The sequence below is a fragment of the Aptenodytes patagonicus genome, chromosome 1 (assembly GCF_965638725.1).
Source record: "Aptenodytes patagonicus chromosome 1, bAptPat1.pri.cur, whole genome shotgun sequence".
In the NCBI taxonomy this organism is placed as follows: domain Eukaryota; kingdom Metazoa; phylum Chordata; class Aves; order Sphenisciformes; family Spheniscidae; genus Aptenodytes; species Aptenodytes patagonicus.
In genome coordinates, this window is record NC_134949.1 from 152,557,030 (window position 1) to 152,774,751 (window position 217,722).

The following is a 217,722-nucleotide window of genomic DNA, read 5'->3' on the forward strand; positions in this document are numbered from 1 at the left end:
AACCCAAAAGCTAGGGCCAGACTTGTGCATGTGTATTTTGTACAGGTTGAAGGTTGAACTTGCAGCCTGCCTCTTATTTGCAACGTCACATACTTGGACCGCATGAGCAGGGAGAGCTCGAGTATGATGAGTTCAGATACAAACATTTATGCTTTCTCAAACCTTATGCGCACAGTATTACTTAGAAAAGGAAAGGAGAGACTAAATTCTTGGGAGTGTCTACATTGCCAAAGCTTTTGGCTAGCAAAGTCTGGCAAACACTGTACTTAATAGGCATTTTAAAATAAGACTAACTCTTGTTTTTATTTATCATGGATTACCATGTCCTCAGGTTTTACTATAAACATCCAGGGCTTTGGACTCCTCATGTGACTGAGAGGTTGTTACAGTCAATAGAAAAATCTTCACTGCCTAGTGATATTCTAGCTTGCCTATAATAATAATAAAAAAGCAGTTTACTAGCAACAAAGAGAGTCCCAGTCAATGATATGACTACAAGAGTTTTTCATCCCTTGACTAGTGGGGTGTTGCATACTTTCTACTCTTTTTTTTTATAGTGAAGCTTTGCAAGGGTGGCCCTTGACTGGCGTGCTCAAATACAAAGGCTTTAAACTTGTTTTGAAATTAAGGATTTAGCAAACAAACACAGGAGTCTTCAGAGGCTCCCACCCGATTGTTTGTTATCTTTCTGCTGCTGTGTCTATTTGTAAAACTCAGCTATGCAAGCTGGGGATTACATAAGAACTTTCAGCTTCTGTTTAATATCTTTAAACTAAGTTTCTTTCCTGTTGCTCTTTTATTTGTGGAAGAAAGATTGTTAATGTGAACCCTGAGCACTCCAAAACAGAATGCAAGTAAAACAGGTTTTAAAATATAGCCCACTGACTTACAGACCTTTTCTTATAGTTGTGGGGTTCCAACTGACAATTTTGGGGTATCTGGTGTCAAAGATTCAGCCAATATCACTAAGTCTAAGCACAATTCATCCCAGGTTTGGTTCTCCAAACTTGCCAATACACAGGCGTTTTCCCTAAAGAAGAAGCTTAAGGGATATGTCAGCATTTCTTTCTTCTTACCTTGACTTGAGCACTGTGATTGAAAGTTTAATGTTACTACATATCCAAGCTAGACGGACATCCAGAGAAAAGATGAAGCCTGAATGATGCTTGGGCTCCCGGTGGCCAGGGGTGAGCCAGAGCCCCACAAAACGGTGGGTCACAGAGACCGGCAGGCAAGTGGCCGAAGGGTCCAGCAACCTGCTTTTTGGAGTATCCGCAGCTGACAGCAAGGAGCCCTCGGGTGGGTGAAACTCGGTTTCTGGGAACATCGCAGAGTGATACTGTGACCTCCTTATCCCATTTCGGCATTTCTGAAGAAGAGGAAAAGGATTTTTGTTCATTCCAGCTTACCTGTGAAGTCAACCCCAAGTGTAAGCAAGTCGGGAACTGGTTAACCAAGGCAAAAAATGGACACAAAAAATTAAAATTGGGAGGTTTTTTGTCTCCTTTTTCTGCATGGGATAAGTACTTCTTCCCTTATCAACAAAGGAACAGATTTAGGAAAGAAACCCAGGCCAATTCTCCCTTTTCCCCTTGCACAAACTAAACCTTGTTATTTCCATATTCCAAGAGCTGGGAAACCCAGGATATCCCTGCTAGGTTTGCAGTATCATCGGAAGAGTTGACAGCAGGATTAGTAAAGGGTTTGTGGCTTCACACAGTACCACTATCAGGCCATGTGCTGAATTAGCATGCACCTTGTGCCTCAGGGCCTGAAAGGGGTTCATAATTATCTACACACATTTAAAAGCAACTACAAACATATTGCAAATGGGGGAAGGGAGGATAAAGATGTAGCAGCGTGTTATAACTACAGGCTGTGAGATTCAGAGGTAATGGTTTTCACTTCTTGGTTTTCAGGGATTTTGCCATGGCAGCACCTGAACTGTGGGACCCAGGTACTCTCCCCAGAAGATGCTCCGGTCCGGTCCTGACTTCATATCAAGACCAGACGTGGATACTTTATGCCTGTTTTCCATGATAACAAGAAACCCGCTGACAAGTATCAGGGGCTTGCTATTGTACTCAATATGATCCCACCTTGGGATATCACAGGTTCAGGACCAAGAGTCACACCACAAAATGCATCTGCCCTACAGTTTAGACACAGCCTGGAGTGACCTGTGGCAGCCTTTTATGCTGCCTGAGGAATCCCATAGTCAAAGGGTGTGCTGTTAAATCCCAACCTGAAGTGGTGCTGCAAACTCTCATGTCATGTCCAGTAGCAATAATCTTCATTATTCTCATCTTATTTGTTCTTTAAACATCTGCATACATTTATTTGCTGATGACTTTAGACTATGTCTTTCGATCTGGATTATTCTTTCGCATTTTAAGTCCATCTATCACGCTTTCCGTCTTCGCCAGCAACTACATCTCTCTCCAGAAAGTGTGGAGTGCAAACGTCAGCGCAAGAGGTAACATTTTCTTTCCCTCACCGGAAAGACCTACCACAAGGGAATAGAAAAGTCCACATAAAACCGAACACACGTTATAGCACACCGCCGCCTGGACGTGTGCAGGGCTGGTGGCGCCTAACACTTTTCATCAGAAACCTCATTTTTGGTTCCACCTTTGGGGTTGTCCCAAGCGCCGCATCCGCCACCGACGGAACTGGCGCACCAGACAGAAGCGGGGAGCCAGGAGACGTCGCGCTGTATCGCCTGTGCTAACCACAGAGACGGGAATAATCGTGGCACACGGTTTCAGTCAGAAAGTCGAGTATTTTGAAATGAGTCAGCTGATAAAAACTCCCGCCGGCCGCTGCTCAGGGACTTTGGATAAAGGCCGGTGCAGAGCTGCGAACACCTCAGTGGAAATTTTTTCTTTCTACACCCAAACCTCCTCCTCCTCCTCCTCCCCACATGTAACGCAAAGTCAAAAGCAGCCGATAAAATGTCACCCGCGGGTCTGTATCCCGGGGCCCGTACCCGAGGGTGCGGGCTGCCCGGCGGGGGGAGCGGGGCGGCGGCGCGGCCGTTGGGGCAGGCTGCGCGCGGAAGCGCCGCTCTCCGTTCCCCGCCGGCGGCCCCCGCCGCCCCCTCCCGCCCCCCCCCCCGCCCCCGCCGGCCCTGCCCGCGCCCCCGCGCCCCGCCAGCGGCCGCGCCATGGCGTACGGGACGGCGGCCGCCGCATCCCCCGCGCCCTGGGCCGGCCCGGGGCCCGGCCCGCCAGCGGGACGGGGCGAGGCCCGCGGGAGGAGGGCTCGGCTCGCTGCCTGCCCACGTCCCCTCCCCGGTCGAGGAGGAGGAGGAGAAAGCGAGCGAGGTCCCGGCAGAGCGGTTAGGAGAGGGTTTGAGAGAGCCCTCCTCCCCCCCCGGAGGGGAAGAGGAAAGGAGAGCCGTGGCGGGCGGCGGAGGATGATAACTTAGGGCCGTGCCTGGCGGTGGGAGCTGCCCGCGCTGCCTGGGCGAGGGCGGCTGGGAGGGCGGCAGCGATGTCCCAGGGCACGGCAGGAGGTGAGGGAGCGCCTCAGGTGCTGCCGGAGGGGAAGGAGAGGCAGAGGAAGAGAAGGCGGAGGAAGAAGAAGGAGAGTAAGACGCGGCTTGTGCGCTCCAACTTGCTGTTACCTGAGGCGGAGGTGGAGAAGTCCAAGAGGACGGTCCTGGCCAGCAACCGCCTCAAGACCACCAAGTACACGGCGCTCTCCTTCCTGCCCAAGAACCTCTTCGAGCAGTTCCACCGCCTGGCCAACGTCTACTTTGTGTTCATCGCGCTCCTCAACTTCGTGCCAGCTGTCAACGCCTTCCAGCCGGAGCTGGCCTTGGCCCCCGTGCTCTTCATCTTGGCGGTCACTGCCATCAAGGACCTGTGGGAGGATTACAGCCGCTACCGCTCCGACAAGGAGATCAACCACATGGAGTGCCTGGTGTACAGCAGGTGAGGTGGGGTGGGCGCCGGCGACAGGGAGCGCCATGGTGACAGCCAGCAGTGGGGCCCTGCCAGGCACGGGGGCTTGGGCGAGCAGATGTTTGGAAGCAGGGTAGCAAGCAGGTTCCTTGGGGAGGGCTTTCATTTCCACTCCAGGCACGAAGAAACTCCCAGTTGCCCCTGGAGCTGGTGTCTCCCATCTCTGTACTCAGAACTGTGGGAGTTCCTACAGTCCTGTACCTTCAGGTGAAAGTGAATCCACTCTGATCGGTGGGGTCCTGCAGTAAATCAGTGATTTATGAGTAAGCAACATTTTTTATAGGTCTACACATACGCTCCAGGCTTGTTAGTGTTTTACACTTTAAAGGAAGGACAGTGCATGGCAAAGTGAATATAAGTGTCACAAGCAGTGTTTGATTTGCAAGCCTTTATGTGAACACTTCCCAGTGTGAGCGGTCAATTACACCAGTGTATAGTTTCAGGCATTAATTTGGTTTTAGCAATATGAGACCTCACTCAACTAATCTGCTATTAAATCTTCACTGAGCGAAGGAAGGATAGAGGCCTGAGGCTTCTGCATTTGAGTTAGGTCTGTGAAGTTTCATGATGTGAATTAGCGAGCCTGAGCTATGTTTGCTTTTCTAAAGAATGAGGCAGTCTTTCCATTATTTATTGTCTCAAGTGTCATCGTTCCCTGTGACTTCCCTATTTCCCAAAGCTCATGGATGGAGTGTTAGGTCATTTATGTCCTTCAGATTTTTTTGGTTTTTTAAATGATCTGGGCTATACATTTGGACCACAGCCTTGGTATCCGTAAATCAGACTTTTGCACCAACATTTATGTGCTTAGAATCCAGCTCTATAGAATTTTTGTTTTGCTTTTCTCTCAGTGCCAGATAGATAGTCATCTCATAGTAGCTAAGGCTAAGGTTTTCTGTGGACTGAGAGAAGAAAATATTTTCCAAGAGAGCAGGTTTTAGTTCTCTTCCTGATGCTTCTAAGTCTAACAGAAATGAAACACGTGCCAAGAAGCTTACACTCTGATTCCACAAGCTCTCTGGGAGGGGTCCTCTGGGCTGACGTAAGCACTGAGGCAGAGAGCAACTCTCCTATTGCAAGAAAGGCATGTGAAAAAAAAATAAAATGCTAAAAAGAACTCAGAATAGGCTGCGTTTTCAACATCAGCAGACTCAGCTTGTTATTTCACAAACTCATATCGCACAAGAAATCTCACCCTGGCATTTTCCCCCACCAGTAGATATGCATGCATGGGAACACAAGTAAAATGGCCTTATTTCTGTAAACTAAACCGAAAATAACCTAGCCAAATCATACACGTAGGCTTCACTAACCTAAGGCTGTGCCCAGTGCCTTGCTTGCCTGTAGTTGTCCTTAACTCTGAACACTTCTGGCATTGAGGGAGATGGGTGGCAGGAGGGCTAGTAAGGGACTATTGTTGTAGTTAAGTAAAATAGTGCTAATAAGGATGGTTAATCTAGCCTTTACCAAACAAAATCAGTTTAGAAATAAGCTCCTGTGTCTCCTACATTGAAAAGAAAGAAGTACCTGTTGCAGAAGCTGTTCAAAATATTAACGAATACCGGTACTGGAATATTAATTCTGGAACATTTCTCCCCCCTGCAATTTTCCATATCCCCCACTGCTGCCGAAAAAGTAGACCTGACTGAGAAAAGGTGTACCTTTGGTGTTAATATCACTTGTGCACTTTTGGGAGTCCCAGGAAAGTGCATTGCCCTTTGTACTGCTTATGCTGTGCCAGAGTAACAGTCAGAATTGTTCCTTTTACTGCAGAGTTTGGATTACTGTTGAGTGACACTTACACAGATTAATTTGGGACTAGTTTGCCTTTGCTTTTGCATCAAAGGCGCATGTCAGCCTAATCCCTCTGGGGCAGGGAATGTGGAAGCTTAGGAACTCCGTCACCTGTTGAGGCACAGCTTTCTGGCTGAGAGCAGAGCTGAACAATGCGTCCTTACAGCCCTCTGCAGAAGCCTAGTCCCCGCTAGCAGCTCACCTATTTCCACCTTCCAGCAGTCCCTAGGAAAAGCTCTCCTCCCCCAGTTAAAAAAGAAGAACAAAACAGGAGGTTAAAATAATTTGCTTATATGTTTTTAATCTGCCCAATTCTCTTCCTTTTTAGCCTTTTTTAAACTTCACCAAGTTACCTTTTTGAACATTCCCCAGCCCCAGTGAGTGAGACGGGATGAGAAACTTGCTATTTTTGGAGATAAAAACTAAGATTCTCCCTAACTTGAGTGACAAGGAACCAAGATTGAGACATTTGTATCAAGGTCATGAAAGTTGCTGGGCGTGAGTTCAGAAAAGCTGTTTTCTCAGAAAGGTGTCATGCCAGGAGAAACACAAGCGACTGGACGTGACTTTTACTTTGTTTCCTTAGACTCTCTGTTTCTGGAAAAATGTTGAAGTATAAATGTCACATAAGCAAGTAATAAATGACAGCTTTTCTCCCTACATCCGTTTTATGCTGATCACTTTATCAGTTTTGCCACCTTTTGACCAAACCAGACTCTCTCTCTCTCCCCCCGGCTCTGCCACTTCCTTGTGGTGTCGTGGAGGCAGACTTTGATGCAAATGCTGTCCTCGATAGAGATGCTTCTGTACGTAGGGCAGGTTAATGAACATAGCTGCAGTTGTTTGCTCCCCTAGGGCTGCCAGTGACTCTTCTCTTGCTGGTCAGTACTTCTTAGCTCTGGAGGAGGCCTTCTGCGAGACGTGATGTATCTTGAGTGCCAGCGTGGTCCACTGCGCTGTGATGGGCTCCCTTCCCTGCCAGCCTCCCACACAGCTGCAAGAGAGCCACCTCAAACATGGACTGCAGCATTCAAACACAGACTACAGCAAATGATAGCGAATTATAACAGTCAGCAACTTGAGACAGGGACTTTTGCTTCACAGTAGCAGAGAAAAGCCCTCTATCTCATGTTATATACTGTTTCGTGACCAAGTAAAGATTCAAGTTGGATCCTGTGTGTTCTGTCATGTATCCTCCATGTGGTGCTTTCCTGGCTGCTGAAGTACCCGTCCCCTGCTGGATACAAGCAGCAATTAATGATGCAAGACCTACAGGACAGAAAGAAAGCACAGGTAGGCAGAGCCTACTGCTACTCAGGCCAGCTCGTCAGGAGGAGGTTCAAAAACATGCAAGCAGTGTCCACTGCGAGGTCCTCTGGAACAGCCTACGCAGGCAGATCGTGTCAGTAATCTGATGTGGGGGAAAATACTGTTCTCCTGCTATGCTGACTGCTTGACAGCTGGTGCTCAGACTAGGCCTTCTTCCTCCCGCCTGCCCAGTGGTGTGGACTCAGATGACCCATTCTCATACAGCCACTGCTGAATCAATGACTCAGTGGCTCATAGTTGGCAACACTTATCAGATGACAGAACAGCAAAGGATGATGCAACCTGAAGTAAAAAGCTGAAGAGAGATGCAGCTTGTTTTCGCAGAAGGAAGACAGCTTTCATTTAGAAATTCTGGATGTTTTGGAGAGTCCCTCAAAAGATACTGCTTCCTAGAGTCAGATGGTGGAAAGGGAAAAGATCTGATTCTTTGAATAAATTGAAAGAAGCTGTTGAGTTTGAATTGGCAGCATATATCGAGGAATGAAACATGCTGGAGAATTGCAGACTTGTGTTGCTCTGTGATGGAGTTTGCAGGTCTGCCTGTAAAAGCAGTCAGGGTCTTGATAGGCAAAGAAGGAAGGTTTCTTAGCGAAGAGAAGTTAACAGGGCCTCGCTCTGGAGGCCTTCAAGGGGACCTCTCCTGTTTGGCAATACAGAGGAAATTAGGCACTTACTTTAGGAAGACAGTTTCACAGGTCACCTAGAATTTAGATTCAGTGCAGGTGCTTAAGTTAGGAATGCTGGATCACAGCCAAAACTCCTTCTTAGTTGGTTTAAATGGAGGGAGATTACAAAGGCATTAGAGCCCAGCCTGCAGCACATTGTTTTGTGTGCATAACCTTTGCAAACCTGTGATCATCTTAGTCTCCTCTCTTTGTTCCTCTCCCTCATTTCCATCACCCAGGGATGGAGGTTGAAGACTGGAGATTAGAAATTCGCAATCTTAGCAGTGAAATCTTTTTTGGCTAGTTACTTCTCTGCGTTATTATCTTGGACTTGGAGGATTGGAGGGTGATTTTTTCTTTGCAGTTACTGTCCTCCAGTGCTCACCAGCTCTGGCTGGACTTGTGGATAGCACATGTAAATGTTTGCTCCAAATAATTCCAGGATGCACACATTGCTGCCACTGTTAAATATTTGATAGAACTAAATTTGTCACTGGAGCAGAAGTGTTAAAACTCTTCTAAGCAGGGGCTTTGTTTTCCGTGTGCTGTTACAAAGTATGGTATACATTTACAGAGTATGTAAATAGAAGATGAATAGTGATAACTACAATCACAACAAATAATGGCACTTGTCCAGCAGGGAATTACATTTTGTTACTGACTCAGTGCTATGTTGGTGAAATAATCTCTGCTAACATTTTTCTAGGAGCCTTATGTTCAAAACCAAAGGGCTTTGCTTTTTAAATCTACTCTCTAACTCTTGCTTTGTCCATTGAAGAGTATTGCTAAAGAGTGTAGTGGTCTCTGCATACTGATCAGAGAGTGATAACTGCTTCTTCTGTCAACCTGTGACTTAGAAAATCCATGACAAATTGGAATTTATGACCAGATATTTGTGTCCCCTGAGGTGTGGAAAATGTTTAATGGGGCATTCAGGCAGCTATCAAAGCAGGCTGTTTTACATTAAATGTTAATTTCTTTCTGCAAAACTCAAGAGGAGGAGAGAAGAGAGTTTGATGTGGGCAATGTGTTTCATACAATTTCCAAAATACGCTCCCTTCTTCCCCCCCCCCCTCTGTCAACCCGCCAGTAAAAGCAGTTCCAGCCTTGGAGAAAAAAGATACAGCAGTGTTACCAAATCCTCACAAGAGCACAGCAGATCCCACTCATGGCCTCTAAAATAGCCACATGATGACTTGCCCTGCAACTGCTTCACTTCTTAGGTGCCTTATTTTGCTGGCAACACCAGTCTCTGGGGAGTTGGGTTGTGATTATCTCCCACTACTACCCGAATAGACCAGAGTAGCTTCTTGTCCCAAAACGTGCTGGCAGGGTAAGGCATTTTTCACCAGAGGAAATAAGCTTGTCTCATCCCTTCCAGAACACAAATGTCACTAGATGTGATTCAAAAGGAAACTACCTGGGATTACTCAGTTTCCTCTGTGAGTGAGCTTGGTGCACAAAAAGCTGAGAGCAGAAAGTAGCGGTCTGAATCTGTTGGTGAAGTCAGTGTTCCCTCCTTGAGTTTGAGAGAGGTGCGGCTCTGTTCATGTTATTGTGTCTTTGTCCTTCGCTTAAGTTTGGGCCAGGCTGACAGTAAGTAAGCTCACTGGGAAATGTAGTAGAGGCTCTTCTGTTAGACTGATAGGGAGCATTTTCATTCAGTAGTAGAGTTTATCCTAGTAGCAAGGGATGTCTGTGCTAATCTTCTGAGATGTAGCCAGCTGCAATGCACAGGAGAACCCATCTGTCTGTCCAACTACATGTATGCAGTTTATTTGCTATTCAGTGTAGGGCAAATTTTCTAAGTGCCTAAGCTTCACTACTGGAAAAGAAAAATGCTTGCCTCTTATTACTAAGCTCTTTCATTTGTATAGGATGTCATGAGAGCAGTTGTAGGCTGTTTCACATGCCTCTGGCTAACTGCCAAAGAAGATACTGTTAATCTCCACTGAAAGACCTAGCGATGTCCCCAGATTTATTTTTGCAGATACATGCTGCACTCTGGAGAGACGCTAGCTTGTGCTAAGCAGACCACAGCCCAGAAGTATAGGTGGCCACCTTTTGCGCAGATCTACTTGCTTTCATGTGTCGGTATTATCTTGAGACCATGATTATTGCTAGAGGTGGCCGAAAGATGAATAACAGACCTACTTGATTCGGTCAAAGTACATTTCCAAAGAAACTATGCAAGAGGAAAGAATAGCATGTATTGTTCAGCTCTTCCTGATACTGTGATTCCAGACTCCACCTTCCCCATGTCATCTAGTCAGCAGAATTGAAAACCAGAATTGAAAACCCTGACAACCATGCTATTGATCAATGGTTTATGGAACTGCTCATTAGCTAGCATGGCATAACTTAGCCAGGGCATTCCTCCTGCTAGCAGACCAGTCCTCCAGAAGTACTTATGAGAGGTGCTCTCAAGCTCTGCCTGGGAGGCCTTAATTTTACAATGGGGATGTTGGAGGACTCCAGGGAATGAAGAAGACTTAAACAGCTTCCTGTGGTTTTCCCTCCTTCTTCTGACTAATGTTGGCTGATAAGGAACATGAAAATAGAGAAAGGAGGAGGGTCCCTGCCACTGGGCAGGATTTACTCAGATGCCTCATCCAGGCTTGCACAACCCTTATGGAGGGACAGGCTGCCTACCTTGACGCAGCAACAGGAGAAGTCCAAGTGCCAGATCTCCCCTTGCCATGTAACCCAGCATGCTGCTCATTTGCAGGGTGGTTGCTCTGCCCAGGAGCAGTCTAAGAGGTGCCTCTCCTCTCCCCCTGCAACACTAGGGCTTTTGGGTATATGGAGCTTTTGTGTATATACACAGTAAGGGCAATGCAGCTGGCAAGCCAAATGCATGGCTTCAGGGTTATGCCCAATTTGCAGGATTTACGCTGTGCAGACTTGGTTTTAGCAACCACATATATTGAGAGCAATTAAGTTCATGAAAAGCAGAACAATTTGTTTCACTTCACGTAGTTGGGGACGTGAACCAGTTTTCATGGCTTACCTTCAGCCTCAGTGTTTTCACTTGGTAGTTGGCACTAATGCAACTATGTTAGTGGCTAGTCACATTTGTACCCAGAAAAGATCCACAGCAGAAACACGATAGGAACTCTGCTGCTACACTGCAGCAATACACTCTGCCTGACCTTGTCTCACCAGGATGTGGAAGCAAGACAGTGGGAGTCTCCACGCACTGAGCCAGGGAGAGTGCATTTCAGTGAATGGCATAATCATAAAGTGTGGAGCTGACTCGATGCTAAAAGCCAGGACACTGACCTCTAACTTTGCGTAGGTATGGGCAGTAGCTTCCTCTGGTGTATGTCAAGCACAAAAGTTGACCCACACCCAAAATGCAGCCACAACACAAATGTGTGAAAGACGCTAGCTTATAGCTTTTCCTAGGTAGGTGCTTGTGGTGGTGTGGAGGGAAGAGGAGGTGCGAATGGCATGACAGTGACATCTTGTCCCAGGAGCTTGAATGGCCCTAATATTGAGCTCAACTGAGGAAACGGACATATACAAATATATCTTTGATTCTGAAAGATTTGATAAAGCAGGCCTCAGATTTAGTTTGAGGAAGATGACCTGCATGTTTCTGAATGAGTTGGTTTACTCTTTGCTGCATGTCCAGGAAGTGGCAATGAGGGGGGTTCAAACTAAGAGCTTACAGTGCCTGCAAGGTGTGAGCTGAGAGGAGCAACTTTCTCTCTTTTACTATTTCTAGGATATAGCTACACAGCCTGTCCATAGAAAGCTGCTAGCCACCCATCTGATAGGGTGTTCTGTCCTGTGGACTGCTTGAGGATATCTAACCCTTATGAGCTGGCAAACTACCACATAGTTCTTTGCTCCAACAGAAGCAATGTTTTATTCTGTTTCGAGACTGTTGCAGGTGAAGATCTCTGCCATGGTCAGCCTACATCCTTAAGGCCATGTTGGTCAAAGGACAGTCTTGAACTGGCAAGGCATGCTTTTTCAGGGCCAAGGCATGCATTTTAGGTGCCATCTCCTCTGCTATTTTATTACAGTTTTATTCTTGTCTGATCACAATTTCTCTAGAATGACAAATAGGCCAGTTTCTCCAGTGCAGTGGCCAACATTTGCATCATGCCCAGTCATTTCATAAACCCAGACTCTGCTGGAGGTTTCTTATAATAGGCATGGAGGTCACTTGTTTTGTTTTTATGTTCTGGTTGCCTGGAAATACTGACCTACTTCAAGGAAGAGTTTAAATGTTTGACTGACAGCTGCACTCCAGTTCTTATATATCTGTGTTGCTATTATATTAACACTGTTGCAGAATATTTGGTATTTCTGTAGTTTCGATGGAGGTTTTAGTTTTGACCTTTTGGAGAGAAAGTCCATTATGAAGTGACAGCATTTGTAACCATAGCTCTTTTATCTTTGTATGTTATCTTAGGCTTTTTCTAAGTTGCACAGCCATATACCTGTATGCTTGCCCCTTGTCTGTTCACCTTCCTGCCTTCCAGTAACAACCTGAATATGCCTGTTTTGGCTATGTTAGCTGATTTTGTTTGTTCACTAACAAGTTGTTGGGCAAGTTGTTGTGAAATCTCCCAAAATATTGAGGCCGACACATGAAGTGCTGAACTGCAGTCACCTAAATACAACTGCGAGCATGTTCAGGATCTCTCAAAATCCAGACATGGAGTAAGACGCCTCAGAAGAGATATCAGTGGACAAATTTTAGCAGGCAGATTTAGCAGCCAAACGTTAAAGATGCAGGAAGTTCATTAAGTGCATTAGAAAGACGTAATCTGTTTTGGGCAAAAGTAGATTATAAGAAATCAAATCTAATCCACCTAAGTCTGATCTTGCAGTTGTAGTGCATTATTTTTGTGTGGGCCCACACTTACATTCGGGGGTTCAGATGCTTTCTATATTTTCTTTTTCTCCCTTTTTAGAATTCCCATGTTCTCATTGTCAGCTTCCCCTTGCTATACTTCCCTCTGCTGTACACCTGCAAAGCTGTGAAGCAAAAGCTTGATCTTATACAGTTTACCAGAATAAAGACATATATTGTTTTTATCTGTACACTTGAGAGCATTTTGATCTCCCTTCCTTCACTATCATATGTTCATATTTTATCAGAGATGCCTGGATAGTGGTGCCTGTCTCCTGATAGGTTGATTTGCATCTTAACTCTTCTGCGTATGCCATTAGTTGTCTTCCCTGTAAACTGTAGTGAGCTGCTGATTGTAGTTGGCTGGCAGGAAACCCTCTCAAGTGCTAATTAGGTTCTCTCTGACCTGACAAGGGTATTTCCTGAAGGAGTTTGTCAGGTTCTTTCTGGGACAAGAGGTGAGATTTATTTCATGTTGCTTTTAGCTAAAAAGTATGTGTCCAGTCTGACCAAGTCGTCTACACTTGGGCCACAATCAGTGGAGAGCACTGAACGGTTTGGGGGGGAGGGGGAAATCCTTCCAGTTTGTTTGAGATGCTTATCTTAGGTTAGTTTGAATCAGGAGGTCCTTACCTCTCTCCAGTGGTGATACAGATGAAGCTGAACTAGGTGACTTGCTTATACAGCTAAGTTCAGGTAAGATGAATCCTGTTAGCAAACTCAGAGGGGATAGATTTTAATTCCTGCTAATGCTCCATATGATTTTTGGACTGTAGAAGAGTAGCCTGTCCTGCTCAATATATTTAATGATTTATTTAAGAATGACGCTTTGAGAATCACAGATGCAAGTATGTTCATCTGTCAGGTGAAGGGGATAACCCAGTATCCACTCTTTCATCTCCTACCACATTCTGCCTTCAGCATTAGCCATTAACATATTGTTCATACTTGTGAAATGTATTTATATAATTTATCTCAGTGCTGAGAAACAATGTAAGAGATGAGTTGTTATCAATAAATAATTTTCCTCTTTGAATAACTGATTACATTTGCATTTCTGTGGAGTTTTTCAGGCTGCCCACATAATGTGAGGAATCTTGGTATTTCGGGATGTTATTTGCTCTTTAACCTCAGATGCAGCTTTTGGGGAGGAGTGTTGAAACATAAGGTAGGAGGTTCCTAATTCTGCTTTCTTCTGTTTGTCTGGATGTACCTAAATATTAGGTCAAGTAAAATCACTTTGCAAGCTGTGTCTCTTAAAATGCAGAGAGCAGTTGTGTGTTTGACATAATCACAAGAGTGGAAGTGGGGCTTCACTGTCAGGTGTCTCACAAATATCACATATGGCTATTGAGCTTATATTTTATGTCCAGTAGGATCAAGATGTTAAAACCTGCAAGGGATATTGCTAGGTGATCAGGGATTGAATCAGAGGGATCAATGGTGAATTTTTTCTGCTAATTTTGAGTATCACTGGTTTACCCGTGGTTGCCAATTTTTATGCTGGAATTTTAGTGCCTGTCTGATGGGAGTATAGGCACATGCAGACATACCACGTAGCCGTGTAAGAGGTGCAGCACCATAAGATGTCATGTCACTGTTTGCTATCTTGAAAGTCCTAAGTTCTGTTCATCTGATTGCAGCATTTGATACTCTGCTCTTCCTGATTGTTCAGGCTTAAATGTACTGTCTCCTAGTGGGTTTTTCTTGCATATATCTCTCATTTATTTTCAGTGCAGTTCCCTGTATCTGTCTGCTTTTTGTGACGGGATCATGGTTGCATGTGGGAGCTCCTGTTTCTGTCAGATCCTGTGGGAGCTTTCCAAAATGCAAGTTCAACAGAAAAGCTGTACCACAGCTGAGGCAACTATCAGTCTAGCGATGCTGATGTTTAATCTACCGCACCCATTTTCCAGGAGTCCAATTTAAAGTCCGTAACAGCCCTTGTCATGGACTGAACAATCCATGATATCCCCTCAATTTGAGGAATACCACAGTGGACTCTGTTTTTTAAGTCCTACCATGTTATATAATAAACTTGACTTATTAGCAGTGAAATAGCTTTTCTTCCCAGAGTGGGACATCTGCCAGCTCATGCCAGAAAAATGTGTGTAAGACCTGTAAGACCCATCTGCCAAAGAATACTGCAGCACAGGATCCCCAGCCTGACAGTGTGTCGCTATACGTAGACCTAACAAAGCTAGCACTGAAATGTAGTCTAGGATGAAAAGTCCACAACCAGTGGATTTTGTGTATTTGCCAAGTGTTTGTCTGTTGATGTGTTTTTTATTTTGGGATTTTTTTGTGTTTGGTATTTCTTCCAGTTAATAAGCCAGGCAGAAATTATCAGTTATTACCCCAGTTTCAAAACTGTTAAAGAATCATTACCAATCTCACTAAAGATAAAACTCATAAGAAAACTTAAGTCCAAAACATTTATTCCTTTTTCAGACAGAAGTACTGAAGAGGAATCTAGCATGATAAAGACAGAAATAGTGTCTTTTAAGTACATACAGTGTCTCTACCTTTTAAAGTCTTTGTTCAGCATTTTAGTGTAAGATTTCTCTAAAAGTCCCCATGGTTATTCTAAATGCAATCCTCCTTGGAATGCAGGGAGCAGAAGAGAAGGAGGAGAGTTCCTGAGTTTATTTTCAATGGCATTTGGTTTGGCTTGGGGGATTTTTATATTGCTAATTTGGTCCTTGCATATTAATTCATGTTCTTCCTCTGCTGCTCCTAAATTGGAAATTTTCCATTTTACGTCTGGCAATCTTGTCTTCAGTTGTTTAACCTTTATGCTTTATCACTAGAAATAGCTGTTTTGTGCAGTGAATCCAGCCTCTTAGTCATAATATCATTCCCTTCAGCTGTCCTTTCTGGCAACTTCTAGAAAGGTTTTTGGGTTTGTTTTTTTGTTTTGCTTTTTAACCACTCTGTACATTTACAGAAAGCATGCCTGAGTTGATGGTGTTGCACTCAAACTCAAGAAGTTTTAAGCAAGAAAAATACGATACGTGTTCTTTACTCTTTACCACTGGAAGAAAGTTTAGAAACACAACCACATATACAGAAGTGGTTAAGACCAATGATGCGTTGCCCCAGCTAGTCAAACAATATTCAAACTACATGCAGACCCGATTGCTGATCATTCAGGAGCAGAGTTCTTACTTTTCCAGTTACTGAATATACATCCAGATGTCCAGCACTTCTGTGGGATGTCTCCTCATCCATGTCTAACTCTTTTCTGACCTGCTTTTGTAGCTCATTAGTTCCAGTCAAGATTCCACAGCAGTTCGTTCCACAGAGGTCATACACAATATGAAAATACCGTCTGCAAAGGAAGGGTCCCCAGTCAGTGCTCCCTGTAACTTCTATTACTGTGCTACACACCTGTACATATTTAGTGGGAGTGCTAAGGTGGTATGCAGTAAGTATACAGTGGGAAACTATGAGCCGTGTATTTAGAAAGCTTAGTCTGTTCATCTTTTTGCCCAAGTATAACTCAAATAAGAAGCAAAGCCCAGAAAAAGAGAGAGAGGGTTTTTTTAAGTGTGATTTCCTACGCAGTTGGTTACACGAATGCCAGTCCTTAAAACTCTCAGCTGTACAAAGTGTGTTTATATGGCACACATTTAGCATGAAGCAGAGCTGTCTCAACTGGTATATGTAAACACCTTCAGAGCACCATGCAGTGGTGCTTGCTGCTCTGGAAGCAATATGGGCCATTACTGCTGCGCTGGCTCTTAGCAGGGCTTGTCTACTCAAACACGGCCAAGTTCACATGACTAACAGTTTTCTGTTTGTGGATGGTGCACAGCTGGTGGGAGTTTGGGACCCTGCATCCTGCTCTAATTTATTGTCCCTAGACTGAAAAAAGCCAGGAAGAATGTTCAGTAAATGCAGATAGAAATTGCATGACTACGCTTAATTTTGGGGGGTTATTTCAGTTTAACTGTGACCAAATGGATGGTAAACCATGATTCTCATTACTGGCCGTTAATGCAGCAGTGTTTCCTGAGTAACCTTAGATAAGGAAGTAAACTGTAAAAAATAGAAGCCTGTCAAAACGCCTTTTTTCTTTAAGAGACATGTATATAATAGGTGTGATTTACTGTATCAGCACAGATCAAATTATCAGAAGACTCATGATTCAGGGTTGAAAAGCAAATTAAACAAGCTGGATTTAGGCTTAAGATATTCAAGTGAAGCAGATGTAAACAAGTGCTGCTGCAAGTTGATATCCTTCTACTGTATTTGTGCCATCTGAATCCATTTTTACCGAGAACTTAAATGAAGTGAAAAAGCTGCTTTTTAATTCTTAGGAAGGGAGGACAACATTCTTAGGAGTTTTCCAAAGCTTCAAAAAAGCAACCTGTCAGTGCCACAGCAGCATAGGCAGTTCATGTTCCAGGGTAATGTTTACCCTGCTTCAAGTCAGCAGGAGAGCTCTCCTTGAGCCATGAGTTTTCTCCTGGCTTTCTAAAATAAGAACCTTTTTGCAAGTCAGACTTTCCTTTGGTCAGTCTGACGCCCTCCATATGATGTATGGGATCACCTTCCATGGCCTTAAACTTCACTGGCTTTCACACTCTGTCTGCATCTGTCCCTGGCGTAAGGGCAATCCCTGGTGATTTGTGTAAGGAACTCAAAGGCACATTTATGCTGCCCAGCAAGGAGGTCTGTGTTAGCACTGCAGCAGGCTGGTGTGTCGGTATGGGCAGAGCCCAACACAGCATTATTCAGATTAGCGTCTCCAAGCTGCTCAGCAAGGTTTGTTAGCTAGTCTGCGTGAGGCATGTAATACTTCATTACAGTCATACTGCTTTGAGAGGAAAGCTGGCTGTACAGCAGTTGGTTCAAATGTCTCCAACTTCAGTTTCAAGATTATTTTGCACCTTGGATGACTCTGTGAGCCTGGTTTACATACACGTTCTAATCAAGAAGAAATATTGAGGTTAAAATGTTTACAGCTGTAGGTAGCACCATCAAATGTTCAGTCCTTGGACTGGGAAAGTGTTAAAAAGATGACTGGGAGCTTAATAAGTCTTAAAACGTATACGAGTGGAGCCATAGCTGTTCGTAAGGAAGCAGAGGGCATTTTGTAAACAGTGAGTTTGCTTTACAACGGGGTGGCTACAAGGAGAAAATGGCCAGAGTGACAGTTTTTCTGTCTTGTCAAGAGAAAATGTGACTTCACACTTAGCAAGTTAGCAGTTTGTATGCTGGGACAGCTGTCTGTTTTGCATAGCTGTGCTGTATCAAGAAACCTCTAAATAATAGACTGAACAGCCACCGAATGGGAAGCCATTACAAAAGCAGAGGTAGGTCTTTTTCCACAGGCCTCCAAAATGTCCAGAAGCTGATGGCCAAAATAACCACAGTGTTTTCATGGTACTGAAAGCAGGCAATGCACAATAGCCAAGAATATGGAAATCCAGTCTTTTCACCATGACCTGTGATTATGCTTTGGCCAGCTCAAACTTTTGGTCCTGATTTTATGTTTCCAGGGGTGATGCTTTACTTCTGAAGTTGTGCTTTGAACTCTCCTGGCACAGAGAGAGCTGATGGTTGACAAAGAAATCAGGCTGCAGGGGTAGTACAGGTGATCTTTAATTCAGCCTGCTAGGGGAGGGAAGAACAGATACAGACTTCATGGATCAGTAGCACTGGCTTTGTCTCCTCTTTCAAGTTACTAAAATAACACTTCAGTGGTTTTTTAAAAGGCGTTTTCCTAAATGCTCTCTAATGCCCATAATAATTTTAGGTGCTGGGAAGTAAATATTTTTCTTCTGCCAGCCTGTTTTGGTTTTTTTTACCACTTGGCAAGCACTGGTATTTAGGGGTTTTGTGTTTTGTTTTGGTTATTCTTCTACAATATTTAGGATGAAGTAGAAATTAGCTTTGCTACCAACACCTTGCAGATACACACACACAAAATACTTGAACTTGCCAAAACAAGTTATTTTTTGCATCAGCATTCTTGAGTTTATTTTCTGCTTGCGTGTTTTCAGAAAAAGAGTGCTTCTTACCAGCTGCTGTGGACAAAACATTGTATCTGCAAGATCGACGAACTGATGGCTTTTTAGTTAGTACTGTAGAGGTCAGCTATGGGAGAGACAACTGGAGAAAAATAGGCAAAATCCGATTATTTGAAGGCCGCTTAAGATAAGACCAATGTTAAGGTGAATTAAGAAATAGGGCAAAAGGCAAATGTGGTTCTGACCTCTAATGCCAGAAAAATGAACTGTTAGTGCTTATAACTGGGCCTTGAAATGAGCCCTGGGAGGAGACTGGGGTTCTGTGATGGTTTTGATTTACATCCAGCCCTTGATTTCTTTTTTTGATGGACAGTTTTCTGTATCATGACAGACTAATTTTGCTTCACAAACACATGAACTCTCCCTGCAGCAAGATGGGAACATCACCTGTAAGAGAAAGTCAGCAGTCCCAAGGCAAGCTATATCTTCCCCAAGTCAGGGCTTTAAGGACATCGGTGAAAGAAGATGTGCTGACCGTATCCTTCCTGTTCATCCAGAGCACTGTTAAATATCCCATCTATGCTAGAGTCGTGTTCCCTCCTCCCCCCTTTTTTCTTTTCTTGTTTGGTCTAGTGTCTTGTTGAAATGCTGAAAGGCCTTCAAGCATTTTGGGAAAGAGGATGGCATTGAATCTTAAACACGTGTATGGGGAGTCAGCAGATCTCCACTAGGGTCTTCAATGGGATCTTGAGCAAGTTACATAACCCTTTCTGTGTGTCAAAGTCACAGTCTACAAAATGGGAACAGCATGATTTATCTCACAGGGTTTTTGAAGTTTGAACTGGGACTTTTAAAAGAGTTCTTTGTTGTGATTTGCTTCCCTTTAAAACTGAGTGGGAGTTCAGTGTCTTGATTTTCTCATTTCAGGGATTTTCAAAGCAGCTATCTTATGTGGAAAAGCTTGATTTTTTTAATTTTTTTCCTTGGATCTTTGGGTTATTAGTGATCTGATTTCAAAATCTCTTTAAATGGAGTAACAAATAAGTTATGTAAAAACTACAGTCCCAGTTATAAAGAAATCTGTATCTACCATCCATAAGGACCTGATTAGTCCCCACAGTACTGTGGTAAATGGATTATAATTACTCTACTTCTCCCACGATTCTCAGAGAAACTCTGAAATAAAAAAGATTTTAAAGGGGCATTGTGAAGCACCCCAGAAAAAAGGTGGGCATTTAGTTGAGACAAAGCAAAACGTCTGGAGGTTCCATGTGCAGAAATAACCACTTTCAGAAATGCCTCCCTACTGAAAAAATGTTACTGCACAATAACAGTTGCCAGCTGGTAGAGGTGGAAGAATTTAGAAGGAAAGGAACAACGCAGAATAAAAATGTATGTATGTACAGTAACAAATTGTGGGCAGAAAGACAGAATATTCCAAGTTCTCTATTGTGTTCCTTAGCTACAAATAATCCTGTGAAATATTTGTTCCAAAAGTCAAATAAAAAAAAGACTTCAAAGCAAAAAAGGGTAATACTGGAACTGTCTCTAGCAGGTTTATTCTGAAAATATTTCAGAAGGTGAGAAACTTTTCTCATGCAACAGTCTCACAGGTTTTTGCTGTAGGTAATGAGGAGTTCTGCAAACACCTAGACATTAGGATCACTTATATCATCAGACTAAAAATGGGGTGTGTGTTTTTGGAAAACTTATTTGGAGGAAGTGCCGATAACCAAGGGAAACATTAAGCCCAATTCTGTGTTCAGTTACCTTCCCTAGGAGTGGACCATGCAACGGTTTTAAACTCAGAGATTTAGATTGCACATTAAGAAGAAATTTTTTACAGTGAGGGTGGTGAGACACTGGCACAGGTTGCCCAGAGAAGTTGTGGATGCCCCATCATGGGAAGTGTTCAAAGTCTGGTTGGACGGGGCTTTGAGCAACCTGATCTAATGAAAGATGTCCCTGGCCGCAGCAGGGGGGTTGGACTAGGTGATCTCTGAAGGTCCCCTCCAGCCTAAACCATTCTGTGATTCTGTGATTCTACGCAGCAGAGTAAAGGACCTCCACATGACTATCTGATCAGAGGGAAAGCTGGCATTCCCAGAAAGGGTGAGAGTAAGGCATTAATTACCCTCTGTATCCACCAGCCAAACTTCCTTTAAACTGCTGAAGTTACTCGGTGTTCTCTGAAACCGTCTAGAGCAGCATGAGATTTGTCTTGCTTGGCTTCAGCTATTTGGATATTAGGCATTCAGTCCCACCAAACTCTTAGACCTCCTCATTAGCCTGGGCAGAAAGATGGGCATCTCCGAAGAGCTGTTTGTCCCATCCATCTTCAAGGGGGGCCCTCGCCCCGCTTGCCATCTGCTGTGGAGACGTCTAGGCAAGTAGAGATCCCTCACATCTGGACAGCTGAAATAAGGTGAAATGAAAACATTGTCTCACCAGGAGGGTGGATGTGGATGTGCGTAAAGGTGGTCTTAACAGGAAAGTATTTTACCTTTGTACTGATGATAAGAAAATTGAATCATACTAACAGGCCCATCACCTGCTTGTTTGACTTTGTTGTAAATATCAAACTTTGTTACGAATTTTAGCCTAAATGTTATCGAGTTTTAGGCCTAATTATTGCTATTCTGTTGCTTTATACAAGCCAGGGATGTGCTCTCTCAGAAGCAGCCCTTCTCATCGTGCTGCGTGTATCACTAAGCTGCTCATCAGCACCAAATCCTGTGCTCCATTATAGGCCCAATTTCGTCAAAACTCCTGTAATCTTGTTAGTGCATCTCCTGTTTTTCTAACAATTGTCATGCTTCATTTCTCACCGGAAAGACTTTGCTTTTCCTGTCAAGTGTGACTGAAGCTAGCAAACCCAGCAGCAAGCCAGAAGTCCAGACCCAGGCCATCCCTAGCCCTGTGCCAGCACGGTGCGAAGGGAGCCCTCTAAAGTCAACCTTGTGTTGCCAGCGGATGGAGCCTTTCTGCCTGTGTACCTCTGCCACCACTCTCACCCAAGAAACATAGGCTTTCAAAAGCTGTGGGCATATCTGAGTCCGCTCAGATCTACTGCCAAAAGAAAGATGTTTGTTAGGTTAACCCTTTATGGTATCCTTTTAAAAAATGACTTGGGAGACCTTCTTACGTTTCCTGAATAGTACTCAGGTTTTCTTACATAAACTGGGATACCAAAATGCTATTTATGGTCATCTGTAATTAAGAAGTTGAAATTTATAAATAGTCAGTGCTAAAGTCTTTCTGGCGAAGGGTTTGATGATGCTACAGGAAGCATTCCCCTATCAGATATATAGGCATTTTAAATGTTTTTCCATTTTCAATAGCATTGACATCCCTGCAGAATGGTATCCTCCATAAAATGGAGAAATGTCTGAAAATGTCATGTACTTCTAAGAGTCTGCCCATTGCCCATGCTGTCTTCTGTACCTCTATAATTTGTAAACATTAGGCCATTTCGAGCAATACAAATGTTCTGCTTTATGTAGAAGGGAAAGAGAGATTGCTGAAGAGCTGATAGAGATACATTGTTTTGTGAAGAAATACAGCAATGGAAAATTTACATCCTGTGTGACTTTCTCTAGATTGTTTTGGTCATAGTGCACATCTTTTTGCCTCTTTCTAAGCCTTCAGTTTTCTCCTTCTGTTTTGTTCTTCACGGGGCGGGGAGAGGGAGAAGGAGGGCAGGTTTATAAATAAGATGGGAAAAGAAGGAGCAGTTTTATTTTTCAGAACAGAATATGCATGTTATTCACTGACCCAGAAAAATGAGCCACATGTACAAGACTTAAACTTTAAAAATGAAGGACATCTTTCCTACCAGGCCTGTAGAAGAGCTTTGGACTATAGCAATTCAGGTACAGGAGTGAATGGTAGGACTCAGCAATGTTGGAGTCTGTTCCCTTCCCCAGCTCTGACAGTCTGCCTGTGTGCTCTTGGACATTTTCTCCTGAAATGCACCCAGCAGTAGTTTTCCACCTGCATCTACAAATTCCAGGAGATACGGGAGGCATTACGCATAGGTTCTGTGAAAGGTAAAAACAAGCTTATTGTCAGTGGGCTTAAAATGCTGGATTTGTACTTCACTAGAAAAATGCTTGCACATAAAAAGTAAGACAGACCTCAAAAACCTCTGCTATCACTTATGCAAAGTGAAATGGTAAATTTTCTGATGTCTAGTGTTTGGGACTGAAGCCTTCAAACTTCAAACTGCAAAGACTACAAGGCAGTCTGCTCATTTGAATCTATCCAATTCAGCTATTTTGATCCATCCCAGCTGAGTTGTTGACCCAGCACCTTTCTGTGCAATTTTGGAACATTACAAGTGGACAAAATCTAATTTAGTGCACTCTACTGAAAAAAAAAAATGTACTCAATCATTCTGTTATCACACTTACTGCTGTCACCCCATTGTTTATTTTCAGACCGTGGGATGATGAACAAAAGGCGGTTTTGGTGTTTCTTCAGGGTGAGAACCTGTAAGTTTATTCTGTAAATACAACGTGAGCAGACTTGTAGGAAGGGCTGAGGGGCATGATTTCTTTAAGGAGGGCTGTGCAGCATGCCTCAAATAAAGAGATCCTTACTCAACAGGTAAGGATGATGAGTAAAGCCTCTTTCCTCCAAAGAGTACTTAATTGCTTTCTCTTGGGGGGAAAAAAAAAAGATAACAAACAAACAGAAAATGGAAGCGTTCCAACTATCTGTAAAAGTTTTGTTTTCACACTGTGCTTCAATCTCATTACAGCTTTTGAGGAATAACAGTGATAGTCGGACATTCCTCAGATGGGAAGTGATTAGGGTGTGAATTGCTGTAGAAAAGCACTATTTCCAGTAATAACACGGCAGATGTTTTGAAAGAAAGCTGCTCTAACCTTTCAGATTGCAGAGGCATCCCAGTAATTCTAAGAATCACAATCTACAAATGCCTAATTTCACTATTACATTCCTAATTAAGAGGGGAAAAAAGGTGTGAGGAAACTGAATTTTGAAAGACATTCTTCTACAAATTAGCGGCTTCCTATTTCTGATCTATCACTAGAAATAAGAAGGTCATTCACATGTAGTTTCAGGACCTCCGTGCCTGGGCGTGGTGTTGCTAGCATTGATGGGCACTCCAGGTACAAAAACTTATGCTTTGATCAAAGCCTAAAAAATTTAAAGGCATTGCACCATGGAAAATGGATTACAGTTAGTGATACCAAGATAATGGTTGTCTGATAATTATGTTGTCTTCATGGCACAGGACGCAACTTTAAAAGACTTCTGCATCAAGTTGCTGTTCGATGCACAAAATCTTGCCTTAAAGATTTCATCTGAATGCAAATCCACCACATCCCTTTTGAAATCGTCCTGATGCTACAATGAAAAATTTGCAAATCATTTTCCATCTGGACTTTGTTTAGATTTAGTTCTTAGCCAGTGAATCTTGTTCTTTCCTTGCCTGATAAACTCTCTCAGAAAGCCTTGCCCCGAGTAGCTGTTAACAAATTTTGATCAGGTCATTTCTCATCCTTCTCTTTCTTAATTAAATTGACCCATGGTATGGAAACCCAGTATTATCCTTGTCCTTCACGGTATGCCACGAGCTCAAGATTTGGTTAGATTTTCCTCCTACATAGTTGAACATTATCTGTTCAGTTTACCAAGGAAAGTTCTTCATTTAAATGTTAATTCATTCTTGACAACCCAAATTATGAATAGCATCAAAAGAATCTAGGGTATTCTCCTACTTGGACTAAATAGCACGAGTCCCATTATTTCTAATGGATGCAAAATTAGTTCCCTCTTTTTGCGTGGTAAAAGTGTAAGAATCAGAAGTAATGTGGACAGTTAGAGTAAATAAAATTAATCTATTTGTCATATTTTCAGACCATAGATTTCATGTTGCTTTATTACTTTAGCACAGTATTCTGTTTTTCACTACTCACTAAGGACTATATTTTGCCTTTAGTTTTCATGCAAATCAGCTATTAACATAGGGGGAAATTTGCAGTGTTAAACTTTGTGCAAGATATTCTGAGCACAGTGAGAGTCAAACCCATTCCCACCCATTCTAGGACAGGAGCGTAGGGGTTAGTTCAGAGCCTTTTGCTTGTCAGAAATCTGAACGCACCAGAGACCTGTTCCAAAGCACACAGAAATCACAGCAAAAAACCTCAGTGACTACAGTGAGTTTGGGATAAAGCACTGGGACTTTCCTGAAAGGAAAAAAAATGGCAAATATTTCTAATTGTAAGTAATTTTAAAGCAGACCGCTTTGTTCTCCAAAATCACTTTTAAGGAGCTGCTAGAGACCAAAAACATGTATAATTTTATTAGTTTGATGTCTAGGATATTTTTTTTTCCTGCTTACTTTTTTTAGCTGATGGAAATAAAAAGGTATTTTCTTACAAGCTTACCCCAGATTGATCGCAGATAAATTAAAGAGCTTTGATGTGGCCAGCAAAGCATACTTACTGATCTAATAACAAATACAAGTGTTCTTGGAAAAAAAATCTCGGGCGTATACTGAAATTTCATGTTTGTTTTTCTCCCCTTTTTTGAATAATAAAAAAATGAAACCTTTTTTTTTTTTTTTAGAAATGTTTCCTCAAGCTGATTGTTCTGCTTCAGCTAAGCACACACTCTGTGGCAGAAAGGATAAACAAGTACAGCTTTGTACTTGGTCCAGAACAAGAGACCCTACATTCAAAACTCTCATGATAAAAGCCACTGAGAACTTAACCTGACTTACGTTGCTGTTGGTTGGCTTTTGTTGTGTATAAGGCTTACTGATACCAGGCCTATTTGCTCTTACAGTTGCCAACGTTAAGAAAGAATATGTAGAGATTAGAAAATTCTCTTGTTTGTCCTAAAATTCAAGGGTAAAAGAACAAATTTCCATTCCTCTGGTCGTTGTTAGCCTTTCTTCTTTAGAGGAGGAGCTGTGAATTACAGCAATGCCTGATGATAAGCTCCTATGTGCTCTTTTAGCTGACCGTATGGTGATGCGTTTTCAAATGGCTGGTGCTCAGCATATTGAAAATAAGGACACCTGCTTAGGCACTGGAAAAGCCTAGGTGTCGATGCCTTACTGAGCTCACTGGGGACAGAAACTTGCCTGCCAGTAGAAGCACAGGGCTGCGTAGGGTTCGCTATAGTGTCAGGGTCTTCATTTTCAGAAACTATGTTACTGCGTGCTGAGGTGGAACTGGCTCATGATGCCCTGTCCCTGCTACCTGTCGAATAGCCTCCTTCGTGAGTGCATCACACTCTGCCTTAAAGCGCCTGCGCTGCTTGTCCAGACTACTGCTATGAGAAGGGTGCCCTACTGTACCTTTCTCCGGTCCTTAGAAATCACATTCTTTCCAGCCTTAGTTTTTCATGGACAGTTTTATACCTACTTGGCCTTGTCCAAGGATGTCCCTCGTGGTTAAATAGCCATTCTCTTCCTCCCATGTTTGCTCTCATGGAAGCAATCGAGCCACTCTCTGGACTTTGTTTGTACGCCAAGAAAACCAAGCAAAGGTAGGTGAAAAGGAATTTTTCTTTGATTTACCTTTAGATCATTTTAAAAGCTCAAAATGAAATCAAAAGCTTTTTGATGGACACAAAATGATCTTTTTTTCCCACAATTTGATCACTGCAAACCTTGAAGCTGTTCTTCATTCTGGATGAAACACTTCTAAATTCTAAAATCGTTAGGGAACAACAGTTTGAAACAAAAAACTGTTTTAAACCAGAAAAACATCAAACTTCTGAAAATGGTGATCTGTCTGCCATCAGGCATCTTTAAGATTCACTGCTTGCTGTGGAATAGCCCTTCCTTTAATTTTTCCTTCTAAGTTAATCCCTGTTGCCCTTCTCTATTAGTTTGACACCTCTCCTCTGGGCTCTGTCCTGAGCCCAGGTGACAATGCCATATACAGCAGGGCCTTGTGCCCTGGAAACAATGCTTTTCTCCCTGCCTTTGACACACCAGCCTTTTGGAGCCCCGGGCTTTGGAAGGATAAGGCCTCTCTAATATTCAATTTCTAATAAATCAGCAGTTGTTTTTGAAAATGCAAATTCCTGCCCTCCAGTGGTTAAGTTCCATTTGGAGATTCTTGTTTTTAGTTTGTTCCAGTGGTTATTTTTGTTGGGGAAATAACTTACCTTAAAATGTGTGCTGTGCCTAGCTGCTGAGTTAACAGAGGCTGGTTCTATTGAAAACCAGAAGCCCAAGGAGGTTTTTTTTGTTCCTTTGGTGTTTCTTTTTTTTAATCCCCTGAAGCTATCTAGTAGATTTCTGTCATGGCTGACTTCAGAACTCCTAATGAAAACCAGAACAGAACAAAGTTGTTGGGAGACACATAAACCTAATATTAGTTTGGAAGGAGTAAATATTTATCCAGGGAGAAGGAGATGACTTATTTAAAGACTGACCTAATTTATTATTTAGGAAAACCACCTTTCAGTATCCACCCTGCAGCCAAGAATTGTCCTTCTTTTTCCTAGGGAATATTATAGTTTAAGAAATGAACCACGCAACCCAGAATATACTGGCAGGGGCAGTCTCCCAGAATGGAACTACTCATTAAACTCATTTATCCTCCTAACAGACCATTCTGAAGGTATTACAGTGCATTAGGGACAAAGCTGGATCGCTGAAAGGTCATGGCTCTCAGAGACAATAGCTGTAGTGGGAGGCACTCCGGTCAGGTTTGGGTTCATACTAGCAGTTTCACAGGATGCTTGTCCATGACAGACATCTTCACTCAGCTGTTCTGTTTAAGACCTCATTTTTAAGCTACATGCGAAGTAAACCCCCAGAAAAATAAGTCTTGGAGAGTGTGAAGGGGTCAGGGACATTGTTTTTGTTTTCCTCATTTCATGCTTGGTTAAGGTAAAATACTGGATGAGGCAGGGGATCAGAAACATGGTAGAGTTTCTTATTTGGGGTTGATTCATTTTTTTAATTTTTTTTTTTATCCTGTGCAGACTAGTAACAATAAGGAACATTTCGTATTTGCTGATAGCGATTGAAGTGTCAGATAGTTTGTGGTCCTAGCTTAGTGGTCAGTGGACAGGCCACCACAATTATTGGCAACTGTGATGCTTTCTCAGCTGAGAGGACTTGAACAGGCTTGGAGAAAGAACTGCTTTTCTCCAGCAGAAACATCCTCTCTGACATAGAGCAGGGGACAGCAGTGTGGTTACACATCCTGTTCTAGCTGCAGCTGAGCCCTGCAGATGTGGTTACCCCCAGGACCCTCTTCCCCCCGCTCAGCTGCTCAGTTTAACTGCTTTTAAGGTCACTTCCTAGCTCAGTTCAGTCAAAATGATCCAGCTGAGCTCCAGCATTTCTAAGAATGGGATTCTTTTTTTTTTTTTAACTGACCTGACCTAAGAAGCAGCCGCACCAGCAGTTGTGCCAGCAATTGGACCTATTACAGGAAGGCAGTGGTGAGAACTCTGCGGTGAGCTGCAGAGGGTAACCATTCAACTTGGCCCAGCAATACTCGGAACAGGTGAAGCCATCGCAGTATCTTCCTAGAGCAGCACAGGGAAAACATGGAAGTACCACTGCCTCTTCTGTGCTAGTGCTTGGGATGAGCCATGGGGCTATCCAGCCTTTCCCTTCGTCAAGTGTGAATAAAATACAAGTTTCTATCAACATGTATGGATGTTGTGCTGCTTGGGCACAACAGTAGTCCTGGTCTAGTAGTCCCAGCCTAGTAGTCTGTTAGTGTATTTGCTGCCCAGATGTAAAACACCTGATGCACTTTCATTCTTTTGCTCTGTCTGTGCCCCTTTGTACCACACTAAATATGCTTTCCATCTTTCATGTAACAGCTCCCAGTATTTGTAAGGTTATCACATCTCTGCAGATGATTTGAATGCACTGTACAACATAGTTATTTTTTAGTTATAGTTAGTTATTTTTATATTTCCTCATAAAGACCTTCCCATGTTTGTGTTCTCTGAACTCTGCCCAGATTCTCATCCCTTTCATTCCACTGTTGAGGTCCCTGGCAATATTTCAAACTGCACAGCGGTAAGAGGAGTAGAAATCCCTGGTAGACGATGGGATCATCTCTGTGCTTAGCTACAAATTGTGCTGACCTTCAACTGTTATGTTTCAAGATAGCTTTGCCATCCACACCCTCATCTAGCATGAGCAGGACTCGTGCTTCAGTGTATTCTCACGTCCTAATCTCTATGTCATCTAGACCTCTGACTTGACCAGAGGATATCACAGCCCTCTTCCACCCACGCTCTACAAGCCCGTGCTTAGGTGTTGTATTTAGTAGCTCACTTCATTTCTTCTTCATACACATAATTTCCAGAGGGTGTTCAGGAGAGGGGTTCCTCAGTGCTGCTTACAGCGATAAGAAGTCTTATACTTAACCTGAGTATCTTGCGTCTTTCTTCAAGCACTGAATTAGGAATCTTTCTCTGAAATGAGGAGCTGTCTTAAAAACTGACTGAATACAGCCTAGTGCTAATAAAACCATCAGTTTAATTTAACATGGCTATGCCTGTGTAATAAAGGAGATAGGAGATAACTTACCTCAGTAGGTGCTGTACTCTATCTATTTGATGTATCTAGTTTACCATGGTGCATACCACTGCCTACAGATCATTAGCTCTGATGGTGACTAAAACTGGAGTTAATCAAGCGCTCTGCTGTGACTCTCTCTCGTGACTCCATATGCTGTCGTTTATTATTAACCTATGTCAACAGCCCTTCCTGTTTAATAAGTTTTAATAATGGTTTTATAAGCCATGTTACACTGCTCTTTACACCTGATACTATTAAAAGTAACATTTCCAGAAAGCTTTCGTGAAATACTATATTGATGACTTTTATGTACTCTCTTTTCTTCTTGTCCTTTTAAGGTTTTGGAAATGCAATCACATTTAGAATTACATCCTTGTAGGTGTTTTTCTGCAGCTGTTTATTGCCTGAGAGGCCAGCCAGAAAGCTGCAATTGTCATCAGTGAGGTTTTTGACATGTAACTCTTTGAGAGGTCTGTGATTCTTTTGTCATTGTTATTCATTCTGGCACTTAATGTATTTCTTCACGTATTATACCGTCACCCTAAAAATATGATTGCAACTTTTGAAACTCATAGTAGCCAATTCTTTTTTAAAGTTAAAAAAAAAAAGTGAGGATTTTGAGTGTATCTGTATAATCCCGTAACACTGGTGACAAAATCCAGACTCATGTCTCTTATCATTATGTCACTTCAATTCAGTAACCACCATAATAGTCCACATCTTTCCATAAATTCCAGAGTTTCTCATAGACTGCAACAGAATTTTTTTTTAGTTAAAAATTGGCTAAATACTATCAAATAATAATCAGTACAACACAATCAGTAGTTTCATTTACAGAGAGTTATTCCTCCATAGGAAGACATATACGGTGACCTTTGTAAGTGATCTACATTAGGCATAGAGTTGAATGAGGCACATTAGCAGTTAAAATAGTCACGGTCCCCAGCCAGTTATATCTTTTCTCATTTTTCCACTAAGCTATTTTAGAAAAATATAAAAGCATGTGATTCTGCTTGAAGAAAGGAATCTTTCCTTTATACAAAGGAGTCTTTGTATAAAAAGGAGCCATAGGTTTTTACCATAAAGGAGTCGGAGAATTCACCTCCATAGATTGTAGAAATTATTATTGGACTTTAACTTTGGCTAATTTCTTAGATTTGCTCAAAGTAATTGATTAACCTTAGAGAAACACCTTTTTGTATTTTCTGACCTATATGCAATAGATTATTTTAGACCAGGAATAATAGATTTAGTGATACTTAGAGATGGTATTCCATCTTCTATTGAAAGATGGACATTCTGTCCATCCTGAGGCCTTAAGACAAGTTTCCACTGATAACAAAATGACAGCAACATCATTAAAATGTCCCAGCTTTTTTGAGATAGGGACGTCTGACACTTGGGGTGAATATGCAAACCAACTACCTACTTCTGCAGATTTCTTAAAAATGAGATTACATGATTTTAGAATACTTTATATCAGTGTTTTATGATCTGGCAACTTAGATTGTTTTCTACTATTTCATACTTTTTTCTTTTAGAAAACAAGGAGTCATCTTTGTTGACTTTCTCTGGATTTCAGATGATGATGGTGTTGACCTCATGCCAAACAGAACTTGCCTTGGTTTAGGCTGACCGGTCAGTTCTAACCAGCAGTCTGTCACTAGCTTGACACTCAGCATTTTTGTAAATTTGTAGCTAGGAGATGCTGGAATTTGGCTAAGGCTTCCTCAGTGTCAGTGCCTTGCTGGACAGATTTACAGTCTGTGGTAAACTAGGATTCCCTGACTCCCACACCCATATTTAAAACCTTTCATTTTGAAGCTGTACTGTGCATGCTAGCTCAAATAAATAATCACTTGATATAAACAGATTTTGAAGCCCAATCTGGGCTTCCGTGGCTTGAAATGTCTTCTAATGTTTTGCTGGGGAAATACTGAGCCCAGCCTGAGCACCGAGCATCTGAGTCCAGCTAAATACCGGATAACTTTAGTGATAGCTGTCAGCAGATAGAGCTCTACTGAGCTCAGTGTTGAAGTTTAAGGTCGTTAAACTGAGTGCAGAATACTCAGTCCGCTGCAATCATTGCAAATCATTTGAGGCTTTCTGACTCAAAGATAACTATCAGTATGTGCATGTGAAAAGATAAAATATTTTCACTGAAAATTGGGATCCTGCTGGATTCCTGCTTTCCCATCTGCTGCCATGCTTCACTTACCTCTCTGTTAAGGGTTGAAGGAGACATAAAGACTACTGTATCTGGGTTGACCAGCTAGAATGATACAGTCCGCTCTTTAGTTTTCAATTGCTGGATTCCTTTGCATAAAATTCACTCTAAGAAAGTCTATTGGTAAACCGTACTAATCATAAAATCGCAGTCTATGGATTATATCATTTTACCTTTATCCTTCAGGAAGACTTTTCAGTCTCACCATCCTCAGTTTCCAGATGGATTTTTAAAAAAAAAAGTTCAAATGAATTCTAAATCAAAGCAGGAAAAATGAATCTGTACAGTTTCTGTAATGTTTCCCAAATGAACTGATGTGGAAGCAAAGTGTGATTGATAACAAAGTGTAACAGGATGTATTGTACATATCGTAGGTACAAAAATATTACTGGTTCCTTTAGTTTTGTATGCCATTAAATGTGCAGAACTCAAGACACTTGACCGGGTGAACTAAGGCTGACTGTGAAAGCCACAAAGAAGTAAATTTCTTTTCTCTCCCTGGGTTTCTCGGGAGAAACTGAGCAAGTCTCGCTGCTCTCAGGTGGATCTTTGCAACACTGACAATAAAATATAACACTTTGCTGTAGCCTCTCTCTGAAAACTAGTATACCCCATGGATGAAACTGAACGTGGATAGTCCATTGAGATTCTCTTTAATGTCTCCTGTCTGCTTTGCTAAAAGTCATTCCAAGAGTGCAGCCCTCAACATATATTCAGCATGTGAATTTATTTCGCAGTCTACATCTCCAAAGACCATTGTGGCCCACAAACTAGTAGGGTCTCAAAACTAATGTGGCACTTCCAGAAGACAGAGCTGCACAGTACTGCCCTGTTTTGCAGTCTTAGCAATAAAGCTTAGGAGTCCCTACCAAAAGTAGAGTCACAGAAGCAACAACCTTTTATTACCAGTCAGCCTTAGTTTCTCCTCATTTTCAAATTGCTGACTGAATTTTTCCAAAACCAGAATTGCTCTCTTGCTTAAGTTAAAGGAAGTTTTCCTTAACAGCCCTTGCTCTATGTTTTCAAATGGCCATTAGTTCCTTTTCTCTGCTTTTAATCTTCTTTACGGGCTTTTCTCCATGTATACCTCACACTTTCCTCTTCTGTATGTATGTATCTCATGTACCTCTTCTCATCTCTCTGTCCCCATCCAGCAGACTCTTCTGCTGTCTGTCTCTTCATCAATGTCTGAGACATACATGTAAAATCAGGGTTCTTCTAAAAGGATGTAAACCCAGCCTGGAAGAGATCTGCTTACTGATATAAAGATGGTAAGAAAGGAGAGAAATTTTTTGTATTCCTTGTCAAAAATGAATTTATAGACTGGCAAATGCTTAGGGTTAGAAGCCCTCTTTTAGTCTGAATTGAAAATTAGTTGCATTGTAACTAAGCTGGTTTGATTCCACAGGTACCTTTCCCAAATGTAGCTCCATTGCACAAAGTGCCAAATAGTGTGGCCAGCAGGAGTAGGGAAGTGATCGTGCCCCTGTACTCGGCCCTGGTGAGGCCGCACCTCGAATACTGTGTTCAGTTTTGGGCCCCTCACTACAAGAAGGACATTGAGGTGCTGGAGCATGTCCAGAGAAGGGCAACGAGGCTGGTGAGGGGTCTGGAGAACAAGTCTTCTGAGGAGCGGCTGAGGGAACTGGGGTTGTTTAGTCTGGAGAAAAGGAGGCTGAGGGGAGACCTCATCACTCTCTACAACTCCCTGAAAGGAGGTTGTAGCGAGGTGGGTGTCAGTCTCTTCTCCCAAGTAACAAGCGATAGGACGAGAGGAAACAGCCTCAAGTTGCGCCAGGGGAGGTTTAGATTGGATGTGAGGAAAAATGTCTTTACTGCAAGAGTGGTTAAACATTGGAACAGGCTGCCCAGGGAAGTGGTTGAGTCCCCATCCCTGGAGGTATTTAAAAGACGAGTAGATGAGGCACTTAGGGACATGGTTTAGTGGGCATGGTGGTGTTGGGTTGACGGTTGGACTCGATGATCTTAGAGGTCTTTTCCAACCTCAATGATTCTATGATTCTATGATTCTATGATTCTAAATGGAGTTTCTTGCAGGAGTCTCATTTGGTGCTGCCTTAGACAAAGGCAGATGAACCGTGTGTTACAAACAGCAGCCTGGTCTTCTCCAGCGGGTTTCCAGCTGCGATGGAGTAGCATATGGGCAGTAGCATAGGCTGTAGAAACCTGTTTGCTAGAGAATGCCACCCTTTCTCATGGTTCATTTGACAGTCTCCGGAGACTAAATATCCACGTCATTAATATGTCATAGTAAACTGTGTGTTAGAAATTCATATGTATGTGTCAGACACTTTTACCCTGGCAGAACACAGTAGTTTCCATTTATTTTTAGAATTCATGAGGTTGGATTTTTTTGAAGGCATGCTCTGTAGTCCCAGGAAGAATTTGGGGCTGCCTATAGCATTGCCTCTCAGATTAAGATCATGTCACTGTTTCTGCTTTGTCCTGTTGTTTGAAAAGGTGAAGGAAAATGATGCTCTGTACATAGAGTTCTCAATCAAGGTTTTGGGCCAATAGCAATTTTTTTTCTCATCTTAAACAAAAAATGACTGAAGATGCCTCCCTGTCCTCCATAAAACATTCTGCTTATTTTTATACAGAATAAATGAATATAAGTCTAAAAATGTCAAAGAAACACGTTTGTTTGGATTGCGCTAAAAAAAAAAAAATTACAATATTTAGTTTAACCCTGAAGAATTTATACATCTTTCTCACACCACTTTCTTGATCTAATACCACAGCTCAGCTAGCAGAGTAGGTCGGGGGTTTCTGAAGGTGCCAGTGGTGTATGGCTTTTGTCTCCATAGACAGACCAAGCTGTAGGCAGGACACAAGTCAGCAGCATGCTGATGGAGTGACCTGCTGTATGTTGGAAGGCGTCTAGACTGAATTTCTGTCCTGGTGACACAAGTAAGTCTTGACGTATGTTTACAGAAGAAATGGATTGTTTTGAGGATAGTCGGGAAAGCATTTTCAGAATTTGTGCTATGTGTTTACAAAGCAGCTTGGTCTAAATTAGTGCCTGCAGATAAAAGATTATTTTCCTTTGATGAGTAAGACCCACATCACAGGGGGATTGCGACCATACTTTCAGTTTTAGGAGTTTTACAAGCTGGGGTGTCTTCCTTACAAAGAATTGTCCTTAGTTAACCTCACAGTTATGGAACTAAATGCAATCCATTTAATGTCTGCAAAAGTGTTTTATCCGTTAAGAGGAGTCATAAAAAAAGATATCAGTCATGAGGTGCCAACAAGACAGATCACCATCTACAGAGGTGTAGCAAAAGCTAGATAAGGAGGAGGAAGGTGCTTTGAAGAGGATTTAGCTTTCAACTGGATGTAGCGAAGAGGAGCCATTGGGTTCAAAGTCATTAATTGCTGAGGATAGAGAAGGAAAGGGATTGTAGCAAAACCAGTGTGGAAAAAGGATGGAGGCAAGGCCAGAAATGAGTGTCTTCGTAAGAGTTTGTCATTAGGGAGAGAAAGAAAGGCACACATTATGTGGTGGTTTGTTATGATGGGGAGAGAAGGAGTGAAAAATAACCCTGAGTTATGGGTTTGAGTAATAGAGATGAAAATGGTGATGAACAAGGGAGAGAGAGAAGTCTGCAAAGGAAGTTTAAGAATTGGACTTTGGATGTGTTACAATTCAGCTAATTTGAACACCTATGTGCTCTCTAAAAAGCTGCAATTCAATTTTTTTAACTTCTTATTGAATTTTTTACAGACTTGCGGGAGAAGGGTTCAGGGTAAAAAATTCTTTTGTTAGGTCTGCAACTTTTATCTGAAGGACTAGATTGGTTTAATTTGGAATAGCACACTGAGAGATCAGATTGAAGTTGAGTTTTAAAACTGATGTTCCTGCCTTCCTAAGCTAGCTTCTGGCCAGACGTTGTGACACAAACGTTTTGGTCTCAGTATACGCCAGGCTGCTGAGTGCTGCTTTTTCTGCCCACGACCAGGGTGGCCTGCCACCTGCTGAGGTGCTTCAGATCTCACAAGCTCTTTGAGGCTGTTTGTTCGCCCTCCATAATTCAAACCATTTCAATAAATGGTCTCCTTGTAATTGCTTGCTCTAAGCTCAGTTTCTGGGCGTTTCAAAGGTGGAGTTGTTTGCAGCCAGTCACTTTCTTCTTTTGGCTGCAGTAAAGACCTTGAAATTATTTTTTTTTCTATGTTCAATTTCAACATTTTATCATTTTTCCCCCAAGGAAGGTATGAATGCGAACTACAGAGTTGGTTTTTTTCTGGAGTTTGGCCAGAAAGAGTGCTTTTCCATCTGAGTTTAGACATATATTTAGGTACCTTGCTGAATTTGGGCCAAGATTTGTAGCCTGGTTTTGGAGTTCAGTGAACAGTAAGTGAAAATCATGCATGAATATTTTTTTCTAATTGTGAGAATAATATTTGCAAATAATTTATTTAGTAATTACCAAGAAAGATTGAGCTTGATGAGGTAACCCTTTCATGTAAAAATAACCAAAGCACAATATCCATTCCTATTAGTTGGCCCGCTTAGATTTTGAATTCTTGAAAATGAATTAAAAATGAGTTTCCATGAAACAGTGTTCACAAATAACACTATTTCTTTATAAGAGGGCAATAGTGAAGAAGAGTTTATATTTGTAAGTGTGCATGTTTTTGTTTAAATATGTACAAATATGTACACACCTGACAACCAACAAGCTCTTGAAAATATTCAGGTTATAACTGCCTCAATAATTTTTAAAAAGTGTGGATAATTATTATGGAAAGATATACTTTGTTGTGAAAACGTATTGTCTAGTAAACTGATGGAAACAGGCTATCAAAATTTATATTGAAGGTGTGTCAGTCTTTATAAATTGCTCTTTTTATTGATGATAGTTCAGTAGTTGTGGACAAGAGGCAAAGATGAGTTGCTTCCCTGCAGAGCTCTTTAATTACAAGGTCTTTGAATAACTATGTTAACAGGTTGAGATGTACTGTCAGCGTTAGCTGACTGTACCTCATAATTCCATTGGGCTGACTATAATTCATAGCCATTTTGATTGTAAATCAGCGGGACAGGAAAAGAGTGCATTTATCTCTATGAAAACAAAAGTATTCTAGCTTAGTATTTCATATTCAACTACACTCATTGACTGGCTCCAGTGAGTTTGGAATATTAATGAGATGAAGACCAACATCTTTAATTCAGGGCAAGCAACAGATAGTGTGAAAACAGGGGCTCTCAGTATAGTCAAATTGACATTGAAAACATTAAATGAATTCTTATCCTGAATTTTTTATATGTAGGTACCAACAGTAGTCAAGTTGTTCAATCTGAACTACTCAAATGTTACTAAAGGCATCTTACATTTCCTTTAAATAGTAGAATTTTGCATTTTGTGATTCTCACTTCTTCAATATGGATCTCTATTATTTACTCTCACCAAGAATTTTGAATATAAAATTTGCATCCATAGACATACTTGTTTTGACTCAAACCTTCAAAGATTCATATCACTGCATATGATTTGCATGGAGTTTGGTCTTCTGATTCTTCTCTGATGGAAGTGAGGAACATTTTTATATTCTGTGAATTTCTGTAAAACAGCCTTACATAAGGCTGAATTCAAACTGCATCAGGACCTAGAGCATAGCAAATTGAGGCTTACGCACACCCTGGTTTCAATCTAATGTAGGATCCAACCCAGTGTGTGTACTCAGTCATGAATATTGGGAAGTGCTCCCAGGTCCCAGTTTAGATGTAGCCTTATCAATCTTCATTAAGAAAGTATTCTTGAGAAACACCTTGTTAGTATTTTATATCAGAATTTTAGAGATTTTCAGATTTTTATTTCATTTTGAGAACAATATGGTAGTTTAAACATCTCTTAGTACTAAGATATAGCCTGAGGCTGTTTGCTTTTCCTCACATTAGTATTGTTGTCCTGTTGGGGCAAGCGGTGATCCAGAAACGTAAAGGCAGGCTACATAACCTGTGAAAGCAGCTAAATACAGAGAAATTGGCTACATATAGCCTAGGATAAGTCACTATGTTTAAAACTTCAACTGTGCTTTTGAGATCAGCCCGAAGTAGAAGTTAAGGCCTATTCTCCTGCCAGCTACATGGAAGAATTAGGATTCTTCTGACTTGTAATGCCTTTTACTGCTCCTTCAGTCTTGGGGATGTACTGATGCTGGAGATAGATGTTTATGCTTCAGATCAGGGGCTCCCCAGGGATTTATGCTGATATTGCTCCTCACAAAGTGACTTTGTAGATCTAAATTTAAAATGTCAGGCAGTTCTTCCACTCTGGCTACCAGTACAAGCACTAGTGAGAGCACTTCAGCAACCTCCAGCTCTTCCGTGTTTGGTTCAGTTACTGTGATAGAGATGTCTCTTCTGAGAAGTCTCATAGCTCTTGTGTTTAAGAAACTGCATGGCAAAATAGCAACAAAGAAGAGTTAATAATAGTAAATACTAAAAAAAGGCTTTAAATAAAAAGATCTTTATGTTCATATTTCAGGTCCTTAGCTGACCCTTCTGTTCCTCCGGATTAGGAAGAAACTTCTGAGAACCCAGTTACCCCAAAATTGCTGACCTCCTTTCTGCTGAGCCATAGCCAGTTAGGAAGACATAAATGTGATGGAGTATGAGCAGTGGCTCACAAGTGAAACGTTATCTCACCCCACTGGGAATTTGTACCGGGGCGTAGGGCAGCCAGTCATACCAGTGACAGGGCTCTAAAAGCAGTCTGATGAACAAAAGTTTGCCAGATGCTACTGTGATACACATTTCGGCCAACTTTTGCATATCCTGGGGCGTCTTTTATTCATAAGTTAGCATTCAAGGTAAGGTCAGTGTTTGCGCACAAATCCTGCCAAATCTTTTTTCCATCGCCATCACAGAAGCACACAGATGTGTCCAGTTTGCTTTGCCTGCTAGCCAGTAGGCATCCACGACTGCCAGGTAAAACTGCCCACTTTGCCGTACCTGCCTGGGGGTGTTTTGTGCAGGCATCTGACTGAATAGGTATGGAGATACACCACAGTTTTATCCAGGATAGCACCTTACATCTCCCTTTGTACGTCTCAATGTCAACAGAGGCGTGTCTGAGTATGTCTGAGTTTGAGGTTTCCCTGTTTCTGCAGTCTCCATTGAATCCATGTCCTCAGACAGAGAGGAAAGTCATTCCTTAGTAACTTTAGAGTTAAATAAAATTCGTAAGAATTCACAAATGAGTACAACAAAACATGCTTCCAATATCCTTGCAAATCAGTAACCCACATACTACACAGTTTCGCACCTTAGTTTCAGAGTAGAAAGAACTGTTAACATGTTCTGCAAATACATAGTAGCATCCAGCTTTGTTTTCTTCTGCAAGATTCTTCCAATAATATTGCAGCCAAAAGTTTTTTTCTACTTTTTAAAAAATCATTGCCAGTTCTTTAAGCTGTTTACTTTTGTGTGGCACTGGAAGTAGCAAAGTCTTGTGTATGGGCTAAAGCTAATTTCTGGAATTGCAGCCAGAAGAAATTTAGAGGCAACAACATGCAAAGCATCATCTCGGTTGTTCCGAATGCAAGCGTTGCACCCTGAGACCCACTGAGATCTCAGCTGGTACTTTGATAGGTAAATATTTTTCTTGTCCTCAAGCTGAACTTTAGATTGTCCAGATGAGAACAGATGAGAACATCCAGATGAGATGATTGTCATGGATGTATATTACTCAGACAAGAACAGAAATGGAAGGAAAATGTAAAACTTTCTAATTTTCAGGAGGAACTGGAGAAGATTGAACACATAATTCAGTCTGAGACATTGATTTTGCCTGTTAAATGTGAAAGTGAATTATTAACGTTCTTTTCACTAATTGTCTTGTTAACATAAAATAGTTGAACTATGTTAACTTCTAGAGTGCTTTTGTGCAGTGATTAGCTAACTTGTGAGCTTTAGAGCTTTAAAGGAGATGTGTTTGTATGACACAGTTTGGTGGAGAAAAATAGTTTCTCAAAATGAATATCAGTGAACAACTCCATCAGGGCTGTGCACGTAATTATCAGGAAATACCTTTCCTGATAAAAATTCTTTCAGCTGTTACATGCTTAGCTAAAAGAACTGGAACAACTTTTCAAATAAAAACTTGCATTTATGAAGCACCTCTCTTTAGCAGTTCTTTACAAATGGCTTTTTGTGTATATGTAGTGAATATATTAATGCATTGTTACGGCCTAGGTCAGGCAGTCCTGAGATCACATCAGGCGGGTGTGTAGAACCAGAAGAATGAGAGGAAAAACATTTCCATTGAAGTGTTTGAATCCGTTAAAGTATGGGATTTCCCTCATTAACTCTGCAGAGCCATGCTAAATTTACCTTTTAAGATATACTGTTAAGATATGACGAGCTCCCTTGAAATGGTCACCTAATGATTACACTGGCTTAAATGCAGTGGGAGAGCACCAAATGGAGGATTTATTCCACCAAATTTATGCATCTAGCTAGCACCTGAAATTTAGGCACTCAGACAGTTTTCCTAAGTGTCTTCATGCCATTAATTATCGGTTTAGAGGACAAGAAACCTGGAAGATTTCTACATAGAGCTCATGTCTTACCAAAATTTGGCACCTAAGATCTCCCCTGGAAGAGTTCCTGCTTTTTCTTTAATTGTTTAGGAAGCAGGCACAGATACAGGAGACTTGTGTCATTAGGTGTCTATAATTTGAGTGGGTTCCCTTCAGGCAGGGGACTGTTTCTCCATCCATGTTTGCACAATACCGAGCTCAGCTGAATCTTTTTGCAGTGGCTTGGGACACCACTGTAATGTAAATATTCAATCTTAATATCTGTGATGGTCCTGAAATTCAGGATGAGAACCTTAACTGGCTGTGGGCCCACTGCTTAGGTATCTGTCTCCTTTGCATCTGTGTTTTTTTTGCTCTAGGTACCAGTAAGCAATGTTGTCAAGTGCAAGGATTGTGTTTGGTGATGCTCAGAAAGAAGACATCTGAAGACGAGCACTTGTTGCATCACTTTGTTCAGAAGAGAAGTTCTCATTTATCAAACTATCAAAGCTTTGTGGCTTTAGTATGGAGGTGCCTGACCCATGGGTTTGAATGTCTGTAGGACTGGATGCAAATTACATCCAGGCCGTTCTTCCACTTCTTCCATCTCCTTGTGTGATACCCATTTAGGAAGCCTCAATACTAACCATTACCTATCCATCCTGCTAAGTATAAGCAATTGATAGTCTTCTCTCCCAATATATCTGTTTACTGGAAGAGTAATAGGAGTTTATTAGCATTTTTGGCAGCAAACATAGGAGTGTCGAGAATCATACCACTTAAAATTAGTACTAGATGTCTCTGAAACAGTCTTAGAGTTTTAAAATCAAGTTCTGGAAGACAGCTTTTTCTTTCTTTAGTTTGTGTAAAGTTTCATTACATGCTCTGCTTTTATGTTTCATGTTGTTATCGCAACAACAAGTTTCTTGGCTGAAAAATCATTTATTCCGGGTAGTAAATGTTTCATTATAGTGAACAATAGTGAGGTTTCTTTAAACATGAGGTATAATGGAGATAACACTGCCAAGAGAAGTTAAATTATTACTTCCACATTATAAATCTGAATCACTGAGGTTTCCTGGGTACATTTTTTTTCATAGCAAGTTTGACTTGTAACACAAAAATTATCACTTTTCAGAAACTGTGAATTTAATAAAAGGCACCTTTATGCCTCGTCATTGCACACACATTTGCTTCTAGCAACTGTAACATACATTTGCACTTGCTAATCCAAAAAAAAAAAAAAAAGGGAATATTTGAAGTCCATGAAAACACGAAAACTTTTAAGTGCCCTTAAAATAACGTGAAGATTAAGGGGTCTATTTAGAAACTTCAGTCATGGAGAAACTGTTCTCTTCAACATTTCTCAAGAACACACTCTGTTAATCTGTTTTGTCTGATTAATATCAGATTCAGAGCCTCTTCATTATTTATTTTCATAGAAACAGATGTTATCATTTGTGGTGGAATGGAGACATATTCTGGGCATTATGTAACCTGCTTTGGCATTAACTTATGCTACATGTTTTTCCTTCATTCTGCCACAACATTGTAATTGTACCCAAATGGTTCTCAACGCGTTTCCATAGATACTTAGCGTGTTCAGACTTTGTGTAATATATGCCTTGGTGTCATAGATAGCTCTTGTTTTTAAGCTCTGAGATCTGCTACACCTGTAGTTTTCAAATTGTAATTGGTACTGATTATAACACAGCAGTTTTGTGCACATATTTCAGTGCTGTCCACCAGCTCTGCTTTTGTAGCCCGTGATGAGTTATGCAAAATCTCTTCTTGCTGCCGAAGTGTTAATAGAGCGCTATGGACTCAGTTAGTGTGAACCCTCTCCACACCTGCAGGAGTGTCAGGAGGAGAAGTGGAGGGTTGAAGGCGAGGGCTCCAGGCCAGGCGAGGGAAAGAACAGACAATTTGGGAAAACGGTATGAGCATGAAGGACCCATTGAGAAACAGCTAGATGCTGGAGCCTCCCTAAAGATAGTTTGGCCTGATGTGGCACTTCTGTGCTTGCATTACGATTTAAGGTTCTCCTTCTGGAGCTGCTGCTCTGCTTGGGCCCTGCCAATTAGCCTCAAGTTTTTTTAGTTAGCTTGATCCTAACCAGGAGGCTTGTCATGGCACTTGTAGCCAACTGATTTGAACATCTTTTAAGTCACTGGGGGCAGAGATGTGCCTGATACGTTCTTTAGCACTACCCCACTCTATTTCTGCCTCCTGAGATGGAAAGGAAGGACTCAGCTGACATCAAGAAGAGCTCCAAAGCATGCCCTATACACAACAACTCTTTGACCTGTCTTTTGTGGAGGGCTTTTCCTCTTCCACAGACTTAATTTCTTGCTGTGTTTCTTTTAAAGCCTACTGGTTCAATAACCAACCTCAGCTGGCAGGGAAGGCAAAGGAGTCTGATTTCTTTTGAAGTGAAGACAATTGTTACTTCAAAAGCAGGTCAGCGGATGGGCTTGGACTGGGAAACAACATTTCATTTGGATGTTTTGAGAGGCTTAAAAGCCTCTGGGTTGCAGCCACAACCTGTGCAGGAAGTGGTATGCCGTGTAAGCCAGACTGAGCACCCCAAAAGGTACCACAGAACATCCTCTGTCTTTTGCTAAAGGTCTTTTATAAGCCCTGCTGAGATGAATATTGGAGCCTATGCTGGGACTAAGCTAGGGCAGCGTTACACAGAAACACAGGTGCCCCAGCCACTCACTGGAATTGGTGGAGCAAATCTGTGTCAGCCATTCCCACTCATTAACTGTAATTTTTGTCAGTGGAGAAGTATAGGAAGCAAGAAATTATTGCCTAGTAGTCCCATCTTCTCAATTTGACATATAAAATTTCTAGTATGCAGGCCTTGCCCAAGTGGAACAGATTACAGCTTCTTGGCCTTCACATTTCCTGCCAAGTATTGCTTGTGATATTTTCCCCAGACTTAAAAAAAAAGAAAAAAGAGAAGAGGGAAGATTCCTCTTGAATTTTATGTATGTGTAGTTTTGTTATCCCCCTTTAAGTATGGTCATTTTGAATAATTCCTTATTATACCAAAACAGTTAAAAGCTATTCATAAGAAGGAAACAATTATTTTTGTAATGTTTCAGTAGAGACAGTTTGAAATCTTCAGCCTTTTGTAGGTAAAAACTGATGTCTACATGGCCAGAAAAGCAAAATTACGGGCATGTTCTTTATCAGCTTATGCTGCAAAGGAGACCAGAAAAGGGAAAAGCATGGTTAATAGGAAAAGAAAATTTAATTTCTGAGTTTCTGTGTTTCTAAATTTAAAATTGAAATTTAAAGGAAAAAAAATCATCGATATTTTTCACTTTGTTTAGTTTTTGCTGTTCACCAAAGCCAATCTCAAATTCGGCACAAACCTGCAGGCTTTTCTGCTTCAAAACAGAGCATAGGTCAAATATATGCAGTAAGTAGACTAATACAATTTTTTAATAGCAATTAAAGTCATTTTCTCTGTAGTCGTACACTTGAAAGGATGTTGCAGACTTTCCCTTGTATGTTTGAAAGCGGACATGCTGGTATAATCACATTTCATTGTTGTGAAAGAACATCAACATCTAGAGGAGTTTGACTCCTGCCAAGGCCACATTTGCTGTTGGCTAACAGTTTTGATGTCGATGCAGCTGCGCCGGCCGACTTCTTAGCCATCCATCTTTAGTTTTCAGTCAATGTCTACCTGTAAAGATATGCTCAGAAAAGTGAAGGCACTGGCAAGTTCTGTTTCTGATTGTGGCAGAGAGGAGCATGAAGATCTACGTGACTATGGGTTTGAACCACAGCTGACATACATTCTTTGCATGCCAATGTGTTGATACAGATTAGGTTGTGTGCAGGAGGCTGGACATTTTTAATATGTGAGCCCAAAACAACACGTTATAGTAGCTGGGCATAGCTGTCTGAAATTAGTAGTTCATCATGGTGATTTAACTGGAGAGTACCAACAGTATCTATTCTTTTTGCAGAATGGCAGTAGTTCATGACAGCGTATTGATTTGGAAGACTTTTATCTAACTCTTCAGCTTTGAAAGATAAGAATTAGTATCTCTGACCTCTTCCTGTCGTTCATCATAGTTTTCAGCTTTGGCTTCTTGTAGCATCAACCTTAAGTTTGTCATAGGTACTAAAATGAATCTTCAGGCGTGTGATAAGTGAGGGCAGGTAGAACTAGAGTTGTGGGGTGTTAGCTTCTGGTCTAAATATCCATGGCAGGGGTTCCTGCGACTGCGGGAGGGGGCTGGACCACTAACTGAGATGCTGCCTCCCAGTCCTGTGTTCCTGCCAGAATTCTTTGAGCCCTTTGACAAAATATTCCAGGAGGTCATATGATGTTTACTTAAACTTGCCAAAAGCTTTTGTTGAAGAGTCCCTTGCAAGCAGTGCCTGAAGCCCTGTGCTGAGACTGCAGAGGACTGTCATCGACCACACAGTAGCGATGGAGTCAAGACAAAGCAAGAATAAATGGCAAGGTCCCAGAGAAATAGACCAAGGCGTCTGTGTTTGAAACATTAATTTATCAGCTGGGTAATTACAGAAGGAAAGATAGCAAAATCTGCAGATCATTTTAGGATATTAAAGACCAGAGTCAGGAAGGCCTTTCAGAAGCACCTACCAGGTAAATGAACAGACAGGACCCTGCCGGGAAGAATCGTGGTGACTGTTGGATGAGTAAAGAGTACCCACATTGTTGCATTTTGTTGATGTTCTGTGTGAGTGCATAGAGTGTGGTCTCCGTTACCTAAATGCCTGCAGGTGCAAGGAGGTGGTCCCTGGGATCTGGTATCCATTCCAGTCCTATGTGTCAAACTGTTAGTATCCTCCAAGCCTGGCCATTACTGTGAAGAGCTCAGCTGAAGCATCTGCTTAAATGTTATGTTTGCTCTGAAGTTGAAAAGTGTACTGAACCATTTGAAAACACCACCAAACACGTAATGATGCACATATGCCCACCCATGGATATACTGTGTTTAATTCAGGTTTCCTATCACAGCAAGCCAATGCAATGTACATCATTAGAGACATGGAAGGGACCCCTTCTGAAGAGCGACTGGAAGAATAATGTCTGTGAGGACACACTGAGGCAAAACTGCTCAAATCCCTGAACTTCAAATAAAATTTAAATCAACATTCTTGTATGCCAAACCTTACAAACACAAAGGAAAGCTTAAATTTTAAAGACAGCCCTTCTCTTACAAGAAGTGTGGCATTCCTAACTCTCTATATCATATAACTTCTGCAATTTACTGGCACAATATACCAGCAAGAATAAACATTTAGTAGGTGATATAAAACTTGGATGACAAAATCCTGTCTCTGCAGAAGTCAATGGCAAAATTGTAACTGTATCAACGGGGTCACTTGGCCTGTTTGTACTGGGTAGAGATAGGACAGTTGTCTCGAGGTGAGCTAACCTGCGTGTTCAGAAGAGTAGGCTGAGCACATTAAAGGAATGCTCCTAAAGGACTGATATAGTTAACGTGCATTTAGTATCTGAACCGCCCCACCTGAAGACATTATCGTGCTGTACTCTACAGAGAATACTTGCAGTGACCACTCACTGGCTGCAATGAGACAAGTCTGAGCTCAGAGCTGTGCTAGAGGACATAGAGCAACCCTGGCTGAGGAGGATTAAGAAGTAATTTTCCATGCGGACAGTAATTTTCCATCCACTACTGGCCCCTGTCAGCAGAGAGCTGAACAAGTAGAATACTGGGCCAAATTGTTCCCACGTGTCTGATGAAAGGGGCTCTGCCCCAGGGCCCTGGTGTATGTGCAGGAGGTCTTGCATTCCTAGATTCACTGAATCACAGAATGCTTTGGGTTAGAAGGGACCTCTAAAGGTCATCTAGTCCAACCCCCCTGCCGTAGGCAGGGACATCTTTCACTAGATCAGGTTGCTCAAAGCCCCATCCAACCTGACCTTGAACACTTCCAATGGTGGGGCATCCACAACTTCTCTGGGCAACCTGTTCCAGTGTCTCACCACCCTCATCGTAAAAAAATGTCTTCCTTATGTCCCATCTAAATCTACCCTCTTTCAGTTTAAAACCATTGCCCCTTGTCCTGTCACTGCAGGCCTTGGTAAAAAGTCTCTTTCCATCTTCGTCATAAGCCCCCTTTATATATTGAAAAGCCTCAGTAAGGTGTCCCCAGAGCCTTCTCTTCTCCAGGCTGAACAACTTCATTTATCCCAGCAGAGCCATTTGGCCTTGTGTTGCTCGATAGCCACCCTTCCTGCCACAGAGTATATACTTGTGGCAGTTGCTAAGCATGTGGGAGATGAGGAAATGCTAAAATAGCAATGCTTTTCAAACAATAGAAGTTAAATAAAAAATTGTAGTGCTTATAGCATGGTACGGGACTATGTGCTATTTTTAGCCTGATCATACTTCTATACTGCTACTCATTGTACATGCATTTGAACATCACGCAGTTTCACCATTAAATTAAAAAGGATGAAGAGCAACGGCCACATGTGAAGGGTTTTGGAGTTACAGATTGCATGGCTAACAAACCCTTCAGATCTGCGGTGCGGTGATTTGTACTACATTATGGCACACTGGGTTTCAAAGCAATTCATACTCATTAGCAGGGGAAGTTAAATGTTGGTTTCGGCCTGAATGTGAAGGGAATGGGTAATATCAGCAGCTAGTATGTAAATTACTTTCCCTTGTTAGACTATCATGTTTTACACTTAGCTCTTATTAATCCTTTTCAGGCTTTATCAAAATAGAAATCACAGCCATTATTTTCATTCCTCCCTTTATAAACTGGATGTTAGGAAAGGACAATGAAGACATTCTGGGAGGTAAAACCTGATCTGATACATCCTTGTTGTGCTACCTGACACATTATTGTTCAGTATTTAGGCTAAATACATGAATAAAAGCCAATTAAGTTACTAATTCCTGTAACACCAGTGAAGGCATGACAAGGATGAATTAGGCATGGCATGACTATCAGTAACTGCAAAGTAACAACATTGGAAGGACTTGCATGTTTCCACGTGGTTACAAATCTATTCACATTACTACTGAAAGTGATGTGTTTTAAAATAATATACTTTAAAGAACATAAAATAGCTGCCACCATCCCCCACTCCCCCATCAGAATCCCATTCTGCCAGTCAAAGTGCTGTCACGGGAGACTGTCTCTGGTGACAGTGACGGTGACAGCGCTGACAGACATCTCGGTGCTCACATGGTAAAAGGCCTTCTGACAGCTTAGAATAAGTGTCAGAATAGCAGCTTCCCATTTTCGGGATGTATTTTACCAGGTTAATACTGTAGCTGTTTTGAAATGAATTTCTTTCAAAAACACAACAGGAGAAAGGAATTTACACAAATGCCAAGAAAGCACGTATGTGTGTGTCATGAAACTAAAAACCTTGAATTTTAGCTAGAATTAATTAAGCAATCACCCGTTCCTTTTTCTTCTTGCTCTCAAGAAAAAGTTAAAAAAATAAAAAAATAGCAAACTAGCATGACCTTTAAAACTAGAGAGGTTTAGTGGCTGTTATCTAAATGAACAACACACACATCAGTGTTTCAGGTGGGTAAGTCTTTGAATTGGCAAAGAAATTACACTCCACAATAAAAGGTTCAGAGTAACTAAGCAGAAATTAGCTATGTAACAGACGGTGCTATGGCTAGAATGGAGATACTGCAGGAATATTTAAAAGAAATGACAGTGTCCTTTCCTAGTTCCTTTCCTTCCTAGAGCAGTTGGGGCTGCGTTTTTCCACATGACGTCCTTGTAATTCTAGGTTTAGTGAAGAATAGTGGAAATTCCTTTCCATTATAGACTTTTGGATCCTTTGTCCAAATATCACGTGCAGCACTATACAAAGTTTGTCCCTGTTGGAAAGAAGGAACAAGGGGAAGCTATCTGAAGGTGCATCAGAGGGGGGTGCGTGATGGAGGATGTTCAGGAGCTGTGCCAAGCAGGTGTCCTGTGCACAAGCCTGTTCTCAGTTCCCCCCTCGCCCTGAAAGTGTGCGACACCTTTTCACCTGGTACAGACAGTGGCCCCCTCCCCTTCATGGGGTCAGATGGATGGCTCGGAGCATGGAGAGAGGGAAAGGAGAGTGTATGAAGCTCCTGCTTACCCTGCTTAGCCAGGTCTAACATCCACATGTTGTCCTCTGGGCCTTAAAAGAGTGTCTTGGGAACTTAGACCCGGTTCTGAGTCAGTGGGAAGTGGCCTCCAGGCAGTCTGCATCACCTTTTCCCAGTGTAACTTGAGAGTACCTGAGGACCTCCCAAAGGCACTGTACTCCTGTTAAAAATCAAACCAGATCTTATCAGAGGCACCCCAGTCTGTGCATTTTTTTTATGTATGTCCTGTAAATGTCTTTTTTTTTTTCCAGAAATGAGAAGAAATATATAAGCAGATACTGGAAAGAAGTGAAAGTTGGAGACTTCGTGCAGCTTCGCTGTAATGAAATTATTCCTGCTGACATATTGCTGCTCTCCTCAAGTGATCCCGATGGGCTGTGCCATATAGAAACAGCTAACCTGGATGGTGAAACTAACTTAAAACAAAGACAGGTGGTGAGAAGGTTCTTAGAGCTGGTAAGTCACCATTCCTAACTCTCATTTAAGATAAGAATTTGTTTCAGGTAAGTAAACTGCTCACCAATCTACTCCACACCAGCTAAATCTGCTTGTTCTAGTAGTGCTAATGAATTACTGTTATGGTTGTCATTAAAATACTAGCACTTGCCAACAGCTGACCTCATCATAGTATCAGAATTTTTACCATAACTTTTCCCTGAATTTGAATAGGAATTATTTGGGGCAATTGTTTGCGGTTGGAAAATGTTGGGGGTTTTTAGTGGCTTCTATTGTAGCTTGATTTTTGAAAACACATTTTAACTGCCCAGTGAGAAGATATTTAAATATAAACAACTACTTTTCCTGCCTGCAAACCAGATCAGTTTCAATTAGGAATTTTGCCTGAAACTCCTTGTTGCAGAATATCCCTCCAGCACTTGGAGCATTAAAGCTTGTAAGATTTAAAGGGACAGCATGCATGCATTCTGGAGGTGTCTGTGCTGAAAAACTGTTTTACTGCTGTCTCACTGTGCTTATCTCCCCACAACAGCACTATTTTGAAACAAAACAAAATCCAGATCAGTTACTATCAGCAGAATTAGAGGAAATTACCTGAAGTTTTACTTGCTTTAATAATCTTACTGAAATAGTATTTATTTGTATGCCCTCCTCTCCCATCTCTCTTGCCAGCTAACCCCAGTTTCCTGTATTTTGTCAGGAAGAAAAAAAATATTTTCTAGAATTCAGATACATCTTTTTTCCTAGTAGCTCTTCTCATTTGAGAGATTTTGCAAACAATGGGAGCTGCTGCCCTTACCACTGTCATCAAAGATAACTACAGAAGCCTATAGTTGTACTGAGGTAGATCAGCATTAATGAAGTTGCAATCCAACCGATAGGATAAAAATCAATGTGCCTTCCAAATAATTCTTTATGGTAGATAGAGCCTTTCTCTGAATAGCTTGTAAAAACATGACATAAAGACTTGTTTAATCATCAGTGATTTCCACATAGAATTTAGACATGACACAGCAGCTACCGCCAGGGCAAGAAGCTTAATCAGCTACAGGCCAAATGTTTCAAAAACTGATTGTTTTGAAGAAGCTAATTGAATTGCATCTCAAACGTCCCATCCTGTTCCCACTGAGAGGAAGTTTCTCCCAGTGGGTAGAGCTCCAGGGGGGTACTCGGATGATGTGTCCCAGTTCTCTGCCAGTGTAGACTGCCTACATGACCTCAGGCACGTTATGTAGGACCAAAACTACAGATTGCATATAGGCTACTGAATACAGGGATGCTTCCGTGTTTGTGGGTATAGTTATAAGCTAAGGGCACGTCCCAGCTCTATCTCAAAGGAAGACCCAGGAAGGCACCAGTTCCTCCACTCATCCACAGCAGATGATTGGATTTCTGTGATCCCAGACCAGCTGACACACAGCAGGAGGTGCTGGTAAACACAGTGAAAGGAATTGATGCGTCCAAGTACAGATCATCACAAGACTAGCTTTCAAGAGCCTTGCTGCCCAGAGGAGTCCCTTACACTATGTCAGGATCCCTGGCTTCCTGGCAGCAGAGTCACGGTTCAGCACTAGGAGTGCGATTCCTGGAAGCTGTCAGGCTCAGAGGGGACCTGCAGACCCTACAGACTCCCCTGCTCCTGGAAGCTGTCATGCCTAGATGTGTGTGTGCCTGAGCCATCAGTCGTGGAGTCACTCTTCTGTCTTTAACCAGCGAATACATGCATGCATTAATACAGCAGGAAAACCGGGAGGGAGTACCCCTGCAATCCCGTGTTTGGCATACTCGCTGAGGTGTAAATTGCTGGTCCAAACCAGGCAGCTAAAGACTTCAAGTCTCGGTTTTGTACAGTTTGGCAAGACCTGAAACCTTTAGACTGTTGTGTGGAAGTGAGTGGCAGTGCCATTTCCTCCTCAAACAGGTTATCAGAAACTGAATTGGGCCCCGTTAGGGAAGAAGGCTGAGGAAACAGTGCCTATCTAAGGAAGCAAAGCTGGGCTTATGTGCCAAGCAGCTCAGCACATCAGGATATACATGGCATGACTTGCTCAGCATACGCTGCTTTACTGAGGAAATCAGTTATCATATAGATACTTACAGTCAGCTTTGTAGACACCTAAGGCTCTTTGCATTTCCAGCCCATCCTCCTTCTGTATCTTAGTTCTCTGTATTGTAAGATGATTATGGAACTTTTCTATCTCAGAAGTGTGCTCCAAAATATGTGGGTAAATAATTTTTAAAAATAAATTTTAGATCACAGGATGCCTAGCTACAATAGCAGTGAGGTCCATAATAAATTGTCAGGGGTTAAACTGGGGTCAATGACAGAAAGCTCATTAATTCCAATGAAAACAGGACTGGGCCCCAAGAAGTCAAGTATTGAAAGAGAGCTTGTAAGGAAACCACATGTAACTACCTCCCCTCTCTTAAAATAGCTGAGAAAGCAGGAAATAATCCAAGCCCAGGTTCCTGCGTCAACTAAGTTGTAGGCAAAGTGCACACCTGCAAGTACCAAGTCCTCAGCAGCTGCAGCGTCACAGAGCCTCTCTGTAACAGCATCCCGTAAGTTATCCAGCGGAATATTTGCCATCCTCATTAAAGTCCTGGTCAAAACCTGTCTGAGCATGCTGTTAATTCATGCAGCAGCATTAGCTTCCTCACCCCATACTAGTAGGGATAGGCTCTTACTGGTTCTTGAAGGTGTTGCCCTGCTGAGAGACACTCAGCAGTGGGATAGAGGGAACTGCATTTTCTTGCACCAAATGCTGACCATCCTTTTACCAAACCTCAGAGAAGTTCGTTCCCAAATCTTTTGTAGGACCTGCATCCCAACCTGTTCATGCATTGGACAAGAATGCTTTTACATTTTTATATTACCATTGTACTCAGCAGAACAACTCTCAGTTATGTTTTAGCTGTTTAGTTCTGTGTCATTCTGAAGCCCTGTTGTTCAAGCAGGAAAACAAACAAATAGATTATGTAGTCCAGACCCTCTCTTTCCCACACTGCTATCCTCCTCCCTCACTCCCTTTACAGAATGACATGCCTGGTCATGTGGCTTATCATAGGACAAGAAACAGATTTTTTGGAAGCAGCTTCTTAAAATATCAGCTGTCCATAGCTGTCTTTGAATAATGTCTCTGTAGCAGTATCTCAAGCATTTAAAAGAAGCGGTGTTAAAAGCTTGGCCTTTCTGTGTTTCTTATGTGAACTAACTGATAGCTTCCAAGCGCATGCCTGTGAAGCAGGTCGATGAAGGATAGCTATTTCTATACCCGTCACTCTGCTGGGCATGGGAAAGGAGCGAGGGTGGGGGTAGAAACAGTTGTTTTAAGCCACTTTTATGCCTTCTTTATTCTGTCCCTGCCCTGTGGCCACCCATGCAATTTATTGTCCCACAGGTCTGCGCCAAGCTGCGTGCCATAAAGAGCCTGGCTGCCAATTTGGAGTCGCTGAAGTGGGGTGTGTGCTGGGCAGTCCTCTTGTAACTGCAGCACTCTCTCCAAATGCCCTCTGCAGAGGCCAGCAAGCCCAGCGCTGTTATGTTGGGTACAACCATCCTCTGGCAGGGCAGCCGTTCTGCCAGCATGCTCTGAAGGATCTTTGTGTGTCTCTCTGCAGCATTAACAGCATATAAGGTCCATAGTCTCAGAGAGTAAAAGGTCTTACAGTTTCCCCCTTCCAAACCTTTGTTCAGAAAAGTACCGTTCTGATCTCTTTTTAGCTCAACTCTTGAAGCAGCAATGAACAATTATAGAAGCTTTGCTGTATCCTTGCCTCCAGTGCTTTGCAGGCATTATTTTACTCTAAACATATGCTCAGAAGATCCAAGATCAGCATTTGTGGGCTTGGAGTGGATCTCTCCGTTTGTGAATTCCAAGAAACGGCTTTCCTTTATAGTGCAAGTGACCAGAAATAGTGCTTGTTTTAGTGCTGCTTTGATTTGTCTGAGTAATTTATAGTAGACTGGGAACATACTGCTTGTTAGCTTTGCATGTTTGTTAACGAATGTGATCTGTCTGACACAAACTTGTACTTTCTGTACTCGATTCTACACCCTATCGATACACAAGCTGTGAGAAGAGTCACTGTAATTCCTCTGTGGCTTGTATGTCTGAAGATACCAGTTTGAATGTATACTTTGTTGTTGTACACTCAAAATAGTCAAGAAAAAAGAAAATCACTCAGTGAGTAGGTTAAAAAAGAAAAAAGGAAACGAGAGATTTTCAAAGGCCTTGACATTTTTTCCTCCAAGACTTTAAATACTGTGGTCTTGTTATCCAGCTACTACAGCAACAGGATGTGCTAGAAATGTTTAAAATAGTCAGAAATGTACTTCTGCATGCTCTGTCTTTAAAGCCAAAAAGATAGTGGACTGTCTTCACACTGAAACACGGATCAGATCCATGTGTGCAGCATGACACACTGGCGAGAGCAGCTAGGAGAAAGCACTGTGCTAAATCCCACTGTGAGTGATCTAATGGTGTTAGCAGTGACCAGTAAGCATCTTTTGGAAAAAATGAATGTTTCTTGGTATTTCACCAGTTTCCTTCTAATTTCTAACCCACCCTCGCTGCTGCCTAGTCACAGCAGCCGTTTCTGGTGCACTGGATCTAATAGGAGACACAGTAGGCAGGAGGAATCAATGTGTTTTCTGTGCTACTCTGCAGGCTGCTGTGCCACCACACCCTTCACAGTTGCTTATGGAATGTTTTCCGTCCATCTGAGATGTCATGTTAGCCGCTCTTAAGAGCAGCTAAGCAGATACAGCTTGGGCTGCGAGAACTCAAAACTCCCTTTCAGGTTTCATAAATTTGATTTAGGATATTTTCATAGTATGAATCTAGACTCATGAAAAACATTTACATTTTCTTGCTGCCTTGTAGTACGAAACAAACAAAACACGCCACTGTTTTTACTCAGTGTGGCTTTTAACAAAATCCACAAAGACTCACTGTGGATTCTGGAGCAGCTTATGGTTTATTAACCACTGGCCATGTCCTGGATGTTTATGTGGAAAGCTTCAGTTCAGCTGAAAGCTAAGCTAAATCTAGCAGCTGCTATCCCCTGTGAGAAGGTGCGTGTATCCCTCTGAGAGCTGGTAGGGGTAGGGGATGGATTTTTTTCCCTCTCATTTTCTCCTAAGAGTAGACCTTTGTTCAAAACAAGCTTGTACTAGCATGATTAAACAGGTTTAGATAAGCCTTGCAAATTACTTTGTGGTTGCTTATTTACTTTGTCTAAAAAGCACATTTGAATTTGGTGTCTGCCTGTTTGGGAGGGTTCATTTGCATGCAGGCTGGCACCAAAATAACTCATCAGTCTGATTTCCTCACAAGTCAGTGTGTGCACCCTTCTGGAATATGTATAAACTCAGAGCCTATGCTTACTGCAGGCACATTTGCTCATCTGTCCCAGCCTTGAAGCTGGGCTGAATTGACAGATCCAGCTTTCATTCCAGCCCTACCTGTTTTTGCACAGTGCTGGAAGCATATTGGGTACAGCTGGACTTAGAGGAACAGTCCCACAACTCCCTGTTCCAGGCATGAAGCCATTTATACCATCTCTTTCTTTCCCTGTCAGTCCTAGGCAGAAACTGGTCCAGAAGAGAAGGCAAGGCTGTTTTCTCAAGGGTTGTACTGTAAGCCTGACTGTTGGTGGCTGCAGGCTGCTCTATATATGAGGCACTTTGGGAAGGGCAACTCATGCTAATTGCATTAAAACAACTCACAGGGCAGCCCTGGTATCTCAGTACAGATGTTCCTTTTGCACTCAGTTTTTCTCAAAAAAAAAAAAAAAATTAAAAAAAGAAGAGGAAAGAAAGCAATTTTCCAATTTTGGTTTAGCCTAAACTGAGCAAAGATTTCTTGTGCATCCATCTGCATTGGTTAAACTAGCCCAGTTTGAGAGAACAGCTGAAGTTAAACCAGCACAACTCGCAGACAGACTAGTTTTCAACTCACCTGCTGATATGAGCTTCTTATCTCAAAGAGTCTGAGTCTTCTAAAGCAACACAAGAATGGGCATAGCTATGCTCTCTCCCTGTCACTCCTTGTCCCACTAGTACCCTCAGGCTATCATCCACCTGAAATTAGTGGGAATAGGACACTTATAATCAAGCTGATGTGAACTAATCAGGATACTCAGTGTTGTTTAGACTGTAAATACTTTAACAAGGTAGAATCAGGCCATAAGAGCAGTGAAGGTCTCTCTATCATCTTTTGGGGGTTATCCCTTGTGCCTTTCTTTTTTGCAGTATTTTGAGAAGGTTCACAAGGCTTAGGAAAAGTGGCTTGAAAATTCCAGATACGCACATGTTTAAACAGCAGATTAGTGCTCCATCCCACACATGTTGCCAAAATTAGATTTCCCTGAGGGAAAAGAGAGTTAAAAAAAATAACCAAACAGACAAAAGAGAAAACAATGTTTTTCCCTATGCACTACCAGAATATTCAATTAAAAACTATTTTTTTAGTTTTACATTTTAGCTGAAGATTTTAGTGAAACAAGTCTTGTAAGAAGACTTCTGTTTGTCAGTGCAAAATGCGAGTGTGTCACACCTCACGAAGACCTTTGTTTGAGGTCAAGCCTTGAACGTTCAGTAGATTTTTTGATGAGGGTTGAAAAGTTCTACACCTATACTATTGTATCTTTTTCTGGATAGTACCATGTTCAGAGATGACTTGTGTGGAAACTATGGACTGGTCTAGTTAAAGAGGAAGCAACTACTGTCTCTCTAACAGAGAAACAAATGTATAGCAGCTGTGGGCAGAACGGCCTGGTGCAGAGCAGGACCCAAGTCAGTGCTTTGGCAAATTCTTGTGTGAGCTAAAAGTCCTAAAGGAATGCTGAGATCAGTTTTTCACTCTACTGTTTTACCGTGGCATTTAGTCAGCAGTCTCATGCTGGGAGATACAGGGAAATAAAAAACTCAAGAATGATGGTTCACTTCCTCCTTGGTCAGCACTGAGCAAGGTTATCGTCTCTTTCTAGTTTCCATTGTGCAGGTGTCTAGGCCACAAGTTTGACTGTCGAGAGAGCATCATTAGAGGGTCAAAGAATTTGAATAACTGTAAGAGAAAATTTTGGATATCTTAATCTAAGCATTGGGGGGAGGGGAGAGTCCAGTTCTGAAGAGTACTGAGTACTTGACTTTTACCATTGGCATTGGCTGTTTGTTTTTGTGTTTAAATATAGGTTAAAGGGGCTAAACTGATGAATCTAAGGTTGAATGTCTTGGCTGTGAAGGACCTCCCATCCCTAGGGTCATCCTTCCAGCACCAGTGGAACACTGGTAAAGCCATGTAAAGAAATGTATTATGCCAGTGCTTGTGCTGCATCTGACCTCTAGAGAGGCAGGAGATTTCTTTCTCTGTATCGATAATCCAGCATCTCTCTGTTCCGCTATTTCTCTGAAAAAGCATTAGAAAACAGGAGAGTGTTTCAGGTCTGTAGAGAAAATAAAATGCTGTACTGGTTTCCCGTTAGAGAGAAGTAAACATTTACATTTAAAACAAGAAGAGATTTTCCAATTAATTTTTCTTTTTTTTTGGTCATGACTTTTCTGATGTCGTAGCCTAATTCAGTTTTACTGAACAAAAGTTTATTTCTGGAACTGTTTGTTCCTTAGCCATACATTGGCCTGTCAGCTGGGAACAGGAAATATCTGGAATATCTGTTCTCAGAAATGAGATTTTGTAATATAATGCTGAGAACTCCTGATTTTAGGACCAGGATTTTTGAGCTGGAAACACATCACGCTACACTTGTCTCTGATACCACAACCCAGTTGGCAGTATCAGTGGTTAGGAATGGATGGAAGGACCTTCTTTTCCAGAGCAGGTGGGTTCACAGTTTTAAGCCATGTGTAACCCCAGCAATGATGGTATGGTCTCACTTTCCTTTGGAAGCACTGAGGTGGAGAAAGAGACTACTTTTCTGCCAGAAAAAGCTGAGTGACAGAATGAGAAACTCCTGTATTTATCTCAGCATCCAGGATGTGAACCCTCATCCCACTTCTCTTTTCTCCACCTGCTACCCTCCAAGTGTTTTACACGTTTTAGTACTGATAAGGTCACAGAGCCCAGTAGAATTTGCACTAAAATGTTACTTACATGGGAAGTGGCTGGCCATATGTCTCAAAACTGTTATTTCAGTAAACTTATGAAAATTTCCATTCATTGGTTCATACTTTCAAGCTCTGCTATGACTGTGATGGTGAGACACTTTACATATATGTGCTTGTGAGAGAGAAAGCCATGATTGTCCTGTAGGTACATGACTGGAGAAGATACTGTTTACACAGAACTATAGTGCTTATACTTGCATTTGGTTTTGAATTTAAGACATCAGTAGTGCATGGAGATTTATAGACAGCAGTGTTAATACACTAATTCAGCTTTCTTAATGACACAGTAGTGAACTGTTTTACATCAAAGCAGGGAACGCTTAGCCTTTTGGCTTCTAAAAGGATGAGAATTTGATGTTTAACATACAACATGGTTAGAAAGTGCGTATAAGTTGTCATGAGCATTTACCAGCCTCTACTTAACTTTTCCAAGCTTGTTTGCTTATTATATTTTTGGCTTGACTTTATTAAATACCAGATTCAAAAACATGTCCCAGATGGCTAGGTATACTCATATACCTGTATAGCAAAGTGGCCTGTATGGCTAAGATCACAGGGATCTGACTTACAGGCTGCTGCAGTGTAACAGGAAGGGATAAAAATGGCTTTGTCCTGCTATTAACTACATGGCGGTGAGTCATGTCAGCTATTGAGCAACAAAAAGCAAATGGAATATCTTCTGCTGCTCCACAAGAAGCTGTTTCAGCAATCTTTGATTAAGGTTGCAGAATAGATAACTGATAATGTCATGGAAGAAAAATAACACAAACTATTTTATTCAATGATGTTGTCTCTGATGCTCTTATTCCTGACATTTGTTCTCATTGGTTACACTTCCACATCTCACATTTATTGAATGCTTATAATAATGAGTATTTGCGTAAGAATCACAGAATCACAGAGTGGTTTGGATTGGAAGGGACTTTCAAAGATCACCTACTCCAACCCCCCTGCCATGGGCAGGGACATCTTTCACTAGATCAGGTTGCTCAAAGCCCCATCCAACCTGACTTTGAACACTTCAGTGACGGGGCATCCACAGCTTCTCTGGGCAACCTGTTCCACTGTCTTACCACCCTCATAGTAAAAAATTAATCCTTATATCCAATCTAAATCTACTCTCTTTCAGTTTAAAACTGTTGCCCTTTGTCCTGTCACTGCAGGCCTTGTAAAAAGTCTCTCTCCATCTTTCTTATAAGCACCCTTTATATATTGAAAGGCTGCAATAAGGTCTCCCCAGAGCCTTCTCTTCTCCAGGCTGAACCCCAACTCTCTCAACCTTTCTTCACAGGAGAGATGTTCCGTCCCTTGGATCATTTTCGTGGCCCTCCTCTGGACCCGCTCTAACGAGTCCATGTCTTTCTTCCAGGAACCCCAGAGCTGGATGCAGTACTCCCAGTGGGGTCTCACCAGAACGGAGTAGAGCGGCAGAATTACCTCTCCCAACCTGCTGGCCACGTTTCTTGTTATGCAGCCCAAGATATGATTTGCTTTCTGAGCTACAAGCACTCATTGCCAGCACATATCCATTTTTTCATCCACCAGTATCCCCAAGTCCTTGTCTGCAGGGCTGCTCACAATCCATTCATCCCCGTCTGTTCTGATACTGGGGATTGCCCCGACCCAGGTGCAGGACCTTGCACTTGGCCTTGTTGAACTTCATGAAGTTCACATGGGTCCACTCCTCAAGCCTGTCAAGGTCCCTTTGGATGGCATCCCTTCCCTCAAGCGTATCAACTGCACCATTCAGCTTGCTGTCATCTGCAAACTTGCTGAGGGTGCACTTGATCCCACTGTCTATGTCATTGGGGAAGGTATTTAATAGTATTGGTCCCAACGGACCCTTGAGGGACACCACTCTTCACTGGTTTCCATTTGGACATAGAGCCATTGACTGTAACTCTTTGGACATGGCCATCCAGCCAATTCCTTATCCATCCAACAGTCCATCCATCAAACCTGTATCTCTCCTGTTCAGTGGCAAGAATGTTGTGGAGAAACCTATCAAAGGCCTTGCAGAAGTCCAGGTAGATGACATCTGCCCAGAGGAGAAGCTAGCCAGTGAGGGAAGCCTGCACAAGAGTAATAGACTGCTGTTCTGCTGTGCTCCCATTCAACAGGTCATATTCATGTATGTTTTAACTCCACACTTAACTGAACAAAGCATACTGATTACTGAAGACACCACCATGCAGGAAGTTTGTAACCATTGTGCATGCCTGAAGCATGAAGCTGGCTAGAGTGCTGACCAGGGAAGCAAACCTCAGTCCCTACCCCAGCGATACATGTTTGTCCCCCTCAGCTCATTTCTCAGCTCTGCTGTCTGGTTTTGGAACTGGCAAGGTCATTGTGAATTTCTTTTTATAAGATCTATGCAATCAGCTGGTGTCTGAAAAAAATCATCTTTGAATCCCTTCAGTTTTTGAAAAGGTGTTTTTCACTTTACTACTGGAGTCTTTAGCATGTTGATTGAAAAGGAACTTGTTCCATAAAATAGGTAGTAGATGAAAATAGACAGCCCAGAGAGCGAAGCTCTTACCCAAGTCTTCTGCAGCCGTCCCAACTTCCCACATGTACCTTGCATGCCAACCACAGCCCTGCTGCCCTCAGGTTGGCTGTTAATCTTCACAGCTGCCCCTCCACCCTCTCTGCCGGGCTATGAGGGAAGTACAGAAACAGCTGGGATTAAGTGGAGAAGATGCACTCTGAACACCGTGTTTGCCTTAGGAGCATTGGTAGGGCAGGCATGTGATGGTGGATGTTGATACAAGATACAATTCCAAGTGACGACAGCGTGCCAGTGTCCAGCTCAGGGAGTTTTTACTTGCTTATATAGCTTTCTTGCACTGGAGACGCTCATGGGAAAGCTGACAAACCTGTGATAGTGCTGATATGAATGCTGCCCTGTAATACTTGGTATAAAAGGTCTCTTTTCATTAGGACTGCTTCTTTCCCTTTGTGCTCCCCTGCAGCTGGCAGGGACTGGAGTCTCTCAGTTCCTTGGGTGGTTGCTGTAAGTTACAGGTTTCCCTCACAACCTAGGAACATTTCTTAAACATAATGCCTTGCAAGGTAAAGCTTCTTTTGTCCAGATTCCCTGTCTTCAGGGTGAGATGGGCTTATCAGGCTTTGGTGTATTTAACTGCGTCCTGACACTACAGCTGCTACTGTTAGGTTTTACCATTCATAAGGAAAACCCTTCATTACCAGCCACTCTCTCTCCTGTCAGGACTCTGGTGTTCTGGTTTTTATTTTTTAAATGATGCAAGAGAAGTGCTTGGCATTTCCTTCTTCTTGTTGAAGGATCTTAGTCCTTTCCATTCCCATTTCTTCTGGCAGAACTTCGTCCCACAAGAAGTCAGACTGGCCAGCAGCCCGGACTAGAGCAGGAGTAGGCCAAGGTATATTCAGAAGCTGAGCTGAGATGTTGTGCTACTAAATTAGAAGGACCGTGCAGTGCTTCTGCCACTAATCAAGTGAAATTTTCTTCCAGCAGTTATGAAATGCAGCAGAAAGACTGCTAGAAATCTCTCCAGAAAGGGGCAAGCACTGGAGAGTGGGGAGGGTTGCGTCTTACCGAGTCTGTGAGCATGAAGCGAAAAGCCTCTGGAGGAGCAGTGCGGGTTGTACACAGAGTTTTGCGAGCCCTTGAGAGGCTTTGTCTGTGGTTTAGTTGAAGCGCTGAGCTAATGCTGAGGTCGGTTCTTACAGACTATGAACCCTTTCATTTATTTCAGTGGCTGGCTGTTGGAACAGGCAGATTCCACTTTCTTAATTGTCCAGGTCTGGGTCCATATTTCAGCCTTGGCATACTCTGTTCCCTTACCACTCTCCAGCGCTACTATAGTCCATGAACAGAATCATTCACACCACTGTAATTTTCAGAGCATTGCTAAGGATGGCCATCATCCCAAGGGACGTTAGAACTTGCATGTGTGTGTTTTCAGCACTGTTGGCATTTTTTTTGGTACTTTTGTCCCGTGATTGACTAACAGCACTTTCTTCAGCTGGCTGTCATAAAATTATTGAGGTCTTCCTAGGCCTTGCAAGCAACACATTTCTTTTCCTTCAGGCTGGATATTGCGCTATAACATACTATTTTCTACAAAGGGGAAAACTTTTACTTAAGTCAGCCAGAGGAAGATCAGCCCCCTAACACGTATTTGGCTTGCTCCGCTGTTCCAGTGTTTCTGAATACTGAACATCTCTGTTCCATTTAAACAGACAGTACTGAAAAGATCCAATTATAGTAGTAGTTGTCAGTGTGGAAAACAAAGCTATTAAATTCTGATGTACGGCTGGATCTGTTTAGTTCCTAAATAGCACAGATCAAACTTTTTCTTCCTTTTCTTGTGAATTAGTGGCACAGATAGATAAACTCTGCCAGATAGACTGATGCAGTTTAGACATTAAAACATTTCATTCTTTTAGTATATAAACAGTCTGCATGCTTTGGATACATAAAATCAATATGTAATTCCAGCTGCACATTAATAAAAGGTCAGATTAATTTTATACGGTAAATGCAGGGTACTGCTGTATAAAGTAGTAATAGGATGGACTGATGCATTAGGAGGATGCGTTCTATTGCACTTAAAATCAGGCACATCAGATAACTGCTGCACAAAGGTCTGAGGAAGTGCTATTTTTGAGCATATTTTGATCGTGTTTTCTGTGATGCAGAAATTCACTGTAAGAGAAAAATTAAAGGTAGTGGTGGAGAATTTAATTTTTTCATGGACTTTTACCCAGAAAACAGCACAAATCATGATTTGTGCACTGTAAAAGCAACACTTTTGGCTTTGACTTATGTCTAGCAGCAGCTTCTCTTAGCTGTTAATACATGAGAACATTATCACAGTTTATGTTTCATTTGCTGCTGAAGTGTGGGCATCAGCATAAAAAGGAACAAAACTTTGATCATTGTGAAATCTTATGTTAACTTTGTGCTTCTTTATAACCACTGAAAGCAGTCACACGCAGGCAGTGTTTAACATATTTGTTCATTCATTTACCAAAAGGCATTTTCACATCAAAACAGTGTCATCATCTGTAATATGCAGTGTATATCTACACTTCCATTTCACAGGGAAGAGATGGAGCTATTTGATTTATTAATAAAACAAAGAGCTTTTGCCATAAATCAGAATTCAGCAGCTTTGTTCCCTTACGTAAACTACTATTCTAATTGGATTTTCTCCCCTCCCAGATATTATCTGGTTAAAGACCATAATCACATATTTCAAGTTAATTGTAACAGAACACAAATACACAGACGGTTAGATTTAACGATAAAGGACTTCTAGTTCCAAAACTGAGTCATACATGAAAAGAATCCAACAAACAGAGGAGGGAGAAAGACTATGTTGCATGGTAGTGATGGGGAAGTCGGGTAGGTTTAGTCCTCTCTGATCTTGACAAGATCTTTCTTTTTTGTGAAGACTTTAGCTCTAGATGTTAAGTAGTTTTTTTCTTCTTATTTGTAAAGTTGCTGGCTTTGCTGGCAGGCTTTCTTAGCAGAAAGGGAATTCAGTCTGCAAACTTCCAATTGCTCTAGAAGTTACTGTGTCTGTACAGCACTGAAACCATGCTCTCTCTACTGAGTTCAGCAGCCACAGAAAACCTGCATTTGATTACGTTGGGTTTTGTTATTAGGTGTCTCTAAGATTCCCTCAGGGTCATTCATCAAAGATGTTAAGATTTCTTTCTTTTCTTTTTTTAAGACCACTGAATGAAAATTTGTGCTAAATTAACTGTATTATATATAGTATGTTATAATAAAAAGACAAGAAATGTTTCCCTTTCCAGTCTTTTCCCTCCAATTTACAAATGCAATTTAAGCTACAGTGGTGACTCTTCTTTAACACAGTACTTAGGCAGACAGACAGTTTATTATTGAAACACCTTGAGCAATGTTTGTAGATTATTTTTCCTGTACTTTTTTTTTTCCCCCCTGCCCAGGAACATACCGGGGCAAGGAAGTAAAAGGTTACGTTCTGGGGCAGCAGAGCAGGTGTTACGTAGACAACGTAGGCTTTCCCAGCATAACAAGCTTAGGTGTGACTTGGAAGAACTTCACCTTCTCCAACAAGCTCAAGTACAGACAGCTGCCAGGTAGCATTGGCTGCTAGTATAGTGTCTCTGTAACGTGAACCTTTGACTGCTGGAGGCAAGGACACAGGCAGAGCGTACGGTTTAGGAGCTGTGGTAAAAGATTTCAGATGTCAAGGCCTGAAAGCTTCGTGATGTCTGTTCTAGCCAGTGATTACTTCCTTGTGACTGCTGATGTCTGTGCCTGTCTGCAGTGAGCAGCTGAGGAACGAGGGTCAAAGGGGGTGAACGTGTGACTTTACAGTATCTGCCCCATTCTACAGCCTAACGATGTCTTAGGTGCCTCTGTAGAACCAGGTACTTCTGAGCATTCCCAGCATCAAACTTCAGTCACCTAGAGAAATTTAAGGCTGACCAGGAGAAATATCTAATGAGCTTAAATACCAACAGTATTTGGTGCTGAGAAGATCATCTGAATTTCTTGCTAAGGCTCAGGTACTTGACTGCCAACTTTGACGTAATTTAGAGAGTCTGATTCTTAGCGTAGCAATTTTCTTTGCTCAGAGCTGTCCTTTGGTTTTACTCCTTTTTTCCCCCCCTTGTTTACAAGCTGAATTCTGCATATAAAAGTGATTCTTTCCTCCAGTGGGCTGTAGCTGTCTCTAAGTGACAGCCCATCTTCACAGTTCTTTTTATCATCTCGTTTCTTGAAAATACAGGAAAGGTTTCCAAAAGTGTCAGGCGTGGGTGGTTTGAATTGTCTCCTATATACTGTAAGTCTGTCTTTCCTCCAGGTGTAACTGGTAGAAAAATGAAGGAGGGAGTTGATGGTGATGCTGACATATCCTCTAGTTTCTTTTATCTCTTATTTAAAATCTAGTTTCTTTCACCTCTTCTGAGCAGAGTCAATATCAAAAATCCAGACACCTGTGTGTTTCAGAGAAGCTGGCAATAAGATTGTGTCTGTCCTTTGGTTACTGATTCTCAGTCAGCTATTCCCATAGTGTGTTCGAAAAAGTAGTGGTTGGGGTCTACAGCTGCTCAGCAAAACTATTATAAAACATAACATTTGTGGTGTTATCGCTGTTGCAAGCTTAATGATATGATAATTCACAATTGGTTCTTTCATTCAAATGGTGTGCAAAGCAGTTTTCTTAAAGTAGTCCTCATTGATGGAGACAAACAGCCTTCTCAGCAGCACCAGGACTGGGTATCTCCGATTTCACTGCGTAGTTTGTTTGGTCTGGCAACGAAGGGAGAACCTTGGTTTTTATTTAACAAAATCAAGTAGTTATGCTGTGATAGGATGTTTTTCCGTCAGACACAACAAGGTGCTAGCTAAACATACATAGTCAGCGAAAATACCACCTTCAGACTAATGAGCTAGAGAATCAAGAAGGTTTTTAAGTGTCAATTAGGAAAAAGTTATTCTGCTCTGTGTGTGTAATTTACTGTAGTAGATTAATTTATCTGTGTTGACATAAAGCAATTAAGAAGTCTTGCTAATATTTCAAAGGCTCTCATTAACTTTTTCATAATTGGCAGTATATTGACTTATGTTGTCCTAGATTTTCAGTAGCTTCACTGAACATGAAGTATAGTGTTACTATTGAATATTTTGAGCCTTCCCAGATAAATTTCATTTTTCCACTCCAGACCAAATTTATTTTACTTCTGGGCTTGGCATCTTTTATCTAATGCTTTTAGAAACTCACATTCTTCCACTTGCATAACAAAAAAGTCATCCTTGTAAGGGAGGTTTTGGAAGACATCTAAGGAATTTTGGTGCCCAGGTCCCTTTGATTTTCAGTGCCATTGGTCAGTGTCTTTCATTTGATTGCCTTTGAAAAAAACTGGACTTTAATATATTACGAAAGCTAGAAAAGAAAGTGATTTTGCTATAATTTGCAAGTCTTTGCCCTAAGTAATTAACACTTTCATTATTCCAGGACTCAGAATTTGACCCCTTGAAGTTCACCAGTGTCATTGAATGCGAGAAGCCAAACAATGACTTAAGTAGGTTTCGAGGTTACATGTGAGTATTTCATATAATATCCTTCAGTATACACTCCCTTTCTCTAATATGGAATAAAATAAATGCTGGTTTGTTTTGGGCTGTGTTCTGTAAGTTACATTATCATCACATCAAAATAGGGCTGCATATTTAAGGCTTTTTTAGAGGATCCTCACTTCAGGGTGAGATGGGAGCCTCACGTTTCCATTCCTTAGGATGGATTTAGTTGTTAGCTTTGATCAGTTTACACTCCAGAAATGAATGCATGAAGCAGTGCAGTTACAGACACCCTTCTCCCTTTCCTTCCCTCCATGGATCAAAAAAGCCCATCTGGAAATAGGAGGAAATAGAAAACAGGTCCAAGAGAGCCAACAAACAAACACAATCTGTTGTACACTGCTTTTATGAAGATGGGTCTGTTTGATGTTTCTTTTAATATAAGTGTCATTGAGGAAAATCAGAAGGCGAAACTGTTATTTCTCCAGCTATGGCAGTATTCCTTTCCTCTCATTCAGACAAAATAAAACAATTGGCTCACATGATGTGCTTGCACATTACCATGCAGAATCAGCTATGGCCACTTGACTTAATTCTAAACAAACAGAACTGCTTTAACAGGGTGCTCATCTCTGGCCAATCAGTCCTGCTCAGAAGCAAATGTTTTAGTATGTGCAAAGCACTTTGCTTCTAGCACAGCCGGGACTGTAGTGTGTAGGCATGCCAACAGGGGTGACTTAGGAGATGCACTCACTCGTGACTTACTTTTCTACAGTCTGTAACCACATGGAGAGTGAGAGCCCAGGATATTTAATTTTTGTCTAAATTTTAATGAAGAGAGTTAAACAGACATTAATTCTGTTTAGAATACAATTATTTACTACCCATATTGATTAGGAGTGATAAGCAGTATTGAATTGCGTAAATGGCACCAGGTAAATTGCTGAAGCTTGGGGAGTTTTTTATAGTGATGCTATTTAGCACCTCAGTTACTACTCTCAGATGTCACAGATTGTGTAGGATGTACTCTCAATTGGTGTAAATCAGGATAGCTTTTTTGAAACTACATCAAGTTGTAGTGTGGGAAAATGTGTTCCTTTATTTAGGAGCACAAAGCCCTACAGTTCATTTAAAGATAAAATTTTAGTATTAGACATTACTGCATGAGGGTGTATAATTGTCTGCATTAATAGAGAGCCTGATCTACTGCAGAAATGACATTTCCAGATATGGAAATGGAAAGTTTGGCAGCTTTTCTAGCACACTTCATGTGCGTGAATCTTAGTCCCCAAAATATTGAGCAGAGGTTGAATACTATAGAAGATACGCATAAATTTGTCTTTCATTATGTATTTACTTATGTACTCCATGTGGAAAATGTCTGTAGCATGTAAGTTACAGAACCATTTGAATTATGTAGCAGAAAACGTGGTAGTACCTTTTGGAAGACTGTTGTTCAATATTGATTCTATTTAATCTTCTTTATATTTTAATGTTTCACAAATGATGTGAATATATTTTGACACAGCAAAAAGCCAAGACATCAGTTTTGAATCTGGAAGAAAGCATCAGGTGATTTCCAGGTCTCGTCAGTTACGCTGTAAGAGATTTACAGCTAAAGGACCATGGGGTGTTCGAAGTAAAGAGCGGGGACCAATCCCTCAACAAATAAACTCTCAGTCTCCTAATTTATCACAGGAGAAGGCTTTTTTCCCCCTCTTTTTAGATTTCCTTCATTAGTATCATGAAATCATGGGTCTATTTCAAATCATACATTAGCAAGATGAATAGTAATTAGCACATCTGAATTGAAACGTCATTGCCATGTCAAACTCAGATCTTAAGTCTCATTCAAAATCTTACCAGTAGTCACTGCTTGAAACAAAGGTTCAGATAGCTCCCAGCTGATAGTAGCTCAACTGAAAAGAAATGTTACTGAGATATTTAAATAGGGATGCTATGAAATAGTAGACTTTCTAGAGATCCATATGTAAAAGCTGTGCTGAGACATTACTGTCAAATTTTGCTCTAAGTTTTGACCACTTAGTAGGTTTCCAGTTTTGATTAAGATGGTTTTTTCAGTTTGAAATATGAAGAGCTCCTTTGGTTCTGATGTCTGCTGACAAATCTTTCGAGGAATAAAAATATATTTTTGTGTGTGTGTGTGTGTGTGTGTGTTGTAGACATGTAAAAATTCTGTTCCCGACACTTACTCTGAAATGTGATCACTATAGGTAGCCAATGTAGCACAGGCAGGCCAGGATAAAAGGAGACATGATAATAAAAAAATCACAAAAATACTGCAAAATGCATTGAGACAGGCCTGGCCCTATCCTGTATCTGCAAAAGTGTAGCGTGCACATTACTGCATATGACTTCTTCAGTTATATTGGCACGATCTGCACTGAACACAGTCTGGGTGTGCAGACAGACAGGCCGACTTCCGTTTCTACTCAGGTGCTTGCTTTGATACTGTTTTGCAGTTTCTGCACCCTCAGATATCCCAAGCGTATTTCCTCATTTTTATTTCCCCTATAAGAAGCCTTCTGTGTAAGAAGAATAGAATAAAGCCTAACATACCTTCTGCCTGTATGGGTCTAGCCAGATTATGTACAGTATGCATGGCAAACATTCAAAAATCCCATGCCAGGTTCCAAAAATAACAAAATTTGCTTTAAAATCTTGCGTCTAGCTTTTTGTGTGTATATAGGCAAGGGAAAAGGAGAAGTAGTAGTTGGCATTCTGGCTTTTCAGTTTTTCTCTGAAAGTAAAAATTTTATTATTAGATGAGAACAGAAAATTTATCTGATCATACCAAAATAAGTCTAGCAAGGAATTATTATAATAATGATGTGAATACATGTGTGTATTTCTATTTCAAAGCTTGTCATAAGATAACAAACCCAAATTAATACAAAATCATGTTACAATTTTTTTAAGAAAAAAAATTTGTACATCTATACAGTGATGTCTCTTTAATGTGCTATAGTGACACCACCTCTCCTGTGGAAAGAAAAAAAAAACTAGGCTAAGTTTCATCAGAATTCAGAGTCAGGAAGATTCTGACTGATGATGTGCACTGAGACTATGTTTAAGATTGTTGAATATTTTCTTTGGGAGTGTCAAGCCTCAAGTGGAAGGTAATGCCAGCTCTACCATTTGCTTTGTAAGACACTTGAGAAACCAGAGAGTGAAAGAAAATACTATCTTTTGAATACAGTTTTGATACGTCACCTTGTTGTTTAGTGCTGGTAAACACCTAACAAGGAAAAATATAATAGAATGCTGAAGTGAGCTACCATCGGACTTATTTTTGCATTGCTGTATTAAACCAGGAGGCTTATTTCTACACGAACACGTTCAGGGTGCTGTAGCGAAGTAGTAGCTAACTGCATCTCGTCTGCCCATTTCTCCTAATTCGTGGTGCATGTGTATTTTAGATGTTTAGATACTACATATTTGCGGTGTCATCCATGTGAAAAATTGCAGAGAAAAAGAGCGTTGCACCTGCACTTGCCAGTGCGTTTCCTCGCAGGCTAGCCTTCGCCTTCCAGGCGTCTGAGTGGCTTCAGCCGGCCACTGACAGAGAAAAGTTTCCTTCTTTGCCTCCAAAGTTATGCTGGCCTGAGTCCAGAAAGGGGAAAAACAGACTGTTCAGCCTCTGTAACAAGCTTAAGGTTTATAACTCTGCAGGGCTGGAAGTGGGATCTAAGCCATCTCTCCACCAGGACATAAAGTTATAGCCTTGGCTGGTTTGTTACCAAAGTGAGCAGTTGTATCTAATTCTAGTTTTCATTATTTTTTAATCCAGACCTTTATGTCTGTAATTTTTTCTTCCTTTTATCATCAGTGCTCAATTGCCTTGTATGTATGTTCTGTTAGTGATTCACTGGGAGTGAGTGCAGACGAGAAGGAAACAAGGAGTTTCCTCCAGCCCCTGCCAGCTTCTTTCTCCCAGATTTTTATTTCATCCATGTTTTCTAAAGGTCTGGTGAGCAACAGGTGAGTTGATTGACTTCATTTGGATACGGAAAAGTAAAAAGCAGTACCAAACACTTGTAAGGATAAGATGAGTTGTGGTGGGAAGGCTCAGTCTGTGGGTGAGGGCTGTAGATTGGGGTCTTGGCACCTACAGGTTGACTTCAGATGTTGCACCATTGCTGTGGAGCGGGTTCAGACATATAAGCTAAGATAGTAAGAACAAATATATAATTGTGTAGAACACATACACAAGTAATTGTATATAAAGATTGCCATGTACAATATGCCTGTCACAGTCCACTGTTACTGTCGAGTGTAAAGAATTGATGAAGGCTATAAAATCATATGCCAGAGCAATTACTTCTTAAGTAGATTATATATTATCTTTAAGAAGTCCCATTTATTAACAGGAATCAACCATCGTTTGTAGACTTTATTGGAAATTCAGACTAACATCCTCATGATTTAAGAGAAAGGGTAATGTAGAATTCAGCCTTAAAAAGCAGAGGAATGGCAGAATCCTGGTAGTAGTGCGATTTCTACAGTATGGAATCATTAAGAAATTATTTCCCATAGTTTAAGCCCAGCCAAATTTGGGTAATTCTCCAGCTGGCAATCAGTGCTTACACCTATTGGCATACTGCAAGAGGGCTGTTGGGCAGCCCCTGGTTTTTGAAGCTCCTTTCGCAAAAGGTGAGGCAGTGGGTTAAGGAGGTTTGCTGAAGAAGACAGAAGCAAAACCTCTGTTCTTGTATCTGAGACCGGCAGGGAGGATGGACTGAGCAGGGGAAGTTCTCTCCTGATGAAAAAAAAACCTTCATTTTTGTATCAGAATCGCAAACTTGATGTTACTGACTTCTTTCCTTCTCCATTTGTTTCTGGTCTCTAGTCAGATGTTATCGCTGCTGCAGCTACCTCAGCTGTCAAACCCACCACTTTTTCTCCATCCCTACAGTGAAAAGCTAAGCTTACCTGTTGAAACACCAATGCTTTTAATTTATATTTTTGAGCAGGGAGTGGGTATAATATGTTACACTGAACTAAAAAGGACTGTGTATATGTGTCTGTATATATATATACATATGTATGAATGTGTATATATATTATTTATGGGTATATTCTACTCAGAGCGTTAACTAGAGGCTACATAACATAACCAGCATAACAGCATAATCTGCAAGTAGGCCTACTGGGCTGGGGAAGAGTGCAAAGGATTCACCAATGTGAACCTTTTCTTCTTGCAGATCTCAGGATATTTGATATAATTCTTCAGGCCTGACATCCTAGAAACGTGTGCTAAAGTTAGAATTTTGGTCCTCACTTAGAAAAAGAAAAGATTCTAGCAATTAGAGAAAAGCATGAAGATATAACCCAGGTGTGAAGGCTTAGAAAATAGGAAGCAAATAAAAAGAACTCCACCTTTTTATGAAAGGCACAATTTTAAGCCAGCTTGCAGATTTCGGGGGACACAGGATTTTAAATGCTCAAATCCAGGTAGCCGTAAAATTCGCCGTTGCAACAGCACAATGTTAACTTTAGTATAGCACATGTGCTTTTCCAGGATTTCTCTTGAACTCCCGGCTTTTACTAGTTTTTTATGGCAGTCCATTTTTTAGACTTTGGAATTGTGTAGGTTTGGATGCTCTGAAAGTGAAGGCAGAACATTTAAACATTTCAGACTTTGCTTTAAACTTCTCTGAGGCATTGGGATACTGCAGTTGATTAAATTAAATTTTATTCAATTAGAAAAGGTTTAAAATGATTATTTGGTTTGTCTTTTTTACCTAATAAAACATTCTAACACTATTTTTTAATTGTTTTTATGGTTGTTTAGTGTTTCCCTGGTGACTGTTAATTCTCATAAGGCTGTTTTCTGTATTTCTCTGTCAGCTGATATTTGAGTCAGTGCATACACAGCAGACAATAAGTTGTAGTGTAAACGTTACATTGTTCCATTTTTCTCATGTGTTTTGGTGCTAGTCAACAAGAATCATCAGGGCATAGGCCATTTCATTTTTCTAAGTCAGTGAGACACTTCTGAAAGGAATTTCTCTTGTTCTCACTGATGAACACATGGGATTTTTTTCCTTTCTTTTTCACTGAACTAATGCATATTATCCCTGGCACATGTTCCTTAGTATCACTGCTTCTGAAGCACCGTCCTTTCCCAATTTCACCATATTTCTTTCTAGGATTTCTTTGATGAGAACATGAGAATAGTGGGTTAATCATATGCACTGCACAGCTGCTCTTAGGTGAACTGGATTAATTGTGATTGCACAGTCAATTTGCATAAACACAGAAAGTCCAATGCATTTTCAAAGCATTAGATAGGCTGCACACATGCTGTAGATTTGGCCTGCATATCTCTAGGGACCATTTGTCCAGTACATCTGTATATCCAACAGCAACTGGTACTGCTCCAGCTGGGCTGCTGCATGTCTGGGATTCTTGGGTGGGTATTCTCAGTTTTCAAAGTCTGCCAGAGAATCTTCCCAGGAGGAAGATCTAAGGAAATATTTCACCATAAGGTTGACAAAACTCCTTAAACTTTGAAGATGTTTCCTGGGCTTGTTACATTACAGAGTAGTATGATTTAACAAGCTTAATATTTTGACATGCTGTGTTTTGTTCTGTTTTTAAATTTTCTGCAGCGTACATAAAAGTGGAAAAAAGGATGGACTGTTCAAAGAAAATCTTTTGTTACGTGGATGTACCATTAGAAATACAGAAGAGGTTGCAGGAATAGTAATCTATGCAGGTAAAAGCTGTTTTTCTGTCTGATGAGGCATACTGCCTTTTTATAGCTTCCTTAAAATAATAACAAAAATCCATATGACATCATCTGATGTAATTGCTTCTGCAGGGCATGAGACCAAAGCTTTGTTAAATAATAACGGACCCCGTTACAAACGCAGTAAGCTTGAAAGACAGATGAATGCCGATGTCCTTTGGTGTGTCCTCATACTTCTAATCATGTGTCTGTTTTCTGCCATCGGTAAGCGCTCTTTAAAAGTAGAAACTTAAGTATCAGGCTCTTTTGGGATTCATGCGCTTAGCTTTATCAAAAACATATGTATCTGCCAAAACATGAAATCCATAAAGCTGCCTCCATACGGTCTAATTTTTGTTGTGTTTTCTTCTTTGAAATCAAGATGTCTTGATACATAAACTCATCTAAATAGCTTTTCAGTATCAGTCAAATATATGCTATTAGTACCAGAGATCTGAAGGCTTAGATTCTACTACCCTTGATAGCATCCAAAAATGTTAAGTCCAAAAGAAGCCACTTTATATGTAGTCCCCTCAAAATTACATGTGGTAGGGTGTAGGATGCCATTAATCAGTCAACAAAGTAATTGATGAGCAGAGAATAAAGATAATTAGCACAGTGCTATTCCCGAGTACTATTTATTACATCAAGGGCACAGTGTACAACATTGACACACTGTCCCTAAGGCTGCAGCTTTAACACAGAAGAAATAAATAAAAGTCTAAATCTGCATAAATCCAAGTAGAAGACTCTCTAGACTTCATGGAGTGTTTAAGGAAATGCTGAGGTTCAGGTTAATACTCTTCAGGCCATTTTTCTATTCGCTTGTGAGAAACAATCGAGTTTTACATTTGGTACTCAAAAAGATTCTGTATATATGGCATATGAATTCCATATCCTTAACGTTTGTGTGTTCTGTAATGTTTGTGTGTGAGTCATACAGCATAAACACCAGAATGTTTCCTAACAACCATGGTGTAGTTTAATAACAATCTTACGCCATTTTAATACGTCTCTGTGTGCCTTTTTCCAGGTATTGTTAAATGCTGCTTAAAGATGAGTTTTTCCAGCTGTGAATCAGCCAGCATATTTGTTTCCACTGAGTTCATGACACTCTTTTGTAGTGTCTCAGTGTCGGGGAGCCCAGTCCTCAGGGCTGAAGTGCCATGGTGGGCTTAATTGCAAGGAGTCACTGCCTGCAGCTGTCCCCTCTGCCGCTGCATCCGAGGTGTTGCCCCCAGAGCAGCGGCAGCGGGGTGTGCGCTGCAGTGGCTTCAGTTCAGCTGAAACTCCTGAGATGCATGAGTGTGAATGGCAGGAGGTGGCACCCAATAGGTGACGCATATGCCTTCCCTTCTGTCACTTCTGCTACAAGGCTAGCAACCACCAGCAGAGGGGCCAGAGCAAACTGCTGGCTGTGATAACAACCAAAAACAGCTGGAAGGAAATTTGCTTGAGCCCTTGGAAACCAGAGGTGCCTTCAAGGCATGCAAAGCTGTGTTCTGCAAGAGTCAGGCAATTTTTATACCTTCTGTCAAGAAAGTGTAAGTGGAGGTACAACACTTTAATTCTTTTGAAAATCTGAGTCAGGATATTTATAAAACAAGTGTTGATGTAGGTTGTTCTCGGTGTGGGGCTTTCAATTTTTGCTCTCAAGAATAAAAATATAGACATCAATAAAGACATCGGTGTGGTGATATGCTCATGTTGGTAGGGACAAAATAATTTGCTCACTTGGCTTAAGTATTGTTTTTATTTTTCAAGAGTTCACTACTGGTTTTATGTATCAAGATGTAAAGGACCTTGTTAGATACGGCTTACAAGAGATTACTTTTAAAGTAGGCCTTTGTCCTTTTTTTTCTGATTTCTGACATATAGTGAAGATAGTTTGAATGCTTCTTATCGTGGGAGAATTCATCCTTGGTTTTAATCTTTAAAAACATCAGGCATACCATTTTAGGTGTTTTAGGACTGCAAATCCTAGTGCTCTACTTAAAAAGGCAACTTTCTGTTTCTTTAACAAGAATGTCATTTTCCCAAAATAATAATAATAACCTTATCTTTATTTAGTTATCAGCATAATCAATAAAAAAAAAGATTTTGAATGAGGCTTAGAATTTCTTCTGTTCTTAGTTCCTCAGCTTCCATGCTCTTGACTCTGCTGGTACTGCTATTTCATTAGTTCTGTAGATGTGGTGGGTAAGATTCATACAGTAAGATTAAAGTCTCTTCTGACTTTATCCAGCTGAAACTAGTGTAGTGATGGCTGGCTAGTGATATACCAGGTGTAGTCAATGGAGTTCTTTCATTTTAACACAATGAATATCACTGAAATGAATCACTTCCTGAAGAAGTCTCTTTTTCTCTGCTGATTACAGAAAGAGCCTAAACTACTAATTTAGACTAGCCAGCTCACTTTATTTGGATGAAGTTAGTGAAATGACTCTTGCATGCTGTCCTTAAGGCCAGACAAACCCTCTTCTCCAACCCTAAATCCCAAGGCAGAAAGAAACATGGGTTTGGGGCCTTTTTCAGAAGTCACACAGAATAATTGAAAACAAATATCACTTTCCCATGTAACTCAACTCTAAGAACAAATTCATACCATAAGCGTTTTTCCTTGGAGTTAATTTGCGGTTTTCTCTCTTTCAACTCTTCTGCAGGTCATGGCCTATGGGTATGGCAATATGGTGAGAAGAAGAAACCGATATTTGATGTTCCAGGGCCTGATGGCAAATATTTGTCTCCTGTTATAGCTTCAGTATATTTATTTCTGACAATGATCATAGTTTTCCAGGTAATCATGTTGTACATACCTGTGTTCATAGTGTGCTGTAATAAAGCTATAAATGTGCAGCATGTGTGGTACCCCTTCTACCACTAAGGCATGGAAGAAGCTAATCAAGCACTAAAAAGAAGTACATTTAGTCACTTTAAAATTAAATTTTAACTATAGAGAATGTGATAATATATAACCAGAAAGATAAATTAAATAAAAGAAGTGGTCTACCCAGTGGTGAAAAATAAATGAACTGGTGCACCCAGTAAGCTGTCAGAGCTCCATTGCCATTGGAGAAGAAAATCATTTGATGAGAACCTTTCCCAAAAGACTCAGGTATTTTATTTTATTTTATTTTATTTTAAACAAGTAGGAAAAGATAGGATGCAGTAGGCCCTGCTGGGAGAAAACAAGCTTTGTGCTTCATATCCACTCATGGTGGAACAACACCTCAAAGACTGGGTGCCACTTTGGGTACAGTGTCCTGGTATGAACATAAATTGTATACTTTTTTAATCGCTTTCCAAAGATACGGCTCTTAACAGCTCCATATCTCAGCTGGATAACAAACTGTTAACAAAGTTTTTTGGTCATGAAGAGAAATTTATGGAATGGTGAAGGTGGTGGTAAGTTAAGAGAAGTAACAGAGATTCATGTCACTGGGACATGTGGAAGTATGCCCAGTGGGACACCAGAGGAAGTTGTGTTACTGGAGGCAGCAACTCCTTTATAAAAAGAAATGAAAAAGGATGAGTTAAATTACTTTTTACCCTAAGGTATTGGGTTATGATATTTTTAAAATAATTCTCCACAGAACTCCTTAAACAGCAACCTTTAACTGTTGTTTTTGTTTAAATAACCACATTTGCCACTTATATACATGCTATAATTTATCCCTCATATCTAATTCAGCAAGCTAAAGAATGTATGCAGTCAGGAATTTCTTGTCCTGAAAAACATCTGCAGGGAAAACTCAGGTGCAAATTCGGTATTTCATGGAGTTATGACAATCCTCAGGAAACAGTTGAAAATCTTTTCTGGAGAAACTTCTTCTCATATATCTTTCTTCAGCAATTATAAAATGTGTTCTTCATTCAAATAATCTGCAGAGCAAAAGCCAAGGCCAAAAAGGTTGTTCCTGTGGAGAGGTTTACACTTCTCATTTTGTTTCTCGTATTCCTGCAAAGTGAATTTGTAAACACTCTGTTATTTATGCAGAATAAATTTATCCCATTCTTTCACATTTACAGGATTCTGACTGTACTGTCTGTTCAAGTGGTTTTTTTTCCTTTGTCTTTCCCAGCTAGTTTCAAGCTCACCTTATTAGCCCAAAAGTTTTTGTCCAAGTTTTGATAATCACCCTTCTAGACATAATAATGCATTTCAGCTCTGCAATTCACCATGGGTTTTCCTCATCTAACACAGTAAATAAACTCATTTCAAACATGCTAATAACTTTACAGTACATGCCTCTCTATGTTCTCGTCTAGTACCAAGTTAACTAGATTTTACTAATTTATTGTATCCTTGCTTCTGTTTTCTCCTAATTCTCTTTCTTTTTGTGTATTCTAGGTTATGATTCCAATTTCTTTGTATGTATCCATTGAAATAGTTAAAATCTGCCAAGTATACTTTATTCATCAAGATAAAGATTTATATGATGAAGAAACAGACTCTCAGCTGCAGTGCCGAGCTTTAAATATCACAGAAGACTTAGGTCAGGTGCAGTTTATCTTTTCAGACAAGACTGGGACACTTACTGAAAACAAGATGGTTTTCCGAAGGTGCACTGTTTCTGGAATAGAGTATTCCCATGATGATAACGGTAAGCTCATTATCTTGTTTTCTATCTAACAGTTGTACTTTGGGCAATCTGAAGTAGATATAAAAGCTACTGTAATCTTAAATCAAAAAGAAAAACAAAAAAAATTGCATGTATCCACTCAGCAAACTCCATAATAACTGTTTTCAGATTAGTATAATTTGATGTCAGTGTTCAGCTAGCAATGACAATCTTATCAAAGTGTTCTGTAACCACATCTATAGTATGTTCTCAAGACAGTTAAAGCTTCTGGCTTTAGCTCCTGATCTAGTAAAGCACTTGAGCACATGGCTAACTTAGGCAAATTGGATGGTGCCACTGGTATCACAATTGTTTGTGTGTTTGAAGTATACTATGTATGTAAGCGTACAGCCAGATTACCGTCTGATTGAATACCTGGAATGAGATTATCCTTTTGTGCTGAGAAATAAATGTAAACAAAGCTGCTGGGTTTCATGTTAACAAGAAGCATAACCTGATCTAATAGCATATTTTATGTTACCTTTGTCAGATTCTTTACAGTTCTCCTGTGTGACAGGTGTCTGCATTAAGGTATCTTCACTGCTGTATGAACACCGCAGTTAAGGGAATGTCCCCATGTATCAGGTTCCTGAAACACTAAAAAGTCACTCTTTGTCACAAGGGAATGTGAGGGTTGTCATCCCTGTGCCATCTCATCACCCTTTTAAAATTATGAAGCGATTTCTTGTTTTGTGATTTGTTTGTAATTTATGTTATTTTCCTCTAACATTTTGTTGTTATCATTTTTGAAATAACAGATCTTAACTCTTCAAATCATACTCTGTCTGTATGCAGGAAAATATTGATAGCTACAGTATTGCATTCCTATTTGCAAAAAGTAAGTTTCTTAATCTACGTGACATATAAAGATCACTGATTAGAAAGTTTTCTCAAAGACCGTTACAGAAGTTCGGCTTACAAATAAGATACAGAGTAAGAGAAATAATCAAAATAGACTGGAAAATCTAAAACATGCTTTAGAGAGTTCATAAAATTTCGAATTGGAAAGAGATGTTTTGATGTTTTGGATTATGCAAGGATTGCATATATATATATATATATACACTTTAAAATAGTACTGAGACCTTACATTTAAGGCACTCTTCTTCAAGAAACTAGGTGTTTGGATAGTGTTATTATCCCAGTGTTACAGAAAGAAGAACTTAAACAGGGAGAAGCTGTGACTTCCTACCTCTGTACTGTAGGTAAGAAAGAGAGAAGAATTAGAATTAAGAGTGTGTTTCTGGACTCCTAATTGTGCTTGTGACACTGAATATTCATTCTTTTTTTATTCTTCTTTGCCATTGATCGTTTGCTTATTTATACTAATTTCAGAGTGTACTCTGTTCCTTGCAGGAATGATGATGGTACTGTCAACTAAAACAGTGCAAAAAGGGTATTTTTATGAGCTTGATATCACCAGCTGATAAGTAGGCTGAACTCAGGCTCCTGAATTTGAGTATTGAGTTTCAGATCTTTTTACTTCAAATGTTACATATTTAAAAGAAATCTGTTTGTGCATGCTTTCCTCTTATGATTTCAGATTACAATATAAATGTTAATGAAAGCAGAGTGAATTTCACTACAAACAGAAGTGTCAAATAAATACATAAAAAAACCTGATTCTTCTTTCAGTCATTCTTGTCATGTACAGCTATGTTTGGGCTTTCTTGTAACTCCAGTCAGTATAAAATCTCTGACAAATATAATTTTTAAATTGACACAGAATTAATATACAATATTTTATACACAGTAATTTATTCTTTTTTTTTCTCCTCTACAGGAAATAGGTCTTTCTCCATCATTCTATATATAAATGGTGATAATTTCTATTGATTTTGTTCCCTATAATCAGGATTAATAACACAATAAAAACTACTCTTCCTTCAAGTCTTTTGTTAGCTCTGTTCTCCAGTCTGATTTTCTAACCATCTCTTATCTTTTCTGCTGCTGAAACCTTCCTGTTTAGATATGGTAAAATGTCTATCACAGCTCTTTCTGGTTTTAGGGAGTGCACAAACAACATTTCATTGCTGTGTGCTTGCTTGCAGATGATTTGTCAGCTGCTTTTCTATGTCTTATACCAGAGTATCTGAATTCCCCTCTGAGGTTTTGGGGCATATATTATAACTGATGCCATCCAGCTCTGCACCTCAGGTTTTACCGAAGATTTCATGAATCAGAAAATTCTAAAATCTTTCACTTGGCAAGTGATCTGAGGCTGCCATATATGCAAGAAAATGAAGTAAAATGCATCTGCCTTTTCTTATCTATTTCAAAGATGATCTGTGTCTTTCTTCACTTACCTGAGTAATTTTTCAGGCATAGTGGTTTGTTACTTGGAGTCAAACACTGAGTAGCACTTTAGATGAAGAAATGAATTTAAAATTGTTGTACACAGGTCAAGATTCAAAAGCTGAAACAAGTAATTTTCTACTGTAAAAGCAGATAGCTCAGGATGGGAGTACACTTGTTGTCAGCTCTTTGGCCTAAGTTTGTTATTCTACTGTGGCTGGGTAGCAATGCCTGTTATTCCAGTTGCTTGACCCTTCTCACGATAAGATCTTGTTTTCAGTTATAGATAGTTTTACAGAACTTTAACTGTTTAGTTCAAGTTTTCCATGCCAGGTGTTTGCCTTAGGCATGAATTCTGGGGGAGAAATTTCAGTCAGAACAGCTCCATTCAGCCATATCCAAGAACAAGGCTAAGATGTAACACACTTTTTTCCCATGCTAAGAAGTTCTGGCAAATTTTCCTCTGAAGTCATCTAGAGGCCCTATATTCTGGGGCTCAGCCATGCACACACACACAGGGGGGAAGTTATGCCTACAGTGGCAGATTGAGGTCTGAAATGTCCTCAGTTTGGAACTTTAATTTTCTGTTGAAGCATTTTTTTCTGCATAATCTAGGACTGCTGCATATCTGTTAACTACTCAATCAACAGATTGTGCATAGCCTTCACAAATTTTCTCTGTGCTGCATTATAAGCTTTTCTCCCTAAAATTTGTTCAGTTATGAGCAGTTATCCCATTCTTTTCTGTTCTACAGGGATTGTTATAATGCATTTGTCATCGTCATATCTGAGTTCCTTCCACTAGTGCATTAAGCAATGCGTGTGACCTTCCTTACATGTAGCTTGTTCTTTCCCCTTCTTCCTCTCCCTGTGCATGTAGTGCACAATTTTTTGGGTTTGGGGGCTACTTAAAAGGCATATGCTACGCTGTGTTAGGTTTGGTATATTTGAGGCAGCATGTCTTTTTCTTGAGTGGTGGGAGTGTCCTTATTTTCTTTGGAAATTTGTTCCACAAAGCCATGTAAATTCCCTATGTGAAAGGTGAGCTTTATGATTACGAGGGAGAGTTCTGTTTCGCATCAGATGTGGACATTTTAATCGTGGTTTTCATCACAGAGGCTTATGTGGACCTTGTGCAGGGTTGAAGCAATTAAAAGCTTCTAAAATAGAAACTGAAACCCTGAACAAGACTTAATACTTTTTTTAGGTAGTATAGGGAGCAAGGGGCAGTTTTCATGAATTTGCTGGAGAAAACATTTTCCTGCAGAGTTCTGTATTAGCTCTGAGTTTCTTATGAGGCTGATGGCGCTGCACCCAGGAGTATTGCATTGTTTTAGTCTAGACAAGAGGTGACAAAAACATGAATAATAGAGGCCAATAAATTGCACCAGCGTGGGACAGAATCTCTTAGCCAACTGGAGGTAATACAAAATATTACTCATGGGTACTGCTATGTGAGAGCTTAGCACCGAAGAGGAATCCAGGAACGCTTGTGGAGGCTGTGAGGGAAGGTGTGAGTGTACTCAGCAACAGTTCCATGATGCAAGCTCTATCAAATATTCATCATTGTTGAGGTCACCTATAATATTTTGGTGATGGATTATGCACTGAGAGGGATCAAAGTATGGAACTCGCACTGCCCATTTAGGCCCTGTGGAGACTATGTTGATAGGGATGGGATTCTTATTACCTGATTTTAGATATTTGTATGGAAGATAGTCGTCTAGTGACTTTACAGTTAATGGAGAAAATTAAGCATTTGTAGGATCTAATTCATCAGACCTGTTTTAGGCATCTACGTTTGTTGTCTAATACATGCCTGTTTCTCTGTGGTTTAGAATTCTAAATACGGGTGAAGAGAATTCCCACCTCACATCTGTGTGACCTGTGTTCTTTAAATCTATTCTGTCGTCTCCTTCAAAGGTTCTTCTTGATTCGCAGAGTGTTAATTCAGGAGCAGGGTATGTCATGGACCACTCCAAGTGGAAGAATGATTGTCCCATTCATAAATGTCCTGGGCATTTATAGAATACCCATTGGCACTATACTCTGGTTAAATCCCAGAAATGGATGGAGTTGTATCTATCTGTTACTTCTTAAAGCTAACATCTTGCTATGTGTCACTTCCACAGTAAGATGATACTGCAGAGGAGTGCTACACACCACAAAAAAATACCTTTCTAATCAGTACTTCGTCCTAGCCCAAAAGAATGTTAGCACCAAAAAAAAGGGGACTGTTTCCCTATATGTAAAATTACGTTGCCATACCATAGCTCTTCCCTTCAGGCTAGTAGCCAGCTTCTAACAATTCTTGGAACTGGCCATGCCCCAAGTCTGTCTGCTAATCCCAGAGATAGTAGGTGCCCAAAAGCTGACTGTGCTTCTGAAAATCGTTACATGATTTAGCTACAAGCAGATGCTCTTGGCCTGACATTTGTCCTGGTTGTTTTCCAAACACTGAATTAATTACACTCTTGCTGTGGGGTGTGATCTCCATTTTTCTAGTTTTAGCCACCCATTGTATGGAACTTTTGACAAAACACAAATTGAATCTCCGTGAATGCAACCACACAAATCTGAAAAATCTGAATTTTTCATTCTTCGCATTCCTTCCCTTCCTTCCAATGACTGTGAAAAAAAACTCCAGACAACATAAGAATAAGAGAAGTTTATGGGGGTGAAGGCAGATGATGAAAACCTCAGTGATTTTCTCTTGCCTAGCGAAGTTTCTTAATCACTACATCTGAGAAAGAATAAGTTTGTTTCTGCTCTCTATTTTTTCTTGCTGAAGATTGGCCAGCAACTACTTTTCATAGGAAAGTGCATTATATTAAAAAAAATGTTTCTTAGTTTGGGGGGCTGTTTTGTAGTGGAACTTTCTTACTCTTTTGTATGTAGTCAAGAGAACATAGACTGCACATTCCAGCCACATTGGAGAATTGGATTTATTAAAAAAAAAGGCATAAAAATCAATAAAACCTTTTCCATAAATGCAGCTGTTGCTTCCAAAGGGACTTCTCATCTGCCACCTTTACAATTTTACAACCTTCAGAAATCAGGATAGTCCATTGTGCTGGTTTTGGCTGGGATAGACTTAATTTTCTCCATAGTAGCTCGTATGGGGCTGTGTTTTGGATTTGTGCTGAAAACAGTGTTGGTAACACAGGGATGTTTTCGTTACTGCTGAGCAGTGCTTGCACAGCGTCAAGGCCTTTTCTGCCTCTCACCCCACCCCACCAGTGAGGAGGCTGGGGGTGCACAAGCAGCTGGGAGGGGACACAGCCGGGACAGCTGACCCCAGCTGACCAAAGGGATATCCCACACCATGTGACGTCATGCTCAGCATATAAAGCTGGGGGAAGAAGAAGGAAGGGGGGGACATTCAGAGTGATGGCGTCTGTCTTCCCAGGCAACCACTACACGTGATGGAGCCCTGCTGTCCTGGAGATGGCTGAACACCTGCCTGCCAATGGGAAGCAGTGAATGAATTCCTTGTTTTGCTTTACTTGCATGCACGGCTTTTGCTTTACCTATTAAACTGTCTTTATCTCAATCTGCGAGTTTTCTCGCTTTTACCCTTCCGATTCTCTCCCCCATCCCACCAGGGGGGAGTGAGCGAGTGGCTGTGTGGTGCTTAGTTGCCGGCTGGGGTTGAACCACGACATCCATTTAGGCCTTCCCCAGAAAGATCAAAACCTTTAGCAGGACTGGGTGCTTCAGGCACTCTGTATAGCTTGTTTGTAGCTTCTCTTTACATTTGTTACTGCTGTTTGAAAAATTGTAATTGGTAACTGAGGAGACAACTGGTGCCAGCAGATGTAGAACTCAGTACGTTGGGAGTGCCCCATTTTAAATCCTATAGAAGACAGAATAACTCATATTTAGAGACAGGTAATACTTTTTTCTAAGCATATACCTACACTCACAGTTGCTCTGGAAAATCTCCAGAAAAGTAGGAATGATCTCCATTTCTACATAGAGTAAAGAGTTCTTAATGAAGGACTTAAAGTTATTCATTTTAAGCCCCTGGGGATGCCAAGAGGGAAGAGGAAGGAAAATCTTGGTGTTTTCTAATCTCAAGACTTGTCCTTATGGGGAAGTTCTTGCAAAGTAAATTAAGTTAGATTATGTTAGCACACTTGTACAATACAAAATTTATACCATGCTAGCTGCTCGACTGACTCTTTATGTAGACACTAGAGCGCACTTCAGAGTGACATAAGCTTGCACTCATAACATAATAAGGAAATAAGGTGGTGTGGTGGTGTAAGTACTGCACATCTATATTTACTTCAAGATAGTTCAGTAACGGCCTCATTCAAATGGTTTGGGATGAAATGGAATAATCCCATGACAAAATTAGGGCCCACACACTGACAGCTGAATTATTCTGGTTTAGGGGGTCTGCAGTTTTATTCTGCTTGAAGGGAAGTCCTTTAGAGTTTCCTGATCGCACTTTTCTAGTTAATGGAACATCTGGCTGTGTGGCAACGGTGTCTCCGTCAGCCTGCAAAATGGATGCCTCATCGTAGAACACAGATAGCATGGAAGGTAAAACAAAAAGAAGCAAAACCAAAAAATAATTAAATAAAAGGGTTTTTTTTTAAAAAAAAGAATGTCTCTTCAAGTACTTAGCAGCTACTACAGGAGTTTTATTTATAGCTTACTGTTGTCTTCTGAAAGATGGGAGAAAGTTCATGGAATAAGTATTAATTATTGTTTTTTCTTTGTGCCGTAAATATAAAATGAACTAGAGGATAGTGAAATTTGACTTTTATGAGTTGCATTGCTGTGTTTCTCAAAGTTGTCTGTGCCTTTGCCCTTAATAAAAAACTCTCCATTAGACAAAAGATCAAGGCCATCAGTTTTCCGTGCTGAAACTGAAAAGCATCCCACAACAATGTCTTTCAGGTTATAATGTTCACAGGAAAAGGTTCTGAATCGGGGAGGGCTGAGTGGGTGATGAGAACAGTGTGTTCCCAAATAAGCACGCTTTGCACAGCTGAAGCATTGTGAACCTTAGCCATAACATAACAATTGAACTGGGTTTCATTATTTCTTCAAGCTTCTTAATTCTTGCTGCATAATATGTAAGACTCTACTTGAGAAAATGTTGAAAGGTGCTAAGGCCTGTTTTTTTGTTATCAAGCTTACCTTGGTATAAAACTGAAATAACACCATTTGTATCAAAAGAATTACATTTAACTTGGTTAAATGAGATTCTAGTCTTGTATCTACTTTCCCTTTTTCTCAGTGGCAGGAACAATTAAATGAATGTGCTATGATGAAAACCTGTGTAGAGACCAAGAGATGGCTAGTATTACATAGACTAGAAAGGACCGCGCTATTGGTATAATACCAGTGAATAAGCTGAGTGCTGCATTAGGAAACAGCTTTTGCTATGTTGAATAAACAAAATATTTTTAGATGTAATGTGAGAAAGAAGAAAGAACAACGAAGAATACAGAGATATGGTATGCAAGCATAACTTGCATGAAATGCTTTCTCTGCTTAACTATAGAGTTTTTATACGTGGAATAAAATGATAATCAATTCTGGGTCTTTGGAGTCATGTATTTCAAGATGTATTTTCAGAGCAGAAGCTTAAATTAGGTATGATTATTAAAGAAAATGTATGTCCTTTTTTAAAAAGCTCTGCTCGGAAGGGAGTTGGACCAACTGGGTAGCACATTTTGCAAAGCTGTAAAGAGTCATTGTAGCCAGTCCTTTCCCTGTCAAGGTATATTACTTGTTACGAGAAGTGCAGCATTCTGTCAGTCTACCACTCAAATGCCCAGCATCCCCAGTGAGGAAGATTATCCCTATGGCAAATCCAAGCTTTTCTTATGCTTTTCCTGAGAGAGGCTGAGTGTCGACGTGTCGCACCAACTCTCCTTAACACTGGTTTTGCTGCTAAGAGCCTTAGTGAAGATAAGGCACAAAAACATGCTTCTTATGATTGATTTAAGTCTTAAACGTTGGTAAAGTGCAGAAAACCTTACTGGTGTGTCATCTTGAGCAATGGTTTTTCAACCTGGGATTTGCAGCATGCAGCTAGGAGTCTGCAAAGGACAATTAAGGCAGAGCTTGCGCTGTCAGGCTGGGCACTACCCTCCGCAGGCCTCATCCCAGGATGTGCGCTCCATCATACCTCCCCAGATGTGCACTGCATCATACTTCCCCAGTGCAGAGAAGGGCAGAAGTCCTTCAGTGTGCCACTCCATTCTGGTACTTGAGGCATCCTCTTAAAGTGACACACTACAACCTCCACATGGCTCCTTCCTTCCTCGCATGCCTGGGTTTCCTTTGGAAGGAAACTGGGATGCTGGGGGGGAACAGTTAGCAGCCTGGCTCACATCTTGATTGAGGGCCTGGATCAGTGCTTATGACATGCTGCAGATCACTTTGGGCCCTCAGTGTAGACTCCTTCTGATATAGACAAACCTATGATCAGCTGAATTAAATTCACAGTATAGGGATCTGCACTTCCACTGGGAAAATGCATAGAGGCTTACAGAGCAGAATAAAGTGGGAATTAGTGGGCAAGAGTGATGGGACAGGTTAGGACTGAGCTACCCCAAAGCACGTGCAGCAAGTTGCAGGAAGCAGCCTGTGCAGGTGAAGTGAACTTTATTTCCTTGCAACTCATTACCATGCAACAGAAGGGCCAAGGAGACCAGTGACCTCCCTAATTTTTTGAGCTGTCTTCTAGGTTCTGTCATATGAATCAAAGAACAAGGTAGGCGTTGAAAGAAGGCAAGGGTGCTGTGCTCTTCCATTTGCAGCTGTGTGGCTCAATGAGCAGCTGCCCTCAACAGCACTGAACGGGCTGTTGCTCAACCTCTTTCCCACTACATAACACAGAGGAGCATGAATCACACCAAATAATGCTAATGAAGGAAACTCCTCAGTCATCCACGTTAGTCTACATCAGCCTCAAGGCCTGGGCTGCAGGGCTGTATCCGAGCTATGGGGCAGAAGCGATCTGCAGTGTGCCCTGCAGTCTCTTCTCCATGTCTCCAAATGCACTATGGCCCTTTCTACCTCCATGGCCTAAATTTTCTTCCAGCAGGAGAGAGAGTGCAGCACAGGATGTGAATACCTGGGCATGCAGTTAGAGCAAGGACAGGGTTCACAGCCAGGACTGGGAAGCTCTCCCAGCTCCCACATTTCAGACAGAGCCTATACATGTTCCAAATGGAGTTGAAAAAACCTCTGATGTACGATACTGTACTGATAGAGCTATTGCCATGTACTGCGTGTGGTCTGATTTCAACTCCTCCGACTGTTTTCTGACAGCTAAAACGTTTGAAAATTGCAGCGGATGGCAAGGATGGGGTTTTCTTTGCTCGTAAATCTAGCTAGTTAAAAGTGATCCCATGCCAAACTCACTATAGGTAATGCAAGATTTTTCTCAGGAAGTATTTTGGAAGAATTTTTTTTTTTTTTTTTAAATGCCTGAATAATTAACTTACATGCTAGTGATTTATCATTTGACATCATAGGAAAATCTAATTTGTTACACCAGAGAACCGAAACAAAGCCGAGCCACAAGTATGTAACTTGTACTGTATATCTGGATAGCGTGGATTATTTTGATAGTATAATGAAAAGCCTTTCAATGAATACCTCATGAAGGAATAAATAGATACCTGTTAAAGTGGCATGTGCCTGCCTAATGAATAACCCAGGTTATTGAGTGCCCATCGTCTTTAGGAATGGAAAAATATGTTATACATCAGTTAGAGCTAACCGGAGCCTGTCATTAGAGGGGCTGGATTCCACGGCTGTTTCTCACCTCTTCTTTCTGTTTCCTTTTTAACTTCTGTATATCAAACTGCCAGGATCTGTTTCTAACATTAACTGTTGTAGTCGGATTCTTGACTGGGGAAGCGTTGGTCTAAAATATATCATTTGGAAAAACTCTTTCATTCTGTGTACACTAGGTATTGCTCACTGCAGCAAATTGTGACAGAAACAAGTGTCGCAGCAGGTGAGGGTACCGCGGTTTTGATACTGCATGGTACATTGTCCTTCCTACCGTCCTGTTCAGAGAGGAAGGGATGGACTCCAGGGTGGTTTTAGCACCAGGCGAGGAGTCAAGAATCTGGGTTCATGTCTCCACTCTGCACCAGATGGCCCTGACCTTGAGCGAGGCTTTTATGCTGTCTACCTCATCTCTGTATATAAAATAAGGGCAGTAGTGCTCTGTAGGTGTGTTGTTCTGAGGGCATTTCAGATGTCAGTTAACTGGTGCTGGGTAGATGCAACATTTTTGCTGGAAAATACTTTCCGTGAAATTTCCGTATTCTGTTGGAAAGGGCAAGAGAATTTTCTGGATTGTTTCTTTCCTTCTCAGACTGCAAGTGAAAGACCAAATTATTTGGTTGATTTCATCAGGCTGAGCTGTGGAATAGTCTTTGGGAATGCAGTGAGTTACTGCAGAGTCTAACTGCCTTTCAGAGAGGGAGGATGATGAGGGAGGCAGTGTATTGCAGTACATTTCTAATTACGTTATCTGCATCCTCCATTAGATACCACCAATCAATTAGGACTAGACTTGGTTATCCCCTGATAATGGAATCATTCATTCTTACTGTGAAAGCACGGTGTAATATTAAAACCAGATCACTTGAACAAAGTCACCGTGTCCCTCTCCCTCTTTCTCAGCCACATTTAACATATGCAGCATTTCTCCCTCTGTATTTTTACTGACAGCCAAACGCTTAGCGATGTACCAAGAACTTGATTCTGAGGAAGACGAGGCAGCCCCAAAAGGAGGAACTCTATCCCAGCGTGATAGTATCTGCAGCCATCAGAGCATCAAAGTAGTCCACAGAAGCCAGAGCACCAAAACCCACCGGCGCACAGGTAGCAGAGCTGAAGCAAAAAGAGCAAGCATACTCTCGAAGCACACTGCATTCAGTAGCCCAATGGTAAGTCATGAGAACTAAATGCACAGTGTCCTGTATCTTTTAATAGAACAATGTCCTGAAAAGGGAAAGGTAAAGAAATCCGTAGCATGTTGTGTACCTCTTACAGTCTTCATCTTGGCATTTTTTCTTCTGTAGTCACAGCTGTTGGTACAAAACCAGTCAAGTGTTGGCAGAGATCTTATCTAAATACTTTCTCTGTGGGAACAACCTTTACAAAGGTGAAGACAATCTGAAACCTTTGTTTCAGTTATACCTTGATTTTGAAAAGAAAATGTATGCCTTCCCTTTATCTGCAGAAGCTGAGAGTAGCGTGAGATTTGAAGTCAAGGATTCTAATTGCTCTGTGTATGCTTCTTCTTTTCTCTTTTGACAGAGGTTTTTAAAACTAACAAGTGCTGGGCTGGACACTGTGTATTCCAATTCTTAGACACTGTTGACATACACTGTAGCATAATTTTTAGTGTGATTCAAGCTTATCAGTGGATTGCATGTGTTGTATTTAAAAAAAAACAACACTTTACATTTCAAAATGTTGGTGAATTTATGTCCTTACAACTTTGCTTTGTTTAATTTATTTTATACTATTGTAATTCCGTGGACGTTTTACATGAGCTGAATGGTAATAAGAGAGCAGAGAAGCCAAGTCTTGTCTATCTCGGGATTTTGCATTGTTGCACTGTTGACACAAATTCACCCTTAAAACAAATTACAAATATCAATACTGTTGATACATACACAGATGCTGTTTGCACTGGTGGAACTTCTTGATTTCAGTCAGAAGTAAGCTCTTCTGGTACAATTCCAAGCTGCAGTTTTTATACACGGGGTTCTGTGGTTGCTCATGTTCATCAGCTGCTGAGCATCAGCAGATAAAATTCTACTGAAGAAAGAGCCTTAGATCGGTTTATCTTTTAATCTTTTGTATCCTTGCATCCTCCTATCTTGAGAAATACCGGAGTTTGCTCTGACAAGAAATAGATTAAGTAAGTGGAAAGTGCTGATGAAATAGAGTGGAAAGTGCTCTTTGTTTCAATGTAAAAAACCACATTAATTACCTTCAAATGTGTGGATGGTTGTTGTTCTCTAACAAACAACCCAAGATGGTTTCATTTTATTGTGCTGATGTAAGGCCGAGCTTTGAATGTCATTGCTGTCTAATTTTTCCACTCTTCTGGTCTCTGTAGTGTACCACCCTTTAGTAATAGATAACAAGTGTCTTGAATTAGAGAGGGAGGAATATTAGTATGTAACTCTTCTCCTATCCACTACCCCCAAAGTAGATGAATATTGCCGCTATAATTATCTGTGGTGAAAAAGTTGATAACACAGTTACTCCCATTTCCATTTCTATCAGTAGTCTCATTGTTAACTGTTTCTTGTCTAGAATGGGTGTCTTACATCCTCTCCACCTCCACTCTGTGGTGTAAGGCCACCATAAAACTCTTGATATTGACACTGCTTTGGATGCTTTGATTGCTTGTTGCTGCTTTGGAAATTTGCAGAATCACAGATATTAATCACTGCTATTTATTACTAGGAGAAGGACATCACACCTGACCCAAGCTTGTTAGAAAAGGTGAATGAATGTGCAAAGCATCTGGAGGTCATGAGGAGCCACGAACAGCCATTATCCCATCTGAGTCCAGAACTATGTGACATTTTTGACTTCTTCATCGCTTTGACTATATGTAATACAGTCGTGGTTACTGCACCTAATCAGCCCCGACAGAAGGTGGGTTAAAGAAACAGCAAAAGAGAGTTTAAGCCTCTTTTGCACTGGTACTTATTTATCTTGTAAATTGGGGAAATGAAAACCTCCTGCTCTAGTGAGAAACAACTAGAACCAGTTGTGAGACAACTCTTAGAACCGCGATGTGATTGAGCGGGTTTAGTTAAGCATTAGTTAAATGGAGTATGTCAGCTATTTCACTTACCTTCAAGGTAAGATAGGCTTTCATCGACAATTTCAAGATACTTCTGAAACTTTCCCAATTTCTTGTACTATAACTTGTATTCATTTAATAAATGTAAGTATGTGTGGAAACTAATTTGTAAGTGTGCAAGACTTCCCAGAAAAGAATATAAGCTCTCTGTGAATGTTTTGTATGTATGGATTAAATTAAGAAAAGGCTGAGACATTTTTAAAAAGTTCAAAAAGAGAATATACTTGAAAAACATTGCTCAACTTTTAAATTATGTAAAAGATGCATCTTAAGCTCATTATGAGAAATAATGATCATTACTGCTGAATCGGCCTAAATCAGTGTCATTGATGAATGAGAATTTCAAAAATGCAGTCCCAAGATGATCTGCAAGACAAAAATATAATGGAATGTAGTATTAAAGCTAGCCAGCAACTGGAATTTCCATTCTGGAGAAAATTCTGAGAGTTGTTTCTGTTCCAGATTGGAATAAAAAGTGAACTAGTCTGCAAAATGACATGGTTTTGTGCCAGGGAAACATTTGGAGAATGCTCAATTCTGCTGTTTCAGGAATGCTACACTGTTATACAATAATTTAATATATATTACTATGAATATGCTATTGCTATTAATAACATTGTATCTGTAAAAAAGATTTACGTAAACGGAGATGAGTGATAAAACTGAAGCAAAATGCTTTAATGCTGAAAGAGAAGACAGCGGAAATTATTTATTTCAACATGTTCCTATTGAGAATGTTGTCGACATTGGCATATTCTCATAAAACTTTTCTGATACCACACTTCTCAACAGAAAACTCTTTCATTAACTTTTTTTTTACTACCTTCACTGAATATGCACAAAGAATGCCAATGCTTCCTACTAACGATAGGTTTTGGTACGCGCTACTGGTGGTGGTGCAACATTGATAGTCTATCCATTAGTCATATCTGAGCAGGTAAAACAAGAAAAAATGTTTTTAATACAAACATACGTGCTTTCACACAGGCACAATTCTGAAGCTCTAGTAAGCTTTTTGCTGTTGAGTCAGTTTTGTCCATTTTCTTTCTCAAAATACAAATGCCATTACTTTTCGTTCTCAAAGAAATTCTCCCCTTTAGTTGGAGCTGCTTAGTCTGAATAACAATGTCAGATTTCTTGTACAGCTTCTCTTCAGTTTTTGTTCATTGGTTTGTTTTTCACTTCTCAAGGTTAGAGATCGATTTGAACTAAAATCTCCAGTAAAAACCATAGAAGACTTCATACGAAGATTCACTCCAAGTCGCTTGACCTCTGGATCTAACAGCAGCAGTTCATCTAGTCTAGCTACAAGCAAATCAATGCACAGATTTGGCTTAAGTGTGCTTTCATCTACATCTACGGATAGCACTTTATTAAAACTGGAAGAGAAGCTGGCGTACTCTGCGCAGATGAATAACAACGGCTACAGCTCCCAGCAAGGCCGGACAGCCATGGGGAGTGGACCTGAGGAAGGAGAACTCCGTTATGAAGCAGAGAGTCCAGATGAAGCTGCTCTCGTCTATGCAGCAAGGGCATATAACTGTTCTCTGGTTGGAAGGCTGTCTGACCAGGTATCAGTGGAGCTACCTCACCTGGGAACATTAAGCTTTGAAGTATTACATACATTGGGCTTTGATTCCGTCAGGAAGAGGATGTCAGTAGTAGTCAGACATCCTCTCACAGATGAAATAAATGTTTACACTAAAGGAGCAGATTCAGTTATTATGGATCTTCTTCTACCCTGCTCTTCAGGTACACCTCTTACTTACCTTTGTGGGAGTGGGGGTGGGAGGGAGGTGGTTCTGGTTAACTGCTGAAAAACTCATCTTATTGCCTTCTCTAGCAAGTAGACCTGCCTGCTTTTGTTGTGAATATAGGGAATGGTAGAATGGCAGCCGTCTCTCTTCTTTTATAATACTTTGTTATTATAGCAAATTTTCTGTAACAAATTACTGGTTCCTCACCTTACAAGAATGAGTTAAATTAATTTCTGCACAAGATCTTCCACTAGCAAACTTTATTTTGAAGGAATTTCTTGAAACTCTGCCAAAGCAACTTACATTTCTTCAGGAAAACCTGCCTGGCAGTGCTTGGCTATTTGAGTATTTTATATGAAACCCAAGCACTTCCTATTGCAGCTCTCCTCTCTGTTTCATTTGTGAATCTTTATGTCCTTTTGCTGCAATATGTTTGCATAAATCAACGCATTTATGCTGGTGTGACTATGACGATAAAGGGCACTGTGAATCAATCAGCCACCAAAACAGAAAGGTTGTGGCAAAAAAGGAGAGACGCTGTTCAGACGAGAAATCTTGGCTTCAAATATGTAGTTGACTAGTAGGGAATAGACACGTAGCTGTGAACATGGAGTACTTCCCTAAAGCATGGAGTACTTCTCCAGCACCCAGATATCGCATGAAACAGGGACAACTTTAAATAGCTGCTAATTGTAATCGGTTGGACTCAAGAAGAACCCTGTAAGCTTTCAGAATTTAGAGGAGACACACGGGTTTTAGTTTGCATGAATCAGTTTGCATCTAATTTACTGTATTTTCAACACTGAATTTAATCCAGTGTTTAAAGGCTACCCCAGTATGAATGGACAGAGCCCGAAAGTGCTAGAGGTACTTCCCATGCTTCACCAATGCATTGACTTTGTGGTTACTTTGACATTAGTTGGAGTAAACAATTGTGAAAGGCTTACACTGTGTAATTTTAGTTTAATGAAATACAGAAAAATGTTGGCATTAGTTTTCTGTTTACAGCCATATAAATCAAAGCTGAGCCAAAAAAATTAAGAACAACTTGTCCTTAACTAACAACAAAGTATTCATGAATAATTTTCTATTAAAGATCTGATATCACAGAAGGTACATAGAGCATCTGTGGAAACTTGTTTCCCTCCAAAGTACTAACAGAGAATTTGTAGTACTGAGAATTTCTAATAACATACCTAGAAAATAATGTTTGGAAATTACTTCTCAGAATGAGAACTGAGCATTAAAAAGAAAAGAAAAGATTATTTATGTCAAGTCTTAAATGTTTTGTCACCATATAACAGACCATGTTTGAAGCTGCTGTGTCCGTTCACAGTAAACTCAATGGATCAAGGAATTTTCAGGCAAATTTCAGGCAGATCTAGGACCCACCTAGGTAAAAACAACAAGGCCAGTTAGAAAACCAAACAATGGCAACATTACCAGAGGTGGTGCATGTCAGAGAAGGGGAAGAAGAGTTCCTGAAGATAGGTGTTGGCAGTGAGCAGATTCTGTAGCTGGGCAAATACAGCGGTTCCACCATCTTTACAGGCAAGCAAATTGAAGGTGGCTTTGAAATTGTGCCCTTTTTCTTTTTTTAGTCTTTTAGCCCAAATTGAACAATGAGTTTTCGTATATTTTGCTTTTGCAAGCAATGTAAAGTGCAGCCGCTAGAACCACATAAGCAGTTTCCCTTGTTTTCTAGCCCTCTAAGCCACTGCTGGCTTCAGTAATTCCGTATATTTCAGCGGATCTGTCTGAAAAACGTTTGACATTTCTCTTGAGCAGCTTCAATCCTGGAACTGAATTTGCACAGCCTGCAGCATCCTAATGCCAGTGGATATGTTGTCAATTCCTGAGGGAACGACATCTTCTTCCCATTACAGGGAGGTATTCCCCCAGTAGAGGAAGCCTCAGAAGATTTATGCTGTGGCTATTACCTGTATTGCGGGATCTGTCAGTGGTTTCATCCTGTTCTCTGGTGGTGGTGGAATGTGAGTGTGAAAGGAGATGTAATGCTACGAGAATTCAGGCATTTATCATTTCAAGGAATTGACCAATAAGTGAATCGACATGACAGCTAATCCCGGTGCTCACTCTTTGCTGTCGTAGTGCTTCAGGGACATGTAAATTGTACACCAGTCAAGCGTGCATCTTGAGACTTTGTGGTACTTGTGCCCTTCGACTGAAGGACCAAGGCAACATTGTGCCCGTAATCTCCCAACTCAAACATCACATGGCATGACAGGGTCCTATCAGACACAAAGGTCCCTGTTTGGGAGGAAGAGTATTTTAAAATATGACATGAGGAACAGCCCCAAATCAGAAGCAAAAGTATTATGTTGTAGTATCAGTTGTGTCTTACAGAAAATCAGAAATTGCCATAAGCTTCAAAACTTAAAAAGTTTCTGAACTGACTCCATTTGCTCTGGCTGAATATCTGGTTGAGACTGTGAAACCTGACGTTTTCTGATAGCGTACAGATATTTCCAAAAGCCTTGAAATGATTCCCAAGAGTGTATTGTTTTTACTTATCTCAACAGTCACCATGTTCATAAATAAGAAATTTACTGTTTGAGTCAATACCCAACTTGCACAGAAACTGTGAACATAAGTCATTGAGAAAACAATGGCTGGGCTGGCTTTCTGCAGCTTGCGATTATGGAAGGAAATGAAGCAAGCAGAACACCACTAGCTCTCTATCATTCTTCTGGAGAAGACTTATTTGCTGGTTTTCACTGACGTGGTGCATGTGGTCACACTGCTCAGCATAGACACTGCATCCCAGCTAAAAAGAATCTCCACAACTGGGTTTTGGCTGCAAGAGATTCCTTCCCCCCTTCTAACTTCTGAGCACAAGATGAATCTCAGGGTAGGACTGATGAGGCACATGAAGAGCTAGAAGGGGGTTTAGCTGTCATTGGTATGCTGGTGGAGGAGGGAGATGCAGTCTTCCGCACTGGAATTGAGAATTCGCACAGAAAATGGTGTGCGCATCTCTACTTGTAGAGAATTACTGTCTTTGTTCATTGAAGGTGGTATAAGCATTTCACATTATGATCACTGCATTAGCGCCCATGGTATCCAGACAGAACTGAAGTGATTAACACCATTTAACCTTGAAGGGATAGAAACAGCTTTTGATGTGTTTAAGCACCTATTCAAGTTTGCACCATTTGAAATCAGTGAGTGACTGAAATAGCCACTCCCGTAAGACAATTTCATGTGGGATATGCAAAAAATATGGCATTTCTTTCTAGAATAGTAATGTATCACATTAAATCAGGAAGAATGCTTGCCTGCTTTATTCTTCTAAAGTTAAAAAAGCTGACTCACTAATACAAGAAGCCTCCAAGAAGGTTTGCGGCAGTACTTCTCCCAGAAAAAAAATTTCTTATATTACACAGCCAAGTCACATATGCCAAAAAGATTATCATGCACAAATAGAAAAGAAGCTAAATGAAACTGTGTTAGGCTGCCAGTTCAGTATATGCGTATTTCCGCTTTATGTTGCAGCTGAATCTAGTTGTGAGCTGTTTTAATAGCCTCTGAAGGAACCTGGTGGTGTGTGTCGGAGCCACAAGGTATAGTGTAAGAAAGGGCTCTCCAATTGCAAATAATATTTGTAGGGATGTTCTTCCAGAATAATATATCTGTACCGTCCCTCTGAGAAAATCAATAGTGATAGCATAGGTAGCATTAATAGATAGATGGACAGGCCCACCAGAATATTCCTACCAGTATTCACCACACAACCTTAATGAGAGATGGAACTGAAATGAAGGTATGCATGAAATATCGCAATCTTTATGGATTCCCTTAGGAACAGCTGGGTGCGTATACTCCCAGCTTTACAGACCTAGAGAGGATAGGACAGTCTTTAAAGGTGAGAAAACAGCTATACAGTGAGTAAAATGTGCTGATACATGGTTGAGATAACAGGAACAAAACCCAGAATATTGGGATTCCAAGCTCCCAGCTCCTTCCTTCCTACAACATCAATACTTCTATGTGTTTGTGCTGGAGCCTCTAAATGCCCGGTTAGACACTGTGCTGCTGTATAAATATGAAAGTACTGAATGCTATCTAAGTTTATAGACAGACAGATAGACATCTATATACATGGTCACACATAGCAAGATCAAATTGGGTATGAATGCACACTGGGACAATGGGCACCGAAACGTATAAACAGTAAGATATTTGTGTCATCTAATTTAGATACCAGTATTAAGTGCTTAATATAAGGGTATAGTGCCCGTAGGTTCTCAGAATGGTCAGTTGAGAGAGGTGAGCACATCCAATGGTGAACTGAGATCATCTGTAGTAGGTCTCTTCAGGTGCTCAGACTTCTGGTGATCAGCAGCGTTCACCTAACTCTGTGACTGGTTACTGTGCAAGTACCAGTAGCACAAATATTGCATTAAGGAACAACTCCAATTACAAAATTATAATCCTGAAATTATTCTACACCCCCAAAAAACATGCAGACTTTAGAAAAAAAAATATATGACATCAGGGAGTAGGAAAACCTGCCATAAGGTACTGGTCATTCTCACTCAATGGCTCCAATCTATAAACTTACCAGCTTGCACATTTACTTTAGTACTAACTTTGCAATTCATATTATTTAAGATTGCTACTACAGTACATTGTACATGAACCTGTCTTGATCCTAGATGATAAAAAAGATGCATATGACCTGCTTTTAACTTTTGAAGACATCATTTCAGGTAATGAGATGGAACAAAATGTGTTACCATCATATTCATTACTCTTTTTTGATCACAGTGTGAGCACATTGAACCAATCTCAGCTAAAGAGAGAAAAGGAACAGATGCTCAGTCCTGATCTTGAGTTCTTATACATTGCTTTAAGTAAAGAGTAAAGCTAAGTGGAAGTTGTGCTGCTGCATTCAAGGTAGAAGCTAGCTGTGAGGTCTACACAAGTGTAAATTCTCTTCTAAGTGAAATCACAGTCACCCCTGGAACTTCTTGCATTGACTCAGTCCAATAGGTAGTATCAGTACAGCAGTAATAGAAGTACCTTCATACACTTAGATATACAAAACAGAGCACTGTGTCTGGTTCTTTTGAGATATTAACCTTGGTGGAAAACTAAGTGCTATTTTTAAGTAAGTGTCATTTTTCTGCACGTGATGAGATGTGCATTTGCTAGTAGTGTATTTGAAATCATACTTCTCTTTCTGACCTTATTGTTTGCTGTGAAGATTGTCATGATTTCCTAAAGTATTCAGGCCAAACAAATAAGGAGTAAGAAAAAGAAGGTCTTCCTAACACACATTCACAATGACTTTTGAAGAGAGAAGACAGAAAAGACAGAACAAAAAGACAAGATTTTTGTTTCTAAATGGAATGTTTTGCCTGAGTTTCCCAGGAGACATCAGCAGCTCTTTAAAAGTATCGGTTATAAAGTGCCGGTACAGTGAGTACTATAGACAAGTTTTTATTCTCTGAGGCCACTCAGCTGCTGTTATTTTTCAATCACTAATTTCTTTTTTTATTCTTATCTAGATGACCCTCGGGGCAAACATCAAAAAAAAATCCAAAGCAAAACCCAGAATTACCTTAATCTGTATGCTGTAGATGGGCTGCGGACCCTCTGTATTGCAAAAAGAGTAAGTAAATGCAAACTCTTAGTTTGCTTTTATGGAGAGTCTTGACAAAGATTACTGAAGGCATTTATTAATTTATTGTTCTTGATTCATGACTTCTTTTTCATTTTATTCTATAAAGTATGAAGGCCTCTGCATCACATTGACTGTGCCCTCACATACTCTTTGTAATAGGTTCTCAGCAAGGAAGAGTATGCCTGTTGGTTAAAAAGTCATTTAGAAGCAGAATCCTCTATTGAAAATCGTGAAGAACTTCTGTTTCAGTCAGCACTGCGGATAGAGAAGAATCTGCATCTGCTAGGTAATGAAATGAGAGCTGGACATGAAATTAAAATGTGTTAAAAATTCTGAAAGCTTGGCTATGAAATCCGTTCTTTCCCTTAAATGGTTTCTGACAGTACAGAAATTGGCTTCTTTTGGACTTTGTCATGGCTGTCATGTGCAGCACCACAAAGGAATGGGATATAATTAAGATAACAGACATACCCTGTTTTTCTTGCTCCTGCTATCATTTTATCACTAGTGAAATGAGTGGAGTAATATCAGGGATGAATTTGACACAATATCATAAATGGGAACTGCTGCTCTAAACAGGAGGAGAACTCGGCCCAAACTGTCCACAGAATTTTGTTAGCTTAGTGCCACTTCAACATGTCAGAGACTTCCATGACTCCAGGGGCACCAGAGACACTCATAAAGCAAAGCTCATAAACTGCATTTGTGAGAGGCATCAACTCTCATATACATCAGGTTCAGCTGATGCACTCAGGGCCTCTGTATTCTGTGGAAGGGGATTGCAGTACTTCATAATGATGCAGTTAAAATCAGTGTATGTGAAGTGTGTTCCAAGAACTAAGTCATACTCTTCCTCTGCCGAGTTGAGATGTTGAATGCACTGAGATTCTAAAATGTATATATATTCCCTATTACTCCAAGCATCCAGCTGTTTTCTCTGGCAAAGAAACTGGGACAGCCATAACACTGTTGGAGGTAACAACCTTCGCTAATTGCCAACGTGCCTGTCTCTGGGAGACGAGATCCAGCTAACCCAACTTCTGATGTATCTACTACAGATCTCTGAGGCTCCCCATATAACCAATGGAGAGACAAAAAAGAAAGTGCATTTCATTTGGTCTGTCTTAGATACCCGCTTTAGGAGTAGATGAATCACACCCTTGAAGTGTCTGTTTCTCTCCTCTGACTTAAAGGGGAGCATGAGGTGACTAATTCGGACCACATTAATCAGGAAGATCCCACCATGGTTGTGCCTGTTGGCTCTGGCTGCGCTCTGGGGGGGGGGAAGTGAAATTGAACTGCCAGACAAATAAGTGAGCTCTAGCCAGAAGAATTTAGTCATTCCCCAAGAACCTCATACTGTGGGTTGTATTTTGCAATGATCAGTTAGGATTAGGTTGTGGGAATAAAAAAGTGAGTCTGGAAAAGGAATATCTTTTCCTTTGTACACTGTCTGGATAATAATAGCTTTCCCGACATTGCCCTAAGAATGTGTTTCCACCTACGTGACTGGTGCTCAGACTTCAGGTGGACTTCTATTCCTAAAATGTTTTTTTCAAGGAACAACCATAGGAATAACAAATAGCTGAGAAAAGTTTGCTTTGCTTTTCCTGTTGGTCCAGGTAACTTGCATGTCTGTCACCTCCTCATTCTCTAGTAGTGAGAGCTTACATTTCCTCACATTGAAGCCTCTCTGAAACTCAGTGGAGCACTGATGTGTCAGTGGTGACACTGAACTTGGTCCTGAGTGGCTTTTGCTACAGTATTTGAAAATCTTGTCTCTCTCAATTGATTTATGAAAGCATAGGAAAGATACTCAGTCTCTTATAAACAGGTAGAAAGATACATTGAAAGCGTGAAAAAGCTACATTTTACTTTCACATCATGGCCAACAGATTTATGACTTATTCTCTGCTATATCTCATTTGGCAACCAGTGTCTTTCTGCAAGAGCAAAGAGCAGCAGACAGGCAGGAAAAAGTTTATGTCTGCAGCCTAATGTGCCTTTGCCAAGCTGCAGTCCTGCTGTCATTCCCCTTCAAAAGGGAGAAATCTCTAGTGACCCAGCCTCTTCTAGTTGAGGAAAGGCAGTTAAGACCCTTAGGAACTGAAATGATCTCCTAGAAGCAACAGTATCTTCTCTAGCAACATTCAGAAGAAATGGTGAAGATACAGAGCAGAGAGACAGTAAGCAAAGATACATTAGCCTTGTGAACCTCTGAGACTAGAAGTGGCATCAGATTGCTTTTGAAGTTTTGAATTCCGGATTTGTTGTTGACTGTTGGTGCAGCTGATTACCCCAACTACTTTCTCCTCCTCTCTCTCAATACCCCAAAAAAGCTGCCTGAATCTTGCAACCATTGGTAGTTTAACTGTTTCCCAATAAAAGTGACGGCTGGTTTTTTTGAAAAATCCAAACTTACAATTTGAGGTGCACCCTAAATGTTTATTTAATGTGCAATATTTTGCTTTTTCTCTGTGCTTAGGTGCAACTGGCATTGAAGACCGTTTACAGGATGGTGTTCCAGAAACCATTGCAAACTTGCGCAAAGCTGGGTTGCAGATTTGGGTTCTTACTGGAGACAAGCAAGAAACAGCTATTAATATTGCATATGCCTGCAAGCTACTAGATCACGATGAAGAAATCATCACTTTGAATGCTGAATCACCAGTAAGCAGATCCAATACACAAGTTTACTTGTGAACTAGCTTTGCTTTATTTTCAACTTGTACAATTAAAAATTTGATGGCCTTTTTTTTCCTTTCCCTCTTTTTTTTTTTCCTTCTTTTCCTGCTTCATCCGTATTTTTCAGGTAGGACATGTCTTTGAATACTTTTCAGAGAATCATGCTTCTAAGTCATAGTGTCATGTATCATAAACTGATTGAAGACATGTAACTGTGTGTAGTGGGCTCCACCATGAATGAAAATATGCCATAGCAGCATAAATGCCTTTCTTTGGTATGCATTCTCAAAACATCCCCTGTTTTGCTTATTGGCACTAATGGGTCTCCAAAAACAACCTGTTATTAAACATGTGTTGAGGAAGAAAACAACTGATTACCTATAGAGAATTTGTGCTTTATTTTACACCACTGAAATGTAGTATTTAGATCACTCAGTCATTCATGTTTTCTCAGCTGGCTTTTTCTCTGGAGACAGAAGCAATACTTGAATTTTGATGCTAACTCTGAGAGTCAGAAAACCACATCCACAGTAATGCCTTGCTTCCTAACAGACCTTTTCTAATTCTTCTGAATTACTGATCTTTCCTGTGCTCAACTTGTTGCAAGCAGACAGTCACAAAGAGTTTACTGATACGGTCTAACATACAAGGAACCAGACTGATAGTGCTATAGTCCTTTAATGGGGTGATAAAATTGGACTTCAGATCAGCAGAGGAGAGGTAGGCCAGCTCCAATTTCTTTCGAAAAGGAAGATAAGATAACAACATTTTCCCTTCTTGAGTGTATCAACTGAACTGGTAAATTGATTTTCCATGATCTTTCTTTTTTGTCATACTTTACTGTAAGACCAATAGCATTTCATTTTAAATGTTCGTATATTCTCAATAACATCTTTTAGTTGAGTATGGCTAGGAGAGAGAATTCAGCTTAAATAACCTTTAATTGGCCTTTAACAATGCATAACTATTTGATCTGAGTTGTAGGCGTGTACATGGTGTTCATCACCATACTTAACTTGGTACTGATACTGATTATATCATTTCCCAGCACACTTATTCTGAGAAGGAGCTAAAAGAAATTAGTTTAGCATACAATACTGCATGTTAAAGAGGAATTAGATTTCAAGCCTTTCGAGTCCTCATTGCTGTCATATCTTCTGCAAGAATGAAGTGTGTTTAGAGTGAATAGAAAAGATTATTAGAAATTAAAACTAACAGTGCAGCAAATATAACACATTCCCCGTATTCCTTATGCCTAAATATACAGCAAACACAAACGTTTGAATACATGTTCTTTTCTCTCAAGCGTATTTATTTTGAATTTTTTTTCAGGAGACATGTGCTATCTTGCTGGAACAGTGTCTGCAATGCGTAGAGTCTAAATTTTCAAACAACACAATAGACGAAGCTACTGGAAACATGACTGTTGGGTTCACCCCTCTCTATCCACCCTCTTCCCCTGTGCTTTCCAGCTTGGGCCTAGTGATTGATGGAAGGACTCTAGCTTATGCCCTGGAACCTACACTAGAAGATAAATTTCTTGCACTAGCCAAGCGATGCCGTTCAGTACTGTGTTGTCGCTCTACTCCACTCCAAAAGAGCATGGTAGTGAAACTAGTCAGAGACAAACTCAAAGCAATGACCTTGGCAATAGGTAAATATCTCAGTTTAAACTAGCCTGCCTTGATGTATACTGTGCCTTGAGAATTTTCTTTTTTTGACTTGCAATAGGACCCTTCCAGCTGTCTCACAACTCAAATAGTCTTCCAGTTTTGTCTGAAAATGTCTCGGACAACTCTAACATATCTACTCTAACATATTTATTCAAAACCAAGATAGAACTCTGGAGTAGTATTTGGGATTTCCTCGTACAGAAGTTAGGTAATCGGGACCCAGGTATGCTATGAGGTTTTGGCATGTCCGAACACAGCTGTGAAGAATTGGGTTAGCTGATGCTGTCCAGAACACCATTTTGCAATCGCTGTATTACACAGAACAACATTGTGCTCAGTGTTGTTTCATCCAATCACGTTTAAACTCAAGGTTCTGCGTTTTTCATTACAAGTCAGCCATACAGCATAGGATATGAGTTGGCCTTGTCAGTATAGAGAATGGATTTACGACTGGCATCGTGCCAGCGCTTACACTTCTTCCAAGCTTATCGCTCCGTTGGCAACGGGGAGATTTTGTCAGTAACCCTGTTTTAAATCTGGCAGCATCTTCCATGTTTGCATGATTTTTACATAAGAAAAGTCAACCAACTCTTCTTTCCCTATCTCAAGTTTAGGCTCGTAGAAGATATGATTGCAGCATATATTGTCACAAACACACTAGCTTTCATCTACCAGTCTTGGTTAATCATAGCAGCAACACATGTGGGTTGGACCTACCCATGAGAAACCCTAAGTACATATAATAATTGCCAGACTCTGTGACATCCACATCACCAAATGTGTGCTGATTATAATAATCCTCATGCTCACTACATTATATCTAGCTCAAATATGCCTTCCTCGTACTGAATTTACATCTTTGGCTGACTGACTGTGGACATAATCATTTGCATATGTTGTCAAAAATGTCTGGCTGGTTAACTTGAATTATCCAGAATGCTTAAAAACACTAGTGGAGGCTGGGTAGCTTGTGTTTTCATTCTTTCTGAGCATCTTGAGCCTGTGAGTTGAACTCAAGCTCCTGCTCTGGCTTAAAAGCCTAGCTGTATACCTCCTCCCTTTTAACCAACATGAGCTAACTTGGGGTTGTGTCACACAGTCACAAAGATATGAGCTTTGTCAGGTGAGCAGATACCACTCTTGTATGTGCCAACAGCAGGGAAACTGGAGTGAGATGTGAATGTACACCTCAGCCTCTGAAGTTTAAAACCAAGTGTCTTGTCATCCGCTAATACAGTTTCATTTTCCACTAGCACACTGGCTGTAAATTTAAGAGGTTAAGAAGTAGATACATGTCCCATTCTGGTATCCTTTCTATGGCACCTATCACTTGTGGTATCGTGATTGGAAGCAGAGCAAGGGATGGTGACTGTGCAACCATTGCAGTTAAATCTACCTGTGATGGATGTGTTAATCTCAGATTGGTCAACCGCCATCTACTTTTTAACTTTATTGTATCTTTTACTGTGTAGACATTCTCATTGGCTTTAGGCCTCCCTGCACATTTCATTCTTAGTCATACTTGATTGCAGGCAGACAGTTAATCAGGAAGCAGAAGTATTGAGAAGCTCATTCTCAGCCTTCCGGTGTTTTAGGATTTGTGCAGTTCAGGCCAGATACTTGACTTTAGATCTTACTAAAAGGAGAGGGATTTGTTTTACTTTTACTTTTCCATGATAAAAAAAGTCTACAAAGGTCAGAATGTCTTGGCAGCTTTGCCAAGCTTTGAACTTTATATTTCAAAGATGGATCCTTTCCTACCCCACATCTCCCTTACTATACTCAGCCAACACTCAGTAACAACTGGTTTTCCTTTGCTTTGCTGCTGCTAACTGTTCCTGGTCTACCAGTGACAACAAAACTGTATCTTGTCATCTTTAGGTGATGGTGCTAATGATGTCAGCATGATCCAAGTGGCAGATGTTGGCGTGGGGATCTCTGGTCAAGAAGGCATGCAGGTAATGTTGCTTGTTCACTGAAAAGCACTCCCATGAAAGGGTGAAATAGGCACTTCCCATATGTCAGCTTGACAAAGCTGCGTTTGCATAGCCAGCACAAATAAAGGAGAAGTGGCAAGTTGTGCTCAGGAGTGCCAGTTGCGCATTGTAAGGATGCTTTCAGCTTGAGTTTGAGCTTGTGTTTGTTCTCAGATCTGTGGTGAGTTTAAACATGCTACCTTCTCAGAAAATTCAACTTACCAGATTCCTTTAAGCAATATGTTTTAAGAAATCATTTATTAAATACTGGTTTAAAGGAGGAAAAAAGCTCAGCTGTGCATTATTTAGGAAATAAATGTTCACCTTATTCTGGCTTTTATTCTTCTCTCTCCTGTATTGCTTGGGTATACTTCTCCTGTGGAGTAGCTGCACAAGCCCATTCAGCTGATGCAGCTTATTTGCATGGTGTGGTGGTGACCCTTAGCCCAGCCACCCACACATCTCGCTCACTCAGCCTATTCAGACAGCAGAACAGTGAAGAAAGAGAAAATTGCAGCCCTTCGCAGAACCACTGCTCCCTACACAATATTCCAAGTCTTGGTTTTCTCCCCATTTCCTCCCACAGGGAACAGCAAGATAAGGGGACTTGCCCTGTAGTCTTTTGGATGTGTTCAGCCTGTGATTACTGTATTTACCACTGTATAAGAGGCAATTCTCCCGTCCCCAGAAGAGAAGATGTATATGTATAGGATGTATAACCTACTGTATTACCTATTACCTCTGCCTCCTCTACTGCTAGTGCAGTTCAGTGGCAGTGTTAGCACCAGACGTGGCAGTAAGACACAGAGAATGAGGAAGATACCTCATTTCCACAACCTACCTTGTATTTGGGCTGGGTGCAGACTGACTGCATGAGAAAATAGAGTAGCTGAGTATATGTCAAAGTGCTCTTCAGAGAAGATGGGAAGTGTTTCCATCCTGAGGACCTGAGCATGCTCCTTAACTTAGTTACCGGTGGAGGTCCTCTGACCCACATTGCATTTTTTGCGACACTGGCTGGATGTTTTGCTCAAAAGGGAAGAAGGGCCTCCTTCACACAGTGCGCAAGCTGGCTATAGAATTTTATTCCATGGGATTTCATGAATGCTGTAATTTATTTGGGTCAACGCACAAATTTATGAAACAAAAATTTAACTGAGCTGTGAACTTGGATGTCAACTTTGTGCATTTTCTGACATGCAGATCACCAGAAGCTAGGACAGTACTCTGGAGAAAAGTCAGTAGATGTTTTTCTTACTTATTCATATACTCTTCCGAAGGCATCGTCTCTTGGCCGTTGTTGGAGGCTGGATACTAGGGAAGATGGGCTTCAGCCTGACCCAGCAGAGCTATTACATTTGTTCTCTTTCTTGTAGTCATCCCGTGGGTTCAGTCAAAGTAATCTCCAGGGCAAATGGACATCCATCAGCACTCTTCAGACAGGTTTCAGGCCTGCAATCCATTAAAAATGCTTCTCTAAACATGTTAGCAGCTGTAAATTAGACTGGAAAGAAGCTACCACAAAAATATTCAGATAGTCATTGTGCATATGGCATCCCAGCCATAGACCCTATGAGTCTGACTTTGATGGCTGGAGAGGGCAGGAGAAAAGGAGCTGATTAAGCTGATACCAAGTGTATTTGTTGTTCCACAGCCTTCACCAGACTCCAAGAGCTTTGCATAACTTCTGCAGTATCACTCTGCAGGCAGTCTAGGCTCCAGAGAGCCAAGAGGAGACTGTTTTTGTGAGGTCCCCTCCAAGCCTATCAATTCAAAAAAGTCTGCCTCAAATTCCTTGGGTCTTGTCATCTCTTATGAACTTACCAGCTCCTATCATCTATGTATTAATTCAGATCACTTTTTTTCCTAATGCAGACATATAGTGTTCGTAGCATTTTTTTTACTCCTCTCCCCATTATGCCACTTTCAGTTGAGGTCATACACTTACAATAACCAGTCCTGAAATGCCCCTGGCTTTTGCAGTGTATTCAAATCTGAAAGCTATTTGGTCATTAACCCATTAAACTACCCGATTTTTTCTAAATGGAAGTTCAACAGAGTGGAAAATGTTTATAGATCCCTTCCTTTACTGCAAGGTCCTAAGGAACCATGCAGGCCTCTCTACTATAAACAACTGTCAGAATCTTACACATGCAGGTACTCGGAAGGCGTTGAGCATTTAAATGTCTAAAACAGCAATAGTCTCTGATTTATTTTCTTTCCACATTCTGTGGAACCATGTGGAGTATGAATCACTTTTTCCTGTGAAAAAGTTGGAAGAAAAAATAAAAATGTGAAAATCAAGGGGATATTTTGAGGCGAAATAAACATGCAAATGTAATTGGATAACACTATCTTCCTCACTATGTTCCTCACTGTAATCAAAATGGAATAAAGAAGAAAAAAAGCCGACACTTCTCACAATGTGTTGTGAAGTACTATGTTAGAAGCACAAATGAAAAGAAGCTAACAGTTTTGTTTTAACATTGGAATAGGCTGAGATGGGGTGGAGGACAAGGAAGCAGACATAGCACAGCTCCGTTCTCCTCAAACTGCAAGATAGCTGCATGTCTGCAAGACAAATCAGACTGTTCTGTGCAGGGAGGTTGTAACAAGTGTATCTCGGTACCTGAGAAATCCCAGGATGTGTCAACATATTAAAAAATGTCCCAGTGCTTATATACATCTACTGCTTAACTTACAGTGCATTATTATACCTTCTCTTGCATACTGTTTTAGTTTATTTTAATAGCTTCTACAAGCACTTACTTGGGAAAACTGAGCCCTTTTGATGGTTTACCAAGAAAGGGAATTAGGAAAAATTAAAAGGAGAGATGTGTCTCATTTATAAATACAGCCAAAATATATCCTGCAGAGTGTGAGGAAGACGTTGCTCCTCTGGAGGTTTTTACCTTTCCTCATGTTTTTGCTGAACTGTGAGAATCATAGAATCATTTAGGTTGGAAAAGACCTTTAAGATCATCAAGACCAACCGTTAACCTAGCACTGCCAAGTCCACCACCAAACCATGTCCCTAAGCACCACATCTACGTCTTTTAAACACCTCCAGGGATGGTGACTAAACCACTTCCCTGGGCAGCCTGTTCCAATGTTTAACCACTCCTTCAGTAAAGAAATTTTTCCTCACGTCCAATCTAAACCTCCCCTGGCGCAACTTGAGGCCATTTCCTCTCGTCCTATCGCTTGTTACTTGGGAGAAGAGACCAACACCCACCTCGCTACAACCTCCTTTCAGGTAGCTGTAGAGAGCGATGAGGTCTCCCCTCAGCCTCCTTTTCTCCAGGCTAAACAACCCCAGTTCCCTCAGCTGCTCCTCAGAAGACTTGTGCTCCAGACCCCTCACCAGCCTCGTTGCCCTTCTCTGGACATGCTCCAGCACCTCAACGTCCTTCTTGTAGTGAGGGGCCCAAAACTGAACACAGTATTCGAGGTGCGGCCTCACCAGGGCCGAGTACAGGGGCACGATCACTTCCCTACTCCTGCTGGCCACACTATTTCTGATACAGGCCAGGATGCCATTGGCCTTCTTGGTCGCCTGGGCACACTGCCGGCTCATGTTCAGCCGGCTGTCGACCAGCACCCCCAGGTCCTTTTCCGACAGGCAGCTTTCCAGCCACTCTTCCCCAAGCCTGTAGCGCTGCATGGGGTTGTTGTGGCCGAAGGGCAGGACCCAGCACTTGGCCTTGTTGAACCTCATACAGTTGGCCTCGGCCCATCGATCCAGCCTGTCCAGGTCCCTCTGCAGAGCCTTCCTACCCTCGAGCAGATCAACACTCCCGCCCAACTTGGTGTCATCTGCAAACTTTCTGAGGGTGCACTCAATCCCCTCATCCAGATCATTGATCAAGATATTGAACAGAACTGGCCCCGGTACTGAGCCCTGGGGAACACCACTTGTGACCGGCCACCAACTGGATTGAACTCCATTCACCACAACTCTCTGGGCCCGGCCATCCAGCCAGTTTTTTACCCAGTGAAGAGTGCACCCGTCCAAGCCATGACCAGCCAGTTTCTCCAGGAGAATGCTGCGGGAAACAGTGTCAAAGGTTTTACTGAAGTCTAGGTAGACAACATCCACAGCCTTTCTGTCATCCACTAAGCAGGTCACCTTGTCATAGAAAGAGATGAGGTTAGTCAAGCAGGACCTGCCTTTCATAAATCCATGCTGACTGGGCCTGATCACCTGGTTGTCCTGTACTTGCCATGTGATGGCACTCAAGATGATCTGCTCCGTAACCTTCCCCGGCACCGAGGTCAGACTGACAGGAAGAAAGGTGATACCAAAATAGAAAATGAAATGTAAAATAATATTAAATGAAATTTTGGTGTGATCCTAGGGATAAGGAAAATCATGAAACAACTGTGATAACACCATCATTTACAAGAAGGTCTCATCTAGATGAGAATTTTACCCTGAATTTTAGTCAGAAGTAGAGAGAAACTGGGTGATTCATTTTGTCACTGTGATTTGGCAGTCTACACAGTCCCAGAGCAGTTTCATCTAGTGTGATTTTTTCATAGACAGTTCTAGAAAATGTGTGACTTTAAAAATGCCTCAAAATACTGATATCTCAGGACAGCCAAGTAAACTTTATAAGTCAGGATTGCAAATGTAATTAAAACTAATATTTTTATTGTTTTGTCTTTTAAAGTACAGTAATTGTGATGCCACCACTTAATTGTGCTTTTCTTATTTTATTCTCTGGAAATTCATTTTGCCCTGTAAGTACCCTGTAGTTTTTACAGAGAAAGATGTTACAGCCACCAAGATGTTCACACATGGGCCTTGAGCCTTCATGCTGATGCAGCTGCAATTGCCAGCCATTCTCCCACCTCTCGCTTTTTGCTGCTGCTTGTCACCATCTGGAACGTAGACTGTAATCTCCTTTAGGCGAGGACTGGGTCGCCTTGCATGTTCTGCCAAGCTGCCGGGTTTGCTCACGGGTCTTCCAAATCAATGCAGCAATAGCTGCATTTCAGATGCACTGTAATGGATTCCATTCTTCATCAGTACAATTTCCATTGACTGTATGAGTTGAGAAGATGACTAGATTCACTGTTGGTGTTGAAAGTGACACTTTACAATAATGATTCCAACTTTTCTTTCATTAAAGGCGGTGATGGCAAGTGACTTTGCAATCCCAAGGTTCCGGCATTTGGAAAAGCTCTTGCTTGTTCATGGCCACTGGTGTTATTCCCGACTTGCCAACATGGTGCTGTATTTCTTCTACAAAAATGCAGTAAGTATTTGACTTGGCAGCTTTATGCCACCACATGTTTCCAGGGTTTATTTTGTGCTAAGTGAGCATTAGGTCAGCCTTCAAATGGTTTATAAATAAGCTGCAAAGAAATTTGCAGAGTTGAAAGACAGCTGGCTGCCATTTGCAGAAGTTCAGGACCCATTCCATAACAGCTACAGTGCGCTGCTGAATGTGCAAATTAGGTAACAGAAATAACAAGCACTGCTTAAGAAAAGTTTCTTTATAGAGCAGTTTTGCAGAATTTAGCTGGCTAGACACAGGAGTCTTTAATGCCAAAGCCATCCAGCATTGGTCCAAAGTAGCAGTTGAGTGTGTTTTCTCTTCCTGACCCTATCTCATCGTTGCTTATGAATCACTGTACATATTCCCTAGGGACTTGGGATAATTTGAGTCCTCTCTGTAGAGATTGGGAAGGTTTTTTCTTGATTTATCTTACTCCCAACTAACCAAAAGAGTTCATTAGAAAGGAAGCACACCGTGGTAAAGAACAGACTACATGTCTGCATTTCCTCCCTGGTGTATGAAACGGGAGTTAGTCCAGTAGTGGGCACTGAGCCAGTAGCAGCTCGACTCCTTGGCCCTAACAAAGGTCCTTTGCATTGATCTTGGAGTACAAAGATGATTGATTGAAAACTGCCTAACAAAACAACCAAGAATTCCATCACCTAGGTGGGAGTCACTGGCAGGCACACAGATCTGCTCACTTGCAACACCTACAAATCACCTTGGGAGCAAGGGATATGAAGAAGCAGGAAAAAGAGGAGAGCCAGAGCTCTCAGACTTCTGTTTGCTTCAGAGGACAGTGTGTGAACTGTGAGCAGGAGACTGGATTTTATCCTCAATATCAGAAAAAAAGTAGCTCTCAGTTTTGTAAAAGTTACTTTCCAAATTTAATCTAATCCTCAATTTTTTTAATCAGTGGCAACTTTTTAATGCAAATTCCTCTTGGCCTGACTAATCCCCATCTGATCTCAATCTGAAGGTAGGTATTTTATTGGGAGAAGACCATCATTTGCTCAAAATTTTGAACTTCATAGGAATACCTAAGGGAGCTAAAGAATTATTAAAGCATCCTTGTGTTAACACAAGCATGTTAAAATACCTTCTGTGGTCTGATCAGAAACTACATGCAAGCACCCTTCCAGACATAAAAGAAAGAAGGACCTTGGATGGTCTGAACTGCTGCCTGAGTCTGAAATAGCAAACAGATTTAAATAATGCTGCACGGACTGGAGAGACGCCTGTTGAAGCACAACAATGAAATATGTGCTGGTGTTCAAATGCCTGAGTTTTAAGGCTTGATCCTGAATGATCCTGAACATCTGTACTCCCACCCCCAGTGCTGTATGTTTCCCAGATACCCTTTGGCTTGACAGTATCAAATCTGAACTTCCAAGAAGTGTATGCAGAGCCATCTTACATTAAAATAAAAAAAAAGAAGTAATACACATAAGACATTCCAGCAATCAGCAGCCAGAGATTTTGTTTATACATCTACATTTTTGTTCAGCTCTTGTAAAATCTTCCATTTCCTTTGGTACAACTCCCCTTGATTACGAGTATTATTTCTTATGCCATTTTTAGTAAGACATTTTCAGAAGCTGCTGCCTCAAGGCTAGAATATATCTGAAGAAATCTCTTTGTGTTGGCTCTGCTTTGGCAGCCTTGAGAGCTTTCTGAGCAATACTTGTTGCTACTGACTCTAAAACTGTAGTGGGGTATCCAGCATACAGACATGAATATGTCTGACACAGTGCCTGCCCTTAAGGAAGGAATATTCAAAAATGAAAGATGTGAGCACCGGATGCTTTTGCAAGGAGACGATTCTGGATGATTCTCCGCAGAGAGTCAAGAACACTGCAACTGTTCTGCAAGTTTTCTGTTTCCTCAAGTGTTTTTTTCCCCATTTGCTCCTATTACGAAATTTTCCATTCTCCACTAGAACCTATCTAACTCAAAGTTTAAACTCCAAATTTCTGCAAAAGCCATTTGGAAACTCAGATGACTTATCCAAGAAGATGCTTGGCTTGGTGGAGATAATAAAAATACAAGTAAAATATAAACTAAAACATAGCATCACTGGAAATATCTGAGCTTGATGAAAAGGGATTTCATGTAAACAGAATTCTACCTGCACAAGGATGCACTGTTTCTTCCCCTTTATACATTATCTCTGCAAGATAGCACTGGACATTTTTTGACATATACTTCATTCACTGAGAAATTCTGTCTGGGGCCACATTCATAAAACAGTCTCATCTGGGGGGAAAAAAGGAAACCTTTTTTATTTAAAATCTGATTCAATTTTTATGTAAATTTGTTTTGACTTTTTCGGGGGGCAATGCACAGAAGCAAGAGGCAACATTATATTTGAAATTAAATTAAACACTTGTTTAATCCAAAATGAAATTTCAGGGGGAAAAAATCTGATTTAAGCTTGGTTACTGAAATGTCATTTATTTGTACAGCTTTCTTTGACAGCACTGCTGAGACCCATACTAGAGGTGGTAGGGAAATTTTCAGCTGACTGTATTTTCATCAAACTACCTATTTTTGTCAGAGCCAAACTGTTTCCAGGACAGGTTAATTTTAGCAAGGCTTTAGAGAGGAAAATTTCTTAGGTCCAGGATTAGCTGGATTTTGTTTATTTCAAATGAGTGAGAGAAAAGTACCTAAATTCACATGTTTATTGCAATTCCATTTTGAGAAAAGACTCAGGAAGTTTTGTTGCTTTTTGGGTGTGGAAAGGAAATAAATTTCAAAATCTGTACCATTTTGAAATGAAATTGCCATCTCCCAGCCAACTGTACTGAAGAGGGTAAGCTCTGGTAACTCAGTCTTGTTTTGGCCAGAGGAAGATATTTTTCCTGAAATGTATTTACGGAAACGTTTCTAGAGGTGATCCGTAAAAAAATACTACTATCTAACTTTTAATAGGTTAGTTTAGGTATGGGCTCACAAACAGTGAGACGTATGTTGCTGCTGATATACAAGCCACTTCAACATAGTTTGCAGACATTGCCTGAACATATATATACAATATATCTATATATATATTTACGTATAGCAGGACTGACCCTCTTATTCTGTGGCACTTCTCCTTCACAAGGTAGGCTTACTCTCCTTACAGCAGTTTTCACTGACTAAGCAGACCATAGCTTTTTTTTTTCTCCTATGTTTAAATTTCAACCACATTTTGGCATACAGCTAGAACAGATCTATATTTTCCTCTGTATATCTAAAAATGATGAAGGGTTAACATCCTCCAGCTTGCTGAAAGCTTTTGACTACTGAATACAAAAAGAAGAGGAAGTGAAAGGAGAGGTCATGTCGTTTCCCTTCTTTATGGTTAAAATGGGGAAAAACCTCGAGGGACAGTTACCAAAGTTTTTCTGGTTGCCTTCCGTTTAGTGTTAATCTCTTTACAAAGAATAATAAAAATTGCAGTTTTAGGAGGACCAAGCCTGGGAATTTATTTCCTTCCCTAGGAAGCCGCCCATCTTTTTCTGGGCCTCAAATTCCCCCTCACAGGTGAGATCAGCACCTCTCCTGAGCCCTAAAAACCTCTGGATTCTCCATGCTGCAGAGATTGTAGAAGAAATGAGTTGTGTGGTTTGTCCCTTTTTGAGTGATTCCAACCCAACTACATGAACAATCCCACTGCAGCTGTGTATGCAACTGATGTCTTTACACAGCTGAAAAGTAAGGGACAGTGAGGAATCTTTACAGCACTACTAATCTGCTGAATTTCAAAGCACAGAGATAGAATACTTAAGACAACTTTGCTAGACAGTTTCACCTGCCTTGCTGCTGCTAGTCTCATGTTGGTCTTGCAAAAAAGCTCTGCATTACCTATTGTAGACCAGAAACAAACATCTGGGACAAAACATCTCAAGCCAGCAGAGGATATTATTATGGAAATGCTTATTCTTACAAGAGTAATCTAAGTGTAAGTGTAACTGTTCTATGATTCTATGATTCTAAGTGCTATCAGATCAGTACTCATATACCTAGAAGTCAGTGATGGTTGGGAGAGCTTTTTACGGTTAGTTAAATTGCACCTCAGAGTTTCACTTGAACTGAAAGTTAATTTTGTGTGAAGTCATCCATGACACCTGAGATCTGAGGTTCCAGCAGCACAAAGACTTGCAGGTGTGCCAAATGTTTGTAGCTTAGCTAAGTGGTCCAGGCATCAGGAACAGCGAGTTAAAGACTAGGTATCCATAGAAGGATTGCTGACGTGTTTAGCGTTCATAGATAAGTCCTTGCCGAACTGGAATCAGAATGCTTTGAGAACACAATGGGATGATGGCCCTGCTTATCTTGTCATATTTACAGCATTTCTCATTCTGTTTCAGATGTTTGTGGCCCTTCTCTTCTGGTACCAGTTCTACTGCGGGTTCTCTGGCTCGTCAATGGTTGATCAGTGGTATCTCATCTTCTTTAATTTACTCTTCTCTTCTCTTCCACAACTGATTACTGGCGTGCTGGATAAGGATGTGCCAGCTGAAGTGTTAATTGCTGTACCTCAGCTTTATAAAAGCGGCCAGAATATGGAGGTAAAAACTTCTTGCTTTTTGTAATTTTTTTCCTAGATGTCTTTAGTTTCAACTGAAAACCAACGCTGCTCCCAAAGGGTGGATGACTGATAAAAACAGTCTGAGAAGTCACTATTATTATTTTGTGATATTTCTCATCTGAGTCAAAGTATCTAAATGCGAAAAGTACATTTAAAACAAACAAACAAAAAAAAACCAGCTATAGTTTGAAATATGTAACAGGAGAGAACTGGATGCTTTAAGTCAGCCTAAGCTGAACACCTCCCTCATGGTCCAGGCTCACAAATAACCACAAAAGTAGAGCAGATTACACCTTGTAGACTAGTGCGGACTTTCACAGAATAACCTCACAGTACTTAATCAAAACTTCAGGCCCCAGCACTTTACAAACAGTCAGAAGAGAAAGATGTCTTTAGGAGTAAGCACAGAGGTCGACAGACACAGACTCTGAGGGAAGTAGTCACCAGCAGATGACAGATTCAGCTGAAATGTCTGTTGAAAACACCTTGTCCACATCTGCTTGAATTGTACAATGAAAATAGAAGGAATTGCAGGAGGGATTCGAGCCAAACCATTTCTGGTAATTACAGCTACAGCGTACTGTGGGAAAATCTTTCTGCTTGGCAAAACTATCCATGCTGAGACATTGCTTCCAAGGCAAAAGCCTTTCTTAAAAGGATCTGACATTGTGCCCTCTGAGAGGAGACAGTGAGTGCCTTTTGCCTCTGACTGTACACCTGCATTTGGTACCCTACACATCCAGTGACATTGCTAGACACTGTCCTGGAAAGATGAAAGGAGAATTTTAGCGTAACATCTTTCTAGTGCTTTAGTCCAAATTCACTCTTTTTCACCCAGCTGTTTTCCATTTTCTACATTTCTTTTGTTCCAGTGCATTGCACTTTAAAGATCTGTAACATTAATACCTTCCTTTCTTGCACATTTTTAAGGTGATAGAAATCTGGTAATGGCTTAAGCTTGTTGAGAAGTTGTGTTTGCCTGTCTTCAGCTGGCAAACTGAGAAGTCTCCCAGGTTGACAGTGCAAATAGTTCTCATAGGCAAGCCCAGGGACCGTTATAAGTGTTTGAAATCTACTTTTCTCTGAATAGTTACCTAAAACGCATTTCTAAAACTTGCCAAAAATCCTGCTTCAGGTAGGATCTCTTTCAAAAAGATATCACCGATTCAAAGCCTATAGTATTCTAGAATAATTTAGGTTGGAAGGGACCTCTGGAGGCCATCTGATCCAGCCCACTGCTCAAAACAGCTTCAAAGCTAGATAAGGTTGCTCAGGTCTTTTTCTAGTCCAGTTTTGAAGGTCTCCAAGAATGGAGATTCCTCAGTCCCTCTGAGCAAGCTGTTCCAATGCTTAACCACATGTTATTTCAGTAGGCCAAAGAACACCAGAATTGTTTCTAAGCGTCTCCGAATTCTCATTTTTTGGCTGCAATTGTATTCTCCATGGAGGTAAAGAGTCCTGATGAGCCCAGTGGTTGCAGATGTAGCCTATATCCCAAAATTAAATAAATAAATATTCTGTCATTTATGAACTATTTTTACTTATATCCAGGTCTTTTATATGACCATCTGTACCCCTGCAATTGTATATTTCTTTAAACCACAATGTGAGTTTAATATTGTTTCTTAGCGAGCAATTTTGTGCCCAGACACAGAGATATATGTGTGTGAGTATATATACATGTTTATTTATGTATTTATAACATAGCATACATTGCTGCATCACTTGCTAAAGGTCATTGTTGTGGATCTTCTTTTCTAACTATGTGTGCTTTTTCTGTTTTCTCTCTTGTGAATAAACACTCTGTGCTCGTACATACATGATGTAAAGCGCATTTACCCATGTGCTTACACCTCAGAGAGCTCCTCCTGAAATCAGTGGTCTAACTGTAGTGCATAAAGTTGGGCATCTTCATAAATGTTTGCTGGCCTGAATGTCAGATTCAAATTACACCCTCTGCCAGGGGAAAAAAAAAAGCAGAAGAGTGTCCTCCCAGAACAGAGGGACTTGCAGGTTGACGCTTCATACTTCATCCCCCAGTGTATCTAACTGATTGGCAAAGTTGTGAAGCTATTTGCTCAAGCCCTTAAAAGTGCCCATTGGAATATCGCCCTCAAAATACCTGTCCCAGCAAACAGCATGTTCATTAGGCTCTGATTTTCTTAACTTTTTTTGTGCCACAGGAGTACCAACCACATATGTTTTGGATGAACATGATTGATGCTATGTATCAAAGCCTGGTTTGCTTCTTCATCCCCTATTTCGTAAGTGTTTGGTTTAAGCCGTTCTATTTCAAGCATTTTGAGGAGAACTGGCAACACAGCTTGGGCTAAATTCTGTCTCCTTCTTTACAGACTTACTATGATTCGGAGGTGGATATCTTCTCCTGGGGAACTCCCATCACCACAATAGCTCTTTTCACCATCATACTACATTTGGCTATAGAAACCAAAACTTGGGTAAGGTACCCACAGCCTACATAGAAACTCGCTGGCATATACATAATTCTTTTCTTAGTGCCATTCTTCAAAAACAGAAGATGGTCGTTTCATCCCCTCAGCACATTCTATTTTTAGCAAGCGTTTTAAGCAAACGTGAAAAAGGTTTTAAACTGTGATCTGCGAACAGCTTTGTAGTGTTGTATCTATAATAAGAATTTTTGAAAATACAAGGCTCTAAACTCCGCTGTGCATGGATTTGGCTCCAGAAATTAAGAACTATTAATGCAAAATCACAGCAAATTTCTCAGAATATAAAGAATCATTATTCTTTTGTTGGTTTTTTGTTCTAGACTTTTCTCCACTGGTCATCTTGCATCTTCAGTATCCTTTTATTTTTCTTTGTGGCTCTGGTTTACAATGCTTCCTGCCCAGTATGCCATCCTCCATCCAATCCCTACTGGACTATGGAAAGGCTGATGGGAGACCCTATGTTCTATTTCACTTGCATTATCTCACCAGTCGTTGCATTGCTGCCCAGGTATTGTATCTTCTCTCATACCTTTTCTCATATATGAAAGCACTTTACGCATATGGTTGGGAGGGCAAGAAACATTTCTTTTTCCACTCCCTCTCTTTCTTTTTGCCTTACCAGCCAAGTCAGTTTTTTTCAGCAGCTGATTATATGAAGTCAGGTTGTCTAACCTTTTCTGTGCTCCTGACCACAGGAACAGACCACAGCTCCTGACCATAGACCACAGGAGTGGGATAATAGTAGACTGTTGGTCGAACCTCCTGGCCATGCAGAGATTTGCTACCCTGTGAGGTTTTCCATGATGCTTCCAGATTCAACCCATCCTCCCCTAACATGCACAGTACAGAAATTCTGATAGTATGTTGTGGACGTACTTGCCTACTTACGGATGTAGGAGGCCTGCGCTGCAGACTGATCCCCATTGCCTTTGATTCCTCATTGGGAAAGATGAAAGAGCGTGTGTAATCACAAGGTGGATCACTGGCTAAAGGCGCAGATTTATTACACTGCTTGTTATTAATCAAAATATTAGCACAGCATTCAGAGCTTTTCATCTGCAAGCTTTCTTGTGTCAAACATAAGAAAGGCACATAAAACTCTCTTATTTTTCTGTGTTGTACTGTTGTCTTGGATATTTTCTCTTAATAATATCTTGGGTACTTCCTTCTTTCAGTTCTTTTCACGTGCACGTTCTCTTCCTGCAGATTTCTGTACAGAACCCTTCAGGGAACACTATTCCCAACCCAGCTTCAGCTTGGACGCCAGTTGAGTAAACTATCCCCAGAGATTCGCACCCAGCTTCTGACCAAGTTGAATGTAAAGGAAACAGTACGTCAGACACAACCCTTTGCAGGCAGCTTCTCACCAAGCCTTGGCTCAAATGCTAGTGATTGTTACAAGGCTTATAACCAAAGCACACCTTTGCCAGCATCTCCTCAAACAAGTGAGTCACTTTTCCAAGAGCACACAAAGGCAGAACATACAACAGATCAGACTGTGGCTGCCTCTCCCCAGGGTGCGGTGTTGTATGGGGAAAATAAACTCCGCTCATCAGCAAGTAGTCTGGAAAGGTCCATGGGATTTCATGAAGTTAGACACAGCACTTCGGAGATGGAGTCGTTGCCCGTGGGAGCAACATTCCCGTGGAGCTCAGCAGTTGACCAAGCAGACTTCAGTTTGTTGAAGTGGATCACATCAACTCCGCTGTTCAGTCGCATTGGGACTGTTTTACAGGTGTCATCAAGCAGTTTACAAAATGAAACACAGGACAGTATGTGTGTGCTTGGCTCTTCTTTGCATGTGGACTTCAAAGGCTTAAAAGAACAGAGCTCAAATAACTTGCAGGACAAAACGAAAGGGACCCCAGCTGATCATTGTAAAAGTGACAATTCCGAGACCACCTTTTTATGACATGGGCCTTAAATATATTTATATATTTTCTATTTGCACACATTTATAGTGAGATTACTCTATTTGTTTCCAAAGATGAAACAGAAAATCAAAGGTACAGAACGATTATTTAAGAATGTTTAAATACAGTATATTGAAATAAGAGCTTTAAATATAAAAAGAAACACTTGAAAGTTCCATTTATATTGTTTTATTTTTTCATCTCATTTTGTAAGGAAATGCTGTCTCTATTTTTCAGATGCTTCTCTCTTATTCTGACACATACTGTAAAAGCAAAGGACCTATCTACCATATTCAAAAGCATTAGATTCAGCAACAATTATTGATATCATTATAGGCCATTCAGTAATCAAGGAGGAAAAACCATGATAATGAATAGGCACTGTATTCCATCCATCATCTGCTTGCCAGGGTGTTTTGTCACTGGAGCAAACCATTAGGCAAGACTATTGAATTATTATACACCTCTCTGTAAATGTTAACAGTATCTTACCACCGCATTAATAATACTGGTATTTTATAAGTGACACCATATTTTGATATTGCAGCCATAGCATTTTATGTGTCATGATAAAACAATAAATAAATGACCATCCATATTGCAAAGTGACTTCCCAGTCTGGCATTAATAGCAATTCAGCCCTTCACTCCGAGTAGCTAGCATTTGGCCGGTCACGGCCTCGTATCAGGCTGTTCAACTTCTGAAGAAAAGCTGCTGCTTGTTTGTGAAGAACGATTTGGTGGCAAGGAGCTGGTGCATTGTGTCCGCCGTAGAGTTTGACCTGGGAGGGTCTGTGATCTTCTGTGCTGGAGCACTACCACGAGTGAAGAAGTCAGTCCTGCTTGCTAACGGAGGTGGAGTTTTGTCAGGCACCTTCACTGTTTCAGCCAGGTTAAATCAAGTCCTTGGTGATCAGGAAGGGGCATGACCAGCTGCGAGGGTGCAGTGCTATGCAGAGGTACTTGAGCCTGGTCTAAGACAGGCTAGCTCCAGTGCCGAAAGTAGGGAGCTGCACTGCTTTCTGAGGTTATGCCTGAGCCGACCTTACGTGGTTCCACATCACAAACTGCCACTGGTACATGGGTGTGTGGCTGCGCTGTGCCGGCCTGACGGATCCCAGGCGGGGTTAGCCTTGGAGGGCTGCTTGGTTTTTTCATAGCTAGTCACTATGACCATGTGTGAATTAGCTGCTGCACTTCTTCCTTTCCTCGCCGCGGGTTTTCAGATGGCCTTTGCCTTGCTTGCCATCAGTTGTGTAAGGCCAGAACTTGTTCGTGCCACGCTCTGTGCCAGGTGACCTGGCTCCCGCATGGATTGCCTCAACCCATTAAGCCACAGCGCCTACCGTGTGTCACTTGCTAATCCGCTCAGGATATTTTTTTTCAAAGATTTATCCACTGGCCTCTTCCCCAAAGGTGGAATTGGTAATATGAAGCTGTAAAATGCCAATGAAAGGAAGAGACGTAAGCAATCAAAATAAGAGCTGTCAGCCTGTAAATACGTTACCCTCATGAAACATGACACATCCACACGCAGCTAAACTACGTTTTGGGATTAGAATTGACTAGGGACAGGGCAAAGATGCTAAGGGACTCACAGGATTTTCAGTCTCCTGTGAACAGCTTTAAGCCATACGATTGATTAAAAAATGTACCTGAAGCACAACTTCTTTTTAGCCTCTAGTTAACGGGAAACATGGGTTTATGTATGTAGATCTTAGCGGAGGAAACCACATCTATTGACTTATTTGTTACTGGCTGAAAATGTTATGACATTTCTCTGCTTTACATTATTACAACAGAAACGGTGCAATAAGATTGGGCACTTGGTTTCTGTGAAGGTAGGTGGGTATCTGCGCTGCCGGTGCCAACGTGAGCCGGGAGCCACTGGGGTGTGTGTCCTGACACACGCCTCTAAGGCAGGGCAGAGTCCCACGCCCTCGGAGCACTTCGCTCTCTGGAAAGGGAGCCTGCGGGACTCAGGTGGAGAAACCTCCTTTGCAAGTGTCTGTAGTTGGGTGAGACAGTCCAAGTTTAGACATCTCTACTTGCTCTACCAGCCTCCTCGGTCTTGGCAGTAACTGTTGGGATGACTTTGCAGGTAATTCTTTGCAAAGTTAGCTGGCTGTGTTTAACACAAACTGTGCAGAGATTGCCATTGTAAATAACTCACCTGTGTGGAGCTGCAGTGTCTTTTAATTTCAGAGAGGGAATCAAATGACACTTTGAAATGTGTAAATATTGCCATCTGGTTAGAAACATTCCTCTGCTTGTAAAACAGGATCTCACAGAAGGACACAGTGTCAGATACCAGGTAGGCAGAGTTCATCAGTTTGCAAGACGTTAAATTCAGTAGTCTAAGAGTGCCGTGGGGTCATAGCAGGAGCTTGCCATGGATGTCACACGTGTGTGTCCTCTCTCAGTTACTGCAGCAGTCCCAGCAGGCAGGTGAGGGTCTCTCGAGCTTACTGACTCCTCCGCATCTTTCCACAGCACGTTTGGTGTCCCACAGGCCGTCATGGGACTTGCCTGGTGCTGGCAGCAGAAAGGGCTGGAACATCACTGGGCTTTGGCTCAGAGCTGTATTTGATGATATTCTCATCAAAAAAACCCTAAATTCCTCACTAGACATGCCTTTGTGGTACAAGATTTGGTTTAGTTCTTGTGCTTTCAGTGTTTCAAAGACTATTTTTGTAGGTAAGGGATAAAACGGTTCCTTTGGGACCGAGAGATGCTCATGCACTGCCAGATAGTTGCGTTAAATTGTCACTGTGAGTGCGAGAGTAGTACATCTGTGTCATATATTTAGGGAAACCGTAGATCTAGATCCTCAGCTGCTACAACCATCGTAGCCGCTTCGATTTCTGCAAGCTGACTTACCCCAGCTGGGAGTCAGGCCTCAGTAACTGCTGTATTTTGTTGCAAAAAAAAATCCTTAGAGATACATTTTGAAATTCGTAAAGTGTAAATGCTCCCTTCATGCTAAAAGTTAAAATATCTTACTATGGCAGCAGTCCTGCAAACACGTGTGAGTTTAGTCTTAAATAAACTGAATAATCCCGCTGACCTTAATGGTGCAGTGACCTCAGCAGGAGTGCTTGCGTGCTTACAGATAGATGGGAAGATGTGCCACGCTGAGGCCTCCATGTGCCAAAACTACACAGTGAGATACCTAGAGGCACAGAACCAGGTCAGTAGGATGTCAGTAAGCAAGAGGTCTCCATTTTCTTTTGGGAAATAAATTGTAAAATAATATACATAAAATGTAATTTAAACCAGTTTGGAGAAAAAGAACCAAACAGATTTCACATTTTGAAAGAGAATATTAATCAAACTAATTCTTTTCATTTCAAATCAGAAGTTGTCTCTTCAGCTGCCAGAAGACAAGCACATCAAAGCATGTTACTTGCTGGGCTTTAGGGCTTGTCAACATTTTGAAGCTGCTATTAATATTTGAAACATTTTAACTAAACAAATACTAATGGCTTTTTGAAGCTGTATACAATAAAATAGAAATAAACTTCTAAAATTTATTCCTGTCGGTGCAGTTGAGCAGTTGTCATATCAGACAAAACAAAGCTTTAAATTCATGAGGCCAATCCTCAAAAAGCGTGCAACAGTTTATTAGAAGATTCCACAAGGCAATTAAAACAATGCCCGCTTTCAGTGTATTACCAACAACAGCCCCCCTGTACACTCTTTCAAATATTTGCACTGAACTCTGCAAGCACTTCTACATCTGCTCGACGTTGCTGGCTGAAACAGTCTGGCTGAAATTAATGACTGAGAAGAAGAGAGTTGTGAATTAAGCATCACAGCGTCCCATATTTCTTACTATTATTTATGTGAACTAACTTCCCAGTGATTTATCCATTTTATAAATTTCTCTTGGATGTGTAAAGGTCTTTGAGAAACAACCAGAACTCTTCTATCGGGTTAGCACTCTAGTCTCAGAAATTATATCTCCCACATATGCCAGTGCACTGGAACTGAGCATACAAATGTCAAAACGGAAACAAAACAACACTCCGGTATTTCTTCCAAGATTTTCCAGCTATACATCACTGCTCTGTGCGCCCAGACAGTCATGCATCTGTTTGCCATCCTCCTGCGGCGGCTGTGGAACCTGCAGCCCTACCCCCTGATGGCCATTAAATGATCTTTTATGCTTTTCATACACTGGAAAGCTGATGACAGTGCTGACTTCTCGCTGTGGCCAAATCCAGTGGCACCCTGTATTGATTTAAGTGCTTCATTGGTGGGGAGAGCTCATCCTTCAGCTAGTAACATTTCCTCAGACCCTTTCAAATTATTCAGCCAGAGACTGCTCTTGGTTCCATGATAGGACTTTCTACCCTGCAATGAACCTTGACTTGTCATTTATTCATACCCGATTCTGCTTAGGGACGCAGTCTGTGCTTGCTCCCAGTGCTTCTCCTGCAGGCTCTACCCGCTTAATTAACGAGTCCCGCTTCGTTACATCTTGGCCCGGTTTTCTAGTGTCATGCTCATCTTTGGCTCCACTTCAGGCTTATACATCCCAAATCTGATCAGGCTGATCACCTGATCCACATACGGCAGGAGGATTTGGAGAGGTTTATCCATTACAGGTGCTACCTCAAATGGTTTTGCACAAATACTGGTTGCAGTACGTGGAGATGTTAAGCTTAAAATAAACTCCATCAGAACTGCGTGTGGTTGAATCATCTGGGAGTGACAATTCCTGCCCTAATCATAAAATCTAAAACTAAAAAAAAAAAAAAGCCTCAAGTTTTTGCAGCAGCTAGTTCTTGATTCAAACTCTTCCAGCGTCAAATTCAGCAGTGGGTTTTGTAACTGAGTGCACGTGGCAGTTCAGAAAAATCATGCTGATACAACAGGCCATGCGCTGTGACGGAGCAGTAGCAGATACGTGTAAAAGACACCGCGGAAGCCACTAACGAGAGAGGGTTATGCAGATGTAGCGAAGCTGGGAAGGAAAAGCACTGCTAGACACTATTCAGAAGTCCCAAGGTAGGTAGAGGGAGGAGGGGACCTTCAGAGTTTTCCAGCCGCATTGTTTTTGCAAAGTGGTTCTGCTCATCTCCTCTCCACCCGCTGGCGGGCTTAGTCGTACCAACCTTAAACTTCACTAGAGCTACACCACGAGTGAATTTGGCTCGTTGTCTGCAGCTGAGCACAGATAATGGGGTCGGGCACCTGGCTGATGTCAAGCAATGCAGCTGTACTGACTCACATGGAGGTAGGTCTGTGTTTGCTTTGCAAACAGGAACATGCTGGCTGTGCCCCGGTCAGGAGTGCTCCCTAGTCAGTACCTGTGACCAGGGCAGGTCCCAGTACCAGTTCCAGGGATCCTCCCTGTGTTGAAAACCAGGGCGGGAGCCAGAACAAGGGGGGCCCTGGTGTCCTCCCACGCATGCAGGACGCGAGCAGCCCTCCACTGCTCACTAGACTGAGACCACACATTTGTTCACAGTGTCCAGGACAACTTTAGGTGGTTAGTGACCTGGAAGAGAAGCAGCAGATAACATGGTGGGGAAATCCTTCCTGCTCCATCAGGAATCTCCTGTGCCATTGCATAAATGTCTGGTTTTTCTCCCATGCTTTCCAATAGTAATCCTGGCCATCGGAAAGCTTCTGGGACGACTGCGCTTCCTGCTGTCAAAGATGCTATGGGAAGTCCTCTGCTGCCATCAGGAGAGGCCCCTTGAAGCACCTGCGCCTGGGACCACAGTGCCGGGAGTGACAGGCGTCTTCGCTTTTAGCAATAGCTCCAGCAGTCACTGCGTGCACCACTCACTGCGTCTCCTTCACGCTGAAGGAGGAGATGCTGCATGGCCACAGCCCATGTATCTTCACTTAAAAAAACCAACAGCAAAATACTTTCACCCTGACTTAGGTTCATAATGGGGAAAGACTTACAAATGTCTCTAGTTCTGGACACCCAGATCGAGGCGAGTGTTTTCCAGCTGTCCTGGACTGTGAAACCCTGTTTCAGAGGGGTCTCTGGTGCTATATGTCTGCAAAATTTCCTGGGGTTTCCTGGGGGGCTAGCCACCCCCAAATCCCAAGATCCAGAATTAGAAGCCACTGATGAAAACGGTAACTGTGCCACGAGAATTGTGTTTTAGTTACATGGAAAAAGAGCAGTTAAAAGAAAGGACTAACTTTTAAGGAAGGTTTTTCTATATGAGGAATTATCTGTGTTTTTAGCAGCAGCTTCCACATGGTTTTAAGTATGGATGTTTGCTCTGTGCAATAATGCCTCCCTTGATACACGAAGTCCAGCACGACACAGATCCTTCCAAGAGGAGGTTTAGCACATCCTAGCCAGGGCGGGCAAAGACAGCCAGGTGCTGCAGCCAGCTCTGCTGCTGGAAGGACTTTAGCTAGGTCAGCCCTCAAAGTCCTGTTTCATCAGTTTGTCTTGCATAATGCCTGCTTGCGATGTAGCCTCCTGAGAGGTGTGACTAAACAAGAACCTTGTTAAAAGTGGATTAAAGACGTCAACATTTAGCGTGGTCATTGGTACTGCTGCAGCACATATAGCGCATGCATGGAAATCATCTCTTAGTGAAGACAAAACACTTGAAAGAGCCTTTTGAGAGACTAGAAAAGGTGTCAATGAAGAGCTGGCACCAGACGAATAAAAGTTGCTCAGACCAGGTGGAGTGCCTGCTTCCCTCTGCAGGGAGATGTCCTGGGACTTTAACTCTTGTTTATTATCTGGGCAGTTGCCCCAAGCCAGGGCAGGCTGCGGGTTTCCAGACACAGTGTTCATAGAATCCTAGAATCATTAAGGTTGGAAGAGACCTCTAAGATCATCGACTCCAACCATCAACCCAACACCACCATGCCCACTAAACCATGTCCCTAAGCGCCTCATCTACACGTCTCTTAAATACCTCCAGGGATGGGGACTCAACCACTTCCCTGGGCAGCCTGGTCCAATGTTTAACCACTCTTTCAGTAAAGACATTTTTCCTCACGTCCAATCTAAACCTCCCCTGGCGCAACTTGAGGCCATTTCCTCTCGTCCTATCACTTGTTACTTGGGAGAAGAGACCGACACCCACCTCGCTACAACCTCCTTGCAGGGAGTTGTAGAGAGCGATGAGGTCTCCCCTCAGCCTCCTCTTCTCCAGGCTAAACAACCCCAGTTCCCTCAGCCGCTCCTCAGAAGACTTGTGCTCTAGACCCTTCACCAGCCTCGTTGCCCTTCTCTGGACACGCTCCAGCACCTCGACGTCCTTCTTGTAGTGAGGGGCCCAAAACTGAACACAGTATTCGAGGTGCGGCCTCACCAGGGCCGAGTACAGGGGCACAATCACTTCCCTGCTCCTGCTGGCCACACGATTTCTGATACAGGCCAGGATGCCATTGGCCTTCTTGGCCACCTGGGCACACTGCCGGCTCATGTTCAGCCGGCTGTCGACCAGCACCCCCAGGTCCTTTTCCTCCAGGCAGCTTTCCAGCCACTCTTCCCCAAGCCTGTAGCGCTGCATGGGGTTGTTGTGGCCGAAGGGCAGGACCCGGCACTTGGCCTTGTTGAACCTCATACAGTTGGCCTGGGCCCATCGATCCAGCCTGTCCAGGTCCCTCTGCAGAGCCTTCCTACCCTCGAGCAGATCAACACTCCCGCCCAACTTGGTGTCATCTGCAAAGTTACTGAGGGTGCACTCGATCCCCTCATCCAGATCATCGATAAAGATACTGAACAAGACCGGCCCCAAAACTGAGCCCTGGGGAACACCGCTCGTGACCGGCCACCAACTGGATTGAACTCCATTCACCACAACTCTCTGGGCCCGGCCATCCAGCCCGTTTTTGACCCAGCGCAGAGTACACCCATCTAAGCCGTGAGCCGCCAGCTTCTCTAGGAGAATGCTGTGGGAGACGGTGCCAAAGGCCTTACTGAAGTCCAGGTAGACCACATCCACAGCCTTTCCCTCATCCACTAGGCGGGTCACCTGGTCATAGAAGGAGATCAGGCTGGTCAAGCAGGACCTGCCTCTCATGAACACGTGCTGGCTGGGCCTGATCCCCTGGTTGTCCCGCTCATGCCTTGTGAGCGCCCTCAAAATGAACCGCTCCATCATCTTCCCCGGCACCGAGGTCAGGCTGACAGGCCTGTAGTTCCCCGGATCCTCCTTCCGGCCCTTCTTGTAGATGGGCGTCACATTGGCAAGCCTCCAGTCGTCCGGGACCTCCCTCGTTAAGGGGAGTTGAGTGTTGACTCAGAACTGGAGCAAGGGGCCTCTCACTGCGGCCCCGCAGCCCTTTGGGTGCTAAAACCCGACACTGCACTGCTGTAGCTAAGGTTAGTAGCTCCTGGCCTGAAATTCCCAGTGGTATATTATAGCTTGTGCTTGTTCATCACGTTTTCCAAAAGCTGTAGGTCTTAAAGTCTCCAGTTTATTCTCAGATGGCCCGTTTTACATGCATGAAGGCACCGAACCGTCCCTGTGGTCAGGCTTGCGTGGGTGGAGTTCCCGCCCTTTGGCCCTTCCCCGCTTTCCTCCCCAAAACGTGGAGGCCACAAAGAGCCACTTGGACCTTCAGAAATCCAAACCACAACAGAGATATTGCTCACCATTTACATGCCTGGAAACAAAAGACGAGTGTGGCCTCCAGGGCCCTTTCGTTAATGAAAACAGCAGAGACACCTCTGGTTCAAGTAGCATCTTGGTGGATATGTCCTTCGCATCCTGCACAGCTGCCCGCTGAAGGGGGTTCAGCAACAGCTGATGCTGCTCTTGTCCTGTTCTTTACAGGCAAATGCTCCAAAACTTGGGATCGAGAAGGGGGATATTGAGCTTTTCACCATAAAAACCTGAAAATGCAAAGCTCTTTTTTTTTTTTTAAATCAAATTCCTGATGAAAATGTGGGGGTTATATTTACTAAAAACCTGTATTTCCAACAAACTCTTTCAATCAGCCATGTGTACTGTTAGAGCTGCATGAACCAATTTTATCCCGAGTGGGCTGGCTGTTTGCTGTTTGTAAAGTCCCTATCATTTTGCAGACACAATTAACTTTGTAGCTGGTTTGTTTTGCTAAACCCCCAAGAACCCAGTAAAACCTTTATAGCTGAAAGAGATTCAATCTTCAGCTCCACGTAAGAAGATGGAAATAGAAAGTATGGGTTGGCGTCATCTGGAAACCAAGGGCAAACGATGACACCACAGGAGGCATTGCAGGCAAAGGCTCCTCTCCCCTGGGTGCCTGTGGAAGTGATCATGGTCAATGAAGGTACTGAGAGCTGCAGTTCATCTGAAGTTGTCTGAATTCTGAAGCTTAAAAGTGAATTAATTCATTGATATCTGATCGTACTGGTGGTGTGTGCAACCCTCAAATCCAGGCGGCAGCATTTTCTGCCCGTTGAGTGTTGCTTTAAGCAGCAGCCCAAGGCCCACGGCGCAAGGAAGCCAGGCTCTTGGATTATTCGGTGCTAAAGAGAGAAAGAGAGATGCCAGCTTTTCTAAAGCAATACCCTGTGTGCTTTTATTGCATTCATTTGGCTGCTGTTGTAGCCCACCGGCGACCACCTTGCCGGATGGCTCATGCTCACCCGAAGTCAAGCAGTGTTTCCTACCATGAGGTTTTGGGGACACATCGAATACTGAGAGGTTTCAGTGGACACCTCTGCCCTGTGGAAAAGGGGCGACGGGGAGGTCCCAGCCCTCTCCCAGCCTCTGGCAAATCTGCACCTTCCCCATTGCACGGGGCACCTGCGCATCCCCCTTCAGGGGTGACAGTGCAAGTGGAGGAAACACATTTCTGTACACATTTCCATACAAGCACCCATGGACCCTCCTCTGCCCCCCAGCTCCCTGGTCCCCACTGAGTCTGATATAACCATTCACTGGGATCTTGCTCCAGCCAATTTTAGTTCTTTGCATAGCACTACCACAGTTTCCTCTCACGTACTGCAGCCAGGGTTCATTCTTTGTCCCAGAGGGCCATTATAAAAATAAAATACAGAATATCACATTTTTGTAAGAGGAAGGGCGGCTGACAGGACACATTTCTGGGACATTGTAGTCCTCCTAAGGCGGTGCGTGCCAGGAGGTGCTTTACCACATAATTAATTTTACAGGCATAGGTGCACCACTAGTATTTTCCATCCCCTGGCACCACAGGGTGGAGAGAAATGCTGCTTAAAAAAAAATTAAAATTCAAAGTGTCCCCTTCCCGCTTCCACCACTGCTCTCTGAGTGCAGGGTTTCTCCTGCCCGGCAGCTCTGTGCTGGGGACAGCTATTCAGCTCATCATCCTCCGCTGCACAGCAAGGATGGATCCGCAGTCGGCACCTCCAGCGTGGCCAAGAGGTCACTGCCGCCAGCAGGCAAGGCCAGGGGCATCTCTGCTCTGCTCTCAGGAGCCATTGGAGCCCACTGACTGTTTTTTGAAGAGGAGAAAACTTTTATTTTTCAAAGCAAGCGGAAGGAAGCATGCAGAGTTCTTCAGGTTTAAATAATAGGGTCTTGAACAATTCTTAGAGGTAATCTAGTGTTGTCTGAAGAGAGAAACAATTTACATTTTCTGTTGTTTGTTGGGAGCAAGAAAGAAAAATGAGGAGAAATATAAGTGGCTCTATTACCACAGTGTGGACAGGTTTTTTTTAATCAACTACTTGAAGTCCAACAAAGCCCTCATATCCCTCTATTGCCCCAGCTTAAAGAAGCCCATTGCGTTTTAACTCTGCAAGCCTTTACTCGTCTATTGCCCCATGACTGACTCCAGAGAAATAGCTGAGGGGGTGCAGGAAATGGGATAGAAAAGAAGAAAATAAGGAAAAAAAAAAAAAAAGAAAATTACTTTAAATGCCTTTCACCAGCCTCCATCCCACTGGCAGCACTGGGATGCTGGATGTCAGCATTGGAGCCGCTTTCCTCTTCATAACCACTTGGCCATGCACTGACATCTGTACATCTTCATATACACGCTTTGGTATTTTGTACTGTAGCGGCCACAGGGTGCCCAGGGCCATGGAGCAATCGCTACGGCATGAGCAGGGCCAGGAATGCAGCCAATGCTTGAAATTGCCTCCACTTGCTGGCACTGGCCTTCATTTTTAGCCACTTGTTATCAAGGCTGGCTACGAACAGAAAGTGCTTCTGCACAGGGGAAAAAAGTAGTTAACTAAAAACAAAAATAGATCATTTATTCATTTAGAATAGAATAGAATAGAATAGAATAGAATAGAATAGAATAGAATAGAATAGATAGAAATTTCAACTGGAAGGGACCTACAACGATCATCTAGTCCAACTGCCTGACCACTTCAGGGCTGACCAAGCTAAAGCATGTTATTAAGGGCATTGTCCCAATGCCTCTTAAACACTGACAGGCTCAGACCACCTCTCTAGGAAGCCTGTTCCAGTGTCTGACCACCCTCTCGGTAAAGAAATGCCTCCTCATGTCCAGTCTGAACCTCCCCTGATGCAGCTTTGAACCATTCCCACGCGTCCTGTCACTGGGCACCAGGGAGAAGAGATCAGCACCTCCCTCTCCACTTCCCCTCCTCAGGAAGCTGTAGAGAGCAATGAGGTCGCCCCTCAGCCTCCATTCCTCCAAAGTAGACAAGCCCAAAGTCCTTAGCCGCTCCTCACAGGACATGCCTTCCAGCCCTTTCACCAGCTTTGTTGCCCTCCTCTGGACACATTCAAGTACCTTTAACATCCTTCTTCAATGGTGGGGCCCAGAACTGCACACAGTACTCAAGGTGAGGCTGCACCAGCACTGAATACAGCGGGATAATCACTTCTCTTGACCGGCTGGTTATGCTGTGTTTGATGCACCCCAGGATGCGGTTTGCCCTCTTGGCTGCCAGGGCACACTGTTTGAAAACAACGAGGAGATTTTAAACCTTTAACAAGGTGCCTTGAGATGAAAGTTCAGCTTCAACGGTCTCCAAGTGGGAGAACCACATTTTGCTCCTTGCAAAATTGAAAAAAAATGTATGAACGAAAATCTGGAATATTTTCAATTATATTTGCTTCAGATTTGTGTGAGGCTTATCCTTAAGAAACCCATTTGAGACAGGTTTATGAAGATGTTTTAAAAGGTCAGGATATTTTTAAACCACTGTTAATCTGGAAAAATGCCCCTGCCATATTGAAAATTGTTTTTCATGCCTCCCAAAAAAGCACACACACTGCTAGCTAACCCTATACCTAATTACAACCTTTTCCCCCCAGTTTTCAAGGGAGTGGGTTTCTGGGAAAAGTGTCCCCACCCCAAAGGGTCTCGAGTGTGTCAGGCTGTGACAAACCTCCAAAACAAACCATCGAACAAGGCAAACTTGTCTGCTCCCTCCCTCCTGTGATTAACAGTTTCCCATGCGGGGCTGGTCTTTTCTAGAGCTTTTCCAGGCAGTGCAGGGTAAGCAGCTGGGCTTTAGAGCCAATAAAGAAACAACGCATAAGCCAGCAAAGAAAGAATAGTAGTGGGGAGAATTAGTTTTGTTTCTAGCGTTAAAAAATAAAAAGATGCCTGTGTATGTGTTGGTGTGTGCATGCCTACTGAGAGATTGAAATAAAATTGATCAGAAGTTAAGCTATTCCGTACTTCAGAGGTGTTCACCCTGGGAGCTCCAGGATGGGAGCAGATGGGTGAAACCACAGACTCAAGGACCAAGCGGTCACCGTAACAGGTCATGGCGACAAAACCACAGACTGGGGCCAGCTTAATTAACTAATAAAAGATGAACCACCCAGTCTAACACAGAGCTGCAAGCCTGGCAGGAAAAGCAGCCTGGCCGATGAAGTGGTTTTGCGTGAGCAGAGTGAGGAAATGTGGCAACTGCATGACATGTTGCCCGTGCCACGGCGTGAGGTGCAGCCGGAGGACAGGGTGTCCGTCAGCGCAGGGCTGCCGTGGGGTCCCACCTGGCCCATCCCCGAAGCCCCGCCAGGCTGCAGACATAGCTGCATGGGTGGTGAGAGCGGCAGCTTGTTCTGCCTGCCACGGTGCTGCTCAGTTTTAGTAAGTTGTTTTCTTTCTTTTCCTCTCCTCAGTAAGACGTGTGGCTGCATAAATGTTGGCATTCAGCATCCCTCTCTCCAGTCCTTTGCAACCAAAATGGAGATGCGTTTATAGACTGGCTGGGGAGCAAGCTACCTCCCTGGCCTAAATTACCTCAGTGACCTATATTCAATCAAAGGGCATAAACCGAATAACCACACTGCTTACATTTAGGTGCCATCTCTATACGAGCCAGGGAAGGCTGGTCAGGAAGGCAGCCTGGACCAGCACAGCTGGAAAATGTAAATGAGCTCTCCTTCGGTGACAGGGCAGTGGGATGCAGAGGGATGTGGCGGGATGCAGCAGGATGCTGCAGGATGCTGCAGGTTGCCACGGGATGCAGCAGGACCTGGCGGGGCACAAGATGTGCTTGTGCCACAGATGCTGCCGTGGGCTCGGCGGGCTGCTGGCAGGGACAGGAGGTCACCTGTGCGGAGGCAGCTGCCAGCTTCCCCATGCAAATTCCTGGTGCGCAGATAAAAGCCCAGCATACATGCAGAGGAGCTGGGCATGCCTGTGTTTGAGAGCCTGCTCAGTGCACAGCCGTCAGGTTTATTGCCTCATAGGAAAACCCGAGGGATTTCCAGGCAGGCCTCCAAGATGAATGTGATAATGTCCGAGGCATATTTCTCATCTCACTCAGAAGGGCAGAGCAACTTGACATCTCATTTTGGCACCAAGCGTGGCTGTATCTTGTATTCGCAGGCCGGAGCAAATTGCCTCAAGGGCCGTGTAAGAATTACAGGCTGAATTGATCATTTATCAGACTACCAGGACAGAGGCTCCCTGCTTTCCTCCCAGCCACTGGCCTGGGAGGAAAATCAACTGACAACTCCCATTCAAACTGTGAAATGAAACCCAGCGGGCACAGAGAAGCTCTCCCAGCTCTCGTGCCACCTCCCACCCCACCGCCAAAAAGACCCAACCACCTCTGCAGCCAGAAGTTCCTCCCCGGCAAGCACCCGCTGCTGGCCCCTTCTTGTTTCTTCCACAAGTGCTTGCTCCGAGAAGGTGACAAGTTTGGTATCAAAGCAGATCCTGGACCCGCCGCTCACCATCGTCTTGGGATTTGGCACAAATGAAAAAAAGAAAGGCTGGACTAGACACACAGACTGAGACTACCCTAAAATTGAAGTTTTTACGCTCAGCATCCACCCTCTGTATCTGTATGTGGAGACACTCCCCCCACCTCTTTTTACACCCCTGTTTTCACCTTGTTTCCACAACCATCCATCTCTTTCCACCAACCTGAGAAGGGACGTTTCTCAAATGACACAGCTAAGGCTAAAGCCAGCTGGGAAAAGCTGGACCCTTCGTTTTCCTGTTACTCCACAGGCTGCCTTTGCTTGGGGGCACTCCACAATTTTCTTCCACAAATCATAAAAAGTCATCTGACTTTTGTTATTAAACTACCAGCACTTTAATTTGCTTCTCCTCGAGTGTGTTGGTTAATTCGGGAATGTAGCCTGTTTGTCTAGGAACAAGCCAGGTTTCTTTTTTATTTATTCATCTACTCAGTAAAAGACCATCAAGTTTTTAAAGTGTTTCCCTAAAAAATATCAAAAAGTAATTAAGGCACAATCGAGTACTTTCTCTTTCCCATAATTTGATTGCTGTCAGCTGTACTGATTTGGGAAGGTGCTAGCTGATTTCCGTGCGGGTTTTTTTATTATTATTATTTACTAGCTGAGGTACTTCTAGAGTTACGAGCCATAAAACACCCGGGATGTAGATCAAAAACCCAGAACACGGCTGTGCGTGACTGCAAAGCAGCCTACCCCAAATATTGCTTTTAAGCCTGGCCACTCCCTTCTTTTTCCCTTTTTTATTTTGTTTTGGGTCTGTTCTCAGACTCAGTTATTGAAGGAAAACCTCTGCCTTATGAGTGGGTCCTTCCTCATGCTCTCAAAAAATTAGGGCCCTGTTTTATTCTCTCCTCTCACGGTAGGAAGCTGTAGTCCAAGCCTTGTTCCACAGGGAAATTCCCATCCCTCTGGGCAGCGCTCTGCATCTCTAGGGAAGTCTTTACTAAAATTTAGAATCATTTTTGCATTCCCTCACCAGAACTGCCATTACTCTTATGCATCTCACATCCTCCTGGGCATCTCACTATTTGGGGATGCCCTGGCAGCATGATGAAGGCCAGCATCACCTCATGCCGAGTAGATTAAAGAGGTATTTTGCTATCAGCAATTTTGACAAGAAGGGTTTTTCAGAGTATGGTCACTTGTGGCAGGTGGATCATCTGAGTGACAACCGATAAAGGATTTAGGAGGCTCGAGCTGAAGCGCTGCCACCCCTGATGTCTGGGTTTGTCCTATTTCCTTCAGCCACCGCCAGAGGAGGGACCTCTGTGCCAAGAAAAATCCTTTAATTAGCCCATGCCCTTACTGGAAGCTCTGAAAACACTGCCTCGAGTATTTTGATCACAAATACGTCATGCAGCTGGGGAAATTTGTAGGAAACACTGCTTTTTGCTTTTTTTTTTACAGTATGCTGGTGACACAACACAGCCAGGAATTCCTCTTGCCAGAGGGTGGGATGCCGGGATGGGCTGAGAAGTGCTCCCGTCCCATGGGGAGCCAGACGCAGCTCCAGGGCTGCGGGAGGGAGGTGAAGCCCTTTGTCTTTGCCCCCTGCAAAGCCACCATGGGCCGTAAGAGCAGAGAGGTTGCACAGCCTTGGAGAAACCTCACAAAAAAAAATCTCCTTCCTGGGGAAAGGGCAGGGTCTGTGCCCGCCCTGGGTAGCTGCAGGGTGAGCGGTGCCAGGACTCCCATGTCCAGACTGAGAAGTCTCTTTCCTCCCCTTCTCCTGAACCTGAAGTACCTCAAAAAAACATCTACACCAGCTGAGTATCATATTGTATTACTTTTTTTCCACACGAGTAGCAGCCTGAGACACAACGGGGCTTTGAGGAGTCTGGAACGGCAGGGAATGCACCAGGTTGTCCCGGTGCAAATGCATGGCCTGTGTTAGGAAACCTGGGAGGGTGTCTGCTCTGCGCCTGAGGGAAAGTCCTACGATGACCAGCAATGTCTGAGGGCCTGGACCCGTGCCTGCTTGCACCACCACGAACTTACCACAAAAGCCTGGGGGTCAGCAGAAGTTTGGGATCTCATTTTTGCTTTTGCAAGATGTAGAACCACTTGGTTTGGATGAAGATAAGGCCAGTGGTGGGGAATCTGCTCACCCCCTGGGCTTCACCCAGGTTAGTCCTGCCCTGGAGGCTTGGGTCGCGCCTTGGCAAAGAGCAGGCTGCTGAGGAGACCAATGATGGCATGGGAAATCTTTTCCATATAATACTTGTCCAGAACAGCCCTTTCCCCCTTCACCTTCCTTCACCCCCACACCCTCCCAATCTCACCCTGGGAAAATGCCTCCACCAACAGGGCTTTAATGTATTTTCTTTCCTGAATCATAGAATCACAGAATAGTTTGGGTTGGAAGGGACCTCTAAAGGTCATCTAGTCCAACCCCCCTGCAATGAGCAGGGACATCTTCAACTAGATCAGGGTGCTCAGAGCCCCGTCCAACCTGACCTGGAATGTTTCCAGGGATGGGGCATCCACCACCTCTCTGGGCAACCTCTTCCAGTGTTTCACCACCCTCAGCGTAAAAAATTTCTTCCTTATATCTAGTCTGAATCTACCTTCTTATCATTTAAAACCATTCCCCCTTGTCCTGTCACAACAGGCCCTACTAAAAAGTCTGTCCCCACCTTTCTTATAAGCCCCCTTTAAGTACTGAAAGGCCACAATAAGGTCTCCCTGGAACCTTCTCTTCTCCAGGCTGAACAACCCCAACTCTCTCAGCCTTTATTTAATGTATTTTCTTTTTGCATCCAGACTTAATTCATCTTCGTCTAGCTATAAAGATTACTGGAGGCATTAAGCGCATCTAGAGACAGCGATCAGATACATCCTTGGTATCAATATGGAATTTTGATTCCATTCCAAATTATGAAATTTTACGCTCTGCCTTTGGAAAAAGTCTAGTGGAAAGCAGAGGGAGAAGAAAGAGGAAAATTAAGCCTGTCTGTTGCTTACAGTATTTCTGAAGCTTTCCAAGGGATTTGGCTTCCCTGCAGCTGCCTGCACTGCAGCCTGTGCCCACCGCCCTCCAGCGAGAACGGGGACCTCTCTGCCACAGGCTGGGCTGCCTCGGCACCGGGAATCGCTCAGGGTCCCATCAGAGTCGTTCTGGGAATCACTGTCTTTTTGCTGGTGAAAGGTGGGAAAATGGAGCTGCCCTTCCTGACAGCAAGGGGATTTTAAACCCCAAAACATCACCTCGGCAATGTTTCGGCAGCCGTGTCTCAATGCAGGGGCTGAGGGTGCTCCCCAGAGTGCTGTGCAAATGCAACCAACTCTGTTCAGCCTGTGGGAGAAGTGCAGTATGAGGCCAGAGGCCGTACACCGGGCAGAAAGCCTGCAGCTGAACCAAGAAAGGAAGCCGTGCTTTCTGCAGGCCAGCACCTCACCCCCCACAAATGACCCTCTCTTTCTGGCAGAAATTGCCCTGGATTTCTTTTCACTAAGCGGTACAGAAAGGGCTTATTGAGCCATTTATTCTGCAGGTAGGTTAGGAATAGAAACAATCCTGCGCTGAAAAGTTTGGGCTAAAAAAATCATATATTTTCCGAGTTTTGGAACTTTCTGGTTGAGGTTTTGGACTGAGCCCATCACTTAGGTGTGAGGAGACCCAGCTCTAACCATATTGCTGCTATTAGTGATACCAGAGAGCAACTTCCCTGTAAGGTTGTTGCCGTACCCTGAAATGGCTGGAGTGCTTGTGAAACACCAGAAAGCTCGACCCCTTTGTTGGTTGTGTTAAGTGGCAGCACAAATTCCCCTTCCCAGTGTGGAGCCGGGCAGAGCTCGGCTCCTCACCTTCACATTTCATCCCTGCTTGTCCCAAGTACGTCCCCCCTTTGCCATCCCTACCACAGTGTCAATACCATGTCCCTCGCTTTTGCATATCAACCGTCCTCAAAAAGCTGCTAAGGAGAGGACGCTGGAAAACCTCCGCATTTCCTTTTTTCCTTTTTTTTTCCTTTTGCATTAAATGGTACACAAACAAGAAAACAGATTAAATGACATGCCTTTCAGGGCATACATTTCATAATACTATAGAGAATATAAGCTTTTGAAGCAATTCTCTCCACTGAAATTAAAACAAACTGCTCTGAATAGCATTTGCTAGGCTCAGTGGGGGCAGGGGGATGCTGATTTCCATGCCACTCCTCTACAGCTTGTTAGCAAGCATTGCAAAACGTATGCACTTCCCTTAAAAATGCAGTTTGGAAGTTACTATCCAGCCTTCAGATTATTTGACAACGTGTGCACTTGCATCACTGTGACAAGGAAATTCTGCAACCGATTGTGCACAGGTGTACAGAAAACCGATACATCAGGGTCCTTCGGGGAACTGTCCCATCTCCCAGCACCTGGCCGTTGGCCCGAGGCACAGATGGGGAGGTTGGTCCAGAAGCTGCACTTTTGTGGTAGATGCAGTTATTTACCAGTGGGGCTTGTTTTCATCCCTGCAGGGGCAATAATATAAAAAGCCACATCAAGGCTAAGATGAGGTAAGAAACTGCAGAGGGTCTGGAGTGTTAGGAACGCAGATGGGACATTCACAGTTGGAAATGGCATGGTTTTTTTCAATATCCACATGTTCCTACTAGATTTTTGCAAACCGTGCACATCTGTCAGAAAAACCCTTCTCCCCCCCCCAAAAAAAAAAATAATTGTGAAAGTTTACAGTGTTAAAGCACTATTAAACACTTCCATTTTTTTTGTTTCTGAAAAGTTGATATCGTGGTACCACAAATCCAAGTGCAAGTATCCCAAGGAGAGAAAAAAATCATAATTAATAAATGTTATTTTCAAAACCAACCTGCTTTTAGGGGTCAGTAACATCTTGACTTTATAATCCTGTGTCTTGAGACTTAGCAGGACCTGAAGCAAATGCTATGCCTGACTTCCATTGCCTTATATCCCTGGGCCAGCAAACACCAAAGAAAAGCTGAAGGATTTTCAGAGGTAACCCCGTACCCTCAGCATCAGCACTTCTCTAACCCCTCTCTCAGTTAGAGAGCAAACAAAGCCCAATGTAAAATCCTAGACAAAGTAATTTTCATTACAGCCCTCTTCCAGCAGAGACCCCGTGTGATTTCAAAGAGCAATATTGATCTAGATATATTTTGATAACAAAAGTACGCATTATGTTTGCCCAACTAAAGCACTTTTGAAACCCGGCTGCTTTAAATTGTGTTTTGACTGTGTAGAGAGACCCGCATTATCTGCATTTAACTACTGTATTTTCACCCAGGGGGCATTTTGTTCTATAGCAATCCTTTAACACTGTTAGTAACATTTAACTCAGCATGAAGCATAATCATAACAGTCATCTATTTATTTGATGGAGCTGGTAAACTGGAAGAAACACGTACACAAAAGAAAGGAGAAGAAAGGGGCTGAGCCTTGAGAAGTACAGAGGCTACCAGCTGCGGTCTGAAATCACAGACTTTTGCTGGTAAAAGGTAAAAAGCAGGATACTGGATTTCAGTAACGAACTCTTTCAGGGACAAAACTATGACTAAGAGATTTTTTTTTTTTTTTTTTTGAGCTTTGAGGTTACAAGTCCTGCAAAGGCGGAGACATGATCGCTTTTAGCAATGAGCAGCAGAAAGCTTTTATGTAAAAGCCCAGCAGGAATTCCTTTTGGTACCTATTTGGTTTGTACACGTAATTCAGAGGCTTTTTACATGGTTTAACTAGAGACACTTGCTCTTGCAGATTAAAAATAATTAAAACTGGACCTGAATATCATGCGATGCTCTGGGGACCAGCCAGACCTCCCCAGCCTGCCCTGTTTACAGACCAAGCTCTGTTAGATAGATTTTAATTCACTGCAGATTTCGTTGTGCCATAATCTATAAGGCAGACAAGAGGAGAGATGAGAAAGCAACCCACTGTTGAGGGGCAAGCGTGGGTCATCAGGACATAGGTTCTCAGCCCTGGGAGTTTCCTGAAGGGCTGCAAATGTCCAGCCTCCAGTGCTCTGCTGGCTGGACCTCCTGGCTGAGCAACCAAAAGCAGACCTAAGGCACTCGCTCAATAGGTCCAGGGTTTCTTATTACAAGTGCACCCATCTCAGTCCCATACAGAGTTCTTCATCTTTTGTAGCAAGGTCTACATGATGAGTATTACTCCCCACAGCGAGATCAGAGGTTTTCCTGGAGAGGGTTTCCTCGTTAGGGAAACGAGATGGTCACAGGCTTCGCTCTGAGGCTGGAGGATGTCCCTTGGGCTGGCTGTGAGATGCTTTCAGGCTCTGCCCCAGAGGGCTATCAAGAGTCCTTGAAGGGCTCTCAAGTAAAATGCTGCACCCCCAGGAGACCACCACAGCAACAGTTTGGCTCCCGCCTGCTCTTGGTTGTGCAAATTGCTCCACGCAACTATTTCCAGCAGAGGTGTCTTTGGCTGTTGTCAGGCAGTATAGATCTTGGGAAGACGTAGACACTTTTCCCTTCATTATAGAGGAAATCTCCACTAGTCTTGTAGAAGGATTAAGTGAGGCTTTGAGGAAAACTCTGTATTTTCTAAAGATTTTTCCCTTCATTTGAGAAGTTGATAACGCGAGGCCCAATAACCCAGAGCAATTTGGCTGTGCTTGGGAATTGCAGAGGTCAGCATGTATATACTGGAGCGTCTGAACTTTTGTGTATATCACACACCTGCAATAGACTTGGAAAAAAGACAGTCAGAAATGCCCATTTTTTCTGAGGTAGCCACATGTGCCCCAGTGTAATGGCTGCCATACTTTAACCTGGTCCTGCTTGGTTGTAGTTAATACCAGCAAGAACACAGTTCTCCGGTCAGAAGCCACAATGTGGGCTTTGATCCTGCAGCTTACCCTCTTGGGAAGTGCTTCATTGCCTTGTAAAACACAACAGCGAGAGTATTACTCCTGCGGCAAATGTGCTGTGGCGCCGCGCTCGCTGTCACCACACAAGTGACATGAGCAGTTCCTCCCTCTTGCAGGGCGTGCACTTGGCTGCGACGCCCTCAGAGCCAGGACCTTCACCTGCAGCCTTGGGCACTTTGGTGGCATTTTTGCGTTCATGCTGCAGAACTGTTCAGAAAGCAAAGGACAGATTTTTAGGTTTCTTCGTTTTGCTTATTGTTTCCACCTTACTTTTTTCTTTTTTTTTTGCCTGTTAACACGAGGAGGAGAACAAATGATGAAAGGAGAACCGAAGAGCCCCCTGCTTCTCCACAGGGCTAATTTCAACATATAATCAGCTTAGCAACTACTCTCCCAGCTGTATGTGCACAACAGTCTCTAATTAACATCAGAATGCGATGGCTGCAGCCACCCTTCCCGTGGCGATAGGTGGCAGGCGGCGGAGTTCATGCAGCCATGAGCAGTGGCAGCAGCTCTTCCCTCGCGGCTTTGCTTGGCCCCAGCCCAGGCAATGCAAGTACACGGTGGCCATGCAGAGGAGAGCCGTGCATGGGGTCTGACGGCTCTGCAATTAGGGACCTTCACAGTTTTCCCCCGGCCCCTGGCACGTGAAAGCTTTGCCAGTGCAACTAATGGTTGCACAGGAGATGTGATCGACTTTTCCCATGGCCGACATAGCTAAGCTGGAGCAGCAGTATAGCAGTGTTGCTGCTCTACATCCCTCCACCCAACAGCAGCTTAGGGATTTTTTACACCAAACAAAAACAAACTCCAGCACGAGGACTTTTTCCTACTGGCACCGCTACATCACCACAGGAGTAGCTCTCCTGCTTTACCCATGCAGACTTCATTAGCAAATTGCATAGCTATCGATACGACCTCTGTGGTCATTTACACACAAGGGACATTTGTAAGCAGAGGCAGCCCCAGTGCAGGCATAAGGGAGCAGCCGCCCTGGGCGAGTAGGCGAGCGCCAGCTTCCTTAGGGGGTGATCATTCTCACAGCTCGGTTACATGGCCTGTGGCTACAGAGGTAAGGACTTGAGCTGCGACAACAATCTCCAGGGACGTGTTTTTTAAGCTTCCTTGAACTTATTCTTGTTTTCTGCCTGCCGCAGCCTTTGCCAAGAGAAGATACCCTGCCACTGTTGTTGATGTTGCTGCTGTCACCAGACCCAGGCTGTCCATCCATCCATACCGTCATGTGAGCCCCTGTTTGCTGGCTCTAATATAGATTTTCAAAGTACTAAAGAGAGTTATTACTATATAATGCACTCAGCCTAATCACAGGAACATGGTAGAGCTGAAGAGGGGTTGACAGAGCTTTCCCAGGGGAAAGTCACCTACTCGGACCCGGCCTTACAAGCAAGGAGTGGTATTTATTCACTCTATTACAAGCCAAGAATAAGCTGCCTGGAGCAGATCCAAGACGACCTGCTTCACTACTAAAGAAAATACATCAAATCAAACTGATGCTTGTGCCTCTGCTCTCGACCATTAGAGGGAATTAGTATTTCTCATGCAACCTCCTCCTGGCATTTTATCTTCATACAGCGGCGCTGGCTGGTGAGCTGATCCTGCTAGCTGGGCCAGAGGTTGCATCCCCTGGCTTGTTTTACTCTGGGGGAGTGCTCTGCTGCAAATGTGGGAAGCAGGGACTGCTTCCTAATGGCAGAACGAACTAGCTGAAGCAGGCAGATAGAAAGTGCACCGCAACGCCTGCTCTTTGCCTTTCCTTCACTTTTCATAACCATCGTTGCAACACTTTTCCTCTCCAAAAGTCCCATGTTGCATCCAGCTGAGCAGCCCCAGAGATGAGTCCCACATATTGGAGGAAAGCAGGCGGTACGCTTTGTAATTTGCACCTCTGATTTTACTACAGGTGAGAAAAGTGCTTTCATTGCCCTCGGTAGTCTGGCACCTGGCCTTCTTGCCCATTATTTTCACCAAACCCATTCATTCAGTGTGCTGGGTCTCACACATATCAAAGCGTGAAGACAGTTAAAGAGTGTTTCACAGAACATCCTTTCCCCACCGCTCGCAAAAAATGGGAAGGGGTTAGTGTTGACCTGGCACATAATAAAAATGGCAAATTTTTTCCCCAAAAAATGCAAACCAAATTTGTTTTCTGGTCAACCCTCCTTTCTGAAGATTAAAGCCTTCCTCTTCCCAAAAGAAATTCAAGGCCACTAAGCCCTCGTATGTTTTAAGCTGGAAATAATGTTTCCCATAAGACTGGAAAGCTAGTCACAAGGCATAAACACCTTCTTCCTTCTGGGGTACTTATAGACCTATGTACAATGTACATTTTAGGTGCAGGTAGCCAGAAGGCTACACTGCGTAACACACCTTCATGGACACGTCTGTGACAATGGGGACAGACTGAGCACGCAGTCTACCTCTGAGCATTTCTAAGTTGCAGAAGGCTTGAGTCCATGTAAGAGTGCCTTAGGTAAGGATCCCACCGTTGCATTGCATGGGTGAAGCAGAGCCCTTGATACATGATATAATCTCAAATCCAGGAATATTTGTCCCTTTCACACAAGTATGTTTCCATTTTTCTGTGTGTGGATAGATAGATAGATAGATAGATAGATAGATAGATAGATAGATAGATAAACCCACAAGTTTGCCTTTTTTTATAGTAAGAGACATTATTGTACTTAGGGCATATATAAATGTATCCAAGGATGCCTGACTATATCAACCTCCAGAGAAATATATATGTATTCACACATAAACACATACACTCACACGTCAGCTATGTGTAATATTATAGGAAGCTTAGTTTCAAACTTCCTCTGGTTGTTTCATAAATGCCTCAGCAGAATTGCATAAACAAGCACAATACAAGGATATAAAGGGTGGGGGAGTCATTTTTTATAACATACGGTAGTACAAGTAGCTGATAACAGCAAAAAATAAGTGATTGCCTCAGAAACTGGAAATCTCTATAGCTGAATGGTGCATTTTCTCCCTTTTGACCTCAAGAGCATTCAGGAGTAAAAGGTGATTGTCCTACTTTGCTGTCTCATTCAAATCTGGTGCTGCAGCTGAATTTGAGCACTGAACGTGTGCTCAAGGATGCATTTTTCTCCCATTTCTGCTCTTGTTGCAGAGATTGACAGAGTACCAAATATTAAAAAAAAGGATACCAATATTAAATTTCCCAGAGGAAGGCGTTTTTCAAAGATTTCTCATAATTGACAATAATTTTGTCTAGTAATATTCAGGAAAAAAAATTCAGAAGCCTTTCAGCTGGTACCTGATTGCCATGAATGCTCAAATTAAGGAAGCTCGGAACTGAAGGGTACATTATCAATAGTAATCATGTTCACAGATATGATTGCTGAGGGACGTGGCTGATAGCCTTGCAAATATTGAGTATAATCCCCTCTTTTTTTTTTTTTTTATGTATTGCTTGGCACAGCTATCACTCTTATTTTACTGAACAGATTTCAGAGCAAAGTGGTCTCTCTGACGTTGCTGTGGTGTAATAAGGCCAATGTAGCTTCAACAGATCAAGCTGCCTCTCAGTAAAGCACCTCCCACACCTCGGCACATCTTGCTATCCTGCACCTAATACCCCTTACTAATGCCTGATCCACCACAAGAGACCCGCCTGCCAGATGACAGCTGTTCTAAATGCTGCTTACAGCCCATGCTAAGCCTGATACAGGATTTGGGTCTGTCCTCCCATTTCGCAACGTCACAGCGACGTGGGTAACGAATGTGGAGGGGACAGGAAAGTGCCCCTTGGCCTGCGTGAAGGGGCAACGCAAACAGCAGCACTCAGATAACTAGGAACGAAAAGCAGGGTCAGCTTCACATTTTGGTGGACACGCAACGAGCTGAGTCTGTTTGTTAGCCTCTAAAGGGACTCTAGATGACTGTGCAAGATCTGAACTTAATGAGATAAATCCCACCCTTGGGAAGTCCAAAGCTTTTTCTGGATTGCCATTGCTTAGGCTTATAACTTGGGAGTTTTGTGCTGCAAGCATAGTATTCTCTAGCACCCAGGGACAAACCTGGTTCCCTGTGTTCTGCCCTGGGTGCTCCACCTGCAGGCAGTGTATCCCCCAAAATCTGTCTTGTTCAAATATTTTGTTTTATAGTGCATCGAAGTGCCATTTACAAACAACCCGTGAATTCTGTTATTGACAGGATCTTTGTCTAAAAAGTAATTTTAAGATTCCGCTAAACATATATTTTCACTTTCCCAAACAACATACACTTAAGAAAATAATCATTCCTCCCCAGCTCTGAAGTATGGTAACATAAATTGCAACGATGCAAACTAAACTCATTTCATTAGGAAGATGAGCCATATCCATCTCTCTTTTTTCAGCACTCTGAATGACTTTAGCACAGCAAAGCAGTACTTTACTCCCTCCTTCCTCCGCTCCAGTCACCAAATATTCAACAGACTTGCAGCTAGATCAAAGGCAGCCAGACGATTCAAAGATTTATAGTATTACTTAGTAAGGGCAAGCGCGAAAGTCAAATGGTAACTTCCCAAGAGAGACTGATTACTCGGAACTGCAGTTAATACAATTCACTGACAGAGAGTTATGAAGACATTAGTTCACACCAGGGCAAAGGAAAACTGCCACATGGACTCTGGTGTTCCTACCAAACCCCTTCAGCACACTGCTGGCAACTTACCATTCAGAAATATCACTGTTTCAGGCACCCATGGACTGCAGTAAAGTCCCCCTGAAGTTTCTAGGAAACTGTTTTCCACTGTATTTTGTTCGACGGCATTGTGTTTTCACAGTGACAGAGCTCAAATACGGAGCTTGCTTTGGCATCACATGGCCATCTCCATGGCGGTTCTCTTCATTGCACCATGGCTGGAGCCACCTTGAGTACATCTACAGTCAGTAAACGGCCAGCTCGAACCTTTCCTCAAACTGCTGGTGGACACACTGCCTGCACGCAGGCCTGCACCCAGAGGTGGTCTGGGGCTGTGCGCCGAAGAGGAGACACGTGCTTCGTTCCCCGTTGTCCACCAGCTATCCCTGGGGCTCAGCATCCCCGCACCCACTTCCAAGACTGCTTCTCCCTTCTCGGTCAGTGTCAATCGAAGGATGGATGGTCCCACCGCTTGCACCAGGGCTCAGCCTGGCCTTTCTCTTTAGTTAGCAAAACAGGAAACTCCTACCTTTGTCTATTTCCATTTTATGATTTTTTTTTTTTAACAGGCCAACTGGGGAGGGAAATAACAGGGAAGGGTTGAATATTTGTTTTCATTTAATGAGTTTTGCACTTGCCCTGAGAGGCTGCTCAGGAAAAAAATCCTTCCAAGCTTTAATTTATAGAGCAGTGATAAAGGAAGTTATGGGGGGCAGGGAGAGGGTGAATAATTCTGTTGGAGCCTTTCTTCCACTTACGGAAATAAAATGTATTAAGGCTGTGGGAACGGCCATTGTCTTCTGGGAGCTTTAATTCTCTGTAGTACCACTCAATCCTGGGAAAACTAATAGCTGAAGGAGTCCTCCACAGATCACCTCATTACCCTCCAAAGACCATCAAGGGAATAAGAACCTCTGGAGGAGTGTGAGCCACCATTTCTGGGGAGACTGGGGGAGTTTCACTTCCCTGCCATGAAGATTTTCTATTTTATTACAAAAAAAATAAAAAAGCTAGATTTGCAGAAACCTCCCTGTAGTTTTCTTCCACAAGAACTGCAGGTGCTCCTCTCAGCACAAACCCACTTTGGTGCATGTATATGTCTCCTCATTTATCCTGGCCAAACCCCACCAGCAGACTTCACGCTGCGTGTCAAATCCTGCCTGCTTGAGCTTGGAGTGGTGATTTTTACACCCAGCAATGAGGCAAAAAAGGAGACTTATCACTGAATATGTTTGCTGTAGCCCTGTCTCCCTGGATAACAGCTATGCAGAACAGATACCTATTTATTCCCTGTTGTTGCCACACAATCTTTACCTTACTTTGCATTTTGCCTGAGAGAGTGAGTCACAGAGATGGCACCTCCCATCCATTCCCAAATTCCTTCGCAAATCATACCCCATTTTCCGAAGCACAAGCAGATTTCCACCTTGGCAAACCAGACAATTTAGTGTCCTGAGGTGATGGTTTGCATCGGTGCAGAGAGCTGGCACAAGAACAAAGGGGCCAGTTAAGCCTTTAGAAGGGACTTGAGAAGGACTTGAACTATTGGAGGAAAATGCTGTTGGAGATAAGCACTTGGGCTTTTTCCCCACATCTGAGACATCAAGCTGGAATACCCTCTCACAAGTCCTTCTGCCAGAGGAAAGGAATTAGCCCGGAGCAGCACAGTTAAGGAAACCCTTACATTTAATCCTGACCTTACTGAGCAGGGTTAGGCCATAAGTGAAGGCTTTTCAATTAGCCTGTCATTAATGGATTGGGTGATGCTGATAAAGGGAGGACCAAGGGTTTTTCGTGTGCTCTTCTGAGGTTAGCTGGGTTGTTTTACAGACAGGAACAGAATCGCAGCGAGACAAAGCCCCGTATCTGTGACATTAACGCTGCAAGACAGCAGCATGTCACAGGGACATTCATACAGCAGGGATAACCTTGCAGAAGGAAAGACAGCAAATGGGAAAAATAAATAAATGTTGAAAGCACAAGCAAAAATTAAGGATTAGTTTATAAGCACCAGGTTGTATACCATTTTTTCTGTTAAACACTTAGCAGTGACTTCCCAATGTGACCTCCACCAAATACATACATTGCAAACCACAGGCAAGATTACTATTTTTTCAGAGGCTACTCTTCATGACGGATTAAGCCATAGTTTTGCTGTAACTCATTCCATATTGCTGAAGTTGCTGACACTTATGACTGTGCTTTGAAACGTTGCTATACCCAAGGATTTCGCAACATTAGCTTTGACATGCCAAATTATTCCATCGGCACCTTCCAAAGCGAATCCGCGATGCGGTGGATGAGGACGTGGCAGCTGAGGGCTGTGTGATGTCAACACAAGACCTGCCCTCAAAATGAGCCATCCGAAGTCTCATACTCTGTTAGCAGGTGCATTGGGAGCCCCGCCATCAGCAGTGCTCCATGCGTTAAAGGAGGAAAAATGTTGTCTGCTGTTCATCAAAAATGACATCTAACTGCAAGACAACAGAGATGTGGCAAGTGTAAGACATCAGCATTAATTCTACTGTAGATGTGAGTCGTAAGAGGACACCTCAAGGAATTCCCACCTGTGTAGATGATGATCTGTACCATCGCTGGGGGAGGTGAGCCCCCAAAGAAAGAAAAATAAAAGGCCAAGGACTGAGCAGACAGTGGTTTCTGTGAGAAAGTAGGGAACAGAAGAGGCACGGCCTGCCCTTTGCAGGGTCTCACAGGGAGAGCGGCAGAGACCCTGACATGCCCGTCAGGTCATGGTCAGGGAAACGCACTTCCAGCATGTGCACTTCCTGAGTGCACAGGCTGGCTGCCCTTGTCCTGCTCCCAAAGGGAAAAGAGACTGGAAAATATGGTGAGTACGGCCCCAGATTTGCTGGCCTGCTGCCAGAGAGCAGTCCCAGGTGTGTTTAATTCAGGTGTAACATCAATGTCCTACCCTGTTAACAGATTATGAGTATCAGTGGCATGCAAGCGTTGAGTCCAGGTGACTCGGGAATTTACCCTGACGTGCTTCTGCTGAATGAGGAGGCCTTTAGAAAAATAAACTACAGGCCATGCTGCAAACTCCTTGTGTACTTTCACTATGCCTTTAATAGGATATTTTAAAATATTATGACTGATGGTTTATTTGCCCTGAATCTGGTTTTGCATTTCTTAATTGGCAGCTAGGATCCTATGTCTCTCCACCGAGCCCGGCATGCAGGCAAAGAGTAACACTGCCGGGTAATGTTGTGGTGCGGATTAAGTCTTTTATTGGACCTGCAATTAGCCCTCAAGTGAAAAAGAAGCTTTCCCAGTGCTCCTCCAATATAAATTACAAAGTTACATTTTCTTCAGGACAGAAGAAAACACAGAGGATTATCTGGGTAAACTCATCTGGCTTTATCAGCAGTAAATTTGTTGTTCAAGCCACTTAGGTCTAGTTACTGTAAATTTCTGTTTAATTATAATCCAGATGTTCTCAAGGCCCTCACCCTCTGGCACGCCTTGACAAGCACTGCACAGAGGAAATGCAGCTCTGCAGTTTTCAGGGTTAAGATGGAGAACACACCAGGAGAGCTGCTCGGCACAGAGGGGAGATGGGGCCAGATCCTAGGTGATCCACGGGGGTCATTTTAATCAAGGCGAGCTGTAATCCTGAGCCAAGTGGTAATTGCCAGAGGGGGGAGAATAGGCAGCTTCCCAGCCCCTCACTGGGGTTTGCCCACGTGAGCTGCCGCTGCCTGCTGAAACGCTGCTCCAGCACGGCATCTGCCAAGACCTGGGAAGATCCCTGGTTCATTGCAACGCAAGTGGTACCCCCACCCCTCCGGAGATGCCTACATGGCTTTTGTTTTGTTTGCACTCATACTGCCTTGTTTGCTTTCTCTTTTACTTTTTCTGGAATAGCCTGTGCATTTTGTTGCTGAAATAGTGACTCAAAGCACATGTCAGTTCCTACCAGTCTAAATGCTATTTTGGCTCTTTTAAGTTAAAATCACTTCAACAAAAAGGTGTAGCTTAGACATTCATAAATGACCTGGAAAGAAGGGGTAAAAATAACATGAACAAAGACTTCTAAAGACATACTCTGTACAAAGTATATAATGAAGTCATTGAACTCATTGCCACAGGATGCTGCAGAAGTCAAAGATATGAAGAAGTGCGTGTTTCATGCGCTGAAACAGTTTATGTCACACCTTGGTTTTGTCCTTTCTGATCTATCTGCAAACTTCTTGTTTTCCATATAAATCATTTGGAGGAAAGTTTTCTGTTCGAACACTTAAAAAATGTGCTCTTAAAACAATGATTGCCAAGTGTTATGAGATTTGTTTCATTTTGAATGTTACTCAAACCTCTGTGAAAACCGTCACCAACACTTCACATGGATATACAACCCCATGGAAGCAGGTCTTCGAAAAGAATCAGAGTTTTAGATTCTTAACAATACTCAGAATTACTTAATAGTCTCTGCTAATAGAAACTAATAGTCTGTGCTTGATGATAGAAACTAACACCAAACCTTCTGAGGTTAAGGACAAAGTCTGTCTTCCCACTTGGCAGTGGTGAAGTCTTAGCTCATTTCCCTATTCTCCTTTTGCTTAGGCACAGTCCAATGAAGCTGCTCTGTGTACACTCTAAGCAAAAGAAGAAATGGTGGATCTAGACATTTATTTTTGCCTATTTAAAAGTAACTCCTGAAAAGTTCCAACGAGTTAAAAATACCACATCCTCTCAATAGAAATTAAATGTATGTTTTTCTTTTAAAATATTGCCATTGCTGGTCCAAGCACTGTATTACTTGAGCTTTAGCACCTGTACCTACTATTATGTTTGTATTTTTAAGAGATTATAATATTGCCAACTACAGCATCTTTCTAAACACATCTCCCAAGTGTGTGGTGATTTCTGTAATTCAAATGTTTAGTTTTGACGCAATATGGGATTCAGGAGAAAAAATACTCAGTGTAGACATAAACATCGCATTGACAAAGTGGGCAATGTTGGGGGACACTGACAAATCTGCAGAACAAGTGCCCTGTAATCCATGTGAACAGGACAGATATTAAAAGGTCAGATGTTATAGTCAGAAAGGAGTTTCTAAAAAATACAATTTTTGCCTCTGCAATTACATTTCCAGTAGATCTTTCCACTTTGATCAGACACCGGATTGATTATGACAGTTCCAATTTCGCTTTAATTTTAGCAAATTTTTCTGCTATTATATTGTTAGACCAGAGGAAGATTCTGCCATCCAGTGGTGAAAAATCACTCTTTAACTTTAAGGCCACAGTTTATACTAAAACCATGTTATACCTTTAATCAAATCGGCATGTTTGGGCTACTGTAAGAACTTCTCTTTTGTTCCTGGACCAACAAAGAAGATAATTTTACGGGGGAGTACACATACACTGGTAAAACTCGTAGGGATGCAATGTGCACACAGACTGTGCCTGCTGCTGACACTTGGGTTTGTTCTCTCGTTAGCGCACTTGGTCTCGTTACCCAGTACAGCTTAGGACGTTTGTGTGACATGTTTATCATGTGCTGGCAGCGCATGTTCGGACGAGTCCTGGGCTGGCGTAGTCCTGCTGCCAGCCTGTGCCACAGGCCCCAGGATGGAGAGGAAATCTCGTGTGGAAATGTCTTATCCCTGGGCAGGGGAGAACAGGGCAGCATGCTGGGCCTGGCTTAGATCTGCCCGAGGCCGCTAGCTGCCTGTCCACATTTGCCATCTTCCTGCCACAGCGGGCAAAGTCGGAGTCGGTCTTGGACCATTTATAAAAAAGACTCCTAACAACATGCAAACATGCATCACAGTTTCCCAATAATTAACAGCTGCATCCCCATTTAGTAACATGCATAACCAAACGCAGAGCTGGACCTTCGCCGCTTTGGGAGCTGGAGAGGTTGGACACGTGGTGACTCCCCTCCTCTGAGCCTATTCACACCCTTCACCCCCTTCTGTGCAACTTCTCAGAGCTGCATGGTGCCGTACCAGGAACGTGGATCCCTGTTGTAACCCTGTGCTGAAAGGGCATGGGGGCTTTACTATTCACTATTACTGTATTTCTACAGTATTTAAGGAAATAGCCATTTTTAGAAAGCAGTGAGCAGCATTTCTGGAGGTGAGTGGTCACTTCAGGAACGCCGACCACCCATGGTGCCCATGGTGGGTGAACCACCCATGAGCCACGTGGGGTAGGTGCCCAGCAGAGCGGTAAAACAGCCCTGCACTGCCCAAGGATGAAACACGTGGCAAAACAGATGGCGAAATTCTGCATGCGACTTCATCCCACCACAGATCAGGCACAAAACGCATCCACTCTGTGGAGCAGACCAGGGCTGGGTAGGTCACGTTGTTCATGATGGAGAGATGGAAGCTTTCTTGCTGAGCAGCTGTCTCCTGAAGCAGGCCAAGCAGGAGAAGGGGACAAGGAGAGCTGAAAGAATCAATGCAGGAGGTGACAACACATTAATCAGAGCTGCCACAGTGCCCAGCGCTGGGAGAAGGCCCAGATCCCAGCTTGATCCTGTCAGCAGAATCAAACCAGGAGAAGGATGTCATCCCACTCAACTGGACACATGGGCTCAGGACCATGGCCCAGCCCTTCCAGGTGGCTGCCATGCACAACACTTCCCTTGGCAGCAAATGCAATTAATTACTCCTCCAATTATTCCCCACAAGTCTGACACCTCCAGGGCAGCTGCCAGAGCAGCTGGAGTTTTCTTTGAGCCCCACAGCAGAGGAGGATTGCCCGCATCTTCTTAGGACATGGTGTAGTGGCCAAGGGACACCCAGAAGACTAGCAAGACCATGTTATGACAGCACTGGTGGCAAGTGAGGAACTTGAATTTCTGTCTGGTACCAGTACTGCCATGGTCCTAAATACACTTATCAGGCCTGGAAAAGCAGTTCATTTTACCAGATCTGGCCTAGGAGGCTCACTCATTTTAGATATCCCCAAGAGCTAGGTGAGCTAGTCCTGGGCCTAATGTTCTTGCACAAAGGATTTACAGAAAAATACCTTTAATGCCCTTAAATGTATGAATCCCTAGTATTTTGAATATTGCATTCGCTCATCATTTGCTTCTCATCCTAAAAGCAACAAAAAGGCGTTTGCACCTTTCTGTGTACCTACTTGCAAGAAATAGCTTTGTGTATCCTCTTGATGTCCAAATTTGTATGTTGGAAAAGTACTTAGAGGCATTTTGGGGTGGAAGACACCAGCAGCACAGGAGCACAGATTGCTCAAATATCTCCTTCCCTCTGGCGGGACACAAACCTGCACTACCTCTCCTGGGAAGGGACAGCCCCGCTGTCCCTGCACTGGGAGCAGGAGGAGTGGTGGCAGCAGCATGTCCTCTACAGACCCATCACAGCAGGGACTTACCTCACAGATTACAATACTTAAATTTAGGTGTTTTTATATAGGTCTGAAGAGCAGTTGCACTGACCAGATGTAGACATCTCTTTTAGAGTGTGCTGGACAGTCCTCAGACTGCCTTGAAGAGATCCCCATTGCCAACAAGGGGAGCTGAGCTGCCACCCTTGCGGGAGGCACCTGCTTGTGGACACATAAATTTAAGTGTCCAAGTTTGGATCCTGACAGGGATCCTGACAGCCAACAGGGCTGGAGTGCATAAATGCATCAGGCAGACCTCCACCTGCAGGGGTCCAGAGAGGGAAACCTGTCAAGTGTGTGAGACATAGGCGATAACAGGACTATTCAGCCAAGGCAGGGCTGAGAGGCAGCCCCCATCAGGACTGCGTCTATGGAGTTGCTAACCCTCCATGTTAACACCCTGTGCTCCACTTTGCAAGACCTTTCTGAGGCTTTCTTTTTCACATGCAATCTCTTGAAATATTGATTGGGGGAGTGCTGAATTTGCTCACCTGTCAGTAGGAGAGCTGTAGGTGGGTGGACTGAAGACTGCTTGGCTCTCTCAGGCAATAACTGTCAAAGAAACTATTTTTCAAGCCGAAGTCATACATTCATGTTGACTTTTACATGTGTGTGTGAAAAAGAAAATTATTCCTTGGACTGAATTTGGCTTTAGAGATGGTGAACTGCCCTGGCAAAAAAAACGGTAACACTTACCTTAAAAAAATGAAATTGTGGAACTTCAGCATGGCACAGGTTTTCCCTTTCTAGGACATCGTATCCGAGTGTTTGGCTTGGTTTTATTTTGTATTTAGAGTTTAGCTGATACCTTCACTGCAGGGAGAAAAAAGTATTATGAGCAAAAATTTAACTAGCCAAAGAGAAAACACACTTGACCCATCTTTCCCATCTAGTATCCAGGCAGGTAAACAACAAATGTATGAAGAAATTAATTTTTAGATAAATGAAATCCCTGCCTCTACCATGCTTACTTGGGAGCCAGTTTCACCTACACAAAGATAGACTAAAATCACAAGCACAGGCTCTTCCCCGGCACAAAAGCAAATCTTCCTGCAGCAGACATGCTTTGAAAGAGAACTGCATCTTCCGAAGACATTTTTGGCTGTGGGATTCATATTTTCCACAAGGTGCTGTTCTTACTGAGCCTTATTCCCACAACTTTGTGCTCACAAGACAGGTTCTTTTGACTAAAGTTATACACGTGCTTAATCAGGTACAGAATAAGACAGCGTTTATTCACTATTTTTATAAAGCAATTATGAATGACTCACTTGCATGTGGCTTGTTCAGTGAGAACTATGAGCCTTATACCTCTCTTCTGGTAACGTGAGAGAGCTTTGCTTTTTGATTTATAGTCATTTTCTTGGGAGGACTGGTTCCATAGGAAAATGATCAAATACTTGTCTTTTTCCATACCCAATATTTTTGAGGACTGCCCTCTCCCTCCTCTGTGAGTGATGACTCCGCTAACCAGAGTAGCTCAACCCCTGTCAGATGAGCATCAGATCTGCCTGAATGCTGGTCACAGCCTAAGAAAAGCACAGCAAAAGACACTCACAGCTGGGTTTGGACCTACTTCGTGCAGCTTCCCTTACCAAGAAAAGGGCAATGCAGCTCACAGAAGAAATTGCAGAACCAGAGTTTCTGCTGGCAGATGCCATCAATGTCAGCAGAATTACATCCCCAGGGAACTTAAACCTTTCAAAAGTGGCAGATATTTTAAAGACTATTTTAAGAAGGTTTCAAAGGGAAACATTACTTAGAACACTTGATACTCCCTGTTTCCAAGAAGTCAGGAAAATCTGAATTCCAGAAATGGGTTATTTCCGCTTTGAGGAAAAATGAGCTGGCAAAGATGCTGGATACCAGGGAGGAAAAGCAGACAAATATTGGTATTATTTTGTCTGAATAGTATTCATGCCCCAAGGAATTGCTTTATATCTGGACTACTAGCAGTGGAGTTAGATCAAATGGAATTTTTAAAGGAACAAAGTAGGAAATGTGAAACAATGGCCTGCTTAACACTCCAACAAAAGCTCAAACTCTCATCCTGCTAGCTTTGGTGACATTGCTGTTTTACCAAAAGTGAGATGCTGGAGATCAAAGGGTCCTCATTCATTGTAAAAACTGCCTTACTGGCAGCAAGGAGGAGGCTGAGCTGTCTGTGGGGCCACGCTACCAGTGGTCCAAATTAAGTCACTGAGATTTCTAGTGGAGTAATAGTCTCCTCATCCCCAAGAACAATGTGACAATCTAGTATAAAAACATGACATTCTGTAAAGCTGCTGTAGAGCTAAATGGCATTTGGTTGTCACTCATTAACAGTATAAATGATATGTACAATCACAAGAAAAAGTATCACCAAAGTCTAAAAAGAAAAGCTAGAGGAAGCCTGTACCTTCAGAAAGGTGAAGTATGCTCAGAGTCGATGCAGAGTAATGCTGCTAGTGACTGGGGGCTACCCTTTCCCCACATACCAGCAACTAGTTTCAAAGGCTAGCAAGGAGATGGAGGAAGGGCGAGAGAGTAGAAAAGCTAAAGCAATAATGTAAAGAATGTCTCTTGATCAAACACTAAAGGGAAAACTCTGGACTGCTCAAAGTTTCTGCTGGTTTCCACAAAATGCTGACAGGATTGTGCTTTCTGCTCCTCTTCACTCCAAGCTCATTGGCACCGGACTGTCTTCCCTAATTTGTTTTTCTAGTGTAACCACCTGGAAATGTGAGATGGGGACACAGAATAACAAGTGCTTGCACCTTGCTGAATTTTTCTTTTCAGGATAGGTTTCAATAGATGGACACGAATAAATGCTGCTGCTGCTTTCTCTTTAGAAAGGGTTAGTTACAGTGTACACAGAAATCGACTCTCAGCACCTTTGTAACAGGCATCCTCTGAAACACAACGTTTAATCTCATGCCTGTAACACGTCAGCCTGTGCTGAGCATCAAACACTTCTGCAACGGTCTTTGTCATCAGTGAGAGGCCTTGACTGCACATTCCAAATTTGATCCAAATATCCACAAAGTCTGAAGCTACTTAAATCTGTTGTTTTGTTCAAGTCAGTTTTATATAGCAAATTTCAGATCAGCTAGTTGATATGATTTTTCCTAGCTGGAGAATGGTGTTTTCGTTTGGGCCCATCCATTCCATGGCAAGTAGCCCTAGAACTCTGTCATTTGCCAAAAGTAATGTGCATCCATAAAGAAAACAGTCGGTGTCTTCTGTTGTTTTCAAGTTGGTTACAGATAATGTGGAGTCCCTTCAAGTTCTTTCACCTAAATTTGACATACGAGCCCTAAAATACAGTGAAACAATCCATGAATTCTTCCTGCCAAACCCAATGACAATTTTTACCTCCCTGTGAGACCAGGACATGAAGATGTCTAAAAAAAAAATGCACCATGCAAACCCGAATAACTTGTATGGGTTACAGATAGCTCCAATGACCATAAAGGAAAGGCCCTCCTTGCATGTGGCGCTGCACGTCCTTGCTTCATTGTTTACCCACTGCAAATTTTCACTGATTGAAGGACTTACTCCTTGTGCAGGCAAAAACAGAAGAGGCCTTGGTGAAATGAAACAGATCTGCTAGCCAACATCAGTATTCTCAAGGATGGATGGGCCCACAAAACATGCTGTACATACTTTTCGACCATTTGAAGCAAAAGAGGAAAGAACACTTTCTCTGCAAGTGAACAAGATGCTGACACACCAGATAAATAATTAAAAAAACCCCACCACACAGCAACAAGAATGATTCAAGGTTTGTAAAATCTAGCTCTTCAATCAAACATGAGGGACCTCATTCTGGTTAGGCTGCAGGATAAGAGGAGGAAATTATTTGTTTACGGGTGTGAGCTGATTGGTTGTGAGAAGAACTTGGATGTGAGAAGACTCTTTCCAGAGCAGACAGATGTGTATTACAGTTATGACGATAAGTAATTACCCATTGGAAAAAAAAAACAAATACCAGAGTAAGTCTTTAAAACTTGAGTTGTTGAAGTAAGACCAGCTATCTTTTCAAAATGATTGGGTTTAGTTAAGGTGGGTGAGAATTTTTAAGCAAAAATCTATGGATTATGTTACACAAGAGGTCATATTATGCATTCACAATGTCCTTTCTGGAATTAAAATCTATAAATTTCTATTAGGAGCATTGGCTTTCACAGGTTGCTGACTTTATGATAAACTCTCTACTGGGTCTCAAATTCTTCATGTTTGGTCTCAGGGGACAAGATTGTCCATACATTAATTTTGAAAGAAAACTTTCAGCTGACTAGAAATTGAAGGAATAAAATATGCTTTCAGCTTTAAAACAAACCCACCACACACAAAAAACAATAATTCAGTTTCCTCTGTTGAGACTCTTTGCTTGGCCAAAAAGACACTGGACAAAAAATGGCTAATTTATGTAGCACAGACTGTGTCACCACAGAGAGTCAGATTATTCATTTCCATAAATGATGTCAAGCAAGGAAGTTAGGTGGAAACAGCTAAGCAGGCACCCAGGGTATATCCAGAGCACCCTGGTGCAGCTATACTACACGGGCTGTCCTGGGACCCCACCCCTGTACCCCTCATCCTGATTTTCTCACACTTGCACCAGTTGCAGCCCCTGATCACAAACACAAAGTCACTGGTGATGTTATCCACCAACATCTCTTAACAGACAGAGAGGAGGGGGAAAGCCAAGCTGGAGACCAGACCCCTGAGCTGGCTGCCTCCCAGTCTCAAGGTGGTTACTGGAACGGACTTGCTGGTCCCAGCAGGAACAGACCCCCAAGGAAGGGGTGCTGAAGCCACAGGGAAAAGCTGGCAGTACTGCACCCCTTTGGCCAAGACAGAGCTGCGGGAGACCTGAAATGCTGCAGTATGGCCGTGTGTATGTGTGTACATACACTGCAGTATGCAGTGACAAGACTGCACCCATGTCAGGTAGGTCCTTTATGGTGAAAAATGAACACCATCCACCCATCCCTTCAGAGGCTTTGCAGCAGTTGAAACATAAAAAAATAATAGTTTGTAACCCACCTACATTGCTAAAATAGTAATGCCAAACACAGTGCAGCAGAGCCTGCTTTAACCTTCTTTTCTCAAATGTTCTTCATTTATTAAGTCTTTGCTTTTTCATCTTCCTGAGAAATATCCCCATCTGTTTGGTGGCAATAACTCCAGGTTTCAGTGTTTCGCTCCAAGGTGAAGCAAAAAGCAAACTATTATTCTGTTCACTGAAGACTAGAAAAATGGCAAATCTTGCAACAAACTCTAAGATTGAGAAGGGACATACTCAGTTTCCCTCTACATAAGAGATCAATTGGAAAAATAATCTCCTTAAAAGAGCATGTCTGACACTTGCTTTTTTGATTTTCTGGAGTTCTCTTCAGAGACTTGTTGGGACTGTGGTTGCTTAAGGTACAAGGACAGTGTCATTTGCCACAGACTAGCAACACTTTTCATTCTGTAGGGCAAATTCAGTCCTTGTAAATGCATACATCTCCCTTTTTCTTTTTGTGTGTTTTTCCTGCTGCCAACATGCCTGCTTACTGCAGGATTGCACTTGGCCCTTTGTCTTTAATTATGAGGCCACTTGCTTGACTGATTGCCTAGGAATTTATGTACACATTAAAAAAGCCATTTCACTTTATACAGGTTAGCTGGGAATGTCCAGATGGGAACTGAACTCCTCCTTAGCCATCACCTACTGGCATCTTCTTTTCTTTATTCTTTCTCAACCCTGTTGCCCACTACATTCAACATCAAAAAGGGCCACCCATTTCACCAAGTACTGTACAAATACATAGACAGTCCCTACATCCACGATTCCCACAAGATTTATAAGGCTAATCAGATGCACAGGGAGGTGAAGAGGCTTCTCCAGCACAATGTGGCTGGAAAATGCATGCAGCGATCTGTCTCTCTGGCCGTGCTGCTTCCTCTTGCTCCACGGACACGGTGAACGTTGGAGAGCTTCAGTCTCCTGGTTAGGTGTTTCAAGAACTGACCGCAATGGGAGATTAACCGTTTCTTGTGATTTGGGGAAGATTTATTTAGGATTGCTGGGGAGTTGTGTCCCAGCTGTTCAGGATTAGACATGTTTCACTACCCCGAATGTCTGGAACCATTTATGTATTTGTTGGAAGCGTTTAATGGAAATTTGGACCCAGTGTTCCAGGAGCAGGCTACTCCTGATAGACACGGACTGAGAAACTGCAACGTAGCAATTGCCTTGTTGTCCATCATGTTGGGTTTCCATTACCGATAATTTGTAGAGGGAAATATAAGGAAGATGCAGAGATTTTATAAATAATGACAGCAGTTCTTCTGAAGCCAGACAGGTGCAGATAATTCTTCATGACCCAGGAAAAAGAAAATGAGAGGTGATCGGTATGAACACTGAAATACAAGGGCAGGACCACATGCGCTATATCTCACAACAGTACATATTTAAACACTGAATATAATTTGGGGCCAAGTGTTGGGGTTTTTTACACAGAGGACTCTGTTTTCCAAAATCTAAGAAAGAGCAACCACTTGAAGTTAAAATTACCAACGTGGTTTCTCAAAACTTTTCTGAAGAGGAAAAAAAAAGATTTACTGGTGTAAGGGACCATTCTTATTTCTGTATTTCTTCTGATAAAAGCAATGTTAGCTGTTACATACTTGCAGTGTACAAAAAGTCCAAAAAAATTGTTTCTGTATACTGTTCCTTTTGTTCTAGTGCAGTCAGCAATCATCTTTTTTTCCTTTAATTTCTTTACATAGATTTTCTCAAAGTAGCATCTGTTTTGCCTTTTAAAAATTAACTGTGTAAGCACAACAAAATCAGAGAGATGTCAAAGCTGTGGAAGTTTCCCTTACAACCACACAAAGCCAAGTTTTGGATGACTCTGTTGCGAGACGATGAATCATCTCAAGTTATGGAATTTGGGCTCAGGTTCACTAAGGTAGCTATTATGAAGCTCAGCAAATCTATATCCACCTCTGATCTGTTGTTGTTGTGCTTTTTGGTTTTTGGAGGGGGAGGGCTGTGTGGGAACCTCTAATATCATTATCCAAACTTAATCTTTGCCAGTTACATATTTCAAAGCCTTCCTTAAATGAACCAGAAGTCCTGTCCTAAATCTTTGACAACTCTGATCGACAAATCCAAACAGAGCAAAACCAAAAATTTAGGAACAAATGTTCTCAAAGACAAGTGTTTGCAGTCAGCAAAAGAGCTTTTAGATACAGTTCTCTGGGTAAATCCTGGCAGATGAACTTAATTAAGAGACCAAAACAATTAAATAGCAATGTGCGACAAAAATTGGCTGAACTAAAATTCTCTGTAAAATCTCCTTATAAGGAAACAAGAGAATTATCGTTCTGCTGTTTTCCACAGAAGGAAGGATGGCCTCTTTCTGTCTGTGCTCATGGGGCAATATCAGCCTCTGTTCACAGTGGTCCAGCTGGCAGCCCACGGATCATGGGATATTTCCATGTGCCCCTTGCCTTCCCCTGAAGAGCACAATGTTCAGGAGGAAAATGATGCTTCGGCAGCCAACGCGTCCTCCTGCAGGAGCAGCACCAGGCATGGAGCTGGCCAGGAGCTATTGCCCCTGTTCCTGGGGGAAAAGGGGTGTAGGACACCCGTGTGCATGCTCATGGCTCAGCACAGAGACAATCATTAGCTGCTTTTGTCGATCCTGAGCATGGGAAAAGGGTGTCTCAAAAGCAGCTCCAGCCACCACATCCCCTCAGCTTTTGACCAGCTCATGACTCATTGGCTGACAGACAGACATGTAGCAAGAAACAAAACCCCAATTTAATCCTGTCCATTTTTCTCCAGCGTGACTGCCCCAGAGAAACCAAGAAATATGCATCTGTTCTGATCCACATCATGCAATGACTCCTGGCTTTCATTTTGGAAAGGATGCTACTTTTCGAAGATGAATTAGATGGAAGAGTGCTCCAGAAAACTTCTGGTACAAGCTTTTTGAAGGATTGCTAGGCTTAGGGCAGTCCTGAGCCATGTCCTCCCCAAAGGGCTGTTGGCCAAGAAACCATGCCAGGAAGCATCCCTGTGGGAAGCCCCTCAGCTATGAGCGGCTGGAGATCAGATAAAATGTCCAATATGTCCTGGTCCTCTTCCCTAGGCATCCAGGATTAGCCACGCTTGGGGAATAATTGCTGTCCACAAAGGTCTGACCCAAAATGGTCATTTTTTAATGTTCGTAAAGCAGTAAGTAGTCAATGGTCACTGAAAGCAGCTTACTTAAATGGTCAATGAAATTGAAAAATTTGGATAGACTCCTGTGAATATGGGGTAGTCTTATAATTCTTTGCGGTTATCATTCCGGTTTTACCAAGATAGGAATTAATTTAAAAAATCAGACAATTTAAAAGTTCCAGAAACAGACAGTGAGAAGTATCCTTGAAAAAATAAACTTGGATTTCAAATATCATTGTTGTTGTTGTTGTCATCGTTTTCAAATCTGGCAGGGAATTCAAGACATAGTGTCTAATACACTGAAGTCAGAAAGAAAAATCCAGAATCTGCAAGAATATGAAAACTTCAGGGTGTTAATGTTTAAAAGAAGATAAGGAATATCCTGACTCTCCCCCTAAAAAAAAGAGAAAGAAAATTTACAGCAAGTGCCAAGCAATCTTTTTGGCTCCCAAATCTTCCATGTAGCACGTATAATAGGATTAACTTTAATTGCTTCCAGCCTATATCTAAAGATGAAGAACAGGATACCAGCTGGTTGGAATAGAGCTACCTCACCAGTCATTATCTACTAAAAAAACTGTCTGGCTCACACACCAATTGCACATAAATTGGGTACCTCTTGAGGTCAACTTTTTTACCTCACCAGCTGTCTTAGCATTTCATAAACCTCTGTCATCCCCAGAAGCTGTGCTCAGGTTCTTTCTTCTTCTTGTTTGGGCCTGTATCCTGCAGGATCTGGGGTGTTTTGCTCTTGCACCGTGGAAGCAAGTGCTTGACGGTACAGACACAGTTAGGTCCGCAGTTTTCAAACTGGGGGCCATGTGGGACCAGTGCCAGACCGCTAAGCATCTTTCAGGACTGAGCCTTTTGTTAGGGCTTTGCCACTTTTTCACTGAATTATCTCTTCCTCCACAAAAGAGACTGTTTGTTTCAGCTGGGCTGCTTTTGTCGTTAAACACTGCTCAGATTTAGCAGATAGCAGAAGTACACCTTTGCCTATACGTAGTGTGCAAACCAAAGAGAAAATTAATTCTAGTGAATGAGCTCTCTTAGCCTGAAACCATTCTCTGCACTAGAAAATATTTAAAAGAAGACTGTGGAATGTAAATGGGTGACATTTTCTAGTGCTGAAAATGTTTCATATGACCTTATAAAAGGTCCTTTTTTCTCCTGGATGAACACCAATCTCACATATGCAATAGAATATTCATCCCTCTTAGAGTAATTTCTTTCTCAAAGAAATTTATCTTTTAATATTGCACTACAGATTCCTTTTCAGTAATAGAACTGCTGTTTTTTTCTGAAACTAGCAATAGATTGCAATCTGTCCCCCTGCTTTTATTTCTTCCCTTTTCTCCAAAAGTGTTTTATACCATAGCTGCTTCCATCTTTTTAAAAAAAACAACAAAACAAGTAGTAAGAAATATGGGAAGTGACTGGAGGATTAGAAAAGGATGTCAGATGTCAAAAGTTCCTACGTGATATAAGAGTGAAAAATCCCAGTCAGGTAAATGAACCTTGTGATCCTAAGTCTCTTGGACATCTCTTGGAGGAGGCATCCCACCCCATGCTTTCCTGCATCTCCTAATTTTGTCATTTGGGGAAGCGAGGGTGTCTGTCAGCACAGCATTCCTCTGGCCCAGTCTGGGTGATTGTCCCTTTTCCATCCAGACTGCGTTAATTTATTGCTCAGGACTGACCCCTCCACATTCCAGTTTGTGGGATCGGTGTGCCGTCCGGGGAGCTACCGCAGGCACCCTTGTGCAGAGGATATAAAAGCAGAGCCTTTCTAGGCATGAGGGATGATCTCTTTGCTCAGCAGTTGGCACAGCAGCAATGGATACTGCCTTCTGCTCTCTGCAGCTCTGAAAGATGGAAATTGTTGCGTCACAATAGAGTGATGGTTCGACAGCCCTCCGCACCACTCAGAGAGGCATCTCATAGCAGGGTGAAACAACCCAGCTTCCCAGTTGCAGCTGAAGCCCTCATGCAGAGAGGCTGATGGGGAAAGAAACACTTTAGGACTTGCAGGGATCGTCAGGGATCTCCAAGAGCAGAGGGAATCACATATTTGCACAGCATGATGCATGCTGTGATTGCCTCTTTACCCCACCTGCAAAGCAGCTTTTCATGAGCAAGCAAATTCACACACCACAATGGGGTCGTAGTCTGGCTCCAGAATTTCTGCAGGAGGGAACAAATTCCTATGGATCTGTATCATGAGCTTGCCCCAGGCAGCTATCACCCCAATGCCACACTGATGCAAAAAGAAGTGATTACTTCTATCTGGACCCAGTTAGCCTCCGGTACCTGGATAAATGACGTAGTTATGCAAGCCACCAGTTGAGGCCCTCCTAGGGGAATTTGGCAATGGTATTACAGAAGTAATATATCTATGGGTAATCACCATTGCAGATATACTTGAAATTCTAGCAAGGTTCAAGAAAATGGGATTCTCAGCTCGTGCTGGGAACACTAATGGCACACACAGGCCTTTCTCACGCTCTCTTGCAGGTGCCAATAAATGATCTCTCCACAAGAATTCTCCTCCTGCGTTCTGCAGGGCTCACTTGGGATCAGATTCGCGCAGAAAGTGACTTTGAAACACGGCTCCTTCTCCCGAAACTACAGTGTTTGCTGTATTCTTCCTGTTCAGCTTGAGGATGGGACTGTGCTTAACTGTCACTTAACTAGGTGTCAGCTGGACACCATGAAAACATGGAGGTAGAAGCAAAGTAGGAGTAGAAGGCAGCCCTAGGCAAATATAAGTGTTTCTTGCAGGCTACAGACATTCGCAAGGCACAGGAGATATTATGATGTCCTGCTCAGCTCCCTGGCAGCACGTGGAGGGAACGTCTGCAGAATGATGGGGAGATGTAGGAAGAGAGTGTTGTGGGATCACTCCTGAAGAACTTCACCAGTGAACATATTGTAAGTCATGGCAAAGCAGTGACCAGACCGCAAACTCGGTGTATGAAAAAGCTGAAGCAAAGCTTATGTATTCAGAGGCTAAGAGGAGCTCTTGTGATCTGGATGCATTCTAGGGTGAAAGGGGAGGGAGCTGTGTAGAGATATCTGCCCAATTTAGTATTCCTAGCTGCCTTGAGAGAAAAAAAAAAAAAAAGAAAAAAAGAAAAAGAACAGCTCTAGAGCATGATTCACTTCATCCTAAAGTAGATGCTAAGATATGTCAGATGAGTCACAGCCTAAAATTGCCTATTTCACTCCACTGATTATAAAGGGAGCCCAGAGTCATTAGTTGAGATGAAGACACCTACAATTATGAATATGTTAGATGAGCTGAATCTCCCCAAAAAAGTTCTCAGTAAGGGTGCAGGTATGGACACAGGCTTTGGTACACCCCAGTTCAGCAGTGCAGAGATACCCTCTGGAGGCTTTACCCTGAGAGACATCCAGGAAAAGCCTTGCAGCTGGCTCAGCCATGAAAAGCAGAATTTGTACTTGTCCATATCATCTCCTCATTTAAACACTGAGTCTTAAATCTACCCTATCAGTTATTCAAAGAGCTCTTATCTCTGAGAGAAAACATGTGATTTCTGAGTAAAAAATACACCTGACATTAGTCGTGTAGGTTTATGCATCACAGTTTCCACATAAAGGCTTTGTGGGGTCTGCCATTTGAACATCTAAGACTGTACTTGGATACACAAACTGGATTTCTACAGTGAACTGAGCTAATGCAGAAGTAGGAGTTATATGTCTTTCTACTACATAGATATTTGAAATTTGGCCTATTGCTACTAATACAACAGAGTCTGTGAGAACAGGAATGATCTGACTGTTATTCTCTAGTGGAATGAGCTTAGTGGAAGACCGTAGCTGGAAGAGCTACAGCCTGGCAGAGGATCAGAGGGAAGACAGGACACGGGGGCAAGCAGTAGGTCCATCGCTCCAGAGGAAAAGCTGGCTCTGAGTCTAGACCAGGACCTCCTCTGATGTCAGCTGCCCTTTCAGACCTCTGCAGACAGGGTGTGTTGGGACAAACTGCTTCCCTAACCTTTCCTCCAGTCCAGATCAGGAAGAGGGAAGAAATGGCAAGAGAATGGGGACCCTGCCAGTGGGACCGAAGCACTGTAAGCAACATTTTCAAATTAATTAAATTGTTTAATTACAAAACATTATTTGTACAGCTAGGTTTCCCTCAGCCACAGGTAGTTTATCTGGTTTATGAAGAAGCCATACCAAGGGGCAGAAATAGCCATTCTGCTCTCCTCAACAGGCCATCCCATGTCCACCAACACCTACTCATTTTCATGCTGCACCTGTGCAAAGATACCTTCATGAACTTAACATGGGCCTGCAACAACAAAGAGGTTTCTTGAAACTGGGAGTTTGGCGCAGAAACCCCCAACCAGCACTGAGGGAATCAGCTCAGGGCCAGTAGTATCATCCTGGAAGTAAACTGCTACTTCCTGACCCATCACCACACATGATGAAGAGTTGACTGCATGGACAGAAAGCTGCCTATACTCACTGACGTGATGCAAGTCTGCAGCAAATTTATTTGTATTCTCCAAAGGAGTGCTTTGTGCAGAGGTGGTCCAGCCCTTGGGTCCTTGCAAAGCTAAGGTTACAGATCTGCTTTCAGGTCTTTGTGCCTCGTTGTGCCCAGCTGTTCAGATAGGAAGAGCTGGAGCCAACAAAGAGGGGTGATTAAAAGTCTGAAAGGTCTTTATAAAGAAATACTCCTCACGCCTTCAGCACACTGGAGATAACCATGTAAGCTTCCCCACTGTCCTGCTTTCGGCTGGGATGGAGTTAATTTTCTTCCTCGTAGCTGGTACAGTGCTGTGTTTTGGATTTAGGATGAGAACAATGTTGATAACACACCGATGTTTCAGTTGTTGCTAAGTAGTGTTTACACTAGTCAAGGACTTTTCAGCTTCTCATGCCCTGCCAGCAAGAACCTGGAAGGGGGCACAGCCAGGACAGCTGACCCAAACTGGCCAAAGGGATATTCCGTACCATATGACGCCATGCTCAGTACATAAACTGGGGGGAGTTGGCCGGGGGAGGGGTGACCACTGCTCGGTGACTGGCTGGGCATCGATCTGCAGGTGGTGAGAAATTGCATCGTGCATCACTTGCTTTGTATATTCTTTTATCATTATTATTTTTCCCCCCCTTCCTTTTCTGTCCTATTAAACTGTCTTTATCTCAACCCATTAATTTTAGGGGTTTTTTTTCCAATGCTCTCCCCCATCCCACTGGGGGGGCGGGGAGTGAGCAAATGGCTGTGTGGTGTTTAGCTGCCTGCTGGGTTAAACCACAACACCCCCACCCCCAGTTTAACAGGCTGGTGACATTTGCATGTCTGGCTCATGGTAGCCTTACGGGGCTTGACATCTGCACATGGCAAAAGCATTTAGCTCCCAAGCTACGTTCCCAGAGTGTTATCAATGTGGAACAAATTCTGCTCACTTAACAAATGTGCTGCACAGTCTTAGGGGCTCTATAATATTTGAAAAACAAGGAGAGCAGGACTACTCTTAGAAGCATCAGAAGAGCAGTCAAAACGGGACTTAGCACAGACGACCCCTCTGACTGTGAACCACACACTGGTTAATATGAAACGGCTGTGCAAGATGCTCTCCTGTGTGGGTGAAATAAAAAACTTAGGGAATGTGGTGGCACCAATAAGCCATGGACCTGAGACACAGAGACGGCCGAGACACCCTGCAACGTGAGGAGGTAGGCAGCGTGGCTCTCTAAAGGAAGGCAGCAGCCCCACGGAAGATGTTAATGCGCACTTCTCGGCACTGTGCTGCAAGTGCCAGGCTTATCCCCCTGTGGGCATGCCACTCCTTCCGCACCATGCCCTTCAGCAGGGGAATCTGTGTCTCAAGTGTGTTAGCTGGCTTGGTTCAGGATATGACCCTTCACCCTGGTAGGATTTCAACTGCCTCATCATCTGGAGCATGACACTGCCTTTGTTTGGAGGTGGCCATAACGGAGGATTTTGTTTTTCTCAGTGAAAATGTAGCTCAGAAGTAGCATCCAATAGCAAAAGAATATCTTCCTTTGGTCTTTCATGTTTCCTCTGTGGTTTATTTGTAAGAAGTAGGTGCAACAGAGAGAGAGATCAGGAAGCGTTTAATAACCTCCTGGTTATTTAATCTGTAAATACCAAGCTTTGAGGGGACTTTGATGTGAAAGTACATCAAAAGACAGGGTTAGAATTCAAAATTATCTCAACAAACAGGAGATGTAGGCTGAAAAAATAGCACAAAACTCAGTGAGATAAATGCAAGTTAGTTCAAGTATGCAAAAATAATCAACTAGAGACCTACTGGGTGGGGAAAAACTCAGTAGGAGTTGTGCAGGAAAGGATGTAGGGGTTACAACGCATCCATCATAGGCTGAACATGAGGCAGAACTGTTATGTGAAGATAATACTGAGGTGTATGAACAGGATTATAAAGTATCCAAAATAACTTTTTTTCAAAGCCCAGCTGTAGTTCAATGTCTGAGTATGTACACTGTGTTTCAGGAAAGATGGAAACTGTCTGGGGAGAATCCCCAGCAGAGAAAGATGGATTAACTGGAAATTTAGCTTGAAGGTCATCTAGTCCAAACTGCTGCTCCAAACAAGGTTAACTTCAAAACATTGTTCAAGGTCTTGTCCTGACCAGTTTTGAAAATTGCCAATTCTACAGTCTCTCTGGGATATGAGAAAGACTCAAGAAATTGGATTTTATCTCTGAAGGACTCAAGTTCAGTGGGATTCATTTGTGTTTTGTAGGATTTAGATTAACTCTTAGGAGAAGCTTGGGTCTTCAGTGAAGGGAGGTTAGCATCCCCATAATCTTCAGACATTCCCATTTCCTGCAGCCCACGGAAAATGCCCAGGATGGAAGTCTTCCCTTCCACCTCCAACTTATGAGTGGTTGGTCTTGTAGCCAGTCCATGCTATTGGAAAGATCTGAAGCAGCCTGGTCCTGACTTGCTCAAGAATTTAGTTCTAAACATCTATTTGCTAGAATCTATAAATGAAAAAAGTTTATGAATACCTGTATTTTTACATTATCAAATTATCTAAGCATATTTAAATGACAGGATAACCAGAAATCATAAGAATCACTTACGAGGGAAGAAGGATTATTTTAGAATCCATTTCCACCTTTATCCTGTTCATATGTCTTCACTGCAGATTCAGCCTGGATGACCACAACTAGCCTTGCCAGAGTGTGAGCTTTTCCATTGCAAATACTGTGTCTTCACTCTAGTCGTGCATCTAGCCACGTGTATTTGGGTCCTTTCTGCAGGGACCTTTACCCTTACCTGGACAGTGCTAACAGAGCTCACCTGCCCAGGACAAATGGTGGACAGGCTCCAAAAGACCATCAACATTTGACTGGGCTTTAAGTGCCTCCTCAACTATTTGTAGAACAGAAGGTCTCCACTTAAATTTGGAAAAGAGTCAAAGTCAGTAGTAGACTGAAGATATACTCTTTTTTGATGGCTGGTACACATTAATGCCCTGCACACACACATAAACACACCCACATCTCTTTTTGTTTTGGAGTGATGAATTCACCAGCATATAGCAATTATCCAATTCAGAAATTAGTCATATTAACTACCAGAAGAGTGAAATCTGTCCACGCAGTAACTTTTGGCATTATAAATCTCTTTGAAGAATATCCTATTGGACTATTTGTTCCTGTCTTTTAGGGGAAAATGGAGGGGCTGGTTTAGTTTGCTGGCATAGAACTTAGCCATGCAAGGACAGGCAAGAGGCAGGTGATCCAGGCAGAACAAAAATCAAGCGAGGTCTGAAAACCTGTTAATGCAAATTTCAGCTCAGTGCTGGAATCCAGTGAAACCTTCAAACTCATTGTTATTCATTAAGCAGATTGAAGGAGTGAAATGAAATTCAGCAAATTGTCCGCCTCTGCAGAGCACAATATGTTCATTTTGAAGGGAAACCGGTGTATGGATGGAAGGTGAAGCGTAAGCCATGCTTACCTCAGGGAGAGGGGCAGGGAGTCAAATGTTTTTTAAAAATCCATGTCCCTCTCTCAATGCATTGGCACATATATCACCGTCCTGCCTGCCCCTTCACTTTGCATTGGTGATAACGTCCACCTGTCCGTCCTCACCTGCTGCGTGCACTGATGTCAGGGCACACAAGGTTCACAAGTGCCAGTCCCACCGACGTCCCTTAGGAGCCAGGTTCTTGACTGGTCCTTTATTAAGACTAACCTCTGGTTTAACCCTGCTCCATGGCATTTTGTGGGAGCTAATTCAAATTTCCTGTGTGGCCTGCTTGATTGAAATAGAAAGCTAAAGGTGAGTGGGGAAGACTCTTCCTTCAGCCATTGTGCATGTTACCTTCTTCTTGCCATTTGAGGGATTCATTTTGTTATAATTACACGGTCAGACCAGCTTATTATTTGCTCTGTGACAGTCTCCCTCAGAGATGAGAAGAGGTTTTTTTTGTGGAGACCCACAGAAAGAGACAGTGTCCAACGAAGGACTGTGTTTCTAGACAGGACCAACACGGCAGGAAAAGAACCAAAGAAACATTTTCTCCTGTGTTATGGGGGAGCTGGGCTGGAAGAAATAAGTAGCTGGCTCAGGTATTCAGAGCTCAGCACCCTCTGCTTCCCTTTATTCCTTTTATTTGTCTCGTGCTATGTTACCGCAAGCATTCAAGCCTGACCTCTTCAGGGAAACATGGTGATCCCAGCTGGGTTTCAGCCTTGCCTGCCTCTCTGCCATGCTGCTTCTCTGCTGACCTGGAGGGTGAGACCTCTCGCATCTAAGCTTAGAAATGCCCAGTTCAGACCGTCCCCATCCCCACTTGTGGCACCAGCTCCACCTGGGAAACAGGGAGGGGAACAGGCACTTGTCAGATTCATCTGATCTAGGTTAGATGTCTACCTCAAGATGAGAGGAACAACTCTCGAGGGATGCCTGTGTCTCTCCACTAACTACAAAGGGAACCTGGAAAAAGTAGCCAAAATGAACATGCTAAATGAGATGTAGACACTGACATTAAATGGGATGACTCTCACCCAAGGTAATTAGAGGCTAGCAGAGTTAGGGGCAAGTAGTTTAAAGCAGAAGACTTTTTCCATCATCTAGATTTTATTTACTGAAGTAGAAATGGTAAGAAAACCAGTTCTTTGAGGTCCTAGAGGGTAAAGATTGTAGCATACTGCTTCAGAGCTTGCTTGATTAGTATTTAATTTCCATCAGTCATCCTCTCCTAATGAAATGTCTCACCTATAACATTTCTCTAAGCTTTGACAGTTTATTTTCCATAGGAAATTGTCTTTTAACAGCAATAACACTTTGTATGACTGAAATTCCTTTCTTCCAGTGAGTGCACAGCTCTCTGCAGTTGTTAGCTGCACCTCTCATCACATCATAAACCTCAGTTGTTGCCAGAAATACATTGATAAACAGGGATTTCTCTCCAGGGCAAGTGTCTCTTTCTTGATGTATGCAATGCCTGGCAAGATGGGGTACCGATCACTGATTAAGGTCAGTCTGTCATACCTTTGTATGCGGTGCTCTCATAACAAAGTAATAGCTGAGCCAAGAAGGAGCTCTGGGTGCTCATTGCACCACACGCACTCCCTGGTTTGTTAATTGCGTTTGAACAATGAAAAGTCATTCTGGAACTAAATCTGGTGTGGGAGTCCTCAGCCAAAATGTGCATTTGCTTGGGGCATTTGGGAAGCGAGGTAGTGGGGGTAGGTTGCCTGCATCTTACTGCACTGACGGTCGCATGGCCCCTGGGCACTTTGGGGTGGATTTGGACCACCTGCAAGAGTACCTCAGGAAGATTTACACACCGGTGAAGGAATTCAGGAAAATGGTGAGTGCTTTAAAAAGCCTACAGCTGGCTAACCATGACCTGTATGTCTGGCCATGAGAGGGGACAGGCTGCAAACAGGGGTAGCCCCGCCGCAGCACAAGGCGTCAGGGCAGCCTGGGCTGGCGGGGCCCCAAAGGCATGCTCAGCTCCCACATACCCATGTACCCAGAAGCATGGGCAAGCAGCCCAAACACAACCCGCTGGCAAGAAGATTCCCAACCAACATCATTTGCTCAATTGAGGTTCATTCCAAAATTATTTAAAAAGTTAAATTGCCCCTCTTTTGGATGGGGAAACAGTGAGGCCAAGCCCCGAGCTGCCGGGCAGCCCCCAGCAGAGCCCCCTCGCAGCTGTGTTTGCTCTGTACATACTCCCGGGGCTTTGCTGTCTCCGATATAAGTGCAAAGTTCAATTGCCATAGCAACAGCATCGGGCAGGTGCAAAACGCTGTATTTTCTCCGCTAGATGTAAAGGAAAACCTTTCTGCTCCGGGGAAGCGGACTGTCAGTCATAATGAAGATTGTCTTCTCTTCTCTTACCTGGAAACATAGCAAGGAAAACTATTGATTTTTTGTGAGGGAACTGGGGATCCAGGATTAATTATCTTCCTCTGTTTATTTTTGCTACACAATAGGTATCCATATAGACACAGGCAATAAGCATTTGGGATATATATAACACCATCTGCAAAGCAGCCAAGGGAATTTCTCTCTGCAGCAGACAGGGGCAATGAGAAGGAGATGAAGTTGCACGGCAAACAATGATGCTTTTCCCAGCAGCCCTGTGAGGGTTCTGGCCACGGTGCAGGTCACTTCTGACAATGCAGAGGTGGCAGAGGTGACCCAGGGAGCTTCCTCCCTCCCTTTCAAGGCTGCTGGGGCCTAGTACTTGGGCTGAACACGTAGGGCATGCCTCCCTGTTCGCAACAGACCAAATTTGCCCCCCATTTTCCAGCAGGGATGGGGTTGGGATGCTCCCAGAACCTGGGGCTGGGCCAGCAGGAGGTGACACCGCATCCACTGAGACATCCTCCATCGCCTTGCCTTTAAACCTTGCACACCTCGGGAAAGCTGGAGAAGAGGGGTGTCCTACAACACAGCCCAAAAGCACGTGTATTTTCATTACATTACACACCTGAAACCTCGATGATGGAGTCACCCAGCTCAGGGAGACAGTGCCCCGAAGAGGAAGAGGGGGAGGCATTTGGCCATGCGTGTCTGCATAGCCATCAGCCAGTGTACTTTGTAATTTGTCATTCAATTTCATTATTTGAGGGCTGTCCCTCATTATTTCAAAGTGGCCCCTATTCCACACAAATGCTCTATTTTATTGTTGAAAATATCAGAAGTAAATAACCCTGGGACAGAGATCAGAGAAAAGTTAATTACAACGAAGGGCTGAATCCCAGAGCACCCGAAGTTTCTAAATCATGGGTACCGATTTTTGTGTCCTTCTCAGGTTTTGTCACAATTTTTGTCCCGTTGTTGTTCCTGGCAGTTTAAAACAAAATACCCCTAGTTCCCATTAACTTTGCAGCCACAATTACATTACCAGAGGGGAGCCTGGCGTACAGACATCATTCCTTTCAAAGTGGCAGCCTTGGCAGCCGAGAGCTCTCCTCCGCCAGAAACACCTCCTAACCTACAGCTGACAGATACAGCCACCTGGTGGCATTTGTGTGGGAAATTAAGGGCACGCTTTTACGGTCAGCAATGACAGCAGTAAAGGGGAGGATATGGTGTATGGATAGCTATCAGCAGTCGGTCCCACCGTGTTGCAGAAGAGTATTAAACAAACAAGCCCTCTATAGTAGTTTCTCAACTTTTTCCACGTTTTTTTTTCTATGCATACATATCCCAAAATTAATTTTGATTTGAAGAATGAGGTCCAGGAGCAAGCTGGCATCACAGCTTTCCAGGTACTTTTTGTATTATAACATTATCACTCGAGTAAGAAAGTGTACAGTTAAACCATGAGACAGCTGAGCAGTGTCGGTGTGTTTTCTGAGGACGAATGGCTCTGTGATGCTGCATAATAAATACTAATTATTAAGTGTGTATTTCCATGTTACACAGTCTTTCCTTCTGTTTCTTAGGGAGTCAAATCCAGGGTAACCATTTTGTTTATTTAGCAGTGTTATTAACAATATCGAATATGTTACAGATCAAAAGCGGCCAAACCCAAGACTATTTCATTGACAGAGATAACTTTGACCTGTCAAGGGAGTCCATAAAAGAGCAACGGAAGAGCAGCAAGGCCATCCCCTTCAAAGGTGCTGAAGGCTGCAGTTAGCTGTATTCTGAATCATAAAAAGCACAAATTCAAAGTAACATGTGCTAACAGCCCTCTCCAATGCAACCTTCTAGCTAGAAACAATACATCTAAAAATACATCTGCTGATGAGGTCAGTAGGATTATCCCCAGCGAGAGCCGGAAGGGCAGGAACTAAATAATAATGCAGAATCAGAAAAAAAAAAGGCTACAGCAGTGGGAAAATATCAAGCTCTTTGTTCGTAGTTTCAGCTTTCCTGACCCGCTCCAGTATGTGATCTCTTTCCTGCTGCTGAAACTTCAAGTTCAAATGATCACTGCCCACAGTGCAGCATAATTATTATAATAAAAATGTGTTGAAAAACAACACAAACAGCTACTAAATAAAAAAACATTTTACAGTAGAAGATTTCCCCACCCCACATCCCTCAGTAAAGACACAGATTTAGTGTCATTATGGCTGACAGTGACTAATTTACTCATCACTAAACAGTATCCACTAGGCTCTGCGTATGTAGGTGAAGATGGGATGGTCAAACTGTACTCATAGAATCGTCTTCACCCGCAGTTATGAGTTTCCTGAGAGCCCAATTCATGCCTGGCACATAAGATATTTCCCTGCTCCCACAGAAGCCTTGTGTGAAGAAGAAAATGTGGTGGCTTTTAGTCCTGTGAGCACGGTCTTCAAGCCATCACCTCAGCCACGATGCCAAGGGTTTTTCCAATGAGTGAAAAAAAGAGGAAAGTTAAAATCTGCAATTGCTTTGAGGGGAAGCAAAAGAGTTTCATGAAGAGCCTGACACAGGACTGCTAGGGCCACTGCAGAACAGCAAGCAGAGGTGGAAAAAAGCACCGGCCATCTCAGTAGCTACAGACATTCACAGTGCAATGCCTTCCAGTGAAGGAATCCAAACCAATTCCTGCTTAAAAGCAGTAGCCTATTTTAAAAGACTCATAGGAACAAAATTAAAAAAGAAAAAAAAAGAAGAAAAAGAAAAAAATTTAAAAAGAAAAAATAAAAAAAAGAAAAAAAGAAAAAAAGGAAAAAAGGAAAAAAGAAAAAAAACCTTGGCTTTATGCTTCTGCCACACTGCCTGCTTGCTGCCAAGGCACAACCTGCAAATGTGTCCTAGGCTTGCAAATCGTACTGAAGCATCTGTGCCTGGGGACCAGTCCTGCTCCTAAGTCAGCGCTTTCTCCCCCCCCGATGTCCCAGAACGATGAAAGTCGACCTTACTGACACCACTGTGCTAGAAGAAATGGAAGGGACCATTTGCATCACTTAAGAAACTCCATTGAGGCGAAAGCGCCGCGGCACCCACGGCAAGCCCCGCTGCACCATGAGGTCCCCAAACAAAACTCTGTGCGAGTCTGCATCTGCTCCCATTGCAACGAGCGCCAAAAATGCCCTTGACTTCAGCTAGAGCAGGATCAGGTGCTGTCTTGTGGGAAAGGCAGAGCCATCCTAGCAGAGAAGATTGGAGCCTATCAAATAGGATAAAAAACAGCGATCGTGAAGGAATCCTTCGGGGAGGGGTTGGGGGGAAAACACCCCTGTATTTCCATTGTTGCTACTGGAGTCCCTTGATGAGACAGAGGTGGCTGTGAAACTCCAAGTCTGCCCCTGTTAGTGACAGGGCTGGTAGGTTAAGACACAGTTATTTTATAGCCAGAGCGGTTGTTCTGTTTTTTAAGCTCCCTGAATATTTTTGGATAGCTGAGCAAAACTGACAAGGTTAATAAAATCCAGGCAGCTAAGAGGCAGCTGTGACACTGCTATTTGCGGGGCATCAAACCAAGAGGTCAAGCACACTGACTTCAGCCATGTTACACTTGGGATAAATAGGACCCATGAGGTTTTTGTTCAGTTCACAACTGCACAACGACACGGTGTTTAAAAGCTGAGGGTGTCTTAGCCCTGGTACACTCCCCGGCTGAGCGCGCTCCCGACGCTGCTTTCGGTCCAGCACCTGTGCTTTGAGGCGCAGCAGCATCCAGGCACTGCTTCAGGCTCGTCTCTCTGGGCTCACCCAGGGGTTCACTGAGCTGTGCCGTACCCCGGCAAAGGGCTGGCACTCCAGCAGCACCAGCCAGGTCCCAGGCACATCCTCGCCAGCCTCCGCCACACCTCACGGCCACCTTTTCCCGTAACACAGCCCTCGTGGGGCTAGCTGAGCAGTTCATGGCTTATCCCTCCAGGGACCTTCCACTTGAAGCCCATACAGCCCATAACACACAAATCCTGCCAGAATGGGGGGGTTGGTCTTTTTTTTTTAAGTCATTTGCTTTAGACCACACAAGTAATGCACAGATCCAGACCAAAGAAGAAATCATCTATATGCTGTGCCATCCTCGCTTTGCCTCACCACCTTAAATTGTTTTTTGAAATTGAAGGAAATTAATCTCAGGAGAGGAGCGCCTGCTCGCTCTCCAGACATCAGGAGCACAGCTGACCTTTGGAGGATGGAGGCACTCTGATTTTGCTGTCTGTGTCTTTCAAACAGGCCCAAGAGACAGTTATACTCTCTTTTTTCTACCATGAGGTAACCCCATGTCTGCTTTTGTCAGGTGATCAAGGTCCCTCGCAGCACGAGCTGATTCTTAGAGAATAAAATGACTTTTCCAAATAATCACATATGACATCAACAAAATAAAGCTTATTTAAAGCATACATTAGCAGAGTTGTTATCTACCGCTGGAATTGTTTTCGCAGACAGAAAGTAAATGTTATTTGAATCATCCATTATTGTAAATTAGGGGTACAAGGCTGTATTTATTCAGGAAAAAATCCTACTGTTGGAGTATAAATGCTAAATGCAAATTTTCTGACTGATAAAACAAAAATTAAATAAGCAGTTTAAAATATTTTTAAAGTATGTCTTATTCTAATCTGAAGACTTTGACATGTCTAATATATGTGGAATTCCAGTTTAAGCCCAAGTTTTATCAGCTGTTTGTAAAGTTTTCCTCTCAAAGATAGACCACCCTTTGTAGAGCAAAGAGCAGCCATGTACCAGGTTCTGCAAATTCCTTGTCCTCTGCTTATCGTTAGACGCAAAAACACTACTCAAGTCTATAGCATTAATCATATATGTAAGTATTTGCAGAAGCGAGCCACCATTTGATCCCGCTGCACTGCTGAAGATAGGCAGTATTAGAGCCAGTAAACAAGTCGCAAGGTCAGGGCATCCTCTTTCAGCTATATCTGCTCAATAAAAATCTCTCTGCATGGAAATGAGTGGAGTACTGCCTAATTAGGCAGACTGGACCAGACCCGACATCCAACGAGTCTTTTCGGGGAAACTGGATCTGGGTAGGAGTTGTGATTACATGTTTCTGACATTGGCTGCTGCCAGAGGAAGAACACCAGATGAGATGTACTGCGCCAGCAAGTGCTAAGTTCTTAATTTAGGCACTTTATGGAAATTGTTGAAAAACATTCTAATTGGAAGCAACTTCTGCTTCTCCAGCATATAATTTTCCCCATTTTTTAGCACTGAGGCATTTGCATGAAAACAAGCTCTTTGTTTTTAAAATTCCGCTGCTCTTGTTGTTTATTCCCCACTGGAATTTATAATCCTGTGTTTGCACAAAGCACTATAATTGGTTGCTGTGGAAGTGTTTCTATCAAAAGGAAATTATTATTAATAATCAAGGCTGAACAGTTGCATAATAGAGATTAGTAAAATAAGCACCATTCTAATAATAATGCTAATCTCCATGAAACCAATCTCTTCAAATGCTTTGAAACATAAACATATCCCGGTGATAAAAATCATCTCTAAACATGAAGAGCATAAGAACTGTAGGAGCAAGTACAGGTGGAGGTTGACTGTATCAGCGGGAGCGGTGCATTTTGCAGCTGGCGATAAGTTCAAAACTCCACCTGAGTTGAGTAAGCTGAATGTGTCCCAGACTAATATAAGAACCAACTGGCAATTAATGACTCCATATAGGCAATTCCTGTGGCCCAAAATACATGTAATAATGAACTAATACAAAGGGCAAGTTTCTCCATGTCATCTATTTCTAAAATTCTTGAGAGAAGGAGAGGCTTTGCTGGTAGTTTACATTATTTCTGATATGCTTACTGCAGACATGGAAGGCTTCATTTTCTCGTTCATGAGACTGAGAGGTCTGGCACAGGGGATTCTGTTTCTAAATATCTTGGGGAAGCAGTGAACAGAGTCCTCCGAAGGGCTTTTGACCAGATCACAATCCTGAGACAGTTTTTGAAGTCCACAAGAGTCTGCTGGTACATTACTAACTCCCTGCAGACCTTCAGGGCTAAAGCATCTTCCTCCTTACCAAAGAACTTCCTAATTTTCCCTTGTAAAACACGTCTTCTTTTGCAGCCCACTGTGATTCCAACTTTTAACCCAGAGCCATGCTACTTCAATGGCAGCAGGAGCAACCCTTGTTTTGGAGCAATGCCACAGGGACCTGGACGCTTAGCCAGGGCTCCCAGTCCCTGGGTTTACCTGTGCCAGGCCTCCAGAGGAGTGCCCTGCTGCCTGCCAAGTCACTCCGAGTCAGGTTTGACACAAGTCAGGATTTAAGAATAAAGTGTTTATTTTAAAACATTGATATGCAACCATGGAACAATGTTATAAAAAGATAAAATAAATTGCCTTAACAAGGGCATATTTAACAAAAAAAGATCCTCCTCCATAGCAGCTACCGTCTACCTTTTTTTGTTCTAGGTTAAACAATAATATCTCCCAAATAATCGAGTTCTTTTTTCTTTTGAGATTGTTTCTGCCTCCTCTTGCATCTTTTCCTCAATCCTCCCACCTGCCCTCTCCCTGGGAGGCAGCGAACAGAGCGGCATGGGGGAGCACTCAGACCCTTCCTCCATGCCAGCCCCAGCCAGGATGTTCAAAGCTTGATTGCTTCTTGCCTATGAAACCTCCCTCCTTGTTGCCTGTGCCTGGGCATTAGACACCACTTGATGCTCCATGTCCAGTAAGGAGATGAAAAAGTCACTTTTCTCTTTTTCTTTTCTTCTACATAGGTGGTTCTACAAACTTTTCAACAGCCAATGTTAAATGTCATGTTCCTGGCTTCAGGCTGCTTGTCTGTTACAACACCCTGAGGAAACGTTGATAAATCTTATGCATGATATTATGGTAAGTATTACGGTTCAGCCTTCTTCCTATATTCATAACTAGCTTTAATATATGAGTATCATGTAAGTTTAAACACGGTACTTCAGAGACCACAACTGGGAATGGTTGGTTTATCATCTGCAGCTCCCTAAGACAGAGTCTCAGTTAACAGAGCCTTTTGAGGGGACACTAGGAAAGCAAACTGATAGCCTGAACATCTGGTCCATTATTGCAATGGAAAATGGGGTACAGAGTAACAAGAGAACATCACCTCCTCACTGGAGCAGGCTGTGGCAGTGCCTCTGCCTCTCTTCTTGCCACCCCCCAGCTTTCATGCAGAGAGCAGCCTGGAGCTGAGGCTGACTGTACCAGGCGCAGACTTTTATTCAGGTCTTGCTGTCACCTGCCTTATATGACTAAGCAAAACAGCCACGCAGTTAAAGATCATCCTGCTCTGTCTACCTAACTGTTCAGTTCATCTAAGTGACCAATAAAAGACACAACTGGAGATATGATCCAAAACCAGCCCTATCCTGAGTGGCCATGTTTCAAATGAAGATAGGGCTTCTGGTTCTAAAGAAGGGCAAACTCTACTGCTTCAGATGAATATGCATCCTAATAATTGCTTTGATTTAGGATTTACTTCAGCACACATCAATCTAAGATTTGTGCATATCATCCTTAAATAAAATTATAGAATTTACTTCTTAGCGAATGATATTTTTGCATAATAGGAAAAACAGTGAAGCAATAAACAAATGAAAAGTCTTTGTAATAGCAGTCATCTTCAATTGCCTTCCTGTCCGGCTCTTGGCAGACGAGGGACATCTGAGTTCAAAAGGTGTGGCACGGAGGTATTTCCAAAGCAAACATTATTCTGACACATAAACATGAAAATATAGTCCTTAATATGGACTCTAAACTATTTCATGCATGCATGACAAAGATGAAACTGAAATCTTTACATAATTGCCTTTTGTTACAAGGTTTACCAAAGCCTGCAAACTGCCCTTTTATTAAGTGAAAGGACTGTGTCTTGTCTGCTCGTAATGGCATCTTTGGCATGGGCTGGAGGTGCTTATTTCTCTGTTTTGACAGATTGTTGCGGTTTAACCCCAGCCGGCAACTAAGCACCACCCAGCCACTCGCTCACTCTCCCCACCACCGCTGGGATGGGGAATCAGAAGAGTAAAAGTGAGAAAACAGTTTAACAGGTAAAGCAAAAGCCGCTCACACAAGCAAAGCAAACCAAGGAATTCATTCACTGCTTCCCATCGGCAGGCAGGTGTTCAGCCATCTCCAGCACAGCAGGGCTCCATCACGTGTAGTGGTTGCCTGGGAAGACAGACGCCATCACTCTGAATGTCCCCCCCTTCCTTCTTCTTCCCCCAGCTTTATATGCTGAGCATGACGTCATATGGTGTGGGACATCCCTTTGGTCATTTGGGGTCAGCTGTCCCGGCTGTGTCCCCTCCCAGCTTCTTGTGCACCCCCAGCCTGCTCGCTGGTGGGGTGGGGTGAGAGGCAGAAAAGGCCTTGACTCTGTGCAAGCACTGCTCAGCAATAGCTAAAACATCCCTGCGTTATCAACGCTGTTTCCAGCACAAATCCAAAACACAGCCCCATACGAGCTACTGTGAAGAAAATTAACTGTATCCCAGCCAAAACCAGCTCACAGATAGAGAGTTCAAGGTCCAGGCACCACTTCTTTGGGTGCAGCCTTTGCCTCTAAGTGAATTGTTCGGTGGTATTACGACACAGGAGGGCTTGGAAATATCCTTTCTCTTGCTCTCTTCATCGAGAAGCTACATCTCTGGTAAAAACACACATTATCAGACAGTGAAGGGGAAGTGGGAGCTCTCTCTCTTTTCCTTTGTCCAAATAAACTGCATTGATGCAATTAGCTAAATTCAAAGCCAACCTGATTCATGTGGATTAACTTAAACTTGTTCAGTAAATAGACATATAGCTGTAGTTACTCTTTGTCAGTGAGCTTCTCTGGCATTTATACGAGTAACAGCCCTCAAACCCTACATAGGCACATAGGAATCCTTCTAGAGCTCACGTAAGACAAGAAATATTCAGCTCAAACCAAAGAAATGAGACATTAGTATGCAAGCAAAGCGATAGTATCTTGGAGGTGTACATGTTTGGATTTTCAAAAGGCTTTGAACAAGCTCCTCGCCAAAGAGTGTTAAGCATCTGAGTTGTCAGGATATATGTGGGAATATACTTTTCTGAATTAGTAACTAGTGAGAAGATACAACACAAAGAACACAGATATGGTCCAAGTTCACAGTGAAGTGAATTACCCAGCAGGATCCAGTGAGGATTTGAGACACCTGTATTAAGTAGCATATTTGTGTATGACCTGGAAAGGGGAAGGGGGATAATTGAAGCAATAAATTTCACAGGGGGTGCAGAGCGATTCAGAGCAGCCAGACCCAACTGCGAGGAAAAGCTGAAGTCAAACTGATGGTGCAGAGCTGCAGAGGGATTACAGAACATGGAGATAATGGCAGGCAAATTTCAGTGTCAGTAACTGCAAAGTAATGCACATGGGGAAAAAACATAACCTTAAACTATATCTGATGGAGTCTAAAGAAGGTATAACTAGTCAGGAAAGAAATCTTGAAACCATGTGTTACTTCTCTGGAAGTAACTCAGTGCTCAACAATGGTTAAAAAGGCATTTGGGGAATTCCTTGCAAAAGAATAGAGAAAAAAACAGAAAATACTATTATGCCGTTGTATAAATCCCCAGAGCATATATTCATTGAATATTGAGCACCACTCTGGTAATGCCATCTCAAAAGGAATATAATGCAATTGGAAACAGCGCCGGAGGGACAGCAGGATGGTATGACTTCCATATGAGGAAATGACTAAACAGAGTAAGAGTTCACTTTGGAAGCGATACGATTGAAGGGGTATATAACACAGGGCTCCACGATCAATGCACTGTTGCTAAAGTGAATAGGGAAAGTTTGTTCCCTACCAGCTATTTATCTGGGAAGAGTGACATGGTCTGGCAGCAGGTTTAAAACAAAGAATAGGAAGAACTTTTTCACCCAGCACATAATTGTATCGCTGAACTCCGTGACACAGGATAATGTGAAGAGCAGAAATAGCCATCATGTCAAAAGGGGATTAGATTAGTTCATGAAATGCCACCGAAGGCTGTTAAACATGATGGTCTGTCTGCAACTACTTACTGAGGAAAATCCCTCAACCACAGAGAGAGTGAAGCTGGAAAAGCATGCCAGGTAATACCACATATATCCTCTATATCTGCCCTTGGCATCGGCTGCTGGCCACTGGCAAGGGCACGCGCAGGGCAGTGGGTCTAACCTGTTATGGTAACTCTTACCCTAATGCCTTTACAATGACTACTGTTTCCATACTGGTAATTTGTGGTCCAATTCACAGCTCATTGGAGTTAGAGATTCGATTTCCTGACTTTCAGCTACATGAAATTCAGTGAATATCAGCCTACTAAATCATTATGAATAAGTTTGTTTCTCCAGAGAAGGAGGCAAGTTCACAAATGTTAGTTTATTCCCAGGGTTTCCTTTGGAGTCAATTGATTATTTTCTTCTGAAACAAAGCCACGGTAATCTCATAGGGATACTGCACCCCAGATTTTGCTGAAAAAGGACAGAAAGGACACGGCAAACCCAGGTTTGGCTCTCTCCAGCCCACACAGCCCTCTTGCACTACCCCAGCTGCCTTTGTGCCCACAAACACTCGCGCCGTTCCCCAGAGCCTGCAACACGGGCACCAGTTTCACGCTCTAAAAGCATCACTCTGGTGGGCTTCAGCATGGGCTTCAGCATGGCCTCTGCTTCCCCAGACACTGTAAGCTGGGGGGGGGGGGGTTGGAACACCCACAGAAGCACAGCCACAGGAGTACCTCGTGTGGCCCCAGGAAAACCCAGGGCCAAATATTATATAACACAAACAGAACTAATTTGTTCTACCAAAGAGGAACAGCACTAAGTCGGGTTGACACACGTTGGCAAATTGTTCTGAGGTCTCTGAGTTGAAAGCTGGGGAAATCCAAGGGGACAAAATGAAAGACAGACTGGCAGAGGGCAGGTGTGTTATAAGAGGGGGATGCTGAGAAACAGAGGTGAGGAAACCACGTAAGGTGAGAGATTACAGGTGAAGGCTTAAGGCCGTTCTGTGGGATGCGCTGCCTATGGGAAGCTCAGTGAAAGATCGTGAAACTTCAGAAAAGCGTCAGGGAGCTCTGGGGCCAGAGAAATCACGACCAGCAACTGCTCTTAACAGAATTTTCCCTGCAAACACTTCCACGTCTCCGATCGCCAAATGAAGATTTCTGCTTTGCTGCTTCAGCTTATCCGGGAGTCCTTGTCCCAGGCAACGCACTTACATTATTTTTAGCATACACAGTAAAATTCCATTTTGTTTCTGAAACATCCAGTTCTCCCAGCTTTCACCACTGAGCTTTTGCTGAGGCCACACTGTTTTACAGGATTATAACCTCTGCAGTTTAGCAGAGTCAGATTCCTCAGATACCAAGATGGGTAAAACTGCAGAGTCCAAAGGAAATTATGAAGATCTCTGTCGAAATAAGAAATTACAGTCAACATAGGAGTTCTTTTTTCTCAGCTTAAGCAAGGAAGATGTGCACCTGAGCATTTAAGCTTTAGAGGCTGTAGAAGCCAGGTTTACCACTAAGTCTGACAGTAGATCATTATGACTACGGGACTAACTGAGTTACTGTAAATCAAACCTTCTACATACGTGGTACTTCATGTATCGTCTAATACATAGGAAGTTTTCTGTAGAAATCACAGGACTATGTGGTTAATAAACCCCAGGAACAAAACACAGATATTTATTTTTACTAGTTTAAAAAGCCTGAAAAATCACAGAAACTCATACATGTTAAATTAACAAAGCATTGAAGTATTGGAACAGTTACCAGGGCAATATATTTATGTACGATTATAAGAAATTAAAAAGCACAGTTATTCAGCATATAATGAGGAAGAAAAACACACAAAAGATAAAGGAAAGTGCTGACAGTGCAAACTTCTGTCAGTAGAATAGCGGAAGAAAAGTATAAAACCCAGTAAAAACTGGTACTTTTATGGAGAAAAAATACTCCCCCAAGGGTAGTACTTCTGAGATAGTAGCTAGAATGTACCATCTGAGGTCAGCTTAATGAAGGTGAGAGTATATGAATAGTTAATCAGAATTATAACTTCTGTAGTTTTATACTTTTATATGACTTTTTCTCACTGGTTGAATTTTGTTAAAATTAAAATTGTACTCCATAAGTCTGAGAATTTGTTCCGATTTTCTTTCTTCTTTTTATGTCCACAGTTTTTACATTTGAAGCAGTTTTTGTAGTTAACCGAGTGAATGCAAAACTTAGATAGCTTCAAAAGGTGTACAAATATTGCTAATTTATTATAGTTACATTAGTAGCCCCCTAAGGGATGGGGTCCCAGGTTATCTTCCCTCTTTTGGAAAACCAGCCCACCTCTCACCTCCTAATCCCCCTGAGAGGGTCCCTCTGGGGCAGTGGTGTTGAAGAAGGATCTCCTCTCCACACCTTCTGGTTTGTCTAGAAAAGATTCATCAGGAAGAGAGATGACAGGAGAGGGTTTGACTTTTTGTCCTAGCAGCTAGATGCTTATCTTGGACATGAAAGTCGTAAGTCTGCTCCAGAACTATCTATCTAGATAGATGATAGATAAATAGATAGATAGATCCCGGCTCCAGAACTATATGTATTTTTTATGCAGTCATTGCTTAAAAGCTTAAAATGCATACAATTCATTAAAATAAAGGGAGCAGAAGTCCCTTGCCTTACACCAAATCCCTTGCCCTAGGCTAGGGAACCAGACTAGGTTTACGGTGTGTGTTTGAGGCAGGCAGGACCCCCAACCTTACGGCACTCAAATAAGGACATAGTGAAGCACACGTCCCCGCTGGGAGGGCACAGGCACCAGCCAGCACTGCCCTCAGCCGAGCCAAGCGCCTGGACATGTGGCTTTTGCCTGCAGTGCTGAACAACCTCACCTCCCACCCGGGCGCTGCTCTTGGCCAAGTAGCGATGGTTGCTGGCACCTCTGTCTCCCCCGGAGCAAGACCCTTCTGCAGGACCAGCTCCTGCAGTACAGCCCCTTGCAGCGGTGGTCTGGATGCAGGGCACCTATGTTCTCACCCTGTTCAGGAATTTTGATAAATCCCAAAAGGCACCTTTTGGGATGGTGGTATCTTTAGATGCCTAAATAGCCTTATTAATCTGATGAACTAATAAGGAGGGCTTGCTGTCTGTACGAGTAACATAAAAGAATGGCACCTATTAGCATATTAAGCATTATTGAGTGTTCCTTGTCCTAACATCTGAAATGCCCACCAGGAAAACCTGACTGGCACAGGTTCACCCACCCAATTCCAGCTACCTCTGGCCTTCTCCTGGAAAGGGACAAGGAAAAGATCAGCTTTCTGATGTCAAACACGAGTGCTGTTGGAGGTGGAAAATTTTCAGGTGAGTCACTGAGGTTCTGTGAAAACTAAGAAAGGAAAAAAATGTAACAACAAATCCCTACAAGAATAGGTTTAATGATCTTGTTCCTCAGGCTATTCATAGACCATGTCATTAAAAAACCCAGCTCGAGGCTCTGTTCCCCCAGCCCTCTCCTGGAGGCTCTCCTCTGCTTTCTGGTTCCTGTGTAAGGAGTATATATTTTGGTCGAGGATAGTGCTGACACAGTGGCACCTACCAGCTGTCCAAATGCTGGCACAGGCAGCTGGGCAAGCCAACAGCCCTCGAGCTGTGCAGCTTCAGCTGGGGGTCTGGCACGGATGGAAATGCAGAGTAACTAACATCGTTTTAAAGGAGAAAAAGTTCTGAATTGATTCCCTGTTGTTTTTAATCACAAGCAGCATTTGCCTTTGTTTTTGCTTTCTCTTCCCTATCCCTTTTATGGCCCATCCTACTCTCACTGTCATCGTGGTCCCTACTGAGGCCCAGTGTAGTTTACAGTAAGACTTAACCTTTCAATTCATCACTGGCAATAGAGCGGTTAAAATCTCGAACACCCAATCAGAAAGTCACACAAAGGCTGGAAGCTTTTGAAGTTGTTGGCAGAATCAGTTGTGCTGACAAGATGTGGTGGGTTCACTTTGGCTGGCTGGCAGACGCCCACCCAGATGGTCTCTCACTCCCCCTCCTCAGCAGGACAGGGGGAGAAAATAAGACGGAAAAGCTCATGGGTTGAGATAAAGACAGTTTAATAAGAAAAGCAAAAGCTGTGTGCAGAAGCAAAGCAAAAAGAGGAATTTATTCGCTACTTCCCATTAGCAAGGAGGTGTCCAGCCACTCCCTGGGAAGCAGGGCCTCAGTACATGTAGCAATTGCTTGGGAAGACAAACATCGTAATCACGATGTCTTCTCATTCTGCCCCTTTCCCTCAGCTTTTATTGCTGAGTACAATGTCACGTGATATGGAATATCCCTTTGGTCAGCTGTCTCTCCCAGCCTTTTGCCCACTCCCAGCCTACTGGCCTTTTTTGGGTGAGAGGGTTGGAGAGACAGCCTTGATGCTGTGCAGTCTCTGCTCAGCAGTAGCCAAAACACTGGTGTCTTATCAGTGCTGTTTTAGCCACAAATGCAAAGCCCAGCACCATACAGGCTGGTGTGAAGAAAACTAACTTCATCCCAGCCAGACCCTGTAAGTAAGAGTTGCAAGAATCTAATTGGCTATATTACAAAAGAAAAGGAAAAAAACAAACCAAAGCAACAAAAAAAACCCCTGCCTGTTCTATAAACAAGCCTACTACAGACAACCATACTCCTACAACTCACCAAACTTCATAGGTGGCTACTCTTCCAGCACCAATTAATTCCCTTGCAATAAAGAAGAGCAAGCTCTGTAGCTGAGGTTTACACATCCTCTGTCATGGACACATAGAAGCTGAAAAAGATCTTTTATTAGTCTGTGGGATAATGGTTCTTCCTGGCTCACATACTACACTCAAAAATATCGGTGGATTGTTTTGCCCATCATATCTTTATGCAGAAACAATGATGAGCTGATGATACCTTCAGTTTGGAAAGGATGTCCAATTGGAGAAATGATACTGAATGGCTTGAACCCTGCAGACCATCACTGATTCATTTTTGTGCTCATGAAGCATAAATGCCTGCAGAGCTAGATGAGCTGTAAAGGCAATCGGATGCTGTGCTTTGGCTGTAGCTAGCTTGCCGGCCAAGACCTCAGGAGCACTACCTCTGCTCTATGTGCTCAGATGTGATTCTGCACTGGGAAACCACAGATGGGATAAAATCCAGCACCTTTCCCTGGAAAGGAGGGAAAAAAAATTCTCCTCTCAGATGTAATAAGCACTGAGGACTTTGCTCTTAGTATAAATTTAGCAAAGACTGGACCCATTTTCCAAATAGCAAAGCCTAGCTGAAGCCAGGTGGAACACCAACAATGAGGAAAAAAGGCTGAACAGGGAACAGGCCTGAAAACCACGGCAAGCAAGGCATGGTTTCACCGCACTTAGCAGTCGTGCTGGAAACACAGCATGCCCAGGTCCCTCTGTAGCCACCAGGGAGGCACTTCTGAAAGCCATTCAGACCTTACGTTGGCTGATTTCCCTTTCGGGTTTGCCATCACTCTCCATTAATGACAGAAACGGTCTAGCAGGGCTGCGGCGCTGCCATGGAGTCTGTCTCAGCCCAGTACCTAATTTTAAGGTGTGTCAAGTCAGACCCAGTCCTCTGAGTGATTTTTTCCTTGTGCTTAATTTCGTCTTGATGACTAACAAATGAAAGCATGAGAGGCTTAAATTATAGCTACTCTCCTTTGAACTTGGCTAACACTGGGCTCTGCAACAAGCAAAGAAATGACATGTGGATGGACAGGAGAAAACAGCAGCTCACACTGAGGGCACTGCACCCAGGGCACGCTACGTTGCTATGACATTCGCACACTGGAAGCTAATCATTAGAAGTCTTCTTAATCATTTATCTTTTGTAGCCCTCTCAAAGCTGAATAAATGTTCATTCACTGCCTGGTAATAGCTGACAAAGTCCTGGATACTGGAACAAAGCATTCAGTCCTATTTAGTCATATTCTGGAAAGTTATTTATGTCTTTTTTTCCTTTTTTTTTTTTGTTATTATTAGCACTGCTCCATTAAGAAGCATGATAATCATTTACAAACTAAAGAAGTGGTACATAAGTCTGGGTGCAAAATTTATTAGTGAGAGGCTGTTGCCTGATGTGACAGAGATCGGTGTAATTCCTAATTTTTCACACAAAACCTTGCTTCCAATAGGGAATTGTTGAAAATGTTGATAAATCTTTGCTATGATATATTTAAAGGCTGCTGGTGAACACCGCAAGACATAAGTCACAGAAGGCGGCACTTTTAACTGGTGAATAAAAACTAAATTAAAATATCATCACATAGATTTAGAGGGTGTTTGACAACAAGGACCTATGAGTGATTTTTTTTACTGGTAAGAGCTCTAAATGGGGAACAACAAATACTGGAAGTCCATATTGCAACCCTGCATTTCTAAGGCAACACACCGTCACCAAAACTTGAATTATGACTATCTCCAACTGCGAAAAATGACAGAATCTGGCCCAAAGCATGTATCAACATCCACTCTGCTCAGTTGTAAAAGAATCTGGAGGACAAAGCACAAAGTGGTTTGGAGGGGTGGGATCAGACGGACCCATTCAGAGGGCTTAGAGCCTGTCCTAAGCAAAGGAGAAATCTTACGCTTATGTGAACAAAACAAAACAAAGCAAATGAAAACAAAGCCGGGGACGTGCTGGCTGGAAAGCACCAAGCTCAAGCTGTAAACAGAAATAACAAGAAGCTGCAATTTGCCACTATTGGCGAGTAGTGCCCATGTTATTTCTGGATATGCAATGTGAGAATTATCTAATCTAGAATTTCCCCTCCTATCAGTAAATGCAGATTTGACTCAACATGCATAACCCTCAGAACGAGCAGTGTGTTTTTTACACGTGTTGCAAATTGGGATGTAACAGCACAGGGTCAAGGTGCCTAAAGGTGACCATCTCGAACCTCCCCTTCTTTTCTGTTACTGGTGTTACATGATGGAGCAACACTGCTCTGCAGTCCCTCTCTGACACAGCTCCTCCCAGGGCATGGGACTGTTGGGAGAGGAAGATGCAGGACAACCTCCTCCTACCATCGCTCAGTCTGCACGCATGGTCAGGGCAGGTGTGGTTACAGTCAGCGCGCCATCAAAACCTATCAAGCAAGACAGTCATTTTTACTCTTTAAAGAGATGCAGAGCAGCTTTCTCTGGAAATGTGGACCATGCACAACTGAATTTCCAGTTTCTTAAAGTTCACTGAGTTCTGCTGGAGTGTATCCAAGCTAGAGAAGGCATTTCATGAACATCTTTGCTATATGGGCTATTTAAGAAGTTTAGAAACTAATCTGAAATAAGCTTTTCTATCGTACAGTTTGTTCTTGGGTCTGATACTTCCTATGTTAAGGAAGATGTTCCTCACTAGCTGGAACATCAGAAAGCGTTTTCTGGGAGAAGCATTACCTAGAACAGCTTAGCCTTTTGGTTCAATAGTCCCATAAGCACTAGACTAAGCCTAGGTTTTCTGCCAGGAAACTTCTTATCTGAGACATATGTGTATCCTGATACACATATTACATTCCAGAGCCTACAATGAAAAGTAAGGCTTGCCCTTGTCTGTGGAAGAAGGCGGATTCCAGGCAAATTTCATGTTATTACAGTTTTGAAAGGGTCAAATCCCTACTTTTTCTACTGCCATGCATTGAATAACCCAGCTTTTGTGGTTCAAAATCAAATTCTTCAAATTGAGCGGTGTGAGTGTGGATTCCCCTGGATGGAAAAAACTAATAAATCCCACATTTTTAGTAAGTCAGCCCAGATTTTTACCACACAGTCCTTTAATAGCGCCAAGGAAGGGTATAAGGCCATTAAGTCAGTGGAGATGTATCTTCAGTTCTATCTTCTTCATTTGGTTTAAATGGTGTTGCCAACGTTTCTCCCTTTTAAAGTAAACACAGATAGGCTTTTTTATTAGTGCCGAGTTTCTAGCTGGGGAAAAGGATGGTGGAAAGTTAAATTGAGTTTGCTTCTTTAGAATGTTGTTTGCATAATTACCAAGATTACACAGCTTTTACTACCTGCAGGTGTTAAATCTTGAGCGAGATTTTTGTGTCACTGCTATGAAAACTTTAAAAAGCAAATTTTTTGTAGAACACTGTGCACTTTTAAGTATTTTATGTAAGCTTCCATTTCTGATTATTTTGGTCTACTTGCAGGTTCACGTTTGTAAAACTGAGTATCACACAACCAAAATACTTCTTGTACTGTCACACAGCAGTCACAGCAGAAGAGCAAGGGATATTAATTCCCTCAATCTGTCCCTGAACAATGCGTGACCTTTCTCTGCCTCCCTACACCTTTTGTAAAAAAGACTTTTAAACTATCACCTCAAGAGACTGTGACCTGGTTTGACTTCTCAGCATCCACAAGGCAAGGCATTGGATGGCCGTGGAAGGCTCAGCAGAGGCCATCTATTCACGTGAACGTTACAGGTTTGCTATTATCCTGTGTGCTGAAGGAAACAAGCCTTACACAATCAGACAGTCTGCCTGTACTGTCCATTTTTTCTTAGCAACTTCTGAACACACTGGGCAATGTCCACTGGACTGAGGTGGTAGTGGTCTCAGCTGTATTTCGCAGATATTTCATCAAGACAGGTGGTAAAGAAAAGGAGAGAAATCCTAATAATAGTCCCACAGAGGAATGGCAGGAAGAGTTCAGCCATTTTTTGTTTCATTTGGCAGCTTTGCCTTGATTTTCTCAGTCTCCTTCACATCTACAGCTTTAAAGAAGCATTGTGCCTATTCTCACAGAAAGTTGCTTCATGAACCCTGTCATTCGCTTTTCCAAGCCTCTCGAAGGCCATTTCTCCCCCCATTAGTTCATTTCAGTTCTGCTCAGAGCCACCTATTAAAAGATGCTGTCTTGCCTCCCCTGCGAGGCCAGCCTCTGGGCTTCCCCCTCTGCCTCTGTTTGTAAGCCCTCCCTGTAACTCCAGGTCGGATGCCGATGACCGCTGCCGTCTGAAATACACCATCGCTCCTGACTTCTGCCCTTTGCTGAGCACCCCTAAGCTGGAGTCCTTGCCTCTCCCAGGATGGTCCTCCCTAAGGCTGGCCAGAAAACAAACTCTTTTCTCAATCAAAATGTAAAGAAAAGAAAAGGTTTTATGGGTATTTCCATGGAAATGTTCAACTTCCAGACAAAACATGAGATTTTCTCTGAAAGTTTGGCTGGGAGTATTGCTGTGTTTCATGACAGCGCTGATCCAGGCGCCTCATGTTTCTGCTTCTGCTATGTTGTGAGCAGCCAGCTAAGATGATCCAACCCACAAGACAACCCAGAGCCCCGCGTGAAGAAGTCCTTGCACTCTGGCTGTGTGGTGATTTTCTAGACCTGCCTTTTGACAACAAAATCTGCATTTTGCTGTGAGGAAGTGGCATTTTTCATGAAATAGAATAATTTAGCAAAACACAAGCTTTCCATCATAACAGCTTAGATACATTTTTTTGCACCAATTTCCTAGTCCCAAAACCTTTCCCTTGGGTCATTTTGAGGGAAAGGCATGAGGATGCACAGGAGCCCCAGGCATGCGCTGACAGACTGTTTCCAGCCTAAACCACTAACAGAGCCTGCAGCACTTCAGAACGGTTTGACCCACCCCCGCTTGCTTTAATCGAGTAGGTATCCAGAGAGGGGTTTTTTAAGGGGTAGCGGTGGCCTCATTTCACCGTATTTTTCTTACACTGTGGGTGAGATTCCTCCATTCAGGTGCCTAAATGTGAGTTAGGGGTGGGGTTAGTGCCACCGCTAGACAGGGCCACTTGAGATGCCTTCTGCTGCCACTCCAGAAGGACCTGGGTGTCCCACTGGTGTCATATCTGCCAGTGAAGGTATCATCTCAGATACCTGTACTGAGGGGCCTGAATGAAGCCCTTGATCTCCATTGAGCAGAAGAGGGCTTGGACACCTGGTTCACAGCCAGGTGTCCACATGTACACATCTAACTACAGATCGCTAAACTTCAGAGCTGAAGCCCATGCTATGCCTTTAGTCCCATGCTATTTAGACCCAATCTGACAACATTGTTAATGCCTGTGTTTGCTTTGCTCTCTTTTGGGTGATGCTGGGGCCGCAGATAGCAAATCACAGTACAGCCGCTTTGGGGAGCCGAACTCTTCCCAGCGCTGCTGGAGGAGCACACACTGCGTCAGCGTGATGTGCAGATGTTGAGCTTGCCCTCTCCTCTTACTCCAGGTCTGCACCGTGCCTAATTTACACCCCTGACACTGATAAATTCCTCTCCCAAACAAGGCTGATCTATTCACTGCAGTGTATTTTAGTCACAGCAAAACCTGAGGAACAGAATATGTCTTCTCTAACTCTGCCAGACAAGCATTTTGCATTTGATGAGGGGCAATTTATAATGGCTCTGGGCTGAGCCGAGAGCCGGCAAGTGCAGAAATCTGATTTCAGACAGCGTAAGACTCAGGCGGTGAGGGAGTGCCTTATCACTCCAGAGCCTTAGGAAAATACCCAGCCACTTTCCAAGAAGAAGACCTTTGAAGTGGCTCACCTGGGACACTGACGGGTACCCTGACTCAGGCTCTTTGCTCCCACACATGGCTGGTGTTGACGGTGGTCCCGCTAACGGGGAGTAACCCCCGACCCTGAGCCCACTCGGGGCATCGCCCTGCTCCTCCTGCCGCCGCCTCGCCTCACCAGGACCTGGACCCGGCCTCCTGCCCTACTTTGGCTCTTTCCCCTTATCTCATGGGCATCTCCTCTCCAGCCCCGAAATGATCCACCTTGAATATTTTCTCTAGCAAACTCTTCCAGCTCCTGCTGAAGTTAATGGAAACACCGTATGAGTTAGAGGGAAGGTCAGAGCCCATGGCAGGAACCCAGCCTCGCAGGCGATCACGGGGTCTACAGGGTTTTGGTGCCCAATGACTCTTTTGCTTAAACCAATTGTTTTTATATTGATGCTTCATGAACAATGGAAAAAATAGCAATGGATTCAGCCCACCCAGGGTATGTTTTGCACATCTTATCTTCCACACAGTCATCTCTCATTGCTGTTTCACAATGTCAGAAACCAAGTTTATTGCCAGGACATGCTGAGTAGATGAAGCACGATTTGAAGGGGAGACTGAAGTGGCTCTGTAAGGAGAGCTCCCAGGCTAAAAGGAAATCACTGGTGAGGTTCCTCAAGGCAGTCTCGGGCAGTATCTTGGCAATGGCCTTCAGTCTGAATACAGGCACTTGCTTTCAGACATGAGTGACGGCTCAAACTTTCCCATCATGAGCTCCTTAGAGGAATAAAAAAATGCCTGGTAAAAGTAATCTACAGGGCACCGGAGAATCTCATCCAGCACAGCACCCCGCTTCTGCCCACCCCACTTCACAAGGAGGAACATGAAAAGCCCAGACCCTGTGCGGGGCTGCCAGGAGCCCCAGAGAGCCTGGTTTGTTTATCCCATGGAGGAGAAGCAGAGGGGGGAGTGACATTGCTTTCCTAGAAATGTCTGCTGGAGGGCAGAGGAGCTCCTCAACCCAAAAGACAATGCTGGCACAAGGCTAAATGCCTATGAATAATTCATTCTGGAAACTTGATTGGATCGAGAGGGGGGATCCGGCAACAGATTTCCCACAGGACAAGAGGGGAAACAGTCTAAACTTCTCGGTCAGAGCCTGCTGTGGTTATTGAAGCACAAGTGTGTCAGTGGGGTGAGCAGACAAGCGAGGTTAGGCTGGCAGGAAAAGCCAGGATTTTGGAATGGAAAAAAATGAACACATTTTCAGGTGAAGAAGCCCTTCTTCAGGGCATTTTGTAACATCAGGAGTGCTCTGCAGGCCAGGGGGCTGAGATAAGCAGGGTAGCATGCAGCTTTGCCCTTTCCCGGTGTGCACTGCGTGCCCCTACCAGCATCAGCATGTTACGCGCTAATGATATCCCAACAGTAAGATTTTCTCTTCATGCACACTTTCTCCCCTGTTTTAAAAAGCAGAATCACTAAGGATGAAATTTGCAGCTATACAATTGTGGACATTTCTGATGTCCCACGTTGAACGGGCACATTTTCCCATTTACACCCCCGTCATTAGGCCAGCAAGCTGCCTGGCTACCCATCGTCTCCTGCGTGCAGGGCAGCACTTCTGCTCGCCTGTTACTCTGGTGTCTGAGCTTCTTTATCACAGTATCTGCATATCTCTGCAGTGATACTTCGGTTGCGTGCCAGGCACAGCTCTCACTAAGAGCAGAAGCTCTGCCATACCGCATGGAAAACAAAGCCCTCCTATTGCCTTTCTCCAGACTGAAGAGTATCCCTGAAAATCTCTAAAAGAGAATAAGGATGTAACTTGCTTCTAGTAGAAATTGCCTGGTTTCAAATTGCTCACAGCTAATTTATGTACTGAGTGGAAAAATGTTCAGCTCCTCTGATACTTAATATGAATTTTGTATCTATAAAACATCATAAGGACCTATATATTGAATAAATAAAGCGTGGGCAGGGCTAGTCATGATTTAATCCCACAAAATTATGTCATGATTAAATCACTAAATTATTAGTCATGATTAAATCCTACTAAACCCTGCAGTGCAGGAACATTAGTGAGACCAGCTAAAGCTTGCCTCCTCCACCCTCGGAGGTGCCCATCCACCCCCATCGCCCACCCTAAAGCTGTGTACCAGGTACGGCAGTGTGGGGCCGTGGGGCTGCTGCAGGCACAGCTCCCGCAGTAACGCCCTCCTCCAGGTTTACAGCAAATTTCTGTCCCCTGCCACCTTTATAAAAATAAACCACTCTCACTCTTACTCCCGAATGGAAATGTTCTTCTGAGGCGGCGTATTTCATTTTTAAGTAATAGCCTGCAGTGGCTTTTTCCAAGGGCCCTTTACTGCCTGGAAGTGGTTTTATTTGGTGGGTGAACAGTGACATCTGCTGGGAAAATCCCTGGGAGGAGGACTGGGCTGCCGGGGTGCCGAGCATCCCTGCACCCCCACATCCCTCCCTCCCCTCCTCTCCCCCACCAGCTGGGGCAGACAGGGCTCTTCCACCCCCCGCAGGGCTCGTTAGCTGCACGCCATTCATTTTGGATAGGCACAATTAAGCCTATAGAACAATTACCTGTCTGACTGTATCAATGAGCAATTGATAAAATACTCTAGGTTTGGTGTTTTGGTTTTTTATCACTTCTTCAGGTGGTAAAGGTTGGGGGGGGGGAGGGGGGGGCGGCAGGGGACAGTGGCACGCAGCGGCTGAGCAATTGGAGCTGCTATCCGTGTGTCTCACTGAGCATTTTGGCTCTTCATCTCTCTCTCCCACCCAGCACTCCTCTGATGTCCCCACTGCCTCCCCTTTTATTATATTATATTTACACTAGGGCTTATCTGAAAGTGAAATGCCCTGGCAGAATTGCCGACAGTAACTGGCAGCGAGGGCTGCACTACTCCAGGAACCGGGGTGCCTCTTCAGCCAGTGCAGCACGTGTCCAATCACCCATAAAAATGGCACAATATTACACTCTCTTTAAAATTCCCCCCCCCCCAAAAAAAAGAGCTCTACATTAGGAAAAATACAACGTGCTACTTCAAGCGAAGCACTGAGCCGGCGATGTGACAAACTGTGCACTTTCTTGGATTCTTTGAGGCATTAGCAATACACCTCTCCAAAATATTATTATGAAGTTAAAATGCATAAATGCAGGATCCAGACACCATATAAGACCTTCATTATGCTCAACGGCCCTCTGACTGTATGGCGGTGGTTAGGTGGTTTCGCAAGAGCTCTCTCTCTCCAGCACTAGGCACCAGGGGTATGCCTTGTACATATCATTTCACTCTTCTGACCCGGTTTTCCCATGTTATTGATAACACAAGAGCTATTGTAATTTAAGCGTATCAGCTCACTCTAATAAATACTTAACTTGGGAAAAGAAAATCGCTTATGGCTTGAGCCTAAGTACATCCTGCTGTGGGAAAACTGGGCTGCTCACCAAACTGGGCTGCTCCTTCTTGGCATAGAAATATGGTGGTGCAAGAAGCACTCACCTTCAGCCAGAGGAAGAGGAAAATGCAGTGCACCTGGGCAGAGGCACACATGGTACCAGCAGCTAAGCTTGAATTTGCCCTCAACTCAAGCTGTCTTGCTCCCACCACAGAGCCCCCATCGTCCAGCCCTTCCTCTCCGGAGGTCCCCCCACTCCCTGTCCTCCCACCCCAAGGCTCAGCTCCCCCCCCCATCACAACCCCAGCAGGGATTTCCAATCCAGAGCGCCCATGCCTCCGCCTCTCCCCCCTGAGAGCTCTGCTAAAATCACCCTGTTAAAATATTTCCAGGAATCATGTTTCTTTCCCTCTTCTGCTTGTGCCTGCTGCCCAAGGACATGGTGTCCAAAATAAATACACTGTTCAAAGAGAAGAGAAGGCCTTACCATGTACATAACTCAGCAAGTAATTTATATACTTCCCTCTAAAATCAAATAATGCCTTACAAAACTCAGGGTGTGAAGCCGGAGCCATTCGCTGGACCATAAATCGTGGGAGCAGAAGAGGAAATGATGGCTTCCCATGTGTGCCGCATGGGCAATTACCACCCTGTGGTTCCCTCCCACACCTGACCACACTTGCACTCAGCACCCCAGCTGAAGATGGATGGCATCCCCTCGCCCCTGGGGACTGAAGCGAATGACAGATGCTCCCTGATGCTGAGGTGGAAGAAGCAGGCAGTCCCCCACGGACTGCCCAGTGGAGGACTCGGGCAGCATGCCACTGCCACACCGGAGGAATACAGCCTTTCCCAGCACGCATCTGCTTCATCCAGATGTGTATATAGGTAATGTATCCCGAATAATGCTCTATCCCCGTGCTGCTGTCCACCTCCTTCACATGCTGGTTGGGTTCATTGCGTAGTGTGCTGCTCATGAGGCGTAGGCTCTGGTCTTGCAGAGGATACAGGCAAAGCACAAATATAAATAAGAGTTTTCTGGGGAAGGTAGCTCTGAATGATGCTGCCCACTGTAGTCCCCAAGTCTTGTGACTTGAAGATACAATCACATAAGACAACCTACCTTCTTGGTCTGTTTATCAAAACCTAAGCTAAAGAAAGACACAGAGATGTCTCAAGAAAACTAAGAAACATCCTCAGAGAAGCTACTGAGAAAGGTCTGCAACAAGGCAAACACCACAAGGTGGGGTGAAATGTTCAAAGCTGGGAAGAAGCAGATGGGAAGCAAGTGAGGAACCTTGGGAGAGGCAGAGAGACAGAGGGGAGAGGAAGACCTTGGAGGCACTGGGGAAGAGAGAGACTATGAAGGAAAGAAATACTGAAATAGGGGCCAGTCTAAAAACTCTTTTTTAATTTTCTTAACTTGGCAGGGAGCTTTTCACCTGAAATTACACATGAAACTATAATTTTTAGCTGGGGAAAAAAATAAAAGTAAACCCGTCTGGCTTTCTGTTTGTGATTTGGAGAAGGAAATCGAAGATTTCCAAGGAAAGCAAAGTAAAATCTTGCAAAAGAGTCTTTGGAAAAGACTTAATTTTCATATTACTCTTCTGTGACTCTTCCCACATAGCTGAGCACATTCATATGAATCACCAGTTTACTCAGAAGAGTAAACACCCAGCTCACAGCACTGAGAGGGAAAGCTGGGACAGCCAGAGTCACAGCCTTGCTTGTTTTAGACCACAGAGCTGGAGCTGCCACAGGGGGTGTCGGGAAGCCCTTTTGCACTCATGCACTGATACAGGGGAAAATCTGATGGGGACTCAAAAGGAGAAGACAACTGAATGAAGCGGTCAAGAAAGCACCTGTAAATACATGTTTTTGCACAGGCAGGACTAACTTCTCTTGCTGCGAAGCAAACACCATGCATCTGCTAGGCAAAAGCTACAGTTTAAAGCAAGCAGAATGATTGCTAAACAGTCCTGCACCAAGAAAGAGGCTGAGTAATTGAGCCCCAAAGAACCATGCATGCATGCATGTGTTTGGGTGTGCGTTCAAATTTAGCATACTGGCAATAGCACTGCTGCCAAGCAGTCAAAACCTTGAAGTTAGCACCAAAAAAATGAGGTTCAAAAAACAGCCTGGGGAGTCTTTCTGCTCTTTGCGCCATTACCATATATACCTTCTTTCTTCGCATTTTCAAGCTTTTCTCACCACCTAGGCAGGGTCGACTCTCTTTCTTACACTGAAACAAGGGATATTCTGGTGTTTCCTTTGATTCTAGCAGCTTTATAAGAACTGAGCACTGTAAGCTGGTGACCAAAGAGTAAGAAATGATAGGCTTTACTCCTTCTTAGAGCAGCAGTAACTTCACCAAAGGACCAGAGAGAAACAGAAGCAATAAACAGCCTGCTCTGAACGCAGACAAGAAGAAAACCCAAAGCAACATCATGAGGAAAGTGAAGTGGAAGGGTAAAACGCTGCACTTCTGAAACACTGTGAGAAATAGGGACTAAATGCTTCTCCACTCCTTTGTCATAGGGGACATCTTCTAATTAGCAGCTCCTGAAGAGAAACCCCTGGCCAGGGGGCTTGTTGGCTACGTTGTGAAAGGAGCGACCTCTAAGGATTTATGTGAGGTGGCTGTGCTATCTGCAGAATCCCAATTACGTCTAACTTCCCATGTAGCTTGGCCATGTTCTATTTTATGTTCTGCTTCAGCATGTTTGAAGTCCAGAAACTAGGAATAGAAGTATATATGCTGGGATTGTAACAGGCTCGCTCTCTACTCTAAATTTCAGAGCTACTCTACTGCTGATAAGAACTCGGGAGACTGCCTGGTTGAAGTGAAAGCTCAAAGCTTTTTTTAAATTCGTGAGCACTATCTGTACTCACAGGGAGTCTCCTTATCCATAGTTCACCATACTAAGAATACTTTGTCCCTTGAGTATTGTCCCTAATAGTAGCTTGACATGAGTCCTGCCCGTGACACCCTCATTGCTCCCAAGGGGTTGCATTCTCCCAGATCGCCATGATAAATAATGCAAAACAAGCCTCAAAACTACTAGAAGAAAAGCTTCCCAGCACACCCAGCTAGCACAGGCATGGTGCTTCTGCAATCTTCACAGCTATGAGCACCTCAGCGTTGCCTCTCGGTGTATGACACTCAGCACTACAGCCTTCTGAAATATAGGGATTTTATCCTTCCCACAATGAGAGGTTAGATAATGAGCTGCAGTCTTACAGTGACTTACTCGCACTGCAACAACTGCTGTGAGAAATGTTAACCCTGTCTGAGTGGACTGGATAAAGGGAAACGAGGTAGGTAATGGCAAGGCACGGAGTCAAGCCTGGCTCTTGCACTAACAAGTTCATTTTCTCCCTCTCCTCTCTCCTGCAGCCTCCTTTCATAAGGGAACGGCCCAGCTGGGATGGCTTTCTTCTCTTCTTCAAAGTGAAGTTCTTCTGCTATTGACATCCAAGCTGCTTTTTTCCCCTTAAACTGTGGGGCCAATGCACACAGAAGGTACTAAAGGAGTTGGCAAACACTCTCCATTTTCTTCTTGACCTAACTTCAGAAGAAACAGCAGGCACAAGGAGCTGCATTGGTATCAGCATCTGAGACCTGATAACTTCTTTACCAGGGGAGGGGAGGGGAGGGGAAGGGAAGGGAAGGGAAGGGAAGGGAAGGGAAGGGAAGGGAAGGGAAGGGAAGGGAAGGGAAGGGAAGGGAAGGGAAGGGAAGGGAAGGGAAGGGAAGGGAAGGGAAGGGGAGTAAGCTTATGATTTCAGACTTTAGGACCTCATTAAGGGCCATTCCGTTTGAATTTGACAGGTACGGGAAAGTCTCATTGATCTCTCTGCCACTATCAAATACCTACTTTATGTCTTCAAGCTCTCCCCTGTAAACAGGCAGGGTAGACTCTTAAAATGAAATAACAGATACTCAGGCATTTGCTTTGATTCTAGCAAATTCTAAGAAGAACAAAATTTTTTTTAAAAAAACAACCAAGAGTAGGCAGGTTCTTGTTTTCCTCAGGCCAGGAGGATCGCATGGTTTCACCAAAGGACCAGAAAGAAACAGAAGCATCAAGCATTCCCCTCTGATCATGTTTCTGCATCTTTCTGCTGCCTCCAAGCAGTTGAACTGGTGGATTCAACTTCCAGCACTCGTGAACAGACGGTACTTAGGTGGGGAAACATTCCTGTTGTAACAGCCTATATGCTTTTCAACAGCTTTCATAATATGTGATGCAGAGTAAAACGGAGCCACATGGGGAAAAAGACTATGAAGCTAAAGGCAAAAGCATATGTATAAGTGTGAGTTGTGGCTACCTGTCCATAATGAAACAACATGGGAGTGTTATCCTTTCTCTTCCTCCACTCCCACTCAGGTGTCCAAACGCAGCCATATATGATATGTCTGGATGTTCTCATGGCTTTCCAACTCTGGAGGTATCTCCAGAATCGTACCTAGGTGTGACTAATATATATCCTTAACGCAGTTGGGACAGGAGTGAGAAACAACTGGCAGATATTCTTAAAAACTAAGAATATCTTTTAAAAGTGCTTTCACACTCAAGAAATGAAATATAGACTCACAATAACTAGAAATATGCATGGTAAGAGTTTGCCTCTTATTAGTAGCGAGTGATCACTTCTACAACAAAATAGAAAAAATCAAAATGCAGGAAGATTACATTTCGAGTTCACTATCAATATGATAGAGATGAAAAATTCAGTCTATTAATTATATCATGCTTCTGGTGGATGAGGCAACTACTTCATCTTAAGTAAAGCAATTCCCATGTCTTTGACTATAGCTATTTCTGGGATAAGTCCTTTTTAAAACTGTTAACCATTCACTGACAGTAGAAAGATGGTTTGTATTTCAATAACAGTCTCTCATCAGCAAAACAATGAGAAGGAATTGAATTACATTTGCTCAGTGCAGCGCCAGAAAATAAATTTAGAATAAAACATTTTTAAAAAATGGAAGAACTTGGAACAAATGAGGGTAAGTTTTCCTTCAGGAAATCCCATGAAGTTCAAGGTGAGTGTAAGATGGCACGTTTGTGTAACATCATCTATCAATCCAAGACTGGAAAGAGAGTCCTATAGATCTTACCTTCTGTGATGGGAATAAAGGTCAACTTTGAGTAGCATATAAACAAAATAAGTCACCTCTTTTCCCCTTTTTCACCCTGAAGTCCAGCAACAGGAGTTAGCTTGATCAGTTTATTCCTATTTGGATATATAACTCACTGCAAGCTCCAAGACTTGCTATCAGTTTTGCAACTAGTGCAACTAGTATGTCTCTTTTAATGACTGGATGGATGGTTTTGCTGTGTCTTTCAAGAAATATTATTTTTATGAATTACAAAAGAAGATATTGTCTCTTTAAATATCTAAAAAAATCTTTTAAGATCTTTTAAGAATATATTGGCATTGCAATACTTAGAGCCTGGTCTTTCCTTGAAGATGTATTTTTAACACCAGACTCCATGTCAAGCAACTAATGACACAAGGTTCAGCTATCCCTGTCTGGTCTAAATACTAAAACTTCTTAGCTAACATATTCAACATGTTTTTAAAAATGTATTTTTATCCTTATTTAGACAATCCTGAAGAAAAAGCGTATCACTAAAGCAACAAATAGTACTAGGAAATTCAGCAATGTTATCATTCATAATTGGTTCTGGAGTCACGCTCCCATGAGCTCCAATTCTTCAAATGTGGGAATGAAGCTAACCATGAAATAGTTCATGGGTTTAGCTCCAATAAGACCATGAAGCTGAGGAGCGTGACTAATAAATGTACAAATCGCTAGCTCCTTCCATGCTAAAATGATGCATTAGCACAGGTATAAAACAGAGAATATATAGGGGATTACAACGGCAAGGAAACAGTAACTGTTCTATTCGTGCTTTGTTATTCTAAATGACAATAATATCAGAGTGACAATAATATCTCAGAAAGCAGTGCAGCCTTTTTAGGCCTGAATTCCTTTTTCCACTTAAAGGTCTAGTCATTCAGCATGGCACCAACTGGAAAGTGCTGGTGTGTACAATGCAAGAACTGTCTTTGCCATCAATTAAAAGAAGATGAACAAGGATATTGCACTTAAGATTCACAGTGGAAAGGTTTACCCCCGCTCCTGACTTCCTGTAGCAGTGGATCACTTATTTAAGCTTAAGGATAACTATTTCAGATTTAGTTTTGCAAGCTCCTAGAATAGTTCTTATTCAAGATGCATGTAACATGTTCCGAAAACTGCTTGTTTTTAATTAAAAGGAGAAATTCCACCAGGCCTGTAAAACTAGTCAACCTGAAAAACCATACCCCTGAAGCACTGAACCAAGGTGACTGTTATATTCCCAAACTTTGTTTCCTCATCTTCAAAGTAAAAGAAATAATTTCTTAAAATTGTCAAATTATAAGAAAGCATTTACGTTCTTTTAGGAAAAAGGAATTTTCACATATTTCTCGCACACTGAATTGAGCTAATTGGCATGATAAAACGGATGCATTCGAGCAGGAAGAACCCACTGTGAGCTCTCACAAATGCTGCTGGTAACTGTAGCTGCAAACTAGGGGTGCAGCTGTGCCATTTTGGACATCCCACAGGAAGAGGCAATACTCAGATACGCAACACCCATCAGGCTCGGGGAGGAAACTGAGAAATACCTGCTTGCTGCTGTCCCTGTTACTGATATTCACAGCCCTGTGACTCCCGAGGAGCCACTGGAAGGCAGGTCAGGGCACTTAGTCTTCAAGGAAGCCTCCAGCACACCTGGGAGAAATCCTGGGGACAGGCAGCACAGCGACACACCCCTGAGCAGCAGCACTGAAGGCCCTGAGGACATAAGAAGTTGCAGGGCTAGGACTTCACGACTGCTAGTTTAAACACTGAGGGTACATCTGCTCTCAAGTAACTCGGTTCTCCTGTTCAGCCCTGGCCTCTGATGATCTTCCACACTGGATAAATGTTTGTTTGCGCCCAGCTTTGGGCGACAGCAGGCTCCAGGAGCATCTCCCGCTGGGCAGTACAGAAGTGGCCGCACCAGCTTTGCATCTCTCCACCTGCTGCCACCCTCCAGCAAGACCCCAGCCTGCTCTTGACCTTCATGCACTCCTGCAGGCTTTGATGCCACAGCCCTGGGCACGAAGCTTGTGTCCTCGATTTTCTGCCATTAAAGCATTGCTGCGGTAGGTTTGAGCAGAGCCTTCAGATCATTTTGGAGGTTGGGAGCTCAAAAAGTCACACATCATCATCATCATCGCAATAGCAATAACAGTAATAGCAGCAACAACAACAGTCACAGAGCCAGAGGGCAGCACATGATGCCCAGCTGTGTCACAGGGCTGCCTCCAGCCTGCCCTGGAGGCAGCCAGCCCCGAGCCATCTGAACAGGACTGCTTTGCACAGCCTGGTCTGCCATGGGGGCAGCCTGCCCTGGATCACTTAGTGGTCACCTACTAGTTTGCACTAGTAAAATAGGACAGGCCAGGGGCTGTGCTCTGACACTGAGGCCGAACGGCAGAGCCCAGCTCTCCCCTGCGTGGCAAATCCCTCTCCTCCCAAAAACAGGGTGGCCATATCCAGACTGCCTGGCAGGAAGGGTCCTGGCCAAAGTCGGTACTGGCCAAAACCATGCCAGCAACCGGGCTAACCCAGCCAAGCAGAGTGGGAAACCATAGGGCAGTGCTCAAACCTATGCCCCAACCCTTACAAGCACAGATGTAGCTCAGATGACCAGCTAATGGGCACCTCCTGCAGTGCCCCCTTGCCCAATCTGTGCCAGGGAGCCTCGGACCCGTTGTCTCACATTATAGGAGTATAAAACTCAAAAGCTGTTACTGGAGCTAGGCTTTCCAACAGCTTAATGGTCCAGGAATTGCAGGCAATTGGCATGGCTAAAATATACATCCAAAATAGCCAGGTATTGCCTATACCTCTCCATAGAGGTGTATGTTGCACTGGAGGGAGTGCTCCAGAGGGGAATGCAATAGGAAAGGAAATAACCTGATGGCTTTGTAGGAAGAAAAATAGATTGACCTTGAAGGTCCAGAGAGGTAAGGGAAGTGGTGAAGAAAGTTCTCCAGATATCCTGAATTAACAACCATAAATTGTTAGAACGAAGAGCTGCAGCCCTGCTCTTGATGTAAAATCTGGCAGCCTGTTGCCATATCAACACAGTGCAGGAGGCTCGGAGGGAACAGCTTGAGCCATGAGCACAGAAGAAAGGCATCGGCTTTTTTTTTTTTGGATTATTTTTCTAAGTGAATGTGCTGCTTGTAAAAAGTACCATGAATGACAGCTCCAGAAGCTGTAAAGCTATACGTCTCTTTTCCAGTACCTGGCATTAGCAACAGTGGGACATGTGTAACCCAACCCACCCCACGCTGGTGAACAAACGGACCCCTGAACTGGAGCCCGTATACTATGATAAGTCTTAAAACTAACAGCAGTGAAGTTAAAAAATGTCAGAGGAAAAGGTCTGAGAGCAAAGGTGATCCCTGTGGGTCTTTCAAGCTGCTCACCCCAACATGTTGGAATAATGGAGCCGAACCCGAATTTTCCAAGAGCCACTCGTCCCAAGCCACTCAAAGGGCAAACTGCTGTTACACACATTACCCTAGAAAATGTTATTCATGTTGTCCTGAAGGAATCTCCGAAAAACTGAGGCAGGAATTAGGTCTCCATGCCTACACAGGTCTTAGTCATTTTTTTACTCAGCAGGATTTTCTGATGTCTTAGATATGAGCCAGTGATAACTGATTTTTTGCGATGTAGACTACAGTCCCCACTGTAATCATGTATCTGGAATGAAAAAGAAGTAAAGAAGTGTTTTTAAAGAAAAACAGGATAGCTTTTAAAATAAATAATCTGACAGTCATGAGGTAGGAGTGATCTTAGTCCATCTGCCCTACTACTATCAACCCCAGGTGTTCAGGTATTTCCCATATCTTTCCTCCATGGGAAAGTTGTCATAAACTGGGACACCAGCAGCTGTTGTGTCCTACCAGAATATAAAAAATACTCTCTTAGCATCAGTCATTTCACCTCTACTAGTCAGTGCTGAGTAGCTGTCAAACCAGCTAGTATTGGGGTTTTTTTCCCCTTAGCCACAGCCAGAGAGCCTCGCAGGGGGCCTGCCTCCAAGCTTTGCTATGGCTGGGACACCCCTGCCTGTGGATGCTGAATGATAATCAACCCTGAGATGTGTCCATGAAATACTCTGGGTTCAAATAACCATTTTTTATCAGAAACAAACTTCACTGGAAAATGCCTGGCCAGCTGAAGGGAAGCACATGGACCATTGCCATCTGTTGTCCAGTCACTCCAAGCACCTCCATTAGTACTTTCACCTTAAAAGCCCAAATATGCTATGTTTTTCTTTTCCCGCTCTTCAATCTTATGTATGAAATTATTTTTCAAGTTAGCAGTGTATACTCACCCCATTATAATCCCATTATAACTGACACTGCATCATTGTTCCACAAACAGGTAAGCACAAGAAGGAGCAGGGACTCAAGTAGTCCCAGCATCCCATGACTTTTAAAATTCCTAAAGTCTGAGTCACATTACTCCACAGCTTACCAGAGGAGCAAAACTGGAACGTCCATGAGATGTCTGCTTGACCTGATACACTTTTTAAGTATTTAACATCAGCTTAACATAGCACTTCAGCTAGAGAGTGAGAAAAGCTGTTATTTAAATAGTGATTAAAGGTTTTGTCTGGTCTCAAGAATTTACTCCAGGAGTAACCACCAAAGCCTACCTCTTCTGTTGAAAGTTGGTATGTTTTGACTGCCAGACCCATCCGGCTCCTGGTTAAGGTGGAGCAGAGCATTTGCAATTTCTAACATGGCCTCAGGGGGCAACTGATTGCTGGGACAAGTTTTATACTAGGGGAAAGCGGTTTTACAACGTAGAAAATAGAGCTGCTCCAACAAAACTTGGTTACTTAATTATAGCATTTTAATAGAGCCACTTTATCTTTAATAAACAAAGTATGTGCATGTAATTACATCATTTAGAATATCAACTACCTGTGCAGTGCAAAAATATTGCTGTCAATTGCTTAATTAAAATACAGCTCAGCTCATATACATTTGGTTTGTCTGCTCTCCAATGCATGGACCTGCTCCCTGAAAACTCAAATGAATATGCACAGGAGATGGGACCAAATTTCCCCAGGTCTTTCACAGAGCAAAAATGCCAAACAAGCTGTATTTTCATCAGCTGATAATGTACGTAAACATACTGGCATCTCTCCAATGCTAAGTGAAGTCTCTAAGAGCTTTCTGTCGAATTTGGTGAGCTCCACGTTGAGTCACTTACCCAATCCTCTGTCAGTAACCACATCTCTAAGCCAGGGATAGTAAGAAAGCATTGCTTACCTGTATAAAGCAGAACACCGTTAAGCTATGACAAAACATGTCATTATGTTTATCCGTTAGTGATGTTTCCATTTACCAACGCAGGGAGGCTGAGGCACAGAGGTTCAGTGAGCTACCAGGGCTTACCTAGAGCTAGAGCTTCTAACCAATGATGTGGGCTTCAGAGGTGAGCCCTGAACCATAGCCCAGTGCCCCAGCTAACAGACCCACCAGTCCAGTGCAGGCTCCACAGTGACTTGCTGGGCTCAGGGACAAGGCTATGAAAACTGGTAGTCACTGCTCCAGTGGAGCGTACGGACCTGTAGGTCCATGTGCCAGAAGACCTTAAGTCTAAGGGGGTTATTTTGGTTTAAAAATCATAATGTATTTACCTCGCTAAAAAAACCACAGGCATTTCAAGAAGTTATTATCTGAAGTCAGGTTTTCAACAGATAGATTTTTTTCTCTTAAACATCTCAGATTCTTCTCTTCTTTCTTTTGACACCACAGCAAGGGACAATGTGTGTTATGCTATTTTGGATCTACACATGGCCAAAAGGCACATGTATTTTGACCAGCCACCTGCTACCTACGAGCGTGGATAATAGTCCATTTCTCTCCAGTACTATTTTTGGATTTCCTTCCCTACCCAACTACCAAACGACAGACTGACTGACAGACAGGCTTTTCACTGGGAAGTCAGATAAAAAAATATTTCACCAAGCTCTGTGTAGTCTAAAACTCCAAAGAGAGCTTGGGGTTGCCATGCTAAATTTTCAGGCTATCTGTCAGCCGGGGCCAATCATAGCCCAAAGTTAGGGAAGAAGAACAGCAATTTCAGAAATTAGCAAACTAAGAGCTGCCCCTGACACCCAAAAGGAAACACCAACTAGACACACACTGTCTGATCCTTATCCCCAAAAGTATTTGAACCCCTCACTCCGGTCAGCATTCCCAGCCAAGATATTTCTGCTGGAGTTACGCATATAACCCAGGTCAGCCTTTTCCCATGAAAAAACAGGGAGGAAAAAGGACTTTTGTCAATCCCGTTTAGCAAATAGACAAGTGGTCTTTCTTCTAATCTATTTAGTTTTGAGTCTGTCTTATTGACATACCACTTAAAACACAGAGTGAAATCTTTATTGGAAGAAAGGTTCAAAACTGGTTTGCAGAGAGCCGAGGTCCGTACTGCAGGCCAAAGGCAGGGGCAGACTCACCTCCCTGTACTCACCTCCCTCTCTCCCTTCCTCCCTCACCTGGGAGCATGACTGACAGAGAATTTATCCCACGATCCTCTGTTGGTTCTCACCAAAAAAATCAGTAAGCACAAGGACTTTGAATGAAGCAAATGAAGCAGAACACAAATTTTAAAACAGAGAAATGTCCCGACTGCTCACGGGTGCAAGAGGGTACTTGGGTAAGTCCGTTCTTGCCCTTTCCCGGCTCTTTTTTTGCATGAGAACTGATGTGGCAGACGCGTTGTGGGTAGACCCAGAAGCTGGAGTGAGTTGGTTTGGAGGAACGTCCGTTCTGAGAATCCCCAAGGCTTGGATAGGAGTGGGAGACCAATTAGCTCAGCAAGCTCTCCGTGCTCGTACCTAATCCCAAAGTAGCTCCAGGCAATCCTGGGTTGTTACGGCAGGTACAGACAAACCTGGTCCCATTCCACCTGCTGGGGTGCTGGGACGGGAAGGAAGGGAGCGTGTTGTGGATGAGAGCTGGCTTGGAGATGCCGGGTCACTGCATTAACCTGGAGTTGAACTCGATGTCTGCTCCAAAAAGACTTGGCTTCGCTCTGTACTGACACGGGTTTACAGCTTCCAGAACTAAGCCCATAAATCCATATGGGGAGGGACACTGCGGATTGACAGACTCGGGTCTCTGGCAGTTTGGGAATCTCTTTGCTGTCAGACTGTAGGTGCCTAGAAACCGAGATGAGGTTTTGACCAATGCCTAAATTGTGAAGGTAGCCCCTGAGAATTGCCTGCTGAGTGAGAGCCATGCAGCGCAAGCAGCATTTTTACAGGGGCATATGTAGAGAAGGGACGTTGTAAGGCAAGTCCAAGAGGGCAGCCGTTTTCATCCTGTTACTGCTCAACTGTGGGACTGCCGAGCATTTTCTATACCATTATCTGAGCAGAGGCCAGGATCCACCAGATTAATATAGCTTGTTTCTTGGCTTTTCTGAACCACAGATTAATGAAATAAATTGGAATAGATTGGACAGAGTCGGCTAAGTGCCCAACTCAAGCCCGTCGTCACTGGGGGAAGCGTAGCATGCATCAGTATGAGAGGCTACAGGCTTTTGCTGCCAAGGGTTTTATTATATCGCTCCTGATTTACGGGGGTCAGGCTTGGTAGGTGTCTGACTCTGCAGCTCCATCTCTTGGCAAAGATCAGGTAACAAACATACTGCAATTCATGCAGAGATGCGTGATGAATACTTTTCAGTGCAAAATACTCCTCATTTCCTTAGCAATAACATAAGGAACAGAACTCTCACCTAAAATAGAAGAGGGAATTCTCTTGTGTACTTCCTTCAGTGTTTGTTATGTTATCAAGTGTTGCCCTGGAAACAGAGTCCCCAAGTCAGAAACTGGCAATTCAGAGAGAAGAAACTGGGTTTTTTCAAATGTTTTAACAATGCATAATTACATTTTTTAGTCTGTTACTATTTTTCGGTCATGAGAATTGCTTAAGCAATTCCTGGATAAGCATTTTTATTTAAAAGAAAAAGTTTGGAATGTTCTTTTCTGATCAGGCAGTTTGCCCCTGTGGTGGCTGATGTAATCATGAAATACACAGCGACGCTGTTCTCCTTGTTTGTAGGTCAGTATGTCTAATGAAAAAGAAAAGCTCACAAATTATCAATCAATTATTATTATTTGCTGCACTGTGGCCTTCTGCAGCCTGTATGATCGATGAGCTGATTGGCACCTGCGCTTCCGAGTGAACCTCAGTGATTTATCCTAGTTGATGAAATGGTTTTGCCATAAGTACAGACTAGTCAAGCCAAAGATTTTCAGACCCACTAATAAATCATGGTAATGCCTTGATCTGACCTGGATTTAAAGTATTTTAAAAATGGACAATACTAAAAAGTACAAGATAACTCAAGTTACCTTGTAACAAGTACAGATAAATTCAGGCTCTGGAAATGGAGAGGAATAAAACACAGATACAAAACAGTCCTGGGCAGTCAAGTGACAAAAGATTTTTTGCTGAGAAAGTTTGAAAATGAATAAAGAAACAGGAGAGTAAAAATGGTGGAAGGCAAAAACTTTTAAGTAAACCAAGAGAGGAGCTTGGATGAGATACCAGCAAAGCAAGATGCCATCACAGATGAATGCAGCATTTTCAAACAGAAGATGGTGTCTTCTGAGAGGAAGAATATGAACTACATCTTCTGGCATCTAAATTTAACTGTCAAGAGTCAGAAAAACACTTGGGTGTCACTGTAGGCATTTTGTTGGAGATATCTTGCAGTGATAAAAAAAGGAATAGTTAGGAAGGAAAAAGAACAGAACAGAGAAGCGATACTGAAAAGACTTTTTATTACCCCAACTTGATGATCAGTTCTGGATGCCTTGAGAAGGACAAAGCAGAAAGGAAAAGAGTTCAGAAATGACAATGAAAATAATTAGAGGCATGAAAAGCTTCTAGATGAATAGTAAAATCAAACCTGTTTGCTTCAGAGAAGGGAAAAGATAAAGGTGTTCAAAATAATGAATGGCACCAAAGAAAGTGAGTCCTGTTCATCTTTTCCCATCATACATGAGCAGGAGGGCATCTGCTGAAAATGAAAGGCAAAGGGTGAAAAGCAATCCTTTCCCACAGCATACGACTGCCTGGTGCAGTTCCTTCCCACCAGAGGCAACCAAGGCCAGGAGTTTCGCAAATTAAAAGGGAATGGAAATGTGCATGGAAAAAAGAGAATACGTTAAGTGCTAAAAATAAAGTTGTGATTTGATTTTAATGGAGCTTATCTTCCAGCGTAGGCTGCAGGACATAAAGCAGTCTTTGACGGTGGGCGAGAGCAAACTTTTTCCCCTCAGAGGAGATTCTTTTTAACTACCTTGCTCTAGCATTTCTCAGACCTTTCACTGCCGGACCTGGCACTTCCCACTGTCCCGGAGAGCATGCTGGAGCAGATGCAGAGGTGGCTGGTTATGGAGTAGCAGGTCCTGCTCTACTGCACCAGCAAACAGGAAAAAGCTGGGAGAAGCTAAATGTGGCCACGGGGAGACAAAAAGAGTTTGTAAGAGCACAAAAATGAAAACCAGCCCCACAGTTCAGCTCAGTTCCTAAGCAGCCAAACTTTCAGAGAGTGATGCTCCCACTTGGAAATTAGAAGGGGAAAACAGAGAGAAGCTCTGAGCACAGTGCTTTTCAGGAAAGACTATTAAACTGACACAAGCCATTGAGAGAAAAATTCACTGCCTGTGCAAAGTAGAAGAGCCATGAGTAACCTGGGAAGCACTGAGGACAGCGGGAGATGGCAGTTGCCCAAGTGAAAACTGGAGATGGTGTCTTTGCTCCTAGAGAGGAACAAAGATACCCTGTATTTCCCTAATTGGTCTCACTTTCACCCCTGTATGATCACACATGGTAACTCATACTCACTCAATTTATTGCTTTCATTGACAGTTTTCCTGTGTTGTTGCTATAATTGAAACACACTGGAAGGTACATTCATTTCTTTCTTATTGGTTTGGCTAAAACCAAACCTTTGGGGGCTTTTTTTGAAGATATGAAATGGAAAAACAGGACCAACTCTGGCATATGTGCCATATCCCACTTCTTTCAACATTCTCTGTGTTAAAATTTTCAATAAGGCCCACTGTGCTGCTCTCAGGGATTGTATGAACAAGTAGGGATGCTTTACCACTTTTGGAGATGCCAAGCAGTAGTCCCTCTCTCCCCGCTGACTGCTGAGGGACTCGAGGCAGGCCAAACGCCTAACCTAGGAACAAGGGTTTGTGGCTGAAAAGAGATGTTATAAAACACACACAAGTTTTCAGTATCTCAGAAATGTTCCACCTTCTTCCTTGTTTCGGTATGTTTGTAGAGATGTTCTGTCGCTTCCAAAGTAGCACAGGTTCTGAAGTCTGCTATGACTCGAATTTAAAGTATGAGAGATATTCCTTTGTGTGTATGGATGGCAGTTTCCAGCCAGTCATTTTCCCCCTCACAGCATTGCTTCTGCTCCACTGTTCTTATTTTTGTGCTATTTTAACTCCGCTTCTCTCACCGGATCTGATGTGGCCTCATCCCCAGCTAGCCTGGTTAATTACGCAGTCACTCTGCTTGCAGTTAAGCGTGACACAGGTTTTTACACACCTGATTTTTTCTTGGGTAGCATTTTCCAAGAGCCCGGGTGAAAAGATTAACTTGATGCCTCTATCCATGCATTATTTGTCTCTCTTTTTGCTTAGTAACTTGAAATTTCATTGCATATAAAAATATTCATTGTTAAGTAGTTTTCCTTTCCCTTAGAGACATGTAAATCATTACCTGCTACACGCTCTTTCTTCTATAAAGGACAAGCTACTGTTTTGAGGGCCGTGCACTCTCTCTCAGATTTTTCCTATTTCTGCCTGAGTTCACCCTCTGAGCACAGCCAAAGGGGAGAGCTGGGCAGACCAGCAGGGAAAAATAGCCAAGCACGGCCTGGGAAGAGTTTCACACACCTCTCTCCTTCGGTCCCTCAACACGTACTGACAGAAACAAATACAGCTGAGAACACCATCAACCTGATCTGCTGTTTGATTTTTATTTTTTGTATAGAGGGGCTGTTCCGGTACACAGATAATTATCAGAAAGTTGATGAGGTTTTGCAATAAGCAATATAAGCTTTGAACCAGTGTTTAGAATGGTTGGCATTTAAATACATACAGAGATATTATGCTGTCCAGCACCGGGCAGCGAATATTAACCAGCTGAAATACTTATTCACAGACCTTTCACAATTCGTTTCCGTGTCTGCATAAGACTTCTCAAGCAGAAAAGAGATAGGTACAAGGATTTCAGTGAACAAACCTGTAAAGTCAAAAGTCTTTAAGCAGCTCGGGGCATATGAAACTTTTTGAACAGATGATGAAAGTCAACGAAACAGAAAGGACAAGCTTGTCTATGTGATGATCTCCAGCTCAAGCTTCTCTGCTGACACCAGCGGGATACAGTGTAAATTTAAAACAAAAAAATGAAACAAGATGAGTCTGATATTTTCAGCCTCTGCAGTGGCATCAGCTGGAATTGCACAGGTGCTCTCATATCACTTGGTTCTGCATCCCTGCTCCCTGTAACCGGATGATGTGCTTTCAAGTTCAGCTGAGACGGGCAGCTTGAGTTAAAAACTTAGTCCAGGGAAGACCAAAGCGACTGTGGCAGAGTGTGAGCACGTGAAACCTGAAAGAAAAAGCAGAGGTAAGATCCCTTCCATCACTGCTGATCCTTAGGCTTGCCCTGCAGGCAGCCCACCCAAAAAGTTGGAGTTGGCCTTGGATATACAGGTAACACAGAGGGAGAAAAAAACTTCCTTCCCTATCCGTGCCTTTACAAGTAACAAGTCCTCCAGCTGGACAGCTTTGCATCTCTGTAAATAAATGCAGCTCGGCAGTTAGGGGACTGTGGAACTTGGGAACTAAGACTTCAGTGAAACCCATCTCATTTGAAGGAAACTAATTTGCTTTACCAAGCCAACTTGACTTGACTTTTCTGAAATAGAAAAATAGACCAGCTAAGCCAGAACGTAAATTTATGAAGTGATTTGGAGAAACTAAAAAGTACTTTTGAAAACCAGAAGGAAAATAAGAAGAGGGAAAATTATAATGTACCGATTAGAATGGAATGCGAGTCGTCCATGCTAATGCAGGATCCCTTTCATTTTGTTTTTCCAGGAGAGTCTTCAAAAATATTGAAATCTCACATCAGCACCTCAGACTGGCAGCAAGAATGACAACAACAATAATAAAATGCCATATTTCAAGTAGGCAAGAGAAAAGTCACGTCTTTTAGTTTTTAGTCACTGTCTTAATAGCTCGTACCCATTAAAATACATAGCAATTTCAATGGGATCATAACTTCATTGCATTTTTGAAAATCAACAACCAGTAGAGTCCTGCGACAGTGCTTTAGGCTCATGAAAAAGCCTGACGGGAGTCAAAAATATGCTTGCATTTTGTCAAAGTTAGCTGCCATCACTTCCACTTCTGAATCAAAACTAGCACGTGAGCACACATGCACGCATGGATATACATCCTTACATATTTTTCATAAAGATTTCCTTCCTCCTAGAAAAAAAAAAAAAAAGGTGGTTTTGTATTGTTTTACCAATGCAGAATACTAGTAAACACTGAATTGGCTCACGCCTCAGTCTCGGTAAGGTGCATTAAGAACCAGGGGAAGAAAGAGAAGTGCTTTAAAGTGATAGTTTGTAAGAGAATCATGTGCCGCCCATTCACAGATCCTAAAACAGGCTTTTGGGATCTCAAAGTTATGTGCATATTTTGACAACAAAGAATTCAGCTCTGAAAAAGAAAGCCCACACCCTTTAAAAATTAAAGAAAATCTTACAGCTCTGTTCCTACAAAACTGTTTAAAATGGTTAAATAAATAAAAATAAAGAGAAAGGCTTAAGCTTCCCAGCGTGACTGCAGCCAGCCCAGCCGCGGGGCCAGAGCCGGCAGGATGTACTGCCAGCTCAAAACTCGGAGGGAAACAAGGTGAGCCTGGCATCGTTCACCAAGGAGCTTTTGGCTGGCCCCTTGGCCCCTCGCCTGCTCCTTCATCTCACTGCGCCCTTCAGACCCGCCGCAGCAAGCCAGCCCCCAGCAAAAGTTCAAAGCCTTGAGCCCGCGGCTCCGGGGCTTTGAGGGAGCGGCGGCAGCCAGGGGAAATGGAGGGAAGGGGGGAAAAGCTGCTGCGTCAGTGTATAACGCTTGGCACCCCGTTGCAGGGAGTGAGACAGCAAAGTCGGCTGCGGTCAAGCCTAATCCTCACCAGCGAGAGGGAGAGCAGCAAAGAGAAAGCTGAGGAGGAAACAGCAGGGATTTCCCCTCAGCAACAGCGATATTTAAAAGCATAAAGATATAAATTATTTTTGGACCATATGGGCAGTTAGCAGGAGCTGGGGATTATTCGTACGGAGGAGTTCAGAAGAGGCTATAAGCGCTTTGGGAGGATCCTAAACTGAATGTAAACTGAGTAAATCTCTCATCAGCTGTGAGAGGGAAGCCGCAGTGATTATTTTAGCTGAAAAGGGTCTTTATAAGCTTATAGGCTTCCTGGGACCTTTGCTTACCGCAATGACCATCATTGTGGCAGTGTTCAAGGCACCCGCTGTCTTCACCTCCTGCTTCTCTCCGTGGAGAGTATGACACAGGCACTTTTATTTTCAATGTTCATTATTGTTTTGCCTGGGAAACTCAGTGCAAGGGGACTTAAATCCTCTTCTGTGAGGCTCTCAGCCCAAAATAAATACGAATAATAGCAAAATACACCAACTGAAGCTATCAGAAAGGCCTCCACCATTTCTACCTGTAATTTCTGGGGGTTTGAGGCACCGTGGACTCAAATGCACATGCTCATTTGGTGGGACAGCCCAGCCCCACAGTCAGGACCCAGCTGGTGACCATCAGCAAACAAGGGAAACAGAAATGACAGGCTCAAAGAGAGGAATCCAGAGCGGGGGCCCCAAAACATCCACATATTGCCTATTACACTGCAAAGACGTCCAGCAGACGCCACCAGCAGGAACCCTGCCCAGATGTGTTAAGCAATTCCTTACTGATATGGATTACATCAGCTCTCCAGATACAGGTAAATCATGCCAGTGATTTTTGCTGTCCTTGAAACTCTTTAAAATACACAGTAAAAGCTTTTTTTCTTTTTTTCACCATTGTTAAAAGTCAGATTGCCCCATATGTTTTATATTTTCAGTTCATTTGCTGGGATTGAGAATACCTTTAGGCAAGGTCTTTGTTTCCTTAAACTTAACTCAGCTGTACTACCCATACAGATGAACAGTTTTCAAAAATAAGGTACAGGTAAGTCCAGCAGTAAGTACAGACTACAGCTTCTTTGCCTTGTAGATGGTATCTTTCCTTGTTATGGCACAGCCTTTTCGGTTTCAGTGTGCTTTGTCCTCAGTTTATGCACCAGTTCCCCATTTCTTCAGCCTTCCTCAACCTCGAAATTAGGGTTAGGTGGCAGCTAAGCTGGAAGACTCCTCTGACCACCCTTGCTCGCCCACATTGCTTCAAATAATCTCCTGTGTAGAAAAATCTCTCCCAGTTGGAGGGTGGCTTTACTCCAGCAGCAGCTCATGCAAAGGGATGTTGTGAAGGGCCAGAGCATCCTTTCCTCCTCCCCACGAAATCCTAGCCAGATCACACCGCTGTGCATCAAAAAAAGAGAGTAGGGTTAAAACAGCACCTGCCTCACGCTGCCTTTCTGCCTGAGAGAGGAGGCAGCCCCGAGTGCGCGGAGGGCGCCGGGTCAGGGAGAGTGAAGGAGGCAGGTGCCGGCAGCCGGGTCACACAGGCATGCCAAGGGCTTTGACCATGTCCAGCTGCCACCCTCTGCGTTAACTCTTGCTCCCTCGGAGGGGACAGGAAAAGCAAACCCTGGAGAGGAGCTGGCAATAACGGGGCTGTCTAAAAGGCTACCTTGGAAGAATGGGGTGGTCTCCTGCCTCAGCCCCCTGCCTGCCACCCACGATCCCTCCCCACTACCCCTCTGCCCCCCACATCCTCCCCAGGTCTGCTGAAGGATCCCATTTTACACATCTTGTTCATCCATGAGCCGCCTTATTGACGTCCACAGCCCCTCCGGCCCCATGAAGGTCTCCTCAAAGTGACCATCATGTGCCAGATGTGCTCCCTTTTGCCCAGAGCAGCACTTCCACAGCTCTGGGATGCTTCAGGCTGAGCATCAGCCGAAATGGAAAAGCACTGATGTCATCCAAGCACCATGTAAGAAGACACCTGATTCAGATGTGCAGTGGATGGGGATCAACATCGTCTGCAGGTTTTGGGGGAGGCAAGGAGTGGCTGAGGACCAGCAGCTAGAGTGGAAAAAGGCAAAGAAGACCAGGAGGGGGAAATGGGGGACACGCAGGTTTGGAGGCTGGCAAGACCATGAAGAAAAAAGCATGCAGGGGGAGTAGAAAGGGAAAACTGGTGCTGGCTGAGTAGTGAGAGCATGAAAGAGCAAAGCAGGGACTGGTGTTCAGCAAGGCAGTAGGAAGAGCATTGTATAAATAAAACATCGTACAAGAAGCACAGAAGCCTGAGGAGAACCAGGAATGCAGAGAAAGGCGAACATGTGGCATCAGGGGAGAGCGAGAGGTGTAAAGCAGCATGCAAAGAAAAAGTAGAAAGATTAAAGCAAAATCTTCTATGCTTGGGAGCTGAGAGGCATTGAGGCTCTCTGTTTTTTTCTTTTCTGTCCAAAAATGCCTACGAAAGCTTCTGACAAAGCATCCCAGCTCTCCCAAAAGCCTCAGCCACCTCGCACAGGGCAGCTAGCAGCTGCTCTCTGCCGCCTTCTTCATTGTGTACCGGGCACCGCTCCTGCAGGGAAACTTGCATTTTTGTCCTGGCTGTTGGCATGTCCACAGGTATCAACAATATGATAAATCCATGTATTTTCTTTGCTTTTTAGAAACCCAGGCTCCCAATCTTGATTCCACCTGCCACGGCACGCAGCATCATGTAACCCCTGTTCAGAGAATATGCATCAGGAGACACAACTCGCCAAGGACTCTGCTCCACTGACTGAGTTTACTTCTTTTTAAGAGAAGAGATTTCAAATGAAATATTTGGAGCCAGTGCAAAAAACCCAAATGTGTTCCTCTTAAATTCAAGCAGGTGGAAGGAAAATATTTTCATTTTCTTTTTCTGGAGGAAAAAACAAAAGCGTCATGCTTCCAGAGTGACACAGTCACACTTCCCAGAGCAGTTGCCAGATAAAAGCAAAACCTGTCAATGGACAATTTAATTTTCTTGAAATGGCATTTTCCCTCAATAAATGAATAAACTTACTTCATTTTTTACCTCAAACTTTCTATTGTTAATCTGTAAAGTGCAGTAATGCTACCTATTCATCTCTTTGAGATGTTATGAAAACAAAGCCATATGTGAAGCCCTCAGTTGCTATAGTAATTAGCATCATAGGAAAAGGCCAATGAGGAAACAAAGGACGTTGTCTCCAGAACAGGGTTTAAATCATGCATGAACTGTACATTAACCTTAAGACCCACATAAAACAATGAGGAGGAAAAAACATACTGAAGCAAAAATCCTGCAAGAATAAATATGCTGTGTGCTGATATAACTAAAGGCTCCACGGCTCACACAGGCATCTTCTTTCTGACATTTCCTGGGAGATTTTTAGGTGACTTGGCAACCAGAAGAATGTTTTTATTAGTTAATGGTTTTTGTGTCAAACTCTATTTGATTTGCCTTGTATGCGTAATTTAGTCTCTCGCCTGGATACTTGAAGAAATTATGAATTTGTAAGTTCATTTTTCCATTAGACTAGGTACCTCATAACTATATCTAAACCATACCATATATATTTTTTAAAATACTTAGGATAAAACCCTTCAATTTCTGTTCTAACCTTTGTCCACAATCTATTTTTTTTGCTCTGGAAGACCTTCTTTTTATCAGCTCTTTGTTCCATTCTATCTTCAAAAAAAAGAAATGCTTCCTAATCACAAGACATGACGGGGCTTGCTACGTTTTGAAACAGCAGTACGCTTGGGTGCTTAAGAGCATTTGGCTTTGTGCTTTGCATCTAACCAACAACGCACCCAGGTGAGCTGCTATTGGACAGGGACTTAATCCCTGTCATGTTTAATCACGACATTGAAAGATTTAAAGATGAACATTAAAGGTCATTCAGTTTGGGCACCATAGACTTAAATGATGGAGTTGGGAAAAGCCACTTGGTTTATCCAGGCAAAATCTGTTTTAAATCTTTGAGAACAAAAGCCAGGAGAGCTGAGAAGGGAACTCCTTCTTTGCAACTCCCCCTCCCCGTGGCTCAGACATCCACTCTGATGCCCTCGGACTTCCTGTGAGTTTCATGTACAAGGTGCTACTTGCACCATTTACTTAAATAGCTGCAATAAATGGTTAGCTCTGGCCCACTTCTTTTCTGCTTGTCACCAATAAGAAAGCTGTTAGGTCAGAGCTGAATGCACTGAAAAATGCCATCCATGCTGGGTGCGTAACTCTCTGCAGTGAGGATGACTCATCCGTCCCCCGGTGCAGAAGACATGAGGGGGCCGTTTTACATTCCCTCAAGAATTTGACCCCCAAGTGTAAAATCTCCTGCTTGAATCCCACATTGTTTCGGGATGTGATTGCTAGCAGCAGTAGCCAGGGCTGTTTCTGCCTGTCCAGTTGGCTACGGAGTTAGAAGCCTCTCTTAAAGGTGTGGACTTTGCTACAGTTCCCCAAGTGCTGTTACTCTGTGCTTAACTCAGATCTCAGACAGCTGAGAAATAAGAAGGGGTGGAAGGTAGCTGCACATCCAGGTTTGTCCCCTGAGGCCACACTACTCCCACGTTGCATAAACTCCGTTGGTTTCCACATTCAGTTCTCCGGTCCAAATCCAGTACCTTGCTTTGCTTTGTCAAATTGCTTATGACTGTAGTCCTCTATATCTGAAAAAACACTTCTCTACGTTTTCAGCCTAGTACTTCATTAGCCGGAGGACTCTGGTGCTACACACGAACTATGGGGCAAACACAATGCCTTCTGCACTGTGTCCCAAAGTCTCAGTCCCTCAATGTCCAGATGAGGGGACTGATGGAGGCCACCACGGATTCTTCCTTGAGTTTCTTACAGGTTTTCCTCCAGTGGAAACCAGGGTAGGCAGGGGGGTATCCAGTGATGCATCCTGGCTCTCTGTAACGTGCCGTCAGGGTACAGGTACCACAGCTCAGAGGCATCCTCATGGCTGCCCAGATAGATGCCTCACATCTCAGAGGATCTACCATTCGAAGTCCCTTTCCCTGGCAAAGACCAAGTTTAATCAACTTCAGAGGATGCTTTGAGGATAATTAGTTGTTTAACCAGACCATTTCCAAAGTGTTATTGAGAAGACCAGACAGCTTGAGGGGTATTTTAGATCTTTAGTTCACACTTGCTTACATGTTGTGCCAGTTAACATTGTTGCTCAGTTTCTATCGGTGTTAAGTGTAAGTGTATCTGGAGGTGGTATATAGATGCATCAAATAAAAGAACAAAGTAATAAAATTAATCAGCATATTGATTTTAACCATATTCCTACAATATAAATGGAAGCTGAAATTCCAGCTGAGATGGACACCTGAGATGTCTTCCATTGAGTAGGGAGAAAATACAACATTATAAGACCATCGTAAGGAACTCTACTGAAGATACAAGATCTTTTTAATTGTATTCATGAATTCATATATGAAAAATCAGGTTTCAGAACTCAAATCACGAGACAGTTGAAAGAGAATTTGGGTCTACAGCAAGGTTTCCTCACATTACAATCCCTCTTCTTGCAAAGAACAGTACAAAGGTCTGAACCTGCAAAACCTGCCTCTTATGACCTTCCCTGTGAACAACAGGGGCTGTCCAAAGCCTCTCACATTAATTTCCCAAGTGGGTAAGAAATTAGTATTATGATAGCAGTGCATTTAGTACCTTTATAATTGCTTTATCTACAGATAAAATTTAGTTTTTCACAGACAACCCTACAGTAATCATCACTCTTTCCAGCTACCAGAACCTGATACAAACTTCCAGGGAGCAACTCTGTTTCAATAATCAGCTTCTGCCAGCACCCATGGAGCAAAGACATCCCTTCCTGATGCTTTCCCTGCAGCCCTTTTATCTATGCTGCCTTGACTAAAAACATTTTCACAGCCACAAAGCTAACAACATCACACATCTTTTCAAATATCAAGTCTTCCTCATATGGCAAAAAAAAAAGAAATTGTAAAACAGCAAACTACACAGTGATAACCACTGATGTAGAATCTACATCATATAAGGGTCTTATCAGTAAGGTCATTCCTTATGAATGCTCATTTAGATTTACAATGCCTCTATATAAACAATTAGCAATTTATTCCATTTATCCCCATTTTATGTTAATAATATGTGGAGTCGTTCAAACCACGCAATTTTTTTTCAATTAAAAATAAACCACTGTTGTTTTCCTACCAATGCCTTATCAGGGTAATAAAAATTGCCTTTGTCATAGGTGTATGATATCCCAATACAGATAGGTTTTAATACTCCAAAGCAACCTTTCCAAATGTTAGCCTTTATCATATGTTTGCCTTGTCTTTTCATGCATCAACATGCATACGCACACACACACACAGATGAATACAAACAGAAAAGCTACGGAAACCAAAATACTTTCTAGCCCAACCACTGCTAGCAACAGACACTTGAAAATGAGACAAATCATGATCTCTGTACACAAGAGAATTATTTGCTCAAGTAGGTCAGGGAAGACTTGGCCTAGGATGTTGTTTAACGTAAATGTACTGTAAAAGACTTTGCAGTTCGA

General features: G+C 42.8%; 1 protein-coding gene across 2 annotated transcripts; it reads left to right on the forward strand.

The window, feature by feature from the left end:
• The first annotated feature begins 3,424 nt into the window (after window positions 1-3,424).
• Window positions 3,425-117,845, forward strand: ATP10A (ATPase phospholipid transporting 10A (putative)). 2 transcript variants are annotated; one of them, XM_076359003.1, is made up of 21 exons: window positions 3,425-3,938; window positions 48,311-48,515; window positions 64,644-64,729; window positions 71,341-71,447; window positions 71,553-71,684; window positions 74,123-74,256; window positions 75,811-76,063; window positions 87,094-87,311; window positions 88,849-89,043; window positions 90,445-91,006; window positions 96,546-96,649; window positions 96,821-96,947; window positions 99,147-99,331; window positions 100,679-101,000; window positions 102,901-102,977; window positions 108,131-108,256; window positions 112,636-112,836; window positions 115,040-115,120; window positions 115,211-115,315; window positions 115,648-115,835; window positions 116,534-117,845. In XM_076359003.1, the coding sequence occupies exons 1-21, from the start codon at window positions 3,496-3,498 to the stop codon at window positions 117,237-117,239; spliced, it is 4,557 nt and encodes a 1,518-aa protein (XP_076215118.1). In that variant the 5' UTR covers window positions 3,425-3,495; the 3' UTR covers window positions 117,240-117,845. The 2 variants fall into 2 exon arrangements, with proteins under 2 accessions (XP_076215118.1, XP_076215126.1); XM_076359011.1 differs by lacking the exon at window positions 71,553-71,684.
• Window positions 117,846-217,722: the final 99,877 nt, after the last annotated feature.

Coding starts and splice junctions, on each gene's coding strand:
- ATP10A (XM_076359003.1), top strand. CDS start 3,496: ATGTCCCAGGGCACGGCAGGAGGTGAGGGAGCGCCTCAGGTGCTGCCG. Junction 76,064..87,093: donor GTATTCCCATGATGATAACG/GTAAGCTCATTA, acceptor TTTTACTGACAG/CCAAACGCTTAGCGATGTAC. Junction 99,332..100,678: donor CTTTGAATGCTGAATCACCA/GTAAGCAGATCC, acceptor ATTTTTTTTCAG/GAGACATGTGCTATCTTGCT.